The sequence below is a fragment of the Vombatus ursinus genome, unplaced genomic scaffold, assembly GCF_900497805.2.
Source record: "Vombatus ursinus unplaced genomic scaffold, bare-nosed wombat genome assembly UNPS02014770.1, whole genome shotgun sequence".
NCBI lineage: Eukaryota > Metazoa > Chordata > Mammalia > Diprotodontia > Vombatidae > Vombatus > Vombatus ursinus.
The window spans coordinates 353,848-613,403 of NW_020954548.1; the positions used below are offsets into that span (position 1 = coordinate 353,848).

The 259,556-nt window shown below is 38.1% G+C and overlaps 2 protein-coding genes across 4 annotated transcripts; both read right to left on the reverse strand.

Annotated features, from left to right (window-relative positions):
* Positions 1–23,189: 23,189 nt before the first annotated feature.
* On the reverse strand, positions 23,190–193,079 carry LOC114043788 (rab11 family-interacting protein 3-like). The gene is made up of 14 exons (XM_027863026.1): positions 191,964–193,079; positions 134,270–134,363; positions 113,074–113,162; positions 83,404–83,615; positions 75,295–75,468; positions 63,808–63,843; positions 58,342–58,435; positions 50,102–50,205; positions 40,259–40,399; positions 37,406–37,487; positions 30,748–30,885; positions 29,772–29,927; positions 29,237–29,377; positions 23,190–26,568 (listed from the first exon to the last, which is right to left on the reverse strand). The coding sequence occupies exons 1-14, from the start codon at positions 193,035–193,037 to the stop codon at positions 26,455–26,457; spliced, it is 2,649 nt and encodes an 882-aa protein (XP_027718827.1). The 5' UTR covers positions 193,038–193,079; the 3' UTR covers positions 23,190–26,454.
* Positions 193,080–229,878: 36,799 nt separating this feature from the next.
* LOC114043759 (peroxisomal 2,4-dienoyl-CoA reductase-like) lies at positions 229,879–248,831 on the reverse strand. 3 transcript variants are annotated; one of them, XM_027862966.1, is made up of 10 exons: positions 248,758–248,831; positions 248,089–248,215; positions 246,102–246,170; positions 242,767–242,818; positions 241,557–241,692; positions 236,027–236,151; positions 235,846–235,939; positions 235,041–235,145; positions 233,841–234,052; positions 229,879–230,252 (listed from the first exon to the last, which is right to left on the reverse strand). In XM_027862966.1, the coding sequence occupies exons 2-9, from the start codon at positions 248,169–248,171 to the stop codon at positions 233,841–233,843; spliced, it is 876 nt and encodes a 291-aa protein (XP_027718767.1). In that variant the 5' UTR covers positions 248,172–248,215; positions 248,758–248,831; the 3' UTR covers positions 229,879–230,252. The 3 variants fall into 3 exon arrangements, with proteins under 3 accessions (XP_027718767.1, XP_027718768.1, XP_027718766.1); XM_027862967.1 differs by lacking the exon at positions 248,758–248,831 and adding an exon at positions 248,721–248,732; XM_027862965.1 differs by lacking the exon at positions 248,758–248,831 and having other exon boundaries at positions 248,089–248,698.
* Between the last annotated feature and the right edge of the window lie 10,725 nt (positions 248,832–259,556).

Genomic DNA, 259,556 nt, shown 5'->3' on the forward strand with positions numbered 1-259,556 from the left:
TAGGCCCTCTTCCCCCTTCTCCTTAGCCTCAAGGATTCCCCCGCCTCCTCAGTGCTCTCACATTCCCTTGCCGGTTTACTCCAGCCCCAGGGATACCCTGCCTCCTCAGAAACTCCTCCCAGCCCCTCCTCAGCCTCCCTATTTTGCCTCCTCACACCTCCACCCCTTCTCCGAATTCTTCATAGGATCAATTTTTCTCAGTGTTCGTCTTTTGACCTTACCCAATACATATCTGCTTCTTTGAAACCCCTCATCTCCTCAGGGTCATTTTGCTTTTTCATTCTGCCTCCCCAGACCTTCTGAAGACTACTCCCTCGTTCCGTCTCAAACCCTTCTCAATCCCCGTCTGCCTTCTGTCTCAGCATCTTCAGAAGGAACACCTTAAACTTCATCATACTTCAAACTCCCCCCAGTTCCCATTTGATTCAGAACCTCTCCTAACTTTCTCGTTCTGCCTCTTCAGTCACCTCTCATCCTCTTTTTTAAAAAAAGTTTTTATTACTAACTAGAAAACCATTGAAAAACAAGCATTTACTATACAAAGAAGGCCGGAAAGGGGGATTGTGTATGGAATTGTGGATAGATTACTCACATCTTGGTTTTTTCATGCATATTAAATTTAACATTGTAGTGCCAACATTCTTCTTCTCTGAGAGAGGGGTAACAGACTAGAACAGGAGTGGAGAACCTGTGGCCTTGAGGCCTTTAATAAAAGGGATTTGTTCTGTGAAGTTTGGATTCAAAGGGCTGTGCTTGAGGACCTAGAGGGCCACATGCAGCCTCAAGGCTGCAGATTCCTCACCTCTGGGCTAGAAATATATCTATCTGCCCTTCTAAATAGTGCTGGTCCAAAGTTAGGATTGATTCAGAACAAAAAAGCCACTTTTTCTCTTAAGGGAGAGGGTATACCTAGCTTTGTCCTCCAGCTTACTGCCTTACTACCTAATGTAGGTTACATAAAAGACCATCACAAATGGCAAATAGTGAATAAACCCATTTATCCAAGCTGAGAGCAGACAGAAATCAGAGAAGTTATGCAGGTTAGAATATACCAGAAAATACACAGAGTGAATAAGCTCTTCTGGTAGAAGAGTGAATAAGCTCTTCAGTTCGACAAAGAGAGAGAGATCCTGATCTCATCCAAAAGGAAATTCTCTGAAGTCTCTAGAGAAGCAAACTGAAATCAGAGACATATTGAGGGGCCGCTTCTCTTATGTGTTGGTTAAAAAAAAAAAAGTCTCTCCTTCCTGGAGTTGGTCCCAAAGAGATTCCAGGAAGGAGACTCCAGTATTATCCTCAGACTCAAAGTCATTACTATCCACAAGGTAGAAGTTCCTAGAGGGAAGGGATGGCTGTTCCCTCAGACTTGGAAACTGTCCCCTCCAGGACTACTCACCCACTTCCCATTCCTATTGGAGGACCGGGGATAACCCATTAGAAAAAAAGTATTTGTTAAGGTGGCATAGAACATTCCCTCAAAGGTATGAAATACATTCTCTCACAAATACACACTGGAAGTCCATGGGGAAAATAGGCTGAAACAATGACAGGGACGCATGTGTGTAGTAACATTTGTGACCAAAGAGTAAACTCACAACCCTTGGTTACTAGGAGTCCTTTCTCGATTCCATAACCAACACTGTTTTCTGGTAAAAGGAGTTATGTTATTTAAAGCTTGCTCTGTCCCTTGAGTGGCTATCTTGCTGTATACACTTGGCTGGAGCTCTTTCACCATTAGACTGGTCCATTGCTTAAGTGGCCCGCTGCTTAATCAAACCATTGTCGAAGTTTCTTCTGCTATTTAAAGTCCCCAGAGGTATGGTTAGCTTATTCAGTTAGCCACTCACGATTTTTTTAACCCAATTAAAGAGGAGTTTGTATTGGAAAAAGGGATCACAAGATGCAAACAATCTTATTTACACATTTTAAAAAGGCAGGGATGTCTGCTGCCTTGATTGATTGAAGTGAGGTTGTAGAACTTCAGTGAAAGCTGGGTCAGTCGTTTCCTCTGGGCTCCCAGGGATCAGGGCCACCCAAGCTATTCTTTTCACAAGGGAGGAGGCAGCCCTGGCCTCCATTAGAGGACAATGAAATAGTAAACAGATACCTCAGTTTCCTCATCTGTAAAATGAGCTGGAGAAGAAAATGACAAAATCACTCCAGTATCTTTGACAAGAAAACCTCAAATGGGGTCATGAAGAATAGGACGCAGCTGAACAACAACAGCAACCCTAGGTCCAGAACCCAAGTCTTGACTCCTAGTCCAGATTTTCTTTCACTAAACCCCAAAACCTCAGACTAGAATCCTGGAATATTGCCCAAGTATAGAAAGGTTTGGGAGGGGAATTGAATTGGGAAGTCCTAGCAGCCTGAGGCCAAAGAGAAGAGTGAGTCCAAGTTACCTCTTTGTTTCTCTTCTGTTTTACCCCTCTGTTCCAATAATTCAATTAAACAGCCAGTCAATAATCGTTTGTTAAAGGCTTAGTACATGCTAGGCACTGTGCTAAAAATACTAGAGAATACTAAGATAGGCAGAAAGACAGTTCCTGCCCTTATGGGGGTCACCTTCTAATGGGGGAGACAAAATGCAGACAACTCTGTACATGCAAGATGTACACACACACACACACATACATACACAGTGTAAATGGGAGGTAATCTCATAATCTCAGAGGCACTGCCCTAGCAACCTCTTTAAAGAAACTGTTCCCAGTAGGATTTAAACTGAGCCAGGAAGGAAACCAGGGAAGCCCAGGAGGTAGATGTGAGGAGGGAGAGCATTCTAGGTATAAAGGACAGTCAGTGGAAAGGCAGAGACTCTTTTAAATGCTATTAAATAGTTATTTGAAGGTTTAAAGCTATTAAACATGCATTTAATAGGGGTCCACTACGTTCAATGATAAAAAGACAAAAAGGAAAAAAAAACCTCTCCCTGCCTTCAGGAAGCTTTCATTCCACTTGAGATACAACTTGTGAACAGAGAAGTCAATATAAGATAACTGGAGGAGGGAGAGAATGCTAACAACTAGAGGGATGAAGAAAGGTGTGCACTTGGAGGTGGCACATGAGCTGAACCTTGAAAGAAGCCAGGGATTCTTAGGGACAGAAGTGAGGAAGGACTGTTTTCCAGCTATGGGGGAACCTCCTGAGGTAGAATACTGAATCAGGGAACAGCCAGTGGGCAGGTTTGGCTGAGTCAGGATGTGAAAAGGGGACTGTCTAGAAAGATAGGGTAGAGTTAGACTGCTTGTGGCTGATTTATGTTGTTGACTTGACCCTATTCAAGAGTTTCAAGGCTGGAGAAACCATAACTCCTCATCCTGACCTTCCCTCCTCCCCCCCTTCCATACTCATATCCCTTCCTAATGCAGAGAAGCTGGTTAAACCAGACAAACCCTTCCTGAACTAGGAAGAAGCCTGGTAAGCTCACACAAAAATGACCTGTTGCTCATCTCTTACTCATAGGTTATTTCCAGGCATTCTCTCCATCTCAAATACCCTCCCTGGGCCAACACTCTCTGATCTTCCCCTATAAACCTACTCAAAACTCACCTCCTTTAAAAAGTCTTTCCTGAACTGGGGCTGTTTAGCTAATGGAAGAAAGACTATTAGAAAGACATGTTCTATTTGGCTCCAGAAAGCAGAATGAGGAGCTAGGAATTGAAGGGGAAAATGTAGGCTTGATTTAAAGAAAATCTTCAACCAGAATTATCCAGAAGTAGAATGTGCTGCCTCAGAAAGCAGTGAGTACATCCTCATAGGATGCCTTTGACCTCTGTTGGAGGATGGCTGACCATTCATCAGCCGAGATTCTTTATTTATGCACAGGTTGAACTAAATGGCTACCAATTTCCCTTCCCACTCTGAAATTCTGTAGTTTTGTAATTAACTTTTTAAAATCACTGTTCTTTTTTTTTTCTCCAAGAGGACCTTAATCCATCAATAAGAAAAGATACCTTCTTTGGACTGAAGATATCTCTCACATACAAATATTATTGTTTTTACAAACATGTATAAATGCTGTTATCAGGGGAAATACAAATTCAAAACATTACTGAAATCGAAGTAGGTTTTTGTCATTGTGGGGTTTTTTTCCCAATCGATTGCTGTGTATAAGGGCACAAAGGAAAAAAAATGACATTAAAAACCTGTCCTCTTATTCAGAAGCGTTGGGAATCACTTATAATGTACAGGCGCTTTGGACTTGATCAGGAGATTTCACTTCCAAACCTGATTTACGTTTGTGTTTAGGGAGGGAATTTTCTTATTTTTTTTTTCATGAGTATGCCCTGAATGTCCCTTCAGCCTAGGAGCACCAGGAGGGCGGGGGCCAAGTCTCCTATGTCATTTCTCCAGAGGTGGAGCTCTGTGGACAGTGGTTGTTGAATCTTCAAGGTGGAAAGTGGAAGGAAACTTAGCCTAACAGGAAGTCAGGGCTCTAAGCCTCATCTCTGTCTCTTCATTCGACTTTGGTCAAATTACTTGCTCTCTTTGGACTCAGTTTTCTTCTGTGTACAATAAAGAGAGTTGAACTGGATAATCTCTCACGTCCCTTCCAGCTCTGATATTCTGTGGTCTGTAATCTGTAGCTTGGAAAGGATCCTGTAATCATAAAAAGTTTGCAAACAGGAAAATAGAAGTGCAGGAAGTCCAGGGTCTGGGCAGTCACAGGAAGGAAGCCTGGCTCTCTCCTTCTTTCTCATCCATGTGGTTCTTAGGACCTATCTTCCCACCCCTCCTCCCAGGGGTAAGAGGAATAGATAGGGTGGAGGGGAGGAAGGAAGGACTGGGGGAGGCTGAAGGCAGGATGACTGAGGGAGAAATCCCAGGGGTCAGAAGCTAGTGGCTGGCACCCATTCCCCCACCTACATTCTGACACCTCCCCCCTCAACTCCCAACCTTCATGCAAAAATTGCACGTCCATTTTACTGCTCAGCCTGTCCTAAGATCCTGGAGCTAGCAACAGCATCAATAACAATTATTTCAGGCTTTAAGGTTTGCAAAGCACTTTACAAAGTTATCTCATTTGATCCTCACAGCAACCTCATGAGGTAGATGCTATTATTATCCTCATTTTTACAGATGAGGAAACCAAGGATGAGTGACTTGCCCAAGGTCACACAGCTAGTAAGTATCTAGGACAGGATTTGAACTCAGATCTTCCTGTCTCTTAATCTGACACTCTATTCAATGCACTGGAATGAAGCTCTTAGATTCTCCTCACAGTCCTTCCCAGTGTGGGTAATAGCAGAGGAGGAAAGGAGTCGTCTTAATACCAGAAAGTGGCTACATCAGGGCCTAGAGACTGAGGGAAAGATTGCTCTGGGACTGCGTCTCACTCTTTTCTCAGTGGTTATTTGGCACCACCTAGTGTCAAAATACGAACTTGTGAAGAATGGTGGTCCTTTTTCAGAATTCTAATTTTGGGGAAATCAGTGCCTTTGATACTGTCCTACCACTAAGCCAACTGGGAAAGTACCACAAAACTCATGCCCTCTAATTAGCATCTTTTAGTTGTAAGTTTTTGTTTTGTTTTGGCTAGGCAGTGGGGTTAAGTATCTTGCCCAGGGACACGCAGCTAGTGAGTGTTATGTGTCTGAGGTCGGATTTGAACTCAGGTTCTCCTGAGTGGTGCTCTATCAACTGTGCCACCTAGCTGCCCCAATCAACATCTTTTTTTTTAATTTTTTTTTTTTAAGGCAATTGGGATTAAGTGACTTGCCTAGGGTCACACAGCTAGTAAGTGACAAGTATTTGGTCTGAGGCCGGATTTGAACTCAGGTACTCCTGACTTCAGGGCCAGTGCTCTATCCACTGCGCCACCGAGATGCCCCCCAATCAACATCTTTTAAAAAGCAACTACTGGTCATAGAGCCCCGCAATCTCTGAAGAAGTGACATAGGAGACCTATCCCTATCCTCAGTGTCCCCAGACTGATGAGGGAGATGGGCATGTTCATGGGAGGAAAAATTAAGAAAATTTCCTCTCCAAACACAAATCGATTTTTAAAGATAAATTTGATTGAGTGAGGATCTCTAGTGGAGAAAGATCTTGGGGAGAGACTTCAGGACTGTGGTAGCAGAGACCATAGCAAATGACCTTGTGGGCAAAAAAACAAAGACGTCAGGTTTTAAGCTCCATAGATGGGGACCCAGGACACTTCAAATCCATTGGAAATATGTCATCTAATAGCTTCCTTTTTTTTTTTTTAAATTTTAGGTTTTTGTTTTTACTTGACCTGTACTTCCAAACGTGTCCTTTCCTCCTTGTTATCATCTTTTCCTTTATAAAAACTACAAAAAGTAAGTAAAATTGTTCAACAATCAAGTCTGACAGTATATGCAAAGTTCCGCAATCATAGTTCTCTACCTCTCAAAGAAGTTTTTTATCTCATCTCTAGGTTTAAGCCTGGTTATTATAATTATACAGATTCAGTTGGGGGTTTTGCTATTTTTTAATATATTTACATTGTTGCAGTCATTATATAGATTATTTTCCTAGTTCTAGTTACTTTATTCTGTATCAGTTCAAGTAAGTCTTCCCATGCTTATTTGAAGATTTCATATTCATTCTTTCTTTTTTTTTTCTTTTTTTTCATTATTTCTTATAGCACAATAATATTGTGTTACATTCATGTGCCACAATTTAGCTATTCCACAATCAATGGGCATCTATCTTGTTTCAAGATCTTTGCTACTATAGAAAGTGTTGCCATGGAACTTTTCTATCTTTGATCTCCTTGTTGCACATTCCTAGCAGTGGGATTGTGTGATCAAAGGACACAGACATTTTAGTTGCTTTTTTAAAAAGCATAATTCTAAATTGTTTTTACAGAATTTTTGAACCAATTCACAGCTCTTCAAACAGTGAATTAGTGTGCCTGTATTTCCATAGCACCCCTAACATCAATTATTTCCTTCTTTGCTCATATTTGCCAATTTTCTGGATGTAAGGTAATACCTCACCATTGTTTTGGTTTATATTTTTCTTGTTATTAGTTATTTGGCACAGTCTTTCAGACATACAGTAGTATCTGGGCAGTAGCAATTCCTCAATTACTTTGCCTATGGTACAGTTGTGGCCTTCCAGGCCTACCCAGAACCCCCATGCCAGAACTAGACCCCCAAGGTCCAGCTAGTTAACACCATACTCCTATTCCCAAAAATCTCAGCATTAGAAAGAGCTTTAGAGCACTGAAATAGGATTCAGAAAATCTTGGTTTGAATCCTGCTGGTGAATGGTTAGCCATGTAAGTCATTCTCTGAATTTTAATTTCCTTTTTCATACAAAGCTGGTACTATCATTGCCTACCTCATGGACTTGTTAGAAAAGCACTTTCTAAACCTTTAAAAAAAAAACTATAGGACTATAAATTGTCACTCTTATCGTTTGTAATCCATGCTTGGGCCAGTGTGCCCATCCTTGAGAAATGGTTAAGACAACCTCAACTCAAAGACCTCCAGAAATAGATAACTCACTACCTCCTGAGGTAGCTCATCCCACATTTGAATGACTCTAATTGTAAGGAAATTCTTTCTTAAAGTGAAACATAATGAAGTATAACATATGTATGGGGGTAGACCAACCTCACTTGTTGATGGCTTCTCAGTCTGCTACTTGACTCCTTAACATTTTCATCCTCATCATCCTGATTTCCAGGGCAATTCAGAGATATGTTTAGATATTTTCTCATTAATTATTAAAATTGCAACCTTGTTCTCATTTATCAGTGAGTTCAGAGCCCCTATCCAAATTTATTAGATGTTACTTAGTAAATTAGAGAAACCTCTTTTCTCTTAAGCAGTTGCTCATTTCTTTCTATATATCAAAACCTTTCATCCCCATAGATTAACAACATTAAAGTTATTTGCTATACAGTTTATTAACAATGCAATCAATCATAATACAATGGTAAAAATTATCAATGACAATATCTTGCTTGTGAGATAGTCAGTTATCTTTAACCATTACTCTACTTAGAGATGACTTTTTACTTCTGATCTTGACTTTCAAGTAGTTCAATAATTCTTAAATTATCTCTCCTTGATCTATTTTCCAAGTCAGTTGTTTTTCCTATGAGACAGTTCACATTTTCTTCTATTTGTTTTTCAATCTTTTGACTTTGTTTTATTGTTTCTTCATGTCTCATGGAGTCATTAGCTTCCACTTGACCAATTCTAATTTTTAAGGAGTTATTTATTTATTTAGTGAGGCTTTATACTTCTTTTATCATTTGACCAATTTAGATTTTTAAGGAGTTATTTTCTTCAATATTCCAGCCTCTTATTTGTCATTCAAAATGAAAAATGCTGTATGACTCAAACTGGATCTTTTTAATATGTGATTTGCTGGAAAGATTCTTTTTTTCACTGAAGCTCACATTTGACATTTCTAGGTGAGTTAAATTTTGTATCCTCTGACAGTATTTTGTGGATTTTATCAAACTGTACTTTGCTCTCTGTTTTTAAAGTGTTTTTCCCCCACTTAATAGTATTTTATTTTTTCCAATTATATGGAAAGATAGTTTTCAATAGTCTTTTTTATAAGATTTTGAATTCCATATCTTTCTCCCTCCCTCCTCTCTTTCCCCCTCTCCCCAAGATTTGCAAGCAGTCTGTTAAAGGTTATCATATTAAAGGTATATAAAGATACAATCATATTAAACATATTTCCTCATTAGTCATGTTGTGAATGAAGAATTAGAACAAAAGGGAAAAACCACAGGAAAGAAAAAAAAATGAAAATAGTATGCTTCAATTTGCATTCAGACTCCACAGTTCTTACTCTGAATGTGGATAGCGTTTTCCATCATGAGTCTTTTGGAATTTTCTTGGATCACTGTATTGCTAAGAAGAACACAGTCTATCATAGTTGATCGTTGTACAATGTTGCTATTACTCTGTACAGTGTTCTCCTGGTTCTTCTCACTTCACTCAGCATCAATTCATGTAAGTCTTTCTAGGTTTTTCTGAAATCCATTTTGCTCATCACAAAAAAAGATAGCTGAAAACTGCCTGTTCATCTCCTTTGACTATATCAATTGGGGAATGACTTGTTCTCTTATAAATTTGACTCAGTTCTCTATATGTTTTAGAAATGAAGCCTTTTTCAGGCTGTAAAAAAAAATTGTTTCCGAGTTTTCTGCTTCCCTTCTAATCTTGGTTGCATTGGCTTTGTTTGTGCAAAACCTCTTTAACTTAGTGTAATCAAAATTATCCATTTTGCATTTCTTAATGTTCTCTATCTCTTGTTTGGTCATAAATCCTTCCCTTCTCCATAGATCTGACAGGTAAATTATTCCTTGCTCTCCTAATTTGCTTATGACATCAACCTTTATGTCTAAATCATCTACCCATTTTGACCTTATCTTGGTATACAGTGTGAGATACTGGTCTATGCCTAGTTTCTGCTATCCAGTTTTCTGAGCAGGTTTTGTCAAATAGTGACAGAAGCTGGAGTTTTTGGGTTTATTAAACAGTAGACTACTATAGTCATTGACTACTGTGTCTTGTGTACCTAACCCATTCTACTGATCCACCTCTCTATTTCTTAGTACCAAATAGTTTTGATGATTGCCACTTTATAATATAGTTTTAGATCTGGTATGGCTAGGGTATCTACCTTTGCATTTATTTTTCATTAATTCCCTTGATATTCTTGAGCTTTTGTTCTTCCAGATGAATTGTATTATTTTTTCTAACTCTATAGAATAATTTTTTGGTAGTTTGATTGGTATGGCACTGAATAAGTAAATTAATTTAGATAGAATTGTTGTTTTTATTATATTAGCTTGGCCTACCCATGAGCAGGTGATATTTTTCCAATTGTTTAGATATGTGAAATGTGTTTTGTAATTGTATTCATATAGTTCTTAGGTTTGGCTTGGCAGATAGACTTCCAAATATTTTGTGTTGTCTACAGTTATTTTAAATGGAATTTCTCCTTCTATCTCTTGCTGCTAGATTATGTTGGTAATATCTAGAAATATGGGTTTATTTTTTATCCTTTACATTTTGCTAAAGTTGCTAATTATTTCAGGTAGTTTTTCAGTTGATTCTCTAGGATTTTCTAAGTATACCATCATATCATCTGCAAAGAATGATGGTTTTGTTTCCTCATTGCCTATTTTAATTCCTTCAATTTCTTTTTCTTCTTTTGTTGCTAAAACTAACATTTTTCGTACAATATTAAATAATAATGGTGATAATGGACATCCTTGTTTCATCCCTGATCTTATTGGGAAAGATTCTAGCTTATCCCCATTACATATAATGTTCACTGATGGTTTTAGATAGGTACTGCTTATCGTTTTAAGGAAAACTCCATTTATTCCTATACTCTTTAGCGTTTTAAATAAGAATAGGTGCTGTATTTTGTCAAAGGCTTTTTCTCCATCTTTAGTTTTGTTACTGATATGGTCAATTATGCTGATAATTTTCCTAATATTGAATCAGTCCTGCATTCCTGGTATAAATCCCACCTGATCATAGTGTATTATCCTCATGACAAACTGTTATAATCTCTTTATTAATATTTTATTTAAAGTTTTTACATCAATATTCATTAGGGAAATTAGTTTATACTTTTCTTTCTCTGTTTTGGCTATTCCTGGTTTACGTATCAGCACCATATTTGTGTCATAAAAGGAATTTGGTAGGACTCCACCTATTTTTCCTAATAGCTTATATAATATTGGAATTAATTGTTCTCTAAATGTTTGGTAGAATTCACTTGTAAATCCATCTAGCCCCGGAGAGTTTTGCTTAGGGAGTTTCATTGATGGCTTGTTCAATTTCTTTTTCTAAAATGGGGCTATTTAAGTATTTTATTTCCTCTTCTGCTAATCTGGGCAACTTATATTTTTGTAAATATTCATCTATTTCACTTAAATTGTCAGGTTTATTGGCACACAGTTGGGCAAAATAACTCCTAATTATTGCTTTATTTTCCTCTTCATTGGTGGTGAATTCACCCTTTTCATTTTTGATACTGGTAATTTGGTTTTCTTTCTTTTTTTTTTTAATAAAATTAAGCAAAGATTTATCTATTTTGTTGATTTTTCCCATAAAACCAGAACAAATAGTTTTATTTATTAGTTCCGTAGTTTTCTTACTTTCAATTTTATTAATCTCTCCTTCCTTTGATTTTTGGAATTTCTAATTTGGTATGTAATTGGGGATTTTTAATTCATTCTTTTTATAGCTTTTTTAGTTGCATGCCCAATTCATTGATCTCCTTTCCCTATTTTATTCATGTAAGCATTTAGAGATATAAAATTTTCCCCAAGTACTGCTTTGTCTGTATCCCATAAATTTTGGTATGTTATCTCATTATTGTCATTCTCTTTGATGAAATTATTAATTGTTTCTATGATTTGTTGTTTGACCCATTCATTCTTTAGGATTAGATTATTTAATTTCCAATTAATTTTTAATCTATCTTTCCATGTCCCTTTATTGCATATAATTTTCATTGCATCATGATCTGAAAAGGATGCATTTAATATTTCTGCCTTTCTGCATTTTATTGTGAAGTTTTTATGCCCTGATAACATGGTCGATTTTTGTGTAGGTGCCATGTATCACTAAGAAAAAGTTATATTCCTTTTTATCCCCATTCAATTTTCTCCAGAGGTCTATCATACCTAGCTTTTCTAAAATTCTATTCACCTCCTTAACTTCTTTCTTGTTTATTTTGTGTATTTATCTAGTTCTGAGAGGAGAAGGTTGAGAGGATTTGGATGCTATACCATTTGGTACATATATTAGTATTGATATTCATTGTCTATAGTACTTTTTTTTTAGCAAGATGTAGTTTCCTTTCTTATCTCTTTTAATTAGATCTATTTTTGTTTTTGCTTTGTCTGAGATCAGGATTGCTTTTTTTTTTTACTTCAGCTGAAGCATAATATATTCTCTTCTGGTCTTTTACCTTTACTCCGTGTATGTCTCTCTGCTTTAAATGTGTTTCTTGTAAACAATTTATTATAGGATTCTGGTTTTTAATCCACTCTGTTATTTGCTTTCATTTTATGGGAGAGTTCATCCCATTCTCATTCACAGTTATGATTACTAACTGTGTATTTCTCTTCATCCTATTTCTCCCTCTGTTTATATTTTTCTCTCTCTTTTCACCCTGTTCCTCCTCACCAGTGTTTTGCTTCTGACCACCACCCCCTCAATCTGCTCTCCCTTCTATCAGCCCCCCTCTTTTTTTTCCCTTTACCCTCCTATCTCCCTGTAGAGTAAGACAAATTTCTATACCCAACTGAGTATGTGTGTTATACCCTCTTTGAGCCAAATCCAATGAGAGTAAGGTTCAAACAATGTTCACCCCTTCCCTTCTTTCCCTCTATGTAATAGGTCTTTTGTGTCTCTTCATGTGATGTAATTTACCCTCTTCTGCCTCCCCCTTTCCTCTTCTCCCAATACAATCCTTTTTTTCACCCCTTAATTGTTTTTATATTATCACATCTAAGTCAACTTATATCCACACCCTCTGTCTATGTATACCCCTTCTAACTGCCCTAATAGAGATACAGTTCTCAAGAGTTACAAGTATCATCTTCCCATGTAGGCATGTAAACAGTTTAACTTTATTGAATAACATGGTGGGTTTTTTTTTCTTTCCTGTTTACCTTTTTATCCTTGTCAAGTCTTGAATTTGAAGATCAAATTTTCTGCTCAGCTCTGGTCTTTTCATCAGGAAATTTTGAAAGTCCCCTATTTCACTGAATGTCTGTCTCTTCCTATGAAAGATTATGCTCAATTTTGCTGGGTAGTTGATTCTTGGTTGTAGTCTAAGCTCCTTTGCCTTCCAGAATATCATATTCCAAGTTCTCTGATCCTTTAATGTAGAAACTGCTAAGTTCTGTGTAATCCTGACTGTGGCTTCTTTATATTTGAATTGTTTCTTTCTGGCTGCTTGCTGTATTTTCTCCTTGACCTGATAATTCTGGAATTTGGCTATAATATTCCTTGGAGTTTTCATTCGGGAATCTCTTTTAGGAGGTGATAAGTGGATTCTTTCAATTACTATTTTGCCTTCTGATTCTAGGATATCAGGGCAGTTTTCCTTGATAATTTCTTAAAAGATGATGTCCAGGCTCTTCATGGCTTTCAGTTAGCTTTTGTAATTCCTTTTCCATTTGACCAATTCTACTTTTTAAGGAATTTTTTTTTCCATTTAGCCAATTCTATTTTTCTTTTTATGTGTGTGTGTGTGTGTGTATGTGTGTGTGTGTATATATATCTATATATCTATATATATATATATAGATAGATATATATATGAGGCAATTGGGGTTAAGTGACTTGCCCAGTCACACAGCTAGTGAGTGTTACGTGTCTGAGGTCGGATTTGAACTAAGGTCCTCCTGACTCCTGGTCCGGTGCTCTATCCACTGCACCATCTAGCTGCCCCCCCAATTCTATTTTTCAAGGAGTTGTTTTCTTCAATCAATTTTTGTCCTTCTTTCTCCAAACTGTTAACTCTCTTTTGTATAACTGTCATTTCTTTTCCCAATTTTTTTCTGCCTCTCTTATTTGATTTTTAAAATCCTTTTTGAGTTTTTCCAAGAAACCCTTTTGGGCTTGAGACCAATTCATATTCCCATTTGAGGTTTCACATATAGGGCATTTTTGACATTGTTGTCCTCTTCTGAGTTTGTCACCTCTTCACTGTCACCATAGTAGCTTTCTATGGTCAGGGTTCTTTTCTGTTTTTTACTCATTTTTTAGCCTATTTCATTACTTTTAAAGTTGAGCTCTGCTCCTGGGCCACTGTCCCAAGCTTCTTGTGCTGGGGGCCAGGGGCCTGTTCTCTGGCTTTCTGCACCAGGGCTTTGGGTGCTGGTGGCTTGCCCATTGTGTTGGGGTGGCCTGGCCTAGTCACACTTGTTGTACTGGGATTTCCCAGGCTAGCAGTTCACCTTCTGTGCTGGGGCTGGAGGCCTCACAGCTGGCTTCCTGTGTCACTGGCCTGCTGAGCCAGGACTGAGGGGCCTCAGTTGTTGATCTGTGCTGTGGCTAAGAGCCTCCCTCTCACTTGCCTAAACATTGTCTGCACTGGGCTGTGCTCCTCTTCTACTCAAGTGAGTCAGACCTTTCCTGAAGTCTTTCTACATTATCTTAAGCTGGGAAGTTGTTTCACTCCATCTTTTCATAGGTTCTGTTGCTCCAGAATCCATTTAGAGGCTTGATTTAAAGCTGTTTCCAAGGGAAACTAAGGAGAGCTCAGGCAGCATCCTGGCTTTTCTTTGCCATCTTGGCTCCACCCTGTTTTTAAAGTTTTTGAGAAATTTTATTGCTTGATATTTTGAAATATGGTATTCAAATTATTTGTTTCTTCAGTTTTTTATAGGACAGGAATAATTCCCAGTTGTCTCATAAACCCTTTCTTCTAGCTCCATTACCTTAATTTTTTTTCTCCTTTGATACAGAGCTATGATGTATTGGGCTCTCAGTGTAGACTCTCTCCACTCATGTAGACTGGCAACTTACTGGTAACTGATAGTGTTAGCACATTGTCTGGGATACTGAGAGGTTAAGTGACTTGCCCATGGTTACAAAGTTAGTACATATCAGAGGGGACTTGAATCCATGCCTTCCTGACTGTATAGCTGGCTTTCTAATCACCACGCCATGCTACCTCTCACCTTAATTTGTAGATAATCTTCTGGTGGTTTGATTTTTAAAATTTCTTCTTCATGTCTGCATTTTTGTCTTCCACTAGGTCATTCTTTTCCTCAGAGAATATACCATTAAAATATTCCACTTACTGTTCTAAGCTATCAAGTTTTATGCACTCCCCCCTTTTTTTTAGTTCTTTCACTGACTTTATAACTTTTTATTCAAGCCAGATCTTTCTTCATTTCTTTTATTGAGCTTCTTAACTGCCCTACAGGTTCTTATGACAGATCTATATTTTTGCTTTGGAATGTCTTATTGTTGTGTTTGTGTGTGTGTGTGTGTGTGTGTGTGTGTGTGTGTGTGTGTCCTTCTGAAGATTTCTCACTTTCTCTTACTTTCCTTCCCTACCCCATATTTATTCACCATGTGGGGACAAATACTAGAATTTCCATGTACAAAGAACAAAAAAGAGGATTGTATATGAAACCATGAATCTCTATTACATTCAGTTTACTTTTTTTTAGGTGAATAATAGATCCAACATTCATTTTGAAACTGTCTTGCTCATTTGTAACTACAGCTGAACTTTTTTCTGTTCTCTTCTGTGCATTTTTAAATGCACAAAAGCATTTAAAATGCTTCAGTGACTACATTTTCTTTCCCTTTTTTTTTGACATCACTATCACTTGTCCCCTTCTGTCTGCCAAATCATTCCCCCTTAAAAAACAAACAAACAACCCCTCTCCCTTGTAACAAGTAAGCATAGTCAAGCAAAACAAATCCACACATTGTTCCTGTTTGACAATGTTCGTCTCATCTCTCATGCAAAGTGCATCACAATTCTGTCAGGTGAAGAGAATCACAGTGGTCTGTGATTCTGGAGTCTTTCACTATTGTTTTTCTTTACAGTGTTGTAGTCATCGTACAAATGATCATTTTGCTTCTGCTCACTTCACTTTGTATCAGTTCCTCTAAGGATTCCCACTTATCTCTGAATTCACCCCTTTACCAATGCTTATGAAATGAAATTTCATTATATTCATATACTATAGTTCATTCAGCCATTTACCAATTGAGGGGCACCCCCTTAGTTCTTTGTTATAATTTTTAAAAAAACCGTTATGTCTTTTTGTACATTGGGATCGTTTTCCTTTTTCTTTGATCACTTTGGACATATGTGCCTAGTAGTTGTTTCACTGGGTCAAAGGGTATGTATGCACAGGTTAGTGCCTTTTGGTCCTTTATTCCAAAGTGCTTCGCAGAATGTTTGGACCAATTTGTAGCTTCACCAAAAGTGCATTAGTATGATTGCCTCTTGAAGCTCCTCTAAGAATTGTCATTTTCCTTTTTCCTTTATCATCATCTTTGCCGATCTAATGGGTGTGAGGTGGAACCTCAGAATTGTTTTAATTTATATTTCTTAGGGGAGGAGGGGAAGCTGGAGGCAAATGATAGTGATAAAAAATAAGGAAGAACTGAAACATTTAAAAACATACAGAAAAGAACTTAGAGGATGATGAACAAGGGCGGCTTCGATTTTATGTATTTTTTTTTCCTTTTTAGGCAATTGGGGTTAAGTGACTTGCCCAGGGTGACACAGCTGTAAGTGTCAAGTGTTTGGTCTGAGGCTGGATTCCAACTCAGGTCCTCTTGACCTCAGAGCCAGTGCTTTATCCACTGCGCCACCTAGCTGCCCCTGAGGACAGCTTTGAAACTAACACTGAATCTACTACTTTTTTTTTTAAAGTGAGCTGTGCATAATAGAAATTTGGAGTTATACACATAATCCTTTTTTTTGTTTGTTTTTGTTATTGCCTATGGAAATATTCATATTACTTAGTGCTTGCAAAGTTCAGAATGGCAAAAAATTATTTTAAAATAGAATAAGAATCCATTCTAGACAAAACAATTTGCATTTCTTGTTATTAGTGATTTTAAGCATTTTTATATAGCTGTTGATAGCTTAAATTTCTTCCCTTGAGAAGGTGATTCATGCCCTTTGGTCATTTATATATTGGAGAATGACTCTTGTTTATATATATTTTTTATTAGTTCCATGTATATACATACATATTATGAGAGACACTAATTATAAAGATTTTTTTCCTGCCTGTTACCCTTCTCATTTTAACTGCATTGATTTTTATACAGAAGCTTTTTAATTTTAAGTAGTCAAGATTGCTCATTTTATTTCCTGCAAACCTATCTGCTGTTTAGTCAAGAACTCTCCCTCTATTGTGAAAAATACCTCTTTCCCTGCTCCTCTAATTTGTTTATGTTGATTATGATGTGACCTTTTATATCTAGGTCATGTATCAATCTGGTGCTTATTTTGCTATATAGTATGAAGTGTTGGTCTAAATCTAATTTCTGCTAGACTCCTTTCTAGTTTTCCCAGGAGTTTTTGTTATTTAGATTTTACTCTACTAGTTGGAATTTGGAGTTTACTGAACTATGCTACCAAACTATGTTAATGTAACACCCCGTTAAAACAATTAGCTCATTTAAGCCTACAGTCAAAATTATAATCTGTAATGTCCATGTGGTTCCCTCTTCTTTGGCTTTAGGGAATTTTAGATGAAAAGTTATGAATTTAATCAAAATCACTATGAATCCTTGGTTAGGAAAATTCCTAACATTTAGGGAAAGGTTGGGCTTTCTGCCTAACTTTACATTTATATCTCTCTCTAGTCAACCTCTTACTTCTTTGTTCTGGGGGTAAAATTTGGGGGGTTTGCTGGAATTGATTGGGTAACAAAAAGCCAGATTATATTATAATGTCTGTGCACAAAAAGACACTGGGAAGGGAATTTGAGGGGGAAAGAACAAACCTCTTTTGGAACTTTCTTCAGGTTTGGTCTTCTCCGAGATACCTGTAGAGTCAAACCCTCCTCAATGTCTCTCTTCTCTTCCATATCTTAGTCTTATCTTTCCTCCTCAGGGATGTGTTAGAGCACCACAGCTGGTTCAATTATTTGAACAAATATAGTTTTTTAGTTTGATAACTTATAGATGACTCCTGCAAAAATTCCTCCCTTTTTTCCTTTTCTTCCTTCCTTCCTTCTTTATCTGCTAATTCATGCTAACAGCAGATCCCACTGGGAGAATCCTAGGATTTTTAAAGGGGGCACATGGGAGCAGGTTTAGATGTTTCTAATAGCTGCCTTTGGTGGCATGGAGGTGGGGTGGAATCCCCTCTACCTCTATTAAATCTTGGCTAATAATTCAAGTTAAGGTATCATTTTTTCACCTACATGCAAGATAAGATTACTCCAATATCAAAATGTCTGCTTTGTCTGTAAGGTAATAGGCTCACAGAACACAAAATGTCAGAAATGGAAGGGCCTTTAGAAATCATAGAAAATGAAAGAGGTACCACAAAATTGGAGGACAAATGTTTTTACTTGTAAAAAAAAAGGAAGAGAACAGTCTTCAAACTATATTTCAGTGAGCTTGGTTTCAGTCCTAGAAAATTTCTTGAAATTATCATTAAAGAGATGGTTGGAGAATAACTAGAAAGTTATGATTATAAACAGCTAGCATGATTTCAAGAACAAGTCATGGGAAACTAACATCATTTCTTTTTTTGACAGGATTACTAAACATGTAGAGAAGAAGTCTATGAATATAGTTTGCCTATATTTTAGCAAAGCTTGTGATAAAGTACCTCATACTATTCTTCTGGAAATTGAGAGTTGTGCTTACATGATAACACATCAGATGGATTTAGAACTTGTGGGTGGCCGCAGTTCCGTATTCTGAAGCTACACTGCCCTAACCTCTCTGGTGACCTACAATTTTACATCTCCAATTGCCTTTCAGATATCTCAAACTTGATATCAAATGGAAGGCATCTTAATGTCAGTGTGTCCAAAACAGAACTGATCACCTTTCTCCCTCAACCCCTCCCCCACTTCCTAATTTCCCTGCTCCTGTTAAGAGCACTAGCTTTGCCTCCTCACTCTCTCAGCCTCCATATCTAATATGTTGTCAAGCCCTGTCAAGGTATTGATTTCAGTTTTGTTAATATCTCTTGAATACATCCCCTTTTTTCTTCTGACACTGCCAACACCCTGGTGTAGTCTTCATCACATCACACCCGGACTATTGCATTAGCCTGCTAGTGGCTTTCTCTGTCTCAAGTCTGCTCATTCCCATCCTTCCTCCCTTCAGCCACCAAAGTGATTTTCCTGACCATGTCATTCCCCTACTTAAAACAAAACAAAATAAAACCAAAAAACTCCAGTAGCTCCCTGTAGTCTCCAGGATCAAGTACAAAATCCTCTGGCTTTCAAAGCCCTTCATAATCTAGTCTCCTCCTACCTTTTCAATCTTCAATTCTTCAAACCAGTGGCACAGGCCTCCTTGTTGTTCCACAAATAAGACAGTCCATCTCTCAGCTTCATGGATTTTCACTGATTGGCTCCCATGCCTGGAAAGCTCTTCATACTCATCTTTGCCTACTAGCTTCCCTGGCTTCAAGTCCCAACTAAAATCTCATCTTCTATAATAAGCTTTCCCCAAGCCATCTTAATTCTAGTGCCTTCCCTCTCAATCATTCCCCACTTATCCTGTATATAGTTTGTTTGTATATATTTGTTTGCTTGTTTTCTCCATTAAATTGTAAGCTTCTTGAGGGTAGGGACTGTCTTTTGCTTTTTTTTTTTTTGCATCCCTAGCACTCAGTACTGTGTCTGGCACATAGTAGGTACTTAATGTTTATTGACTAACAATATCAACATGGCTGAAGGTCTCCAGTAGAGTATCCTGGCCCTGTGCTGTTTAACATTTTTATCAGTGTATTAGATAAAGGTATAATAGTTCTTTAAGTTTGTAAATGACCCAAAGTTGGGAGGGACGGTTAACACCTTTGAAGAAAGTCAGGATCAGGAAGGATGACAAATAGACCAATTGGGCTGAATCCAATAAGATGAAATCCAATGGGATAAATGTAGTCTTGCCCTTGGGTACAAAACTATCAACTCTAAAAATATAAAATGGGACAGGCATGGATAGATAGCAGTTCTGAAAAGGATCTGGGGGTTTTAGTGGCCAGCAAGCTCAATGAGTAAGCACTGAAATGGAGCGGCCAAAACAAACCAAAAAAACAGCTAATATAATTCCACTGTATTTTAGTCTATCAGACCTCATCTGTATTAGTTTGTCAGTTCTGGGCATCACAGTTTAAGGACATTGATAAACTGAAGTGTTCGGAGAAGGGCAAACAGGATGGTGAAGGGCCCCAAGTTCATGACATATTACTATCAGTTGAAGGAGTGGTTATGTTTAACTGGGAGAAAAGAAGACTCAGGGGGATGTGATAGCTGTCTACAAATACTTGAGGGGCTGTTACGAAGCAATCATTCTTTAACAACATGCCTCTCAGAGGCCCACCAACTGAAGGATTCTGCAGCTGAAGGAATAAAGCCATACTATGAGGGACAGGAGATATGGCACTTCCCAGGTCGCCATTATATTACTGACTGTTGTTCTGAAATCAATGAGGCAGATCTGAAGTGAATGGAGAATATTTGTTCAGTCTGGGGCAGGGGTGGGGAACCTGTGGCCTTTATTTGTTCTGTGAAATTTGGATTCAGTCAAAGGGCTGCACTTGAAGACCTAGAGGCCCACATGTGGCCTTGAGGCCACTGGGGGTGTGGGGGGGAGGAGGGGGGTATCTTTATCTTCTGGGAAAGGCTGTCCTGACACAACAGCTGTGTGACCCTGGGCACATCATTCCACCTCCCAGCCTCAGTTTCCTTTCTCAAGTGTAAAACAGGGATCATAAGAGTACCTCCCTCCCAGGACTGCTGTGAGAATTAAATGAGATGATATAGGTAAAGTCCTTTGCAAACCTCAAAATACTATATGTGTTAGCTACTTGAATGTTTTGTATGTTTCCCAAGTTTGTTCATGCAGGCCTAAGTCCTTATGTGTTTCAGTGGTAGTTGAAATAAAAGCTATCCCAAACTTGATACCCCTATTTGTACATTAAGCACTTTTGGAGGAGGGGATTTTGTTACTTAGTTGGAGAGACCTAGACACGAACCACACCTAAGCTTTATTTAGGAGATTTCTCTGAGATTTTGCTTCAAGGGTCCACGTGACCCTAAGTCTCTTAGGAGGCCCCTGGGCTTAAAGTCATGCTTCACTGTGGGTGGAGGTGACCCAAGGGTCTTCAAGGCCATGCCAGTAGAGTACCAGCCTTGGCAGGTCTTATGTAACTGGAAACACTTCTGGTATGGATAGTGTTCTTGCAAGAAAGAAAGGTATTGTCTTCCAGTACTGTTACAAACAGAAATATCTGTCAAGGGCACTAAGGGAGGGGTGGTGAAGATGAGGAAAGAAATAATTGGCCCAGATGAGGAGTTCTTAACCTTTTTGTGTGCTGGACCCCTTTGGCAGTCTGGTGAAGCCTATGGACCTTTTCTCTGAATATGTTTTAAAATGGTTTTTCTCTAATTCACTTTAGACTGATTCAAGATGTAATCTGAACATTGCTTTTCTCAAGAAGTTATGCATTTTAGTTGATGTGCTAAAAGCAATCAAAACATTAAGTGTAGAACCAAAACATGTTTTCAAAATTAAAATACTTGTGACCATAAAAAATGTGTCACATGGATTTGTGATCCAGTTACCCTTTATTGAAATTGGTTTCAGTGAGAGCCCCAGTTGCATTAGATTTAACAAACATCATACCTGTGGCTTCAACATAAAAATCACCATATTGGGTCTGACATGTTCCATCCAGATCAACTGTCTCATATAGGGACTTAAAAACTTTTTTCCCTACTCATAGTTTATTCTACATCACTTTGGTTATTTTTTTTTTAAATATTTACATTTGTATTTTTAATAAGGAATATTCCATGGAATACCACAATTTATCCAGTCATTTTCCAGTGGTTGGATATATATAGTTTGTTTATAGTTTCTCATTATTAAAAGTAAAGCAACTATGATTAAAAATAAATAAAAATAAAATGCATTAAAGTACATTGGACTACAAAGGAAGCCAATTGTATTGAAAAAGTTATCAAAATATTGTTGCTTAGTTGTTTCAGTCAGATCTGACTCTTTGTGACTCCATTGGGGTTTTCTTGGCAAAGATACTAGAGTTGGTTTGCCATTTCCTTCTCCAGCTCATTTTACAGATGAGGAACTGAGGCAAACAGGGTGAAGTGACTTTCCCAGGGTCACACAGCCAATAGGTGTCTGAGGCTGAATTTGAACTCAAAAAGATGTGTCTTCTTGATTCCAAGCCCAGGGCTTTATCCACTGCATCACTTAGCTGGCCTATCAAAATATAGATTTTTTTTTCAAAATGTTCACAGACTTCAAGTTAAGAACCCCTGGCCTAGAGAAAACTTTGTCAGACATAATCATGTCAATTTAAGGAAGTCAGGCAGGTGTGAAGCTCTCTATATACTCAGCCCCTTACAAAGGTCCCAAAGAGTTATGTTGCAGCAGGCACTGCTGCCTTTCCATTGCAGTGGAGTGTTGATTGAGGCAAATGAAACAAAATGAAACAATATTCAATGACTTGAAGTCCTCAATAGAAAAATTAAGACCTTGGCTTTGAAAGGATCTGCCCTGTTCACTCACCATTCTGACTCCACACCCAGTGCTTTTTCTAATACCTGTACTCTGATCCCATTTTTCACTATTTTGTTTGATCAGCTGGACTGTCACACATCACATCATGCCACCACATGCCATCGTGTCACATGCAGTTTCATGTCACCATGCCAGCTACATGTTGATACATAACAATGCTGTTACGTCATGCCTCAAATGGTACATGTTGCATGACATCATTGCATGTAAAATATATACAAATCTTCAACAACATATCTGTGATAAAATATTTGAAAGTATAAAAGCGACAGTGTAGGTCTCAAACACATGGACATTTTGACCTCAGTTGTTCATTCAACTAATAACTATATCTGGTGTTTTACAGTACAATGCTTCAGAGTTGGAAAAATGCTTTTCATTTAGTCTCATTTACTATTATTGTTATTAATAATAACTGTCATTATATAGTATATATAAGCATATAAGATTCATAAAGAGCTTATGTAATCCCATTTGATCACATAACCCTTGTGAACATGTAGTCCAACTTCTAATTTTCCAGAGAAGCAAACTGAGGCCCAGAGAGGTTAAGTAAGTTGCCCAAGGTCACACAGATGCTAAGTGACAGAACAGATCAGTACCCACCCTTGGTGTGACTCCTGAATTTCTCTTTTGGAGATAATGAGGGTAAGGTGTTTTGTATCTATGGAGAACTCTGCTAACACTAGTTGTTACTCTCTGGAGAAGCGTGGGGATAAGGAGTCAGAAGGGCTGAGTTCACCTCCTGGGTCTATCATTGACTTGCCAGTCACTTCATCTCCTGGATTATCAGTTTCCTTATCTGGGGCAGGACTACTAATGTCATTATCATCTTTGGAATGCCAACAGATTTTGGGAGAACAACTAGGCTGGACCCCAGCCACACTATAAACACGCACAGTCACCCACTTTCCTCCAAAGAAAAAGAGAAGGGCCCAGTCATTGACGGTAACAGCTTTTAATCAGACAGGAATCGGTGCATCATTGAAGACCACATTGGCTGCCTTTTCTTCGGCATTCCTTTCACATACCAGGGGCTCAGGAACTTCATCTGGAAGTCATTTTCCTTGGGGGAGGGGGTTTAAAGCATGGTCAGTGGTCAAGTCAGTGCTTTGTTTTTTTGTTTGCATGTTGGTTTTTGTTTTGTCTTTAAACTTTTCCCGGCGAGTCATATTTACATTTACAGTACCTCTTAGTGATCAACAGAAAACAAAAAGGCTGTCACCAGGGATACATTACCCCAAGTGGAGAAAGGCTGAGCTTCAATATTTATATATTTATACATATATATATATATTTAATATGTATACACAGATACAGTTTTCTCTCTTGAAAGTATTAAAAAATTGATCAACCTTCAGTCTATAAAAAATACCTACTCTACAAGATAGAAAAATCTCTCCTCCAGTATATACTGATTTACACCCAAAGCTTTTCCAAAAATGTACGAGGCAACATCTTGAATCTTGATGGGAAAGGAAGGGGTGTGCACACATACCCATACTCACAGGAGGGGGAAATACTGATTGGGAACAGGACAAGTTTGTGAAAGGGAAGAAGGGAAGGCCTCATGGCTCAGTGCTCAGATTCAGAAGGATTAGGTATAATCGGTCTCCCCTGTGGAGCTTAGGGAACACACCTTGCGGAGTCTCCAGGGGGACATGCCAAAGCAGCAAGTGATTTGGTGGCAAATTCATGAAAAGTCTCAAGGAATCTGGAAGCACAACCCAACTCAGGCCAGTGGCAGGGGTAAGGACTGGGGAGGGGGTGGTGAGAGGCAGGGAAAGAATGGACAGGAAAGAGGGAAATGGAAGAGACCCAGTAAAGGAAGAATTCAGGGAAGGGGGAATTTTTTAAGAAGTACATTTCACAAATATTCAGGGATGACATTTTTCCATTCAACCTTTGCCTTTGGGATGCCACTGTCAACTACTCCCAGTCACCCATCACTTTCTAAGGCAGGGATTTGATCGACTCTGGTCTCCCCCTTCTCTTGCCAAAGACACACCGTGGTTAAGGAACAAGCTATTCTTAAGAAACAAGAACAAAAACCAACAACATGGTGGATGGGTGGGAAGGAAACCCAGTTCAGAGAGCTGATCTTCCTGTTTTATGGCACCTTAAAGTATGTAACATGAAGCCCAGAAAAGTCCACACTTCTCCTGTGGTGCAGATGTAGAAAACTCCCGTGTTCACACTGAAAAATTACTATGTAAATCAGACATGGGTGTGCTCCCCAAAGCAGCAGTGGCTGTGGTTATTCTACAAGCAGCAGGATAACACACACTAGTCATTGCCTCTTCAAGGCATTTGTCAATGCTGTCCTAAGCCTTGCTGGGAGGCTGAAGTCTTATCATTTGACTGTCTAGAGACTCAACAGTCTAAAGAAGATCCTAAAAGCCAGCCAGTTTTGCCTAGGAGGGAATCTCAGATGGCCCTCTCCAAGCCTTTTTGTATTTAAAAAACAACTGTGTCATGATTAATGTTAAAGTGTCCAATGTTGGGGTGGGGGGGATCTAGTCTCCTAAATATCTGAAGTTAATTTCCAATGAACTATCTTCCCACCACCATCAATCCACTGGAATGCTGGATAAGGCTGAATCCCTAATGGTACTATTGTCCGGGGGATATCAAGATACTTATAGTACACCAGTAGAATGGAGGTACTCTCTCCCATTTTGAAGAAAAAGAACTAAATATAAAACCAAAAGCCTATTCTCTCAACTGATTTTGAGAGGAATATAACCTTCATATCATAGAAATAGTGAAGGTGAGCTGGAGAAGGGTTATTCTGTATAGTTTCAAAATATCACTAACAGAGCCTGCCCCAAAAGGATTATTGCAATAAGCCACACCTGCCCCCAAGAAGATCTCAGCCACCAGGGCCTGAAAGGATTGCTGACTAAGTGCCAATAATCCTTGAATCCTGAACATAATCCTGAAGGTCCTCATGATAATGTTTCTTTGTCTACACTGCAGCAAGGGACAGGGTGAGGCAGAACCTTGGTTAAGGTGCAGTGTGCCCAATTTTTGTTGTGAGATGCATGCCTGAGCAATTCTAAGGCCATACGGGCAAGGGGAAATATGGGAAATGAATTGGGGAGGGGGAATCTGCTACCAATCTGGTTCCAACAGCCGTAAACTAAGCCTAGCTCCTCTCAATCCCCTCAAGAGAAACAGCAGGCCATTTACAAGAGCTCATAACCACGTTTCTACTTTAACCCACTGTTTTATCTGGTCTCTTCCAATACCCTCTAGTCATCTGTAATTACGTCTCATCCATCTCCTTCATGGCTACAATTGTTTCAAAGCAGGGAAAAAGGAGCCGGGCACACCGCTGCCAACACACTTTTACATCTGGTGTGAAATAAAATCAACTTGACCTCAAATAGGAACTTCCTGGATCACATGTGTCACCGATGGGTTCAAAAAGAAGGCAGAATACACAGCGCATGCCTGAAGAGGAAGTCTAACAGCTTCCTTTCCCTTTTACACTGCTAAAAATCAGCCAGTCACTTTCCAGGAATGTTCTTTGAAGTGTGGAGTCAGAAGCCAAGCAAGGCTTAAGGGAGGAACCTAACTGCACAAGCACCTCAGAAGCACTGAGTCAAAACACAATTCACCTGCAGCCCTGCCTGCACATCACCTGTGAGGAAGACTGGGCCCAAAAGAGCAGGATAGAAGCGCGAGCATTTCAGAATTCAAGTGGGCTTTGAGGGATTCGTAGTGGACTGGTTCGCTGGAGTCAGAAGGAATCTCTCTAACTAGTCTATCTAATATGGCAAGATGCTTGGAGAACCTTTCTCTCTCAAGAGAGAAAGGAATCTGCCAGAATAAAGGTGGAGAATCAAATCACACTCCTGGAATCATTGCCTGTTTCTCTAACCTCGTACTCAGATGGTGCCACTGGCAAGGAGGCAGTGTTCTTCCTCCTTCCCATCTCTCCATCTTACCCCTGCTTTCTGTGCTGCTCGACTACATTCCCTTCCACCCTGCTGAGTCAAGCAAGGGTGATATCCCAAACCAAAGCTGTATCTGCTTTTCTCTCAATTGCTCTGGGCTGGTTCAGGCAATGGGATGTGATCCTCCTTGCCCCTTGATGGAGATGAGACCTTAGTGGTCTAGAGAGCTTAGCAGGGCCTCCTGAAGCTCAGAGCAGCAAGGTCACACCAGGTCACCAGGATTGGAGGGGCAGCATTTCATTCCTTTACTTCACTTCTAAGATGGAGGGGTTGGTTTCCATGATCGCCACAATGATTCTATCAATATAGTCCTGGAGACGGAAGTTGATCTCTTCCTGTTTTTGAATTGCCTCCATCAGCTGTAGGGAAAATGAAGAAGCAAGTTATTATGAGCCTGGGTTTTTCATTCTGGGAGATCAGGCTGTGACCCACAGTGGGTTATGGAGGATTTCAGAGAGGTTACTGAGGATGAGGGCTACGGAGGTCCAGATAATTATCTGGTGGAAGCTGGAACAGCAAATGGCACACCAGGCAACTAGTCTCAGCCTGTCTTCATTTCCTCTTAGGCCTTCTTGTCTCTGCCCACAAAGGCCTCCAAGACTATATAGCCTATGAAGACAATGGGAGCTGTGAAATGCCCCAAAGTTGTCTGACAACTCTAATTATAACAGTTGATATATGTATAGCACTTCAAGCTTTACAAAACATTTTACATTTGTTAACATAGGTGATTCTCAGAATAACTCTGTGAGGAAGCTACTATAAGCATTATTATCCCCATTTTTTTAACTAGGCCCATAATTTAATTGGTAGAGAGAATATCCAGTGAAGAACACAAGTTGGCAACTTCTCATCTTGACCCTGAGAGATTCAGTGACTCACCTAGGGTCACACAGTCAGTAGGGGGTCAGAGGCAGGATTTGAACCCAGGTCTTCCTGACTCAAGTCTAGTCTTCTCTCCACTAAGCCACATTGCTTCTCCTGATTTTACAGATGAGGAAACCAAAGTTGGGAAAGGCATAAAGTGCCTGTGGTCACCCAACTAGTAAGTGTCAAAGGCAGGATTCTTAGCAAAGTCTCTATGGGTTCCAAGTCCACTTCTCTTCCCACTACACTTCTCTGCCTCTGCGAGATAGCTGAGCTTTGGGGAGGAATTTTAGGGAGAGTGGTGAAGGGTACTGGGGAGAAAGAGATGTTTTACTGGATTTAAAAATGTTTAAGAACCCTTCACATAGGTCATTCTAAGTTATCACCAAAGCATTTCATTATCTTTCTTTCTTTCTCTAGTACATACACACATTCAAGAAGGGTGTTCATAGTCAATCGAGATGATGATAAATTTATTTGATTTTAAGACACCGTCTCATCACTCAAACTGTGTGAAAATCTGCAAGTGGTAATGATGCAGAAGTCTTTGGAATTCTCATTCATGTTGATATCCCTGAGAAGTTTGCAGAAATACAGTTTGGAAGTTGGCTTGCAGGAAAGGTCAAAAGTGGCCAAATATCACCCTCTTCCACTCTAACAGTTTCTTTTATACTCCCTTTTGCTCTTCTCCAACTGTTACACTATTAACAATGTTGGAAATCAGTCAAAAATGTAGGAAACTATAAAATCAAAAGACTGAAATTGGTGACCTCTAGTCTCCCATCTCCAACTGTCATTAGACACTTTGAATTGGATGTCCCATAGACACCTTAAATTCAACATGTCCAAAACTGAACTTATTATCTTCCCCCCCAAGTGTTCACCTCTTCTTAACCTCCCTATTGCTGTCGAGGGTACCACCGACCTCTCAAAACTAGCTGTTAACCTCTTCTCCTCACTCTCTCTTACCCCCAGTCTGTATCCAATCTGTTGCCAAGGCCTGATGATTTTACCTCCATAACATCTCTGACATGTGATTCCTTCTCTTCTTTGACACTGTCACCATCCTGGTGCAGGCCCTCATCACCTCATGCCTGGACTATACTGGTTATTTCCCTGCCACAATTCTCTCCTCCATTCCAGGCCATCTTCTACTCAGTGGTCAAACTGATCTCCCTAAAGTTCAGGTCTGACCATGTCCATCCACTGTCCTCTACTCAATAAACTTCAGTCACACCCTGTCTCCTCCAGGATCAAACATGAAATCCTCTCTCTGGTGTCCAAAGGTGTTCATAATTTGCCCCTCCTCTACTTTTCCAGTTTTCATACAACTTACACGTGTGCCTCCCCCCCGCACTGTAATCTATAATCTGGTGACACTGGTCTTCTTGCTGTTTCCCAAACTAGACATTCAGTCTTCCAATTCCAGGGCCTGGCTATCCCTCATTCCTGGAAAGCTCTCCCTCCTCATGTTGAACTCTTGGCTTCCTTCAAGTCTTTCAAATTCTAGTTAAAATTCCATCTTCTACAGGAGAACTTTCCCAGTACCCCAAATGCCGTTGATTATCTCCAATTTATCCTGTATCTATTTTGTCTGTACATAGTTGTTTGCATGTTCTCTCCTCCATTAGACTGTGAGCTCCTTGGGGGCGGGGGTTGTCTGTTACCTTTGTTTGTATTCCCAGCACTGAGCAATGCTTGGTGCATAGTAGGTGCTTAATAAATGGTTACTGACTGGTGATTTTCATGCAACTCTAGCAGTTCCCATGTAAATGAAAGGCCAAGACAAAACTGCATCTAAAATCATAATCACAAATTAAGCGGGACAGAAACACACACTAAACTGAAGAGCAAGATTACAAACATCATCATCTAAGCTCCAACATGTCAGTTTTGATGGGAATGAACATAGGTAACGTGACTTAGGAGAAGAAGCAGTGGGATGAGATTTACGAGGCTTGAGTTTTAGTTTCCTCCCAAGCATTTATTGGCACTGAAACCTTGGGCAAGTCACTTAACCTCTTTGAGGAGCAGTTTCCTCATCGGTAAAAGTGGACTAGATGATGCTCAGTGTCATTCCGTTCACAGCATGACTTGATGGGCAGATAAATGGCTTAGGGGCTGGACTTCCAAAAATATATTTACACACTGATTCACTACCTCATCACGTGAAACAGAGCTGATCTCAGCTGCCAGGGACTCGGAGAAAGAGGCAGAGAAGAGGTTCTTTGCGCCTTGGATGCTGAGGTTTATAATCTGCCCATTTAACTCATCATTCTGCTCCTTTAGATTTCGATTATCCTGGTTACAAGAAAAACATTAAATCATCAATGTTGATCCTGTTTGAGGTACTGAGTCAATCCTGAAAGCATGTTTAACTCTACATCCTAGAGAGAAAGAAGTTGTGGGAAGTTAATCACTGATAGAACAGAGCTAATACAAATGTTATTCTTTTGGTGACCAATTTCCCTGGATACAGGTCAGATATTGTCTAGGGGGAAGAAACCAGTGCTGACAGAGAGAGAGAGAGAGAGACAGAGAGAGAGAGAGAGAGAGCGAGCCCATCCTGGAATCTGGGGCTGAGACCACTAGCAGGGAAGGACAAATGAAGACAGCCATTTCTACATAAGCTTTTAGTGGGGATTCCCTCTTGCCTTTGGTGACAAAGTTCTGCTTGCCCTGCCTGCTCCAATACCTGCTTCAGCCTTCGGATTTCTTGCTCCAGCTCAGTCTCTCGTGTCCTGCTGTTGTACTCCTGGAGCCCCGTACTGCTGCTCCGTCCTCGTCTTTGCTCAGCTTCAAGCTTAAACAGCTGTAAGTGCTCCAACTGTTTCCTGAGGTCTTCAATCAGCTGTAAGGCAACCAAAAAGATGAATGTTTCATGGAAGACAGGACTCCAAAGGCCCATGGAGGCTTTACAGAGTGAATTCAAATAAACCTTAACTGGATTTATCTCTACTCATACTTTGCTTTGGATGCTGAATTTCCAGGGGTGAAAGATAAGTGTTCCCCACTTCCACTCCAACATAGACTTCAGCCAGAAAGCATACTAAAAGTGAGATGTAGGAAATACTGGCTAAAATTAATTACCTTTTGCATTGAACCACAACATCACAAACTTGAATTAGCTTTGATACCCCTAACATTGGTTGATAATTTAAGAAGATACACAGATAATATTGCCTTCCAGGTCCTAGAATCTCACAAGAATCCAATGCAGATGCCTGTTCTCTGATTTCTTTTAGGCACATACTACTACTACTACTGGTCATGGCTAACTTCAGATTTGTACATGTTGATTTTTTCCTAAGTTCATGTCTGGCATTGAAGGGGAAAGATAAGAGCTTGTTTTCAAACCATAGGTAGCTGTTGCTAGGGTACTGGTATTGATGGGGTTCTGACAAAGGTCTGAAGGAGGCCAGGCCTGATGGGTAAAGAACAGGAAAAACGGGTGGCAATGATGCAGGAATAGAAAACAATCACTAGTTTGGAACTATATGGATCGATTAAATATCAGTGCCAACACTGTTCCTGCCTCAGTGGGAATACTTTCTATTACAGATAACAGTCATTGTTCAATACTTTACCGATAAATCTGGGGTATAATATTTGCTGTTTGCTGGATTCCATGGAAGCAACATTCACATATGACTATTCTATAACATTCTCACCTCCTGTGTTGACTCCTTGTCTTTCTGAAACTGATGCCTTTCATGACTCAGTTTGTCTCCCATTTTCCTTTTGTTTTCCTGCTCTTCATTGAGTTGAATGGTTAGGTCTTCTATCTCATCCAGCAATTTCTCCTTTTCCTGAAAAACAAAGAAAAAGCAAAATCCCACCCCACCCCCATATACTACATTAAAACTGAATCATGACAAAGATACACTCATCTCACCAAATATGATCCTATTCATTCAGCCTGGTAGGTCTTATTTTATATCAAATTAGAATTTCTTCATCTTCCACATTTACTGGAGGCAATTTCTTGATTAAATTACGCTAATCGCTTATAATTAGGAGTCACCTTTGACTTTTCCCTTTCCTTCATCCTTTATATCTAGTCAGTAGCAGTCCAATCCAATAATCCAAGTCCAGATGATTCCACCTTCACAATATCTTTTATATCTAACTTTTCCTCTCAACTTCTACTGCAATGACCCTACTATTCAGGCTCTCATTGCTTTTCACCTAGATTATCGTAATAGCCTCTCAGCTAATCTAATGCTTCCTTAAAACCATCCTTTTCAGAACTTCAAACACAATTTTCCTAGTATACTTCTCTAATCATGTCACTCCTGCTTAAAAATCTTCAGTGGCTCCCTATGACCTACTGAAAAAGCATAAATAGATGATACTGGTTTTCAAGGCTCTGTCCAATCTGGTTCTACTCTACCTTTTCAGTTCCATCTCATATAGCCCCCCTTCATGTACTCTATACTCTAGCTAATCTGGACTGTTTTTAGTCCCCTACTCTTATCTTTCTCTCTCTCTCCTACCTTCAAGCCTTTGCTACTGCTTTCTATCAGGCTTAAAATGGCTCCCCCTAGCCCCACCACCCCTTTTCCCATATCGCTTGTCTGCTGAAGCCTTTCCTCCTTCAAGGCCTAACTCAAGTATCATTTGCTTCAGAAAGCTTCCCCGAATATCTTTCTCCTTGCCCTTTGCTCTCTCCTGATGAAAGAGCTTTCTCTTTCCTCAAATTTTTCATAGCACCTTGCTTGGACTTCTATCTTGCAATGATCTCACTCTCCTTCATATCATAGACGTTTGTGTACTTGTCCTTCCTTTTTATTAGAATGTAAGTTCCCCCCCCCAAAAAAAAGAATTTAAGTTCCGTATCTATCTTTTTATCTTTAGCATCTAGAACAAAAGGCTCAAAAACAAAAAAGGTTCTCAGGGTTAGATGCAGAGTTGGATGCAGTGTTAGAAGCGGCCTTTCTTAACACCTGACCCAAGCCCCTCACTTTATAGATGAGGAACTGGAGGATTTAGATTGCTTGAAGAACAGGCGAGAACGAAGGCCACTCTAGTTTGATCTCTTGGATCCTTAAGATTCTAGATCTCTGAAGACTGTCAGTGTTAAGGCAGATTTTAAGGTTGCAGTCAGGATCACATGAAGGAAGAGAAGCAGGGAAGGAGAGAAATGAACTATTTGGAACAACTTGAATTTTTAAAAGGTCATTGTGAATGTTAAAATGATTCTATTATGCTTTTTGCTATTTTTGTCCTTTAAAAGTTCAAGGAGCATAAGATATTAGATCTGGGGTTGAAGTTTATTTTTGTATTGAGAAAGAGCCCTTCCCCATCTCCTTGAAGGCAGCAATCATTTTACATCACTTTGATCTTCTGAAATTCACCCTGAAAATGAAAGTCGGGGATCAAGCAAGACCAAGGTATCTTTCCAAGTGTCAGATCCTTCATATTTCAAGGCAACATTAATAATACACAATCATTTACTTTCCCACGAGCTGGGATGGGCTACACTGAGACAGCAAGAACACAAATTGGTGAGACCTTTGGTCTGAGTTAAGGAGGCACCTATAGGTTTCCAACAGTGAAGATTCTGTTTAGTGAAGCTCCCTGGCCTCTATCAGGATCAATCCTATGTCCACTGCCTCATCTACTCCATGCTTAAACTAACTGAGTGATTTGGTCTGGGTAACATAACTACTAGTGGAACCTTTTAATGGGAATCCATTGTTTAGTACCTCCATGCTTGTACAGACCTAATCGCCATCACTGCTTCTACCCCAAAGACTGTGCCCTTTGGTTATAACACAGGTGAGAGGGAAGGCATATTCTGACATCTTCTCAAAATCGTATGTGTAAACAAAGAGTGTATTCTAGGGGCTTAAAATACTTGCTTCCAAGTGAGTTTACCCAAAGTAGTCCTCTTACCTACAACTGTAACAAAGTCAACCACATACTGTCCATACTTGCATCCTTTGTTCCTTTGTCTTTTTGCTATTCATGCCTTTCCAAACTCTAACACCAGATTACCACCGCCTTTTCTGCTCTTACTCACTTAAAGAAGTTATATGACTAAGGGCAGCTAGGTGGTGCAGTGGATAGTGCACCAGCCCTGGAGTCAGAAAACCTGAGTTCAGTTTTGGCCTCAGACACTTGACACTTAACTAGCTTGTGACCATGGGCAAGTCACTTTATTGCCTCACCAAAAAGCAAAATTAAAAAATAAAAAGTTACATGACTGCTGATTTGAGTCCACTATAAATGTATGTTATCCAACCTCATTTGGGCCCTCAGGGCTACAAGGAAATTCTTATACTCTTCCCTAATAAACTTTCTAGTGCTCTCCCCATAGCTTTTGCTTTAAACCTTCCCCCTCCCTCCCAGAAGAGGATCTTATCTCATACTTTACTGAGAAAAGAGGCCATTCATGGTGACCTCCCTCTTCTCAATCCCACATCTCAAAACCCCTTGACATCTTTCTACATTCTCTCTCCCTTTGCTCCAAGTGTTAGAAGTGGCCTTTCCCTTTTCCCCTTACCAAAGCCCCTTTCTCCACTCATGTCCTTAATCCCCACCTGCCCTCCCATCTGGTCCTGAAGTTTGCCCGTAAAATTATCCCATCTAATATTCAATATCTCCTTATTCACTAGATCCTTCCCTGTAGCCTGTAAATATGCTCACATCTGTCCTAGCCTTAAAAAAAACCTTCACTTGACCCTACTATTTGCTTTAGTTATTCTCCTATAATTTTCCTCTATTTCTCAGCCAAACTCCTAGGAAAAAAGTCAGTTGCACATGTTTCCTCCATTTTCTCTCCTTTCATTAAATTATTTTTAATTACATTTTATTTTCTTCAATTAACAAACATTTATTTTCTCTCCCTCCCATACCTCTCTTGCTACCCTTACGCACACCTTGAAAAAGAAGAGAAAACACAACTCGTAGCAAACATACATAGTCAAGTAAAACAAATTCCCATATTGGCAATGTCCAAAAAACATGCCTCTCATTCTGGATGTTTAGTCCATTACCTCTTAGCCAGGAGGTGGGTAGCATTCTTTACCATCACTTCTTTGGAACCATGATTGATCATTTCATTGATCAGAGCTCTTAAGCCTTTCAAAGTTGCTTGTTTTTTACAGTGTGGTTGTTATGGTATAAATTCTTCTCCTGGTTTTGCTCAACTTTATTCTGCATCATTTCATACAAGTCTCCAAGGTTTGTCCAAAACCATCCCCTTCATCATTTCTTAGAGCAGGGCTTCTTAAACTTTTTCCATTCATATTTTGGCAGTGTTTGTTGATATTGTGTGGCCTGAGGGCATGTGCAGTGCAAAGTGCCCATGCTTTCTGGTCAGAATCAAGGCTGCAGTGAAGTTGCATGACACAATATGGGCAAGCACTGCCTGAAACACCTCAGATTTATTACATTTGATTTTTAATTAATTTTTGGTTGTTGTGCGTTCAGAAACCTTTTACTGTTGCCACATAGGGTCTCGACTCACAGTTTAAAAAGTGCTGTCTTAGAGCACAATAGAATTCCATAACCTTCATATATCATAATTTATTCAGCCATTCTCCAAATGATGGATACCCTCTTAGATTCCAGTTTTTTGCCAACACAAAAAAGAGCTGCTACAAATATTTTATACATTTGAGTTACTTTCCTCTTTCTTTGATCTCTTTGGGGTATGGATATAATAGTGGCATTACTGAGTCAAAGGGTATGCACAATTTAGTAAGTTTTGGGGGATAGTTTCAAATTACTGTCCAGAATGGCTCTACCAGTTCAAGCTCCACCAATAGGACATTAATGTGCTTTTTTTCCCACAGACCCTCGAGGCAGCATTTGTCATTTGCCTTTTCTGTTAGGTTTGCCAAAGGGTGAGATGGAACCTCAGAGTTTCTTTAATGTATATTTCTTTATTTTTTAGTGATTTGGAATACTTTGTTCATATTGCTATAAATAGATTTGTTCCCTTACAAACTGCCTATGACAATTATCAATTGTGAAATGGCTCTTATTCTTACAAATTTCAATCAGTTCCTTTATATCTTAGAAATGAGATCTTTATCAGAGAAACTTGTTGCAAAATTAACTGTTTCCCTACTACTCTAAACCACATTGGCTTTGTTTGTGCAGTAACTTTACTTCTTAACTCCTTATAATCTGGCTTTCTCAGTTCTCATCCTCTTTGACTTCTCTTGAAACTTTTGACAGTGATGACTATCCTTTTCCCTGGATAGTATTTCTTCAACCTAGGTTCTTATGCCACTAATCTCTTGCCTCTTCTCCAACCTGTCTGACCACGCCTGTTATTTACACCTCATGATTCTCTGTTGGATCATCATACATGTCCTACCCCTCCCTCCATCTTTGTCCTGAGTCATCTCTCTACACTCCATCAGTTCCCATGAACTCAACTACTCTTATGAGCTCCAGGTGCCACATTACCAACTGACTATGTGACATTTCAAATCGGATGTTTTGTAGGCATTTCAAACTCAAAATGTTTAAAGCAGAAATCATCTTTCCTTCCAGTCCTCTCTTCTTCCTCCCTTTTCTGCTGAGGATATTACTAGTCACCCAGGTTCACAACCTTGGTCATACTTTGTTCTTCTCTCTCCTTTGTTCCCCATTTTCAATCAGTTGCCAAGTTTTGTTGATTCTCCTCCCACTTCTTTTGCTTCCCTCCCCTGATATCTATTCCAATAGACACCATCATAGTCCAGACCCTCATCACTTCTTACTTCTCAATTCCTCTGAATTGGCTTCCTTGATTTGAGTCTCTCCGTCTTCAATTCATTCTCCACACAGCAGCCAAATTGAAATTCCTAAAATACATGTCACTTCCTTGCTCCCAAAATCCCAGAGTCTGAGTCGTAATCCCAGAGCCTACCTTGTACGGATGACTGTGTAGCACTCTCCCTTCACCCACTCCACGTTCTAGCCTGTACATGATATTCAATCTCCTATCTCCACGCCTTTTTTTTTTTCCATCACTTGTGTTTATTTAGTCTATTTCAGAGAATCAGTTCTCTAGATGCTCTGTTTGGTGGTTAAGTAACAATAATAATAATTTGTTAATAATCATATTAGATAGCAGGTCTATAGAGCTCTCAGGCTTGCAAACTGTTTTGTGGGTTATCTCCTCCCATTAGGATGTTAAGTCCCTTGAGGGCAGGAGCCATCTTCCTTTCGTATTTCCAGCATTTAGCATGGTGCTGGATAACCAAGCAGCGTTAAGTGCCTACTATGTACCAAGCCCTGTGATCGGCACTGAGGATACAAATACAATGCGTTGAAATCATCCCTACATCCCTTTGAGTTTACATTGGAATGAGGGAGAAGCTTGTACATATATACGTGGGGACAAAATAAATGTTGTTTTGTTGTTGTTTAGTCATTTTTCAGTTGTGTTCAACTCCTTTCTAGCAAAGATACTGGGGTGGGTTGCCATTTCCTTCTCCAGCCCACTTTACAGATGAGGAAACTGAGGCAAACAGGGTGAACTGACCTACCCAGGGTCACACAGCCAGCAAGTGCCTGAGGCCAGATCTGAACTCAGGAAGAGGAGTCTTCCTGACTTCAGGACCAGTGCTTGGAATGCTAGGGTGCACTATGGTGCCCCCAGCTGCCCTACAGAATAAATAAATAGAAGGAAATAGATACAAGGAATTATAAAGTAGGTAAATGCCAGTCAATTTCTGAGGAAGGATGCTAGGAGGTGGGGTGGAGGGAGTCAGAACAGGTTCACGTATAAGATGGTGCTTGAATTTCATCTGAAATCTCCATGCCTTTTCACAGGCTACATCCCACATCTGAAAAGAACTTCCTCCTTATCTCTGGTTCTTAGAACCCTGAAATCCCTTCAAGATTCAGCTCAATTGTCAACACTCATGCAAACTTTATCTTGATCCCTCCAGTTGCTAGCATCCTCCCCTCTCCCAAAATTACTTTGTTTTGGTCGTTGTGCGTTCAGATCTACTTATAAACCATTTGGGGAAGTGGAGGGTTTATAGTTCTAGAAACTGGAATGAGAAGGGACCTTAGAGATTTTCTATTTTCCATTTTCTGTTTGTGATTTGTCTACATGCTATTTCTCTCAATAGAACATACACTTCCCGAGGACAGGGACTATTTCATTTTGTTTTTGTATCCTTCAGGGCTATCACAGTGCCTGGCACTTGGTCTGATGTTTGATAAATGCTTATTGAATGAATGAATGAGGCTAAATCATTTCTGTATCAGATGAATCTGAAGCACCACTTTCAAGCTACCTTCCTTGGGCAAGGGAAGAGTTTGTTCCCGGGCCTAAAACATACATAAATGGGGAAGACCATGCTGAATATCCCTCACCTCTTCTAGTCTCTCAATATTGGCCTTCAAACATGGGGTGCAGGATCTCAGCTCACTGTTTTCATCATCCAGCTGCTGTAATCTGTTAGAAAATAGCACAGGCTTAGAATTTCATCATTTGCTTACCAAAAGACAGAAGTTTATGACAAAAGTCCCAGACAACATAGCTTTTTCAGAGATGTGAATTTTTGTTAGTCTTGTACATGAGATACTCTAGAATCCAGAAATTCTCATCCTCCCCCCAAAATTACAGCCACTATTGATTACTGCAGGCCAACTAAATTATTGCAGATTTTTTTTAATGTAGGAAAAGAAGTTAAGACAAAACTTTTTGTTAAGAACTTTTGAGTTCTTAGAAAGTTCTTATAAAATGGTTCACTTAACTGAACTTTTTTTAACCCTGAATAACACAACTTTAATTAGCACCTTAACAAGAACCCCCTCCCCCCTACCCCATTAGAGTCTTGCCCAGGTTTCAGCAAGTAGTCAACACTTTTCTCCTGTGGTAAAAGCCTAACCTTTTCTTGCTTCTCTTCTCCCGGGAATTCTGGGACAATTCTAGAATGACAAAGACCAAAAAGCTAGAGAGCTACTTCATGGGCAGGAGATTCAATCACTATTACTCAGGAGGGGCTCAGATGCCCCTCTGTGTCTGTTCCAGGCCTCGGGGGCTTCAGTCTGTATAGGCTGCTCTACCATAGCTCGGTCCTGTGAACTCTGTCTAACTCTAGAAAGAATCCAGGTAAACCCGCCTAAGGAAAAGGCTCCCCCTCCTCCGAGGTGAACTAGGAATACTGATCAAGGTGATCTCTAAAGTCCCTTCTCATTCCAGTTTCTAAAACTATAAACCCTCCACTTCCCCAAATGGTTTATGCCTGATAAGTGGCTTTTGAGTCTAACCATGGCATAAGGCTATGTGGACCACTACATGTTGTTTGTCCCTTCATAAACTCTAATGTTAAAATAAATATTTTCCCCTCTGCTTTTTTACCATAGGTTTACAAAACAAGCTACAGTCTGGAAGACGAAATTCTTGGCAATTTACAAGTGAGAGGTGAGAAGGGTACTACTGACTCCATGCTGACCTCAACATTTTCATATAGGGCTGTAACTGAATTGAGATCTTTACTGAAAGCAGTTGAGGGATGAATTTACAGGCTATCACTCAAGTCATTATCTCGAGAAGTTCCCATCTGGATCTAGAAGTTCTCCTTTGAGATTCAGAATGGCCTTCTGCTACCCCCTTCTCCTTCCTCACTGTCTCCCCCCATCCTCCACCCTTCAGCCCAACTCACAAAAATAGGAAAGCAAGGTTTTAGGTTCCCAATAGTGTAAAAAGACTATTCCCCCTGCCAGGTTTTTTTTCTTTCTTTCTTTTCTTTTTTTATGTGAAATCTGCTTCATGGCGATTTGAATTGATTAGTAGGGCAGTGCCCAATAAAATGTCTTTTTATGACTCTGTACTTGCAGTACAGGAAACACATTAAGACAACATAGATGGAATTAGTTACACAAAGGATAACTGCAATTCACAGGGGTCAAAATACATAAAGAGTTCAAATCAGAAAGAATAAAAAGGTTGAGGGAAAGCAAAAAATAAGCACCAAGAGGTACATAAACACTGTTTAAGAGTCTTTTGCTGAACCCTCAGTGGTAAACTTTCCAATATACCTATCCTGACAGGGATGCTCTTTTTCCTAATGATGACAGATCACTGACTTGTACTAGCCTCCAAACAGAATCATTTAAACAAAGTTATGGATCCATTTTGTTTTGACACAACAGACATTTCCAACAAGCAGCCAGACAATCCCTTCCCCTACAGAGTACATTCCCTGACAACAGTTTCACAAACGGACTAAAAGTACAACTTTCGTTGATAGCACATGCCGCTTTTCATTTTTGTAGTTTACTGATTGATTATAGAAAGGAGGATGCATGCTTTAACTTTGAGAGTATGGTATAAACATTTTAAATTGGATAGTTTTGACTACAGACAGAAGGTATTTCCTCACCCAAATTCCTTTGTTTTTACTTTGATATCTCTAAAGGCAAGGTTTGGAAAATACGCACATCAATGCAGTGTATATATGGAATAGCAAAATTCGTTAAAGCTTGGAACCTGCCTTCAATAACTCAGATTATAGCATGTTCTCTCTCATGTAATCACATTCAGTTGGAAAGCATCAAAAAGTAAATGCTGTTTAGCACTTCCAGAGGAAATGCATGTTTGTAGCTTTGTATTTGCATAGTCCCAGAAAGAAATCTGTTCCTTGTTTTTATTCTTAATTGTATTTCTTATAAGAAACACTACATCTCAGGGTAGACTAGCACAGTAGCCTGGGAAACTTGACTTAAGAGCTCAATACCAGAGATAAAAGGCCAAAGGTTGAATACACTGCTTTCTTGATAAACCCAGACTCACACAAGATCTTTAAGCACAAATCATCACTGTCCTTTAGTGAAGCAGTCTTAAATATTGCTATCTCCCTTCCCCCATTTTACAATGATTCTCAGTCATAACCCTCATTTAGCAATCCCATTTCTATAAAGGTGATGCAAATGGCCTGTGGTTATTCCAATTTACAGCAAGAAAGAAATTACTAGATTTGTGAAAAAAAAATATCCATAAAGATGGGAAAAGTAACCAGGAAAGCAAATTTTAGGTTCCTACTCTTTTATTTAAATAAAATTAAAAGATTTCAGTGCACAGTACCAGTGAAATGGTTAGACTGAAAGGTACATAGCACACTTCAAAGTAATTCATACACTGAACTAAGATCTTCTATTATACAGATCTGATTCATGTTACATTTCTCATTATTAATACTCTTTATTTTTATCATGCCATACCTGGCTTGGAGATTCTCAATCTCAATGCTTTTTTCTCTCTCCATCTTGCACAGGAGTTCCTTCTGCTTTCTGATTTCTTCAAGGATCATCTCATCAGCTCTCAATTCCTGCTCCTTTAACTGCTCCTCAAGGGCATTGGCTCTTTAGAGATAGAGAGGAGAGGAGATCAACATTTCTCAAAAATCTCATTTTAGTTCAGCTTGCTTCTACAGGGCCTGTTTCCTTCTCTCTCCCAGGAACTCAGAAGAAAATATTAACATTGTCAAAGAGAAACCATTATAATTCAAAACAGCTTGCTGCAAAGGTCATTCAAGATAGATAAAAGCAGTACATAACTTCCTATGGATCTGATGGGCTTCCAAGGCTTTTAGATCTGAACCAAAGCTTAAGCTGTACCTAATCAAACTAGAAGCTAGGTTTTCAGCTGCTTCAGTTCAAAATCAAAATGAGGCTGGTACAAAAAACAAGAGTCCAGGCCTATGATTTGGAAAATATGACAAAAACTCAATGACTCCATACTTTCAAAGCAGAACTCATTATCTTTTCCCTCAAACCCACTCTTCTTGCTAACTTTCCAGCTTCTGATAAGTGTATTTATCACCAGCCTTCTAGTCACTCACGCTCTTTGAAAACAAACAAGCAAAATACAAAATCCTTCTTCTGTGATTTTATTTTGATTTTAAAAAGCAATTGTGCCATGATAAATCTTATGCCTAGAGATATTTAAAAAAAAAAACACCTTTGACTGAAAAACACAATTTTGTAAACAACTATTTACGAAGCAGGAAGAGAGCCCTCCGAATACCAAAGGTCATTAGATTTCAGGCACCGAGGTTCACAACCTACCTCAGAAATATCTGTGATTCTTCTCTCTCCATGACCTCCAGTTAGTTGCCAAGTCTTACAAATTCTCATCCTTCCCATATTCTCCACTCACACCAGAAACACCCTAGATCAGACCATCACCATCTCTTGCTCGGAGTATTATAAAAAGCTTCTAAGTGACATCCTGTTGACTTCAGTCTCTTCCTTCTCCCAAGCCTTCCCTCACAGAGCTGCCAACCTGATATCACTCAAGCACCACTCTGACCATGCTACCTCCTCAAAGAGCTCCAGTGGCTCTCGCCTGCTTCTAGCATGTAAAAAACAACCCCCCACCCCAAACTCTTACGCCTGGTATTTAAAGCCCTTTATCATGTGGTTCTCGCCTTCCTGCTTAGGTTACTGCACGACTCCATCCCTTGATGCATTGAACATTATTGCCAAGTTGTTCTTCTTGCTCTCCCTCCCCTCCAGTACTAGAGCTCCTGCCTCTGTGGTTTGAATGGACTGCCCCTCATCCTTTCAATTTACTCCCCTCTCCCTTGTGCCTCTTTGAATTCCAGTCTTCTTCAAAGCTCTGCTCAGGTGCCAACTCCCATGAGGCCTTTCTCGATTGTTAGTTGTTACACCCTATTCTTTCATAAATACTTTCCATTTACAAACATGTGCATATATTGTTGCCCCCAGTAGAAGATAAACTCCTTGAGGGTAAGAGCTGTTTTGGTTTTGTGTTTATTATCTCCTGTGTCCAGTACAGTACATGACATAGAATAGCTGCTAAAAGAGATGCTTCACTGCTTGACAGGAGCTCCTCTAGCTAGAAATTCAAAGTTGTTCATTATCCTTTTTTTTTTTTTTGGTGATGCAATTGGGGTTAAGTGACTTGCCCAGCGTCACACAGCTATTAAGTATCAAGTGTCTGAAGCCGCATTTGAACTCAGGTCCTCTTGACTCCAGGGCCAGTGCTGTATCCACTGCACCACCCAGCTGCCTCTGTTCATTATCTTAATAGGTTGAAACACGCAACCAGGTTCTGACAAGCTGTTAACAATCCTTGAGACTCATAACCCTAGATCCTCTCAAGTTTGAGTTAATTTTTCTCTATGGAATGGAAATAAAACAAGCACCTTCCAGTGTAGTAAGGGGTAGGTGAGTCAGGAGACCCTAGCCAACTATGTTCCCTGGTCCCACTCTCACCCCCCCAATCCATTAGAATGAAGTTAGGAGATGCAAGAACTATCGCCCTTTAGACTCCGACTGGCTCATCTGCACATGAAAAGGCTGACAAAGACTAAGGACCTGTCAGACTCCTTAAGAGGAAGTGGACTGAATTATAGAATCAGTTTAAAAAAAAAAGAGTCAGCTTTGGAGGAAGAACCAAGCTCTTGAGGAAGGTTCTTGACTCTTTGCCTTCACTTTTTCCCTCGTGTCCTTTAAAGCATTTGGTAAGCTATGAGGGGATTTCTTCTTCCTTTCTCCTCTACTGGCAAGAGCATTTTGCATCAGAAGCATATTGCCATAGAAAATACTTCTGCACTCAGCCTGAAAGAGTCCAGCTTCAGAGTCAAGTTACAGAGTGAAGTAGAAGCCAGCACATGGAGGTAGGATTCTGCCTGGAAGACAAAAGGCCTTGAGGCCAAGCCTCCAACCAGTCCTGAGGTGTGCACCAGAGGTGGTGGGAGGTGACTACACTCAAGCACTGAAGCAACACCCCTGGAGCAGCCTCTGCAGGGGCCCAAGGGGCAGGTTCTAACAGAGGCTGCAAATGGGGAGGGTTGGAGGACATTAGAGGTAGCTCCAGAGGTGTGATGCCATACCCACATGGGTTCTTCTGTTCCAGAAGATCCATGTGTATGAGTACCTGTCCCTTGTGAACTCTGCGTGTCCGCTCTCCACTGACCCCAGGCCTGAGGCTGATGGGGAGTAGATCACTACTCTCCTTATTCTTCCTTTTCAGGAAATGCCTTTGCTTAACTATCACAATGGTGTGGGTTTTCCTGAGCCATAGTCTGTAATGTGCATCCAGAGGGCTGGATCCTGGAGTGGTTTTCTCCACTGAGGGATATAACTGTGCGCGTGAGTTGGAGGGGAGAGGTAGGCCAGAGGGGTGAAAAATAAAAAAAATATTTCTCTATCTTGAAATAGTACATTCATATGTAAACAATAGTATGAAGCATTCCAATTCTCCAATGACTGAAGAACAAGTTGGCCTGTTCAGAAATCAGAAACTAAGAAAAAAAAATTGTGGGGGGGCAGCTAGGTGGCGCAGTGGATAGAGCTCCGGCCTTGGAGTCAGGAGAACCTGACTTCAAATCCGGCCTCAGACACTTGACACTTACTAGCTGTGTGACCCTGAGCAAGTCACTTAACCCTGACTGCCAAAGCAAAAAAACAAGCAATGCCCCCCCCAAAAAATAAAAAAATAATTGTGGGAAGTTAAGTATCTCTATAGGAAAGAGATATAAGCTGATTCCATGATAACCCTTGCAAAGAAATATGAAGTCATCCTAAACCCTCATTTGTTAGGGAAGCTACTGAGTTTGAACGGGAGAGTCCTCCTGCTCATAATCACTACATGGCATACTCTCTGGGGAGAAAATAAAGGAAATGGGTTTTTTGCTTTTTTGGGAGACTTCCCAAGGCATTCAATACATTGCACTGCTCTACCCAGGAAGCACTTCAAAACTATAGGCAGACTGATAGTAATCCATTTCTAAAGTTCTGGTTAAAAGCACTTAAAATGCTAACGAATGAGTAAATCTGGTTTGTTCCATAGTCATGGTCTCGAAAAGCTGTGTGTACATCAATTTTGTTGCAAATCAGTAAAAAAAGCACTTATTAATGCTTTACTATGTGCCAGGCACTGTACTAAGTAAGCACTGAAGACATAAATGAAATAAATAGGTACATACAAGACATACAAAGCGTAAGCAGAAGGTAGCCTCAGGGAGAAAGGCATGAGTACCTGGAGGGAATGGGCAATAAGGGATTTCAGAATATGGGATTTGACATGAGTTTTGCCAAAAACCTGGGAAACTAAGAGCTGTGTTGAGGAAGGAGAGCATTCCAGGAATGGAGGGTGGGGGGGGGGGGGAGGGAGGAAAGCCAGGGCAGAGATGTGGAGTTGGAAGATGCCACGTTGTGTGTGAAGAATAGTAAGTGGGCCAGGGCAGCTGTGTCATAGAGTATGTGGAAGGAAGTAAAGTATAAAATTTGAAAGGTAGGAAGAAACCAGGTTATAAAGTTTTAAATCCCAAACAAAGTATATTTGATCCTGGAGATTATAGGTAGTCACTCGAATTTATTTTGTGTGTGTGTGTGTGTGTGTGTGTGTGTGTGTGTGTGTGTGTGAGAGAGAGAGAGAGAGAGAGAGAAAGTGTGTGTGTGTGTGTGTGAGAGAGAGAGACAGAGAGAGAGAGAGAGAGAGAGTGAGAGAGACAGAGAGACAGAGAAACAGAGAGAGAGAAAGGTGACAGTCAAACTTATGCTTTAGGAAAATGATGGGCACGATTAGAGGAAGGATTAGACTGTGGAGAAGTTGAATCGGTGGCTATTACAATAGTCCAGAGGAGAGCTCATGAGGCCTTGAATCAGGCCTGTGGCTACATAAATAAAGAGAAGGTGATGCATACAAGAGACATCATTAAGGTAGAAATAACAGGGTTTGGCAATTGATTAGATGTAAGGTGAATGAGAGTGAGGAGTTAGGGAAGAAACCCAGATTGTGAGCTTGGGAGAATGGAAATGCCATCTCCAGTTACAGAGAAGTGGGGAAGAAGGGAAAAATAATTCTGTTTTAGACATGTTAAATTTGAAATACCTAGGAAATATCCAATTGGCAAAACTATCGCTCAGGACACAGGTATATCTATCTATATCTATCTATATCTATATCTATATATATCTATAGATAGATAGATAGATGGATAGATAGATATAGATATAGATAGATAGATAGATAGATAGATAGATAGATAGATTGGCTAGGGCCAGATATATAGAGATAATAACTGTGCCTATCAGAACTGATGAAATCACTTAATGAAATAATACAGAAGGAAAAGAGAAAAGTGAAAAGGATTCAGGACAGAGCCTTGGGGGACACATATCACTGGATGTGATATGGATGAAGAATCAACAAAGGAAAGGAGTGATCAGAGGAGTGGTCAGACAGGAGAACTAAAAGAGAGCAATATCATGAAAATCTAGAGAGAACAGAGGATTCAGGAGAAGAAGATGATTAACAGGGTCAAATGCTACAGAGAATTCAAGAAGGATAAGGAATGAGAAAATGCGAATAGATTTGGCAATTACATCATTGGCAGCTTTGGAGAGGGCAGTTCCAGGTGAATGCTGAGACTGGAGGCCAGATTGCAAAGAGTTTAGCAGTGAGAGGAGAGGAAGTGGAAGCCCCTTGTAGAGATGGCTCTCTTAGGAAGTTTGGCTAAGGGATGAGAGATACAGGACAACAACTAGCAAGGACTGTAGAATCAGGGGAGGGTTTGGTAAGGATTGTGGACACATGGATGTGTTTGTAGGCAGAAGGGAAAGTGCCAATAGAGAATGAAGAGAAAGAATGTGGATGACAGTGGGGGCAATCTGATGGACAAGATGGGTACCTCTGCTGAAGAAGGCTGGGGGAGAGGGGTAGAAAGTGGAGAGGGTTTTGTCTCAAATAGACAGGTGCTAGAGAAAGCACTGGATGGTAGCATCTTATCTTGATATGGGAAAGGTCAGAGTTCTAGGTTTGCCACTTACTATTCATGTGAGAAATTTGAGACAGGGAGCAGCTTTGTGCAGGTACGATCTTTGTGCCTCTACCACAGAGAAGTGGAAGAGTAGGGGTAGAGGGCAAAGGATTTTCTCTCCTCTCCCAAACCCATATCAGCCATAGAATCTTGCAGCTGAACTACTTGTCTAGTAAGAGATGCTATGACCAGTGGAGAGTATAGAGAAACAGAAACCTACACTCTCTAGGGAGAGAGAAACAAAGAGGCAGCACTCAAGGCAAGAAGTGTAACCTTTGGCAGCAGAGAAAAGAGCCAATTATGCTTTGATGGAAGAATTAACCCAGGGAGTTGAGAGTTAAACTGCAGAAAGAAGTAGGCCCAGGGAACTCAGATGAGTGACCTATCCAATAAAGACAGAGCTCTAAGAGGAGGAAGAGGACACCACAAGAAAAGAAAGGACATTGGGGTCCCAGGTGTGGGATACCTTGGTTACACATGTCTCCTATATGTGTACCTCACTACTACTGTACTCCTAGATTTGTTCCCACTCTTTCACTTAAACTGTGTGTATTTGTTAAATAGTGCACCTCAGGTTTGTGGAGGACAATGTTTTGTAGCTAATAGTCTTACTATGCCATTTTAGTATCAAATGGTACCGCTTTGAGCTAATTGTGTTTACTGGCTATTAAAGAGAAAGCTCATTAGTGGGGACTAATGAGCTATAATTTTGGGAGTGTAGACCACCAGGCTACCCCTAGAACCTGAGGTAGCAGTTCTCCCTCCTAGGAACCCAAATTGTGAGCATGAGTTGGGGAGGGAGGCTCTAGAGGAGGTCCCCTCTACATAAATATAAAGGTAAAGAAAGATTTTTATACATCAGGGTTGCTTAAGACAGAACCCATCTAACATATGGACTCATATATTAAAGCAATAAAGAAAGTAAACAAGTCTTTTGACTCATATAGACCATTACAACTTACCCTAAAATCTGACCTACCTTAATAATGGTGTCTCCACTATTCTCCTTATATAGCTCTCCAATCTGTCAATGATACTAACCATTTCTACTACTTGAAGTTTTTCTTGACATATTCAAAGTTTTATTTTTCTGAATTTTATTCAATGATTCCATGCTATAATTTTTCATATGAAATTAATACTTTTTCCTCATTAAGAATGGCAATTTCTAAGTAGTAATAAGGTCATAAATTCAAACCATTCATGCCAGGACTCTATACAGGAATTCTGTATTGATGGGGTGCCAGAAATAGTTATGGGGTACATTAATGGGTAAGAAAATACATCTTCCAGTTGGGGCTATCATCAGCTACAGTTTAAAGTGTTGTTAAGAGCTAGTCTCACGCCTGGACTGCTGTCATGAGCTATCTGATCTCCCCAGTTTCCAATTTCTCCTCAGACCAAGATATTGGCAAGATATTTTCTCTAAGACATTGCCTTCATAATATCACTCCAATGTCTCTCTACTGCTTAAGACATGGAGTCTAATCTCCAAAAGTCTCATGATGGAAAATGCTATCCACATCCAGAGAAAGAATTACAGAGTTGCAGATCAAAACATACTATTTGCTCTTTTTTTTCCTTCTGTTTTATTTTGATTCCTCTTTTTTGTGGTCCCTCCTATTGGTTCTACTTCTTTACAACATGACTAATGTGAAAATATGTTTAATAGGAATGTATATGTAGAGCTTACATAGGATTGCATGCTGTCTTGGGGAGGGGGAAGGGGAGAAAATTTAAAACTCAAAAGCCTATGGAAGCAATTGTTGAAAACTAAAATAAATTAATAATAATAAAAAAAGACATGGAGTCTAAATTCTTTAGCCTGGTGTTTGAGGTCCTCTACAATGTAGCCTTGGCTTTATCACCTTTTACTTTCTCACATGAATCTTCAGCCTGGCAAATCTACTCTACTTGCTGTCGCTTATGCAAACTTTATACTTCACATAATCAAAGACATGGAGATGGATGGACCCACCAAGAATATCTTCCCCAAGGGGAAGCTAGGTGGCACAGTGGATAGAGTACCGGCCCTGAAGTCAGGAGGACCTGAGTTCAAATCCAGCCTCAGACACTTGACACGTACTAGCTGTGTGACCGTAGGCAAGTCACTTAACCCCAATTGCCTTAAAAAAAAAAAAAGAATATCTTCCCCAGAATCTCTGCCTATTGAAATCCTAGCCATTCCTTAAGGCTCCAGAGAAGCCAATCAAATGGTAAGCATTTTAGGAGTGTTTATTATGTGCCAGTCATTGTGTTAGGTGTTGGGGATACAGAGACAAAAAGTAAGAGAACTCCTGCCCTCAAGGAGTTTCTATGAAACTTTTCAGGATGACCCCACCCAGAAATGATTGCCTGTCTTATATTTATACTATGCTCACAGTATTTTCTGTCTGTACCATTCATACAAAACTCCCCATGTACTGCCCCCTATTATACATACTTGTATACACTATACTTCTCACTTACACTAGATCTAGGCTTCATCTCTTTGTTACAGGGTTATGGGACCTGAACCCCTAAAGGAAAAAGACCAGGTCTTTGAAAGCAACCTAGCTCCTAAATTTTTCCACACACAACCTAGTCCCTGGCATTTTACCTGAGGCATCCAGTCTATCCCAGTCCACCTAGATACTCAATAATCCTTTTAACTGCCCTTTCACTGTGGCTCTCCAACCACTTAACTCCTTTCATTGTTTGCACCTGGCCCACCCCGGCTATCTGTCTCTCCTTAATCTCATCCAGATCTTCTCCCAGTCTTTTCTTATATGTAAGTACCAATCTTACCCCCATTAAATTGCACAGATTCTAAGAATCTTGCCAGCTTCTATTGGTGACACAACACTGCAGATTTACTAGGAATCTTGCCAGCCTAACTGGTGTTATAATAAAACCTCACTACTCTGACTGAAAGAAGGCTTGAGTGGTCAAATTCTTTAGAGGCAGAACCCCTTCACATTTGCATTTTGGGGTTCCCAGCACCCCAAACTGCAACATTTGGACCTTAGTTCCTTCATCTGGAAAATGAAGAGACTGAACAAGATAATCGCAATAGCTCTATACTATTTGCTGAAAGTTGCAGACCTAGATAGCTCAAAAGATATTGACTGATCAAGCTTATTCCATCTTCTCATAATCTATAGCCCTTTGGGGGGGCTTTTCTCCTATACTGTTTTCCAGTTTTCCCAGAAGTTGTTGTTAAATAGTGAGTTCTTATCCCAGAAGCTGGAGTCTTTGAGTTTATCAAACAGTAGATTACTATAGTCATTGACTACTGTGTCTTGTGTACCTAACCTATTCCACAGATCCACCACTCTATTTCTCAGCCAGTACCAAGTAGTTTTGATGATTGCTGCTATACAATATAATTTAAGGTCTGGTATAGCTAGGCCACCTTCCCTTGCATTTCTTTCCTTAATTCCCTTGACATTCTAGACCTTTTGTTCTTCCAGATGAATTTTGTTATTATTTTTTCTAGCTATATAAAATAAATTTTTTGGCAGTTTGATTGGTATGGCATTGAATAAGTAAATTAATTTAGGCAGAATTGTCATTTTTATTATTTTAGCTCAGCCTACCCATGAGCAACTGGTATTTTTCCAATTATTTACCTCTGATTTTATTTGTGGGAAAAATGTTTTGCAATTGTGTTCGTACAGTTCCTGGGTTTGTCTTGGCAGGAAGACTCCCAAATATTTTATAATGTCTATGGTAACTTTAAATGAAATTTCTCTATTTCTTGCTATTGGGTTTTGTTGGTAATATAGAAATGCCGATGGTTTGTGTGGATTTATTTTACATCCTGCAACTTTGCTAAAGTTGCTTATTATTCCCAGTAGTTTTTCACTTGATTCTCTAGGATTCTCTATATATACCATCATATCATCTGCAAAGAGTGATAACTTTGTTTCTTCTTTGCCTATTCTAATTCCTTCAGTTTCTTTTTCACCTCTTATTGCTAAAGCTAACATTTCAAGTACAATATTGAATAACAGTGGTGATAATGGACATGCTTGTTTCACTTTGAGGAGGCTTTTCTCAATTCACAAGACTTTCTTATATTAAAATGCTCCATAAAGAATGAAGCAACCCTAGAAAGAGTTCTTCGTATCTCTCAAAGTCTGCGCTTAGACATGAAGGGAGTGTAAAAATGGGGTCTTTCCCAGGTTGGTGCCAGGACTAGCCTGGACATTTTTATAATTGCACAGTGAAATCTGCCTTCTTACTGCTACCAATTCTATAGCTCCCTTCCATAAAGTCAAAGCAGGCTCACCTGTGCACTAACTGCAGATTTTCTTGTTTTAACCGGCTGTGTTGTTCTCCGTTCGCTGCTGTGTCCTTCTCTAATTCCGTCACTCTCTTCTCCAAGAAGATGACCTTTGCAATAAGAGGCACAGGACTGATGTGAGGCGAAAAGTAAAACCGAGCCTATTCACAACACAGCTTTTTAGAAAAACAGAGTACAAAGTACCCACCTCCACAGTCCATTTGAGTAAAACTGAAGTATCCAATCCCTTTGCCATCAATGCAAGTTCCCACAACAATAACTCTTTTCAGTATCTGACACAACTTGATCTATCAGCTATGCTCTATGATTTTTCTTGTTGTATAACAGAATTTTTGAATTCCACGTATAATTGATATCATACTGCTTGCCTTTTTAATGGGTGGGGGAGGGGCTGGAGAGAGGGACAGAATATGGAATTCAAAATTTAAAAAAATGAATGTGAAAAATAAATACAATTTTAACAAAAGAATTTCCAAGTTCTTTCTCCTCCATTCTGTGTTTTAAAATTTTAGCAATGCCTTTTACTTTTCCCACCACAGTCACTTCCCAATATATATACATCCTTTCACTCCCATTTATAAAAGAAATGAGTTAAACAGCAAGGATCAAAATGACACCTGACAGCACGCCTAACATTCTGCTCTTGTGGGCCTCTTGCTGTCCAGTAAGGGGGAAGCATGTTGGCTCTGGGATTCTATTTTCCAGGACCAAGCCCAGCCATTGCAATTAATTTGAGTTAGATTGCCCACAAGTGTTGCTCTTATTGGTGTTACTGTAATCACTGTGTACAATGTCTTGATTCTGCTACTTCACTTGGTATTAGTTCATATAAGTCTTCCTGTGTTTCTCTGAATTTCTCAAACTTACCACTTTTTATAGTACAACAGCATTCTATTCCATGCAGATGCAATAATTTGTTCAGCCATTTCTAAACAATGGGCACCCAGTTTATTTCCAGTTTTTTGCTACAGATGAAAAGTCCTTCTACAGATATTCTGCCATATGTAGGTTCTGTCTCCTAGTTTCTTGTTTTTTTTTTTGTCTTTTTTAGGCAATTGGGGTCAAGTGTAAGTGTCAAGTGTTTGGTCTGAGGCCAATTTGAACTCAGGTCCTCCTGAATCCAGGGCCGGTGCTCTATCCACTGCATCACCTAGCTGCCCCTGTCTTCTATTTTCTTGAGGGATATGCCCAGTAGTGGGATCATTGGTTCAAAGGGTATAAAAAAGTCTAGCTACTTTTTTTTTGCAAAATTCAAAATTGTTTTCCAGAATGGTTGGACCATGTCACAGTTCTATTAATAGTATACTAGTGTGCCTATTTTCTCATAGCCATTAGATTTTACTATTTTTGACTTTTGTCAACTTTTCAAATTTAATGAGTATGAAATATAATTTCAGAGTTGATTTAAATTGCATTTCTGACAGAGGGTTAAGTTCCTAACCAATCAATAAATAGAGTTAATTATAAATGATAAAATGGATAATCTTGATTAAATGAAATTGAAAAGCTTTTGCACAAATAAAATTAATGCTAAGAAGGGGAGTGGTTGCCTATGAAATAAAAATCTCCATATCAAATGATAAGGGTTTTTTATCTAATACATATAGACAAATAAAAAGAAATATATATATATATACATACATATATATATATATAAAATCAAAAACTATTCCCCAATAGTTAAATGATCAAATGAAATTTTTAAAAAGTTCTCAAAAGAATTGTAAATTAACAGCCATATGAATGAATGAATGTTACAAATCACTAGTAAGAAAAGAAATGCAAATCAAAACAACCCTGAGGCTTCATCTCACACCCAGCAAACTGACAAAATGAATAAATGAAGGGAACAGTCGGTGTCAGAGTGGTTATGGAAAGACAGACACACTAATACATTGCTGGTGGGGGTGTGAATTGGTACAATCATTTTGGAAAGCAATTTGGAATTGTGCAAAGATAATGACTAAAATGTTCATATATTTTGACCCAGAAATTTCAGTGCTAGGCACATACCCAAGTAGGTGATTAACAAAAATAAAGGCTCCATATATATCAAAATATTTATAGCAGCACTTTTTGTATAGCAAAGAACTGGATAACAGAAGCCTATTAACTGGGGAATGGCTAAACAAATTGTGTGACGTGAATGTAATGGAATATTACTGTGCTATAAGAATTGACAGAAAGTGATGAATACAGAGAAGCTTAGAAATAGCTATATGAACTGATGCAAAGTGAAGGACAGCAGGGAAAACAATACACAATTTCTACAATAATGTAAATGGAAAGAACAACTATAAAAGAATCAAAGCTGAATCTGTGAAAATTATAATGAGGAAGTTTAGTCCTTAAAAACAGATATGAGAAGATAATTCTATCTACTTCTTTGCAAAGGTGGGATTTAGGGGTTAGATGGGAGTGTGGAACACTATATACAATGTCAGACTTTTCAATGTGGTTATTGGTTTTGCTGATTTCTTTTCTCTTCCTTTACTTAAAAAACTTTTTCTTATAAGGGATGGCTCTCTGAAAGGGGATTTAGGAGAGGGGAAGGAATTGAAGGGAGTAATTTAGGTAATATAAAAACAAAATATATCAATAGATATATATTTTTTAAAAGTTGACGGGGCCTTAACTACTATATCAAAAAATACTATGATGTAAAAACAAAAAAAATGTATTTCTCTTATTAGTAATTTAAAACAGTTTTCCATATGTTGAGAGCTTGGATTTCTTTTGAAAAATCATCAGTTCCTATCCTTTCACCATTTATCTGGAAGGATGGATGATTCTTGCTCTATATTTGCATCAACTCCATTTTTTTTTCAGAGTGTATGCACTATGCTAATCATTTGTGCTAGCTTCACATTTTAATTCAAGAGCTCTGTTAAATACCCAAATTCTGTGGTAATGCATATTATATATTGTATACTTGCAGCATGAGCTTCAGTTAGTGATTTGTTGGTAAGAGTTTAACAACTGGCTCTCCTGGGGAAAAATGTGTTTATGATACAATTTTAAGTTTAATCTACATTATTATTTTCTCCATCACCTTCTTAGATCTAGACAATCAACAGAACAAGAATTCAATCCCTAATTTGTAATATTTACTGGTTTCCAAAGTGGAAATATTCACACTAAAAATTTAATGATCAGTTGAAGAGCTGGCATAAGCTGGGTGCAGCTCACCCTTGGCTTTATTAAATAAGCAGCATGGTATTGGTGAAAATGCCCTGACTTGGACTCAGAAGACCTGGGTTCCAGTCTGAGCTCTACCCTTTAATAACCATATGACCAAAGGCAAACCACTGCACTCCTCTGAACTTCCTCAAGTTACCTCATTTATAAAATGGCACTCTTCCACTATTTACTTCACAGGGTTATTATAAAAAAAGTGCTTTACAAATAAGTGCTACATAAACATGAAATGTTATTACTATTATTATTATAACTATATGATCATTCCTAGATTTTCCATGGCTATCTTTTTGTATTAAAAAGCTTTAAAATGCTAATTTCATAAGAATTAATGTGTTTCATCTATAAATTAATATTTTTTGACATGCACTGGCATATGAAAACAGATTGTCATGGTGAAGCAGAAAGAGCACTGGACCTGGGCAGCCAGGTAATTATGTTGTGACCATGGGCAAGTCTCCTAATTTCAGTTTCTTCATCTGTAAAATGGTATAATATTTTTTCTTTACTATTTCAGTGTTGCTATGAAAAAAATATCTTTTTTTTTTAGAATTTTAAGCTTTCCTATGTAAAGAAAGCACTCTGTCAACCTTACAGTATTATATATATATGTGTGTATATATATATATGAGTTATTATTCCTAAATTTCTTAGTCTAAGAAAAAGAGAATGAAATAGGTTATTTCAAGCTATTAGAGAAGGACAGAACCATTCCATTCCAATTCTCTGACTTTATGGATGAGAAAACTGAGTTTCAAAGGGGACCAGGTGCCATGTCCAACATCATACAGATAAATAATTGGAGAGCTGGGGCTAGACTCATTTCCTACTTCCAATCCACTATTTTCTTTACAAAAAATTTTAATCTTATTCTTATTGATAACTTATGTTTTTATATCACATTCATTTACAAATATAACCTCCTGTTCTTTACACAATAAGCTATGTTTTCTAACAAAAACTACGAGGGGGGGAGAGGAAGAGAGAGGGAGAGAGAGGGAAAGAAAGGAAGAGAGAGGGAGAGAGGAAAGGAGAGAGAGAGAAAGAGAGAGGGAGAGAGAAGCTGTTTAGCAAAACTCAGCAACAAACAGACCGTGGCTAACAGCATATGCTCTATTCCATGTCCACAGTCTCACATCTCAGCAATGAAGTAAAGGGAGTGAATTTTGTCTCTCAGGTCAAGTTTGGTCATCATAATTACATAGTACTCAGTTTCCTGTTTTTGTAGCTTCTTTTTCTATTTACATTGTTGTCAATGTGCATTTTTTTCCTGGTTTAGCTTAACTCCATTAATTCATCTAAGCTTTCTTGTGCTTCTCTGACCTCCTCCTCCACCTTTTCCTCCTCCAGCTTCTTCATATTTGTTTCTTTTGCATTACATGAATGTATCCCAATTGGTTCAGCTACTCCTTTGTGTAACTGATAAGCATCATTTTGTTTCCAATTCTTCTCTACCACAAAAAGGGCTGTTATAAATATTAACTTCTCTTAGGCTCAGTTTCTTAATCTGTAAAATGGAGGTAACAGTAACTACCTCAAAGGGTGGTTGCAAGGATAAAATGAGAAAGTGCTTTGCAAATTTCAAAGTACTATATTAATTTTAACTATTATTATTTTTACTATTACTATTATGATGATTATTGTATACAAGACTTTTCTGTCTTTGATCTCCTGGTTCTACCAGAAGGATCTCTGGATCAAAGGATATGGACATATTTAGTCATTTTTTTTTAGCATAATTCCACATTTCTTTACAGAATGGTTGGATCAATTTACAACCCTACTAGGCCCAATTCACAACTCTGCCACAAGGTATCAGTGGTACTAGTGTAATATCAGCGTATTACAACAGTGTATCTTCTCACAACCCCACCAACAATAATCATTTCCATCTTTTGTCATCTTTGCCATATTGAAGGGAGTGAAATGAAACATCAGAATTATTTTGATTTGCACTTCTCTCATTTTTCCAGCGAGACCTGTATGACAAAATTTTGCTTTATTTTAGGTCCATTTATACCAACCTTATGTAATACAGTCAGTCTATAAAAGGGTTATCACTTCAGCTGATAAATAATAAATTACTAGCAGGAAAATCTGTACTTTGTATCTAGAAAAGGATTCATACAATGTTTCTTTCCTCCTCTATTTTAATTCCTACTTCGGAGAATCTAGCATTGAAAGGGGCTTTAGGAGGTGGTTGGTACATTGAGCAGCATGCTAGAAAATATTTAACAAGAGGCTCTCCAAAAGAAGGAAAAGACCATATGACACAGTTTTAAGTTTAACAATCAAGCTCTGATGTGTAATTTAACAACCAACTCTTCCAAGCCAGTTCAAGCTGGGTCCAGCACCCCCCAGGGGCCAACCCTTACCTGAATCAGAATCCTTTCAACAACACATCTAGCTAATCAAAAGTAACCTATGACTGCCCAGGGCAGCCCATTCTACCTCTGAATAGTTCTGTTAGATTTTTCTTTTTTCATATGAACTACTTTTAAGCCACAGTTTCCCCATCTGAACTTGTACAGCTGAAGCTTCAATCCAAGTGAAGGACTTTACCTTTCTCTTGAGTAGGAATTGTTTCATTCATTGTATTTTTATCTAGCAGAGTGCCTGGATATAGTAGGTAATTAATAAATGCTCGTTGATGGATTGATTGGTTAGCCCTACTAAATTCCATTTTGTTAGTTTTGATTTACTATTCCAAGATGACAAAATATTTTTGAATACCAAGTCTGTTACATAATATATCAGCTATATTCTTAATCCTATCTGTCAAGGTTTCAGATGGTTGAAATGTCATCTATAAATCTGATAAGCTGATTCTCTCTTCCTTTTAAAATGTTAAACAGAACAAGGCTAAGGAAAGAGATCTGCTTCAGTCCTCTTATCCTTCAGAAACAAATATATTCCTCTCCTACACAATGGTTACAATTTCCCTTATACTGCACTACTGAAAAATGAGACAATTATTAGAAATGGGCAGAGCAATGATGAAAAGGAGCTTCATTAGCCATTATAAGTTATTTGATTTTTAAAAAACGTCGTATAAATGGGAATAGAAAAAAATCCACTTAAATTAAGGTTTGAGAAGTACATAAAATGTAAGAATAATATTATCATTTTATCTAAGCTTAATTTTTAAAATGTAACACGCAAAATCAGAACTATATAGTGATACTTTGTAGTGCTTAAAAAAGGTACTAAACTACATTTTAAAAAATAACTACCTTTAAAGACAGCATTGTATTGTAGGAGACAGCAATGTGGTGGTATAAAGGACACTGAACAGGGAGTGAGGAGCCCTGGTTTTAACACTGGCTCTGCTGGTTAACTAGTTATACAATCTTGAGCAAGTCACTTCATGACTTTGAATTTCACTTTATGAAGAAACGAAAGGCCTAGAATAGATGAGAGGTGTCCAACTCAAATAGTAACAATCTCTATAGCCCAAGTGTGACATGTGCGGTCTAGGTGAACTTTGGAATACTTTCCAGCTCTAAGAAAGCTAGTGTTCTTTCCACCGTATCACATTTCCTTTTAATAGCTATGATCAGCTATACTTAAAAATGGACATTTTGAGGGGAGGCATAGGTAGTTTTGGAGAAGGGGACACTAGTGGAAGGCACATGAGTGAAGCAAAGGAGTGGCAAGTTCTAAGCAATCAGAAAATAGCTAGAAGGTACTGGGTTCCTGGGAGATGGTGGGGAGTGAGTGTGTGTGTATGTGTATGTGCGTGGGCACGCACGTGTGCCCGAGTGCAAGCATGTGTGGATGTTTAGTGATACCAAAGAAAAACTACCTACTTCAAGCTTTAGTTTGCTTACAGCTCCAAACTAAACAGTGAACATAATAAAAATAGCTCACATTTATATATAGTAATTTAGGGCTGGCAAAGTACATTACATATACTATCTCAATGGATCCTCACAACAATCCTGTGAAATAGATGCTATTATTCTTCCCATTTTACAGATAAAGAGAGGCTCAGAGATGCTAAGTGACTTGCCCAGCTAGTAAGCTGGTTGGACTTGGATCATCTGGAAAAGTTCTCATCCTGTCCCTCCTTTTCTCTCTCAGAGACTATGAGAACTCCAGGGTGGGGAGAAGTTCTCTTAGCCTGAAGTCTCCTGATAAAGAGTCAGTCTGCTTATAGTATCAGACATTTAGAGCTAGAAAAGATCTCATACCATCTAGTCCAGCCTAAAGAAGTTCAATGACTTGTCCACAGTCACACAGACAATGAATGACATTGTAACTCAGCCCCACTTTGTGGAGTCAAGCCCTCTCCAGGCTCTACCTCTCCATATATGCCTCCCCTTCGGCCTGACCCAATCCGCTCCCTGCTCCTGCTGAGCTCCCCCTTGCCTCTACTCCCCTTTCCGACCAGAGACAAGCTGGGTGCTTGATGAAAAAGGCAAGAACTCAGCGAGACTTTGAAGGAATACATCCAAGTTAAATTATGCACAGCAAGTACACAGACAGCATGCCTAAAGATAATCTGGGTTATGAGTGCACATCTTAAACATCATCCCGTATTTGTTTAGTCCATGGGGTTTTCTTGGCAAAGATACTGGAGCAGTTTGTCATTTCCTTCTCCGGTGTGTTCCCATTTTATAGATGAGGAATTGAAGCAAATAGAGATTGAGTGACTGTCCCACAGTCACACAGCTAGTAAGTGTCTGAGGTCAGATATGAACTCAGGTCTTCCTGACTTCAGGCTGGGTGCTGTATCCGCTATGCCACCTAGCTGCCCCTATCATTTCCTATACCTTCTTATACTTTCTTGATATTTAATAAATACCTATCTGTAAGGGCTAAATGGACAAAAGTAGACAGATAAACTGAAAATAAAGTCACAGTACTTCACCACAATTAGGTATTTAAGCTTTAAATTATGAGATAGTAGAACATGCTTGTTACAAATGTTAATTTACACGAACATAAACATTTCAAGTTTTACTCCAGGTTTCTCTCAGGTACTGGCCTTCTGATGAAAACAAAGGTCCAGGTGGAGTAATTACCTTGTCAGCAATGTCCTCATCGGTATAGTCCATAGGATTCTGAGAAGTTTCCTCCATAGCCTCTACAGTCAGGTTTCCAGTCTGATGGAGATGTCTATAATAAGAAAATAACAAACCAAACCAAAGAAAATACTTGTTCATTAGAAAGATGGAAAATATAGGTCCTAGCTTAATAAGTAGCTTCTTAAGCATTAGTATTTCCTAATAATTACGAGGAAATGGAGAAGAAGCCAGGTAGGGGTTAATTTCCAAAATTTATCCAGTTTATCCAGAGATGAAACATTCCTTAGGGCTAAACCCTTTTTGTATGAAAGAGAAAATGAACTTTTACCCTAACACATCATTCTCTACAACCTTTCCAGCAACCTTTGGAATATCAAGTTCTTATTCTTCCAACTTGTTCTATCAGGTTGGTGGGATAAAAGAACTTTGTGCTCAGGTGTAATAAAAAATAATATGTATTTTATGTTATGAAATACTTTCCTCTTACTTCTCAGACTAGTAAAATATTAATTTAAGCTAATGGCACTTTGTACACAATCTTATCATTTAAATTTATCCTTAACATATTTTTCAAGTTGCCTATTTGAAAAGTGATATTTATACCTCAGTAGGGATGCCAATTCTAAAAACAGTTCTACTCACACAAAGCTATGACAATGTAATGTAAGATACGGTGTCATACATGGGGAAAGCACTGGAATCATAACTGACTGGCTGGAATCCCAGCTGTTACTACTCACTCTATGTAACTTCCTGCAGATCATTTCTTCAGGGGCCACAGTTAAGTCATATATCACACATCCTTAGGGGTTTGGGGAGTGAGTGACTACTCTATCTTAGAATATGTTATAAAGAAGAAGAAGAAAGCTGGGCATTATTTGACATACATCCTAGATTTGGGGAAAGCAGATTTCAAAAGGTCCCAGAGTCTGTAGAGGAAGTCAGCAAGAATGAAATTTATGAAGACATAAAGAGAAACAATTCTGATGAGTTTAATTTGGAGTTCAGCAAGTTGTTTCTTTCCTGCCACAGAGGAATTTGTACTCTATCATAACAGGAAGGTTTCACTGTTTTTCACTGTCTTAGAAGAGGGATTTGGGAAGGAGCTTTGTGATGGTAGTTTTTTAACACTGTCATGATGGGAAATAAGTTTGGCTGTGTGATTTTTAATTTTGAGGAGATAAACCAAATAAGTAGATGCTTTAATATATAAGGCAAAGTTAACTCAGTTTTAGTGTGATGTCGTAAGAAATTCTGAGTAAGAAGTAATGCAATAAAAAAGAACACTTAGATTCAGAGAAGCTAGATTCAAATCCTATCTCTGATATCACTCTCTGGGTGACCTTGCTGTTCCTCACACATAACTTTCCATCTCACTTGCCATCTCCATGTTTTATCCTCCACTGGACAGCAAAGTTCTTGGACTGCACAGATTGTGTCTTACATTTCTATTTTAATTTATTGATGCTTTTTTGGGACACAGACACTTGTTAACACTGTCCCCCCCCCCCCAAGTCTACTTAAAGTATATTCCCCTAACACAGTTAAGGAAAATATTAATGGAAAGGAAAGATTTGTGCCTATAACTTTGATAATATAGTACCCCCACTGTCTGTTAATATTTGACTGAAGCTTTAGGACTTCTCAGAGATATCTGTTTTCTTTGTTGTAGTAATCTATATTCTTTTGTCTCTTCTTTTTTCACTCTGCATCACTCCATTCAAGACTTGAATGAATGTTACACATACATCACTTCTTAAATTGCTACAGTATTCTACTGCATTCATATGTTCAGCCAGTTCTCAATCATTGCACAAAGATTCTGTTATTAACAACAAGAAATGTATAAAAGTGTTCATAGCAGGATTTGTGAATAGAAGAATCTACAAAATCATGCCCAACCCTAGAAGATGGCTGAACAAACTTACATTTCTTTTCAATGACACTTAACTTAAGCATGATGGTGGATGAGCAGAATGGATTCTCAGTGAAGACTTGCAAAAGTAACGAATGCCCCACTTTCTTGGGTTGTTTTGAGGGACTCTAATTTGCCTGAAATATGTCAAGTATCTAAAAGTGTTATTGTATTTCTTAAATAGGATATAGTACGACTTCTTAAAAAGAACTGTAAATATTACTTGCTTTGGTAATTGGCATAGTTCGCTGATTTTCTAAATCTGATTTCTTCATAAACATTCCAAATAAGACAGCCAGAAAAAATTTTTTATAGGCACCTAGCTAGAAAGGAAGATTAACTTGATTTTGCCATTTTTTCTTAAAAGCCACATCATTAATCTGATCCTTAAAAATTAGCTTTAAGTTATTATTTTCATGTATACTCTAAGCTGCTTTAAAAAAAAGGAATAATAATCATCCCAATCAACAAATACTATGATGAATGATCATATAAACATGTCACAGAGTCTCCAGCCTCAAAAGAAAAGGAGGTACACAGAGAGCCAATGGTTTAAGACCATGAGATATTATAGAACGTTTCCGATGGCAGGCACACTTATCTTTCTAAAGATATTTATGTTAGAGTAACAATTCAGCCTGTAGGCTGAGAGTTAAATGCTTGCTGAATTGATCTGGGTTAAAGGACCAGGGTTTGCATTTTAGTTCCAATGCTTACTAGCTTGTTAGCTTGGACAAGTCACTTCCCCAGAGTAAATCTCATTTTCTTATTCAAAAAACAAAGTTGTTGATGTCTAAGATTCCTTCCAATTTTAAACCTTATAATTATCATAAGCCATGTTACAACAGTGTAAATTTTTGAGAAGTTTCCTTGTGAAAGCGAAAGAGTAGACCTCAACAATTTCCTCATCCAATTTAAAGTAACCAACACTACTGCCTGATTGAATCAATCACAGGCATTACACTAAGTGCAAAAAAGTCCTTGATCAATTTAGATATCCTTAAAAGTCATTGGATGAACTGGAGTGATGTTGCACAGAGGTATATTTGGATTTGTTGAGCACTCTCTTGGAAGTTTAGAACCTAAGGGATTCAAGTGTCTAGTAGCTTAGTGGCAGAAACCTCTAACCAAGCACAAGAAGGAATCTGTTAGCAAGATGGAGGAAGAAACATCTTGTCCTCTTCTCCTCCTCCTCCCTTGACTAGAGGAGTAGCTTCTGAACTTTGGAGGGTCAGGGGACTTGGGACTTTTTCACTGGCATCCTAGCAATATCCCTGGGACAGCAGCAGCTGAACTCAGTAAAGAAAAGCAGATTTAAGGCTCTTTAAGGACCCCAAGTAGAAATGTTACTCTACACCTAAGGGGAACATTGTGAAGATGCCAGCAAGGGAACTTCTAGGATCTGAGTTCCCCCTTTGTCTTTTGCCACATGTGCTCTCCAGTTTAAACTTACTTTTTCCTGGACCCTATATATACTAATGAGAGAATGTGTCACGGACTGGGGTGGGGTGGGGAAGAATATTTTGTACTAAGAGTTCATACTATAACACCTTGACAAAACATCCTTTCCTAAAAACTAATTAATTATGCTTGACTGATATTAAGTAATAATGGAAAGCACACTGTTTGGAGTTTATATGTTACAGCATTAGAAAAATAATCCCCCCAACTCCATAGGGCTACCTCTAGACTCTGAGGGGACAGATATCAGGTGAGCAATGATCCCTGACCTACCAGTATGAGTAGAGATTAGGAAAGTATGTCCAGAGCTACTCTTGAATTGAATTTTTTTCTTTAGGATTTACTTAGATAAAGGTGTTTATCAAGTTTACAAAAACTTAGTGTGTGTGTTTTTTTTTTAAATCCAGTTTGTGTTTTGGTCCCTAGGGACCAGAGAAACAAAGGAAAAAGAACCTTAACTTTATAGTTGCTATACTGAAAACTACATCAAACAATTTTCCTTTTGAAAAAGTTAATATTCCTGAAAATAAAAATATACCTCTGATCTTTGATATATGAAATGAGTACTTTTGGTCTTCTACACTGAAGGACTATTTATTTATTCTTCATCTACAACTGGGAGGCAGTGTGGTACAGTGGAAAGAGTGCTGAAATTGGAATCAAAGCTTGAATTCCAGCTCCATCATATACTATAATTAGTTTCCCCACAGATTAATCAATCTATGAGTCATCTGGGCCCTGGTTACTTCTCCTTCCTGCTAACCATACTTTTATTTGTTCACTAACATTTTTCCCACAGGGTGGGTAGAGGAAGAAACTTAAATGACTATCACCTCTTTTCAATTTTACTATCTGTGAACAGTTCAGGTAAAAAGGAATGACGGGTAGAGAGTAAGAGGGAAAGAAAAGAGATCGAAGATATGGCCAAAATAAGGTTTTCAGATGGTCTTCAAATATCAATTCTTTCTACTATTCTTGTCTCTTATGCCCACAGATAACTAAGAGTTTCCTATTCACTTCAAAAATCCTTCTTAAAAATTAGAATTTAATTCTTTAGTGTCATTCCATTAACTGATTCAAATAAAACAAATGGTTTGATATCTCATGAATAATCCATTCTAAACCAACTATCTGTCTTAGGGAATGCTGACATCCAAATGGAATTACTCTCAACATGAAAATCTACTGATTATTTGCCTCTATGTTAGTTATGACTAAGCTTAACTCCAGGGTATCTCCAGTTATTAGAGAGGTGTGGCCTAATTTTAAAAAATCTTAATGATATTATTTTAAAATTAAAATATGATATATAGCCCCAATCAAACAATGATAAAGTACTATAATCTTAAAAAATCCGTTGTCCCTGCTGTACAGTTATGGTAAGGAGAAATCAATGTAAATCTTTTTGCTCATTACGAAGTAAAACTAAATCAAACATGATAGATCATGGCAGATGTTCAAAGTAAAAAGAAACACCACAAAACCACATTCTAAACTGGATAAGTCTTTTTACTGAGGCATTCTAGAGGATCCAAGAAGCAAACTTGGGGTAAGACAGAGACAGCCCTTGTGGCATTGAAGAAAGCAGTCCCAGAGGGACAGATGATCCTGAGATTAATATGAACTAAGAATGGAATGACATGTTATTCTATTATGAAGATTTCAATTCTATTTTCTATAGTTCTTAGTATACAGGTAGAAAACCTACAGTTTCAATTCTTTAGACTGTTGTGTTAAATTCTAAGGAAATTGGGAGTAAATGTTTTTGCTACCATTTTACTCAATAAAGCGTTTTGCACGTAAGTTTTCCAATGCAACCAAATCCTATAACACAAATGGGTATGCACATATAACTAAACATGAATTCAAGTCTAACCTGGCAGTATTTAGAAATATCTTTTACAAGTTTTCCCAAATTAAACTAAAAATAAAAAAAAAACCTAAAAAATTTTAAGTCCTCTTCAGTTTTCTGGTGGTCGGGGTGAGGAATGAAAATATTTCTTTAAAAGGAAAAAGCATGCACTTTAAAGAAAAATGAGTTTTATCACAGCATTTCTTTTAAAATGGATAATAAAGTATTTGCTTACCTTGCTACCTTCTTACTGGAGAGTCGTTTATTTGGACTGTGCAATGAACAAAAACAACAGGAAAACAGAGTCAGGAAAACTGACAGAGAAAAGCAAAAGGAAACAGGAAATTCAGACTAGAGAGATACAGGGATGGGGGCACATCCTTACCAAATGGTGTAAACACAAGCATGCATTACTCAGCTTTTCAATGACAGTATCCATGCAAAGTCCTATGTTAGGCCCTTTCTTACAGACAAACATAAAAAAGACTTTAATAAATCCCCTCAGATTTCTGCAGTTATCACAAGCATTAATGGCTGGCTTATTTTAGTTCTGAAATGGATCTTTACATAAAATAGCAATAACAAGACCAAATTAGGACAATTCAGTCTCCTGGCTGTACTAATTCACCTGACAGAATATTCAAAAAGTACTTAGCTTAAAGGAAAGTCTTCCAAATATTCTGGCTGAGACAAACCAGGTAATCAGAATGGATAACAACACATAGCCGTAAAAACAAAAAAAAGTGAATCATGACTGGAGTGTTATGCTTCAAATAATTTACCAATTCAGAAGAATTTTATTTCAGTCTAACAACCACTGGTTTTTCACAATCACTTGGGATAACTCTATGGTGGTTTTCTAATTGCTATTCATTTTTGCTACTTGGAATACAGGAAACATAGCAACATAATTTTACAGTTAGAACAGTTAATCATCTACTAAAGACCATTATCCATCTACTTAAACCAAATGATTTTGAGTCAGTTAGACAGGGTGTTCTTTCTCTCTTTACAAAGAAACAAACCACCAACATTTTATAACTTACCTTTCCCACTGGCTGGTACTTCTTCCCTTCTAAACTCATCTTCTGTCATTTAACTACTAATATTCTACTGAATGCTTTAACAATGAACAATATTTACTCTAAGTCTAGTAATTTATTGATAGTTCCTTATTCTGCTTCGTGTGAAAAGTCTGTTATCTCTAACAACTAGAAAGATGAAAATCATGATTACCAATATATTGAGAAGTCAGCTCTCCTGAAATTCATTTACATGAACAAAAAGCCCCAAACACAATCCTGCATCATTCTTTGGTTTAATTATTTAAGACATAACTGATCTGTGTCATTTATAAAGATCAAGTAGCAAATTAATTTAGGGAATTTACTTACATGCCATTTTTTTTTTACTTTATATGACAACTTTTCTACCAGTCTGCCTTTCCACCTTTCTTCTGATCATCAGCTAGACTCCCTAAATATAACATCATCAAAAATTACAGTGTAATTTACTAACTATTACACTTTGGTAAATTGGTTGCCATCCCATTAAAAGTTTTTATTATCTGAGGCTGCAATCTTAAGTATATCACTTTTAAAATTTTGGCGAAATAAAGTATTTCTGTAAAATGCCAATAAGATGAGTGGGCTTTATAATTTTTTTTTGAGTTTACAATAAATGTTAGAACAGATCTTGAATATTTTACAACAGAGTTAGATGAAATCAGACTTTTTCTTCTTCACAAAACTCATTGAGATGGAATTCCAGACTAGGACAATCATTTGTTTCATTCAAACTTTTATTAAGCATCTATTCTATACACAATGTGCTATATTAGGTACTAAGGAAGCAGAGGGGTTTTTTTTAAGAGTCTCTTCCTTCTAGGAAATTATAATCTAATTATTAACAATGTCTTTAATTTGGCTATGTATACACTGGTAAAATGTATTATTTTCTAAGATTTTATTACGAATAGATCATTAACTGATTCCCATGAATTAAAACACTGCTTTGCCTAGGGGAAGATGTGGTTGAAAAGAGTTCTAATGCAAGCTAAGTAAGATTAATTTGTAAGCCAAATTATATTAAATTAACCCAATTTACTTCTTATAAAGCTAATTCTTGTTCTATTTCTATTTACCTCAGAGTTTAGCAAAGCATTGTGTAAATAACTGAGTACTACATTTTGTAAACAAATGTTATAATGGTGATTATAATTCTCTTGAGAGATAAGGCTCTAATTCAATTTTCTTTCAAATGTGGTGAGAAAAATTTTAATTTTTTTAGTTATGCATAGTATAGCATGGATTTCAACTTCAAACTCTAAGAATGCTATGTATAAAACTGCTTTCATATTCACTTTCAAAGGCAGCCAACATACCTAGATTAGAAATTACTAAATAGCATTTGCATAGTGGTCTGCATGAAGTAGGAACTTACCACACGGTTGATGATAAAACAAATGGTTAATTTTATCCTCAAACCATCTGTTCCAACTTCTATTTTCTTGATTTTCTGGGTAAACTTTCTTCTTTTTGCTAAGTCAATTCATTACAGTCATGGCATGACTAATTAGGCCATGTTACTGGGGCACAGTGGACTTTAAGTTTGGAAGAACTGATTTCTAATCCTGTCTCTGATACTTACTAGCTATACAACTCTAACTAAATCAATTAGCCTCCTCTATAAAATGGGAATAATAGAAACATTTAATAACAACATAGGGTTGTTGTAAGAGTCAAATGAGATAAAGTACATAAAGCATTCTGCAAACCTCAAAGTGTTATATAAATGTAATATTATTTTATCAACAACACTGGAGTAAGGGTCATGTTCTCTTCTGTCTTCTATTTCTTTAATAGGTGCCTGTGTCCAATGGATCAGATTCCTATTCTTCATGACTCAGGTTTCCATAAATTTCAAGTCCTGTTGTCCACACAAAACACTCACCCATCTACTACTCCTGTGGCCTATATGAGCCAGTAGAATCACCAAGGGTTTCTATGTTAAAATGCTAAACTCACAGAATTGTTGGAACTGAAAGAAATCATCTGATCTAACCTTCTCATTTTACAGGCACATCCCAAATAATGTTACATCAATAATGCTATTAGAATGATATAGAAAACTTCCACTACAACCTTCCTAATCCTGATGCTGCACTTTTGGGACAACAGTCTAAACTTGGCAACACAAGATAACAGATTTGGAGCTTGGAAGGGAACTCAGAAGTCATCTACAGCTCATGTAGAAATTAGAAAATTTAGGCCAAGACTGATTAAGTGACTTGCCCAGATTCCCACAAGTGAACAATCGGCAAAGCCAAAATTCTAACCCGGATCCTCCAAATCTGCCATTCTTTATGCTGTACTCAGTTAGGATGTCAGTTCTCACCTTGAGCTCCCCTCCTTGGGCCTGCCAAACTGTTCTCCTAACTAGGCCTAACTCCAATTTTCCCTGCCTACCCTTTGGTATAATGGTTTCCAAAAGGGGAGAGTGTTACCTGCCATGGTCCTTGAACATGCTCATCAAAATCTCAGTTTTATCCACTTAGGTCAGCTATGGGATTAACTATTGTCTGTAATGCTATATTACCTAGTATCATTTTTTTTTCTGATCTATGCAGTGAATGACATTAGATAGGGTATATAAAGAGAAATGTAGCAAGCAAATCCGAAGGTGGAAAAGCATCTTGCCTGAGGCTACACAGCAAGTGCCTGCCAGAGGTGGGCCTAGAACCCAGGTCTCCTGATTCCTCATCCAGTGCTCATCTCATTACGTAACCCATTACTTCAGTCCTCCCTTGGCCTGGTCTGTTTCTCTCCCTGCAACAGATTTACTATTTCTACAAATGACTAGTAAAAATATCCATGTGAACTTCAATATCCATACTATTACCACCCCTATTATCCTGCTATAGTTTTTTCAACCCATTTTTAAAATGTCTTCATGCCTTCCTGTATAAATCATAGTATCAGAATTAAGACTTTAAGTGGAAAACAAAAATCCTTACACACTATAGGTAAAGGCCAAGGGCTATAAATAATTAGGAGAAATTTACAGGTAGGCTATAATTAGAACTCGGACAAAGTGCTAGTGTGTGATGTGGTCTAAATTTAATTACATCAGTTTACTTGCAACTGAAGATCAACAAATGATTCCACCTTTATCTAACAAAGAACAACAAAAAAAAGTATATAAGATAGAAATGGGGAGTGATTTCCAAGAAAGCAAAAAAGGAAAAAAATATATATATATACATATGGAAGCATTTTGAATGACTTCTAACATTTTTGCAGTCAGCAAGAATTTACCTTTATTTCAGGCCCAGTTGTACATGGGTTGACTATGCCTGAAGAATATTCAGCATCATTAGCAGAAATGTTCTTGCATACAAAAATCTAAATCTAAAATATTAACTACAAACAAGTTTTCTGAAGTTGTGAAGTGCCTGTAAAAGGAAAAGGTTTAAAGAAATCTAACTTGGAGATGTTAATAACAGGGAGGTTTTGATTTGAACTAGAGTCAGGGATCAGAAATGAAAGAAGAAAACAGATAATTCATAAATGAAAGGGAAAAGAGTTGAATCTGGTACCACTGATTTGCTGCTGAAACCCAAACTTTTTCTTTTAAACACAGAGGTTAAAAAACAAAGCTGAATTTTTATGGTAACTGACTAAAGCCAAAGGCAGTCTTAGTAGAATCTATTCAAAACAAGATCTAATTTTGAGTATGGACATATCTTATTTTATATGAGTACATTCCCTAGAATTCCATGTAAACCAAATTTTTGCTAATAGTAATAATAGCCAGCATTTATATAGTGCTTTAAGGTTTGCAAGCAATTAAATGAATTAGGTTTATAACTATGTTGTATGTTAACTAGCTAGCTATTTAAATGAATCATACATGGAAAATAAGTCCTTTTGCAATGTGAAGAATGAAACAGTTCAAATAAATGAAATAACTCCCTAATTTATCTGCTTGGCAAGTCCAGATTTGCCAGTATTGGATTTATGTCAGTAGGACAGTCCAATAACAACTGTTAGCCCCAGTAACTGGGGAAAAAATAACCCTTAGATTGCATCATGCAAAGCATAATGAAGAAGTGATGAATTCACTAAACACAGAACGAACAACATGCAAAGGGAAGATTCCCATTATCAGTTATACTCTTCTCTTTAATTGGAGGCTTAGGAATTTAGGTGTTCATGAACAAAGAGTCACAGGGTGCACCCTAAGTTACAGTGAGGCCACCCTGGCTGACATTTTGATTAAACAGACTAAGATGAGAAAATGCCAAGCCAAGTAACTAAATAGCAGACAATGAGCATAACCCTTCATCCTTAGAAACAAAATACCATGCCACTCACTGAACCAATTACCTATTCATTTCAAGATCATTCAGGCGAGCAGAAAGATCCTCAAGGCGGTTGATTTGTTTGTGGCACTGGCTACAGTAAAATTCAAATGCCTCATCAGTGAGAATGCTGTGCAGTTTCGCAGCAAGTGGGTTGGTACTAGAGAAATCAGAAGTGTCAGTTTAGGAGAAGAGTTTAGATCAGTATAGTTGGATAGCTGTGGCTTTCATGAGTTTGTGTCTGAAGACTAATAATGGAGCAAGTACACAAAAGCATTGATGTGTCATAAAAACCATGGCAAATGTTCATTTTTCCCAGTTGAAATTACATTTAGCCTATGTTTTCTTAAGCAACTACTTTTTTGCGGGGAGGGGACAACATTATTATAGGAATATGATATGTAACTTGGTTTAATAAGCAACAAAGGAATTTATCAAAAGTATCTATCCAATTTTCATAAGTTATTTAAAATAAAACACTCTGCAGTTCTCCAACTTTATTTTAAAAAGATATAAAAAGAAATAAAAAGGTAGACACTACAACCCACTTTAGTTCTACAGTCTAATGTCTTTAATAGACCTAGTTATTCCTCATAGTATATACTGGATAAAAAAAAAAGGCATGCCAAGCTGTGTAGCTTCAGGATCAGGAAATCACCCTGGAGAATGATACATCAATAAACATTCATTAAGCATCTACTATGTATCAGGCACTGTGCTAAGTGCTGGGGATATAAAAAGAGGCAAAATATAGTCCTTGCCCTCAAGGAGCTTATAATTCAATGGGGGAATAAGTGTATGTGTATATGTTTGTGTGTATTCACACACATATGTGCTATATATGTATACACATATATGTGTGTGTATGTATACAAATATGTTCATGTATATATCCATACATATGTACACATATATATCTATAGTTCAAAAAATCCATCATTTCACCAATGTCAGTATTCCCTCCACTGATGCCAACACGACCCTCAATGGCTTTAGTAGACTTAGCAGACTACATAAATTGCTGTGGTCAAAGCTTCTGGAAAGACTCTAAACTTACTTGCCTAGACCATGGGTAAGAGGCATACATAGGGTTTTAGCTAGCCAGCTTGGTAATGCCTGCTAGAGCTTGTACTCTGCTGGTATAGACTGAGAACCCAGAGTTACCTCCATGCCATGATGAGTCATCAGTGTAGGACTTTGGTTAAAGATTATATATAACATATAGGGGTACACACATAAAAGGGCAGCTGACATTTATAAAGGACTTTACAATATATAAAAGCACTTTAGAGACATTATTTCATTTGCTCCTCAAAAGAATTCTGTAAAGTACTAAGAATAGAGCATAAGATCATACATATAGAGCCGATGGAGACTTAGAGGCCACCAAGTTTGACCCCACCCTTCAATTAACAGATGAGGAAACCGAGACCCAGGGGTGTTAAGTGACTGGGCTAAGGTCATAAAGGTAATGTCAAGGGTGGTACTTGAACTGAGGTCCTCAGACTCTAGAGTATCATTCCCATTTAATGAATGAGAAAACTGAGGGAGGGAACTTACATGACTTAGGCAAGTTTTCATAGTTATTAAGTGGCTGGGCCAGGATTCAAACCCAAGTCTTCCAATTCCCAATCCATCATATCCATTACATCACAACTGCCATATAAAGACACACACATGCACATAAGCAGGGATGGATGTGTGTATGTATGGGGTAGGGGGAGGTAGCTGTAGTGCTACAGTGTATAAAGATGGCCTTGAAGCCACTAAGACCTAAGTTCCAGTCCCACCTGTGACACACAATGTGGGGTGATGATGGGTAAGTCCCTTATCTGCCCAGTGACCCAAGCCCCTCTCTAAGATTCTAAGCTGAACAGTTAGTTGTAGATCAGCTTTGGTAGAAGGAATTTTTTTTTTTTACTGGAAGTTCCCTACACCAATAAAATCACAGGTCTAGATTTTTTAAAAAGAGATAAATGTAAAGTCTTACACTTATATATACTTCACATTCACAAGATGGGTGAGGTGTAGCTGGTCTGAAAAGGATCAGGATTTAGTGGACTTCAAACTCTATGTAATAACTATACAAGCCAGCAGCTTGAAACGGCAGCTAAAGAGGCCAGTGTCATCTTACGAGAAGGGCAATTATAAGGATAAAGGAACTGATTATCCCACTGTACTGTGCACCCAAGTACTGGGTCTATACTGTCATGCTCTTAATTAGGAAATGGTAGGAAAAACTTGCCCAGGGACAGTTCCAGCTTTATCTCTGCATCTCCAGTATCTAGCCCAATGCCTGGTGCATCATAAGCATTTAGCAAACACTTGTTGAATGCTTAAAGAAACTGAGGATCTTGAGTCTCTAGCAGGGAAGGCATGGGGGTCATGACCATTGTCTTCATGTGTGTGAAGGACTGTCACATGAAGAGAAGATGAACTTCTGCTGGGCCACAGAGGGCAGAATGAGGGACAATGAGTGGAAGTTTCAAGGGGGCAGAGTTAGGATCAACATCAAGAACAACTTCCAGATAGTTCAAATGGTTAGAGTTGGACAAAAGTGGAAGGGGCTAAGTTCCCCTTCATGGGAACTCACAAAGCAGGAACTGGATGATCACCTTTTTGGTATGTTGTAGAGGAAATGGTATAGTTCAGGTACAGGTTAGATTGGATGACTTTGAAGTCCCCTTCAATGCTAAGATTCTGTGAGCTTGGCTCCAGTCGCACATGCCTGTGGGTCTGCTCTACAACAATCAGCCTAGTTAAGAAGAAGGAGGCTGGTCACTACATGACTGGCCACAGCAATTATGAAAACTGTTTGCTAAAACACTGAAGGTTTTCATTCAGCATCAAGGGAAGGAATACACACACCAAGAAAATGGATCTTCTGAAGAAGTCAAGTAATACTTTACGACTAATTTTTAACTTTTTTCTAATCAATGAAATTCTGCTTTCTCCCCTCCCCCACCCCTCACTGAGAAAGAAAGAAAAATAAAACATTTGCCACAAATATGTACAGTCAAACAAAACAAATTCCTGATATTGGCCACGTCCAAAAAAAGTCTTAATTTGTACTTTGAGTTCCATTACTTCTCTGTTAGGAGGAGAATTTAATCATAGAGGTGGTCTGTTTAATCATGAATCCTCTGGAATTGACTTTGCAACTATTTCAATAGTTACAGCATAAATCAATATTAGAGTCTAAAAGGGATCATTTTGCTAATTCAATTACATTAGATGAAAAAATCAGAGTGTTTTATTTCTATGAATCACATGCTAATTGCCCATGGTTGAATTTTAATTGAATTTTCAATTTTATAGAGGATGCTCATAACCATTTGTTAATGGGCAATGAGGACTATAATGGAATATATCTAGGCTATCTTCAAACACAATACCTTTTGGAAGCCACAAGCTTAATATAAATGATAGATAATATTGAAATATAGTTTCACATAGAAATTATACCTAAACAGAAAAAAAAGGAAACATCACACAAGAGGATAGGAAATAGAGTGAACAAATAGAGGCAGGCTATCAAAATAGTAGCATATTTTACAGGATATACTTGATCTTCTTAATCATATAAGCTAAACGAAATTCTGTAAGTTGTTTTATACTCTCATAAAATATACAGTAGAAGAAAATAATGTTTAAAACACACATGCATTAAACAGGTAAGACATAAAATCTGGACCATACTGCATTGGGTTGTTTTCTCTTAAGTGTGACAGAAAAGAATAATTTCTGGTGTTCTCTAAAAGGAAATGTATTGCAGCAACACTATGATAACAGGAATATTATTTCAGCGGTAAAAAGTAAAAATATTATTTCAAGAAAGATCTCTAACCACTACAAATAACACAACACAGGAAAAAACAAGATAAAACTTATCTATTTCAGATATTCCTGACTAGAATTTACATTTTTAGTTGATACTTCAAAAAAACCCAAACTAATTAGAACTGCCACAATAAAAGCAATTTTTTTATCTGTACTAATTTTACTATCCAAATTCTTAACTTGGTTTCATTGTAAAATAATTGTACTTAGAATTTAGGTGAGTGATGAAAATACTCATATTGATGAGGGGGGAGGGGTTGTCACAAGTCCCCATTATATCACAAATTCCTTCCTGAAAAACGGTAGGCATTTCATATCATAAGAGGACAGAAAGTAGGCTCTCAAGTTCTTATGCACCTCTGGTAACTTGAAAAACAAAAGCCTATGTATGTATTAGAGCTAATTTTTCTTTCCTTGTCTCAGGGTACTGACATCCCTTCTGTTTCCAAATATTACCTTAAAATTTCTCTTCCTGGCACTTATAAGCTGACAAAACCAAGTGAGAAAAGCTTCATTTTTCTTACAAATAACATTTTAAAAGCAAATAATTAACATTTCTTGTTTGCCCAAATAGGACAAAAATTGCATAAAAATATGAAAAGTAACCAGAGAAAAACCTAAGAGATTTATACATGAATTCTTCAGGTTATGTCTCTGATCATTCTAAGACTCAAAGGTTTTGTACTGGACTCTATAGAAAACACTCTGCAGCCAATAACAGAGAAACAAAACCTATAACATCTATCCTACTTACGGCCTGAAGTAATAATCTATCCCATTACATTTGCAACTATTTCAATAGTTATTGCATAAATCAATATTAGAGTCTAAAAGGGATCATTTTGCTAATTCAATTACATTAGATGAAAAAATCAGAGTGTTTTATTTCTATGAATCACATGCTAATTGCCCATGGTTGTGTCCTATATTTATTTTTGTTTCTATATTTATTTTTGTTTAACATGATCATGACTTGACATATCCAATTTAAAATACTTAAAGGTTTTCTCTTTAAAACACTAAATCTTGTTCTTAATTCAAAATATCTAAACACTGGGGGGAAATGGTGCAGTAGCTGCTATGTGGCTTTTAGGTTAAAATTCCTTAATTAAGCCTGGTACTCTACTACTGCTCAGTTTCTCTTCTCAGGTCATAAAACCTAGAAAAAAGCTTTCATACTGAGAAAAGGAGAAAGGCAATAAAGCAACTTTCAAGCTCCTGCCACTGCTAACAAGTAGAAGGAGGGGCTTCCTGACTTCTCACAATCCCAAGTCCTCCCAGCTCTGGCACTGACTGTACTTTGTGCAAGTCATTTAACCTTTGGTGATGAAATCAGCAGAGCAACGTGTGAGATATACGGGCTGAACTTAAAAGCCTATACAAAGTGCTTTTTAAAGGGTAAGGCAACTGTCTACATGCTAAGGAGAGTTTCACGAGATTAGTACCAAGTTTGTGAAGAGTGAACTGCTGGTTCTTTTAGCACATTTTTTCCTAGTCCTACAAATTTTTGATAGAGACACAGTTTTCTAACAGACCCTACTCTTCTAGAATCCATTTCAAGACAGCATAAATATTTCTATGGAAATGGATTACTGGATAGTGGCATATTCCCCAAAGGTGAGGAAAACAACAAAAAGCTATCAATACAAATTGAAAAAAATTTAAATACTAAGGAAGTTTCATGAAAAGTAAATAGAAAATGATATAAAGTACTGAATTTCTTTCAGGTTTTAGACCTGGTTCATTTTGGGACCAGGGAATAATATTTGCCCTGCCAAACAGCATTGGAGAAAAATCTTAGACATTCATGGGTCAAAATCCTACCTTAAAATTTTTATTTCGTTTAAGGCATAAAGTGCTACTGTTACCAAAAACACAGAAGGAACAGGGAATTCTGAAGGGATCACTGATTTTTATGGACATGCTACTTCTTATGACCATACCAATTAAGTCAGAAATAATTTAATTGCATTTTCTTCAACTGGAAAAGTTACAGGGTTTACTATAAAAAGTAATAAGAGCTGAGTACATATGATAATAACTTTAAACATGAAATGACAGAACTTCTTAACTGGCAAAAAAAGGTGATTTTTATTGACATATATAAAAATCTTCAAAGACAGTTGTGTCCATATTTTAAAACACATATGCATATATATGACATACATATATTATCTAAGGACTACTAATCATAAACTTTTGAAGGGTCATTCCTGGAATATTAAAAGTATCAGAAATGAGGTTCATGGTCAGAAACAATAATAGAAAATGGGAATGGAAGAGCCCATACAATGCTACTAAACCCAAAGAATCTTATGAAACTAAAAGTGTAGATATGAGTGACCCTTCTATCAATTTTTACTCAGTTAAGTAACAATGCTTCAAAAGATTGGTGAAATTATTCTACATTTAAGTCTTCTTCCCCCTTACAAACCAAAAAGGCAAAGGCAACCCTGGTGATTAAAGACAACAAAGTCAAGGAAATAAAAAACCACAACACCACTACTGGCGTGTTTTTACCTGGGAGAAAGAAAAGAGTTGCTAAAGCTGGCTTCTCCATTACACAAATTATCAGAAAACAATTCTGCCTCATTCCCTTCTCCATAGTCTTCAAAATGCTCCTCCCCACTGATCACGGTAACGATGGAGTGGTTGTTCAGGTCTGAGCTCAAGGACAGGTCACGTGGGAGGGATCTAAAAGAGCAAAGAGTAAAAAGGCAAGGAAGCATTATCATTCTGTCAAGGAGCCCTACTGAAACAAGTGCTAGAAGAACCTGGGCTTCTTAAGACTGAATTTAAGAGACAAGAGAAGATGGTCACTGGTAAGGTCAAGAAACAGACATGGACACAGAAAACTCACTTAGGACAAAGGCTTTTAGACGAGCTGGGTTTTCAACTGCCCACTCAGTATGCTTTTCATTTATTGCATAACGTTGCTTAATATAATTACCCTTTTAATACCTCTACCATGTAAAGGTAAGCTTTGAAATCTTTGAGGCCCTATAAATCCACAATATCGGGGCAGCTAGGTGGCACAGTGGATAGAGCACCAGCCTTGAAGTCAGGAAGACCTGAGTTCAAATTCGGCCTCAGACCAAACACTTGTCACTTACTAGCAGTGTGACCCTGGGCAAGTCACTTAACCCCAATTGCCTGGAAAAAAAAAAGAAAAAAAAGAAAAAAAAAGAATCCACAGTATCATCATAAAGGTCATTCTAATTGAAACAATTTTTAAAAGATCTGACAGAACCACAGTGGGTTCAATGCTTGTTCAAGGCTACCGGTGGAATAGAGAGAAGGTTACAAATTATGCAGTTGTGTATCCACAGTCACTGAACATGACTTAAAATGTCTTGCCTTTAAAAAATGTACTATTATTAACAAATGAAAAGGTTATGTTCCATTAACTCCTAGTAGTTTGGAGCCTCTGCTTGAATAAAGAAATAATGGATCAGAATCGATCACATTTAAAATGTTATGAACAATACTATTAAAATTCAGTTTTCACCTGACTCCAAACTCCAAATCTGTAGTCCAAGATCCTTATCTAATAATGTGCTGTCCTCAGCGTTAACAAAAGAACAAAGTGCTTCTTTCTAACAGCAAAGGTCAGAGAAAAACACTCTACTTAAAAGTGTCATTTCCTTTTGTTAAGATTAAGCTTTTATTTTAGAAACATGATAGTTCTTGGAAAGAATTTTCAAAGTATGCCAATATACATGAGTAGTAAGACAGTGTTTCCCAACCTTTTCAAGTATGGGACTCCTTTATAAAATGTTCAATTTTAAACAGTAACTACCAAGAGAAATAATGAAATAACCATGTAAAATAAGGAATACTTACATAAAATTCTTAGTATTCAACAGCAAAAATTTAAATGAATTAACAAAAGACAAAAGCAAAAAACAAAACAAAACAAAACACTTGTTTGGGGCTTCCTTTCCAAGTCAATAAAGTTTGTCTGCTTTTGAATTTTTATTTCTTTCTTTTATATAATTATAGCCAAAGAATCACAAATTTAGAGCTGGAAGGGATCTTGGACATTATAGGCTAGGAACTGGTATCCCATTTACTGGATGAGGAAGTGGATGTAAAGAGATGTTAAGTAATTTGCCTCAAATCAGGTGGCTGGTCTGTGGCACAGCCCAAGCTGGACCCTAGGTCTAGTGCTCTTTATTAATACAGGTATTTATGAGTCATTTCTTTTCATTGAAGTTATTAATTAATCAAGTTATTAAATGCCTACTATATGCTAGGCATAATGCTAGGCACTAGAGATACAAAGACAAAAATGAATAGTCCCTGACCTTAAGAGCTCACATTCTACCAGAGAGATAGTTGCATATAATTTACGTACATTTATGGACATTAATAAGTATTTGTAAAAATATAGACAAAATGAATACAAGGTTCGGGGGGGGGGGGGAGTGGACACTAGGAGCTAGGAGGATCAGGAAAGGTTGCTTTGTGGAGAAGGTGGCACTTGAGTAGTTTTGAAGGAAACAAGAATTCTTGTCTTTGGTTGAGGAGGTAGATGTGAAAGGGGAGTTTATTCCAGACAGAACAAAGAAGAACAAAGCCAGGAGATAAGAGCCTCATGAAGGAACAGGAAGAAGGTGGCTTCAGCTTAATCCTAGAGATGGACTGGAAAACTCTCCAACAGTAACAACAACTCAGTTCAAGTATTCATAAAGTTCCTACTCTTTGCTCAACACTATGCCAAGTATTAGGGATACAAAGAAAAAAATGGAAACAAGTCCTGTCTTTAAGGGGCTTATGTTTTACTGGGGTAAAATAACATGTACACAGAAAAATAAAAAGAAACTATATATTTTTTTTTTGGTCTAGATTTTTGGGTTCATTAGCATAGCAAACTCCTGATGAGGAAACACCCTTTACCAACACTGATCTGTAGCTGTTCTGTAATTTCTCTTTTTAGAGACTTGCCTGATGGCACCAACAAGTTGCCCAGGGTTACACAGCCACTATAGGTTTGACAGGACTTGAATCCAATTTTTCCTAGCTCTAAGGATGGCTTTCCTTACTGCCTTGAAAGCAAAATACATACCAAATAAATACAAATTTTATATAGATAGATAGATCACTGATCTAGTTAGAGGTTAATGTAGCCTGTGTTGTAAGGTATAGACCCAAACCTTTTTTTTTTCCTGGCCATACACATAGCAATGCAGTTTTCCCAATCATTTTTTATTGAATAATGATTCTCTTCCTTAGTGCTTTTTAAATAAAATACTAATCTTTTATTTTCAAAACTTAAAAAACTGGAACAAAAGGGAAGTAAAGTATTTGTCTCAGAGGAATTAAGAGGAATGATATTTTTACTTATGAAAAAAATTTTGGAGAAAAAGTTGATGGATTTGATGATACAAAAATAAAGATTTTACACAACAAAAAGCAATTAAAATAGGAAAAATAAACACTACATGATCATATAATTAAATGGAAAGAGACTGATAAAATTGACTGATAAGAAACTGACAAGCAAAAAAGAATTCACTTATGTGAATAGATAATTTTAAAATATAAACATAGAAGGGACTTTCTATAATATGGCATGTATATACTTGAATCCATGAACTATTATTATATACAAGAAACACTAGAAGCTTTCCCATTAAAAATAGCTATATAACAGGCACGTCTACTTTAGCACCCTCAATTTTTGGCAATAATAAACTACTTTAATAAAGTACAAGGATATAAAATAAACCTACAAATTCATCCACATTCCTATAAAACACCAGTAAGAATCAATAAAAATTGAGAGATGCACTTTGTGGTAATTACAAAATATATCAAGTATTTGGACATTAACTTATCAGGAGGTATAAGAAATCTACACTAAGAAAATTTTAAAATGATTTTTGACAGAAATCAAGGAAGAGCTGAACAAATGAAGGACTAATTTCCTGTTCATGGTTAGATTAGGAGGCAACTAAATGGGGCAGTAGATAGAGTGCTGGACTTGGAGACAGGAAGGCCTCAGTTCGAATCTTGGACCAGATATTAATTACGTGATTCTGGGCAAGTCACTTAATCTCTCTGCCTCAGTCTTGGTTTCCTCATATATAAAATGGGGATAACAGTAGTAAATTAAGGTTGTGAGGATCAAATGATATATGTAAAACACAAGCCTTAAAGTATTATATAAATGCTAGCTCAACTACTAATAAAAATGTCAATACCTCAAAAATTAACGTATATATTTAATGCAATACTTGGTTAACTCATAGAATTAGACAGACATAATAAAATTTATATGAAAAAATAGATGAGCAAAGTATCAAGAAGAATTATGAAAAAGAAAACTTGTAAAGAGAGACTAGTATTATCGTACTGTAAAGCAGTGCTTATCAGAATCGTCTGGTATTGAAAAAAAGAAGGAAATAGATAGTGGAAAAGAACAGAAAACTGTGAAATAACTGTTGTTGTTTGGTCATTTCAGTCATGCCCAATGACTCTTTGTGACCCCATGGTAGAGAGGAGGGGTGTTTCTTGGCAAAGATACTACAGTGGTTTGCCATTTCCTTCTCCAGCTCATTTTTTACAGATGAGGAACTGAGGCAAACAGGTGACTTTCCCAGGGTCATATAGTTAGTAAGTGTCTGAGGCTGGATTTGAACTCATGAAGATGAGGCTTCCTGATTCCAAGCCCAGTGCACTATCTACTATGACACCTAGTTAGCAAGAATATGAGTAAATGTATATAAAAGGTTAGTATTCGATTTTTAAAATGCTGAGGAATAAAATCATTATTCAACATAACTCCTAGGAATAGCAAGGTGATGGTCTCACTGTACTCTGACTTGGTCAGACCTTATCTAGAGTGTTGTGTTTAGCTTGAGGCACTATGGTTTAAGAAGAACACTGGGCGGCTGCAAAGTGTCCAGAAGAGAGAAATCAGCATGATGAAGGGTCTTGGATCCATCTCCTGTGAGGATCAGCAGAAAGAATTAGGCATATTTAGTCTGCAGAATACTCAGGGGGGAGAGAATACCCATGTTCAAGAATCTGACGGGCTATCATGTGGAGGGGGGATTAGACATGCTCTCTTTGTCCTCAGAGGGCAGATGTTTCAAAGAGGTCAACTTAGGCCTGATGTTAGGATAGACTTCCTGACAACTAGAGCTGTGTAAAAGTGGGATGACTGCCTCAAGAGGTCGTAGACATTCAAATGTCTAAGTAGAGGCCGTACAACCACTTGCCAAAGAAATGACAGTAGAGATTCCTTTTGTGCAGAGATTGGACTACTTGGCCACCGAGTACTCTTCCAATTCTCAAATACTATAATTCTGCAAAAGACGTTGGGTGGAAATTTCACAGGGCCAAATTCAATGAAAACTTGACTGGTTGTGACTTCAAAGTTGCTATAAAGAAAACCAAATTTCTTGAGAGGGACTAGTTTTTGTTCTAACACTTTCCCCAGAAGTTACTGGAAAATCACATAATGTTGGCTTGCAATGTAATGATCTTACTAAGATGGCAAAAGTTCCAAAACATTGTCATGAAAATTTTCTTTAAAAAGATATTCACAAAATCTTTATGAAACAAATGAGAATCTAAAAGTAATTTTTAAAATTCTGGTTTCATTTGAATTGAACAATCTTTACAACACATGCTACTGGCTATTTTAAGTAAGTTTCAAAATTCAAAAATGTCTCAAGATAAATTCAAATTTTAAATCACTTATTTAGAGCTGGAAGGGACCTTGGAGATCATCTAATCCAATACCCTCATTTTATAGATGAGGAAATCAAGACTTAACAAGGTTAAGTGACCCTGACCAAGAATACAAGGGTAGTAAGGGATTTGAACTCAGATCCTCACACCAAACCCAGCCCTCTTTTTACTATACCACACAGTGATCAGACTCAGGGAGGTATAAATTTCAGGCTCTGGTAGACTACACCTATACAGAGCACCATATTTTTGGAAGAACATTGAGAAGTTGAGGCATGTCCAATGGAGGGCAACCACAATCATGAAGGAACTAGAAGTTGTACCATATGATAATTGTAAGGAAGTGGAGATGTTTAGCCTGGTATAGAGAAGACTCAGGGAGAATATGACAGCTATGTTCAAGTATCTGAAAGACTGCCACACAGAAGAGCAGTTGAATTTGTTTTGCTTGGCCCCAGAAGGTAGAACCAGTAGCAGTGGGTAGAAATTACAGAAAAGTAGATTTTTGAACGACATAAGGAAAAACTTCCTAACAATTTCAGTGACCCAAAATTCAATGGGCTGCTTCTGACTGCCGTGGGTTTCCCTTTACTAGAGTTTCTTAAGAGAAGAAAGACTGATACCCACTTTTCAGGAATAAAAGGGATTCCCCAGGAATGGATTGGACTAACTGGCCTTTTAAAATCTCTTCTAGGGGTAGCTAGGTGGCGCAGTGGATAGAGCACCGGCCCTGGATTCAGGAGAACATGAGTTCAAATCTGACCTCACACACTTGACACTCACTAGCTGTGTGACACTGGGCAAGTCGCTTAACCCTAAATGTCTCAACAAAAAGTAAAAACAAAACAAACAAATAAAAAAAGAAATGGCACACAGTTTTTCCTCTGTACAGTTAAAATTGACTGATTCATTGGCAAGCTTATGGTCTTTGGCCAGGTGAAGGAAGGTAAGAATATCAAGGAAGCCATGGATCACTTCAGATCCTGGGACGGCAAGACCAGCCAAAAGATCACTATTGCTGACTGTGGACAACTCTCCTGAATTTTTTTTTTGTTTGTTTGTTTTGTTGTTTGTCTTAATTGCCAAACAGTCCTCTGGAGCTAGGGAGAGCACCCCTAAACCCTGTCTGTTCTCATACTCTACAATCCTTATGCTCCCATTTGTTGCAATTCCTTTTGGATTACATTTCCCTTTTCCTTCCACAAGTCTGGCTAGACTTCGAAGTTAAGTTTATGATTAAGAAATAAAAAACTAATGGGGTAGCTAGGTGGTGCAGTGGATAGAGTAGCGGCCCTGGAGAAAAGAGGACCTGAGTTCAAATCCAGCCTCAGAAACATAACACTTACTCGCTGTGTGACCCTGGGAAAGTCACTTAACCCCGTTGCCTAGCAAAAAGAAAAAAAAAGAAAAGAAATAAAAACTAACCTACAAAATAAGATCTATGATTTGCTCCTTCCACTGATTCAGATCACAACCCCCCCACACCTCAGTAGATTATCTCATGAAATGCTGTGTCTAAAAAAAAATCATCTCATGGCCAAAAGTCAGTAAGGTTCACTAAATGACAGTACATAAACAGCCCATTGCTAGTTTCCTATTGAAGTCTTTCCAACTTTACAGGACCTGACAAGAGTTTACAAATTCCTGGTATAGCCATCAGGAACTCTGAGTCCCCTACATATTACAATGAGGCATGAAGTAAGACTTTAGTAGAAGGTTTAAGACCATAGTATTCTATTAACCTAATAGTCCCTCCAAGTCTTCCAATGTGTTAAATAAACATCAAATTGTTCATATATGGTTGGATTCTTGGTAACAAGTGCTAACAGGAAAGCTAGATAACTTATACTTCAGGTTTTTCATCCACTGATCAACAAATAAGTATTTATTAAGTAGCAAATATATGCCAGACACTAATTAGACATAAGTTACCAGGAAGGTTAATATTTGCACTAGATTGAATGACAAAATCTTAATACAGGAAGAAAACATTTTAGCAGGTCAAAATAGTAAACCCTCAGCCGCTAGAGGGTACTATACTGACCCACAGTGTTTCCTTGTACTAACTGCAGCCAACAAATATAACAAGTTATCTTTTATGCTCTATAGTCTGCAAATTTCCTTTTCCCCATCTCCAAATATAAGCTCTTGGAGTTCATGACTACGTCAGAGATGACATACGAAGTTGGCTACTGACATAGAGTTGGGGAAGGGTTCCCTATTTGAGGCCTCCAAGCAGATTCTGAGTGATTCTAAGATGCTCCTAGAAAATATTACTAGATTGTAAGCCCTTTCAGGGCAGAGGAAGTGTCTTATCGCATTTTTGTTTCTTATTACCTGGCACTGTGCATTGTCCACAGAATGCACTTGATAAACATTTGCTGAACTGAAATCTCTCCCTTTCATCAAAAGTGGGAACAAAGCCAAAAGGTATGTTTCTCCTTTTGCCTACATTTCTTCCTCTCCTCTCAGCAACAAAATTCATACATAAAAATATCAATTTATTTGGAATCACCAGAGCAAAAAATAGTTCAAGCTTGGCACAGAACGGGTGCTTAATGAATGGTTGTTTGAACCATTATATAGAGAAATTAATATTGAAAGAGATCATGGGAGTTGGGACATAAGGAAAAGTATTGCCATTTGTCTTAGATAAATCAATATTGGTAAAAATGACTAAACCACAAGCTAAATTTTTGTATGGACCCATTATTTGTATATGAGGTCTGTAAGATGTTATGTTACTTAGTCAGACCCTTTACATTAAGCAGTGAATTTACTCTGACAACTTCCTTGACAAGTAAATTTAACTGATGAGTCTACTATTCATTAAATAAGATTTTACTACTAATATCAAATACTCGATGTACCTGTTTTAGTATTTAAAGAAAGTATTTTTTCAAATTCATATAAATTTTGTATACATACTTGTCAGGTGTGAGGAGCAATGGCCCATTCTCTGGTTCTTCCATGCCATCTGGGCACTCTGAGTGACCAGCAGAATCAATAGCGCTGTCTGTTTCCACTTCGTTGTGCATTTCATGCTGTACTAATGTGCTGGTATCCTCATCTGTGAAAGTTTCACATTCACTGTAAGTACTCTCTGAACCCATGTAAGCACTGTCCGTCACCTCATTTGCCTATTAAAGAATAAAAACAAAAATTAAATAAATCACACAATTTAATTCCATACATTTAATTCAAGGGAATAATCTTCCAATATAAAGGACTTCAATTTTCAAATTCTTTGTTCCAGCATTTGAAAACCACATTTTTATATATTAGAAAACATGGTTTTATTCTGCTATAATTGTATTTCAAAATAAACTGTCATAAATATTTTCTCTGTACTCATAAGGGACACAGCATTATCAAGTATCCAATGAAGACTATTAAATCCACAGTTTTGTAATTTAAACAGCTGGGTTAATTGACTTTCAGGCTACTATGACTTAAATTGATTTTCAGGTTACTGTCTAACTTCTCCCACACACTCAATCATTTTCCAACTTGTATTATGTTTCTATGTACATCTCACTACTCCTACTAGATTGTAAGCTCTTTGAGGTCAAGGACTATGTTGCTTTTTATCTTTATATCCTCAATATAATGAATATGTTTTTGAATTGAAATCAGTAAACTGTTTAGGGGCAATGTACTTTGTAGGGAAAATTATTTCAGTGTTGGAAAGTATCTGTTATGTCGAAACAAAATGCATCAATACTTTTAAAAAACGTTCTGAATTGTGGTAAATTGTTTAATGTGACCAATAAAAAAAAACAGTTGCTTTTAAATTGTATAGACACAAATTAGGTGTACAAACATATTCCCCAGTCAACCTCTTTTTTTGCTTACAACACTTATTTGAATTTTCTTTTTTCATCATTTGTAACATTCAGCATGAAGAAAACATGCATTCTATTTGCTCCCTACTTTATCTTGATTCTTATCATTTCAGAATCACATTACCTCTTTTTAGGGGCTCAAAGTTTATAAACCAAAATGTATTATAAAAAAAACTTTTAAAATTAATGTTCAATAACTTGGAAATGAGTATTTTTCTTTCCTAGAAGAAAAATGTTAAAGGAAGTTCCCATTAATAGGCTAACCTTGCCTCAACATCCCTCTAGTGATACTGCCCTCATTCTTGTTTGTTCTCTCTTCTCCTTCTCTCTTGTGATTTCATCAGCATAGAGAACTTAACAATGTAGAAACTGGACAAAGCTGGAGAAAATCATGAAGCCATGCTGACTGGATTCATTACAAATGAATGCAGCATTTTCTCAACTGTGTCCTCATTGCAGCATTAGGCAATTCTTTTACACCTCCCTAATTGATTCCCTATTCCACTCACCACAACATCTTTTCCAAACATTATCCCTTCTCAAACCTCCCATAGCTTTCGCCTCCTGACTCTTACCAGCTGAGAGCTTTGCCTCATATTTCACTAAAAAAAAACAAGTCATTCACCAGGAGCTCCCTCTTCTTCCTTCTATCGCACATCACTCATATGTCTCCCTTTACTATCTTCTCCTTCACCCATTTTATATGAAGAAGCAGCCCTTGTGCTTGCCAAGGCAAACCTCTCTATTAGGTACAAGTGACCCCATCCTGTTTCATCTTCTCCAAGAAAGCTATAATTTCTACTCTCACTAATCTTGAATCTCTTCCCATCTATTGGCTCCTTCTCTGCAACCTATAAACATGACTGTGTCTCTCCTATCCTCAAAAAAATCCTCACTTGATCTGTCCTCCCCACAGCAATTGTCCCATATTTCTTTCTCTCTTTTGTGACTACTCTTGGAAAAGCCATCTATAATAGGTGCCTCCACTACTTTCCTCTCACTCTCTTCTTGATTTTTGCAGTCTGACTTTTGACCTCATCATTCAACTGAAATACCTCTCTCTAAAGTTACCAATAATCTCTTAATTGTTAAATCTAATGGTCTTTTCTCAGTCCTCTTTCTTCTTGCTCTCTGTAGCTTTTTGACATTGTCAATCACCCTCTTCTCGTTGATACTCTCTTCTCTCCAGGTTTTTATGACACTGTTTCTCTCCTGATTCTCCTCCTATCTGCCTGACTGTTCTTTCTTATCCCCTTTGCTGATCTTCATCTAAGTCACTCACCTAACAGCAGGCATCTCCCAAAGCTCTGACCTCTGACCTGATGCTTCTCTCAATTATTGGTCTCTATGCAGATGATTTTCAGATCTATTTGTCCAACCCTAATCTCTCTCCTCACCTTCAGTCTCAGAATGAACATCCCATAAACACCTCAAACTCAATATGTCCAAATTTATTATCTTTTTCCCAAAATACTCCCCTCTTCTTAACTTCCCTATTACTGTAAAGGGCACAACCATGTTCTCAGTCCCCAAGGCTCAAAATCTAGGCTTCATTCCCAACTTCTCACTCTCTCCACTTACATCCAATCTGTTGCCAGGCCTATCAATTTTTTACCTCCATAACATCTCTAGTACATACTCCCTCCTCTCCTCTGACACCATCACTACCCTAATGCAGGCCCTCATCACTTCACTCCTGGACTACTGCTACAGTCTGCGAGTTGGTGCCCCAAAAGTCTCTTCCCACTCCAACCCATTCTCCATTTACCTGTTGAACTGATCTTCCTTACCTGAAAGTATGACCACATCATCCCACCCCATTTAATAAACTCCAGTAATTCCCTATTACTTCCATAATCAAATATAAAATCCTCTGTTTGGCTTTTAAAGCCCTTCAAAATCTGACCCTTTCCTACTTTTCCAGTCTTCTGACACATTACTTGCCACCATATACTCTACATTCCAGAGGCCCTGGCGTTCTTTGCTGTTTCTTGAACATGATACCCCATTTCCAGACTGAGCATTTTCACTGGCTGTCCCCCATTCCTGGAATTCTTTTTCTTCACCTCTACCTCTTGTTAGCTTTCTTCAGTTCTCAGGCTAAATTCCTACCTTCTGCAAGCTTTCCCAGTACCCCTTAATCTTCCCTCTGAAACAATCCCCAATTTGCCACGCATTTATTTTGTGTATCCATTGCCTATCATCTCCCCCAATTAGACTGTGAGGTCCTTGAGCAGGGCCAGTTTTTTTTGCCATTCTTGTTCGTTGTATCTCTAGCATTTAGTACAGGGCCTGGCACGTAGCAGGCACTTAACAAATACTTGCTGACTGACTGTAACTTACAGTCTTGAGGAGTTGCCTGAGGGCACTGAGAAGTTAAGCAATTCGCCCAAGGTCTAGCTAGTATGTATTAAAGGTAGGAGTTGAACCAAGCAAAGTCTTCTTGATTTTAAGGCAAGCCCTATACCATGCTCATACTTCTCATATAAATGTTCAAGTAAAGCATGCTCAGATATACTTCATTAATGACTTAAATAATTTCTAAGGTTCTCCATCCAGGCTGGCCAGGTAGCAGGAAGACCCACCACTGCTAGGATGCCCTCCATCGTTCCCTTTGCTTTGCCCTCTTAGAACACTAGTCTTGCTTCTAGCTCAGCCCTCATTGCCATCATCTAGGGAAGTAATTCCTGCAGAGAAGGGGTCAGCCATCCCCATCATCTGCCAACCAACTAACCCATACAAGGCAGGCAAATGAGTCTGGCAGAAGTAGCAGGGGACTATAAGAGAGAGACAGAAGATAGAGCAAGCCAGACAGGTCACATTACTATCATCACTACCACCACCGATGAGGATGGGATCTGGATCCCCCCCCCAAAAAAAACCCTGGACTTTCCCACATGGCCAAATCTCTGGATTTCACTTGAGGCCATAATCCCATCAACTGGTCTTTCATTGTGGCTATGCCCAATCTCCCAATTCTCTGTTACCCTTAACCTAGCCTAACCCTCCATTATCTTACCTCCCTATGGTCCCCGGACACTTCCCACCCTTAATCCTAGCTAGGCTCCATTTTCCCTTGGCCATGTCCCTGGCATTCTATTACCTCACAGTCCCTGCAGACTACTTGGCCAGTCCTGGATCTCTCCCACAGTCTTTCTGTATATAAGGTCCATCTTGTCTCCAGATTCTTACAATCTAGCAAATAGTTCACAGATGCTCAGATTCCTTAAGAGTCTGGCTAATACGGCAGATCTTTAATAAACCTTGTCTCTGTCTGAAAGAAGGCTTGGGTCGAATTCATTCGGGTAGGACCTGTGTGTCGTGATTTTGGGGGTCCAGCACCCCTAAACCTCTACACTTCATCACCACCACTACCACCACCACCATCACTTCTCCTCAGACCCTGAACCCAAGGGCCTGTGGAATAGCAATGTTTCCAATACAGTGCCCATAATCATCTTTCTGGAAAGTCACCCCTGTGGAAATGCAGCATGGCACCTACTCCTAAAGACCTGGAAAGTCATTGCCACCAAAGTCCCTGAAATTGTCAAATGGCTGAAATAAGATTTTGTCAGGCACAATCTGTTTTGCCACTGTGCCCTAAGGACCGTGGGGCTTTTCCATCTGACTTAAGGCTGAAACTTTCCCTAGGTATGACCTCCTCCATTAGAATGGGAGCTCCCTGAGAGCAGAAATTCTCTTTTCTGTTTGTTTCCCAAGCACTCAGCATACACAAAGCATTTACACAAAGAAAGCACTTAATAAATGCTTTATTCATTCATTCATTTATAACCTTGCTGAAAATTTCCAGAGTAAATTAAAAACTTATTCAAGTACCATGTCTTATATTTGTTTTTATACCCTATTTAGCATCTTGAGGAAGACCTTGCAACATGTAGACATTTAAGTATTTGCTGAATGAAGGAGTTCATTAAAAATTACCCTGTACCTAGCATTGTGCTGGATATCCTGAAGGAAGCAGAAGACAATTGGCCTCTGTCCTAAAGCTAATTACGAAGTAGCTGGGGAGACAGGTAACATACACATAAGTACACCATGCAAAAGAAATAAAATAGTTTGCTTAAACTTACCTTTTAAAAAGTATTATCTTTAAAAATATTACAGCTGTCCTCTCCAATATTTGTAGTACTAAAAGCTAGTTCATGAATTATAAATTATAAATTATAAATTCCCTAAGATCTGGATTGTGTTTTATCTATCTATTTATCTCTAGTAGCTAAAACAGTGCCTTAGAGAGCTTAATCAATATTACTTATTGAACAGCTTTGAATGAACTGAATGAGGAAATAAGAATAGTTCTTATTTTTCATATTTACAGAATTATTTGGTAACAACCCTGTGAGGTAGTCCAAGAATTACTAATCCTGTTTTCTAGATGAAGAAATTCCATTTCAGAGGTGTAAGATGATATAGGGTCATATAGCTGTTACAGGAAAGAAACGATTATATTTCCATATAAGGAAATTGAGAAAAAAGGGAGCTCTAGGTCAGAGGTTCTAGAACCTGCTAAAAGTGGACGAAATTGGTTGTTTGGTTAAAGAGTCTGGAAGTAGGGCAAAGGTTAAGTTTTACTTAGAGCACGCATGTGTAATGGACTCATTAATACTAACTTCTTCCCCCCCCCCCCCCCCCCAGAGAGGGGCAATAGCACAAAACTAGGTACTTTTCATATGTTAATGGCAGGAGGGACGTGTTAAGGAGTAACATTAAAAGAGTATCAGGAAGATTGTAACCCTGAAGAGCAGGGACCAATCCCAGCTTTGAAGGTAGGGACAAGAAGGAACTAACTGCATAAAAGGCTTGTCCTTTTAGGGTACCATACACACCCACTTCTTGCAAGAACTGTAAATAAATGTCTCCATCACTCACTTCAGTTTAAGTTTTGTTTCTTAAGGAGGGACGGAACTCCACATGGTATGTTTCTAGGGGAGCAGTGAGTTGTGGCTGCACGCTTGGGCGAAACCCCTAACCCTACAAGGAGTAACTGAACCCCATTTCTCACACAGCTTAAAGGCCTCAGAGTCTGGGCTTGTCCAAGACAGTGTTATTTATTCTATGCTCTGCTACTGGTCAACTGTGCAAGTATTATGATCACCTGCAAACTCTTTAAAAAAAAAAAAGACCATATAAAAGTCAATCAGCATATAAATGATCTGGGGTATGTATGAATAAGAAACAACATGCAGTACCACAGAAAACATAATTGCCTAGGAGTGAGATCTACTGCTAACAAGCAGGATGATCTTAGCCAAGTCTACTCTCCTCTCTGAACTCAGATTTCTTATTTATAATACAGCGGGTTATATGATCACTAAGGTCCCTTCCAGCTCCAATATTCTATGATTAAAAGCAAAATCCATAAAAAGGACTTTTAAAAGTTAAATATGGTGAGAACATCAAAGCAACAGTTTATAGTATGGAGCGTAGATCCTAGTGTTAAAATTCTTTTATAGAGAATCTGTATCAATGGAGATAAAGCATACCTGACGGTGAGGGGGAATGAGTGGTTGTACTTGTTTTTCTTTTTTTTTTAACTTTTTGCACTCCTTTTCAAATATTTCTTCAAAGTTCTGTAGTGGGAAAACTTGATGACCAAGTAGCTTCTTGTATCACTGTCTGGCTATTCTTAACCAGAATTGTCCTGTTCCTGTCTAAAAGTACAATTAGTACTTGGCCTTTACCACCCACCCACAAAACTGAAAACTAAAAAATAACCATTAAACAGGGCATGCTCTGCTTGCAATCTAAATTTTAGTTTAATGAAGATACTAATGTATCTTCTACTTCTACTAATGTAGGTTAGAAAAAGTAATCAACATTTTATGGCTTGGAGGTCTGTTGGAGTTAACAAATGTATAAGTATATAGAATGTGAAAAAATTCAGTTTGCTAAAAATAGTTGTTGCAGCATAATATATATGTGTGCATGTATATGTATAAATTTATACACATACACACCCATTTATTTTGGGTCCTATGAAATGAAAATGAATAACATTTTAAAGCTAGAAGGGACCTCAAAGGTCATCAAATTCAATCTACATCTGAAGCATAAATTCTCACTACAACCTTCTCATTATGTCCAACAAATGATTACTCAGTCTCAGCTTAAACACCTTTAGTGCCAGCAAACTAGTTATCTTTTCCATATTGCTGGTGTTAGGGACACAGAGCCCCCATGATCTGGAAAATTCAGGTCAAATTTTTTGGCTCTCCCTTTGCACCGAAGAAGTCTGATTTTTTTCTCCTTTTCTTTTATGGGGTGTTTACAGTACCTCATTGTAAAATCTGGGTTAAGTATTTGGTCACAGGCTATATTACATAAAAATATACACATATTTTACGCACTTCTGAGTTCCTAAGCTTTTTCTGTGTCATCTGTGGTTTCCGCAAAACTCCTCCAAAATTCCCATCTAATTTCATATGCTTAGCCATGATATATCAGAACCACAATGGGGAAAGTCATGATGTGGAAGTGATAACTATAACTACTTTATGACTATACCAATTCCATTGGTGGATAATTCTGATTATTAGGAAGTTTTGCTTACATTGAGCTAAAATTTGCTTCCCTCCAACTTCCTCTAGTTTCTGCCTCCTGGATGGACCAAACATAAAGAATCTAATTCCTCTTCCACAGGACAACCTTTCAAATACTTGAATTTAGAAATAGCTCCCCAAAGTTTTACCTCTTCAAACTAAACATTCCTAGCTTGGTTTTGGTTTTTTCAACTGATCTTCATATGACATTGTTTCATATGTCTTTAACATCTTGGTCACTTTCCTCTATACACATTTTGACTTGCCAGTGTTTTCTCTAATATGTGTATTTAGAACTGACCCTGATATTCCAGGTGACCTAACTCCAACTAGAGAAGAGTACTGAAAGCTATTACTTTCCTCATTCTGAATACTGTACTTCTGTTAATGCAACCCAGGAAAATGAATGAATGAAAAGGACCTTAACCTTTTTTTGTTCTTTTTTGTGCCAGGAGCCCCGTGAATATCTGGTAAAGCCTATGGACCTCTTCTCAGAAAAAAGTATTTTTAAATTATTGAAGGAAATGCAAAATTTCAATTGGAGGTTAGCAAAAATAAAAACAGAAGTGGACCACAGATTTAAAACTACCTTAAAGCTAGTGCCATTTCTCCCATTTCTCCTGTATGTGTGTGTGTATGTATATATACATATATATATACATATACACACACACACATATATACACATATATACACACACACACATATATACATATATATATATACATATATATGTATATATATCTTGTTTGGACTTAGTTGTTCATATGTTTTCTCCCTAAGAAGACTGTGAGCTCTTTGAAAGCAGGGGCTGTCTTTTGTCTTTATTTGTATCCTTAACATTTACTGCAGTGCCTAGTAAGCAGGAACTTAACAAATATTTATTGATTGACTGATACAGCCTAAGAGCACATCAGCCCTTTTTGCCCACCTCATCATACTCTTGGACTGATGATGTGAGCAGCTTTCTGATAATACTTCCCCTTAATCTGTACTTATCAAGTTGATTTTTTTAAGCCAATTATAGAACTTTATATTTTATCCTCAATAATTTTCACTTTAGTAGATATGGTTCTAGCCTATCTAGATTTTTTATCCCAATTCTGTCATTCAATGAAATTACCTATACCTCTTAGCTTCATGTCATTCATATTTGATGAGCAAAAAGTATATGACCTCATCCCAAATCCCTGATTCAAAAAAACAAAACAAAACATGGCCAAGGACAGAACCACACCACAACAAACCTCCCTTCCAAAGATGACATTGTTTCATTAATGAACACTCTCAGTCAGTCATCGAGTTCTAATCCCACCTAATTATTATCAAGGTCACATCTATCTTGCCTACAAAGATGTCATGAGAAATTCTGTCAAATGTCTTGCTAAAATCGTGGCCCTGAAGAAGATATTTAAAAATGCAACTCATTTCCTTCTTTGTAGAGGTGGGGGGGTGGAGATTAAGGGCCTATATAGAAACACTGCATAAACCACAAGATTCAATCTGTGAGCTGGTTTTGTTGAACTGCTTTTCTGCCCTCTTTCTTCCTTTGTAATTTTTTTTTTTACAAGAGTTGGTTTTCTAATATGGAAAAAGGGAAGGATATATTTGGAAATGAAGGTGATTTTAAAAAAGAAGCTAATACAAATTTTAAAATAAAGTCTAGGTATACAATGGTAATTTCATTTCCACGATTAACTTGTCTAGTAGGCCATGGCTCCCCATTTTTTTTTAAAAAGGAGTAAATACAGAATTAATTTAAAAACCAAAAACATAGGAATTACCTACATATATTTGAAAGAGGTAAACTGATATAATGGAAACTACACTAACTGTTGGGAAATTTTATGTTCTGGACCTAGTTCTAGCTGCATGGACTTGGGTAAATCTGTCTCTCCTGTTCCTATTTTCCTCATCTGTAAAATGATAGGGTGGCCCAAATGATCCTTAAGATTCCTTTTAGCTCTATTGTTCTGTGATTTTTAAAATCTATTTTGGGACAGAGAACTACTTAGCTCTGAAAAAGCCCATCTGGGACAATGTCTTCTTATGTTCAGAGGAAACAAGGAAGCAGGCACCTGTACTTTTTTTGGGGGGGAGGAGGGGAATTTTCACTGTAAAAAATTATTAAGAGAGCAATTAAACTGTAAAATTTAAACTTATTCCAGTTATGTTGCTATTGCCCTCCTCTATGTTTCCAAGTAAATGTTTACTCTTTCTGATGAACAAAGGCAACCAAGCAATTACCATATTTATGATTTAACTTTTGGAATCTGTCAGCTACCACTCTAATACTCAAGTTTTAAAGGTAAATGTTTGGGCTTTTAAAGCTTTTTTTAATGGACTTTTTGATAATTATTTATTTTTAATGGAAATATGGAAAATACATAAGACTAACATATCACACTTTCCATGCAAATAGACCTTGCCCTGAATCACTCCCTACTTCCTATGCCTAAACTCCTCAAGGAAATGAAAACAATACAATCAACTTAGAAATGCATGGGGGGGGCGGGAGATAAACTATAATAGCCAGGCAACTAAGTAAATTCAGAAACAGTTCTATGCCAACAGCCAGAGCAAGATACTAAAAACCTGGAGCCAATATGGTGGAGTAAAAGCAGGGACTCGTCTGAGCTCTCCCCCAAACCCCTCTAAATACCTGTAAAAATGACTCTAAACAAATTCTAGAGCAGCAGAACCCACAAAATGGCAGAGTGAAGCAAATTTACAGACCAAGACAACCTGGAAGGTCAACAGGAAAGGTCTGAGAGAGGAGCTCAGCCCAGCGCAACTTGTGCCAGCACAGACCAGGTCCCAGCAAACGAGGAACAAGCCTCAAGGGACTGAATCATAGGCAGCTGTGGTGGTTTCCAGACTTCTCAACCCACAAACACCAAAGACAACTAAAAAGGTCAGTAGGAAAGGTCTGTGACCACGGTGAGAGAGTAGCAAAGTCCAGCTCTAGCCCCAGCACAGCCCTGGGCGGCAGCCATGGCTGTTTACGGAGCTCTCAGCCACAGAAGGTAAAGGGATCAAACAACTGATTAGAAGGAGATTACAGGGGTCTCTTTGCTGGTACTGAGGCAGGATTCTGTTGCTTTGCCCATACTTGGATCTGAGTGGCAGTTCTGGGGTGAGGAGGAGCACTGGCATAGCAGAGCTCATGGAAGCAATAGAGAGGGAACTGTCCTCACAGTTTCAGGGCAGAAAAGAGTGCTTGTGATCACTCACAGACCACAGCACAGGCCAGGAGAAGAGTAAACACCTCTCCTTAGATCATACCACCTTGGAAGAACTGAAAACTTTACAGCACCCTAGAAGTATCTCTGAAAACAGCTGCACAAAACTCTTGAAGCTTGGGACAGTACACCCACCACACTGGAAGCTGAGACCTGCCTTAACCAAGAGTTAAAATGTCAAGTAATAGTCTGGGAAAATGAGCAAAGAGCAGAAAAAAACCCAGACTATTGAACCTTGCTTTGGTAACAAGGAAGATCAAAACACAGAACCAGAAGAAGACAACAAAGTCAAAGTTCCTACATCCAAAGCCTCCAAGAAAAATATGAATTGGTCACAGGCCATGGAAGAGCTCAAAAAGGATTTTGAAAATCAAGTAAGAGAAGTAGAGAAAAATTTGAGAAGAGAAATGAGAATGATGCAAGAAAATTATGAAAAATGAGTCAATAGCTTGCTAAAGGAGACCCAAAAAATACTGAAGAAAGTAACACCTTAAAAAATAGACTAGACCAAATGCAAAATAGGTCCAAAAAGCCAATGAGGAGAAGAATGCCTTAAAAAGCAGAAATGGCCAAATGGAAAAAGAAGTCCAAAAGCTCACTGAAGAAAATAATTCCTTAAAATCAGAATGGAGCAAATGGAAGGTAATGATTCTATGAGAAATCAAGAAATCATGAAAGAAAATCAAAAGAATGAAAAAATAGAAGACAACGTGAAATATCTCACTGGAAAAACAACTGACCTGGAAAACAGATTGAGGAGAGATAATTTTAAAATTTCTAGACTACCCAAAAGTCATGATCAAAAAAAGCCTACACATCATCTTTCAAGAAATTATCAAGGAAAACTGCCCTGATATGCTAGAACCAGAGGGTAAAATAGAAATGTAAAGAATCCATCGATCACCTCCTGAAAGAGATCCCAAAAGGAAAACTCCCAGGAATATTATAGCCAAATTCCAGAGTTCCCAGGTCAAGGAGAAAATATTGCAAGTAGCCAGAAAGAAACAATTCAAGTATTGTGGAAACACCATCATGATAACATGAGATTTAGCAGCTTCTACATTAAGGGATTGGAGGGTTTGGAATATGATATTCCAGAGGTCAAAGAAGCTTGGATTAAAACCAAGAATCACCTACCCAGTAAAACTGAGTGTAATCAATGAGGGGAGAAAATTGACGTTCAATGATATAGAGGAATTTAATGTATTTTTGAGAAAACACCAGAGCTCATAGAAAAACTAACTTTTAAATCCAAGACTCAAGAGGAGCATGAAAAGGTAAACAGGAAAGAGAAATCATAAGGGACTTACTAAAGGTAAACTGTTTTACATTCCTGCATGGAAAGATGATATTTGTAACTCATGAGACCTTTCTCATTATTAGGGTAGTTGGAGGAAATACATGTAGACAGAGGGCACAGGGTGAGTTGAATACGAAGGGATGATGTCTAAAAAATAAAATTAAGAGGTGACAGAGAAATGTACTGGGAGAAGGAGAAAGGGAAAGGTAGAATGGGGTAAATTATCTTACATAAAAGAGATAAGAAAAAGCTTTTATGTCGGAGGGGAAGAAGGGGGAGGTGAGAGGGAATAAGTGAACCTTACTCTCACTGGATTTGGCTTAAGGAGAGAATAACATACATACTCAATTGGATATGGAAATCTATCTTACCCTACAGGAAAGTAGAGGGAAAAGGGATAAGAAAAGGGGTTGGGTGGTGATAGAAGGAAGGGCAGATTGGGGAAAGGGGTAATCAGAATGCAGACTCTCTTGGAGTGGGGGGGAGGAGAGCGATGGGGAGAAAATTTGGAACTCAAAATCTTGTGGAAGCAAAAGTTGAAAACTAAAAATAAATTAATTAACTTTTTAAAAAAGACACGAAAATGGAAGCCATAGAGTAGAAGACAACAGCAGGAAGAAAGAAGGCCAAACACAGAATCTTCAGTAGTGCTCCTATTTAAGGGAAGGAGATGATAACAAGCTAGCTTAAGAAATAATAGCAATGGTGAAAGAGGCAGGGGGAGGACCAGGAAAATACAATGTCATAGAAGCCAGTAGACAGAGAAGGTGAGGAAAAGTAGAATGTGAGTTTCCTTGAGGGCTGGGATTGTTTCTTTCTTTTCTTTGTATTACCAATACCCAGCACAATGTTTAGCACTGTTTTTGTTGTTAAATCATTTTTCAGTTGTGTTTGACTCTTCCTGACCCTATTTGGGGTTTTCTTGGCAAAAATACTGGAGTGGTTTGCCATTCCTTCTCCAGCTTATTTTACAGCTGAGGAAACTGAGGCAAACAGCGTTAAGTGACTTGCCCAGGGTCACACAGCAAGTAAGTGTCTGAGGCCAGATTTAAATTCAGGTCTTCCTGACTCTAGCCCCAGCACTCTGTCCACTGCACCACTTAACTGTCAAATGTAGCCAAAAATCATACAAACTAAAAAATGTGTATGTTCAAAGAGGGAAGAGATAAAAGTGTCAGATGCTGTAGAGAAATAAAGAACAATGAGAACATGAGAGAAGTCATTAGATTTAGTAGTGAGGAGGTCATTAGGGATGAGACTGCAAGAAATATTAGGACAAAATCAAAAGATCAAAAAAAAAAATAAGAAGAAAATGTCAAGATAGCTGATACCAAAAACAAATGACTTGGAAAATAAGTAAAAGAGAAATAATTTGAGACTCATTATGCTTCCTGAAAATAATATTTTCTTTTAAAAAAAAAGACTGAACACTATTTTTCAATAAATTATAAATTAAAACTGCCTAGCTCTATTAGAACTAAAGAGTTATGTAAAGATAGAAAAGAATCTACTGATCACCTTCTGAAAGCCACTCCAAGAAGAAAAGGCCCGGAAATATCATAGCCAAAATGCAAAACTTCCACATCATAGAAAAATTACTGCAAATATCCAGAAAGAAGCAGTTCAAGTACCAAGTATCTACAGTCAGGATCATAAGACCTGGCAGCTTCTACTATAGTAGAGAGATTTTGGAATACAATATTTCAAAAGGCAAAAGAGATAGGCTTCCAACCAAGATTAATTTATGGTGCATAGCTGAGAATAATCTAGGGGTGAGGATGGGGGTAGGGAAAAATTACTCATCTGCAACAAAATTATTGCAGCTCTTTTTCTGGTGGCAAAAAATGGAAACTGAGGGGATGCCAATAAATTGGGCAATGGCTAAACAAGTTATGGTACATAATTGTGATGGAATACTACTACGTCCTAAGAAATGATGAAGAGGATGGTTTTAGAAAAACCTGGAAAAGATTTATATGAACTGATGCAAAGTGAAGTGAGTAGATTTAGGAGAACATTGTACATGGTTAACAGCAATATTAGTAACACTAATTAACCATGAATAACTAAATTACTCTGATCAATACAATGTTCTATAACAATTTCAAAGGACTCAAGATGAAAAATGCTATCCATCTCCAGGGAGAGAACTGATGAACTTTGAGTGCAAATTGCAGTATACTTTTTTTACTTTCTTTTTTTGCAACATGGCTAACACAGAAATATATTTTGTATGACTTCATATGTAGAATGGGTATCATTTCTTGCCTTCTCAATGGGCAGAGGAGGGGGTTGAGGCAGGGAGAGAATTTGGAACTGAAAATTTAAATAAAAAAAACAAGAAAAAGGAGGAATATACTAGTAGAGAAAAGAAGAAGGGAAGAAACTTGCCATTTCTCATAACTGGGTACATGAGAAAAAGAATATACAAACATGAAGTAAAGAGATGGGAAAATGGGCATCAGATGAACTTATACTTATTTGAAACGGACAAAGGAAGGTTTAACTCACAAATACATTCATAAAGTTTGATATGGAAATAAGTTAATCTCAACAGGGAGCTAAGCAGGGATGGAGGGGATAGGGATGTTTTAAGAGGGAGGATAATACCGAGTAGGGAATAGTGATAAGCAAAGCCAACTTCCTGATGGAGAAGGGGAAAGGAAGAATGGGGAAAGGGGGAAAGAACATGAGAAATTCCAAGAGAGTGCCTTAGTTTACCTATTAGACAAGTGGGGAATAGCTGAACAAATTATGGTATATGACTATAATGGAATATTACAGTATATTAGAAAATGAGAGACGTAACATTTTTTTAAATGCACAAAAGAGAATAGATGGAAATTCATAAGGAAGCATAGACAATTGAGACAGTTTTGAAAGTAACATGTATGCTTTTTTTTAAGCAAGTGGTGTGAATTGGAGATTAAGCTTCCTATAGAATTCTTTTTTAAAATTTATTTTTCCCCAATTACTATGTAAAAACAATTTTTAACATTCATTTTTTAAAACTTTGAGTTCCAAATTCTCTCTCTCCCTCCCTCCCCTCCCCTCTCCTTGAGATTGTAAGCAATTTGACATAGGTTATACATGTATAACCATATAAAACATATTCCCATATTAGTCATGTTATGAAAGAAAATACAGTCCAAAATGCAACACACACACACACACACACAAAGAAAGTGAAAAATAGTATGCTTCAATTTGTATTCAGATTCCATCAGTTCTTTCTCTGGAGGTGAATAGCATTTTTTTTCCCCCAAAAACAAGGTTTATCAGAATACCAGTTGGGGTGAATGAGATTCCTAGTGAGTCTGCGCTATTGGCCAGATTTTAAGAATCTGAGCACCTAAGGGCTTCCAACATGGATTTTACATACAGAAAGACTGTGAGAGGGATCTAGGAGCGGCCAAGTTGTCTGAAGTGACTGTTAGGAGGGGTCTAGGGAGGATCTGGATGGGAGTGGCCAGTAAGCTGGGGTGACTGTGAGGTAACCATGCCAGGGACCTGGACCACATGGCCAAGGGAGACTGGAGTCTGGACAGGATCAAGAAGTAGAGGTTTAGGTGCAGACAATAACGAATGGCATTTTTCATCATGAGTCCTTCAGAATTGTCTTGGATCACTGTATTGCTGAGAATACCTAAGTCATTCACAGAAGAGCATCATATAATATTGCTGTTACTGTGTACAATGTTCTCCTGGTTCTGCTCACATCAGTTTGTGCAACCCTTTCCAGGTTTTTCTGAAATCATCCTGCTTGTCATTTCTTATAGTATTTCATTAAAATCATATACCACAACTTGTTCAACTCTTCCTCAATTGTTGGATATGCCCTCAATTTCCAATTCTTGCCACTGCAAAAAAACCTGCTATAAATATTTTTGTACAAAAAGGTCCTTTTCCTTTTTTTAATTTCTTTAGGATACAGAACTAGTAATGGCATTGCTGGATCAAAGAGTATGTACAGTTTTATAGCCCTTTGGGCATAATTCTAAATTACACTCCGGAGTGGTTGGATCAGTTCACAACTCTACCAACAGTACATTAGCATCCCAATTTTCCCACATCCCATCCAACATTTATTATTTTCTTTTTCTGTCATATTAGCCAATCTAATAGTGTGAGGTGGTACTTCAGAATTATTTTCATCTGCATTTCTCTAACCAATAATGATTTAGAGCATTTTTCATATGATTATAAATAGCTTTGATTTCTTCATCTAAAAGCTGCCTGTTCACATCCTTTGGCCATTTACCAATTGGGGAATGACTTGTATTCTTATTAATCTGACCCAGTTCTCTATATATTTGAGAAATGAGGCTTTTATCAGAGACACTTGGCTACAAAAAAAATTTTCCCCACTTTCTTCTTTCCTAATCTTGGTTGCATTGGTTTTGTTTGTGCAAAAACTTAGAATTTTCTTTTGTGTTCCATTTTATGGAATGTTCTTTTTTGGTACTTAAGTTCAAAATAAATTTTTTTTAAAGAAACAAAAATTTAGAATCATAGGAGCAAGAGACAAGAACTATAATAAGAAATTCAATGAAAACGGAATTTTAAAAGTTGTTTTGAGAAATCATAATTATACTCTTCAAAAATTCCCCCCTCCACATAGTAGATGACACATGACACATTTTCCTGGGAATACTGCTTTTTAAAGCATAGTTTTATAAGTACATATGATAAAGTGTCAACATAATTCACTAATGAGTCTTTTAAGAACTGCAGTCACAGAATTCTGAGCTAGAAGAGAGTTTTAACAAACCTTTAGAGTTCACAAAATATCTAACTGTAAAATACCACTTGAAATAAATGCTAGCTACCCCATAACTTGACCCTTCTTAACAAACTGTGTGTGTGTGTGTGTGTGTGTGTGTGTGTGTTTTCCCCCCTAGTGTTTGGCAAGCACAAGAATCCCTAGAACAGGCCTGTTTTCCCTTTCAAACATTAACTAATAAACCCTTAGACAAGCTACAGGAATTTTGTCTGAGACATTAAACACTATTCTTACTTGACCAAGAAAAGGATAAAATAGTCAATAAAATATGTCTTGATGATTTCTCTCCAAATACCATAACCAAAGGATATTTTTATGATTCTCTTTAAAGAGTTGTTGTTGTTGTTTTTTATTAAAAGCATCTAAGTTTATTTTTATAGATTCAAGTACCAACAAAACTGATGATGACATTTTCTTCTCTCACTGATCTCTGATCCCAAGATAGCAACCTAAGTTTATGCTTGGCTCAATAACATATAAACTCGAAGAGTATGTTAGAAAAAGGTCATCTTTTATTACTGAAATTGAGTATTTTTTTTCCTCCACAAGGAGATCTGACAAAGAGTCACAAAGATTAAATCTATTTATTCAAATTGCAAGGACATCATGTTTAACTATTCAATTGGTAACTAGTATTAACCTTGAGTTGAAGCTCCTCTAGAAAGTAACAGTTTAACCTACCCTATATCTTAAAAGAAAATAGCTAATTGCAGAAATAGTTTCAACATAGGAATTTTTTAAAAAGTCAATCTTGATTTATTCTATACAAAATCTGAAGCCAAAATCTTGGAATCCTTGTTCTCTTGTATCCTACCTGTGTGACTTTGCGCAAGACACTGTATCTCTCTGAGTTTCTGTTTCCTCATCTATAAGATGAGGGAGTCAGGCTAGATGAGGGCAAAGGTTCCGTCCAGCTCTAACACAATATGATTCCATGATTTAAAGCATTACGAACGAGAATCTAATCTTTTGCATTTGAATATCGATGAATGTAGATTCTTAAGGAAAAAAAGTATATCACCAACTTCTGTCCATTCTTCCCTACCCATTCAAAAAAGTTAAATTAGATACAAAACTATATTTTTTATATAATGCTTTTCTTTTAATTTACAAGGTACTTTACTTTCACATTTATCAATTTTTTCAATACTCATTGTCATACATGAATATCACAGGGATCTAATCTATCCAGCATTATTATAAATATTTATTAAACATCCACATTAGATGCTTTCTAATATTATAGTAAGGTACTTCCAGTTAGAATATATAAAGCTAAGACACAAGGATCTAGTGTGGAGAAACAAAAATTAAAACATGAACAATAGGTCTAGGAAATTTAGTCAGATAACCAAAGTAGTCCATAGTCCCCCTGAAAAGTTGAAGAAACACCACACTAAATGGAAAGCATAAAAGGATTAAGAGGTGCAAGGTCTAAAAGGAGTTGTGCTGGAAAAGGAGGAGAGTTTATTTGTGGGCATCAAAATTAATAATTGGCCTAATGAATGCCCTTGAGTTTCAAACCAATTAACATTAGAGAAATATTTTTGTCCCACTTTTCTGGTAAGATTATTTTTGTTACTTCCTTACAGTCTTTCAAACCTCTATCTTTTCTGAATTAATTTTAGTCCTCTGTTAATAAATGGTGCCCTCTATACATGTTTACCTGGAAAACTGACTCATAAACTAATTAGATAAATGTCTGTCATTTAGAAAAAAATTATTTAAAATATATTGTGGATTTAAATGGTCTACTAAATTTACATGTATTCTGAATTCTAAAGTAAGTCAGAATTAATTGAGTTTTGAATGCCTAAGTAAGATTTAGTAATGTCTAAAAGCCTATGAATCTAACAAGACATAGAGTGCTAACTAAACAAGTTACTACCTTTTAAAATGAGTTTTGCGATGTACAAAGGCTTTAAGATTTTGCTTTATATGGCTCAATTCTATCTTGACTTTGAACAAATTTACTCTGCCATGTGACAAAATGTAATTAACTAGTTAGCATTAGTTCATTCTTCAAAGGACCACAATGTTAGAGTTAAAGGCTTCATATTACGAACTTAAGGATAAGTGAACATTTTTTGGTCCTGGTTCTGTATATTTTACGTATACAGAGACAGTGTACATTCCTTCCCCTCTTCCAAAGTAAAGAGGAATGCTAATTAGCTCTAAACACCTATAATTTGGCAGCTATTGATTTTTTAAAAATTTGCTACACATTTCAAATAGTTGAAATGGCTATGCAAAGCATTTATTTCAAATAAATTATCTTCTATTAAAAACAGACTCAACTTCTTACCTGCAACATTAGGAGGTTTCCAACTGCATTTAAGTTCTGGTTTCTTTGAGCTAACGTGAATTTAGCCTTCCTTTTGGGCAATGTTGTTGGAGTCTCTTCCACATGAAATGTATGTGTTCACCTGAAGGTGCATTACCACCTCAGAAATGTTTAATCTGCTTCCAGCTATGCTCTATTAAACATCCAACTATTTCTGACCAACGGAGGAGGGAACCAAAGTTCAGGAAGTACTCCATGTTGAGTTTTGTTTTAACAAACTAGCCTCAGCACTCAAAACAGAAAAGCTTTTTTTTTCTTGACCTACTAACCTTCAAGCTTACAATATGTGTGCAAAGAGACAGTTCCCTATCATTTTTATTAACATTCTTCTTCCCCCCCCACCCTAATCCTCCAGTAACCAAGAAAGCAGCAATGAGAGAGCCAGAAAGGAAGAAAGCATATTAGAAACAATTTTTGTATGCTATCTATTCTATCAATTTTGCTTTGGCCTAGATCTCTTTGTGCCTTGCCAATTACTCCCTTTAGGAACTCCTTCAGATAGTTCCTTCTTTCTCCCACACTCTGAATGGCCCTCATCACTCCATCCTTGAACACTCTGCTGACATGCTTGGAAAACCTGAACATTTTTTTCTAACTACCACAGATATGAAAGTGAGGTGCCAATAAGAATTAAACATCATCTATTTCTTCTCCAAATTCTGTCCAATCTCACTTCAGTAAGTATCTATGAGATTTCTTATATGAAGCGTGAAGAACTGTATTTTAGGGATAAGGAAATCTGTAATTTAGGAAATATCTAAAAGGCTCTTTTTGTGGAGAACATCTGGGAACCAGTGTACTAGATTATAATCATATTATAGTATCCAGTATACTAAAAAATGTCTACGTCAAGATTAACTCCAACAAATTCCGTAGAGATAAATAACCAAAATCAAGCATCTTTCATTTAAAATGCTCCTGATTATTATTGACCAAGTGAAACCAAAAACCAGCAGCTTGTTAAATGCCAAAATAGTTCTATAAAAATAATTTTTAAACCTCTTTTGTTGTCATCTTTAAGAAGCGGAAGGGTAGACATCATCTTTCAAGAAATTATCACGGAAAACTGCCCTGATATTTTAGAACCAGAGGGCAAAATAGAAATGGAAAGAATATACCAATCACCTCCTGAAAGAGATCCCCAAAGGAAAACTCCTAGGAATATTGTAGCCAAATTCCAGAGTCCCCAGGTCAGGGAGAAAATATTGCCAAAGAAACAATTCAAGTATTGTGGAAACACAATCAGGATAACACAAGATTTAGCAGCTCCTACATTAAAGGACCAGTGGGCATGGAATATAATATTTCAGAGGGCAAAGTAGATAGGATTACAACCAAGAATCACCTACCCAGCAAAACTGAGTATAATCCTTCAGGGGAAAAAATGGTCATTCAGTGAAATAGAGAACTTTCAAGCATTCTTGATGAAAAGACCAGAGCTGAATAGAAAATTTGACTTTCATATATAAGACTCAAGTGAAACATGAAGAGGTAAACAGGAAAGAGAAATCATAAGAGATATATTAAGGTTGGTTAAACTGTTTACATTCCTGCATGGAAAGATGATATTTGTAACTCATGAGACCTTTGTCAGTATTAGGGTAGTTGGAGGGAAAAAGTATGTAGGTAGATAGATAGACAGACAGACAGACAGACAGACAGACAGATAGATAGATAGATAGATAGATGGCTGGCACAGGGTGAGTTGAAGATGAAGGGGTGATATCTGGAGAATAAAATTAAGGGGTGAGAGAAGATTATACTGGAAGGAGAAAGGGAGAGGTAGGATGGAATAAATTATCTCACATAAAACAGACAAGAAAAGACTTTTCCAGTGGAGGGGAAATGGGGGAAAGTGAGAGAGAATGAGGGAATCTTATTCTCATGGGATTTGGCTTAAGGAGGGAATACCCACACTCAATTGGGTATGGAAATCTATCATACCCTACAGGAAAATGGCGGGGGGGGGGAGGAGACAAGAGAGCAGGGAGATGATAGAGGGAAAGGCAGATTGGGGGAGGGGGTAATCAGAAGCAAACACTTCTGAGGAGGGAAAGGGTCAAAAGAGAGAATAGAATAAATGGAGGGCGGGATAGGATAAAGGGAAATATACTTAGTTTTTCACAACATGACTATTATTGAAGTGTTTTGCATGACTACACATACATAACCTGTATGGAGTTGCTTGCCTTTTCAATGAGGGTGGGTGGGGAGGGAGGAAGGGAGGGAGGGAGAAAATTTGTAACCCAAAGTTTTAAAAATATATGTTAAGGGGGCAGCTAGGTGGCGCAGTGGATAGAGCACTGGCCCTGGATTCAGGAGGACCTGAGTTCAAATCTGGCCTCAGACACATAACGCTAGCTGTGTCACCCTGGGCAAGTCACTTAACCCCATTGCCTAACCAAAAAAAAAAAAAAAAGAAAAAAAGAACAATTAAAAAAAAAACGTGTTAAAAAAAATTGTTTCCACATGCAACTGGGAAATAAGAAACACAGGAAATGAGGTATAGAAATCTATCCTGCCCTACAGGAAAATAGAAGGGCAAGGGAATAAGAGAAGGGGGGGAGAGATAGAATGGAGGGAAGATTAGGGGAAGGAGTATTCAGAATGCATGCCATCTTGAGGTGGGGAGAGGGATGAGATGGGGAGAAAATTTGGAACTCAAAATCTTGTGGAAGTGAATGTTTAAAACTAAAAATAAATAAATTTTTTAAAAAAAGAAGTGGAAAGGTACCTAATTAAAGGTACCCAATTTGGCTTTAATAAATTACAAATTGTCTTGATATAATATAGGCTCTTTCCATCTAAATATCTGTTATTTAATTTAAAACACAAAAAGATATTAACTAAACTTGTATTTTAAAGCTTATATTTAAGCTTTCAAAGAGGAATTTCTCTATTTCTCAATAAATTGCTGTATAGTTTTCCCCTTAATTCTACTCCTCTGAAGATAGTTATAACTTTATAAAGACATTTCCCTAATTCTAATAAAATTTATTTTTAAATTTTTCACAGAACACAATTTATTTCCAAAAGTTTGAGAAAATCTTTTATGCATTCTTAAAACTTAGTCTTCATGAGCCCTTGCATAAAAATAAGCATTTTAGACCTATGTATAACCAGCAGAGGGAAGTGTTGCATTACAGTGTCTAACAGACTTACTACTACACTATTTATATAGTACACTATATATATATATATATATATACACATTTGTATAGTACACTATTACTTACTATTTAAAGAGTCTATATTGCCTAAGACAGCAAATTAGTTATAGACCAGAAGCCCAAAGAAAGCTCAAAAAAAACCTGGGGAAAGCTTAAAGGAAATCAGCAAAAATTTAAATAAATTAATAATATGAACTACAATGCTGGTATCACACTCTTCCAAAGCAATAAGGTTCCCTACAATCAGCCATACCATTACTTTGACATAGATAAGTAAAGGAAGAAAGTGGGCTTGTATTTTGAAAGTGCCTGTATTTTGTTAAGGCAATTTATAATTTATTCTAGAGAGAATGGATATTTTTGCTGTTCTTAAAAATGACCAACAAAGAAGGTTTAAATTATTTTTTAGAGAACTATTCTAAAGTTTAACAAACTATGGGGCTTTTGGTTTGACTTGGATCATAATATTCAGGAATGAATGAAAGGAATTAAATAGAAGATGGTTGATTTTGGTGATTGACTTCTGAGGAATTTTGCAGATGAATTACGAACAAACACATAACATAAAAAATATATTAAGAAGATACAAGCAAAGACTAGCAACCTAAGGAGGAAAAGGTTACTACTGATTTGATGAACTGAGACATAAAAAAAATCAAGGAAAACTTCTTTGTGAGAGTAGCATTTTAAGTGAGTTTTAAAGGATGAATAGAAATTACTTGCTGTCTGAGATACCATACTTTCCTGGTTCTCATCTCTCTCATCCCCTCATCCCTCTCTAACTGCTCTTCTCCTTCACTGACTCCTTATCCTCTTCTTAAAGCCTTAAGGGGAATATTACCAAATTTTCCTTCTTCAACTTCTCTCTCTCCATCTTGTCCCTTGGCAAGCTTATTCACTTAACATCTCTACACCAGGGATTATTATTATATATTATATGTATATATAATATATTAGCATAATAAATCTGAATCTCCATCTTTAAGCTCTAGGCTCACATTTTCAACTGCCTTTAGGATATGCCTCAGTGACAACTCAAATTCAGAAATACCTTTCCTCCAAAACCTGCCCCTGACTTCACTATTTCTGTAAGTAATGCCACTATTTATTTACCCAATTTCCCAGGCTCACAGCTCTAGTGTTACCATAATTTTTTCTTCTATCATCTCATATGCAGTAAGTTATCAGATTTTATTGATCCTACTATAAAACATCTATTCCATATATCTATTTCCACTGCTACCATCCTAGTAAGAGGCCCTCAGTACTATCCATCTGGATTATGCATATATATCTATATAGATATATATGTAAAGAGAGAGAGAGAGAGAGAGAAAGAGAGAGTCTTCCAACATACCTTCCCATCTCCCTTTTCTTTCCTTCAAGCCATTTTTTTTATATCAACTAGTAGACATCTTAGGTATAAATCTGGGTAATCACATTAACTTCTTGGTTCCCTCTATTGGTAATGATCATATACTACCCTGAATTTCATCTAGCGCTTCTTTCATTGATTTATACTTTATTTTATGCTATGTTTATTAAAATGCATGCCATATATTCCCACTATGTCATATTTTTAATGAGGACAGGTACTTTCTCTAAATAATACATCTCACTCATTACAGAACAGTGCTTTGTACACAGCAGTCATTTAGTAAATGTTTGTCAAACTGAAAAACAGACAGATTCTTTAGGACCTGCTAGTTATTATTTGTGTGACCTTAGGCAAACATAAACCCCCTAAACCTCATTTTGCTCCTCTAAGAAACATGACAGAACAGAAAGAATGCTGGTTGTGGAGTCAGGGGATCTGATTAAATCCTGACTCTGCTATTTTGTACCAGTATTACCTTGAGCAAGTCATTTAATCTCTTTGGACCTCAATTTCCTTATCTGTAAAAGTAAAGGGTTGAATTCAATAATCTTTAAGGTTCATTTCTAGCCTTAATTTCTTTACTCTTATATGTCCTAAATCTTTACTTCTATAACTAGTGACAGAACCACCACAATTATTATTTCTCCTAGCATCCAACACAATAAGTGAAATTAATTTTTTTAGTCCTATAAGTCAAATTAAATATAGTTACTCTTTCATCTATAATATCCAATGAAAAAGACACTACAACACAGGTTTTAAATATGAATGATCAAAAGGACGGTGAGAATGAGAACCTTTTTCATTTCTGTTGCCATCTATTTTAGAAATATATTTTGGCCTATTTTGACTGTAGCCTGAACATAAAAATTAATTTTTTCAAAGCAGCACAGATGCTGTATTGTTTTCAAGAGATTTGTTTTCTAAAAATCTTAATTTGTAAGGTTGTTAGGTTTTTGTGACAACAAAATCCACACAGAAACAGATATAAGGAAGAAATAATAAAATATCATAATTCCAACTCTCAAAATTAGGAGATCACCACTGTAGCTGTGTGCATTTTAGGCATCATTTAAGAAACATCTCAAAAGTCTAAATTAAATTTTTTAACAAAAAAAGTTAGCTACAATAGAGTTCTGAATGTTTACCCAGGTTCAAAATGAAGATGATTAGCTCCATTGAGAGAAAATTCTTTCTGCTATGTCTGGGGGGAATGGAATTACTTTAAATTGTTTTAAGTCTCTAAAATTTTATTTCAACTTCTTAAAAAAAAATAGAGAGGCAGATTTGGTGTGAGGAAAACATGAGATCAAGTTTTGCTGCTGATATATAATAATAGCTATATGACTATAGGAAAATCACTTAAGATTTTAAGTAGCAGGCAAGTTGTCAATCTCCATCAGTGGATAAGAGTTTTCACACAAGGAAGTCCTCACACTGATAAAACCAGAGGCCTACCTCCCCACCCCCCAAAAGAAAACTCATTCTCTCTTTTTTGTTTTAAGAACAGGACCTATCATATACGTAACTATTATATATGTGTATATATGTACATAAATAATTGATTGTATATACAATTTAGTTTTATATATACATAATTTTATTGATGAGATTTATAATACGCTCACTTGCCATTTCCTCACAATACATGACATACCATCTGCTGTGTCCATGTGCCACTGGGTCCCTTCTGTGAAACCCCAGCACCTTTCACCGCTGAGGTATCACCCCCTGCAAGAATCTCTTCCTGATTCCCCTAGGTTTTAGTACCCTGCCCTCCCAAATCACTTTGTATTGATTTTATATTGGTCATGTCTTTTCATGTGAACATGTTATATCCACTAAGTAGAATGTAAGTTGCTGAAGGGCAAAGACTGTTTCACTTTTCTATTTTATGCCCAGCATGTAGCACAGTGCCTATATGCTATAGGGATTTAATCAGTGCTTTCTGATCGCATGGCTATTGTAGGGTCCTTAAATATCCTCCCTTCTTCGGTGACAAAAGTCTATGCTTATTCTATGGAACCAGGAAAGTGTTCAACAAAAGAAGTATCTCCTGGGTCACTGCCCAGGTGTAGCAGTGTAGGAATTCTCTCTAAAGAAAGGGATTAGGGCAAGAAATTCAATTCACTATAACCTAGGGATGGCATGGGACTGATGAATCTAAATGCCGAGGATCATCATGAGCCTTTCCTGACTCTCTTTTCTTTCTAGTTTCCTTATGATAATTAGGATAAGAAAAACTGGTTTTTAAAAGCCCTTTCTCTGACTCCAGTAAGACCCCTTAGTAACTAACTGTATGTCCAAGTGATGTCACTTTCATTAGGGACAGGAAAACAGAGATATCTGAAATGTAACAGTAACATACATGAGGATGCTTCTCTATGTATTGAAGATATTGAGCAAATGACAGCAACAACAAGTAAAACATAATCAGGGAGCTGGAAGGGTCCTTGTGAGAGGCACTGTAGTGTGGCTGAAATAGTATTAGACTTGGAATTAGGAGAATCCCGCATTCAAATCTCACCAGTATACTAGCTGTGCCTAGCAGTGCCTAGCAAAGAGTAAGCACCTAATAAATACTTGATTGATTGGCCATGAACAAGTCACTTTATCTTTCCAAGCCCCAGTTTCCCTAGTCATAAACAGGAATAATCATTAATGAGATATAACCTCTATGAAGACTTCTCAGGGTGGTGATGAAAAGACTGTCTCAAAACTAGAGATAGGCTCAGAGAGAACCAACAGGCCATAAGTTTAAATTACCTAAACCTATAGGAATTCAGCCCTAAATCCCCTCCTGATTGCCACTGCCACATCAGCATTAGGTATACTAAATAAGGACATGTATGTTTGGATTGGCTATACCCTGTTTCCTTTTTCTTTGTCTTTGGGAATGGGAAAGATTTTCGCACCTAGAATGTAAGCTCGCCTCCCAGGAAATGGGAAGAAGGGACAGTGGTGGGTGGGAGTTTGTTTGCCTTAGGGTATATAACCTTGCTTTGTCCTCTGTGCCTCACCTCTCTCCTGCTGGTAGTGTACTTGCTGGTAGTGTACTGGAGGAGCAGATGCCCCTTCTCACAAGATTGTAACAATTGTAATAAAAAAGTAGCTTTTGCTTCCACCTTGAGAAGTCTCTGAATTTAATTGTGTTAGAGTCGCGGTACCACACAATCATACTTGTAGTAACTACTTTACAAAGATGATTACAGGATCAAATGAGATGATTTATGTAAAGCACTTTGTACATTAAGAGCAGTATTGGAATAGAGAGGTCTGCTCTGGTGATTTCAAACTCCCTCTATCAATTTCAGCCAGCCCCTTCACAGCAACTTTTGGTCTTGGCTCAGTGGTGTTGTTGAGGTTTAGGGATTTAGGGGTACTGGGACCCCAAAATCATAACACATAGGTCCTGCCTGAAAGAATTTGATCCAAGCCTTCTTTCAGCCAAAGACAAGGTTTATTAGAATATCTGTCATATTGGGCAGACTCTTAAGGAATCTGAGCAGTGGCTAGATTATAAAAATCAGAGCTTAATAGAGATAAGATGGACCTTATATACAGAAAGACTGTGGGAGTGACCTAGGAGTGGCCAAGTAGTTTGGGGTGACTGGAGGAGGAGTCTAAGGAGGATCTGGATGGCAGTGGCCAGTAAACTGGAGTGAACAGAACTCCTGGGACCTATACCACATGGCCAAGTGGGAATGGAGCCTAGCTAACATGAAGGGTAGGAAATGGCCGGGAGTAGGGAGGTAAGACAATGGAGGGCTAGGCTAGGTTAAGGCTAACAGAGAATTGGGAGATTGTGTGTAGTCACAATGAAAGGCCAATTGATGGGATTATTGCCTCAAGTGAACAAAGATTTGGCCACATGAGAAAGTCCAGGGTTTTTCCTTTCTGGGGTCCAGATCCCAACCCCATCAGTGAGAGGGTGAGTGACTTGGCCCAGGACCACACAGCTAGTGTGGGTCGGAGGTGGGACATGAACTAGGGTTTTCCTAACTCAAAGGCCAGCTCTCTTACACACACACACACACACACACACACACACACACACACCTGATCATAAAATCTTACATAAATTGTTATTGTGATGATGATGATGATGATGAAGATGATCTATCCTCTCATTTTACAAGAAGAAGAAATGGAAGCCCAATTAAGGTTAAGTAATTTACCCAGGTCACAAAGCCAGCAAATGGCAAACTCTGAACTAGGACTCAAGGCCAGACTCCAAATCCAATGCTTTTTCCACGTTAGAAGTTAACCTTTAAGATTTAAAGGATCTCCAAAATTCCTGAAGTACATTTTAAAACCTTTCTTAAAAACATTTAAAGACAGCCAGATAATAATTCTCCTTGTGTCTATTCTAATTCTATGGAACCAGGAAAGAGTTTGGTAAAAGGATAATTCTAACAACTTATCCCCAGTAACTGTGCCTTCAGGCTATAAAATTCAACACTAGTGGAAAACAAAAGGCCTACAATTACGGGTGACAAACAAGTCACTATAGCAATAGCACTGGTTACATTTGGAAGGAGGAAGAGAAGGCAAAGTTAAAAAGCATAGACTAGCCAGTCTTCCTAACATGGTTGAAATTTTTGTTTTAAAGGAAATTTTGATAAAATGAAAACTCACAGTCCTCTGAGCCACCCTTTTCTGGTAACCTAATAGAAAGGGGATTCTGCCATCACTGAATATCTGTAACACTGTGCTCTGTCCCTCTGTTTGACAACAGACTGCGAGAGATTAGTTTACACAGGGCACCTCAGTAACATCTCAGAGCATGGGTTTAGAAAAGCTAGCTCTTAGAGGTCCATCTTCAGCAATTCTGAACATTAAGCAGTTATAGGAGACCTTATCACATCTATTTTCAGAAGCGTCAGGTTTCAGTTAGACCTACAACCACAAAGTCAATCTGCTCTCATTTGATTATACAGCACTTTGTATTCCTCCTATGCAGTCAATTATAACCCTTTTTAATGATTACTGTGTCTAGTACTAACATCATCTCCCAATACCAATCTGTAATAAATGACTTTTATATAGTGCTTTACAATTTGTTATATATAAAGTATTTCATTTAACCCTCACCACAGCCTTTTCAGATATTATTATCCCCATTTTACAAATGGGGAAACTGAGGGTTAGTGAATGAAGTTAAATGGCTTGGTTGTTAAGTTATCAATGATTGCCAAATCTAATGGTCTTTTTCTCAGTCCTCATCTTACCTGATCTTTCTGCTACAATTTGACACTGTTGACTACCATGTCCTACTGGACACTTTCTCTTCTTTGACATTTATGACAGTATTCTGTCCTGGTTCTCCTCCTTCCTGTCTGACCACTCCTCAGCATCCTTTGCTGGCTCATTCTCCTTATATCACCACCTAAATGTGGGAGTTCCCAAAGTTCTATCTTGGGGTTGGTTAATCTACTCGTCTGGCTCTACGATTAATTGCCCATGTCCCCATACCTCCTGTCAAAAAGTAGAATTTGAATCTGAACTTCCTGATTCTAAGTCCAGCAATTCAGATACTAGACTACATTCCCTCCTTGTAAGATGAGATCTTTATGCCTCTCCAAGGACCTGCATAGGACCTTCCACATGGTAGGTACTTAATCAGTGTCTGATAAAACACAAAGAGTCACTTCTGGTGAACAGTCAAAAAACATTATGGCAACTTCAAAACATGTAACTATCACCCCAGTGATACAAAGTTTCCCTATACTGTGTACCAAAACAATTCACATTCAAATTCAAAATCAAACTCTTTTGTTAAGCCAAATTTAAAACAAACAAATAAGTTAAAATACTCTTCTTAGTCTGGTCTGTTTCATTCAAGGAATCATGGAATCCTTACTAAACACTGAACTAAATTCAACAACCACTTTTAAGTGCTTATTATGTGCCAGATACCAGACTGTATTAAATACGTCTCCCATAACAGGCCCCTGATTTTTTTATGATACTTGCCTCATAAGTAACAAAGTCATCAAACTCATCAGGACAGGCAGGGGAATCTTCTTGGACATATCCAATATCATACAGCTGGCTCTCAGGATCTATAGGAAAAAGAATATAGCTTTTAGTAGTTACAGTTAAGCATATGTCTTTTTGGTGTGACACTTGTATTTCCTACTCAAATATCTCATCAAAGCACAAAGATGATACCTGGGTGATTGAAGGCTTTATTAATAGAGCACAAACTTTGATATCAATTCAACAAATATGTATTAAGCACCTGCTATGTACAAGCCACTGTGATAAAAAATGAAGATACAAAGACAAGATCTAGCAAATTCCAATAAAATGGAAAGGCCTTGACTACATTATCAATAAAAACTGTTGTCTGGGGGACAGTCTCCCAGAGAGAGGCACATTACCAACATGTTGGCCACTAAGTTAGGAATTCTTTGGGCATGGCAACCATGAAATTGATAAAAATACAAAACAGCCTGGGGGCTTATATGGTCATCTTTTGCTTACACAGCAATCATTTGAAGTGTTAAGAAAAGAGGGAAGGGGCAGCTAGGTGGCGCAGTGGATAGAGCACCGGCCCTGAAGTCAGGAGGACCTGAATTCAAATTCGGTCTCAGACCAAACACTTGACACTTACTAGCTGTGTGACCCTGGGCAAGTCACTTAACCCCAATTGCCTAAAAAAAAAAGAATAAAAAAAAAAGAGGAAAGCACTAAAAAATAATAGTTTTTAGACTACCTATGAACATTTTACTGTTGGTGTTCTAAATGTGAAATCTTTGTCCAACAACTAACAAGTTGATATTTTACACGAAGAATTAAATCATAATTACATGGGCACTTTCACTATAAATGAAACCAGAAAAGCAGTTGTAGCTAAATGGAAGAATGACTCATAAGTGCTCCTTGGAAAGCAGAAAAATGGAATAGGCAGAATTGCTTCAGTATGGCCCTGAAGTTTGAGAAAAGAGGAACTTTTAACCAAGATGGATGCCTAACCAGGAGGCAGGCTGTGCAGCTCCCACATACTTACTCAAGAAAAAACTATGAAGTTCACAACAAAATCAAGTAATGGCCAATAAATCCAATGAGAAATAACAGTAAGTGAAGTCTTCTACCACAGAACTGCATAAAAAGTCACAAAGATGCCTTTAGACATCTTCAATAGGAAGGAGGGTTCCTCAAGCAACAGAAGACCCAATGAGGCCAGAAAAGGACATGGGTAGCAGGACAAGAGGGACCCCCTGAGAAAGCCCCAGGGTAGGGACCCTGAAAGCCCCAGAAAGCAATCAGCCCAGTATAGACTAATACTCAGACCCAGACAACCCAGCCCCAGGAGCTCAGAAATCCCTAACATTCTTTCATGAGACCCCTGAGAGGGCTCTAAAGATCCAGCAATCAGAAACTTAATGATCCAAGAGGGCCAAATTCCATGAGGTAGTGGTCAGTTCTGTTCTGAATGTGTGATGAGGGGAAAGAGAAGGGAGGATAAAAGGGAGAATACAGTAGTACAAAAAAGAGAAAGGGAGGGAAATTGCAATTCCTCATAAGTGAGTACATGAGAAGAATATATAAACATGAAGGAAAGAGATAGAGTGGATATTACATGAACTTAACTCTTACCTGAAATGGACAAAAGAGGGTTGAACCCACAAATCCATACACAAACATTCTGATGTAGAAATATGTCAATCTCAAAAGCGAACCAAGCTAGGAGGAAGGGTTTGAGGTAGTTAAAGAGGGAGTATATCACTGGGAAGGGCATGGGAGCAAGCAAAACAAACTGTCTGACCCTGAAAGGAGAATTAGGATGGCAGTTGAGACAGAAGAAAAGAAGTTAGAAAAAGCTAAGACAAGAACTAGAATCTATGTCAGTGCCTTGTATTGCTTCTTAGACAACTGCGGAATGACTATAATGAAATACTATTATATCTTAAGAAATGGTAAAAAGATAATTTCAGAGAATCTTGAGTAGTATGAACTGATGCACAGTGAAGTGAGCAGAACCAGAAGAACAATCTATACAAGCACAATAATACTGTAAAGAAAAACAACTTTAAACAACTGTATGTCAGCCCTTAGTATAGTGCCTAGCACATAGTAGGTATTTAATACATTATTATTGTCTGAACAACTAATTGAAAAAGACTTTAGAATTCTGAGTTAAGCAATAACCAAACCATATCTCCAGAGGACACATGATGAAGGATATTAGCTACCTCCTGACAGAGGTGATGGACACAAGGTGTTGAGACATACATTTTTATAATGGTCACTATGTGAATTCATTTTTCTTGACCATGATTATTTGTTTCGAGGGATTTTTTCTTTCTTTAGGTTAAGGGGTGGGAGAAAGATGGGATTAACAATAGTAATGTCTCACCCCCAAAAAGAGAGCAATTGTAACATTGTTAAGTGTATAGGACAGAGGGAAGTATAAATAAACAAGACAGTTTTGAAAATAAAATTGTGTGTGTGTGTGTGTGTATAAAACAAGCATATCAACTCTTTTCTATTCCTTTGTGTATGTGAAAATATTCCTTTTCTGGTATTTAAGTTCAGAATTTACAAAATAAATTTGAAAAAATAGTGGCAAGAAACATCATTTCATGGATACTTGGTAATCTCCTCTTACAGTGGTCATGGTAAGCATGGACAAGGGGACCATTAATGGAAAAAATGGTGCAGCTTATCAAACACCAAACATCTACTGCAGATATATAAGTAAAGAAATTGTATGAAAAGAATCCTGTAAAACAAGTTAGAATATACATTGATATTTGAGGACTTCAATGCAAAGATGGTCAGAGAGGAGGATGCAACTAAAAAGTTATAAAATATGGTTCAAGGGGGCAGCTAGGTGGTGCAGTGGATAGAGCTCTGGCCTTAGAGTCAGGAGTACCTGAGTTCAAATCCAGGCTCAGACACAAAACACTCACTAGCTGTGTGACCCTGGGCAAGTCACTTAACCCCACTGTCTCATTACAAAAGAAAAAGAAAATTAAATTAAAATTAAAAAAAAAAAAGAAAATATGGTTCAATATGCCCAAAGGGCTATACAATTGTGCATATCCTTTGACCAAGTAATACCACTACCAGGTCTGTATCCCAAAGAGATTTTTAAAAGGTTGGGGGGGGGGGGAAGAACCTATTTGTACAAAAATATTTATATCAGCTTTTTTTTTTTTGGTAGCAAAGAAATGGAAATTAAGGGGATATCTGTCAACTGAGGAATGGCTGAACAAGTTGTGTTATATTATTGTAATGGAATACTATTGTCCTATAAGAAATGACAAGCAGAGGAGGCGGAGCCAAGATAGTGGAATAAAAACAGGGACTCCCTTGAGCTCTCCCCCAAATCCCTCTAAATACCTGTAAAAATGACTCTAAACAAATTCTAGAGCAGCAGAACCCACAAAAAGATAGAGAGAAATGAATTTCCAGCCCAAGACAACCTGGAAGGTCAACAGGAAAGGTCTGTTACACCAGGCTGACAGAGGAGCTCAGCCCAGCACAAACTGCGCCAGCACAGACCAGGCCCCTGCAAAGGAGGAGCAGACCTCAAGGGAATGAATCGAAGCCGTGGTGATTTCCAGACTTCTCAACCCACAAATGCCAAAGACAACGTAAAAGGTCAGTAGAAAAGGTCTATTGGACCTGGGTGAAAGTGGAGCACAGTCCAGCTCTGGCCCCAGCACAGCCCTGGGGCGGCGGCCATGGCTGCTTACAGAGCTCTCAGCCACAGAAGGTAAAGGGATCAAACAACTGATTAGAAGGAGATTACAGGGGTCTCTTTGCTGGCACCGAGGCAGGATTCTGTAACTTTGCCCATACTTGGATCTGGGTGGCAGTTCTGGGGTAAGGAGGAGCACTAGCATAGCAAAGTTTGTGGCAACAATGGACAGGGAACTCTCCTCACAGTTTCAGGGCAGAAAAGAGTACTTGTGATCACTCACAGACCAGAGCACAGGTGAGCAGAGGAGTAAATACCTCTCCTTAGATCATACCATCTTGGAAGAACTGAAAACTTACAGCACCCTAGAGGTATCTCTGAAAACAGCTGCACAAAATCCCTGAAGTTTGGGACAGTACGCCCTCCACAGCAGAAGCAGAGACCTACCTTAACAAAGACCTACCTTAACAAAAAATGTCAAGTAATAGGCTGGGAAAATGAGCAAAGAGCAGAAAAAAACTTAGACTACAGTTTTGGTGACAAGAAAGATCAAAACATAGAACCAGAAGAAGACAACAAAGTCAAAGTTCCTACATCCAAAGCCTCCAAGAAAAACATGAATTGGTCTCAGGCCATGGAAGAGCTCAAAAAGGATTTTGAAAATCAAGTTAGAAAAGTAGAGGAAAAATTGGGAAGAGAAATGAGAGTGATGCCAGAAAATTATGAAAAATGAGTCAACAGCTTGCTAAAAGAGACCCAAATACCTTAAATAATAAATACCCAAATACCTTAAATAATACCTTAAAAAATAGACTAGACCAAATGACAAAAGAGGTCCAAAAAGCCAATTAGGAGAAGAATGCCTTAAAAAGCAGAATTGGCCAAATGGAAAAAGAAGTCCAAAAGCTCGCTGAAGAAAATAATTCCTTAAAATCAGAATGGAGCAAATGGAGGCTAATGATTCTATGAGAAATCAAGAAATCATGAAAGAAGACCAAAAGAATGAAAAAATAGAAGACAATGTGAAATATCTCATTGGAAAAACAACTGACCTGGAAAATAGATTCAGGAGAGATTGTTTAAAAATCATTGGACTACCTGAAAACCATGATCAAAAAAAGAGCCTAGACATCATCTTTCAAAAAATTACCAAGGAAAACTGCCCTGATATGCTAGAAGCAGAGGTAAAATAGAAATAGAAAGAATCCACCGATCACCTCCTGAAAGAGATCCCAGAAGGAAAACTCCCAGGAATATTATAGCCAAATTCCAGAGTTCCCAGGTCAAGGAGAAGATATTCCAAGTAGCCAGAAAGAAACAATTCAAGTATTGTGGAAACACAATCATGATAACATGAGATTTAGCAGCTTTTACATTAATGGACTGGAGGGCTTTGAATATGATATTCCAGAGGTCAAAGAAGCTTGGATCAAAACCAAGAATCACCTATCCAGCAAAACTGAGTGTAATCAATGAGGGGAGAAAATTGACATTCAATGATATAGAGAAATTTAATGCATTCTTGAGAAAAAACCAGAGTTAAATAGAAAAATTGACTTTTAAATACAAGACTCAAGGGAAGCATGAAAAGGTAAACAGGAAAGAGAAATCATAAGGGACTTATTGAAGTTGAACTGTTTACATTCCTACATGGAAAGATGATATCTGTAACTCATGAGACCTTTCTCATTATTAGGGTAGTTGGAGGGAATATATATAGACAGAGGGCACAGGGTGAGTTGAATACAAAGGGATGATGTCTAAAATATAAAATTAAGGAGTGAAAGAGAAACTGGAAGGAGAAAGGGAAAGACAGAATGGGGTAAATTATCTCACATAAAAGAGGCAAGAAAAAGCTTTGATGGTGGAGGGGAAGAGGGGGGAGGTGAAAGGGAATGAGTGAGCCTTACTCTCATTGGATTTGGCTTAAGAAGAGAATAACATACACACTCAATTGGGTATGGAAATCTATCTTACCTTATAGGAAAGTAGGGGGTAAGGGAATAAGAGAGGGGGAGAGGTGATAGAAGGAAGGGCAGATTGGGGGAGGGGTCAATCAGCAAGCACTTTTGAGGAGGGACAGGGTCAAAAGAGAGAACAGAATAAACGGGGGGCGGGATAGGATGAAAAGAAATGAAAGGAAAAGTCTTTCACAACATGACTATTACGGTAGTGTTTTGCACGACTACACATGTATAACCTATATTGAATTGCTTGCCTTCTCAATGAGTGGAGTAAGGAGGGAGGAAAGGAGAGAATTTATAACTCAAAGTTTCAAAAACAAATGTTAAAAATGGTTTTTACATGTAACTGGGGGGGAGCAGCTAAGTGGCGCAGTGGATAGAACACCAGCCCTGAAGTCATGAGGACCTGAGTTCAAATACAGCCGCAGACCAAACACTTGATACTAACTAGCTGTGTGACTCTGGGCAAGTCACTTAACCCCAATTGCCTAAAAAACAAAGCAAAACAAAACATGTAACTGGGAAATAAGATACACAGGCAATGGGGTATAGAAATCTATCTTACCCTACAGGAAAATAGAAGGGGATAAGAGTAGGGGGGGGGTGATAGAAGGGAGGGCAGATTGGGGGAAGGGGTAATCAGAATGCAGGACATCTTGGAGTGGGGAGAGAGGAGAGAAGGGGAGAAAATTTGGAACTCAAAATCTTGTGGAAGTGAATGTTGAAAACTAAAAATAAATAAATAAATTTTTTGAAATTAAAAAAAAAAAAAGAAATGACAAGCAGGATGGTTTCAAAAGCCTGGAAGGATTTATACAAACTGATGCAAAGTTAAGTGAGCAGAATCAGGTGAATACTGTACACAATAACAGCAATATTGTATGATGAGTAATTGTGAATGACTTACATATTCCTAGCAATACAATGATCCAAGACAATCCAAAAGGATTCATGATGAAAAATGCTATCCGCCTCCAGAGAAAGAACTGATGGAGTCTGAATGCAGACCAAAGCATGCATGCATACTTGCTTGCCTCCTGCCTTTATGTTTTCTTCCACAAAATGACTAATATGGAATTGTTTTACATGATTGCACATATATAACTTATATCAAATTGTTTACCATCTCAGGGAGAGGGGAAGGGAGAGAGGGAGAGAATTTGAAACTCAAAAATTTTTTTAAAAATTTTTAAACACATGTTAAAAATTGTTTTTATATGTAATTAGTGAAAAAACAAAATACTATTTTAAAAAAATGATTCAAGATTAAGAAATCAAAGAGCCAGAGGCTAGTAAATTATTCAGAAGCCTCATATCTACATGTTATGAATATTTTCTTCAAGAAGTAAGTTAATAAATATCAGTCATAGCAAATATTAAATAAAGTCATAAATATGAGAGTGATTTTCTTTAAAAGAAAATGCTTAATTGATGCTTTTGGTTTTCATATTATTGTTACTTCCTAATAATCAACTTTCCATTGAAATCTCGTAAGAAAAACAGCTACATGAAACAAAACATCACAGCAAATGCCTCTGACATCCATAATTCACCAACTTTTTGCTGAGAGGAGAGAAGCGTATTTCATTATTAGTCCTTCGGAACCAATATTTAATCTGAATTCTGACATCTTGTAGCACTGTTTTTATCTACCTTATGTATCTTATTATGTAAAGTGTTCTCTTAGTTTTACTATCTCCATTCTGCATAGGTTCATACAAATCTCATATTTCTCTGAATTCATCAGTAATTTATATGTTACAATAATATTCTACTTCATTCATATGCCACAGTTCATTTAGCCATTCACCAATCAATAGAAACACACTTTTATCCATTTTTTATTGTTGCCACAAACTGCTATTATGAATATTTTCATATATATTGACCTTTTTTTGTCTCTGACCTCCTTAGGGTACATATCAAGTAGTGGGATCACCAGGTCAAAGGGTATAAACAGTTTAGTAACTTTTCTCAAATAATACTAATTTTTCCCCCAAAATAGTTAGACCAACTAATTCATAGCTCTACAATGCCCAACTTTCCACAACTCTACCAACAGATTATTTCCTTCTTTCAATATTAAATGTGAATGAGGTAAAACCTAAAGTTGTTTTAATTTGCATTTCTCTTAGTCTTTGTTATTTGGAAATTTGTTTCATAAGTTTGTTGACAGTTTGTATTTTTCTTTTAAAAACTGCTTGTTCATAAAAATTGATTATATCTTAGCCAAAAGAAAATGCCTGTTTTTTTGACATGAGAATAGTTTCTGAAATAGTCATCTTTGTGCAATCAGATCATTAATTTGTTAAGCAAGAATAAAAATTAACATCAATTTAGAAGAAATGCAGATAAAAAAACCCTGTGTGCTTCTTTTTCAGATCAATCACAAATATTTATTAAATGCTTACTATGTACATAGAAACGGAGTGGAAAGCTCACTGACTTTTTTTTTTAGATTTCTAATATAAATTTTTAAGTTCCAAATTCTTGTGTGCTTTAGCTGAAATTTTATTTATTTAAAATAAACTAGTAATCCTGAAAAATGGGAAATGGATAATTCAATTCAATAAACATATATTAAGTGCCTACTATGTGCCAGGCACTGTACTAAGCACTAAGGATACAAAAAAAGGCAAAAGACAGTTCCTACCTTCAAGGAGTTTAAAATTTAATGAGGGAGACAATATGCAAATATAAACAAAGCAAGCTATATACAGGATAAACAGGAAATAATTAACAGAGAGAAAGCACTGGAATTAGAGGGGTTGGTCAAGGCTTCCTGTAGGAGGTAGAATTTTAGTTGGGACCTGAATAAAGTCAATGAGGTCAGGAGTTGGGGTGGAGAAGGGAGAGCATTCCAGGCATGGGGAATAGCCAGAGAATGCCTGCAGCTGAGAGATAAAGTGTCTTGGTCCAGGAACAGCAAGGAGGCCAGTATCTCTGGATCAAAGACTACATGTTGCATTGTAAGATGTAAGAAGACTGGAAAGTAAGAGAGGACCAGATTATGAAGGGCTTTGAATGTCATACACAGCATTTTGTATTTGCTCCTGGAGGCAACAGGAATCTACTGGAGTTTACTGAGGAGGGGGGAGGGGGTGACATGATCAAACTTGCATTTTAGGAAAATCACTTTAGTTGCTGAATGAAGAATGGATTATAATGGGGAGGAACTTGAGGCAGGCAGACCCACCAGCAGGCTACTGAAATAGTATAGGCATGAGATGATGAGGGCCTGCACCAGAGTGGTGATAGTGTCAGAGAGAAGAGGCCTCATTTGAGAGTTGTTACAAAAATGAAATCGACAGGCCTTGGCAAATGCTTGGATGTGGAGGGGGTGAGAGATGGTGAGCAATCTAAGGTGACTCCTAAGTTGCAAACCTGAGGGAAAGGGAGGAGGCTGTTGTCCTTTGTAGTAATAGGGAAGGTCGGAGCGGGCAGAGACAGCTAGGTGGCATAGACAGAATGCTAAAGGACAGCTAGGTGGTGCAGGAGATAGATCACTGGCCTTGAAGGCGGTTCAAATCTGGCCTCAGACACCTGATACTTACTAGCTATGTGACCCCAGCTGGGCAATGTCATTTAACCCTGTTTGCCTCAGTTACTCATCTATAAAATGAGCTGGAGAAGGAAATGCCTAACAACTCTAGTATCTTTGCCAAGAAAATCACAAATAGGATCACAAATAGTTGGACACGACCGACAACAACAAGAGGGAGTGAGGATTTAGAAGGAAAGATAGTGAGTTGTGTTTTGGGCATAAAGAGTTTAAGATGTCTACAAGACAACCACTTCAAGATGTCTGAAAGGCAGTTGGAAATGCAAGATTGGAGGTCAGCGGAGACACTGGGGTAGGAAAGGTAGATTTCAGAGTCCTTAACATAAAGATGGTAATTAAATTCATGGGCGCTGCTGAGATCACTAATTGTAGTAGTATAGAGGGAGAAAAGAAGACGATCCAGAACAGAATCTTAAGGGACCCCTATGGTTAGAGAATGTTATTTGGAAGAAGATCTAGCAAAGGAAAGGAGTGGTCATATAGGCAGCAAGAAAATCAGGAGAGAATTGTGTCCCAAAAACCTAGAGAAAAGAGAATATCAAGGAGGAAAGAGAGATCAACAGTGTCAAAGGCTGCAGAGAAATCAAGAAGACTGAGGATTTCCTTCAGAAATTTAATTTATCTTAAATAACCACCGAAGTAAGAGGCCAAAAGAACTTAAAAACCATATCAGCAAAAAACAAACAAACAAACAAAAAACAATTTGTTATCCTTGCCAAGCAGTGGAACAGAGCAACGGAAAGCTAGCTGCCCTACCTTACCCATTTAGAGTATAATCTTGTCTGCAAAACATTATGAAGGTGGATGAATGAATGAAAAAGCATTTATGAAGTATATACTATGTGCCAGGCACTGTGCTAAGTATTAGGGATACTAATACAAGTAAACAAAGTCCCTGCCCTCAAGGAGTTTACAAGGGGGAAGGCCTAACCTCCACAGAGTAGCCCAGGAAGGAAGGAAGGAATGTTTTGGTAATTTTGATTTCATTATTGTTTTTAAGGCTCAAATTGGAAACTGGGTATGGGAAGTCAGGAAAAGTAGACAAGATAAGATTATGCACAGGAGCAGCATCCCATGAAAATGGCTGGGGAGTAGTGTGGTAGGTATGAATCCATGCTAGATGTGATGAAAGCCTGTGGTCCTAGGGCAGGAAAGAACCGGGAGTGCCAGGCTGGAGGTACAAGCTGGAGTACAGGCACCTGATAGGTCTGAATCTGGGCTAAATCTATCGTAGACCAGAAATTTTAAGTAATACCATCTCATAAAACAGTGAAAACAAGTAGAAGGGAAAATAAGCCTGGAGAAAGCTTATCCTAAGAGCCAAATACATCATATAATCCCAAGATCATTTATACACAAAGCTATCAATCAAACAAGAAGTAGGGTGGTTGTAGCAGAAAGAGGATTGACTCTGGAGTTAGAGAACCTGGTGCTTGAGTGACCTTGGGCAAGTCACTTGGCTTTGTCTGGCTTCTTTGTTTCCTCACCTGTAAAGTGAAGGAATTAGGCTAAGTGGATTCTGAGGTCTCATGCACCTCTAAATCTATGATCCTGGACAAAGGTCAGCAAGTGTTTCTGCAAGTGATCTAATCTCATCATCTATAAGCAGAACCATGTCTTTCCCACATCAACTACAGAGATTTTTACTTCTCTTCTTTATCTAAACTCTCTCTTATGACCTTATCAGCTCCAATGGGTTTAATGATCATGTATATGCAAATGACTCAGAGATGTATATATTAAGTCCTAGTCTCTCCAGAACTCCAGTTAGACTGGAGATACCTCAAATTCCAAGTGTCAAAAGTAGAACTGATCTTTCCTTCCAAACCCTGTCCCCACTTAAACTTTCCTATTTCTGTCAAGTGTATTAACATTCTTTCAGTCTCCTAGATTCACAGCCTTGGCATTATGCTTAACTCCTTCCTCTCCCTCTTTCCACACATCCAATCCTCGGACAAATATTGCCATTTCTACCTCCACACTTCTCACTGTCCAGAAACTTCTCTCAATTCACACAGCCACTGTCTGAAGTTCAGGCCCTCCTCACCTCTCACCTGGAATATTGTAATGGCCACCTAAGAAGTCTCTCTCTTTCATGGCTCTCCCCACTCCAATCCGTCCTTTTACGCAGTTACGGTCAGATCTGACAATAATCCTTCTTATTCAGTCAACTGCGATGCTTCCCCTATTTCCTCTAGGATAAAATATCAATTTCTCTGTTTTGTTTTTAAAGCCCTGCACAGTTTAGACCCAATGATCCATCCAGCCTTATTATATGCTACTCCCCTTTTCAAAATTCACATGGCTCTCCATCTCCTGTCTCTGTGACTTTGTATGACTCCTGTCTCTCCTTCAAATCTACCTCCTTTTCACCTCTGCCTCAGAATTCCTCACCTCCTTCAATATGTGCCTTAAGTACCAGCATATACACGAAGCCCTTCCTGATCTACTCATCTGCTGGTGGCCTCCCTCCCTAATTATCCCAAATTTATTTCATATTTATTCTGTGTATACTTATCTATGTACGTATTATCTCTCCCCAATAGAACATAAGCTCTTTGGAAGCAGACATTGTTTCACTTTTTGTCTTTGTATCCCCAAGGTCTATCTAATACAGCTCTCAAAACACAGTAGTTCCTTAATAAATGCTTGTTGATTGATTAAAAAGGAAATGACACTAAAGAAAATAAAGGAAAATTTCCTGAACCCAATCAAATACAAAGGAAATCCATTATAGAAGAAACAAAATTTTAAAAGCATGCAAGCATTTCATTTTCAATTTAATTTGAAATGGGAAAATACTAAAAGAATAGGGGGAATCATGGTTAATTAACCTGTATTTTTTAACAGTGACAGAAAAGACACCAATAACTACAGTGATTACTGACCTACATGCCTACTTCCTAATTCCTATAAAATCTTTATAAGAATGAGTTATGTACCTATTAAAGTATCCTTGATGAAAATATGAGAAAAGAGGAAGCAGACTTTCACAGGGGATTACTTCTCCACAGCAGCTTACATATTCACAGTCAAAAACAATGCACATAGATTATAAAAACTCGCTGCTTATTATTTACTACAAAAAACTTATTTGGTTCTGTAAAACAAAATGAAGGTTCTCTCCTACCAAAGTTTGCCCTTGCATGTTAAGATCACACAAGGTTCATTAATAGGTGAAACACAGAGATAACTTTGTTTTACAATTCTCAGTGAACACTGAGGCATAAAATAGGGAAACATGCATCACCAAAGGTGTTTACTATTGTCATGGAATATGCCTTGTACAAAGTACGATTGCAAAAAGGATTCCCTATAGATATTATGATTCTCCAGATGTTTGTGTTAGTTCATGATGTGCTGATTTCCCTTTCCCTTCATCTCTGCCCCCATTCTTGAATGTTCCCATATATGTAATCTTCTATGCCTAGAACTTCCAGATCATAAACCTCCAGCTTCCCAGATGAGTGAGCGCCTCCTGTCTATAAGGCCAGAAACAGGGAAGCCACTCAGACCCTCCTGAGCCCTCCTTCTCCAGAGTCCCTGTGTTGCCTTGATCTCAGAGCTGCCCTGGTACACAGAGTGATGGAAATATCCTATTCATCACACTGAGGAGAGCTCGGTGTCCAGTAAAGATGTGCAAAGTCCTAGAAGAAGCCTCTCCCAGAACCACTCTGGACTCCCTCCTTCTCCCATGAGCTGTAGAACATCACACCCAAGGCTTTCCAGTGACAGCTGCAGTTGTATCCCTTCTCTCCCACGCCATATTTTAGAGGTACTGGTCCTAGCCTCAGTGCAGCATTAGCATGCTATTTCCCTTTGGGAGGGGTCAGTCTTGACCCCCGTGTGTATGTGTCTCATTTGTGTGTGGGGTGCTGGGGTGCTGGCCAGCTACTGTTCTTCCGTAGGAGATAATTATACAGTCTTAGTGCCCTTTCTCTGTTTATTTTCCCCTTCCCCTGCATGTTCCCTTGGGTGACTTCAGTTAAGTCATGTAGCTTAAAAGTGCCAAATAAAAGGTCTTACTACCTTCACCATTGACTGGCTCATCTGGTTCTTTTGTGAAACCCATCTAAGTCTCAGCAGTGGATTCCAATCTATGAGTCATGAGAACCTGTCAAACGTCCTGCTGAAATTTCCTATGTCTATGGAATTTCCTTGTTCTATCTATCCAGTAACCCTGGCAAGAAAAAAGGAAATGAGGTTAGTCTGGCAAGACTTGTTCTTAATAAACTTGTCCAAGGTCACAGTGCTCAATATAACTACTCAGAAGCCAGCCCTTTAATAATTTGTTCTAGCAAATGGAATGAGTTCACTGGCCTAAATTCTGAAGGCTCAACCTTCTTTCCTTTTCCGAAAATCAGAATGTTTACTCATTTCATCTTATAACATCACTTATTCTCCATGATTTTTCAAAAATCACTGATAATAGCTCAGTAATCATGTCCATAAGTTCTTTCAGAATTCTGGTTCTGTTACTATCTGTATGACCTTGGGGAAAATAGTATCTCCCTGGTTCTTGGATTATTCATCTGATAAGAGGGAGGATGGAAGAATGAACTAAATTACCTTAAAGGTCTCTTCTAACTCTAAAGTCTATGCTCAGTGGAAAGAAGACTGGATTTGGAGCTAAAGGATCTGGGTTCAAATTCTGAACCTGTTATTTCTTACTTGTTTGACCTTGGAGAAGTTAAACCTCTCTTGGGTTTCACTTTTTTCATGTATAAAATGAAATGATTAAATCGCATGACCTCTAAGGTCCCTTCTAGCTCTAAATTTATGAGACCTTTTGAGCTTTAGTTAGTTCACTTTCAGTTTTTGTATATGTCCTTTTAAAGACTAAGCTCAATGAGTTCCTCTGGTAATCATGGTTATCTCTTTAGATGTCACTTGCCCCCTTTTTCCCATCCCTCAATGGAATCATCTCAAAATGCATCATTAGAATTTCATTCAAACAATGTATAGTGTCTCCTTCCTTATAAATTACAAAATCTAAGATGGCATGGGTACTTCATTCCAAGTTTCCTTAATCAACTGGTTTTTCTTTATTAGTTCTCTACCTTTTGAAAGATGAAATTATCAGCAGAGTATGTCAAAAACTTACCAGATGCTCAGCTAACAGCTGAGAGATCTCTAGCACATATCAAGGTGGCCAAAGTTCTTGACCATAACTGCTTCTATGCTAACTTTGTGATTTATAACAGGAATTAATTATCCATTTCTCCCTTCTAGTCTAGAGCCTATAATGTAGATTCTACATTATATTCCCCACCATGACATTTCTTTTTTTCTCCCTTCTTTCATCAACAACCATATACTTTCCACTACACTTCCTTCCTATAGCTAAGAAATTTCAGTGTGATAGTAAATATCTATGTCAAACATAATACTACTCTTCTACTCTTTCTGATCTTTTGATTTTTAAATCCAATGTTTTATTATAGCACCCTGCTTCTCATGTAGAATAAATGGAATATCACAGAACTGTAGGACAGTCCAAAATACCTCTCATTTGGTAAGCCTAGCCTCTTTTGCAGTCAGCTGATTTTAGAATCCTGAGACATATCTTTTTCTCTTGCTTGGCACTCTCGGGCCTTGCCCTTTTCTAGAAACCTTCATGTGAAAGCCTTAGTACCCCCAGCTATATATTCTTTGTTATCTCACTGAAACAGAAACTGTCACCTCCCTCTAAAGCCAGGGCCCTTACCTACAACATCAGGTGCACAGGTAGTCTTGCGGCCATGGTATTGGAGTAGCAGTATTAGGATCAGCAAGCATGCCGACAGCCTACACCAGAAGTCTGTGTGGTCTCGAGATAGCCATTTAATCTCTCTGGGCCCTTGTTGCTTAGTCTATAGAATGAGGAAGTTGGATTGATGCCCTTCTAACTCCAAATATATGTTCCATAGTATTCATGTGAAAGTAGAAGGAGAAAGCTTTACTTCAAAGCAAAGGCATAGTTACTTTCCTCCTTTTTTTGCAGAGGTGGGAGGTGGAACAGTACACATACTGCCAGACTTCATTAATATTTTAGTTTTGCTATACTGTTTTTTTCTCTTTCTTTTTTTATTCTTTGTTATAAAGGCTGGTTTTCTGGGTGGGGGAAAAGAGATGGACCCATTAAGAAATGAAGTGACATAAAACAAAAAAATAAATAAAATTGGTTTAAAAAAATACCATCAAGAAACAGGGAAAATTATGGGAGTTTGTTTTTTTTTTTTTTAAACAACCCATTGAGTTCCTTTTAAACATTTCTACATATTCTTACTCGGCAAGTATTTTGAGTGCCTACTTATATTCCCAATGGTCAGTAAACAAGCATTTATTAAGCACTTAATATGTACCAGGTATCGTGCTAAAGAGTGCAAAGAAAGACAAAACACATATAGTCCCTGCCTTCAAGGGGTTCACATTCTAAGAGGGGAGACAACATGCAAAAAACTTCACATTTAAAATACACACAATGTGAATGAAAGGTAATTTCAAATGGAAGGCAGTTAAGAGTGGAGTAGATCATGCAGAATACTGAAGGAAATGACCAGGTTTCTGCATCATTATTCAGAAGACAAGACTTACATACAAGATAAGTATCAAAATGTCTGTAATAGGCTGGAAGTGCTATAGAAATTTTTAAAAAGCTTATGAATGGTGATTGCTGGAAGAATAAAGAAGACATCATGGAAGGTGTGGAATTTGAGCTAGGCACAGAGAGCAGAGGGAGAAAAGAGAGTAGAAACCATGAACTAGATGTTAATTCAATCATCAATAAACACAATCCAAGACATCAAGTTTGAAATTTGAGCTACTGAATTTGACACCAGAAGGCTGGAAATTAGGGAGTAAAAGAACATAAAATATTAAATAACAATAACTTAAGCAATAAATAATGCAGAGAACAATAAATAATGAAAAGGTATCTTCCCCATCCTCCAAAAGACACTATTATCTCTTCATATAGGTAAGATATCTTTCACCATAAGGTTCCCCAACCAAATTTTGTGTACCAATGACATCAACTCTACGTGTACATTCTGGTTTGGTTTTTTTTTTCTAATTTTGTTCATATAATTCTGATTTATTTTTACCTTATAGCTTTGAAGGGAAAAAGGTACAACATTGAATTTGTAACAAAATTAAAGAGGCAAAACAAAAATCTTACAGGAAAAGCAAAAGGGAAAAAAAAGTGGTTTATTTTTACTTGGCTTTGTTTTTAAATATTTGTATCAAATTAAATGAAATACAGGCATACTCTATATAATTCTGCTCTAATCAACATTAAGAAACATAACCATCCCTCTAAAGCTATTGGGCTTTCACTCAGGCCGTTCTGATACCCAGGGTCACAAAGCTAGTAAGCGTCTAAGGCCACATTTGAATTCAGGTCCTCCCGACTCAGGGCCAATACTCTACCCACCACGCCTCCTAGCCCCTACTTTTCATCAAAGTTAGCTCTAGAGTTCCTCCAATCATCTCTGTTCCTATGGAACTATCTGGCTCATGAGCATCATTTCTCCTAAAGTCATTTTTTTATGGATCCACTTAACAGCTTTAGGCAGGTTGTGCCCATAGCAAAAAAAACCTCAATCAACAATTTTCAGCTTTCAAATCTCTGTGCATATCACATCATACAGAACTGCAAGACACAAATAGGAAGGATAGATAGGACAACAGAAAAATTATTCAGGAGGAAATGCACAATTCATTTTCATTTTCCCCCTTATGTTGACTGCCCTTTTGTCACTAATTATTTAATAGATGAAATTAAAAGACAACAAGTAGTATGGCAACTGCTTTCTACTTTTCTATAAATCATGTCAGAACATTGTTGGAAATAGGCACGTACAAGACAGGAATTCTCTGCTTCATCTCCTCTCTAGTTACAGCATTCTCCCACTACCATTCCATTCACCTACACTATGCTCACTGGCACTATATTAACTGCCTACACTCATTGGCATCAGAGTAAATCTACTCCACAACACAGAAGGTATCATCATGAGTCAATAACCTTATGCCACTGGTTTGATGAAGATAATTTAGGATTGGGCTCTGTCCTGAGATTTAAAGTCTTCTTTCAAGTCTTCATTCCTTCCACTATACCACCCTCCTCTCATGTAATTTCACTGGCAAAATGTTCATAAACATTCTCGATGGGTTGCAAATATGGCTTTATATTTGATATTCAATCAGAAGAGCCTGAGTTCAATTAGACCACATCTGATAAGAATAAATTTGAATAATACTATCAGAATTCAATAGATTTTAAAGTCATCCTCAAAACTCCTCTAAAAAATAAACAGAGTAGGGACTGGGATAGGCAAGGTAGGCAGCCACCTGGGACACTTCAGGAAGCACAGGTCTATGTTACTCTCTCCTATTCAAAAAGTTCCAGTGGTTCTGTTATCGTCTCCAGGATAAAATACAGGCCTCTATGTTTGACATTCAAAGCCCTTCATAATTTGAATGCAGCCTACCTTTCCAAGGCAGCCATCACTGAAGCACCTCTCCTTCTCTTTTTAATAACCTGTTCAAGCTCCTATGGCTAATAAGAAATAGAGTATGGACACTATGTTCCATACCCTTTTTATTAAAAACACACCAAATTATTACTTTAACTTAATAGTTACTACATAGATTAAGTTTGTTCAATAGTTTTGATTCTTTCAAGCTACCCTGGGTCTTTCTTGTCTTCATTCAATCTCTGTACTACTTTTGCTTCAAAAAAGAAAGAAAGAAACAAAAGGAAAAAAGGACTATTATAAGAAAGGTCCTCTACATTTATAGCTTTTGCTATTTCCTTTTTAATTTACCTCCCAATTATCTCCTTAGTAACATGATTCTTATTAACATAAGTTAAAATACTAGGAGCCAGACTCAGGATCACATGACTCTGGATGAAATAACAGACGCAATTGCTACTGACCTCTCATGCCAGAACATTCTGATTCAACATAAAACTAGTACTTACTTAAGTACTCACTCTCCTTTAAAATAATTTGTAACATTTTACCTCCCCTCAAATCTATATTGTAATCTGCCAGTCTATAATTTCCTTCTCTGAGAACCTTGAAAATATGACTATTTTTCAATGACACTGATTTAATGGTTGGCAACCTGCACTGATTACATTTTTAACTCAATTCTCTTTAAACATCTGTTTTCTGGACATAATCTCTTATGTTAAGTATATCTAACCTTCCTATAACCACTCTGCTAGAAGTAAAGTAGTTAGCTCCTACCCTACAAAAAACAGAAAAAGTCTATATGTAACACATTTTTGTGGTATAATCAATCTGATTGCTTAGGTCATATACAAGGTTATATACATTAGAAACTAATAAACTAATAAAGACTGTTAAAATGACTGGATTAGCCCTGTCAGGGCCAAGTTTAGTGGTAACATATTCAGAGTCATTTTGTTTCCTAGCACTATTAGTATCAAAAAAAAACACAAAAAACCCTACGAGTTTCAAGGTTTATTTTTGTTTTTCTATAAGTTGCTATAGTAATCCAAGATTTTTTAAAAAATCTTTTGCCTTTTATTCATGAAATTGATTTAAAGTTCAATGTAAAATGAATCATTTTTGTTTGTTGCAATAACATATTGTAAACACCATCTGTCCCCTGTATGCTAAAAACGCTAGTTTTCGAAGTACTTTATTGTCCTCAGATGAAAGGAACTCTATCAATGACCTCCCTATTTAGTGGCATTAATTTTCCCCTCCTTTCCCTACCCTACAGTCAATTTTATTAAGACTAAGTAGTTTTTCATTTTTTCCATAAAGATCATAGGTATTTTTTTTAAATCAGTCCATTCCAGCTGAAAAACATTTTGAGGGCTAGGAATTACATTATACTTCAATATTTTCATGATTAGTCTTCCTCTAAAAATAATGTACAACCTTTACATGTAATTGGAAAACATAAAATACTAGTAAATGGGAAAAAATTAAAATCATGTACAATTCTGAGTTCGTATTGGCATTTTTAGAATTGGGATGCTCCTGTATATGAGATTTTCTGGGGTTCATTAATATCTGACTTTTTTCCAAGTTTTTCCAAGTTTTCCAATCCAAACCCTCACCCAAAGGCTCATTCAATTCTTCTAACTTGATAGCTAAGGGTTTGCCATCAAAATCACTAAGATTATTTTATCTAAAGAACACCTTTATTAAGAAGAGACTTTATGGTTCCTCTTCTACTCCTGAGGATCATAACACAAATTCTGAAAATACTTTTTTTTTGTTTTAATTTTTAGGCAATTGGGGTTAAGTGACTTGCCCAGGGTCACACAGCTAGTAAGTGTCAAGCGTTTGGTCTGAGGCCAGATTTGAACTCAGGTCCTCCTGACTTCAGGGCCGGTGCTCTATCCGCCGAGCCACCTAGCTGCCCCTTGAAAATACTTTTATAACCTATTGCAAAACATTTTCTCTCTAGTTAAGTAAAACATCATTGAGAAATGAAGTCTTCTAAACCAGATCTTTTATTAGTTTACTCTATAAAAATAAATAAATCATGCTTCAGTCTTCATAAGGCTGACCTGGCGTTAAGGAGACAGCAATCACCTTTCCACAGAGAAAAATAACCTGCCAATCTAAAATTAGATTTGTTTTTCCTCTTCAAGGGACCTGGGGCCCCCTCATTTCTGCACCCTCTTCAATCTTGGGATCCCAGTTCTAGACCTGAAGGGAGTTTTGAGGCTACCTAGCCCAACCACCTCATTTACAGATAAAGAACCTGAGGACCAAACAGGGCAAGTGGGATGCCCAAAGTCACACGGCAATAAACAGGGCTGAGCCTCTAACGTGAATCCTCTGACTCCAAATCCAGCACCCCTTCCATTATAGCAAGCTTACCGAGGCTGACCAAAAACGGAGGTGAAGTTTTCAAAAGCATACTGCTCCCAGCAGGAAGCTGTTTGGAGCCCCCTCCTACCACTAGGATTTTCCAAAAAAAGGACAAATTTCTTAAATACTCTGATCACTATGAGCCACTATAGATACGTTCCTGAATGGGGTCTATTTTTATCAACTAGGATGCTGCCCTCAATGCTTGCAGGGTACAGGAAGCACTCTTACAATCAGAACCAATTCAAATTTCTATAATGCTTTAAGGTTCACAAATTACTTTCAACATAGTCATTCTATGAATTAGGCAGTGAGTATTATTATTATTCCCACTTTAAAGACAAGGAAGTTAAATCCTGACTTTTTTTTCAAGTTGGTCTAGATCTAGACTCTAACCCGAAGGCATGCCATCCCTCTGACTTTGCTGCTATTTGTTTAATCATTTGGTTGGAGTAAATTGATTTGTGTATGCTCATATAGCTAGTAACGAAGAATTCAAACTCACATCTTCCAGGCCCAAGTCCAATTCTTGAACTTATCAGCTAAGCTGATTGTAAATATCAACATAAACTATTAAAATTAAGCAAAGTGATACAAGTGTACACGAAAGAGGAAAATCTATCTCGTTCAATGTTTTTATACTTTAACAATTCCCTGCCTTATCAGGTTAATAGGTACAAGAAAATAATTAACAGGTTGACTCAAATCTTCAGAACATGACCATCAAGCATAATGGTGGCTTTCCGAATAAATGAAAGATTACAAAATCGGAGGGAGAAAATTGGCGAGTGGATGCCCACACCAGAAAGCAGGCCCAGAGTAGAAGACTAGGAGCAAAGGAATAAGGGATGAAACCAAAGGTAACTAGAGGTCTGGGGTATTTCAGAGGCTTCAGAGAGATGGAAAGGTGACAAAGTATTGCAAAAAGGGTATGGATGAATTGGCAGTGGCTACAGTATTAAAAGTGGTTAAGAAGGGTACTGAGGCTAGTGTGAAAGGAAGGCTTAGAAAGACTGGAGGGATGCAGGTGAGATTTAGCCACAGAAGAGACTTTAGACATGGTTCCTCAAAGATGGAGGAATGTGATAGAAGCAGAAGATGTTACAGGAGATAAGATAATTAGAAATATAGTTTTAAAACTAACCTCCATTGCTGATAGCTGTAATCCCTCGATAAAAATCTTCAAAACTGATGATACCAAGTCCACTGGGATCCAGATATTTAGTCAAATCCTTCACCTGTAATTACAAAAATGAAAACTATAACATAACCAAAATACTTTCATTTAAAAAGCTATGCATGACATAAATAGAAAAGATACAAAAAAGGAAATATAAACTGTCCCTAACCACAAGAAAAGATTTCAAATGCTCTAAGTCTAATTATTTAAAAAGTGTAAGTCAAGAAACATTATACTACCTTACAACTATTACACCAAAAATATAAAAAAATGGTCAAGTCCAATGTTGGCAGGGCTGTGGGAAAACAGGAATACATCATTGATAGGACTTCAGATTAGTGCAAATATTTAGAAGAGTAACATGCTTACACATATAAGTCATAAAACTGATGACAGATGACAGGATCATAGATGTAGAGTGTGAAGAGACTTCAGAGGTCAACTAATTTAACCTCTTCAACTTAAAGATAAAGAAACTGAGGCCCACAGAGATTAAAATGATTGGTCCAAAGCCACACAGGTAGGAAGATTTAGAGATAGGATTCAAACCTAGGTCTTCTGGCTCCAGAGCCTGTACTCTTTCCACTGTAGGAAGCTCACTACTAGGACTCTTTACCAGAAACACCATATGGAAGAAAAAAGGATCTATATATGCAGAAATGTTAGTAACTGCTTTGTGTTAATACAAAATTAGAGGTAATCTAAAACCCAAAAGTTGGAGAATGACTAAATATATCATACCATATTATTATAATGGAGTATTATGATACTTGAATGATAAACATAAAATAAACAAGTAAACATTGGAAAACCCACATGAGGTGATATAAAATGAAATCAGTAATACATGATAAAAATTGAGAACTTTTTTGTAAAGGAAAGAAGAAATAAAAAGAAAGGAAAAATAAGGAAAGAAGTAATAGAACAAAGAAAGAAAGAGCAGGGTCAAATGCGGCAGAACAAAAATATCTGCTTACTTGCTGTCTGTTTATTATTTTTGTTTTGCCCTATTAAAAGTTAAGGAGCTTAGGAAAGATTTTACTGAAAGATTTTTTACTAAAATTTTTTTTTACGTTGGCTTTTGTTGACAAGTTTATAATGAAAAATCCCTTTAAGCAGATATGTATTATATATCTGAACATTTTATACAAAAATAATAAACTGACCTCTAAAATGTATGGTTTTACTCTGAACGAAAAGATAATAAACTCCTCTTTTGAACAGAGAAGCAAAGCTAGAAGGAAGAGGCCAGGAGTGTTATAATATAGAATCTGGAAAAAATTAATTCTATGAAGGTAGGAACTGTGGCTTACTTATTCTTCTTTGTATTCCACAGTATCTAACATTGTATCTTAGATGTAACAGACACTCATATAGTTGCTGAAATACACTGAATTCCTAGGACTTGGGGGGAAAAAATGGCTAAAGATTCTTAAATAAATGATAAAACACATTTCTAGAGGGGGAAAATAAAACTTTTGAAGTTTTACAAGTTACAGCAACTCTGTTATTCAGAGATCATGAGTGGTATAAACTCATTATATAACAGGTTTAAACATTATGCCTATGATGTGGCTCTCATTACAACTAACAAGAAAATGTATCTTCAGAGCAGCTAGGTGGCGCAGTGGATAGAGCTCCAGTCTTGGAGTCAGGAGGACCTGAGATCAAATTTGGCCTCAGACACGTGACACGTACTAGCTGTGTGACCCTGGGCAAGTCACTTACCCCACTGCATGGCAAAAAGGAGAAAAAAAAAAAAGGTATCTTGATCCTAGATAAACTCACATTTTCTGAAAATCTTGTTCCACAATATGTCTCAAAAGTCTATATTCATTTTTTATTTTGACAATCATAGACAATCTTTATATATGAAGCAAGTAAATAGTCTTAAGAATCTTTTGAGGGGGGCGAAGCCAAGATGGCAGAGGGAAAGCAGTGACTTGCTAGAGCTCTCCCCCAAACCCCTCCAAATACCTACAAAAAATGGCTCTAAACAAATTCTAAAGCAGCAGAACCCACAAAAAAAACCAGAGTAAAACAAATTTCCAGCCCAAGATAACCTGGATGGCTGATCGGAAAGGTATATCATGCCAGGCTGGGGGAGGAGCGCAGTTTGGCGTGGGCACAGCAACCCTGGAGCAGACCTCAGAGAACTAAATTGCGGGCAGCTGTGGCGGTTTCCAGACTTCTCAACCCACGAACACCAAAGACAACTTACAAGATCAGTGGGAAAAGTCTGTTACTGCATTGAGAAAAGAAGCTAGATCTCAGCTGCCCCAAGGGCAGCAGCTGGCTTCTGAGCTTCCCGCCCACAGACTGAGGGGGAATCAAGTGGCTGATCAGAGGGGGACTGCAAGGATCTCTTTGCCAGTGCTGAGGCAGGAATCTCTTGCTTTGCCTGTGCTTGGATCTGGTTCACAGTTCTGAGGGGCAGTCCTGGGGCCTGGCGTGGTGGAGCTTGTTGTGGTGATGGAGAAGAAACACCTCGCCCCTTATCATAGCACCTTGGAATAACTGACACTTTTCAGGTCCCTAGCAGTATCTCTGAAAACAGCTGTAAAAACCCCCAAAGCTTGGGACAGTACATTCTCCACATTGGAAACAGACTCTTACCTTAACAAAGAGTTTAAAATTCAAGTAATTGGTTGGGATCATGAGCAAGCAGCGCAAAGAGTCAGGCTATATTATCTTACTTTGGTGACAAAGAAGATCAAAACATACAACCAGAAGAAGAAAACAAAGTCAAAGCTCCTACATCCAAAACTTCCAAGAAAAATATGAATCAGTCGCAAGCCTTGGAAGAGCTCAAAAGGGATTTTGAGAAGCAAGTAAGAGAAGTAGAGGAAAAACTGGGATGAGAAATGAGAGTGATGCAAGAAAATCATGAAAAGCAAGTTAACAGCTTGCTAAAGGAGACCCAAAAAAATACTGAAGAAAATAACACCTTAAAAAATAGCCTAACCCAAATGGCAAAAGAGGTCCAAAAAGCCAATGAAGAAAAGAATGCCCTAAAGAGCAAAATTGGACAAATTACTGAAGAAAATACTTCCTTAAAAATTAGAATAGAGCAATTGGAAGTTAGTGACTTTATGAGAAATCAAGACACTGTAAAACAAATCGAAAAGAATGAAAAATTAGAAAACAATGTGAAATATCTCACTGGAAAAACAACTGACCTGGAAAATAGATCCAGGAGAGAGAATTTAAAAATTATTGGACTACCCGAAAGCCATGATCAAAAAAAAAAAGCCTTGACATCATCTTTCAAAAAAAAAAAAGAAAAAAGAAAAAGAATCTTTTGAAAATGGAGAATTAATAAAATGGAAAAGTCAAAAAGGTTTTTAAAAATCATCTAATACTAATATATAGTGAAGTGAACAGAACCAGGAGAACAATCTACAAAGAAATAGGAATATTATAAAGATAATCAATTAACGACCCCATCACAATTCCAAAAGACTCATGATGAAACATGCTATCCACGTCCAGATAGGGAACTGATGAATTCAGAGTGCAGATTGAAGAATATTTTTTCTTTCTTTCTTTTTAAAAAAAATGGCTAATGCAAAAATTTGCTTTTTATGACTATACATATTTGTAATGGGTTTTATTTTTCTTGCCTTCATAATGGGTGAGACATAGGGTAGAGAGAGAAAGAGAATTTGGAACTAAAAAAAAAATCTGTGTTTTAAAAAAAAATTTTAAAATAAAAAAGGAGGTATGTGTGAAATCATCTAATCCAATTCTCTCATTTTACAGATGTGGAAATTGATCTAAAGTGAGAAAGTAACTTCGCCAATGCAACACAGTCATCTCCAGAAATTAGATCAAAACCTGGGTTTCCTGATTTGTGATCCAGTTCCTTATATTGTGTAGTTTAGATTAAGATAAAGATTTTCTTCTTCAGAACAATGATAGATTTGTATTTTTAAAAGTACTTTTCCACCTCATGTAGTTTAGAAACATTATTCATTTCAACACCAATAGGTTCTAGGAACATAAAACTAGTTAGGATCTCAGTTTTACATTCTGGTCACAAGTTATTTACAAAGTTACAGAATTGTACACAAATGTATGTCTTGTATTAACTCAGAGACTACAGATGTATTTGGTCTTATCAGGCTATTCAGTGATTATAGTAAATATTGAGCTGAAATAAAAGAAAAAAAACTTTATAAGGCTTCCTTTTATTTACACACACACCTTATATATATAATATAAAAAGTGTAATAATTACTGACTACCTAAGTTTAGCACTCTCTCAAACTGCAAGAAAGTGGGCTGAGTTATGAGGATGGGGGAAAGGATGAATAAAAAGGATATGCCAAGCATGAAAACATCCTAGAAGTAACTCCCTTCAGTCTTTTTACTATAGCCTATCAGCCTATAAACCCCCACTCCATTCTGATCTGATGTCCTTTCAAAGTATTATACATTCCTATGGTGCAGCTATAGGAGCAAAAGAAACTTTGAGATGACAAATAATCAGGAAACAATGGTGTCACCATGAACAAGTTACTTTCTCTCTCTAGTTCAGTTTCCCCATCTGTAAAATGAGAGGATGAATTAAATGATTTTTTTGTTTTCTTTGTGTTTTTTTAATTTTTAAATCTATTTTTCAAAGTACAGAGTTTTTTTTTCTTCATTTCTGAATTCTCTCTATTCCTCAACTCTTCTCTCATTGAGAAGGTAAGAAAAAAAAATTGGGGTTCTTAAAAAAATTTATTTAAATTTATTTAAACAAAAGAGGGAGTGACCACAGAGGAAAGACACAAAAATCTCTTTAAATTCAGAGTTGGTTTTTTTTTCTATGCATCTATTGCACATTAAGTGGCAGATTGTTAGCTCACAATTAAATTGTAGGGCTGTACAGTAATTTATGTGTATTTGTAACCCAGATATTAGAGATCACCTAATCCAACCTCCTCGTTTTATAGATGAGGAAACTAAGGGTCAGATAAGTGAAGTGATTTGCCCAAGATCCAAAGATTATATGGGGTTATAGATTTTAAAAGATTTTAAAAGCACTTGGGGCAGGTAGGTGGCGCAGTGGATAGAGCACCAGCCCCGGAGCCATAAGGACTTGAGTTCAAATGTGACCTCAGACACTTGACACTTACAAGCTATGTGACCCTGGGTGAGTGACTTAATCCCAACTGCCTTGTGCAAAAAAGAAAGAAAGAAAGAGAGAGAAAGAGAGAGAGAGATGGTGAAATCAGGAAGCAATTTCTTCTATACCCAAAGACCTACTACTTCATTTTATTCGACTTCTTTTACAATCTTCTTTAGCTAATTGTTAGGAATTCTATTTCTTAAAAAGTTTTTAAACAAAACAATAAAGCAAAATACAAGGGTAGACGATCATGTGCAGCTCCCTTTTGTGAGATATTCGAGATTGCAGGGCTCTGTTTTAAGTAATGAGTTTCTAAAACAGCAAAGCAGTCTAGCAACTGGCATGAAGATGAATATTGGGAGGTTAAGTCTATAAATGCATAAATACAAGAATTTTAGCAAGACTAGTACTTTTTATAGAAAATGAATCACAAAAAAAAAGAAAAAAAAAGAAAAAATTTTTAAAAATTAAAAAAAAAAGAAAATGAATCACAGCAAGAAAAAAAATCAAGGATACCAAAGCATCTATCACATAAATGCTTTTTCTACAAATGAGTTGACAAGAGTTTTGACAGTCAATAAGCATTTATTAAGTGCCTACTATGTTCCAAGCACTGTGCTAAGCACTAGGGATCAATGTCAAACAAACAAACAAAAAAAGCATTCCTGTGATCGAGGAGATCACTGTCTAAAGGGGGTAATAACATATAAACAACTACGTACAAATAAAGATACATATATAGGATAAACTGGGGAACAGTCTCAGAGGGCAGGCACTAAAATTAAGAAAGAACCTTGTCATTTCACACTTTAAACAAGACTGTAATAATATTTTTGATTACCGATGCAATAGACAAAGAATGAGACTGCATATTTAACATCCCTTTAAAAACAGGTCCTTCCTATCACATAAGGAATTTAAAGTACATGCAAAACCACTTTCAGTGATGTGGTAAAATACAATAGAGTTCTATGCCTACAAGAATTCAAAGTCATAGAATTCCTTTCAACTAACCTTTTCAGGTCATTATGCTTCTGGATAAAGTCAGACAATAGAAGATGAATCTCCTATTATTCAATAATAAAATAACATAATCACAAATTGTGCTTAATTGCATTATGACAATCTTCCTATTGAACATTTTTTTGTAAAAAGACTTCAAACAATAAACAGTATATTGTCAATAATTATAGAAAGCATTATGGATCAAGTTCATTTGGTAAAAACAAAAGCTTTTCACTAAAAAAAATCTTGGGGTAAGTTGCCAAAGTAATGGTTCTGAATATCAATGGGAAACAAAACACAATATAGCTATGTGGTGTGGTGGATGAAATGTCAAACTTAAAATCAGGAACTTGAATCTGAAATCCAAACAGACACTTAGCTGTGTGAGCCTGAGCAAGTCAACAAACCTCTCAAGGCCTATTTCCCCATTTGTAAAATGAGGATGATACTTCATAATGTTGTAAGGATCAAATGAAATTAGACAGATATATATATATAGATAGATAGATAGATAGATACGTACATATAAATAAATATACACAATACATGGTACTTTGCAGACATTAAAGCATTACATAATACAACTATTAATGCTTTTCCTCCTTTTTCTTTTTACTAACAAATTAAGGGGGAAGAATATAGCCATTAAATGTCTTACATTAAGATTCATAAAAGGTTCATAAAGCATTCAATTCTTTACCACTTACATTTTGTAAAACCTGCATTTCTACTGAAATATTATACAAAAACAGAAATTTACTCTACTTTGTCTATGAAGTAGTTTTCTCACAATGACTAAAATAGGAACCATTCACTATTAAAGAAAAAAGCTAGGTCTTAAAGAATTTTGTTAACTCTTTAAAATAACCCTAATTACTAATTCCTGTCTCTGAAGATCTTCAGATTTAATTGCTAAATAGAATATATAACAGATGGATAAAACCAATAGAACTACAGGGCAATTTACCTCTAGTTGCTGAATTTAATCTATATAACATCCTACCGTATACGATTTTACAACTTTAACCACCACTCATTATTTACCCCCAAATAACTGAACTGCTTTTGGCACTAAAACTCACAATTTAGAGAACCAGTCAGCCTTAAACCAATTACAATGGAGGACACAACAACTGAAACCTCTAATCACTTTCATCTTCTTCAACGAAATATTCTTTTATTGAATGCAAAAACCCTTTTGACATAGCTGGATTGGTAGGAAATTGTTAAGTGTCATTTTTAAGCTATTTTAAAAATTTGGTCTGTATATTTAGTGGTCAAAAGCCAGATATTTAAAGAAATAAGTTTTTATTGATCTTTTTTACACATCACCATAATTCTCTATTATCCTTCCTCTTCCAGAAAGCCACTCCATATGATATTTTTTAAAACAGCATAACTAATCAATACACCAAAAAAGTCTGAAATATGTGCAATGTGCAACACTTAGAGACCTCTCAATTCCACAAAGGGTGGGGTGGGAGTGTCTTATCTCTTCTTTCAAGCCATATTTGCTTCTTTGTGTGTGTGTGTGGGTGGGTGTGGGTGTGGCAATTGGGGTTGATTTGCCCAGAGTCACAAAGCTAGTAAGTATTACGTGTCCAAGGCAGAATTTGAACTCGGGTCCTCCTGACTCCAGGTTCGGTGCTCTATCCACTACACCTAGCTGTACCCATACTTGCTTCTTATAATTCTGCAATGTTAACTTCTGATTTTTTTATGGCTATTCTTTTTTCATACATTATATTGTTATAGTCATTATGCATATTTGATTTCTTAGCTTTGCTCATTTTACTGTATCAATTCATGTAAGTCTTTCCCAACTTTCTGTATTCATGATTTCTTACAGAAGAGTAATTACATTCATGTACCACAATTTGTTTAGTCATTCCCCAACTGATGGGCATTTTATTCAATTATTTTATACCATAAAAAGTTCTACTATAAACATTTTGGTGTATATAGGAATTTTCTTGTTATCACTTGGAAAATAAGCCTAGTAAGAGAATCAGAGTACGAGTGGGGTCAAAGAGCATGAATGTTTTAATTACCTTATTTATATAATTCCAATTCAAGTAAACCATCAGCAAATAGGGACAGTTTATCTCCTCTGTACCTATTTTTGTGCCTTTAATTTATTTCTCTGTATCACTGCTATTGCCAGCATTTCCAGAACTCTACCAAATAATAGTGGGGAGAATGAGCAACCCTACTTTCCTCTGATATTTACTGGGAAAAGTTCTTGTAAAAAAAATTCACCCCATTACATATGGTCCCCTCTTTTGTGCTTATTTTTGGTTTGTTGGCTTTCTAATTTTTAAATGCAAATTCAGGTCATTAATCTTCTCTTTTTTCTATATTAAAAAGCTGAATCCCAGAAATTTTGATGTGTTGTTTTATCATCATTTTCTTTTATATAATTAGTTACTATGATTTGTTCTTTGATCCACTCATTACTTAGGATTTCATTTCATTTGAGTCTCTGTCTTTTGTTTATGTTCCCTGAACTGATTACTGTTTTTATTGTATCACAGTCTGTAAAGAATCTATTTACTATTTCTGCCTTCTAATATCTGTTTACTACATCTCTATACCCTAACTCACAGTCAATTTTTATAAAAGTTCTATGGAGTGCTGAGAAATACATCTGTTCTTTAGTAAACCCATGCTAGGAGAAACTATAAATCTTTTACCTCTAGTTTCTCCAGCAATTTGTTTAGTTCATATTTTCCCTTTTATTTAGCTGTTAGATTTATCCAAAACTAAGAGGACACTGAAATCCCCGCCACTATTTAATTACTATCCATGTCCTCTCGTAGTTTAATTTTCCTTTATGAATTAAGGTGCCAAGGCATTTGGAGCACATAAGTTTAAAATTAATATTGTTTTGTCTTCATTTGTTCAGCATAATGCAGTTTCTTTGTTTATAACTTTTTGTGCTCTGAATGTTTTTGCTTTGTCTGATTGCATGATTACATCGCTTGCACTTTTGGACTGACATGATGTATAATAGTTTTTTTCTTCAGCCCTTCATTTTTATTCTGTGTAAATCTGTTTATTAAATGTGTTTCTTGTAAGCTTTGGAGGGTTTTGTTTTTTTATCCAATCTGTCATTCTTTTTCATTTTGTTGGATTGTCTAATCCATTCAAATTTAAAGTTATGAGTTAAGTTCCTCTTTTCCTTCATTTGTCTATAAAATTGTTTTTTCCTCAAAATTAGGATTTTTTTTTCTATGTAAATGCAGTACTATATATCCTCAATTATTTTAGCTTAATCTACTTTAAGGCAACTCCATTCCCATTGGCTCTCTTCCTTTCACCTTACCCCTTTCCCTAGGCTTTGGAGTGTTGCAGAACTTATTCCTTTTTCTTTCTTCCTTTTTCTAGTTATTTAATTCTTCCTCTCATCATCTTTCCTTTGTCAGCCAAGTAAAAATCCCCTTCTCCTCCATTTCAATTTGTTTTGCTTATTAGTTTTAAATTTTTCATTTTCTGCACCTTTTTTCTAAAAAGTATTCCTTTTTCCTCATTCTTGTCATTATTTATCTTTACTTTCTTTCTACTCTAGACTTTTATTCTTTGATTCAAGGCCCTCATATGTATTTAGCCCTTCTTTAGTCTCTATATTCTTTATGAAGTTAAAATTTCTAACATAGCTATTTTGAGTTCCCTCTTTGAAACAATTTCTGTTGTGGATCATTTTAAAGAAAAAAAATTGTCCTACAGTAGTATTTTTTTAATGTCCTTGATTATTCAGTTCATTATTATCCTTTGCCCTCCCAAGGATTATTTTTCCCCATTTGTTTTCTCTCTTGGTTCATGCCATTTACTCTTTTAAGTGTCAGTTGCCACCATAAGTTCTGATTTCCCATCTTCTGAAGCAGAATGAATAGTTTCTTTAATCACCAAAACTCTTCATATTATATGCACTGAAAGGTCTCCATCACCCTTTATAAATTCTCTCTCATCACATGGGAATATTTATCAGTAGTATCCCCTCCCACTAATGAAATGAGATTTCTTCCTTTCTCCTTGCTTTAATCTCCTCCCTTTGCCTTTGTAAATAATTTGACCTAGTTTAATTTGTTTAACTTGTAGGAATGCTTCAAATATCTCTTCTTTATTGAATGTCCATTTTTTTCATTAATGATTATGTCTAAGTTTGTAAGGTATATCACTTTGGCTTGCATCTCGAGATCCTTTACTTTTTGGAACACATTCTATTCCTTCCTGTAATTTCTGGTGGATGCACCACCTTAGAGTTATTTGAATTTCTTTTCCTTATATTTGAAGGTCTTTCTTCTGTTGTTTGCAGAATTTATCATTTGTCAATGCAACTGTTAAATTTATCCACTACATAATGTCTTAGAATTTATAGCACAGGATTTTTTTTTAGAAGGCAATCAACAAATTATTTCTATTGGGACTTTGTTTTCTATGTTTGGAATTTCTGGGCAGTTTTCTTGTATTATTTCTTGCATTATGATGCTCAGGGTTTTTTAACTTGTAGTGTTCTTCTGGGAGATCTGTAACACATCCTATCTTCAAGATCAGTATGTTTTGCCTGTATGGAGATGTTTTCTTTTAATGCCGTTGCTTTTTGCTTCTCTTCTTCCTTGTACTTGCATTCCCCAAAATTATTCTCTCTTTTGTTTCTTTGGTCAAACTTGCCACCATAAAGTCAAGTTTATTTGTTTGTTTCTACTCTGCCAATTATTTCTGCTTGTAAGCCATAAATTTTTCTTTCACAATGTTTTTTCTCTTTTAAACCATTCAGGAACATTGTCTCTTGGGAATCCATAGGGTCCTCTGCCTCACCAGGTGATGATTCATTTTCCTCTGTCTTGCTTTATTTATTCATAGATATATGGACTCTTTTAGCTAATCTGGAGGCCATATTCCCTTCTGTTATTAATATCTTGCCTTCTTATGTTCCAGGTCTTTAATTTAATTGTCTTCCTCCAGAGATCTTTGGTGACGTCATACTTTTTTTTTTTTTTGAAGTTCCCTGTAATCAAAAGGGGATTACGGACTGCACAGTACTTTTACTGTAGGTTTGGATCTTAAGATATAAGGACAGCTTGATGCTAATTTCACAAGTAATTGAGTTTATTTGATAATGCTTAAGGTCATAGAGAAGTAGGAATTAAAATAGTGTACATATGCATACAATCTAGTGAATCAACATAGAACAAAGAAAGGATAAAAATAGACAAAGAAAGAAGATAGTCACCAAATCAAGTGTCACCAAATCAGGCGAGCTCCATCCCTGACTTAAGGAATCTGGGAGACTCAGAAACAGTCCTCAGGGCCCTGATTGGGAAAACCAACAGAGGTGGGCGTCCCCATCTCTGAAACAAAGACCTCCAAAGGTCCCTTTCCCAAGTGGCCCTTTTTATATCTATGTAAACTGTGGGAAAACAACCTTAGAACAAAGAGGGAGCTTGGCCAGAGCTCCAGATTATTTTATTTATGTGTCTAAGGATAGGCCAGATCCTTGGACACACACATATTTCTTGAGATAAGAGTTGTTCTGCCCAAGTAACATAGTTTGTTTATTCTTTGATGTTCCATTCCCTTGGTGCTCCCAGTCACACATAATAACTTTAAATTATATCCCTTATGTCAGGTCATGAGGTGGTCATGTGAGGCACTGGGGGGGATCTCCTCAGTTTCCCTTACATTCCCCTATTGTTCACTTTCTGACTCCTTCCCCCTTGATGGCAGTTTCTCTGGGGATTGGATCTCAAAGCCATCTTGACCTCTTCCCACACTGGGCAAGTCATATTTCACAGTCTCTGTCCAAAGTGACTTTTGGGGGGGACAGAACTGACCTCAGCTGGACAGCTCTTTCCCTCAAGCTTAACATTGTGTCACACAGTGCCCCCACATATATCTCTGTCCCAGTTTACTCTGTTCCTCAGTTCTCTGGCTGAACTCTGTAGTAACTATCTTAGTCTAAGCAATATTCTGCCTTCTGATTTTCTGCCACTGAGTGAAGGAAGGAGGATAGAGTTCAATTCTGTTATAAGCCTGTGAGTCAGTTTGTATAACCCTGGATGAAAGAGCATAGTAAGCGGTGGTTAGGCAATGCTGAGTGAGCATTTTAGGGCTTAAGAATTTACCTTCTCTGATATTAGAACACTGATTTGTTACCTTGTTAGGGTTTTTTCTTGGTGTCCTACACCCATAGAGAGAGTTGAAAAGGCTGTATCTCTTACACAAAATTCCTACTCTAGAGAGGCTTTAAAGGTTGTGAGGTTCAAAGAAAATATCTAGTCCTCCATCTTGTTGGGAATAAAGTAATAGATAGGCTTTTAAAATTCCATTTAAAAACTGGGTTGATGTTTCAACATCAAAAAATTAAATGCCAAATTATATGCAGGCTATCTGACAAGGTTTCAATCAAGAGCTGCAATAGAACTCCCCCCCCCCCCAAAAGTACTATGGTCATAAACTGGTGAAACTATACTCTCTCAATGTTCATTGAAGAGGACCACAAAACCAATATAGGTAAAGGGTTTGCTGGTGATCTTTGAGATATAACTATATCTTAATGAAAATAAAACAGATATTTTTCTCTGAATGTGTGTCAAACCATCTTAAGTGTAAAAAATGTACTTTTGGCCAAATACCATAAAAAATAATTGGCCACAACTAGTATCATAGATCTAGACTGGAAGAGATCTTAGAGATCATTTAGTCTAGGGCTTCTTAACCTTTTTTGTGTCCTGTACTTCTCTGGAAGTCTGGTGATATCTATGATTCCTCAGAATAATGTTTTTAAATATATGAAATAAAATATATAGAATTACATATATATAATATATAGAATTACAAAAAAAATTATATTGAAATACAGTCTCCAAACAGGAAGACTATAGTTACATATTATCTAACAGTAAAGTTAATAATTATAGTAATTTCTAAGTAGTGATGAGTATAAATAAGATTCCATACTACACTGTGATATGAAAATATTTGATTTCTACGGGACTGTTAGACTTTTATAGGTAAGGAGGTAGATAAGGAAAAATTTATATAAAACATTGTAATACAGATTAGTTGTATTTTACAACCAATTATAGGAGAATAGACTCTACTGTAGTCTTATTTCTAATGCCTCATTGCAGTATGGAGGTGATCCGTGTTCGTGAAGGCTATGCCAAGAGTACAAGCTCTCACAATTTTTACCAAATTGGAAAGTCTTTGTTTTGAGCACAGTGGTGAACCTTTTGTCCGCAACAAATCTGGAAGACAATCTTCTAAGTTAAAGAGAAGCTATGATCTAGGTCAGTGATGGGATTACCTATACCAGTAAGATCATGGATCCTTTAAAAACTGAACCTTAAAATAGAACTACTCTCTTTAATTTTCACTTGAAATGAGATAGAGAATTCAATCTCCTCTCCAAACTTACACTTCTTACATTCTAACACAGGAAAGGGTCCAAAGTCCATTTGTCAGTTGATTTCTTAGAAACTAAGAGGGTTTCTTCTGAAAGAAGCATTCTCTTATCTATATCAAGTCATCATTCTTAAAATCATGTGATACACAGATAGACTATCATCAGAATTCAAGAGTACACTTAAAGTACTATCTAAAACTTAAATCATACTACCTAACCTGTGTACAGTAAATATTCTGCCTCTGAACCCTAAGAAATTTCAATATTTAGAGTGAATTATTCTTTGAAGATTCATAATTTCATCGGTTATAGGTATTAACTCCACTGACACATCATAATCTTTCTATTACCTTAGCAGAAAGTATTCATGAATTGCTACGGCAAAAAAAATTGTTACCAGACATCCAAGATGTTAGAATGAGCCTCTTCCAAGTTAGCTAAGCCAGTCATCAGACAATAGACAAGCAGTTGGTTCATCCTTAGGCGTATATCAAAGCCTTTTCAGCTCAGTAAGATCTACTAGAGTTTAAATTCCATTGGCATTGCCTTTTAACACTCAAGGTAACTCCTATAGTAGAAGTTCAATACTAAGAATTGTCAATACTGATATAATTATACATTTAGTAAAAACACAAATACTGATACTTATCAATTATTGGCCTGAAGCAAATGCTTTTTTTTAAAAAAAGATAATAACTGGGAATCACAGATTAAAATATAGTTAACATTACTATGAAAATCTTAGCTTATACACAAAAATCAGAAGATCCAAAATAGTGCTGTTGATGTACAAAGAGTAAAACAGTAACTTAGTAGCATCTTAAGTGCATTTAGAGTCAAAGAATTTCAGAGTTGGAAGTAAATTTCTAAATGATCTTGCCCAAAGCCAAAAAAAAGTGTTCATGTAGCCAATTCATTTAGAATTAGTCCTGCGATTTTATGTGCAGAATGTTTTCTTCTGAATACGAGCTACAAAAGGGTCAAGCGTTTGTTTTTTTTTTTTCATGGAGGCAAGGGAGGGAGGCATTAGAATTAGGTGTGACCTGCAAAGTTAAATCTGTACCTTAACTAAGTTATTCATTCATTTCTCTGTTTCAGGTCATAGGCCCTCTCCTAAAGAAATAATTTCCTGATCCTCTTAGTTGTTAGTACTTTCTCCCTTGCACCTCAAATTGTCATGAATATACTCACCTGTTTATATGCTGTACTATACTTAATCCATTATTTAATTATATTACTTAACTTACACTTAATGGTATTCTGTCCTGAAGATTCATTTGGAGAAGAAACTGTTGAAAGCATGAAAAATGAGGCTGCACATTTTTTTCTGAAGTCTACACTCTTACCAGTAAAGATAAGAACTAAAGCCAAAATATATACATATACATCATGAGCTAGCCAACATCCTTTCCAACTAAGACAGTAAATTGACAAGATTTACTAGTGAAAAACTCACATTTTGAAACTGACCTTATACCACTAATGATTTTACTGCTAAATAGGCTACTCTAAATTTGTCAAATTATGTCATAGGAATTACATCTCTCAACTAGTGCTCTAAAGCATATTAAAAAAGCTTTCAACTCTTTGGTAGTCATGATGACAGCAGATCAAAGCCAGTTCAGCTTGTAGTTAATTACTTCAAATAAGAAAAGAAACCAGAGCAGTTTCTGCAGCTTATTTTTTACTATCACATTTCACTGTAAAATTTAAACTGCTAACAATCAAAAGGGTTACAGTGGGCTTGCTTTAGCTACTATCAAATATCATACTTAGTTTCTGGCCAGGGAAAAAGGTCAAAACAACTGTCCAAGGACTAAATATAGCAAACTTCTAAAAATTACACTGAAAACCTGTTACAAGCAATCTATTTAGAGAAAACATGCTTAACTCTTTGATAATGAGTCTCATAATGAAATAATGAAAAAGAGTTTTCCTTGGTACCTAATATGTTTAATCTTGGATATACTGAACTCTTTTTTTTTTAAAATTAACACTTTTTTCTAACCTTTTTTATGATAGACTTGATAACACGTCAAAAATATGAAATACTCAGAAGTTCTTTATTTGACTTCCTTTTATGCCCAACATTTGTGTAACAATCAAAATGAAAAAACAAGAGGGACCTTTGCTTCAATATTTTGTCTTACTTTTAAGTCAGCAAAGTCATATAGAGTTTTGTTTGCTGAATGAATGAAAAAAAGCATTTATTAATCGTGAATAAGAAAAAGCATTTACTAAACATTTAGCACTACATGCCAAGCACTGTGCTAACTGCTAGGAATACCAAAAAAAAAAAAAAAAAAAAAAAAAAGGAAAAAAAGATCCCTACCTGCAAGAAGCTAACTCTGAAATTGGAGGAAATAACAATGAGGAAAGAAAGGCCCAGAAGTCCTTAGGGTGCAGGGGAATGGAGGATGGAAAGACCCAGATATCTTTAGGGTACACCAGCAGGTCAGATTACAGTACTCAAGGGTCTAGAGGGCATAACAGCTGTGCAGACTGTAAGACCCAGGGGACTTTAGGATAGAGTGACACAGAATATAGGACCTTGGTCCTCCATCTCATTAGAAAGTTTGTAGTTGGTAACTCCCAGTTTATCCAAGTAATATGAATAGCCATGTAGCTCTGCTCCATAATTCATGAAGTATGAGAGCTCAGATGGGGGAAGGATAAAGGGCCATGGGGCTATATGCTGAGGTTGAGGGAGTGGCAAAGTAAAGACGAGGGTGGGGAGAAGGCATATAGTGCACTGCTTCTCACCTGCCTGGATGGAGTCTGGACTGCCTAGGAGTGGGAGAATAAGGGGGTGTCAAAGGGAAGGCAAGGGGGAAGGGTGCCCCAGCTAGGGTTTATTATTCATAAGATTTGTCTTATTTTATAAAACTTTTGTAGGCTCTAAGGGAATTGTCAAATTACCTAAGAAATGTTTTCCAACGACTTGAAAACCACTTCGAACTACCAGTGACTTTGGACAAGTCTTTCCCTCTTTAAGCTATAGCAGAGGTGACTTTAATCAAAAGGAGGGGGAAAAAAAGGAACTTCCTAAAAAGACTAACTGTAGATGTATTGGAAATTCAAAAGATAAACTCAGATTTTTCAAAAATATGTTTAGGAGATGGTGGGAGATAAAGGATATCAACTAGACTAGTGATTTCACTGGCATATGGAACTCTCAAATGAAGAACTCCTCTAACCAATGCAAGCCAGCATCTTCTCTGCAACTTAATGTCTTTGATGGTCACCTAGAGAATGACAAGATGAAGTGACCTGCCCCAAGTTACACAGCCCATGTGTGCCTGAGGCAGGACATAAACCAGGAAGTTTGGATTCCCAATTCAACTCTCCACAGTCATGCTGCCTCTCAGGAGATGGAAGCAAGGACAAGTAACAGTGGATGAATACAAAAGTTTAGCAGTAGCCATGTAAAAATTCTATCAGTGGCAATAAATACTGATATGAATTGAGGTTTGACATAAATAGTAAAGACAACAGAAAGATTTGTCAGCTTGTTTAAATTATAATGGTGGTGAGAGGAGGTGGGAAAGAGCTGCTGGAGGTGAACAGGTATGATAACTTATGAAAATGAGATGGCTGAACCACTCAACATTTTTTCCCCCCTTGGCTATTTCTCTTCTAAAGAGAATGATCTCTGGATAGTTATCAGGGAATGGAAAAACAATATAAGGGAGTCAGGGAGTATTGCGCTGCTCTCAATTACTTTAAATCACCAGGCCCAGATGAACATCCTAAATAGAGTACTGAAGAAACATGTAAGTGATGAACTATTGTCAGTGTTTTTTGAAAGATCTTAGGGAATGAGAGAGATGATTAGGATTAGAGAAGGGCAAATGCTGTCCTAATTCTGTTTGTTTGTTTTTTGATTAATTAATTTATTTTCAGTTTTCAATATTCACTTCCATAAGCTTTTGAGTTTTAAATTTTCTCTCCCTCCCTCCCCAAGACAGCGTGCAATCCGATATAGGCTCTACATATAAATTCCTATTAAACGTATTTTCACATTAGTCATGTTGTAAAGAAGAATTAGAACCAATAGGAGGAATCACAAGAAAGAAGAAACAAAACAAAACAGAAGAAAAAAAAAGCAAATAGTATGCTTCAATCTCCATTCAGATTTCATAATTCTTTCTCTGGATGTGGATAGCATTTTCCATCATGAGATTTTTGGAGATGTCTTCGATTCTTGCATTGCTGAGAAGAGCTAAGTCTATCAAAGTCAGTCATTGAACAACGTGGCTGTTACTGTGTACAATGTTCTGGTTCTGCTCACTTCACTCGGCATCAATTAATGTAAGTCTTTATAGGTTGTTTTTTTTTTTTTTTTTTTTTTGAAATTCACCTGCTCATCATTTCTTACAGCACAATAGTATTCCATTACATTCATATACCACAACTTGTTCAGCCATTCCCCAATTGATGGGATCCCCTCCATTTCCAATTCTTTGCCACTACAAAAAGAGCTGCTATAAATATTCCTGTACATGTGGGTCCTTTTCCCATTTATTTGATCTCTTTGGGATACAGCCCTAGAAGAGCTATTGCTGGTTCAAACAGTATGCACATTTTTATAGCCCTTTGGGCATAGTTCCAAATTGCTCTCCAAAATGATTGGATCAGTTCACAACTCCACCAACAATGCATTAGTGTTCCAATTTTCCCACATCTTCTCCAACATTTATCATTTTCCTGTTTTGTCATGTTAGCCAATCTGATAGGTGTGATGTGGTACCTCAGAGTCATTGTGATTTGCATTTCTCTAATCAATAGTGATTTAGAGCATTTTTTCATACAACTATAGACAGCTTTAATTTCTTCATCTGAAAACTGCCTGTTCATATCCTTTGGCCATTTATCAACTGGGGAATAACTTATATTCTTATAAATTTGACTTAGTTCTCTATATATTTTAGAAATATAATTTATATAATTTAAATAATATAAGACACTGGTTGTAAAAATTCTTTCCCAGTTTTCTACTTCCCTCCTAATCTTGGTTGCATTGGCTTTTGTTTGTGTAAAAACTTTTCAATTTAATGTAATCAAAATAAATTCTTCCATTCTCCATAATTCTGACAGGTAAACTATTCCTTGCTCTCCCAGTTTGCTTATAGTATCAGCCTTTATATCTAAACTATATCTTTACTTTGACTTTATTTTGGTATATAATGTAAGATTTTGGTCTATACCTAGTTTCTGACATACTATCTTCCAGTTTTCCCAGTAGTTTTTGTCAGATAGTGAGTTCTTATCCCAGAAGCTGGGGTCTTTGGGTTTATCAAACAGCAGATTACTATAGTCATTGACTACTGTGTCTTGTATACCTCACCTATTCCACTGATCTACCACTCTATTTCTTATCCAGTACCAAGTAGTTTTGATGATTGCTGCTTTATAATACAATTTAAGATCTGATATGGCTAGGTCACCTTCCCTAGCATTTCTTTTCATTAGTTCTCTTGATATTCTGGAACTTTTGTTCTTCCAGATGAATCTTGCTATTATTTTTTCTAGCTCTATAAAATAATTTTTTGGTAGTTTGATTGGTATGGCACTGAATAAGTAAATTAATTTAGGTAAAATTGTCATTTTTATTACATTAGCTTGGCCTACCCACTAGCAACTGATGTTTTTCCAATTATTTAGATATGACTTTATTTGTGTGAAAAGTGTTTTGTAACCGCTGTCCTAAATTCTTGAAAATTAAAAAAAAAATAACGGTATCTTCAAACTAACTGTCCAATGTTAGCTACTTTTATTGCTAACTTCTATTGCTAATATGCTAGAACACATTATTCATAATTCCTTAGAAAATGAAGCAGTGCTCACCAAAAGTCATCAATGCACCATCAAGATTTAGTGATATCAGACTAGTTTCTTTTCCTTTTTGACAGGGTAACCAGACTGGTAGATCAGTGGCATTCTAGACACAGCATACTTAGATTTCAGAAAAGCATTTAACAAAGTTTCAAGTTCTATTTGTGGATAAAATGGGGAGACATTGGCTAGATGAGAGCAGTTAGGTAGATCTGGAACTCACTGAATGACTAAACCCAAAGAATGCTCACTAAGGAATGGGTCAATGTCACCTTGAAGGGAGGTCTCAAATAGAATGCCCTAGGGATCTGTTCTTGCCCCCCAGGGGCTGTTTAAGATTTTTATCAGTGGGGGCAGCTAGGTGGCACAGTGGATAGAGCACCAGCCCTGAAGTCAGGAGGACCTGAGTTCAAATCTGGCCTCAGACCAAACACTTGACACTTACTAGCTATGTGACCCTGGGCAAGTCACCTAACCCTAACTGCCCAAAAAAAAAAAAAAAAAAAAGATTTTTATCAATGATTCAGATAAAGGTATAGATGATATGTGTATGAAACTTGAAAAAGATACAAAACTGGGAAGGAGAGCTAACATGAAATATCTGACAAGCATTTATGAAGTACCTGCTATATACGGGACATCATGATAGGTGTTGAAGATATAGACAAAACAAAAACCAATCTCTCCCTTCAAGGAGTTTAAAGTCTTCTGAGGCAATACAACATATAAGCAAATAACTATATACACATTAATTTGAGTAGGGAGAGAACACTAAAAACTAAGGGGATAAGAAAGAATTCTCATAGGAGATGGTACATGATCTGAGTCACAAAAATGATTGAGCAAATGAGTGGAGCAATCTTGGTACAATCAAGTCAACAAGCATTTATGAAGCACCTACCATGTGCTGGGCACTATGCTAAGCTCTGATGATACAAAGAAAGGCAAGAAGACAGTCCTTGTTCTCAAGGAGTCTGATGGAGGAGCTCAGTCTCACAGATTCAAACCTGTAAACCATCATTGAATTCTCATTCTCCCGTCCTTCAACCCCATGAAAAAACATCTGACACTGCCACCTTCTACAGTTAGAAAAGTACTGTGTACTTTTGCTTTGTTCATTTGCAATGCTTACCCTAAACTATTCAAGATATATGAATGACTGGATGATTTTTAAATATTTCCAATAAAGGATATTTCACAACCTTCTTTGGAAACTCATTATAGTTTTTCATAACATAAAATAGTTCCCATATTCAAGTATAGATATCTGTTCCAATATAATTCAAAGAAAATCTTACAAAATAAGGAGCTGATAATAATTTGAGTAATACTGTGTTGTTCTCTGAAACAAAAGAAAAAAAAGAAGAGACCACTAAAAAGGGGGAGGTGGCTATCATAAAAGAAAAATACATTTTAAAACACATGCTTCTTATGCCTAAGGTCCTCTGAGAAATGTTTGAACTAAGAATACTGATTTTATAATTCAGAAGTATTATACTTAAAACTTACATAGCTTGAATACTAGCTATTCTATCACTAATGACTTTCTTCAGAATGGACCCAAGAGTCTTTAAACCTCTTTACTTTACTTACTTTTTGAAAGTATTGTACCCCCCAAAATTATATGCCAACCCTACAGCTACATACTGTTCATCACTTAAGTCAGGATCCAAATAGATCTTGACAGACTAGAACAATGGACTGAAAACAAAATAATTATATTTAACAAGGACAAATGTAAAATTCTATACATCAGTTACAAAAAATCAATTTCATAGATAACAATATAGGGAGATATGGCTAGATGATAGCTCCTGTGTAAAAGATCTCAGGGTTTGAGTGGAATGCAAGGTAATTATCAATCAAAGGTAGGATGGGGCAGTATAAGAAGCTACATTAGAAGTGCAATGTCTAAAATGAAGGAAGTAATCATTCTACTACATTCTGTCTGGGGCGGGAGGGAAGTGGGAAATACATCGAGAGAGAGAGAGAGAGAGAGAGGAAGAGAGACAGAGAAAGATAGACAGATAGGTAGACAGACACATACATCCATACATATCCCTATATTGTACCCAGGCCATTTCTGGAAAACTGCTCAGTTTCAGGAACCTCATTTTTTGGGGGGAAAAAATAAGCAAGCTAGAGAATGTCCAGAAGAGGGTGACCTGGATGCTGAGACAACTAGAGGACACTGTATACAAGAATTGGTTGAAGAAAAAAAAATTTTTTTTTTAAATTTTTAAAAAATTAAAAAAAAAATTAGTTGAAGGAAGTGATGATAGTTAGCCTAGAGAAAACTTAAGGTGCAATATGATATGATAGCTGTCTTTAAGTATTTATTTGAAAGGACAGAACTAGGAAGTGCAGACAGAAGTTACAGAAAAGCAGATATAGGCTTGAATTAAGGGAATTTTTCCTAACAGCACTATCCAAAAGTGGAATGGGTTAGATCTTGGGAGTAGATTCTCTCCTACTCGAGGTCTTCAACTTGTCAGAGATGTTATAGAAGAAAGGAATTCTTGGTCAGGTACGGCCTCTAAGGCCTCTTCCAACTCTTAGATTCTTACAGGTACCAAAAACATTTGGTAAGATAAAGACTCATGACTAGAATATGCTTCAAGAAAATTTTATCTTATTTAAAAAAAAAAAAACAGATTAGACAAAAGGAAGGACAGACCAGCATTCTGGGGTTTTTTTCCCAGCATTGTGTTTTAAGAAGATATAGTAACATATATGAGGAAATTCTAGAACCAAAGAAAGTATGCATGTTGGGGAACAGAAGATCCAAGAGGGCTTTAACAGAAGCAATGTTGTCACTCAAGTATGCTACAAATCACCTGGACAGAAAGAAGAAATAAATGAAAAGTTTTGGAAACAGATTTCAAGCTGACACAGAAGTGTGATATAGTAATTACAGATCTGGACATCTGCTAGAACTCTCTGTTCCTGATCAAAGCAGAGCAAAAAAAAAAAAAACAAAACTGTTTGTTGAATTTCATCCTTTAAAAAGTAGAGGAACCAGTAAGGGCAAATTCTGTTAGAGATCTGAGTCTCAAGCAGAGTGGGACAGTAGAAAAAATGTGGGATTGGAAATCAAATGACCTGAATTCAAAGCCTAGATCTGCCACCTGATCTGTTTTGCTAAACTGCACTTATTTATTACATAGAAGGTTGGAGTAAGGTGGAGAAGGAAGTCAGTGGTACAAGACAGCGATACTTTAAAAAAAAAAAAAGGAAGAGATAATTAATCTTGGTGGGGGTTTTTTAAATGAAAGAAAAAATATGAATACTATACCTTAGCAAAGTCTTCTAAAAATAGTATGAGTACTTAGCTGCCAAGAATAACTTCAAATCACCTGGTTTAGGTGAACTACATCCTCAATACTAAAAGAACTGGCAGATGTGACTATTTAAACATTGTCAGCGACCTCTGAAGGATCAAGAATGGGAGAAGCACCATAGGATTGAAAAAAGGGTAAATAGCTATGATTTGACATAAAAAAAAAAGAGTAATGGAGTGTGCAAACCACAAGGCTGGTGAGGTTGCCTTTTTATTCCTAATAAAATTCTATAACATATTTTTTTTAAAATGGCTAATGAGCATCTAGAAGAGGAAGTGGTAAACACAAAGGGTCAGCAGGGCTTCATCTAGAACAGGCTTTTCCAGACTATATGTCCTTTTTGGCACATAAACTATAATTCTTAAAAGGCAACAAAACAGAATATGAGGTATACTGAACAATTATGAAACTATAGTATGAAACAAAATTAAAGGAATGAAAAAAAATCTAGCTTTATTCTATCCTGGTCAGACTATGAGAATACTGTGTTCAGTTTTTCAGGCTACATTCTAAGAAGAGCATTGATAAATTAGACAATATTCAAAGGAAAGCAATCCGGATAGTGAAAGAACTAGAGATCATGTCATGTGAATACCAACTGAATGAACCGGGGATGTTTAGCCTAGAGAAGGGAAAACTTAGTTGGAGACATAATAGTGAAGGGCTATTGTCATTGGGTAGAGGGGTAAGACACATATGAGTACAATATGGGTAACAAGGAGAGGAATTTACAATGAGGGTTGATGAAAGGAAATGCATCCTAACACAACTATCCAAAAGTAGCGTGGGCTTTGAGATATAATGGATTCCTCTTCATTAAAAGTCTTTGAAAAAAAATCCATTAATCAGCAAGTATTGGTGAAGCCCACTCTGCAGCAGGAACTGTGCCAAGTACTGGGGACGGACATGGACACCCACACGCATACCAGATTCCTTCTTTTTTTTTTTTTTTTTTGTAAGGCAATTGGGGGTTAAGTGACTTGCCCAGGGTCACACAGCTAGTAAGTGTCAAGTGTTTGGTCTGAGGCCAGATTTCAGCTCAGGTCCTCCTGACTTCGGGGCCGGTGCTCTATCCACTGTGCCACCTAGCTGCCCCCCAGATTCCTTCTTAGGAGGTCTCTTTTCAGATGATGATGGAACGAGATGGCTGACACTGTGGGCCCTTCCAACTCAGAAACTCTTTGATCTGAACAATGAAGAGGTTGAACTAGATGATCTCTATAGTCCTTTCCAGCTCTTAAATTCTAATTCTTACATTATGTCAAATTCACCTCAAATATCTCACTAAGACTACCGTGAAATATTCATCAACAAATTTGTTTTTTTTTTTTTAGTAAAAGACATGATCACCATGAGGAAAGCTAAACCTAAAAGGGCAGAAAAATATTCCCGGGGAAGCTAGGTGGTGCAGTGGATAGAGCACCAGCCCTGAAGTCAGGAGGACCGGAGTTCAAATCCGGCCCCAGACCAAACACTTGACACTTACTAGCTGTGTGACCCTGGGCAAGTCACTTAACCCCAATTGCCTAAACAAAACAAAAACAAAAAAAAACAAAAAAATATTCCCAAGCAAATCACAGAATCATAGTACCTCAGAATCAATCATGAAACAGGAAAGGAGCATCTCAGTTTTCACATTTTCTAGGAATTTCACCAATTTTAAAAGTGGTTACAGCAGAAGACTCAAGTCAAGATTTTGCTGTGTTCTCCCCAGCTTTGTCCCGGGATTCCCTATGTTAACCTGAACAAACTGCCTAGTTCTCTTTTCCTCTATCTATATTTCCACATAATAAATATCTCTTCAATGAGGTATGGAGAGTATTTACTTAGGGGAACCTGAATGAAATATACAATCCAAATTAGGGTAAAGATGAAGGGGTAGTAGAGAAAGTAAAAGAAGTACTTTAAAAATATAAAATGCATCTTCATGTAATTTTAAACCCACTATGGAAAATTGAGAAAATAATTGTTCATATAAAATTTGTATATCAGACAACAAATTATTTTAAGATAGAGATGAATAACATATGGTTATATAATCATGGTAAAAGAATAAACTATAATTCTTAAAAGGCAACAAAATAGAATATGAGGTATACTGAACAATTATGAAACTATAGCATGAAACAAAATTAAAGGAATGAAAAACCAGCCCCAAACTAGACAAATGTATAGCACCAAAAAAGCCTACAAAATAAAGGCCAGTTTGATACATAAAGTACTAACACTACATAAGAAGTTATTAAATTTCCTTATGCAAATTTAAGAAAATAGGTTAGCTGGTACAAGTCTGTAACTGGCCTTAAGTGAAAAAATTTAAAGAAAGTAGTGTTGTTGAGAAAAACCTACTCATCAAAAATCTGTTTTAGAATCTCTAAGAGGCAAAAGACTTCAAGGGAATGAAAAGATATCTAACAATCAAATGAAAGGTATATAAAGTTACAGACTTTTTTCCCGTAGTTTTTCAGCCTTCTAACCACGGAAATTATTTTCAAAGACTTGCCTACGCAACCTTTTTTTAAATGTGGTTTTACTTTTTAATGAGAAATCAGCATTTCATCATAAAGATGAAAGTATCCTTGAATTTATTACTCAAACAAAGCAAAGGCTTTGTTTCAGTTTAATTTCACATATGGCTAAAACACAAATTCGTTTCAGGCACGAGAAACTGGAGGTAAACATTTGTAGAGCTCAATCGAGAATCAGGATGCCAGCTGCTTGTCTGGCGTGACCAGGACCCATCCCAGCAATCCTCACCAGAGATATTACTAAACTCCTGTCTCATAACTACAGCTAAAAACAGTTATTTTCCTTTATTAAAAGGAAGAAGGGAGAAAAAAAAGATTTTTTGAAGTGAGTAATATATCATTAAAGCTATTCAGAAAGGCTCCAATAGATCAATGAAGTTGTTTAAAAGTGCACAGAAGAGAACAGGAGGAAGTTTAGAGGGAAAGTGGGGCAATTTTTGAAGTCAACATGCTAAATTTAGTATATGCTTAAAAAAAAAAGCTGTACATTATAAGAATTCCATGGTCTCATATACAGCACTGTTCTTTATATTTGGAAATGTTCACATTTGTTGGTTTGTCAAATTAGGAGCAAAAAAAAAAATTAAGGACTCTATTATAAAAAAGGGAAAATGAGTCAGCAAGCAAGCTTCTACATCCATTTATACATTCATTCCTTCTCCCTTCCTCACTCCCAAGTGAAACCCCATCTCTCTTTTAAAATTAAAGCCTTACTCAAATACTACCTCTGATCTGAAAAGTCTCCCTGGATTTTCCTCCCAAGTTTCCTCTACCAAAGAACTTTTCCCTCTAGGCCTAACAGAGTTTGCTTCACACTTCTCATGCCTTATAGACTCCAAGTACCAAAACTTGCCTTAACTAAACTTTTCATCTCCCCTAAGACTTAGCACTGCTCAGCAGGCAGTAGGCACTTAATGTTTACTAAATTTTATTTAAAAAAAAAATATTGTTAATCATAGAATCCCAAAGTTAGAACGAACCTCAAAGATCACCTAGTCCAATCAACACCTGAAACTGCATTAAGTACCTATTAAGTATTAAGACGATATTTATTCAATAGACATTTATTAAGCACCTTCTATGTACCAGGCTTTGTGCTAGGCTCTGGGAATAAAATGGCAAAAACAAAAGTCCTTCATCTCAAGGAGCTTACAATCCAATAAGGGGAGATAAAATGTGCTGAAGAATAAAATTAAAATTAGACCACAAATTAAAATTAGCAAAAGATGGATTATTGAGCACCTAAGTGGCACAGTGGATAGAGCACCGGCCCTGAAGTCAGGACGACCCGAGTTCAAGTCCGTCCTCAGACCAAACACTTGACACTTACTAGCTGTGTGACCCTGGGCAAGTCACTTAACCCCTATTGCCTTAAAAAAAAAAAGAAAGAAAAAGATGGATTATTACATCAACTGAGGAAAAATCACTTCCCAGCTAGGAAGAAGGGTACTTAGGAAAGGCTTCAGAGGTCCAATCCATATCTTACCAGGAATGAATCTGCTCTGCAACTTAACTGAAAAGCTGCCTATAGTAACACGACCAATGTGTGTGTCTATATATATATATTTTTTTTCTTTAACCACATTAAGGGGTTACAAAGAAAGTTTTTTTTGGGGGGGAAGGGGATAATTAAAGGCAAAGAGGTAATAATAGATATTTTTAAAGGAATAATAAGGACATTAATGAAGCATTTTTAAAAATGCACAGAAGAGAATGAGTTCAGAGGGTAACAGACAAGTGAGATAGCTTTGGAACTAATGTTCCAAATGTATTATACACTTAGAAAAAAAAGCTGACTGTCATAGTTATTTATGGTTTCATTACTATGCTCTTTTTATTTTCTTCTTTGTAGATACAAATTTTCATATTTATTGGTATTTGTCAGATTCAGAAGAGCTAAAAATAAAAGGCAAGGCAACAAGCATTTATTAAATGCTTAGTATATGCCAAGCACTGTGCAAAGCATTGGGTTACAAACACAAGCAAAAAGACAGTCCCTGCCTTCAAGGAGCTTCCATTCTAATGGGGGAAGATCATACAAAACAAAAATGAAAATCAGGGAGAAGGAGGAGGAGAAGGTGAAAAGCACAGGCTCAGGAGAGGAATGAGGCCTAGCCAGTGAGAACCCATCCCAAAAATGAAGACCTGGAGAGGGACTCACCAATGGGACAGGAGGCCAGGAAGGTAGAAGGATGTTCCAGGATAAGAAAGTCACATAAAACAATGAATGTTTCAGGGTGAGGAGGCCTAAGCACTAAAGGAAATTCCAGGTTAAGATTGCATCTAGGGTGCATAGTCCACAAAGTCAAAAGCTTGAGCCAGAAAAGCTTTTCTAAAAGTGGACCTCTACCTTCATCTTGAAAGCTTTAAGTGTTAAGAAATCAACTACCTTCTCTGGCAGGTCACTCTATTTTGGACAATTCTAATTGTTAGGAAGTTTTTTCTTATATTTTGGCCAGTCACTTAGGTAGATTAGTGGAAAGAATGCTGGACTTGGAGTCAGGAAGACCTGAGTTTGAGTCCTGCTTCTCATACTAGTTGGTATGACCCTAGATAAGTCACTTAACCTCTGTGTGCCTTAATTTCTTCATCTGTAAAATGGGCATAAGAATTCTACTGACCTCACAGGGTTGTTGCTAGGATCTAATGAGATAACATATGCAAAGAGCTTTGCAAACCTTAAAGCAGCATAGAGTTGCAAACTATTATTATTATTAAAATCCAAATAGTCTCTTCAATATTTACTAACTAAAAAAATCTAATAAGAATATACATCTCAATTGAACATTCCATTAGTTCTTTCTGTATCTGAACTAAGTGAAATTTCCCAAACTGGGTCAAGTTATCCCCTATGTGCCACTCTAGGGGAGTACCCTTCCATCAATTTAAGTTTCAACTTTGTAACTCTATTCTTATCAGGCTAATAAAATGGTGCATTTCCTGCCAAGATGGTTACCTAAATGGGAGGTAGGTCACCCAGCTCCCACATACCTACTCGAGCAAAACCCTGAAATTTTCACAGCCTAAATAATAATCAAGAAATTCAATAAGAAATTACAGCAAGTGACTTCTATCCCTTCACAAAAAGTCTCGCAGGCACCATACCAACAAAGCCAGTACCAGAAAAGAACACCTCCCAGAATGCACTGAGAGTTTAAGTGACTTGCCTAGAGTCATTCAATCATTATATTTCAGAAACTGGACTTCACAAGAACTGAAAAAAAAAGTTGCATAGTTTTAAAATGTAGCAACCTTGATCAACTAAAACAGGTTGTATTTTTATCAGGTGACATTCAGATTTTCATTTGTGGCTATTACCCTTCTTGACTCAAATACCCTTTTGTTTTCTCTATTTGTTTGGTTTCCATTTGTCCTATTTCTAAGTAAAATCTTTTGACTTATCAGAAATACTTAATTTACACTTTGGTTCCCACACCTTGTTTGTTAAGTCATGAAATCCTACTCTTCCTTCCTAAAAGCTAAATTGAGAACGTGAGTTGATGGTATTAATGTCTTGGTAATCATCCACAGTAAAAATGTGTAGACAAGAGCCATCTCGACATAGAAGAAAGATCGTCAGCCTTGGCGTCAGAATGACCTGAGTTCAAGTCCTACTGCTGACATATTCTGGCTCTGACCAAAGGCAAGTAATTTAACCGTTCAGCACCACAGGCAATTTGCTAAGACCATAAATTGCAGAAATATTTGCCTGTCTGTCTTTTTCTGGAGAGCCTTGGTAGGTGTTCCCTCTACCAATGAAATCATAGGTTTGGATTTTGTAAAAAGTATAATTTAAATCTTCCAAACTGTCCATCACTCTAAGTTGCAGAGAATGTAACCTTTATTGGCAGAGGAAGTTTCCTTAATTTGGGAGTGCCCTATATCAATGAAATCACCAGTCCGGTCCCTTTTCCCTAAGCCTATGACACTATTTACCTATATAACAAATTCTGTCATTGTCCTGTTGCATGTGAAAATATTTTCCCCCTTAGGGAATATCATCACCAAAAAAAAAAAAATTTCTAAAGCAGGTCACTGGACTAGGAGTCAGAAGAATGGGTTCAAGTCCTAACTCCATCATAAGTTAGCCTTGTGACCTTGAAAAGTCATTTCCTTTGTATGGAACTCAGTTTTCCATCAGTAAAATGGGTGTAGGGGAGATTAAGTGAATAATTTCTAAGGTCTTTTACAATTCAAAAGTCAATGAGAACATTCATATGCCAAACAACATCTTAGGTTGTTTTGCAGACCTTATTTCTACTCCTCTGAAAGTTTCAAAGTCCAAGGCAGCACAGTAATATAGTTATAAAAAGGCCCACCCCCATTCTGAACCCTCCACTTTTCTCTTTTCCTTTTGTCTAAACAGAAAAACTTTCTACATAACAAATGAATAATTATACTAGACATTTGGACAGCTAACATCTGTAAATGCCAGTACAAGACACTGGGATAAATTTGTGGGTAACATTAAGCTGGGAGGGATAACTAATAATACACTGAATGACTGAGCCAGAATCTGAAAAAGATATCAAATGACAACAGTGAGTCAAACTTATTAAGATGAAACTTAACAAGGATAAATTTTAAGTCAAAATGTCAACTGTACAAGTACGGGAATGGAGAAGAACTGGCTAGACAAGTCGCATGAAAAAGACCACAGAAATTTAGAAAACTAAGCTCAATGAGTCAACAAAATGATGTGGCTGTCAAAAAAAAAAACAACAAAAAAAACTAACGTGATACTAGGCTGCATTTACAGAAGTACAATGTCCAGAATGATTGAGACAATGATTATATAATTCTGACCTGGTAAGACTACAAGTTGGATACAGCATTCAGTTACGTCCTCCCCATATTTTGGAGAGGACATTAACAATCTTGTCCAAGCAGAATGGTGAGGGGGCTTGCAATAACATTATATGAGGCTCAGTTGAAAGAACTAGGAATTTTTAGCCTTGAGAAAAGAAAATTTAAAGGGACACGATTAAGGTCTTCAAATAGTTGAAAATCTGTAGGGTAAATAAACATTATACTTATTCTGCTTGATCCTAAAAGGCAAATCAGGACCAATAAGTAGAAGCTATAAGGAAGCAGATGTTGGCACAATCATATTATGCCAAAATAAAGGCACTTACTAACAATTAAAACTGCACAAAAACATGGAGTGATCCTTTACTAAGTAGTGAATTTCCCACTACTAGAGATCTTCAAGTAAGGGAAAAGCAACCATTTATTGGCGACGCAATAGAGGGGAACATGCCTCAATCAGGGGTTAAATTAGATGATCTCTAGTGTCCCTTCTGACCCTAAGAGTTAATGATTCTAGGCTAAGCATGCTAATCAAGATCTCTGTTATTTCAGTAAATAAAAATTTTGAAATCATTGAATAAAAAAGGTAGTATATAAATAAGTTATTACAAGTAAAGTACCATAAAATTGAATACTATTACAAAGAATTCTATATAATAAAACTATGTCCATGTCTTGGCAAATGACCTATAATAATAGTGTTTTGCCAATTTGGTTACAACAAATTCTCTATAGCAAATAAAACTATACCTAAAAAAAATCTCTTTAGGGGCAGCTAGGTGGCGCAGTAGATAGAGCTCCAGCTTTGGAGTCAGGAGAACCTGAGTTCAAATCCAGCCTCAGACACTTGAAACTTACTAGCTGTGTGACCCTGGGCAAGTCACATAACCCTGATTGCCTCACCAAAAACCAAAAAACAAAAAACAAACAAACAAACCTCTCTAGTCTCTCTTCCTTATCACCTTCTAGAAAAGAAGCTCCAGAGAGCACACTGGCTATACCCCAAAGGAGGGAACCAAGGGCTAGCCTACAGCAAAGCTCTCCAAAGCTCTGCTCTTGCCCTTTAACCTTCTTTCAATAGGAAACATCCCCCACCAAGAAAAAGAAAGACTGAGAGCTTTTAGCTGACTACAGGGTCAAAGAATCAAGAATAAGGCATGACCAGAAAAAAAAAAAGCTGATACAACCTTACACTACTAAGAAACAAAATGTCTAGAACTAGAAAAGTAACATGCAAAATAATCATTAGTCAGAGTACATTGGGAGTACTGTTATTCATTTCTGCACACCAAATTTTAAGACAGACAGGGACAAACTGAGGCATGACTAGGATGGTGAGAAATGACAAAATCATGTTAGATAAGGAATGGTTGACAGATGCTTAGCTTAGATGGTTAGAAAGATGATAGCTTTTTTAAAAGAATAGTTTCAGAAAAATTAGTCATGTGGAAGAGGGATTTAACTTGTTCTAAATGCTTCCAGAAGGTAAAGTTAGGTATGACAAATGGGGAGAAGTTGTAGGGAGGCTGATTTCAGTTTGATACAAACAATAATGAACAATAGCATCTGTCCAACAATAGATGGGATTATCTTATGAGTTAATGAATTCTCTTTCATTGGAGATGTTGAAGAAAAAGACAGATGACTAGCTCTCAGGGAATACAGGATGGTAACACAGAAAGAAGGCTGGACTTGAGAGCCAGGAAAGTTCCACTTCCTCGTTTATATAATAAATATACCACTTACCTTACTTTCAGAGTTGTTGTAAAGAAAGTGCTTCTCAAACCCATATGTAAATATAAGTTGTTATTAGTAAAAAGGAAATATTGCATGAGATGGGTTAGGCTAATAACCTCTGAGGTTTCTCTGAACTCAGATTTTATGCTATTAAGGAAAACTACTTTTCAAACAGAGAAATACGACTTCACTACAAAACTGAATACAAGACGTAGCATAAAAAATATCATCCAGGAAATATATGATTAGAAAAGGAGATGGGCTGATCACGTACTGATAGCAAGAGCTGCACTAGTACACACAGAATATTAAAAGACCCAAAGGAAGGCACCCAATATATTGGATACATCCTCTAAAGAAGATCTATGGGAAGAAAAAGACAAGAACTGAACAGAATAAAAAGGAATGGATAAAAGTGAGTATCATCCCATGGATGAGGTCATAGACCCACTGAAATTATATGACTACATATTATTTAAAATCTCTTCCTAGACTAATTTTGACTATGGCATATCATGAAGATGTAAGAATGCTTAAATGCAAAACTTTAAGCTGTCAAAGACCATAATCAATCATTCAGTGCCTACTATGTGCCAGGCACTGGACTAAACTCTGGAGACACAAAAGGTGAAGGACAGTTCCTGTCCTTGATAAGTTCACAATCTTAACGAGGAAGACAACATGCAAATAATTGTGTAAAAGCAAATTATTATATAGAGGATAAATAGGGGGAAAAAGGAATAGATGCAAGGCACTAGAATTAAGAGGGAATGGGAAAGGCTTCCTGTACAGAGTGGGATTGTAGCCGGGACGTGAAGGAAGCCAGAGAAACCAGGAGATAGAGATGAGGAGGGAAAGCATTTGAGGCATGGGGGACAGTCAGTGAAAATACCGAGAGTTGAGAGATGAAGTGTCTCGTTCAGGGAATGAGGCAAGGAGGCCAATGTCACTGGATTGAAGAGAAGGTGGTGGGGTGTAAAGAAAACTGGAAAAGAAGAGCAGGTTATGAAGGGCTTTGAACCCCATAGGACTTTTTAAAATTTCATCCTGACAGTAACAGGGAGCCACTGGAATTCATTGATTGAGTATGAGGGAGGGAAGGCTGACATGGTCAGACCCATGCTTTAGGAAAATTACTTTGGTGGCTAAATGGAGGATGGAGTAGAATTTGGAAAGAGCTGCAGGCCACCTTACCAGTAGGCTATTGCAGTAGTGTAGGCAGGAGGTGGCAGTAGTATCAGATGACAGAAAAGAACATATTGGAGACATGTTGCAAAGGTAAAATTGACAAGCCTTCGCAACAGACTGGACATAGGAGGTAAGAGATAGTAAGTAATCAAAGATGACACCTAGGTTGTGAGCCTAGAGGACTGGGAGGATGATAGTGCTCTCAATAATAATCAGGAAGTTTGGAAGGTGGAAGAAATAATGAGTTCAGTTTTGGACATGTTAATGAACATCCAGTTTGAGATGTCTGATAGGCAATTGGAGACCCAAGACTTGAGGTCAGCAGAGAGGATAGGGTAGGGATAAATGACCTATTTATCTATAATTTGACTAACTCAAAATTCAGACAGTTAGGTCAGGTAAGCATATTCTTCATTCTAGTGTTTTATTTGTCCTTCAATCAGAATTTTCTAGACAGGCCCAGGAGCCCTGGGAGTAGCAGCACCTTCCCACATCACCAATCCTGCTTTTAGCCCAGCTCTCAACTATCATCCACAGAGAAGGGGCCAGTCATCTCCACACCAGCCAGCCTAGCTGATGCAGCAAAGTACCCTGTAGGAGAGATGGTGGCAGCATGTGCCAAACTAGCCAGACCACCATCTTCCTGCAAACCCTGAAGAAAATGGCTCAGGACCCAGAACATAAGAACTATTGTAGTAACAATCCTTCCAGCCCCATGCCCTCAGCCATCATTCTAGGGGCAGCTCCCTTGGAGATTCAGCCTGGAAGCTGCTTCTGCAAGGGCTGCAGCCACAGCTACTAACAATCCAGAAAAGAAATCTTGTCAATAGAATCCTTCGATCTATTGAATGGTTCAACATCACAAACTGATAGGATTTTATCAGTGGAAATAACATTAAAGAAAATTAAAATTAAAATTAAAGCATTACCATCTATCTTCTTTGCTGCCACACTAAAAGGACCAGGAGACCTTCCCATCTGATTGCAGCTAAAACCTTCCATGTGTGTTATCTTCCCCACAGACTGTGAGCTTTTTGAGACCATGGAATATCTTACTTTTCTATTTGTCTCCAAGGTTTGGCCCAGTGCTTTGCATGTAGTAAAAGCTTAATTAAACTAGATTAATTCTTAATGTAAAGGAAGAAATTACTAGCAATACAGTAGAAAGAATATTGGTCTGGATGAAAAAGTACTTCTTTCTGTGCCTCAGTTTTCTCAACTGTAAAACAAGGGTATTAGACAAGATTATCTCTACAATTCCTTTCTTCTCATTTTAATGTGATGATTCTATGAACAACTGATACCAAATTATATTGTTATAGTACTTTTCCATTATAAAGTATATCACATACATTATTTTAATAGCAAGAACAATAAATGCTATATCAAGTTACAAAACAAAGATTTCTTAGAAATGATTATGTAAATTTTCCTAATAAGCAAATGAATAGGATTAATTTCACCACAGGACAGAACCACCAAGGGAGCAATAAAAAGAAAACCAAATATCTAGAAAAATGTCTAGCTATCTCCTCTTTGCTGTCATCACCACTACAGAGAAATTGGCATTCACAGAATTGACTTTCCCAGTAAGCCTTTCATTGACAATGCCATTAAATGCAAGACTTTTTTTTTTTGGTTAAACTTTATTCTGATAAATCAACCCACCCAATGATGAAATGACTTTAAACCTCATAAACAGCAAGGGGAAAAAATAGAGGTGGGGAGAGCAGGTAAAAGAGAGAAGTGGGAAAAAGGCATTCCAGAGGTAACTACTTTAGTCAGGAGACTGACCCAGTCTCCTTTTGATCCTCAAGAGAATTCTTACACAGAATAAAGAATAACAGTACAACTCCCTTTTTCATTCAAAGGAGCTCTCCGACCAGGCAGCCAAGTGATACTAGCATGAGGTTGATTTCAACAGCTAGCCCTGGACAATGATATCATACTTTAAGCCAAAAAAGCATACACCAAACACCTTTTTGTTATAACATTTCTACAATTTTGGATGGCACGGGGGGGGGGGGGGCAGAGAAATTGGCTATTAGAACAGATAGAACATACCAAAGCAGAACAGAGGGAAAAATGATTTACTGCATTTTTATTTGATTGCCTTATGCTCCAGGTGCAGAACTAGAAAAGCAAAAATTGCTGAAACATTCAAAACACATTAGGAATTGGAATATACACAGAGATGCCAAGATATTAGATAATCAGCTCCTGACTAATCTAGGGTAGACTCTTTTGCCTATTCCTACACAATATCTTTCAGTTCACTTTTCAGTATTGGCATCTTTCATAGGACTATTTAAAAGGTGTGACTTATGAAATCCAGATTAACAGGTAGAGATAATTAAACTCAATGTACATAGACACACATCAGTTATCTCTCCCAACTTCTCTTTTATTTATGCTTAAACCTTAATTAGAATAACTATTAAAATAGAAAGACTACTAACAAAGGGATAGGATTCAAAACCAATAGTAAGAGGGAATCATGCCTGCCTTGCCTGGCCTGGATATAGGAATACAACTTTTAAAAACATTTATAAATATGTTTGTTGGGGCAGCTAGGTGGCACAGTGGACAGAGCACTGGCCCTGAAGTCAGGAGGACCTGAGTTCAAATCCGGCCCCAGACCAAACACTTGACACTTACTAGCTGTGTGACCCTGGGCAAGTCACTTAACCCTAATTGCTTAAAAAAAAATTTTAGGAATAAATAAATAAATAAATATGTTTGTTGAATGTTGAACTGACACAACAAAGGATATTAGTTTTCTGGGGCACAAGGCCAATCTTAAAGAGTTTACATTAAAAAGAAGCACTCATTCAGCAAGTATTTAAAGTAACTTAGATTCTAAGAAAAACATTCATCTCCAATATCACCAGCACGGTTCAGCCCCTTGCCACCTCACATGTAATATAGGCTGCTGAAATTCAATTCAATTCAAAAAGTATTTAAGCACCTATGTAGGTAAGGAACAAAAGGCATATTGGATTTGGCAAGACATTACCAGATTTAACATGCTGGCTCTGGTATTTGTTACCTCTGTGACTTTGGGCAAATTACTGAATCTCTCTGGACCTTCCTTTCCTCATCTATAAAATGGGGGTGTTTGCCTGAAATGACCTCTGACATCTCTTCTAGCTCTAAATCTATGGCCCTAGGGGTTCGGGGACAAAAACAAAAACATGAGAGTTCTTGCCAACAAGGAACTTACATTTACCAGAGGTGCACAGACAAGTAAATGCAAGATAATCTGAGGAAGGAGAATACACCACCAACTGGGAACATCAAAGAAGGGAGCTTTAGGGAGGCTTTAGGGAGAAGATACTAGATGAGCTGAGACTCAGAGAAAAGGATTCTAAGAAAAAGAGGTGAGAAAAGAGTTGTATTCCTAGGCTTGGAGACAAACTGTGCATATGCTGAAAGCCTGAGATACAAAGTCCAGTTTGAGAACCAGCTAATGGTCAGTTTAGCAATGACCTCCCAACTGGTCTTCTTGCCTCAAGAATCTCTCTTTTAATTCACCCAGAATAAACTGCTACTTTAAAGTTTTACTTAGAATAAGGGGTGGGGAACCTTTGGCCTCCAGGCCACATATGGCCCTCTAGGTCCTCAAGTACAGCCCTTTGACCAAATCCAAACTCACAGAACAAACCTTTATGACCTGTGGCCTCGAGGCTGCAGGTTCCCCACCACTGAATTTTTAGATTCTTTCATTACCAAATTCAAAATCTTTCCATGGCTCCCTATTACCTGAACTTTGTCTTTTCCCCACAATGCAATGCATTGTGTGTGTGTGTGTGTGTGTGTTATTTAATAAAGGCTGTATTATTAACCAAGTCCAAACTCTACCAACCCACCTGAAACTCCCTCACCTTTCAAACTTTATCTCCAAATACTTCCCTACAAAATTCTAGTTTCAGACAAATTTGAACTATTCACCATTTGCCCAAAATGTCTTTGTGCATGCTGTTCCCTCTGCCTGAAATGACCTCCCACATGCTATACCATTTGCCCCTTTAGGCACAGCTCAAATGCCACTTCCTAGAAGATGCTTTTCTTTATTCTTCCCTACCTCTCCTTTTCAGCTGGAAGGAACCTCTCACTTTTCTGAATTCTGTAAACATTTCACTTGTGACACTCAAAGAATTCTATGGCACCTACTAAAAAAAGTGGACTTGGCATCTGAATGGCAGTGTTGGAGTCAGTATGGCACTCTTTCTTACCAGCTACGTGAATAGGGAAATTCCTTGATCTCTTTGAGCCTCAGTTTCCTCAACAGTAAAATGAGGATAATACTTCTATTTCCTGCCTTAAAAGGCTGTTGGGAGAAAAATACCTTGTGAATCTTCAAGTGACTTTAGAAGTGTGACTGTTCTTGAAGTTACTTGCAATCTCCCCTCCAACTACTATAAGTTTCAGGTTCAGAGCCCATTTCTCATACATCTATCTTTAAATGCAGTACAGTGTTTTGCATATAGCAAGCACTCAATCTACTATATGAACAAAATACTTTTAAAAAATGGCCCAAGTAGAAGAAAATTGCTCAGGTTCAAGTAATGGATCTGGTTTCACTTGAAAATACACACTCTGCCCTTGACTCTTAAAACAGTGTGCTGTACTACACAAAATACATCAGTAAGACTTATTCTAAGATTATAATAACATGGATTAACATATATTAAACAGAAATGTGCTGTAGGAAAATCTGAAAGAAAGTGGAACAAGAAGAGAAAGTTAATGTTTACCAAGAACAAGGAAAGAAACACCAAAAAATGCTTGAAAACAATTTTTTAAAATATGTTTTATGATTCCTTATGGAGTAATGGTAAATTGAACACACTATCTAATCAGTAAGAACAAGATTCTTTCTCTGTAATAACTATATGGCATAACATTTACAGATGTCCAGGGCAGCTTGATTTTATGGAAAGGGTACTGCAGTCAGGAGACTAGAGTCATCTGCTAGCCCTGCTGATAGATCCTATGACCTAGGACAAGTCACTTAATCTGTTTTTGCACCTGTACAATAAAGGGAACATGCCTCTATAACTGTTACACTAGTGATTTTTTAAATTTTTGCAGGTTAGAATCCAAGGACGCTCTCATAACAGCCCAAATTCCATGCCACCCTTCCCCACCAAAGCAAACAACTAAAAACCAAGCAGGTACCCACTGATTGGATAATGGCTAAATGAAATGTGGTCCATGAATGTGAAGGAATATTTTTGGGCCATTAGAAACAATAAATAATAAGAATGCAAAGAAGCTTGGGAAGGTTTGTAAAAACTAACACCAGAGTAAAATAAGCAAAACCAGGAAAATAACATATACAGTAGTTTCATAATGTAAATGGAAAGAACAATAATGTTAAATCGAATTCTGTGAATTTTTAAAGATCAAGCTTGTCCTTGAAAAATAGATGAGAAAATGTTCTTTCTCCTTACTCCCTCCATGCAAGGAATGGGGAACCAATAGGTACAGAATGTTGCTTATGCTGTGAGATACCGCTAATGGCTTGCTTGGTTTTGCTGAACTATTTTTTTCCTTTTAAATTCTTAAAAAGTAAGTTGGCTAGGTAGAAGAGGGAGAGAGGGTTGTATTAAGAAATGAATTTTTTTGAAAAATCAGTAACAAGGAACATCAATACTTTAACAAAAAACATTACATATCAGACATACTAATCTTGGAGGTACCACCACTACTAAACACCTGTTTAAAGTTCTATAACTCTAGCCACTTCCCTTTTAGTATTTAGTATTCTTGAGATCAGTGCACTCCATCTCTAGAGCCACCATCACCAATTTGATTTAATAAACCTTTATTAAGCACCTACTTGGTGCATCATAGATACAAAGGTAAAAACAAAAAAGGTCCTACCATAGAGAAGTTTACATTCTATATTAAATCATAACATATTTTCCATTAACAATTACAAGCTCAAACAGCCATCACCAAATACTTATTTAGAGTTCTATACTTCTGGTTTTAATTGCGTATCTTCTCCTGACTCTCTCCATGGCACATGGGAGGTGGGGGTAGAGAATGAATGCCCACTCTCATTTTTTGAAAAACACTACCTTTTACATATTTGATAAGAATTAGGTAAGGGTTGGGGGGAGCATAGAAAAAGAATTAATAAATACTCAAAAATACAAATAACAGCCAAAGGTTAATTATTCACCAGTTGTTGAAAAACAGATACCTAATCTACTGTTTTGGCTATTTTATTACTTGTCTGCTCTTTGCCTTTGTCAGAGGGTAGATGAAGATATGAGGTAAATTCCTATCTATCAATTTTGAAACTTCCTAGGCATTCTAGTAAAAAGAGTAATTAAAGAGTTGAAATAAATTCATATTAAATGCATTGTATTCATGAATTGTGATGACATTATATATGTTATCACTGTCCTACTACCCCTAACAAGAAATGGCTGTGTTCATTTTTTTAAAATCAGCTCTTGAATGCTTTTTTTCCCTAAAGTCTATTGTTTATGTTACTTGTGATTATTTTAGCCAAACACTAGAACAGGAATTAAAAATGGCAGCTTCTGGGGCAGGTAGGTGGCATAGTAGATAAAGCACCAGCCCTGAAGTCAGTAGGACCTGAGTTCAAATCCCACCATAAACCAAACATTTGACACTTACTAGCTGCATGACCCTGGGCAAGTCACTTAACATCAATTGCCTAAAAAAGAAAAAGGCAGCTTCTCTGCAATTTCTAGTCTCAGAGAGTTGCCTTGAGCATTAAGAGATTAAGTGATTTGCCCAGGGGCATGAAGCCTGTGTCTGTCAGAGGCGGAACTTGAACCCAGGTCCCTCCAGATTTTCTGGCCACTGCCATTGTTGCCTCTCATAGCCAAACTCTGGTATATTCACAAACTCCTTTGAAAAAATTTCCAAGGGTAAATAATTCTTTCCATGTAACATAAAAAGAACCATATACTAGCTTCCAATATAAAAAAAGAATTAATACATCTGCTCAAAAATAGCAAGGTGAGGTGCAGCTAGGTGGCTCAGTGGATAGAGCACTGGCCCTGAAGTCAGGAGTACCTGAGTTCAAATCCAGCCTCAGACCAAACACATGACACTAGCTGTGTGACCCTGGGCAAATCACTTAACCCCAATTGCCAAAAAAACAAGAAAATAGCAAGGTGAAGTGCTCTAAGCACCTTAAATTGGTTAACTTTAAAGAAAAGGTAATGTCTTTTAGGAAGTGAAACAAAACAAAGGTATTGTGATTTCAGGACTATTTACACAAAAGTTAGGGCATCACTGCTATTATAACACTGAAAGAAATTATTAATAATTGCTAGCACTTATATAGGACTTTATATGTTATTTTGTTTGAACCTCCTAACAACCCAGTGAGACAGGTGCTATTACTCCCCTTTTACAAAAAAGGAAAACTTGGGGCTGAGAGAGGTTAAACAAAAGGGGCAAGGTCACACAACTAGGAAGAGTCTGAGGCACAATTTGGACTAGTGGCATCCTGACTCCAGGGTCAATACGATCCATTGGACTACCTCGCTATCATAATCATAAAACAAAATCTTCTGTTTCTTAGAATCCAGAAATAACTTGTTTAATTTTCTCTAAAGAATACAATGCCATACACAAATTAATTTTTTACTTCTTTTTTTAGTTGTTGAAAGACAAGTCTCTAAAAAAGAAAGCAGCACAGATGAATTTGCCAGAATTTTTCAGAATGGGTTTTTTAATGTCTGTCAATATTTAATAATGACCATAAATTCAATATATCACATTCAAGCAAGAGGCTAATATATTCACAGCACAGAATAGTGCTAGAAAATTCAGATCATAGTGACCATTAGAACTTTAGAAGACCTAGTGAAACTTATTAGAGACAACGAACAAAGTCTTTTAACCTTGCTGAGCCTCAGTTTCCTAATCTGTAAAATGAAGAAAATAATACTTGCAATACCTACTTCACAGGCTCTTTGTGAGAAAAATATGTTTAGTAAACTGTAAGTCACCATATAAGTGTAAAATATTATCATTATGTACTTATAAGACTACTACTGTCTAAATTCAGAATATAGCTATCTGTCTATATTACTGGCACCAAACCAACAAGTTATTCTTCTAGAAAGATCCAGACAATATTCAGATAATATTCACTTCAAATGTAGTTACTGATAGAAAGGTCAATCTAACTTGCTGAATATTGGCCTAATGTGAAAGATGACAAATATTTCAAAGTACCCCCAAAAAAGAGTGCAGTGTGCCCTTTCAAAATTAAAAAATTATTCTTTTTTCCTTCCCCTATTTCACAAACATTTTTAAACCATAAAGTCTTTAAGGCCAAAAGCTAGTTCAAATTTTTTCTTTTTGCATTCCCCTGGCACAACTGGTATCCTTCTGAACACACACTAACTGCTCAATAAACCCTACTGATTAATATAATTTCGTAGTAAAAATAGCTTTTCTAGTCTCCAAATTCTCTCTTCAATGTTCTATGAAACATGACCCTAATCTAGATAGCTGTCTTTATGCAAAGAAACACAGTTGTGTTTTTTAAGGCACTACCACAGAAGTGTTTTATGGAAAATTGAAACCTACTGGCTTTTCTATTTGAAATAATTATGCTCTGAATTTGAAATGTCATTCTTCCAAAGATGTCCAGGCATTTTCATTAATTTATCCTCAAAGTATCTTAGTAAATATAAAACAGGTAGGAATTAGCTACATTTTACACACATTTAAAAAAAAAGTCTCAACAAAATAGCGTTCATAACCCATTACCCTTGGAGACATTCAACCAGAATGTCATCAAGTGCAGTATATTTTCCCTTCACATGTTCTTCTAAATATACATTAGAGTCATCCAGAATAAGCCGAGTCTCACATAATTTCTCCAACTGTATAACTGTTACATGATGGAATTATCATTCACCCTGCCAAATAGGAAGCCAAAAAAACTGGGAACGTAAAAGAAAGGAAGCAGTTTGGGATTAGAGACTTCGGTATTGTGTTTTGGAACAAGTTAATGAGGAGTTTTTCCTGAAGCAGATGATGTATTTCCAAGTACTTTCTGTCTCTTCCCTTCACTGCCTATTTTGGATAACAGAAAAGATGTGAACTATTAAGGAAGCCTGACTAAACTATCTCCAGATAAATACAATCCCAAACCTTAAAACAATAAACCCAATTCTTCTAATGTTTAAAATTATTCCTTGCTAAAATGAAGACAGTAAAAATTCAAGACACTGCCAAACCATTATGCTACAATTCATTCAATATAATGGGTCAAAACGCAACAAAAATTCAATTCAACCAGTATCTACTGAGTACCTAGTACCTACTACAGGCAAGGTGACATAGTTGCTCAATAAGTCATGGTCCCTACTCTTAAAGAGCTTATAAGAAGACATGTACACAAATAACTATAATCCAAATGATAACGTGGTGATGTAGGAAGTACAAAAGAAGAGTATAAAAATGCTACATAAACTAGAGGGAGGGCGGGGAAAGGCAGAGGAGGGAAGGAGGAAAGAGGTGAACTCCACTGATCCTTGAAGGTTAGGTAAGATTTAACAGGCAGAAACTGGGCATGTGGGAAGAAGAGATTAAAGGCACAGGGGATAGAGCAAGAAAAGGCAGAGACAGGAAAGGGCCAGGTCAGTTCAGGGAACAGCAAGCAGTCAAATCTGGCTACAACACAAAGTACAAAGTTGGCTCAGAAAGTCAGACTGGAGTTTAGATAGTAAAAGGTCCTGAACGCCCAGCAAAGGAATCTGTGCTTTCCTGTTGGCATTGGGAAGTTACCGAAGGTTTCTAAACATTCACATGACCAGCGCTGAGCATTAAGCACTCTGACAATGGTACAAAGAATGAACTGGAGAAATGAGAGACCAGTTTGGAGACTATTATCACAGTCCAGTTTAGAGGTAATGAGAGCCTGAACTAGGGTTGCTACAGCAGTGGAAGGGAGTTAAGTACTCATGGAGCGCTTACTTATGTGTCAAGCTCTGTGCTAAGCACTTTACAAATATCTCATTTGATCTTCACAACAACCCTGAAAGGTAGATGCTGTTCTTGTCTCCATCTTACAGTTGACAAAGCCAAGGGAAACATAAGGGATCTGCCCAGAGTCACACAGCTAGTGTCTGAGGCTGAATTTGAGTTCAGGTCATTCTGACTCCAGATCCAGCACTCTATCCATTGCACCACTTAGCTGCCTGGAAAGAAGGCTATTTTTTACAGGTGAAACCAACAAGACTCAGCAACCACATGGATATTGGGGCAACAAAGAAGAATGTCAGAAATCCTAGGGTCACAAACTTAGAAGTAGAAAGGTTACCTGGTTCATTTCCCATATTTTACAGATGAGAAGTTAAGGGACTTGCCCACAATCACACAACTGGTAAGTGACGATATCTAGGATTCAAAGCCAGCTAGTTTCCCACTATTGAACTGAAGAGGTTTTTGGGCCTGAGTGACTGATGTCAATGAAGAGAAACAACAAAGTTAAGTGGGAAAGCTTTTTAATCAGAAAAGGTTTTCTGGGGGGAATGCATGAATTCTATTTTGGACATGTTGAATTTAGAGTCCAAAGTGGAAAACAAGATGAAAAATCAATGTCAATTACTAATCATTAAGCATTTACCACATGCCAGCACTGTACTAGGAGTAAGGATACAAAGACAAAAATGAGGCTCTTCCCTTGAGAGTCCTAACTCTATAGGGTGAGGAAGCACATGGAAATGTGAGTCTGGTGCTCAGGGGAGAGGGTGATGCTCAAAAATTTTAATGTGGCTTCCAAAATGCCTTATTTTCCAGTTAGCTATTCCTTAAAAGATATTATACCTAGACTTTTCAGACGTTCACTAAGTAATTATTTCAACAGCACTATTTATAAAGTCACTCCTAATCATCAACAATCTCTATTCAAGATTTGTAACAAAATATCCAAAACTACACAATTATAAGCTGCTTACTAGAAGTTAAGGTGATTATTATTTTCAAGGAATTTTCCTGCACCTGTGATTCCACTGCTTTGGAAACTCCCAGGTGAAGAAACTTCCTCAGCACTGGTTGGCACCTTTTCTGCAACAGCCAGTCTTAGAGAGGTGCCTGATGGTTAACAGCAAAAGGTTAATCAAACTATTCAGTATGTAGTCAGTGTGTGTTTGATACGGTACTACATGTCTTCCTGGTTTTGAGGTTGGCTCTCTACCCACTACAACTTGCTGCTTCTCACCCCAAATCTATTCATATTTGTTTGTAAATTAGATACTTGTGCATGGGTCTAAGGTGATTTTATTTTGATTAATTTCATGGTTGTCATTCGTGAAAAAAGTGCTCCACAAAGTTATGTAGCTCCAAATGAAAGTAGGGCAGCTTTTCTCATTTGGAAAGTGGCTACCACCAATCATGCAAAAGTTTGTGTTGAAATTCAGCTCATAAATTTCTGTCTCCTCTGATGTCAGTTATTCTTGCAAACTAATTTAAAAGTGTTACATTTTTACATTTTTAACAAATAGGCACAAAATCCACTGAAACTCTTCATTTGAAAAATTTTTAAACATGTTAGAAAACTCTGTTTCTAAGTGTTTTAAGTATACAGATGTGAGAGTTCATATAGGTGACACATATATCATTTTTAGTAATAAAATCACATAACAATGGAAACATTTCCAAAAATCCATTTTTAAAATGTCCATAGCACAAATTTCTTCTAAAAAGTAGTTACTTTCTCACTCAGTGTTAAAACATCACCTTTGTCTGATATCCAAGATATACAGGGAAATAACACAAATATATAATACCAAAAGCATTCTCCCTATGAATAAGGGATCAAAAGATATGCACAAACTGTTCAAAAGAAGAACTACAAACTATTACCAAGCATATGAAGGGTTGTTCCAAATCACTAGCAATAAAATATAAATCAAACAATTCTGAGGTTTCAACTCACATCCACAAAATTGGTGATGATGTCAAAAGATGGAAATGTGATTATAAACGATGGAAGGGTTGTGTAGAGATAGGCACAGAAGAAGATAGGTAGAACAGTGAACAGCAATTTGGAATTATGGTGACAGTTAACTAAAATGTCGTAGCTTTCGACCCAAAGACCCCAGTGGTAGATGTATACCCCCAGGGAGGTCAAAGATACAAAGAAAGGTCCAATATATACCAAAATAGTTATAGCAGTACTTTTTGTAGTAACAACAAATTAGAAATAAAGTAGATGCCCATCAATTGGGGAATGACTAAACAAGTTGTGGTACATAAATGTAACATATTACTGTGCCATAAGAGACAAATGAAAAATACAAAGAGATAGGGAAAGACTCTTATGAACTGATATAAAGTAAAATAAGCAGAATCAAGAAAAAATATACACATGGTTCCAAAAATTTAAGTGGAAAGAAGAAAACTGAAAGAATGATGCATAATTATAATGACCAAGCTTCACCCCAGAAAACAGATACGACAATGTATCTCCCTACTTTCTATGGAGACAGGTGACTATTATTATGGATTTATACAAATACTATTGGACCAGTATTAGTCCAATACTAGTATTAGTATTAGTTTTATTCAACTTTTTTTCCCCTTTCTTCTTACCTTTTGCTATAAAGAATGACTCTATGGATTCAAGAAAAGGAAAGGACATATTGGGGGAAAGGGTAATATAAAAAACAAAAGATAGAAAAAAAAAGAAAAGAAAAGAAATTTAAGTCACTTTACCTTGAAAGGCAAGTTACTGGGTTTATTTGAAAATATCAGTAACATACTATTTACAGACACTGGTCATCAAGCTTGGGACATTTATCTTTTTGTAAAACAAAGATGTATAACCTCTTTACGTTTGACAGTTTCTTTACATATTTTGCCAGGGGATAACTAGAGAAATTCTGTATAGAGAAAATGCTTGCATATATAATCTTTGGGGGATAAAGGCTTATAGGCTTTTTGTTTGTTACTGCAGCCCAATGGGTCATCCCATGGCTTCCTGGAAGTACACATCAAAGCCTCTGATTTGGAGGCCACTGACTAAGAAAACCATGGATAGAAAAAAGGGAATGTGTATATGGGAGAGGAGGTAGCATTAGTCAAATGAATATTTCATGGTGAAATATTTGCATTTTTTCCAATACTTGAGTCTAGAATTCTGCAAACGTTCTCATAACATATTGCATACCTCTTTTCATATCTTTTTCCAGATACTTGTCTTATTTTTCCTGTGGTTTATTTCATGAATTTGAAGATTCGGACAAATTTGTAGATGTTAAAACCACACAAGTGAATCTCTCAAATACTCAACTGCATCTGTGATCTTATCAATACTGAAGTTTCCTCCAATAACCAATCAGCTAGCACTGATGAAGTACCTATCATGTATCAGGCACTATACTAGATGCCAGCAATACAAAGACAAAAATCAAACATTTCCTGCCCTCAAAGGGCATACATTTTGTTAAGGGAAACAATATGTACATAAATATGTAACAGAGAACACACATACACATATGTGAAAAGTAATTTGGGGGCAGAGGACGATAAGAGCTGGGGAGATCTGGAAAGGCTTCATATTGGATCAAAGGATCAAAATATCCTGTAGAAGTCAATATCTGAGCTCAGTATTTAAAGAAATAAAGAATTTTAAGCAAGAGGCAGAGAAGAGGGAGTACATTAAAGGCATGGGACAACCAGTGTAAAGGAATGTAGATGGAAGATAGAACTTCATGTATGAGGAACAGAAAGAAGTCTAATCTATCTAAACCATAGAGTGAAGAAAGAGAAGTAATCTATATGATGCTAAAAAGGTAGATCAGCCATAACTGTGAAAGGTTTTAAATGCCAAATAGAAGAATTTATATTTGATTCTAGAGCCAATTAGGAGTCACTAGAGTTTATTGTGAAGGGGAGTAGGGTCAGGCCTGGCTTTAGGAAAAGCATTTTGGCAGCTGTGCTAAGAACAGATTGGAGAGGAAAGAAATCTGAGACTATTCTAACAACCTAGTTGAGAGATGAAGAGGACCTAAAAAAGGGTGATGACTAGGATGTTAGTAAAAAGAAAGAGATATGCAGGTATCAATAAGATTTAGCTACTGATTGATTATATGGGCTTAAGTAACCCTGAGGAAGTAAGGTTGCAAACATGAATGCCTAGATGAATAGCAGTGTCCTTTATAGAAATATGGAAGTTCATCAGAGGATTGACTTTTGGAGAAAGATAATGATAACAGCAATGTAAATTCCAATCCATGTATGCTATTCATCATGTGTGTCTCACTCTGTCCCATCAAAAATATAAATGGGAGGGAAGGGCTCTTGTTCACTAGCCACTGCACTAGAGTTGAGTACCTCTTGCATGTACAAAGTGATGTGGGGGCAGAATTTCCCCAACAGTACCTATAAGCTGTATATAGCTATATATGCTGTAGGTGCCTGTGTCATTTTTAGGGGCTTATAAGTGAATACTTGGAGGATCTATAATTTTGGTAGCATGAGAACTCCTTTCACTGCTATAGATTACAACATGTTAATCACTCAACTAAGTTTCACACTCATAATCTCTGAGTTGGAAGGGACTTTTCCATTGCAATGATCATTTCCAATGATCTACCTCAGAGGCTAACATTTAGCCTAACTTGAAGAATTTCCTCTACAACATCCCTGACATCCAGTTATAAAGGTCTCTGAAGACCTCCAGTGGAGAGGAACCAGCATTGAGACCCTATGTAAACCAGTAAATATAGAGGAGAAAATTCCAAACACTAAAAAGAAAAAAATGAGGAAGAAGGAGGTAGCCCATTTAACAAAAAAGCATTTCAACAAGATCTTTTATCCTTTTCCCTTCCAAAAGAAAAAGGTTAGAAAAAGCAAAGGTGTTATCTGGGTTTCAAGTCATGGAAAGCTGTGAGTAGAAAGAATAAAAATTAACACACTGTGGCAATACTGAGTCTACAATGAATAATCCATCACCTTTGTTTTTATTATTTAAAAATTCTTCAAGTTATCACTGCCTTAAAACTTAAAATCATCAATATTATAAAATCTCACAGAAGATCTTACAGCTATTAAATGTCCACCACTACACAACATGCCCGGCTCACTCTATAGACCTTCTTTGGCAGCTTTCAGTACAAAACAGTTAACTGGAATATATGTCCCAGTAACCCAACCACTAAACCAAGACAGGACAGCTAGGCTCAATTTTTGTTTTGATTCTAAAAATTATGAAAAACAGAAGCACCCCACCAAAAATGTGACCAAAGCAATGCCAACTCAAGAAAGAATCAACTCTCCTTCCTAAGTTGCTACAAGTTCACCAGAAATACTACATAAAACTTAACATCAAGCATTTTGACTCAAACTGACACACCGGTATTTATTCAAATAATTTCTTTCCACTAAAGACAATCTTCTTTAGAGTATCCTGAACTCCTGCCCTCAGACACTTGACACCAACTAGCTGTGTGACCCTGGGCAAGTCACTTAGCCCCAATTACCTCACCAAAAAGCAACAAATAAATAAATAAATAAATGAATGAATGAATGAATGAATGAATGAATGAATAAATAAACTGTAAGGATCCCTAGGGGTTGCATATTGGTTGGGGCAGCTAGGTGGCGCAGTGAATAGTGCACCAGCCCTGGAGTCAGAAGGACTTGAGTTCAAATCTAGCCTCAGACACTTGACACTTACTAGCTGTGTGACTCTGAAGTCACTTAACCCTACTGCACAGCCCAAAAAAAAAAAAAAAAAGTATACTGAACTCTTCTTTACCATCCTTTATCTTCCATAAGCTCTCTTAAAATATCTAACCTTTCTTTCTCTTATTTATAGTATCATACTTTTCCCTGGGAAATTAATTACAAACACAGTAGCTTAGATAATGGGGAAGGTTACTGTCATTAGTAGCAAAGTTTTTAGAAAACCACAAGCACTTGCTAATGAAAATTCATGCAATTAACAAGAATAACCAATCTAATAACAGCAGGCAACTGAACACATTAATTCAACCTTCTATAAGGTTCAACAAATTTAACAACAGAAAAAAACCTAGAGTTTCTCCATAATTATTTTAGGTATTAGTTAGCTATTGACTCAATTGCTATTAACTATGGTCAATAGTTAGCTATTGACTCTAAATGTATCAATGTTTGGATTGCTCTTAGAATCTAAAGAAAAGAATTGGCTGTGGTACCACTTGAGTTTAATACTGCTACTTACTTAAGTGTGGTCTCCCTCAAAAAAAAAATCTTTATTGAGTTTTTAGCATTGAATAGCATTCTTTATTGCCACTATACTACATTCCCTGCTTAGACCAAAACAGTGTTTATCTACCATTTGCCAAGGCTTATGACTATAGCAAGGAGCAATACCCAACATTCATAAAAGCTGAAAGAGAATAGTTACACCAGTCAAAAGAGCTATCTATAATCCTAGCACAAAGAAGGGTCCCAACTTCTATCAAAAGAATCATGGAAGGGGGCAGAGCCAAGATGATGCAGTAAAGGTAGGGGTTCACTTGTGCTCTCCCAAATTCCCTTTCAAACAACTTTAAAATAACACCTCAAAACAAATTCTGAAGCAGCAGGATCAATAAAAAGACAGGGTGAAACAATTTTCCAGCCCAAGACAACCTAGAAGGTCAGAAAGAAAAGGTGAGGGTAAAGCACAGTGTAAGCCCAGGCTGTCAGCCAATAGCAGGCCTTGTGGGCATGTACATCAGCTGGCAGCAGTTTCTGGAGGGCTCAGATTGTAAGGAGGTCGGACAATTGGTCAGAAGGTTTGTTGGCACTGGGTGCTGGACTCTGTCACGTTGCCCATATTGGGTTCTGGGTCTTAGTACCAGGGTGAGGAAGAGCAAGACCGCACAAGAGTGTACAGTGGCGGGGAGCCATGATCCTGGTGCAGCTCTGCAGCAGAAAACAGTGCTTGTGGTTGCTCACACACCAGAGCACAGATCAGGAGTACAGTAACCACACTTCTCCTTAGATCACACCACCTTTGAAGGACTGAAAACTTATAGACCTTCCCCAGAAGTAGCTCTGAAAACAGAAACATGAAAAACCTGAAACTTGGGACAGGGGCCCTTCTCCCCTAGGAGTAGAGCAGGCTTTTAACATGAAGTCAAAAGTCGAGAAATAGGATGAAAAAAATGAGCAAACAACAGAAAAATAATCTGCTGACCACAGAAAGTTACTATGGTGACAAGGAAGGTCAAAACACAAAGTCAGAAGAAGACAACAGAGTCAAAACAGCTACAAGCAAAGCCTCAAAGAAAACATGAATTGGTCTCAGTCCCCCAAAAAAGAATTCCTGGAAGAATTCAAAAAGGATTTTAAAAATCAAATAAAAGAAGTAGAGGAAAAATTGAGAAAAGAATTGAGAATGATGCAAGAAAATCATGAAAAAGAGTCACCAGCTTGATAAAGGAGGTACAAAAAAATACTAAAGAAAATAACAACTTAAGAAACAGAATAGGCCAAATGGTAAAAGAGGCACAAAATCCACTAAGCAGAATAACTCCCTAAAAAGCAGAATTAGCCAAATGGAAAAACATATACAAAAATTCCCTGAAGAGAACAACTTTTTAAAAAGTAGAATTGGTCAAATGGAAATGGAAGTACAAAAGCTCACTGAAGAAAACAATTCCTTAAAAATTAAAATTGGGCAACTGAAAACTGTGATTCCAAGAGACATCAATAAACAATATAACAAAATCAAAAGAATGGAAAACATAGAAGAAAATGTGAAATATCTCACTGGAAAAAAACAACTGACCCAGAAAACAGATCCAGGAAAGATAATTTAAGAGTTATTAGACTACCTGAAAGCTAAGATCAAAAAAGAGCCTTGATATATTTCAAGAAATTCTCAAGGAAACTGCCCTGATATCCTAGAATCAGAAGGTAAAACAGAAATTGAAAGGATTCACCAATCACCTACTGAAAGAGATCCCAAAATGAAAACTCTCAGGAATTTTACAGCCAAATTCCACAGCTCCCAGGTCAAGGAAAAAATATTACAAGCAGCCAAAAAGAAACAATTCAAATATCATGGAACCACAGTCAGAATAACACAAGATTTAGCAGCTTCTACATAAAAGGATTAGAGAGCCCGGGATATCATATTCTGGAGGGCAAAGGAGTTTGGATTACAACAAGTATTACCTAACCCAGCAAAAATGAATATATTCCTTCAGGGAGAAAAAATAGATATTTAATGCAATAGAGAATTTTCAAGCATTCCCAATGAAAAGACTAGAGCTAAAGAGAAAATTTGACTTTCAAATATGACTCAAGAGAAGAATAAAAAGATAAACAGGAAACAGGATTCAATAAGGTTACTGCTTACATTCCTACATGGGATGATGATATTAAGAACTCCTAAGAACTATATCATTATTAGGGCAGTTAGAAGTTAGACAGAGGGCATGGATGTGAATTGACTATGATGGGATGATGTTTAAAAAATGTTTAAAAAAACTAAAATTAAGGGGTGAGAAAGAGGGATACAGGGAGAAGGGGGAAGGGAGAGCTAGAATGGGGTAAATTATCTCACATAAAAGAGGCATCAAAGAGCTTATACAGCAGAGGGGAAGATGAAAGGGGAATTGCGGATAACGCTGGCACCTAAATCTCATCGGAATTGGCTCAAAAAGGGAACAACATATCCACTCAATTGGATATATAAATTTATGTCACCCTACAGGGAATTAAGACAGGAAGGCAATAAGGAGGAGTGGGGAGAGGAAAGAGGCGTGCTGAGAGAAGGGAACATGGACTGGAGGAAACAGTGGTCAGAAGCAAAACACTTGAGGACAGGGTGAAAGGAGAGAAAAAGAGAAGGATAAATGGGAAAAATAGGATGGAGAGAAATATGCAGTAATCATAACTGTAAATAAATTTTTACAGTAAGTTTCTCTGATAAAGATCTTATTTCTCAACTCTATAGAGAACTGACTCAAGTTCATAAGAATACAAGTAGTTCTTCAACTGATAAAAGGCCAAAGGATATGAACAGGTAGTTTTCAGACAAAAAAAGTGCTCTGAATCACTACTGATTAGAGAATGCAAATGAAAACAACTCTGAGGTATCACCTCACACCTATCACATTGGTTAATATGACAGAAAATACTTTCTCCAACAATGAATAAATGTAATATTTACTAGAACTGGGTATACACTGTCAGATGCTACATCAATTGGTCTTACTTAGATATTTTTATTTGTTACAAGGAAGGGTTCAGTTGGTGAGGGGTGAGAGGGGTAAGGGGAAATGACTGGCAATAAAAACAAAATGGTAACAAAACTTGTAAAAAATACACTTGCTAGAATTTATAAATTAAAAGTTATCAAATGAAAATTTTTTAACTATTAAATAATGCAGTAGTCATTTGACCAGTAGTCAATAAACCTATGCTGTCATTTGACAAGACTTTATAAATTAATCATCCATATATGCTTCATGTTTTTGAAATCCCACTAGAAAGGCTTGGTTTTTAAAAATCAAGACTTTTTAATATTTGTTTTTCCTTTAACTTAATTAGATGGACCAGGTAAGCTCTAAAGGCCCTTCTCACTCTAAAGTTCTGTCAAGGTATTATTCTGCCTACTGACTTGCTTGTAGAACTGTAGTGTTGATTAAAATATATGCCAAGTAAAGAGTAGCTCCAAGATTCAAACCTCAAATAAATGTTTTGTAAAGGGAAGCATGCTGCAATGGAAATGACAATGACCTTGGAATCAAGAGCCCTTTACTAGCCATGTGACCATGACCAAGTCACTTTAATCTTACTGTTTCTTAATCTATCAAATGAGTATGATAACCCTTGTATTAGTTACCTCACCAAGTTGTAAGGATTGACATTTTTAAAACATTGCTACGTAAATGTCTGCTATCCTTCACTTTGTGATTAAAAGACTAAATGACAGTTATTTCATTCATCCAACTCAAAGATCATTCTTCCTTGCATTTTAGCTTTAATGGATTCTTGGTAAATGAATGAATTATAGGAAGGGAAGGGCAAAGACGAGTCACTTAAAAAAAAACTGTGAAGTTTTGCTTATGCCTTCCCATTAAAAAAAAAAAAAGTCAACTTTGGTGAGCTAAACTTGTAAATAAATTTCTAAAACAGCAACCTGGCCAGGATATACCTGTATGGTCAACCAAAATCAAAGTTTGATTATGAATGTCATAAAGGGCTTCATGGTTTCACAGAATTTCCATTAACCTTCAACCTTTGATGAAATCTGAATTAATGAAAGATAGCTTCTGAGGAAGCAGCCACTGCTGCAATCTCCCAACAAATTAAGAGTCACTAGCAGCTTTCAAGTTTTGAATTCTACCAGAAGGTAAAAGACATGTGTCAGAAGGAAGGGAACGAAAAATGTACTGGCTGTCATATTTCATATTCTCCTCATATTTTATATCTCTCCATTTTCAAGTCTCATAGTGCTATGTTTGGACAACTTCTTTTCCCTTCTTTGTACAATTTGTATAATAGTTATTTGTATACATGTCTGATCTCTTTTATTAGATTTAAACTCCTTGAGAGTAGGAACTATATTTTTTTTAATCTTCGTATTCCCAGTGTTTAGCAACAGTTCAGTAATCCATTACTGTAATTTCATCAGATTAACTTCACCAACAGAAATTACAATCTAACCTCTTAAGATGTGATTTTTAAGGGATACAATGGCTGAAAAGTTCATCATCATATGGTTCAACCTGGTGATGAACCTCTCTGAACTTTGGATGGTCTTTGGACAACAGAAACACTGTCAAATAATGTGCCTATAATTGAAGTCTTCCAGCTTGGTAAAATTTGACTCACAGGCACAACTTTTGACACAACTTTTAAGAACCCAAAGTCACCTTTATGTTATGAAGAAGGTAAGACTTCAGTCTTACCTTATAAGCACACAGTAGGTGCTTATAAGACATTCACTGAATTGATTCATTGTTTTACCAATCCCCTCAATAGCGATTAAAACTTTTTCTCACTGTGACCAATAAGGGTAGACAAGGAGACCTTCAAATGGATAAAATTTTAAGGACCTCGAAGTCAGTAAGATAAAACTTTGCTCTAGGTATTTTCTAGCTATTAAATGAGTACATGTGATACACAGAAATCAAATAAAGGAAATAAGGAAGTTCTAAAACCAGAAAAAGAATCTAAGATATAGGAAAATTTTATTGAAGTATTTGATAATAAAAATAACTGATGTTTATATTTTGTTGTAAGGCTTGCAAACCAGATTATACACATTAACTCATTTGAGCCTCATGACAGCCCTGTAAGGTAATATTATAGATATTATTATCCTCATTTTACAGATGAGAAAACTGAGAGGTTAAATGACTTGCCCTTGGTCACACAGCTACTAAGTGTTGGAGGCAGGATTTGAACTCAGGATTTCCTGACTCAGCATTCTACCTTATGTTGGCTCCCATATATATACCCAGATTTCCCACAATACTGCAACTTAATGATCTACATAAGAAGTATTTCCAGAAGTACAAACTGAAACCCATCCACATTCTTAAGTTATATGGCACAGTCAATGGTTAAAGAAAAATATCACCCAATTATATAGAAACCAAAGACAAAGGTATTGTCAAGTCCACATGGCAAAGAGAAATGGCTTCAAAATAGGAACACTATCAGCACCACAGCAGAGATGACCAATAAGTTAAATGTGGAATTGGCATGTGTCACTTCTCAGCTATACCTTCATTCCAAATAGAGATACAAACACACAGGTGATCTTCAAATGTAGATATATAAGTCATTTAATAACACTGAAATTAATAGATTCTTTCAAGATGTAAATAGGCACCAGAAGACAAAATAGTAAATGTAAGAGGGGCTTTGGGGAAATAGGCACATCTCAGTGCACTATTGTTGGAATTATGAATTAATCTGACCATTCTGGAACACAATCTATAACTATCCTAGAAAGGGCACTAAACCTTATGTATCATCAGAAACCCAGGAAATCACTATTGGGCATGTAACACAAGGAGATCCAAGACAAAAAGATCTTACGTGCACAAAAATGTATTTTCTACAGTAACAAGAAAAAAATTGAAACAAAGAGGGTGCCTATCCATTAAGCAACAGCTAAACGAACTGTGGTGTGTAAATGTAACGTTATTTGCCCCATAAGAAATCACAGCTATGAAGACTACAGAGGAACAAGACGACTTGCATAAACTGAGGCAGAGCAAGGTAAGCAGAAGAAAGAGAACAATCTCTAGGCAACTATCACAACAGTACAAAGAAAAGCCTGAAAGGCATTAGAAATCCCTGATTAGTGGGAGATTCTCATAGGTCACAGAACTAGAGCTGGAAAGAACCACAGAAGTCACATAGTCCATTTTACAGACGAGGAAAATGAGGCCCCAGGAGAGTATGACTTACCCAAGGTCACTCAGGTAGTATACATAAGAGGTAGGTTCTCTGATCACTTTCCACCATACTAAGTACGAAATGAGGCACATGGCCAAGGTGTTGGTTTGTTATGCCTAAATATACTTTTTTGTTACAAGGAGGGTTTTGAGGTGGGGGTGTACACAGAGGGAGGGGAAGCTTGAGGTCATTTAGAAGTGAGAACAACATAAAGATTTTTTTTAAGGAGCCTCCATACCTCCCTAGGGTATACTCAAGGAACCACGATATAGCTATGTTGCCATGTATATACAGTATGCTTTCGACAACAGATATCATAAATATTGTGTTTTTCTAGGTAAGGCTGACTTACAAAGATTATTACAGTAAGTAAATAATGTTCTGAATAGTTGATATTATATTTTTATCTTTAAAAGGATTTCTACTTAAATTGTGAATATGCCTTAATGCCCAATTTAATGCTGACATATGTACAAGAGGTCAGCAAAGTATAAAATTCTATCAGAACCACATATAGTAACTTGTCATTGCCCTGTAATTTACAAAAGAATGGGTATAGATAGCCTTCTAATAAAACATATTACTATTAGCAAGATCACATAAGGACCATGATCTTGTACTATATACATAAATGCAAATATGTGCCTGAAAATGATGAGCCTTAAGCTGTGAAAAGGATGGTAACTTAAGGACCACTTAAGATAAGAACTTGTAACAATGTTTAAAATTTTCAACAAATGTAATCAGCAGACAATGAGAGGTTTTTGGAAAAACTGTTGGAACTCTTAAGGTAACCTAAAAACTTAATTATGTCTACCACTAACAAAATCTCGTAATAAAACTTGTAAGAAAATTCCTATGTATAGTTAGAGGCATGTACAAAAAGTATGCATGTGAAAACATTAGGAGATTGTTGTGAAAGAATACTAGATTTGGAATCATTCAAGTCCCACATTTGACGCTTACTAGCCGTGGGATCGTGGTCAGATCACTTTGCCGCTCAGTGCCTCAGTTTCCTCATCTATATATTGAAGGTAATAGCACTTGTACAACCTACCTCACAGGTCTGCTGTGAGCTAAGTACTTTGCAAACCTTAAGAGCCTACATAAATGTTATTATTGGTGACCAGTTTAGTCATGGGGAAAAAGAATTATTTTGTCTCAGTTTCCCTAGTTGTAAAATAAGGGGTTAGACTAGATGAGCTTGGTTGGGCAAGTAATTTAAACTCTCTAGGCCTCAGTTCCCTCATCTATAAAATAAGTGAGTCACTCTAGATGGTCTCTGAGGTTCCTTTCAGCTCTGAATCTACAATAGACCATGTTATCTCTTGTTAGAGAGAAGCCCTGAGAGGAGGCCCTGAGTTGAAGAGAAGAGGGAAGAACTGACAGGCAGGAGGAGGAATCCCACCCAGCAGCAGCATCACTGCAGGCTGTGGCTGCCAAGCCAAAAGGCTGCTTGCTGACTGTACAGAGCCCTTGAGCTTCCTGCCTGGTAGCTCAGGCAGAGGGAGTTTGCCTGAGGTTCCAGAGGTAGCTGGTTCAAACTCAACCTTCCCTTCCAATACTAATCATCTGCTAATTTGTACATTTAGTAATTAAATAATTCAAAGGAGCATAGGCAGAAAAGAGGTACAGAAAAATTATTCTATTTTTCTTGGTTCAAAATAAATAAAAACCCCCATTATTTAGAAAAATCCTTAAACATACATTTTAAAATAATTGTTCAAAACTAGAAGCTACTGACAGGTCCTTAAGTGCTCCAACAGAATTGGGACTACAAAAGGACCTATAAAAATAGGTCCTTAACTTTAAACTAATCAGGGATTTCTCAAACCCCCGCCCCCCAAAAAAACCCCAGCTACTTAAGTTGAGGTTTTTTGTTAAGGTTGGTCCCTCTAACTTTATATCCAAGATTGTTCTATGCTAAAGTTGATTAAAATATTCTCACTAGATCTAGAAGATCTGTATTTATGGGAGAGTGACACAAAACCAAAATTTTAAGGGGGGGAGGAAAAGGGGAAAAGGATTCAATGAAATATGATCAGAGATAAAGGATACTCCAGTTTGGGGGGCAAAAACCTCCCAAAACTATCATCTTTGTACATACATTTCAAGATTGCCCAATATTTAGTGTAAACAGATATACTAGTAACATTATTTGTTCACGATGGAAGAAGCTCTTTTAGAGATAAATTTTCAGATGAAATAAAAACATATGGGAGACACATATTCAAGGACATACAGATACCCAAATCACAGAAATTTTAGATTGTATTACCTGTTCTGCACCATAAACTGTAGCAAATTGCACAAACTCTTCTATACGGACAAAACCATCCCCATCTCTGTCTAGGGCATCAAATACAGCTCTGAGGCGAGGGCCATCTTCCTGACACCCTGAAGGCTCATTTGGAATTGGTTCAGTCTGGTTGAAATCAGAGGATTGGCCCAGGTTATTCTGAACTATATCTAACTTCAGATCACACAAAGTGGAAGTAGTGAAAGAGGGAAAGAAGTTTATTTCATTACTAATTTGGTAACTATGATTTAAATCCTCCGCACTTAATGAAACACTTTTCTGGCATCTTCCGGGCACATAATCCTCTGGCTCTTTAGTCCAGGAAAAAACTGGATCAAGTCCTGAGAGCTGGGTTTTGGTGTCCGGGCAAGCAGCCTGGTCCATGCCTAAGTAAAAATCTCTTTGATCCTGAAGAATGTCATCACCTTTTTGAAGGCAGTTTTCTGTACATGATTCCTGCTCCCTAAGTTCTATGCTCAATTGTAAATCCTGTGGAGGTGACCGAGGTGGGCCCAAATCAAGAGCATAAAGGTCCTCCTGCTCCTGCTCTTCAGAACCTGTTAACCGGTCTGAGACTACCGGATCCTGCACCAAGGTAATAGCTGTATTAAAATCTTCTTCAGAAGAATCATTAACCACACCTAGCAAAGACATCGCCTTGTCACTAACAGATAAATCCTGATCGATGTCAGCGACAGAAGTGTTGGTCTCTTGGTCCAAAAGACAGAGGTCCTGATTTTCTAACCGATACAAATATTTGATGGGTCCTTTAGAAAATAAGTCCTCCCCCAAAACTTGCTGGAAAGCCACAGACCCCGTTTCCTGCAGTACAGGCCCTAAAAGCACCGAGGGCTGCGGAGGGGTCTCTGGAGGAAGCAGCACCAGATCGGGACCAGGCACCTGCCCCCTGGATTCCTCTGACACTTTCTCCAGGTCCATGAGGAAGTATTTCCCCTTCTGCTCCGGGAACAGGTCCCCAAACGTCAGCAGGGAGTCCGACGTGGTCCCGGCTGATGCGGACAGAGTCACGAATAAATCCGGCTCCATTTTCATGGGAAGGAATTGGCCAGGGCGGCCAACGACGGAGAACCAGCCCCCACCCTGCCCCCACCCCTTCACAGCCGAGGAGAGGCTGCGGCCCGCGACGGCGGGTCTGCACGGCGGGCGATTCCCTGCGGCTCGGGACGCAGACAAAAGACCTCCTCAGACACAGCAGGAGGAGCAGGAGGAGGAAGAGGAGGAGGAGGACGGGCGGCTGCGGCCGTGGCTGCCGAGAGCATCACTGCATCCGTGCGGGCGCCGCTGCCCTGCGGGGACCACCAGACCTTCCAGCGCCGGGAGGAGGCGACGCCGCTGCTGGGGCCGTCGGGCCCCCGCATCCATCTTGACCACCGACGCCCCTCATCTCTCCACACACGCCGGGAGCGGCGGGGGGGGCCCCATGGCGGCTGGGAAGAGGCCCACGACGAGGGAGGGAGGGAGGAAAGGGGCTGGGATAGGGTCGGGCTGGAGAGCGCTGGCGGGAGGGCAAGCCTAAGGGAAGAACCCTCCGCCCTGACCGCTCTGTTCTTGGGCTCGATCCCGAAGCTGAGGGGGCGGAGGGTAGCCCGAGAGTCGGGAGGCAGCTGAGCTCGAGCCCTTAGCCCCGCCCCTTCTCCCGGCCGCGTGGCGTCAATACGTTCATGGGCGTCGGGATTGGCCTCGCCCCCTCCCGGGATGACTATAAAAGAGCGGCGCGGCGGCTCCACTAGGCCCTGCTGCGGCGGGCGCCGGGATGGCTGGTGTGCTATGTGGGTATGTGGGAGTTTTGAATTGGCTCCTTTCTCACGCCCCAGAGTCTTTGTGTCCGCCTCCTTGGAAAAGGAGGTTGGAGTGTGGGAATGGGGCTGCTCCGAGTGCTGAGCCGCGGGGACGTACTGGTCCGCCCTAGGGTTCTCCTCCCTGTGGGGGAGGGCGAAGGTGAAGTGAGAACTGCGGGGCCGCCGCCGCTGCCTGGGCGGTGACGTCACCTTATTGCCTTGTGCTGGGGTGCGCGGAGGTGGTGCTGAAGGATGGGGAGATCTGGGACCGCGCCGGCTCCCAGCCTCCTCCCCCACAGCCCGCAGGAGGATTGGTGCAGTCCTGGTCCTCAAGGAGAGGCAGCCTTCCCCATAAAGTGACTGAGGGTGTGCGGCACAGCGTGGCCTCAGTGCCCGGGACCGCCCCGACCTGACGGAGCGTCTGCCGTCCACTTGCTTCTCCTAGTAGCTATCCCTCCGGGATTCTCGCCTAAAATGAGGGGCGTCCTCCCGACTGGGAGGTTCTCTGAAGTCCTGGCGGGGCCCAGCCCTTCCGCGTCCGCTTGGAGGGGAGGGGGGCTGGGTCTGCGGTTCTCCTCTCGGCGGCCCCACCACAGACACACCCCATTCTGCCCTTGTCTCGGGGGAGCCGCCCCGCATTCCTCTCTCTCCATCCCTCCCTCTCCCCTCCGCCCAGGACCGGGCTGGGGAACAGAAGCTTTTTGGCTCGAACTCCCAGGAGCAGGTCATGGCCAAGGTCTTGCTACCGGGAATCTGGACTGGGCCGGGAGAAGACAGCCCTGCCGTGATTGATCTGACTACTGGCAGCGAGATAGCAAAGCATCTTTGTCCCAGAGCTAACTCGCCCTTGACAAGTTTATAAAGTGCTTCCACACGGAACAGGGCAACCGAAGGGATTAGAAACTGTCTCAAAAACGAAGAACTGGGGATGTGCCTTGCACATAGTAGGTGCTTTATTCAATGTCTATTAAATGAAGACCTGGCAGTAGAGATATTTTGTTTTGGTTGTTTTGTTTTTCCGGAAGAAGGGATAGAATTTGTTAACTTAGGTTTGTTTAAAAATGGTTTTTCCCACAATTACCTTGTAATAAGGTGGGTAGTACGAGGATTCTCCCCATTGTACAGATGAGGAAAAAGGCTGAGAGAGAGGCAAAGTTATTTGTCTATGGTCAAAGAACCAGTAAATGGAGCTGCTTGCCAGACTCCAACCCCACCTCAACGTTCTTTCCACTACGCAATTGTCTTCTAACAGAACAGAGAACACTGTATTTTGCCTCTTTTTATAACCCCAGCGCTTAGCACAGAGCCAGGAAAATAATAGGCATTTAATAAATGATTACTGAATTAAATTGAAGGATTCGACTTATGCTTAGTCCCAAAAGTCAGAACTAGGAATAAGTCTAAGTCCTATGGAGGTCAATTTTGACGCAAAATAAGGAAAACCTTCCTAATGGAACTGGTTTTTTTTTTTTTTTAATGGAATGGGCTGCCTCATCGGGTAGTGGGCTCCTCTTTTCCAGAGCTCTTCAAGCCAAGCTTACATAAAGATGTTGAAGAAATGATTTGTTCATCCACTGGAGATAACCTGGGAGGGTCCTTTCCAGCTCTGAGATTCTGTGATTCTTTTGTGATTTTATTTGATCGTCACCACAACCTTGTGGGGGAGACTGGATAGAGCTCATTATCCCCATTTTACAGTTGAAACTAAAGCACTGAGGTTAAATGACTTGCCCCAAGGTCACAGAGCTAGGAAACAACAGAGCTCATAATTAAATCTAGGTCTTCTGACACCAATTCCAAAGCCTTTTCACTACAACAATGAGAGAGTGTAGTTGGATAACCACAGTGTATTGTACTAGCACTGGATGAACATGAAGAATGACAAAATCCCTAACCAGCAGAATTTCAATCCCTGTTAACCTGGGGAAACATGTAAGATAGTGCTTGGGTTGTATGGCAATTTACATAGTCTCACATTTTAGAGGGAAACAGGTAGGTGCATAGAGAAAAGGGGTTGTGACAGCCTCAGGCAGGGTGAGAAATCAACATATGGCATAATTTATGATGAATATAATTACTGTTATCTTAACCACTCTTCATCCTATCTCTGTGTGTAGCCCTGATAATTAACTGACTCATCTCCCGTCCTTGAATCACAGGAAGACTACCCAAATAGTGTGTGTGTGTGTTTATGTGTGTATGCACACACATAAGTTTAGGAGGTAAAAGAATAAGAAACCTCAAAACTATTTTGTAAGTCCGTAAGAGCCAAGTATTGAAACAAGTGAATTATTGTGTTCAAGGGAGATAAAGACCTGCTACTTATTTCAGCAGGAATTTGAAAATAGGCTCCTGACTTTGGCCAGATAAGCTTTTCACATGAGTTTTACTGGTGTGTCAACCTTATTCAACAAAAGGGCAGTGTTAGCCACAATTCCTCCTGCTCCATAAAGAAAGGTTTCATGTCTAAGAGCTCTGTAGAAGGTGGGAAAGCTAGTTTGGCATGTAAACGTTCCCCTATGGTATATTGTTTCAGAATCTGAGGACTGAAAGAGACATCAGAGGGCATCTAGTCCAACCTGAACCTGAACAAGAATAGTTCTCTGGTTGCTAAAACTACTTTGTTGACTGACCCAAGTGCTGAAGTATAAAATGACAACAGTAAAAACAAGTATTTTCTTGCTTAGTTAAAAAAAAACCCAACTCTACCTCAAACAGAAAACTAAAACAACAGTTCATTCCAAATGAATCATTTTAGTAGAATGTTGTAATCAAGTTTTCAATTTATTGCATTCTAAACTAAATTAAATTAACAAGGTCTTGCCAACAACCAGTAGCAGAGAATCCTTTACTACCCTTTTGGCAAGAATCATTCTCTCTTTTAGCTGTAGAATAACTGAGACATGTGGGAGAAGGTAGCCAGGAAGTCTTAATCATGCACCACCTACTTTTGGAAGCTTTTTCAGATTCCTCTTCCCCTCCTTCCCACACACTTACCCCAGTAAATGGGATTGGGGAGAGTGGTGAAGTCTAATGGGTTTTCCCTCCTTGAATGAATTACTTTGTGTTTACTTATATACAGACAGGTTTATCTCCCCTCCCAATAGAACCTAAGCTCCTAAAGACAGATGATTTCATTTCTGTGTTAGCATCTCAGTGCCTAGTACAGTGTCTTGGACAATAATGACATTTAGAAAGTATTTGAGTTGGAGTTCATAACCTGACAGGGTTTTTTGGCCTGTGTATGTGGCTGTTTGTTTTTTAAATCTACCTGTGAATTTCTACTTTTAAAAGAGTGTGGAGAAGCTCTCTCTCCTTTTGTGTTTATTGAGCAGACTAAACTAAAATGTCGTCTTTTACTGAAAGCCTTTTCCAACCCCTCTTAATTTTACCAGATGAAAAAGAGTATATCTCCCCCTCCTCCCTCACACACACATTTTGCTGTAGCCTGTCTTCTCAGTGTCCTTGAACATGCATATCCCTACTCACTGCCTTTGCTCACATCATTTCCTTTGACTGAAATGCCTGCCTTCTACTCAGCCCTGACCCATTCTTTCAGGCCCTGACCATCCCAAAAGTTCAGAATGATCTTATCTTCCTCTGAACTCCTAATTCCCTTGTATATAACCCTCATTTGGCATGTGCCATATACTCACAGCATATATGTTCATGTGTGAGTTTTGTCTCCTCTAATCTGTGAGCTTCCCAAAGTCGGGGGCTTAGGTCTCCAGAATATGAGCTCCCCAAGGGGAGAGCCTATGTCTGTTCCTTGTTTGTCCCTGTAACAGTGTACAGCACAGAACTGGGCACACAGGAGCCGATGGGCTCCCCATTTCCCATTAAGTATGGGAAACCACACAAATAATGTTTTATGCAAGAAACTCAGGACTCAGGGCAGCTATGTGGTGCAGTGGATAAAGCTCAGTCCTTTGAGTCAGGAGGACTTGAGTTCAAATGTGGCCTCAGACACTTGGCGCATACTAACTGTGTGACCCTGGGCAAGTACTTAACCCCAATTGCCTTAAAAAAAAAAAAAGAAAAGAAACTCAGGACTCGAGTAGCCTTATTACCCACCTTCTTCACCCTCTTCCCACCAGATTCATAAGGAACTCATCTACCTCTGAATCAAGACCAATCACTTAAGGGAGCAATAGAAGACCAAAAGCTTTGAGCTGAAGTGTGAAGTGGCTTATACTTAACACACATATTTATGGGTATCGTGTCTTCGTGATACCTTCTTCCCCATCCTTCTCTTGGACTAGAAACAAGGACCTGACACAGAGTCCCTAGTTGGTAAAATGGCAAGCAGGGGAAAGCCCAATTAGCACTATCCTAATCCTCATCCCCACTGAGATAACCTTTTGCAATTAATGTTGTCCCCATTTTACAGATGAGAAAATGAATATGAGTTTGCCTAACATGTCCAAGATTGCATAGAATAAGAAGTAAAACCCAGCTCTCCTCACTCCCATCCTAGAGCTTCTTCCATGAAACTGCTACCAGTCCCAGAACCTACCAGTCGCCCTCCTGGGTGACCTTGGGACCTTGGATGGGGAGAAGGATAGGATGGGGTTGTAAATAAAGAGAGGGGAAGAACAGGGCCATTCTGCCCTTTCACAGTGGTCCTGCTCCTCCACAGATTCTAACACTGGAGAGCAGAGTCCTAGAGCTGGAACTGACTGGGGAGAAAGCTGGTCATGAGCAGGCAGGACTGGCAGAGCAGCTGAAGATACTGGAAGGCAAATGTCAGGAGCTGTCCAATACCTACAGCTACCTCTGTTAATTTACTATTTATCTTGTATATAGCTTGCTATATATGTTGTCTCCTTCATTAAATTTTAAGCTCATTGAGGGCAGGGATGGTCTTTTGACTCTTTTTGTATGCTGAGCACTTAGTGTAGTGTAGTGGCACATCATAGAAACTTAATAAATGTTTATTGATTGACTGACTGATTGAAAGCTGCTTTCTTTACCTCCTTTTCTTGGGGATGATAATATGACCTACAAAAGGAAATATAAGAAGAGAGGGCTATTCAGGAAGGATAGGCGCAATGAATCAGCAGATTTACTACAGAACATCATTTGACTTTCTCCTGCCAGGATAGGCATATGTAGGTCAGGAAAACCTCATGGGTAGAAAGTGAAAGAGTCATCATGGCAATCAGACTAGCAGAGCAGTGCAATCTCCCCAAAGGTAAGTATTCTTTAACACCAACATTGTCATCATCATTGTTATTGTTAGCTGTAGCTGGTTGAAATTTAATGCATGATTAAGAAAAGAAACATGAGAGGCAGTTCAAAATGGAGTGCTGAAGAGCAGAGTGATGTTGGGGAGCCCAAAACAAAAATTCCAGGAAGTGTAATGGATTGGGAGAATAGAAAAATAGAGATGTGTATCCCAGTGGGGAATCTGTTCTAGGAGAAATGAGTCACAGGTTTGGAGTGTGTGACTGCTAACAAGTTCTGGGAATAAGGGCCCTACAATCTGCCATTGTTCCTTACCTCCCTCCTTTCCTATGCACCAATAAAACCTCCACCCCAGCCAGATAATTCACATACATCCCCACCTGCATATATTCAATCAAATTCTTCTCTGCAATGCCCTATCCACTAAATTTAACTTATCCAACTCCTTACCTTCCTTAGAAATTTACTTTTAGTCCCATAAAGCCTTTCGCCTTTCAGCCTTAACCGTCAACACCTATTGTACTTATGGTCCATCACTCACTTGTCCCCCGTTTGTGGGATGGGGTTGGGAGGAAGCTAAGGGTTCTCCCTCCTTGAATTACTTTGTGTTTACTTACGTAAACATTTAAGTTTATCTCCCATCCCACTAGAACCTAAGCTCCTTGAGACAGGAATGATTTCATTTCTGTGCTTGTATCTCCACACCTAGTATGGTGTCTTGGATGTTAATGGCACATAGGAAGTATTTGAGTTGGAGTTCATCACCTGACTGGTTTTATGGCCTGACTGAATATAGGGTTGGTTGGTCTGTTTCTCTTGCCTTATTTTGTTAATTACCTTTTTTATGTCTATTCCCTTATACCTTTTTGAGTCTCCAGTGCCCTGTACACAGAAGGTATTACGTAAATATTTGTGGAGACAGTGTCCTGATGTGACACATTCCTCCATTCTTGAAACTCTCTTCTCTTTCCCATATACTTTGAGTAGTTTTAAGAATTATACTTTCCTGCCAAGTATCATCTTGACTCTTTTCAACCTTGAAAGACATTTTATCTTAAAAATATCTTAATTTTTAAGTATTTTATCTTTAAAAATAACAAATATCAAAAAAGAAAAGTCAGTTTAGTTCTAAGTCACACCATCTTCCCAATCTACTATCACTTTGGAAAGTGTGGTTATCTACTTGTGTTTACTGACATTTTCTTCAGTGAGGGAATTTTTTTTCTCAGTTTTAGATTTGATAATTAAAATACATTTCTCAAGTAAAAAATAGAACTTGAGTTTATAGGGAACAATATAATTCCTCCTGACTCAGGTTTGATGATTTTCCCATTTTAACACATCACTTTGAAAGTGTGAAAATCCTGTTTTATATCTCCTTGTTCTCTGATAAAGACATCTTTGCAGACTAGTAGCTCCTAATCATCCCTGAAGCCACATGATTTTTGTTCACTGCTGCCCCAATGTTAGTGAAAGGGAAAATCAGGACAAGTCTCTTGCTATTCACATATATAAAACCAGAGACACAGAACACTATCACATATGGATTATATTAGAGTGATACAAGACTATGTGGGAGACGGTTTCCACATCAATCCAAGCCTTCCATCTGTAACAGGCTGAATTTTTTAGGAGGGTAAAGATGCTATGCACAATATTCTTCTTAGTCTCCATGTAAACAACTGACACAAGTACATGATTTTTTTTTTTAATTAAAGAGAAGGAACTACCCTCTATAACTATGAATAGTGGGAGAATTCTTAACTAAACAAATGATAGAGGTGATCACAGAAGATAAAATAGACAATTTTAGTTATGTAAAATGGAAAAGATTCTGCATAAGCATAGTCAATTCAGTGAGAATTAGAAGGGAATGAGTTAACTTGGGGGAAAAAAATCTTTGTAGGAAATTTCTCTGGTAAAAGTCTGATGTCCAAGATATACAGGGAATGGATACAAATATGTTAGAACAATATATTCTCCAATGGATAAGTGGTCAAAAAATATGAACAGACATTTCTCAAATGAAGAAAAGTAAGCTATGAATAATCATGTGCTAATATCCAAATCACTAATAATAAGAGAACTAAGTATTAAAACAAGTCAGAAGTGGCACCTTGCACCTTTAGGTTGGCAAAGACGACAAAAGATGAAAAGAAAGCATTGCACTATTGGTAGAGGTGTGAATTGGTCCAGCTATTCTGAAGAACAATTTAGCACATATCTTTTAACCTAGCAGTACTGCCAGTAGGCAGATATACACACACATACACACACACACACACACACACACAAGTGGTCAGAGAGGTCGGGGAAAAGCCCTCAAAGGTACAAAAATATTTATAGTGGCATTTTTTGTTGTAAAAAATAACTGCAAACAAAATGGGTGACTACTAATTGGGATCCATCTCAAGAAAACTGTAGCATAGGAATGCAATAGAATATTATTGTGCCATAAGAAAAATAAGAAGAATTCAGAGAAACTTGGGAAATATGAATGAACTAATGCTGAACAAAATGAGCAGAACCAGAGAACAATTTACACAATGACCTCAACAATATAAAGAAAACAGCTCTGAAAGGCTTCTTGAGAATGAATCTCATGACTTCAGAACATTGTACACAGTAAAAACAACATTGTATGATGACCCACTTTGATAGACTTAGCTCTTCTCAGCAATGCAAGGATCTAAGACAATTCCAAAAGACTCATGATCGAAAATGCTAACCACATCCAGAGAAAAAACTATGGAGTCTGAATGCAGATCAAAGCATACTATTTTCTCTCTTTTTTTTTATTTGTTTTTTCTTTCTTGTGGTTTTTCCCTTTGGTTCTGATTCTTCTTTACAACATAACTAATATGAAAATATGTTTAATATGATTGTACATGTATAGCCTATAACAGATTACATGCCATCTTGGGGAGGGGGGAGGGGAAGAAGGGAGAAATTTAGAACTCAAAATCTTGTAAAAGTAAATATTGAAAACTAAAAATAAATAAAGAAATTTAAAGGAAAAAAAGAAAGATTTCAAAACTCTGATGAAAGCAGTGACCAGTCATAACCTTGGAAGACTGATGATGTTGAAAGATGCTTCCTACCTCTTGGAAGAGAGGTCATAGATTAGAAGTGCAGAACAAGACATATGTTTTCCGACATGGTCGTTGTGCTGATTTGTGTAAGAAGCCTTTGCCCATTCCTCCTTAATCTTGGGGTCTTTCCTTTGAGACTACCCACAATTTATCCTGTATATTTCTTGTTTGTACATAGTTGTTTGCATGTTGTCTCCCCACATTAGACTGTGACTCCTTCAGAGCAGGGACTATTTTTTACCTTTCTTTGTGTCTGTAGCACTTACTATGGTGCCTGGCACATAGCAGGCTCTTAATAAGTGCTATTTGACTAAAATATACTAAATTGTTACAAGGGAGGACTTGTATTGAGGAAGGGAGGTAAGTTTGTTCAGTCAGTCAATAAGCATTTTTTAAGCACCTACTATGTACAAGGCCCTGGACTAAACCTTGGGGATACAAAGAAAAGCAAGACAGTCCTTACCCTCAAGGAGCTCATAATCTAATGAAGGAGACAGCAAGCAAACAAATATGTACAAACAAGCTATATACAGGATAAATAGTAAATAATTAACAGAGGGAAGATGCTAGAATTAAGAAGGATTAGTAAGGGCTTCTTGGAGAAGGTAGGATTTTAGCTGAGACTTAAAAAAACCAGAAAATAGATTTTAAAAAAAAGGAGCATTCTAGGAATTGGGGACAGCCAGGGAAAATGCCTGGAGCCAAGAGATATAGTGTCTTGTTTTCGGAAGAGCAAAGAGGCCAGCGTCACTGGATCAAAGAGTATGTAGAGGGGTTTAAGGCAGAAGAACACTGGAAGAAGGAAAGGGGTAGGTTATAAAGGATTTTAAATGTCAAACAGAGGGTTTTGTATTTGATCTTGGAAGTAATAGGGAGCCATTGGAGTTTATTGAGTATGGAAGGGATATGTGTCAGACCTATTTTATCACTTTGGCAGCTAAATAGACTAGAGAAGGGAGAGACTTGTGGTAGGCTGGCCAACTGAAAGGATGGTGGCAGTAGTTGAGGAGAGAAGAGGGTATATTTGAGAGATGTTGCAAAGTTGACATCAATCGGCCTTAGCATTGGATATGGGGAATAAAAAATAGTGAGGAGTCATGGATGACTCCTAGGTTACAAGCCTAGAGGACTAGGACGATGGTTGTGCCCTCAACAGTAACAGGGAAGTTTGGGAGGGGGGAGGGTTGAATGAAAAAGATGGGTTCAATTTTTGGACATGTGATAGAGATGCCAAAAAAAAAAAAAGCATCAAAAAGTAAGAAAAATACATAGAAGAAAACAAAAGAAGTTCAGAAGAGGACAGAAACAAGGCAATTTTGTTTTTACCATGTTAAATTTAATATGCACTTTGAAAAAACAAACTTAGAAGTTCCCAGCTTAAACATACAATTCTCTTTTTTTTGTTCTTTGTATTGTCAGTCAGTAAACAAGCATTTATTGAGTCCTAACTATGTACCAGGCACTTTACTAAGTGCTCAGGAAACAAAGAAAGACAAAAACAGTCCCTGCCTTCCAGAAGCTTACACTGGAGGAGGAGGGAAAATATAAAGATACAGGTACATATAAGATACATATAGAGTAGATGGAAGGTAATCTTAGAGAGGACCTGCACATTAGGAAAATCATTGTGGTAGATGAAAGAAGGATGCTTTCATTTCATCTCTTTAGCCCCAGAGCTTTGCCTATCATATAAATTTTGTAAATGCCTTTCTGATTGTATTGCATTAACTGCCATTCCCATTTCTATAAAGTGAGAGAGCCTGACCAGACCAGATGTTCCTTTCTAACATCTCTTGCAAATAGGCCTTCTCTCCTCTGCCGCTGCCACACCCAGGAGCAGGCCCTCTTTAACTCAAGCCTGGACAATTGCAATACACACACACACACACACACACACACACACACACACACACCCACCAATGGCTCTCTCTTTACCTCCAAGGTCAAACATAAAATCCCCTGTTTGGCTTTTAAAGCCCTCCACAAGTGGCCCCTTCCTGCCTTTCCTCACCTTGATGTATTTTACAATCCAGTAACAAAAGCCTTCTTGCTGTTCCTCACACAGGACACTCTTATCTCTAGTTTCTCGTGCCTTTTTTCAATGCCTGGAATGCTCTCCCTCCCTACTTTTGCCTTCTGGTTTATTTGGCTTCCTTTCAGACTCAACTCAGATCCCACCTCCTGCAAGAGGCCTTTCCCAACCCCTCCCACTGCTAGAGCCTTCCCCCTCCAAGATAACCTCCTATTTACACTGTATATATCTTGTATATAAATAAATGTTGGCATATTATCTCTCCCTTTAGAATGTGAGCTCCTTGAGGGCAGGGACAGTATTTTCAAAAATCTCTCTATATATCCAACTCAGTAAAGTGTCTGATGCATAGTAAGTACTTAATAATGTTTATTGACTAACTGATTGGCTGACTGGTGAGGAGGGAGAATATTCCAAGCATGAGGAATAGCCAGAGCAAGAGCATGGAAATGGGAGATATGAAACAGCAAATAGACCAGTGTGTTGTTGAATTGTATGGCAAGTATGAGAGGCATAAGAAGATTGGAAAGGAGGGGACAAGAAAAGATGGTAGAATACAAGGGAATAGTGCAGCCAACTTCTTCCCTACAACTACTCCACAAAGAACTAGGAAGAAAAAAAAACCACCAAACCGTATGCTGATTGAGAAATCCAAGAAAAAAAAAATCATAGTGAGTCATTTTTGTAGACCAGGTCAGTGTAAGGAGACACATGGAGAGGTAGGAGGACACTGAGCACAAGGTCTAGCCAAGAAGGTCTCTGTGAAGTCTTTCAGCACAGGGACTGAACAAGGGCCAACCTAAGGCTGTATACCAAAAAAAAAAAAAAAAAGCTAAAATTTATATAGCACTTACTAAGTACCAAACATTGTGCTAAAGACATTTACTACCTCATTTGACTCACGATAACCCTTTGAAGTAGGTGCTATTATTATGCCCATTTAATAGATGAAAAAACTGAGGCAAGCAGAGATGAAGTGACTTGCTACAGGTAGTTAGGGTGACACAGCTAGGAAGCGTCTGAAGCTGAATTTGAACACAGGTCTTTCTGGCTTTCGCCCTGGCAGTCTATCCACCTGCGCCAGGGCAAGAAAAAGTCCCAGATATGGCACAGAAGAGTTGACCTTGTATAAGAAGCAAGAACAGTTGCTAAATGGAAGCTCAGTTGTACACTACTGAGTGCTGGGTCACAGACCTAGGACAGATGGAACAGGAGACCTGTGACTAGAGGTTGTGGTCCAGGACAAAGACATTTTTCAGGCACTAGATTGAATATTGAGTAGGAGTAAGATCAAAAGCAAGGACTTTGTCCTTGTGACTCTGAACCCAGGAGTGGAACAGGATCAGCCCCTAAACCAGTTTAAAATCTGTGGCAGAATGACCATGACAAGAAGCCTGAGCTAAAGGGAAGCATGCAACTCTATCACTTTGAACCAGTGGTTAGCACAATGCCTGGCGCATAGTAGGTGCTTAATAAATTTTTATTGAATGATTGATTGATGGAACCGGCAGAGCTTTCCAGATGGCTGATAGTAGCTGAGTTTAATAGCAGTCTACTGGAATTCCAATCAAAGGCAAGCCTACAGTTGTGTTGCTCAAAGGCTCTGATGAACATAACGACCACCCTCAGTTCTAGAGGACTCATGATGAAGTATGCTACCCACCTACTGACAAAAGGATGATGATGGACTCAGGATATGGATTGAAGCATATGTGTATACAGGTATATATGTACACATATACATATATATAGATATAGATATACACGTGTGTATTTGGACGTGGCCAGTTTTGGAATTTGCTTTGTTTGACTATGCATAGTTGTTGCAAGGGTTTTGTTTTTTTCTTTTTTCAGTTGGGTGTGGGGGAGATGAGAGGAAGAGAAGGTGCATTTTCATCAATTAAAAAATTAAATTAAATTTAAGAAAAAAAGAAGTTATAGGTTGAATGCAGCTAAGCTTAGAAGGGAAACTATTACCTGGTTGGGGAAAGGGGGTGGAGCAGAACCTTTGCAACAAGTTTCTATGAATTGATGCAAAGTAAAGTGAGCTGAACCAGAAAAACACTTTATACAATAACAACACTCTAAAAACTTTTAAAGACTTAAGAATTCTGATCAATGAAATGACCAACTACACTTTCAAACAAAAATGACAAAGTATAACAACCATCTCCTGACAGAGTCAATGCACTAGTGATGCAAAATAACATGTCCAATGTGGGAATTTATTTTGACTATGAATATTTTTTCTTTTTTTTTTCTTTTTTGTGCCCAGGGTCACACAGCTAGTAAGTGTCAAGTGTTTGATCTGAGGCTGGATTTGAACTCAGGTCCTCCTGACTTCTGGGCCAGTGCTCTATCTACTGCGCCACGTAGCTGCCCCACTATATTTTTTACAAGCAGTTTGCTTTTCTTTTTCTTTTTCTTTTTTTAATTTAGGAGGGAGAGAGGTGGGTAGAGAAGATAAATTATTGTTAATTGAAAAAGAATAAAAATAATTTTAAAAGACTAGAAAGATAGAAAGAAGTCAGTTTATGAAGAGCTTTAAATGCCAAAGGAATGCTTGCATTTTTAAAATGATTGTTAAGTTCATAATAAAAAAAGGAAATTTAAAAAGGAAAAACAGAGAAAACCCCAAAAGTTAGGTCTCAGTCTATACTTGAAGACTCCCTTTTACAGGCAAGCACAAAAGGTGGCTTCTCCCACAACAATGCATCCTACAGGTGTCCGAGTCAACCAATACATCTAAAACCCCTGAAGAGACATCATTCAGGGAGCACCATATTTCCATTCTCTCCCACAATGAAAAGTCCCAAACAAAGGCAGTCTGTAAGCTCAAGTCAACCAAGAGATTCTCTTGATCAACCATAGGATGTGACACTCTCCTCAGTGGTTTGTAGGGCCAGTGGGCACGTGTACACCTTCTAAAGGGAGTTGCTCTCAAAGTCTCAAACAAAGGCTCACCATGGTTGATCAAGGTTCAAGTTCACCAGAGTTGGTTAGGTGAACCTTCCCCTCACATACACATCAGTCCTCTCTATCTCCTTTTCCAGATGAAAAACTGAGGCCCAGAAAAAGGAAAGTGAATGACCAAAGGTCATAAAGCTAGAATGCAACGGGTAAAACGAACTTTAGAAACAGTATATGGCTTGGTTGTACTTGTGTGTATGTGTTTGCTTGTCTCCCCCATTGGATTGTGAGTTCCTTGAGGGCAGAGACTGCCTTTAGTCTCTCTTCGTACCCCCAGTGCCTGGGTGCATAGTAGGTGCTTGTAAATGCTTATTGACTATTATGGACTGGGATGGAATAAAAAAAAAAACAAAGCCTAGTCGTTTTTTCATCCTTTTCACCCCATTCCAAAGGTTTTCTTAGCTCTGACTTCACTTTCTCTTCCTAGTTGGTTCATTCTTTTGAGAAACTAAGGCTGATGACAAGGAACACTTTTAAGGGAAGGAATCTAAATAGACAAGATTATAAATGAAGAGCTGGGAGAGACTTTACAGACCATCTAGTTAAAGACCATTTTACAGATGAGGAAACTGAGGCCTGGAATGGTTAATTGATTTGCTCACATTAAAGAGTATAGTAAGTAGCACAGCTAGGATTTGATCTCAAGCATTTAAGTCTAGTGCTTTTTGTACTTCATCAATACTGCCTGAGAAGGGGGAATAAACATTTGTATGATGTCTACTACATGCCAAGCACACACTAAGCATTTTTATTTTAGAAATATTTTATCACTTGAAACTCACAACAACCCTGTGAAGTAGGTGTTATTATTATCCCCATTTTACAGCTGAGGAAACAAGAAAATAGAGGTTAACTGATTTGCCCGGGTCACAATCTAGTCACTGCATGAGGTCAAATTTGAACTTAGGTCTTCCTGACTCTAGACCCAGTACTCCAGCTGCCTACTTTTTCTCAGTAGAGAAAAAAAATGAGGGGCTAGAGCCACAATAGAGTATATTCTGTCATACTTTGCCTTTCCTACCACTTTCTAATTTCAACTAACAAATAGAAAGAAAAAAAAAGGATAAAAACAGAGGCTTGGGACCAATAGGTTTAATAGGTTGTGCTGGGATTAAGGAAGATACTCATTCTTCTTGTACGAATATGAGGCTACTTCATTTAAAGAGATTACATAATCCACTATAAATGACCTGGCTGCCTTCCTGCTCTTAGAGAAAAAAAATTACTCCTCTGAAGAGCTATTTTGTGAATAATGTATAAGGCAATATATGTCTATCCCATGTTCCCTTTGGAAATTATATTTCCCAGAATCATATGCAGAACTCAACAGTTTTCATCAAAACCAGTTTGAAAGAGGGATGGAAGTCTCCCAAAGTCTGGTTTGAAAATCTGGGTAACAGAAACTAAGAGAAAGAGAAAGACTATTTCCCTTCAGCAGTATCTAGCCCATGCTGAAGTTAGCACTCTGAAGTAAAATAGGTAGTAGAAAAGGGGGCTCGAGGTGGGGAGGGCACTGCTGAAGAAGAGGAGAAGGAAAAACATACACAGAGAAGAGAGAGATGGAGAGAAAGAATGAGAGAGGAAGAGAGGGGGAGAGAAAGGAGAGAAAGTGTGTGTATAGGGAGAAAGGAAAAGAGAGGGAGGCAGACAGAAAGTCACTTCAGGACCCCAATTTTTTTTTTGGTGAGGCAATCCAGGTTAAGTGACTTGCCCACGGTCACACAGCTAGTGAGTGTTATGTTATCTGAGGCCGGATGTGAACTCAGGTCCTCATGATTCCAAGGCCAGAGCTCTATCCACTGTGCCGCCTAGCTGCCCCTTGGACCCTAATCTTTTTCACAGACCAGGCTGTGAGTGAAACTGTCAATATCCCTTTATCTTGTGTTGAAAATACAGGCTAGGAAGTGAACTCATAGCCTTCATTCCCTGGAAGCCTGGAAGAAGGCAACATTAGGAAATGAGTGGTGAGAGATCTTGCTGTTTGATTTAATTTCTTATTATTTACCTTGCACTCTGTCTTAAGTAAAGATGTCCTTTATTATAATGCCATGTCATTTATTCTGGCTTAATCAGGACAGATTCCATGGGAATAGAGGTTTGTGAGCTGATTGAGATAGACGATTACCACCCCGGATACCTCAAGGAGTCAAAATATTCTCTCCAAAGCACAATTTCAGAATAAGGGTCCCCAAACTTTTATCTTTTATTCCTTAACTAACCTCTAGTCCATATTCCTTATTCTAAGGAAGCACTCTAGATCTGCACGTTGCAATTTCCAGTTGCAATAAACTAACTACCCTGTCTTTTGGCTTGGCCAACTAGACTATCACTGACTGCCAAGCTTGAGTCACAAGCTAATCATTGCAGTACATGCAAGGATCACAAATCACAGAACTCTCAGCTATCAGCTGTAGGACTGACCAGGCTAGATACTGACAATCTCTTTAGTCCTGATGGAGCTAAGCAATACCTCTGGGTGTCTTTGGTAGATCAAAGGCATAGGTAGGAGGGGAAAAAAATATGAGTAGGATAAGAGAAAAGGAGGCGTGAGAAGGTGGGAGGAGGGAACAGTGAGAAAAGAGGTGCATGTAATAGAACACCATGAGAGAGTACCATTTACGGTTGCCTCAGGTGATCGTTACTCATTCCACAAACATCTTATTGAATGCCTATCATCTGTAATACAGTGCTAGATGTAGGGGAGATACCAAGATAAATAAGTCAGTCAATTAGGAACTTACAATCTAAGCCGTGGGAGATAAGACAAATAAGACAGGTTCAGACAGATATAATGCAAAAACACTTACTAGCTGTGTGACCCTGGGCAAGTCACTTAACCCTTTTTGCCTCAGTTTCCTCATCTGTAAAATGAGCTGGAGAAGGAAATGCAAACCACTCCAGTATCTTTGCCAAAAAAAAACCAAAAAAAACCCAAACCCATATAGAGTCAGACTCAACTGAAAAGGACTAAATGTAAGACAAAATTCTGTGAAAGGAAATGAGGGTTAACAAAACAGTTGAAACTGGATGCTATGAAATTCTAATGGCCAAGTTTAGCCTTGAAGAGGAGACTAAAAAATGCGTTACCTTCAATGCATTACCTTCTTTTCTTTGCAAATGTAAGGAGATATGGGTGTGGAACCCTGAAAATAATGTTAGACTCCGTTGGTGTGTTGTTTAATTTTGCTGAGTTGTTTTTTCCTCCTATTTTTTTATTTTTCATTTTAAAGGCTTGCTCTCTGGAAAATGGAAAAAGAGAAGGTTATACAAGGAAATGTAGGTGATGCCAAAACAAAAAATATCAACAAAATAAGACTGAAAATAACAATAACAACAAAGGCAGATAAGGGAGAAATCAATTCTTTCTGAAGAAATCCAGGAGGCTCAGGGAAGAGGTGGTATTTAAGCATTAAGTGCTGCAGGCTTCTGACTTCTGCACTAAACACATTTCTCAGTCTAACCCTACCTTCCCTTCTAGGTTTGACCATCAGTCTTTAAAGGAAAGAGAGATATGTCATTTGCTAGTCCCTGGGACTATCTTTGATGGAGGCAGCTCTCAAACCACAGGTATTCCACATAAATAATTACCCTCATTTTTGGGGGAAGAGCAAAGGTACAAAAGAACAGCCAGATGGCCTCTGTAGTATTTCTAATGTTCTTGTTACTGTCTCTGCTTTCCCCCTCAGCAACCCTCACTACCTAAAGTGATGATTTTCTCAAATCAGTTTTCTCAGCAGCCCTGTCACAAGAGCATGCTGGAAAGTCTCTGATGCAACTAATGTGCTGGTTCCCATGACAACAAGAAGCACTTTTAAATAGCAGGTTTATGTTTCAGGGCTGGGGTGAGAGCTCCCACTCAGTGAGTACTACGTGGATGGCTGATGTAGTCCAGACCTTGACTTTCTCTGGCAGTAACAATCACTTTATCGTTGCTACCTGCTTGAATGAACCTGATTTTAAATTAAAACACAGGAAAAGACCAGATTAAACTACAGTAAATTTTTTTCCTTTATCATTCTAGATTCAAATGAATTCTACATTGTTGCTGAGTCATTTTCAGTGATGTCTGACTGTTCATGACCCCATATGCAGTTTTCTTGGCAGAGATACTGGAGTGGTTTGCCATTCCCTTCTCCAGTTCATTTCACTGATGAGGAAACTGAAGCAAACAGGGTTAAGTGATTTGCCCAGGATCACACAGCTAGTGAGTGTCTGAGGCCAGATTTGAACTCAATGAAGATGAGTCTTCCTGACTTCAGGCTCTATCCTCTTTGTCACCTAGCTGACCCTATTAAGGATCCAAAGGGAAAAAAAAAAAGAAATAATGGCTTCCCTCAAGGAGTTTATATTTTGCTGGAATTCATGCAGGAGGCTTACAATCATTCTTCCTATAGCTGATAAGCTGGGGAATCTCTCACTATAATGCCCAGGCATAAAGGAAGCTGCTTATGTGCTTTTGTTCAAGTGGTCTTCCAAGTCTGGAATAAGTTCCCTCCTCACCTTGACCTCAGAGAATCTCCTTTCCTTCAAAACAAAGCTCAATCGGCTGTCTCCTACTGTTAACACTTTTCCGTGATCCCCCATTTATTAACACCTCTTCTTCTGAAATGACATTGTATTCCTTTGTGTACACTATCCCCACTATCCAGAAGAATGTAAATTCTTGAGGGTAAAGACTTTTTTTCTTTTTCTCTTCGTACCTTGAGTGCATAACAAAGTCTCTTACATATAGTTGGTATTTAATAAATGTTTATTGAATTGAATAACTGAATATGGGCTCCTTCAATATGCTTACAAATATGCTCAAATCTCTCCCATTCTTAAAAAAAAAAAAAGGAAAAAGAAAAGAAACTTTCCTTGATCCTTCTACCCATTCCACCTATCATCCCGTTTTTCCTTTCCTTCAGTAGCAAACTTTTTTTTTTTTTGGCAAGACAATGGGGTTAAGTGACTTGTCCAGGGTCGTACAGCTAGAGTCAAGTGTCTGAGGCTGGATTTGAACTCAGGTCTTCCTGACTCCAGGGCTGGTGCTCTATTCATCTAGCTGCCCCGCCATAGCAGACTTCTTGAAAATATCATACAAACTCAATACCTCTACTTCCTTACTGTCTACTCTATCCTCAACCCTTTGCTGTCAAATTTCTGTCCCCACCATTCTGCTGAAACTGCTCTTTCATAAATCACGATATCCTCTTAATGGTCAAGTCCAGTGACGCTTTTGTCCTTGTCTTACTTGACTTCTCTGCACACTTTGGATATGTGCCTGGAGAGTCTCTTCTTTCACCTCCTAAAAACCATCTTTTTCTGGTTCTCCTAGTTTTCTGAGAGTTCCTTCTTTTTTTTAGTTCTCTTTCTGATCCCTTAAGGGGATGAGGAGGACATTTCCCAAGGTTCAGTCTTTAGCCCTCTTCTCTTCCCTCTCTACACTCTTTTGGAATCCATAGCTTTAACCTTTACAAATGATTCACAAGTCTCCAAGTCCCTTTTTCCTGACCTGTCTTCCAAACTCCAGGTTTGCACTTCCAAATGCTTCTAGAACATCTACCTAGGTATCTTTTTTTTGATGAGGCAATTGGGGTTAAGTGACTTGCCCAGGGTCACACAGCTAGTAAGTGTCATGTATCTGAGACCGGATTTGAACTCAGGTCCTCCTGACTCCAAGGTCGGAGTTCTATCTACTGCACCACCTGGCTGCCCCTCTACCTAGGTATCTTGGTCAGCACTTTGAACCCAACATTTGCGAAATTGATTTTTTTTTTTTGCCCAGACTTGTGATTTTTTAAAAATTAATTTATTTTGAATTATCAACAATCACTGCCATAAGCTTTTGAGTTTTAAATTTTTCTCCCCTTCCCTCCCCACCTCCCTCCCCAAGACATCGAGCAATCTGACATAGGCTATACATATACATTCCTATTAAACATATTTTCACATTAATGATGTTGTAAGTAAGAATTAGAACCAAATAGGAGGAACCACCAGAAAGAGGAAACAAAACACAACAGAAGAAAAAAAAATAGCAAATAGTATGTTTTGATCTGCATTCAAACTCCATAGTTCTTTCTTCTTTGTGGATAGCATTTTCCATCATGAGGCCTTTGGAGATGTCTTAGATCCTTGTATTGCTGAGAAGGGTTAAGTTTATTAATATTACAGACTTGTGATTTTATACCCGTATAAAGAGCTTCCTGGTGAGGAACCTCCTTTTTCCAATGCAAATCAACTTCAACTCTACAACTTAATTTTAGAGTTACCTAGGGCATTCAAAGGTTAAAGTGATTTGTCCAGTGATTTGCCAGTATGCATCACAGGTGGGATTTAAACCTAGATCTTCCTTACTTCAAGGCTGCCCCAAACAATGAGAAATATCCAGGCAATTACCAAGTCCAGAGAATTGTTTCCCAAAATATCTCCATTATCTATTGCTTCCTCTTAGTTCTCACTTCTACCACTCTAGTACAAGTCTTCATTGACACCCTTTTAGATTACTGAAAAAATCCAAGATCTTCCTACCTCTACACTTTCCCACTCTCATTCTTCATATCCACCTCTAGACCAATTTTTCCTTCAGTATAGACCTGGTTATGTTAACTCTTTTGCTCAAAACCAGGCAAATGGCTCCTGTAAAGTTCAAACTCGGCCTAATACTCAAGTACTTTTGTGGTCTGTTGCCACCTTTCCATATACTCTAAGTCCTAGTCAAATTGGACTATTTGCTATTCCCTGTACATACCCTATACTTGCTCTCCTCTATAGCTTGGCTCATGCCATTTCCCTAGAATCTTTACTTGCCCACTCCAATTCCATTTGTTGAATTCCTATCCAGCCTTTATAGCCCAAGATGGAAAAAGCACAGAATTTAGAATGAAAAGATGGGTTCAAATCCTGGCTCTGCTACTTATCATCTGAATAACCCTAGGTATGTTATTTCCCCTCCCTTAACCTATTTCCCTATCAGTAAAAAGAGGTTGAGGAATTAAACCTCTAAGGTCCCTCCTAGCTCTAAATCTCAAGATCCTATGAAATACCCCCTCCTTCACAAAGCTTTTCCTGATCCCCATGGTTAATTATGCTGTTTCTCTTCACAAAGTACTTGTCTCATATCTGTCTTATGCACTTATCATGCATTATTTTTCATTATGGTTGCCTGTGTATTTAAAGTCCTCCTAATAAACTGTAAGATCCATGAGGGCAAAAATTATCTTAACCTAACCTTGTATTCTCCCCCAGTATCCAACTCAGTGCCCTGAACAAAAAAGGTGCTTTAAAATATTCGTTGGATTGAATTGAATATATGTTCTAAGCACAAACTGGAATTTTCCACCTACTGGATTTAGCACAGAAGTTGGAATGTGTTTGAAATTTAACTTAAGTCATTTCTAGGGATAACATCTGATACACATTTACTAATGGTAAGAGGTAAAGCAATAGAGATGTATTACTTAGAAATATAGGACAACAGTCACTTTGCCAAAAAGTGAGCATTTTTTTTTCAACTGAACAAGCTCATGATAGCTTTGTCAGGATCATACCTAAAAGGAAAATGAGGGAGTCACAATAAATGAGCAAAAGCATTATGCCAAGTTGCCTGGAGCTACCAGGCAGCTCTTATTAAGCCAGGCTATGCCTCTTCTGGTCAACTCTGCCCAGAGGCAGAGTTGCTCAGAATTTCTCCTTCCCTAGCCAGAGAACCATGCCCAGATCTAGCAAAGAAGGCCTCATTCTTGAAGAGGGTGTGGAGGCAACATGCCTTGCATAGGAACAAGGTGTGTGCAGTGGGTTTATTTTTGGCCTGGTCAAAGCTGCTACTTCATAATTCCCTTTGATAATTTTTCAATTCAACAAGGATTTAATAGATCACCTACTGTGCACCATTTAGGTGCTGTGTGGGTTGCAAAGGAAGCCTCAGGCATGTTCTCACTCTTGAAAAGATTAAAATCTCAATGGGGACACAGAGTATACACATGTGAAAGTTAAAGAAGGGAAATATTTTAGAATGAAAATGAGCTGTGAAGACTAAACGTTTAGAAAAATGTGGAATGAACATGGGGTTCTGGGGTCCAGGAAGGTTTTTATTAAGGAGATGGTTCTTAAGCTGGGGCCTTAAATATGGGGAAGATTTGGATCAGTGGATGAGAAGAAAATACATTCCAGGCAGAGGGAGTAGTGTGAGCTCAGCCAACAGGATCTGGTCTATATTTGCCGTTTCTCTGTTTGGTTTAAAAAAGAAAAAGGAAAAAAGCCCTTCTTGGTTAGCACTTTCCCCAGATTGGGGAGTTGAAGGAATGCTGGGCCTTCTTGTGAAGTCTGCACTGGGTTCAGATGAATCATGGGTCACTGGCTTTTATGGACAGAGTGCCTCACTCACGTACAAGGCATTCTTCCTCCACAGACGCTCTGGAATCTTGCCTAAAATCCAGGGCTAACTTACGTATTGGAGTTTTTGATCACCCCACACCACCTTCTGTGTGGTTGCTGGCAACTGTCCCCAACTGCAGGGCCCCTCTAAATGGGCCTTATCTGATTACCAGAAATTAGATATAAGAAACCTGGAGCTTCCTTTTAAACGAGAGATGTTTTAATAAGCAATCACTATCTTCCTGAAAAAAGAGGTCAAAGCTAACACTTGCAAGGTAGAACACTTGAAAATAATGATAATAGCTCCAGGAGCCAAGATGGTGGAGTATCAACCTCTGAAAACCCAGAAAATACCACCCCAGAAAAAACCCTGGAACAGCTGAACCAGAAGACAGAGTGCAGCAGTGCAGTAGCCCAGGTAGCTAGAGGGATTAACGGGAAAGGCCCCTCTTACCCTGGGGGAAGGGGAGCAGTACGAAACAGGAGTCGCCCAGCCAGCTAGTGGAAAGACCCACTTTGGCACACCAGGAGGAGATTCTGGTGCCTCGGCATTCTACAGCAAATGGGTCTCCCAGTGCCTCAGCAAAAATAAGGGAAGCAGCACTACAAAGGGTCCCAGGTGGATAAACACCTGGCAGCATTGTCTGACAGGAGCTGAAGAAAGCAACCTAGAGGTGCCAAAAAGTTCCAGCCTTGTTGATTCCAGCCCAACACCAGGTAAGCTGTCAGAACCCTACAACCTCCAACGGCCAACCAGGAGGAGATCCCGAAGCCCAGGTGGTCGAGCAGGCAAACGCCAACAGCTGTACCTCTGAGGGCCTCAGTGAGGGTGGGGTAACTGGTGGAAACCAGCTCAGAAAACCACCAGGTGCCTCGGCATTCTACAGCAAAGAAGTCTCCCAGTAGCTCAACAGAAATAAGGGAAGCAGCACTGCAAGAGGCCCCAGGCAGATAAACACCTGGCAGCACTTATCTAAAAGGAGCTAAACAAAGCAAAAGGAAAGGAAAAGCAGGCAACCTAGATTTACCTGAAAGTCCCAGCCTTGCTGATTCCAGTCCAACACCAGATAAGCTGCTGGAAACCTACAGCCTCCAGTTGCCAACATAAGAGGCCCCAGCACACAAAGCCAGTGACCAAGACCTAAGCTCCCAACACAAGAAGCTTGGGTTGGTGCCCTCTGCTCCCCAGCAGGAGAGCTTAATCTCTTTAAAGGCCAGGGAATAAAGAAACACCGTGAGTAAAAAGAAACATACTATAGATTCCTATTATGAGAAGAGTGAAGATCAAGACAGAAATTCTGAAGAGGACAACACTGTCATCAAACCCACATCTGCAACATCAAAAGGGAATATGAACTGGTCGGAAGCCCAAGAAGCCTTCTAAGAAGAACTCAAGAAGGATTTTAAAAGTCAAATGAGAGTTAGAGGAGTCCTTTAAAAGTACAACTGGCCAATTGGAAAAAAAAGTACACTGAAGAAAACAAGTCCCTAAAACACACAATTGGCCAATTGGAAAAAAACATACACTGAAGAAAATAAATCCCTTAAAAATACAATTGACCAATTGGAGAAGAAAGTACAAAATCTAACAGAAAAAATATGTTACAAATTAGAATTGAACAAATGGAAACTAGTGACTCTATGAGAGAGCAAGAATCAGTCAAACAGAAACAAAAAAATGAAAAAATAAATGAAAACGTAAAATACCTCATGGGTAAAACAGCTGACCTGGAAAATCGATCCAGGAGACACAATTTAAAAATTATAGGCCTACCTGAAAGTCATGATGAAAAAAAGAGCCTGGACAATATCCTTCAAGAAATCATAAAGGAAAACTGCCCTGAAGTCCTAGAACTTGAAAGTATAACTATAGAAAGACTCCATCGCTCCCCCCCGAAAGAGATTCCAAATTGAAAACACCAAGGAATATAAGAGCTAAATTCCAAAATTACCAGATAAAAGAGAAATTACTGCAAGCAGCCAGAAAGAAAAAATTTAAATATCATGGAACCACAGTCAGGATTACACAGGACCTTGCAGCCTCTACATTAAAAGACCATAGGGCATGGAACATGATATTCCGTAAGGCAAAGGAGCTTGGAATGCAGCCAAGGATTAACTACCCAGTGAAAATCAGTGTGATTTTTCAGGGAAGGAGATGGATATTCAACGAAATAGGGGACTTTTAAATGTTCCTGATAAAAAGACCAGAGCTCAACAAAAAATTTGATCTTCAAGTACAAGATTCAAGAGACACATATAAAGGTAAATGGGACAGAAAGATACAATATGTTGTTAATAAGGGTAAAATGTTTACATCCCTACAAGGGAAGATGACACTTGCAACTCTTGAGAACTGATTTGTTATTATACCATGTTAAAGGAGTATACATAAAGGGGGTGGATATAAGTTGACTTTGATAAAAAAAAATTTAATCAAGTGGGTTAAATGGATCCAAGTAAGTGGATTAGTCTGAGCTAAGAAAATGTACTGAGAAAGGAGGAGGCAGACAAGGGTAAATTACATTACAGGAAAAGACAAAAACCTATTAGAGCAGAGGTAAAGAAGGGAGGGGGATGAGCATTGTTTGAACCTTACTCTCATCAGATTTGGATCAAGAAGGGAATAACATAATCAGTTACGTATAGAAATCTAACTTGTACTATAGGTAGTAGGAGGGGAAAGGGGAAAGAAAAGGGAGGGGGGAAAGAAAAGGGAGGGGGGATAGAAGGGAGGGAAGAAGCAATAAGGGTAAAGGGGAAGAAAAGGGAAAGGGATAATAGAAGGGAGGTGGGAACAAGGAGGCGCTGGTCAAAAGCAAATCACTAGTGAGGGGGGGAAAGGAGAAAGGAGAAAGAAAAGCATAAACGGGGGGAAAAAAGATGGAGAGAAAGACACAGATAGTAATCATAACTGTAAATGTAAATGGGATGAACTCTCCCATAAAATGGAAGCAAATAGCAGATTAGATTAAAAACCATAATCCTACAATATGTTGTTTACAGGAAACACATTTGAAAAAGAGTGACACATACAGGGTAAAGGTAAAAGGCTGGAGCAAAATATATTATGCTTCAGCTGAAGTAAAAAAAGCAGGGGTAGCAATCCTGATCTCAGACAAAGCAAAAGCAAAAATAGATCTTATCAAAAGAGATAAGGAAGGAAACTACATCCTGCTGAAAGGCACCATAGACAATGAAGTAATATCATTACTAAACATACATGCACCAAATGGTATAGCATCCAGATTCTTAGAGGAGAAGTTCAGGGAGTTACAGGAAGAAATAGACAGTAAAACTATACTAATGGGGGACCTCAACCTCCTCCTCTCTGAACTAGATAAATCTAACCACAAAATAAACAAGAAAGAAGTTAAGGAGGTGAATTGAACATTAGAAAAGCTAGGTATGATAGACCTCTGGAGAAAACTGAATGGGGATAGAAAGAAATATACTTTTTTGTTGGTGGTACATGGCACATACACAAAAATTGACCATGTACTAGGGCATAAAAACCTCACAATCCAGTGCAGAAAGGCAGAAATATTAAATGCATCCTTTTCAGATCATGATACAATAAAAATTATATGTAACAAAGGGCCATGGAAAGATAGACTAAAAAATAATTGGAAACTAAATAATCTAATCCTAAAAAATGATTGGGTCAAAGAACAAATCATAGAAACAATCAATAATTTCATTCAAGAGAATGACAATAATGAGACAACATACCAAAACTTATGGGATGCAGCAAAAGCAGTTCTTAGGGGAAGTTTTATATCTCTAAATGCTTACATAAATAAAATAGAAAAAGAGGAGATCAATGAATTGGGCATACAACTAAAAAAACTAGAAAAAGAACAAATTAAAAAATCCTCAATTAAACACCAAATTAGAAATATTGAAAGCCAAAGGAAAAATTTAAAAAATTGAAATTAAGAAAACTTTTGAACTAATAAATAAAACTAAGAGCTGGTTTTATGAAAAAACCAATAGATAAACCTTTGGTAGTATCAAGAATGAAAATGGTGAAACTATCACCAAGGAAGAGGAAATTAAAACAACAATTAGGAATTATTTTGTCCAATTATATGCCAACAAATTTGACAATCTTAGTGAAATGGATATATGTTTACAAAAATATAAATTGCCCAGATTAACAGAAGAGGAAGTAAAATACTTAAATAACCCCATCTCAGAAAAAGAAATTGAACAAGTCATTGATGAACTTCCTAGGAAAAAATCTCCAGGGCCAGATGGATTTACATGCGAATTCTATCAAACATTTAAAGAACAATTAATTCCAATACTATATAAACTATTTGGTAAAATAGGTAAAGAAGGAATCTTACCAAATTCTTTTTATGATACAAATATGGTGCTGATACCTAAACCAGGAAGAGTCAAAACAAAGAAAATCATAGACCAATTTCTCTAATGAATATAGATGCAAAAATTTTAAACAAAATATTAGCAAATAGATTACAGCAACTTATCACATGAATAATACACTATGATCAGGTAGGATTTATACCAGGAATGCAGGGCTGGTTCAATATAAGGAAAACTATCAGCATAATCCATCATATCAACACGAAAACTAACAGAAACCACGTGATCATCTCAATAGATGCAGAAAAAGCTTTTGACAAAATACAACACCCATTCCTATTAAAAACACTAGAGAGCATAGGTATAAATGGAGTCTTCCTTAAAATAATAAATAGCATCTATCTAAAACCTTCAGCAAGCATAATATGTAATGGGGACAAGCTAGAAGCATTTCCAATAAGATCGGGGGTGAAACAAGGATGTCCATTATCACCACTGTTATTCAACATCTTACTGGAAACGTTAGCTTTAGCAATAAGAGAAGAAAAAGACATTGAAGGCATTAGAATAGGCAAAGAAGAAACAAAGCTATCACTCTTTGCAGATGACATGATGTTATACTTAGAGAATCCCAGAGAATCAAATAAAAAACTACTTGAAATAATAAACAACTTTAGCAAAGTTGCAGACTATAAAATAAACCCACATTAATCATCGGCATTTCTATATATTACCAACAAAGCCCAACAGCAAGAGATAGAAAGAGAAATTCCATTTAAACTCACTGTAGACATTATAAAATACTTAGGAGACTACCTCCCAAAACAAACCCAGGAACTGTATGAACACAATTACAAAACTTTTCACGCAAATAAAATCAGATCTAAATAATTGGAAAAACATCAGTTGCTCATGGGTAGGCTGAGCTAATATAATAAAAATGACAATTTTACCTAAGCTAATTTACTTATTCAGTGCCATACCAATCAAACTACCAAAAATTATTTTATAGAGTTAGAAAAAATAATAACAAGATTCATTTGGAAGAACACAAGGTCCAGAATATCAAGAGAACTAATGAAAAGAAATTCAGGGGGAGGTGGCCTAGCCATTCCAGATTTTAAATTGTATTATAAAGCAGCAATCATCAAAACTACTTGGTACTGGCTAAGAAATAGAGTGGTGGATCAGTGGAATAGGTTAAGTATGCAAGACACAGTAGTCAATGACTATAGTAATCTATTATTTGATAATCCCAAAGACCCTAGCTTCTGGGATAAGAACCCACTCTTTGAAAAAAACTGCTGGGAAAACTGGAAAAGAGTATGGCAGAAACTAGGCATAGACCAAAATCTCACACCATATACCAAAATAAAATCAAAATGGGTACATGATTTAGATATAAAGGCTGATACTATAAGCAAACTGAGAGAGCAAGAAATAGTTTACCTGTCAGATCTATGGAGAACAGAAGAATTCATGACCAAACAGGAGATAGAGAACATTATGAAAAGCAAAATAGATAATTTTGATTACATTAAATTGAAAAGTTTTTGCACAAACAAAGCCAATGCAACTAAGATTAGAAGGAAAGTAGAAAATCGGGAAAGAATTTTTACAACCAGTCTCTCTGATAAGGGCCTCATTTCTGAAATATATAGAGAATTAAGTCAAATTTATAAGAATACAAGCCATTCCCCAATTGATAAGTGGTCAAAGGATATGAACAGACAGTTCTCAGATGAAGAAATTAAAACCATTTATAGTCATATGAAAATATGCTCTAAATCACTATTGATTAGAGAAATGCAAATCAAAACAACTCTGAGGTACCACATCACACCTATCAGAATGGCCAACATGACAAAACAGGAAAATGATAAATGTTGGAGAGAATGTGGTAAAATTGGAACACTAATGCATTGTTGGTGGAGTTGTGAAATGATCCAACCATTTTGGAGAGCAGCTTGGAACTATGCCCAAAGGGCTATAAAAATGTGCATACCCTTTGACCCAGCAATAGCACTTCTAGGGCTATATCCCAAAGAGATCACTCAAATGGGAAAAGGACCTACATGTACAAAAATATTCACAGCAGCTCTTTTTGTAGTGGTAAAGAATTGGAAATTGAGAGGATGCCCATCAACTGGGGAATGGCTGAGCAAGTTGTGGTATATGAATGTGATGGAATACTATTGTGCTATAAGAAATGATGAACAGGCTGACTTCAGAAAAACCTGGAAACACTTGTATGGTCTGATGCTGAGTGAAGTGAGCAGAACCAAGAAAACGTCAGACACAATAACAACCACGTTGTGTGATGACTAATATTGATAAACTTAACCCTTCCTGGCAATACAAGGATCTAAGACATCTCCAGAGGCCTTCTGATGGAAAATGCTATCCACACCCAAAGAAAGAACTATGGAAGCTAAATTGTTATTTTTTTCTCTTCTGTTGAGTTTTGTTTTCTCTTTCTGATGGTTCCTCCTATTGGTTTTAATTTCTACTTACAACATCACTAATGTGAAAATATGTTTCATATGAATGTAAATGTATAGCCTATATCAGATTGTCCGCTGTCTTGGGGAGGGTTGTGGGGAGGAAGGGGGAGAAAAATTTTAAACTCAAAAGCATATGGAAGTGATTATTGATAAATCAAGATAAATTAATAAAAAAATTTTTTAAATGATAATAATAACAATAGCATCTATATAGCACTCTAGGGTTTGTAAATATTTAAGGTTTACAAATATCTCACTTGATATTCACAATAATCGTGGGAGGTAGGTCCTATCATTATCCCCATTTTATAGATGGGGAAACTGAGGCAGATAGAAGTTAAGTGACTTGCCCAGGGTGACACAGCTAGGGCCTGAGAGATCACATTTGAGGTCATCTTCCTGACTCTAGGGTCAGGGCATTCTCCAGGGTGCCATATAGCCAATCAAAGAGCCTCAGAGGCCCCTCAAAATGGAGCTACAGTTTAAGTTGTACTGAGATCCAGGACTAAGAATGCTGGATTTTCTCTTTTTCCTTATTCTTAAAGCATCAGCAGCTTCCACCAAGCCACCACTTTTAAAGCCTATTGGGAGTGACAGAAACATAAGACAGTATGTGTGATGGGAGGATGGAGAGCTAAGTCACAAGTACAACAAATTCAAAAATAAAATCCCTTAGCACAGTCCCACCTGGATGTGGTCCTGTTCCCAAAATAGTACTTAGAAAGCTGCAGTAACAAAACCCTAGCAGTGACTGCCAGCCTGATTGAAGACTACCAAAAGGGGCAGCTACATGGCACAGTGAATAGAAAACCAGTCCTGAAGTCAGGAGGATCTGAGTTCAAATCGGGCCTCAGACACTTGCCACTTGCTAGCGGTGTGACCCTGGGCAAGTCACTTAACCCCTATAGCCTTACAAAAACAAACAAACAAACAAAAACTACCAATAGCTGTTTGGCTTTGATGTTTATCAAGGCACCTCCTTGAAACAAGGCCTCTCTCCCTGGAATACATCTCTGTTCTAATCAGGGAAAATCCACTTAACAATTAGGACTGGATCTAACAGCATAGGCAGTATCTCAAATATTTCTTACTGATAATTACATAGCACCTATGTTATCAAAAGCATCCTAGTGAATGATTTGGGTTAGTTACTGCCATAAGCAGTACTGTCGCTACAGAGATTTTAATGGACTTGGAATTTCATTGGCTTAGGGAACTCCCGATGAGCAAAGTTCCTCTCCTAATACAGCCCAGTCACTTGTTTTGCAGCTTAGAGCTTTAAGAGACTTGCCTCGGGCACTAAGGAATTATGTGACCTGCCCAGTCACACAACCTGTATGTACAGGAGGCAGAATTTGAAGGCAGGTCTTCTTGACTCTAATGCCACCTAATATTACTATTATTATACGTTAGACTACAAAGGTTCTGTGATCTTGTCAGCATTAAGCATTGCCTCCTTAATGTAACCCATCCAGGCCTTACCTGTATGACTCATTTGTGTCTCACCATAAATTTGTCACAGCGGGGTCCACTCACTATACTTCGGGCCTTTCTGGAGTTCTTCCAGTTACATGGATACCTGTGGAGCATATGGGCTATCCACTGGTTATCTCTTGCTCATACTCTATGATTATCACATATGATAGTTCCATTAGTATTAGCTATACCAGGTTTCCCACCGCTGAGCTACACCCACACATTGGCAGCATCGAATGATGGAAAGAACACTGGATTTGTACATGGGACAAGCTCCAGTTCTCCCACTTACTAGCTTTGTGACCTTGGGCAAGTGTCCTGCAAGTTGAGGGTGAACTAGATGATCTGCACCGCAGTCATATTCTATGATTCTCAATTCACATTTATACAGTGTTGGTGGTTGTTTCCTTCATTCTCAAAGAGGACCAAAATGACAGTACTATGCTAGAGTCAAGTTACAGCGTGTCCAACTGTGGCTGATCAGACCAACAGCAGCTTGGAATGTTCTACCACGGGTCGGGCACAAATAGTCCACGTGAACATTTGGGGTGGATTCTCTAAATTTGTGCATCTTGCATTTCTTTTGAGCTGTTTCAATTCTGCTTTGCTCATGGACCACAGCACCTTCTCTGACGTGGGCACACCATGCTGAGCAGTCCTGTGCCAGTGTCTCCCATGTCACACAATCAATTCCAAAGTTCTTGAGACCTTGAGAGTGTCCTAGTATCTCTTCTTTTGACCACCATGTGAACACTTGCCCTGTGTGAGCTCTCCATAAAATAGTCTTTTTTGGCAAGCATACATTTTGCATTTGAACGTGGCCAGCCCATTGGAGTTGGGCTCTCTGAAGCAGAGTTTGAATGCTCGGCAGTTTAGTTTGAGAAAGGACCTCAGTGTCTGCTATGTGATCTTCAGAATCTTCCTAAGACAATTCAAATGGAAGTGATTCAATTTCCTGGCATGGTGCTGGTATACTGTCCAGGTTTCACAGGCATACAACAATGATGTCAGCACAACAGCTCTGTAGACCTTCAGTTTAGTGGTCAGTCTAATACCTCTTCTTTCTACACCTCTTCTTGGAGCCTCTCAAACACTGAACTAGTTCTGGCAATGCATGCGTCAACCTCATTATCAGTGTGTACATCCCTGGAAAGTGAACTTATCCACACCATTCAAAACTTCTCCATTTGCTGTAACCGATAGTTCCACGAATGGATGGTATGGCGGTGGCTGATGGAGCATCTGTGTTTTCTTTGTGCCAATTATTAGGCCAAAATTAGCACAAGCAGCAAAGAATCAATCCATACTTTGTTGCATCTCAGCTTCAGAGACCACCTTGACTAAACAATCATCTGCAAACAGAAAATCATGCACCAACACTCCCTCCACTTTGGTCTTGGCTTGTAGCCTTTTCAAGTTGAAGAATTTACACATTTGGTAGATCTGACCAAGGCCGTTGATACAGTCAGCCATGAGGGCTTATGGAAAATTATGTCAAAATTTAGTTGCCCGGAAAAGTTCATCAGGGGGCAGCTAGGTGGCGCAGTGGGGAGAGCACCAGTCCTGGTGTCAGGAGGATCTGAGTTCAAATCCAGCCTCAGACACATAACACTCATTAGCTGTGTGATTCTGGGCAAGTCACTTAACCCCAATTGCCTCATAAAAACAAACAAACAAAAAGTTCATCAGCATTGTGCATCAATTTCATGAAGGCATGCTTGCCTTCTTTCTGGATAATGGGCAATGCTCTTGTGCTTTCCCAGTTACCAATGGAGTGAAACAAGGCTGTAAGCAAGCATGATCTTTTCAGTCATGTTGTCAAATGCCTTCAATGAGGATGATCACAGCATCAAGGTCAGCTACCACACTGATGATTCTCAATTCCCATTTATATAGTATATCACATTTACAAAGGCTCTTATGGAGAAAGCTGGCCTCAGAGCCAGGAAGGCCTGAGTTTATGATTTTAAGTCCCACGTATCTTGACTGTGTGACCCTAGGTAAGTCACCTAAATCTCTGTGGGCTCTGGGTAGCTTTCTATGTTGCAGAGAAGGTGCAAACCTGCATTGATAGAAGCAGTTTCTTCATCCAAGAGTTCCCTATACCAATGAAATACCAGTTCTAGTCCCTATTCCGATCCTGTTTCATGTGACCACTACAATGCGCAGTACAGGGTAAGGATTATTAGTCTCATTCTACAGATGGGGAAACTGGCTCAGAAACTTGATCCAATCACATCTAAGCGGAAGATCCAGGACTGAAACCCAGATTTTCTGTCTAGTGCTTTTTCTATGCCCTACTGTTTGAATTTCTATTCTGGTATGCAGAACTACTGAGGAAAGATTAATTGGGTGGCAGACTATCAATGACAGTAACTCCCTACAAAATGTGACTATTCAAAGGGAATAAAAACTTCCATAAGCAAAAATAGCCCCAAATGACTGGAAACCAAGGAGTTTCTTGGGCTCTTTAGGTCCAATGCTGCCACCTGGGGCCAGTATTTAAACATGCAAGTAGAAATACAAATTAAGGAGAATTTCTAATCAAAATAGCTAACTACTTCCCTCAACCTAGAAAACATCTTTCAATTTCCTTCTTTTGTTTACATTCAACAAGTCTTTATTGCGGCCTATTATGTACAAAGCCCATTGCCAAGTAATAAAAGCCAAAGAGAGAAGGTACTGCATTCTGATTCTCATGGGGCATAAATTAGGACTAAAACATCTGGAAGTTCTAGACAAGAGGTGTTAGACCAGAGGTGTCAAACCCACAGCCTGCTACACTCCTGAGTGCTGCTAGAACCTGATTAAAATATAATTTGGAAATATTTAACAAAATAAATTTTTAAAATACATGTAACATATTTTAAAACTAAGTCAAGATGAGGCCTTCAGAGAGCCTTATTTAATGGCTTAGTGGCCCCTATGTCTACTTGAGTTTGACAACACTGGTCTAGCCAAAGCACCTAAATTGCCAAAAAGGCCAAATAATGACTGAATAATCTAGCTTTTCTTTCCACACATCTCCAGCCACAAGATAAAGATTCCTCTCTCTTCAGCTAGAGGTCCAGACTTTAGAGATTCATTTAAGTTTGTGGGTTGTATTGTTATTTACTCATTCTTTATTCTATAGCAAGTCATAGAATCATTGATGCACAGCAGGAAGAGACCGTAGATATCATCTATCCAACTATCCCATTTTATAGATGGGGAAGTTGAGGCCTGCACTTGCCCAATGTCATAAAGGCAGTGAGATAGCCAGAATTTGAACCCAATCCTCTTCATTTCAAATCTAGCATCATTTCCATTATGCCACACAATCAAATCAGCCCCACTTCAGGTTATCAAGTCAAATACAAAGTTACACTAATAAAGGCTTTAGTAATCCTTTTTTTTTTCCTTTGGCAAGGTTTAAAAAAACAATATCACAAATAAAATATCGTAAAAATTACATACAAAAAAAAAGACTTACAGCCTCTATTGATAAACTTTTGTTTACTCAGTTGGACCCTGATTATAATTGTCAAAATCTCTTTTCTTCTCAATAAGTGAATACTTATACTTGGGGGGGGGGTGCGGGGTTGGTCAGGTGGCTATAATTTACGGGGAGAGGGGTGCTGAAAATGCAGGGGAAGATATCAGGAAAGTCCAGAACAAGAGGGCATAATAATAAGAGCCTTTATAGCAATGATCAATTGCCTTCAAGTCCTGCAGGAACCCAACATGACTACAAAGGCACTTTGTTGCTGGTAATAGAAATGCAGTGTGAACATTAGATAAGGGAGGTAGAGGTCACCAGTAGGAATCTTTAGTGTAGGGAACAGATAGGAATAGCTGACAAAGATGCCAAGAAAGCACCAAGAGAGCCCAGTACCGTTGGGTGCTGTAGTTCAACACAAACATGGAAAAAGTAGAGATAAGGTTTGGTAGTTGGACCACTTGCAACTCACCCTTGGATCTGAGTCATTCTGCTGGATTTCCATTTTTGTCCTCTGCATTATTGCTTTGATTTCCACTAATTTCATTAGTGGTTATAGACTGACCACCCATTCTGGATGTTATGAGAAAGAAATGTAAGCAGAGGTTAAAACAGGTGAAAGCCAGAGTGCGGAGGGGAGAGAGAAGAGACAGGGAGAAAGAGTGAGAGTGAGAATGAGAAAGGGAGAGAGAGAGAGAGAGACAGAGAGAAATGAGAGAAAGAGAGAGAAATGAGAGAAAGAGAGAGAGAGAAGGATGAACACAGAGGATAAGTCTTCATTCAATGACATACTTTAAGTAATTTCAAGAACAAAATTTTATTCTTTGCCAGGGACAATTAAACAAATAAAAGATTAAGTCTCAAGTTTCTTTGTAAACTTCTCCCTTTATCTACAACCAGGATACAAAAAGAAAAACAGCATATTCAATCATTTATATGTGTTCTTTATCCAACATTTTGAATCCTTCCTAAACAAAACATCAGACCCCAGGAAATTCATAATTTCATAATTCAGCCTTGCAGCATAGGGAAGAAAGGAAGATGTACTTTACACTAATAGAATGTCTTACACTTGAAAGTTGTGGTGTAAGGCACCAAGGAAAAAAATATTTGAAAAACAAATTTCTAGGTAAAATGCAGGATTTATGTAGCAAAGATCAATGATACACGGTGGATGAAACCCCTTACCTGCCTGCTGCTACCAGCACTGGCTGTCCCCAGTGGACCTGGGGATAGTGAGTACTAGAGGATAGGAACCAGGAAGGAAAAAAAAAAGGATTTGAGAATAGGATGGTAGAACAGTCTTAGGCTGCCATCCAAAGGGTAAAAGAGACCAGTAACTCTCCCCACCCCCCCTTTATGAGTAGCCTCATTTAAACAAATAGTATAAATTCAGTTCCCCCTTGGGGAGGTCTTCACATAGGATTGCATTGATAAAAAACTTCCAAAGTTGTTGCAAAATACCATTGTAGTCAACAGGTTCAATATTAAACTTTCCAAGTAATTGAATCAAGGGGCTATTTCCCTAGTTCTTGCCCAGACAATGGTAGAGGTGTTAATATGCAGGAACATGGCAAGCAGTGGGAAGCTGGAGGAATAAGAAAGCACAGGTCTAGGTAACTGTCCCCAGAATAATCAAAACCTCACTGCATTTGAAGAGGTTGCTCCTATTATGTTTGAAGCAGTCAGCATCACAGGGAATTAATGCAATCACTCAGTCTTCCAGCTAACCCTACCCCATCCCCACACCTGGCCCTAATGAGCTTTGAGTCAGAGCAACCTATCTGCTGCTGGCATCTCCCAGTTCCCAAGAGCATGTCAATAACCCCTTGCAAAATTTATATGCAACCTAAATATGCTATTAGAATGCCCAAGGAAGAGTTGGATTCTGCCCAACAAGAGATGCCACTTCCTTCAGGCCCTTATAAAACACCTGTGTATTATTAAGTCTCACTTTGCCATAAGCAATTCTCAGCTGACAGTGTTTGAATGGTGGGAAAAGGCTCCACGTGAGTCTGGGAGATCAGAGTAGATCCAGTCACACTTCATTCCTTCCTATTGTACTCTCCCCTTCCAAAGAAAAAGTTCAAGACTACACTAAGCAAAGGGAACAGCTGAAACAATACTCCAGAGTTTGGACAGCAGAGGGATTTGGATCTGGACTATTAACAGCACCAATTTTCTTCTTCCTTCTGTCCATGATAAAGTCTAGTCAAATGCCCCTTCCATCCCCTCTTCTCCCCAAAGGTAGAGAACATCACCTCATCAGGGGGCAGAGAAAAACCTGAAGACCCACTGTTTGGATTAGGAAGCAAATTCAAGAGCTGACCCTAGGTCTTTGGAATGGGGGAGTCCAAGAACCTGAAGTTCTGGTCATTTTGGCCTGGCAGCCATTTCATCACAGTCATTGTATTTATCCTTAGAGGGACAGCAACAATGACCCAGGTTAAAATGAGGCTCTTATCACTATGAAAGTTTTGAACAATGTTCCCAGCAGGGTTAGTCAGCACTAAAGGTTGGAAAAGGAGGCTGACATCTTTCTAATAAGAGTCCTTTGTTCTAAGGGCATACAAAAATACAGATTTAATGTATTTCCTCTCTGAGTGTCTGTTTATGGAAAAGATAAGCTAGTGAAAGACGTGCTTAGAAAGGTCAAAATCTTGTGGTCGCTTACAAAAGTTTTATTAGTTTGTTTGAACCCAATCCAGTCCTACCCTCTAATAAAAGATTATCTTATCAGCAGTTCATCAAATTGGCCCCCATAACCTGCCTGGTAGCATCTGCCATGGGGCCACTAGAAAGGAGTGGATGTTTGTAGATTCACCAGGTTTTTTTGCCAGAAAACCCTGAGTGGAAAGACTGAGAAATGGGCTTGCTAGATTCAGCACCCTACAGCTTTGCCTTGAAATAGCTTGGCATGCCAGAGGGAATCAAGGGGAGAAGAGGGCAGGAAAGACTTCTGGGAGAAAGCTGTAGCACTGGATCAAAAAGTAGGTCTGAGTTAAGAATCCTCTTCCATTTATCTCAGCAGGGCAGCTACCTGTAAGAAATATTAACAGATGTCAGCATTACATTGTGCAACTAGGACCTAAATGAGAAGGAAATAAAATGTTAACTGGGATTGGGAAGCATTAAAAGAAAATGCCCACCAACATTTTATATACTTTACTGGACTGGGGTTCCAGAGTGACTAAGTTCAGCCAGGCAGAGCTGGCAGAGGAGGCAGAAGTGGCTAGCATGAAGGTGAGAGAAGCAGGGACCCTCAGCATTGACAGCTAGGGAATATGAAAAGCTGAAGCAAAATATTCCTTCCTCAATCCAGAAAAAACCTGGGACCTGGTGACTGGCACAAAGTCCTCATGGTGGGGACTCAGGGGTTTATGGGTGATGGGGCCCTTCTGTTCATCCTGAGGGCTACAGAGAAAGAAGTTAAGAGCTACCAGCTCAGCGTTTTCCGAGAATAACCATACAATTATTCTCAAGACAAACAATAGCTCCATCTATCTTAGGGAGTAAACTCAAGTGTCTAGGAAAAGGTACTACAAGTTCTGCTTGAAGTGCTCCCTACTGGGTAGCACAAGGGCCATGGACGCCTTCAGCGTTGAGACTAAGTTACCTTGAGAACCAAACTTTTAAAAAGTTTTATCCTTCCTCTGGGCCACAGCACCCATTCACCTATCAAGGGAAGTAATGTAGTGGACATCTTATCCCTGGAAAGGTCCTCAGCCACGGTACTATGATAAATCACATATGAATAAGGCAAAGGAATTCGCACCATCTCCCTCTGCAATACACACAGATGCACATTCAATTCCTTCAGTGATGATTTTAAAAATACTTCTAGGAGAAAGAGGGGAAAATTGTTCTCAAAGCCTACTGTTTGTCCTTGACATTAAAGTGAGTCATAAGGTAAGAACTACAACTGAAGGCTTAGGGGTACTCCTTTAAGAGCCCACCTAGACTGATGACTCGGGGACCAGCTGAGCAGAGCTCTTAGGTCCAAGAACAAGTCCCTGGGTGAGCAGTTCAAAGGACTTTTTGTGCAGAGAGCTCAGTAGCCCCTTTCATACCCTTGATCTAATCCCAAAGAGGTGAAAGAAGTAGAGCACAAAGAGGGGCAGTATTTAAGCAAGTGTCATATAGCAAATCAATGACAGAGAGGAATCGAATTTCCCAGTTCTCACTTCAACTAGGATTCTCTTTTTTTTTTTTTTTCTGGCTAGTCAATGGGGTTAAGTGACTTGCCCAGGGTCACACAGCTAGTAAGTGTCAAGTGTCTGAGGCTGGATTTGAACTCAGGTCCTCCTGACTCCAAGACTGGAGCTTTATCCACTGCACCACCTAGCTGCCCCCTAGGGCTCTCTTTTTAAAGTAGGGAAACTGGTGTCCCTATAAACTGGGACTGACTGAGGTAATATGCAACTTGATTGTAGAGGCAGCACTGCACAGTGGATAGTGTTGGACTTGGTGTTAGGAAGAACTAGGCTCAAATCCGGTTTCTAGTGAAGGACTGAAGGTGCCAAAAGAGATATAAATTTTTGGTATGGCAAATAAGCAGATTTGTTTTACTCGACTAAACTTGCTTGTTTCAAGGACTGCGTTTTTATTTTTCATTTGGAGGGATAAGTTCAAGGGGAAAGCTAGTAATAAGGCTGTCCAAAAAAAAAGAAAGAAAGAAAAGGAAAAGGGTCATTGAAGGATGTTTTAAAATACACAGAAGAGAAATGATGAAGTGGAAAGAGACAAGCAGGACATATTTGGAAGTAACATGTTGAAGGTATTATAAACTTTTTTTAAAAAGCAAGTTGTACTTAATAACCATGCATGTTTTTGCAGATAATCTATTTCTGCTCTACTGTGAATTATGCAACTGTTCTTTTTGGGTATATTTATTAATTTAAGAATTTAAAAAAAAAAACCCTGCCCCTGACCAGGAGGCATTTGCTAGCCAGGTGACCACAAACGAGGCCCTTCATCTCTCCAGTTCTCAATTTCCTCATCTGTGAAAAGGTGTTAATAAATAATACCTGTACAAAATGGCATCAAACTCAAAAGAAAAATGGATCCTGATCCCTGCTGCTGTATACTTAGAAAACCACAACTTAACATTATCTATGTTGTATTATACGTTTATTGGTTTTGCTAAACATTTCTAATTACATTGTAATCTGGTTCTGGCTGAATTGGGGAGTTCTGCGTCCCAACAAGTCTGACACCTCTGCGTAGAATGTGTCTTCTCAGGGTTATCAGGAGACTTAAGTGAGAGAAGAGGCAGAACGCTCTTTGCAAACTTTAAAGCCCTATGTAAATGTCAGTGGTTACTATAATAATCCTCTATTTTTGTGAACTGACATACCTTGAGATAGCTGAGTATATGAAGAACTATATTAGTACTATAACTAACATTAAATTAAAATATTCTATTGATACAATGTTGATATAAGTTTGATAATAACTATAACTTGCAATGATATTAAATATATACAGACTTATATTGCTAACATTATATTAATTCTTAATGTTAATTTGTGGTGAGTGCAATGACCCTTCTGAGAAACCAAGAGGACAAATTTGAGGAAGGAAAAAAAGGACTCTAGATATTTAAGCTACAATGACTAATGAGCAGCCATGAAAGTGACTAAAGAAAAGGGCCATTCTTTATGAAACTCAATTGAAGCAGCCACTCACTCTTCCTAAGTACCCATCAGCTTGAATCCAAGGTTGAACAGAGAAATCAGTGGTTCCTAGCCAACAGGTGTTACAAAAAAGAGTCTGCAGGCTAAGAAATGTTTCCCCTTTTTCTGGCCACAACACATAAGTAAACTTGCCAATTCAAACAGGAAGGAAACTAGGTGTGCTACAGTAGAAAACAGGTTGTACTTGAGGGAAGGAGACCTGGGTTTAAGTCCTGGGCTTCAAACACTAGTCAAATGACTTTGGGCAAAACCATCTCCTCTCTGGGCCTCAGCTTCCTCATCTGTAAAGAGGAGATACTGATAATACTTCCTTTACCTAACCTACCTCACTTAAAGCACCTTGTAAACTAGAAGCTGCACAATTGTATGCTGCTATTACTATTGTTACTATTATCACTATGGCTCTTCCCCTGCTAGTACTCTACCAGTTCAACAAACTAGCTGACCATACTTTCTACCCCAAACACATTTTATAAACACACACACACACACACACACACACATTGTGACTCATGAAGATCTTATGAGCACCCTTAAGTGAACTTGGTGGCTTAAAAGACACAGAGAATTAGGGATAGAAGGCACTTTAGAAATAGAACCAGAGAATGTCAGCATTGGAAGGGACCTTTAGACATAGTCTAATCTGAAGTTCTCATCTTAGAGAGGAGGCAAATGAGAAGGGAAGTGACTTGCCCAAGGTCACATAGCTCATCTTTACCAGAACTGAGACTAGAAGCCAGGACTCTTGACACTCCCTCAGGGCTCTTTTCACTACTGTCCTATTGCCTCTTCTGTCAGGCCAACCAAACTCCCCCTTATCAACTCCCAACAACAAACTGCTAGAAACCAGTGTCACTCTCTCCTACCAATGAGATGGGCAGTCTGCTAAAAGTAGGCCCTGGGTGGGGTGAGAGAGCAGAGGTGTACCTCACCTAGAGTTTGGAAGTTTCAGTCCCCAACGACATCATGTATTCGTTGGCAGAAGTCAGCCAGCTCCCACCATCCACCACCAGGACTGTGCCTGTCACATAGGATGCTAACGGACTGGCCAAGTACAGTGCACTGTGGGCAATCTCAGTCTTGTTCCCCAATCTCTGGAGAGGGCTTCCCAAAATAATTCTCTCCCAGTTGGATCGACGGCCACCTGAAAAGAAAAACAGGAGAAAGAATTAGCTGAAGAATATGTGTAGGAAGGGGAAAAGGGAAAGAATAAAGGCACAATTCTCCACTCTGTCAATAATTCTATATCGAATCATGTCTAGGACAGGTACTAAATATTAAGGACTGAAAAATAATAATGTGATGGAATCAAAACAGGGTTATAACCCTTAGAAAAGTCAGACATCTGTCAGGAATTCTCTAGAAGCTAGTCTAGGACTATTTCATTGACTTCCAAAGAGTGACTTCCATGGAAGAGGTGTCACAAAAAAAAAAAAATACCATCAAGAACACTTATGACTAGAAAAGGAGGTAGGTAAGTCATGAAGCAAGAATAAGGGATAAGAGCCATGTGCTGCCCTCATATTCATGAAATATCAAAAGAATCAGAGAAAGGCCTCCAGCATGTTTGGTAGAGTGTATGTAGAGGACATGAGGAAAGACATAGCCAAAATCAAATATCACACAGAATGAGGTACAGAAAGGTGGTGACCTTCACCATCAGAGTTAGCATTCACATCAACAAGATTGGGTATTGAAGTACACTCAAAGGCTAGAGGGTAAAGAAAATACTCACCCGTATAGGGCCTGCAAACATTAAAGGGCTGTGGGCAACAGTAATTTTCCAGCTGAAAATCTCCAAAAAAATGGAAGAGCATATCACTAAGATCAGGGGTTCTTAAGCTTTTTTTATGTCATGGTCTCCTTAGCAGTTTGGTGAAGCCTCTGGGACCTCTTTTCACAATAATATTTTTAAAAATTCACAATTAGAGCCAACGCTAAATTTTATTTAGAGGCTATTGAAAAAAAGGTCTCAAGTTGAGGAAGTGGCAAAGTCAGTACTTGAACCCAGATCTCTGATTTTCCAGGGTTTTTAACTACACCATACTGCCTCTCAACAAGTGTGTGAAATCACAGGTAGGTAGGAGGAGTTTCAATAAAACTGGAGACGCTGTCCCATGGCCTTGCCTTACCAAGTCGACGCACTCCTTCAGTGCCACTGATGGGGCCCGGAGCCAGGCTATTAACTCGGATGTTGTGGTGACCCCACTCCACAGCCAAGTGCCTTGTCATTGCATCTGCAAAGGGATAAAAATATAGAGATGAAAAAAGTTTCAAGAACACCTCAACAGGTTCAAGGAATGGTCAAGGAAGGGGAAAGAGGGCTATATGTATCACAGCAAAAGGGAACTCAAGACAAAAGTCAGGGTGGGAAGCAAAGGCCTGTGTAGCTCTCACCCAGGGTAAAAGGAAGAATAGTATAAAGAAGAAAAAGAATAAGACTTGGTCGAAGGGGGTCAGGCCTGCCAAGTTCTTCAGGTTGCTGCATGATAAAGCAACCTTTTCTTTTAGAGGAAATCTTACAGAGTAGATAGAATTCTGGGACTGAAGTCAGGAAAATATGGGTTCAAATCCCACCTCTGACACTTATTAGCTGTGGAATTATAGGAAAGTCACTTAACCTCCCTGATCCTCAGTTTCTTCATTTGTAAAATGGGGATGATAATAGTTGCAGTTTCTACCTCAGACCACTGCTATAATGATCAAAGGAGATCACAGGAGATCATGTATTATACACACTCTGAAAATTTTAAAGCACTATAGGGGGTGTCCCAAAAGTTTTAACTTGAGGGTATTTAGCTTAAAACTGCAAATACACTTGTAGGACACCCTGCGTGAATTGTGATGATTGTTGGTATTGCTGTGGCTGTCAGAAATGAAGGAGCCAGGGAACACGGGACAAGAGGGAGGAAAAGCCTCATAAGGAGCGGGCCATACCCACGGCTGCCTTGGCAGTGCCTGCATGCACCTGGAGCGCCTGCCCTCGGTAGTCCAGGGTAGCAGTGATGTTAATGATTACCCCACCGTGGTCCTAAAACAGATAGGGGAAAGAAAGTGAGAAAAAAAGCCAGAAAAACCCCCAGGGACTCTAATGTGTCAAAGGTTGGCAAAAACCTACCTGGAAGTACTTCTCAAACATGACTTTGGAGACATTGAAGGTGCCAATTGTATCAATATCGATTACAGTTTTGTATGCATTGAAGGAAATGCTGCTGGCTGCACACAAAAAATTACCTGCCGCACCTAAAGGAGAAAAGTGGGGAAAGGGAGAGAGCAAATGCAAACAACCTCCTAAGCAGCCACTCTGGGAGAGCAAATATCCAGAACTCCATACTTTTCAGGTCCCTCTATGTTGTTTGGTGAGGCATCTTAAACACATGTCCAAAACAATTCATTCCCTTTCCCCCAAACGTCTCTTCTCGACTTCTTTGTTACTGTAGAAGGCCCTACATCTTCCCTATCTTCCCAGTACCCAGGTTCATAACCCAGGGGTCTTCCTCAACTCCTCACTCTCTCACCTCCCCGTATCCAATCAGTTACCAAGTCCCGTTATTTCTATCTTGGTAATAGCTCCTGAGCATGCACCTCACCTCTGCAGTACAGTAATACAGGCCCCCATCGCCTGGCACCTAGACTACTGCAACTGCCCAGTGGGGGGCACCACAAGTCTCTTCCTACTCCAGTCAATCCTTCACTTGGCTGTCAAAATGATCTTTCTTAACCTCAAATCTGACAATGTCACCTCCCCATTCAATGGATTCCAGTGGCTCCCTATTACCTCTAGGAATAATTATAAAATCCTTTGTTTGAGGGGGTAGCTAGGTGGCGCAGTGGACAGAGCACCGGCCCTGAAGTCAGGAGGACCTGAGTTCAAATCCGGCCTCAGACCAAACACTTGACACTAGCTGTGTGACCCTGGGTGAGTCACTTAACCCCAATTGCCTAAAAAAATTTTAATTTAAAAAAAATCCTTTGTTTGGCTTTTAATGTCCTTCACAACCTGTCTCCTCCCCCCCCCCCCCCCCAGTCTTCTTACAACTTAGTCCCCTCTGCAATCTAGTAACACTGATCTCCTGGTTCTTCCTTGAACAAGACACTCAACTCCCAACCCAGAATGTTTTTATTATCTGTCCCTCCTCATCTCTTCCTCAAATCTCAGTTAAAGTCTCACCTTATGGAAGAAGTCTTTCCTGGTCCCCTTTAATCTTAGTGCCTTCCCTCTGAGATTATCTCCAATCTATCCTGTATATATATATACCATATCCTGTATATATACTATACAGAGTGTCTTAAAAGTCTCAGTGCAGTTTTAAACTGCTAAAGCTTAACACTACACTCAGACTTTCGAGACACTCTGGATAGAGAGATTTAGCCAGCTAGAGAGAGAAGGAGATAAACTGATAATCTTATTTGTACATTTTTTTTTGCGTGTGTGTATTGTCTCCCCCATTAAACTGTGACCTCCTTGAGGGCAGGGATTGTTTTTTGCCTTTCTTTATATCCCCAGAGACTAGCTCAGTACCTGACATGCAGAAGACACTTAATAAACGCTTATTGACTTGACTTCACTTAGTCCCTACATCTCAAGAAAGCTAAAATGGAACTGGAGAAAATTCAAAGATGGACAAATGAAACCTCCATATGACCACAAACTAAAATGATTAGGGATTTTCACTCTGCAAAGACAAAGGCTAGGAGAAGTCTACAAAATAAAGAGACTAGGGTGAAGGAGTCTTGTAAAGTGGAAAGAATATTGGACTTAGAATCAGAAGGCCTAGGTTCAATTCTGCTTTAACCAACCTTGGGCAAGTCACTTAACCACTCTGGGGCTCAACATTTTCAGCTATAAAACGGGAGAATGGTATTTACGCTACCTACCTCACAAAGTTGTTTTGAGGAAAGTGCTTTGTAAATCTTAACTTGATAAAGCAATGTGAGCTAATATTAACAACAGTAAAAATAAACCTCAAAGAATTATATAAATAGGTCATTATTATCATTACAAGCACTCACTGACAGGGTAGCATAGCTTTTCTCCCACATGAGGGAGCATGGCATAGCATAGGGAGTAGGGGGTAGACCAGAGAGCTGAGAAAACAGTCTGTGCTCCCTACCCAGACCCATGAAGAGAATGCAAGCAGCCTGCCCAATGCCTTATCTACTCAACCCTGTCTCAGGAGATAATCAGATTCCAGAGAAAATCTGGGGGTTGTACAAGGCAGGTCTGGGGCTCTGGTTACATCGACAAGCCATTTGTTCACTAGACAAACATATTTAATGAATATTAAATTCTTACTCAGTGAGCTCCAGTGGCTCTCACTGCTTCTAAGATAAAATAGGAGCCTTCTATATTTGGTTTTTAAAGCCCTTCGCAACCTGACCCCAAGCTTTCTGTCCAGTCTCATTATATATTCTTCCCCTTCCTGTACACAATTCAGCTCAAGTGGCCTTTTCTCTGTTCCTCACACAGGACACTCTATCTACCAGCTCCAGGCCTTCACACTAACCATACCTCATGCCTGGAACACATTCCCTCTATCCCTTCTGGACGGAAGTCTTCTAGACTTTCAAAGCCCAACTTAGGCATGACCTCTCAATGAACACGTCCCTAAACCTGACAGCTTCAAGTGATCAATCTTCCCCCTTCCCTGGTCTTATACTTACCACAGTCTAATTTTTATTGCAATTCTTTGTGAACATCTTATTGAAAGCCCTTTAAGGAAAGAAGGCAGGAATAAAAACTGACTCCCCAACCTACCAGAGCAGTATGAATGCCAGTCTACGTGTGAGGAGTAAAGAGCCAATTTCCCCAGAAAGTCTACAGTGCCCCATGAAGACAGCCAGAGAAATGCTCTCACTTTCCTTGTCACCCATCACAGTCATTCAGGTACCATCTGGTCCAACTGCCTGGCTCTTTAGGCCCATTCCAGATTAATGGGATTCAATGGAAAGAACACTCATTTAGAGTCAGAAGCTGTGGGCTCTAATGTGCAGTTACCTGGGTGACTTGGAAAATTCACTTAATCTATCTGAGAATCAGTTTTCTTATCTGCAAAATCTATAAAATTACAGGATTAGATTACTTCTAAGGTCTCACTCTAAATCCTATCACTTTATGACTCTTTTTCCTTTGAATAAAGATATACTGAACCCAGTATATTTCATTCATTCAATAAAGCATTTTTGCTATATGCATAGTTTTGTGCAAGGTGCTGGGGATACAAAGACAAAATGAAAAACAGTCCCTCCCCTCAAAGAGCTCAGATTCTACTGGGAAAGCACGACATTTACACAGATAAGTACCAAATAAATTGATAAGGCATCATATAACAATTTGGATTAATATAATTTGAATTATTGCTGTTACTTCTACTAATGGTAATTATAATAACCATCAAATCTCTTCCTTCAAGGAGATAAAATCATGTTTTAAGGTATATATGTATACACACATATACACACACTCCCAACAGGGCAATTATCAATACTGGCATCTGTGTATCCTATTTGTACTGGGTACAATCCTGCAAATGTTTACACTCCCATAGAAAATGGACCTATAGATTCAGGTCCAGGGACCAGGAAGAATTCTCATCTCTGGGTGAAGCCAATACAAAATAAAAAGAAACCAAAATAGGAAAAGTTGCTGTTAAGATGATGCCTATTATTAGATTAATAAATCACTTCCTAGAGAATAAAGTTGCTTGTAACATCTTTCTTGCATCCTTGAACAAAGTAAGAAAATGTGGGTCTTCTTTCTGGGTGACCTTAAGCAATCAGTTCAGTAAGCACATATTAAGAATGAAAATCAAGTACTTAAAAATACTGAGAGGCAGCATGGTTCTGTGGATGGAAGAATGGCCTCAGAGTCCCAGCTGAGCTCAAGTCCTAACCTAACACACACTGGCTATTTGACACTGAACAAATAACTTAATCTCTTAGTGCCTAGAGGTAACTTTCCAAGAGAGAGATTTTTTTTTCTTTTTTTTGGGCTAGGCAATGGGGTTAAGTGACTTGCCCAGGGTCACACAGCTAGTAACTGTTACGTGTCTGAGGCTGGATTTGAACTCAGGTCCTTCTGAATCCAGGGCCAGTGATCTATCCACTGCACCACCTAGCTGCCCCAAAGAGAAGGATTCTTAACCTGGGATCTACAGACACCCAAAGGATCTGTATTTTGATTTTAGGGGGTTTATGCAATAGAATGGGGAAAAATTACATCTTCATTTTACTAACTTTTGTTTACCTTTGTAATCCTACGCATTTTATGCATTTAAAAACAATATTCTGAGAAGTCCAAAGGTTTCAACTGTTAAAAGGATCCATCACACACAAAAAAGTTAAAAACCTCTGCTCTAAGATAATAAGTTACAGAATTGCTACTGATAGCCCCAAGCAGAAAGAGTTTCCTACACCAATGAAATCACAGGTCCAATAAAAACAAAATGCTTCCTGGCCAAGGGTCAATCCCCTATGATAGTTTCCCTGCCCCCAAAAGTAGAACACAAATGGTCTTTGGAGAGCAAGGGCAGGATGTTGGGCCAGAAGCCTTTTGCCCAAGTAAAACTCTACATGAGGTTAAAATAAAACCTTGATAAGAGAACTTGCCAAGTTTTTCCCTTCACTGACAGCTGTGGACTCTTTAGGCATCCCAACAGGACTTCTCTCTCCTAAATATTTTCAAGTTCTTAGGATCCTTCCCATGGGCCCTTATCCTGCCTTATTTGGGAGCAGCCTCGTCTTGGCCTCAGCCTTCCATGCTGCAGACTAGCCCAGGTGAGCAGTTTGGCATACCCATATCAGACACACCCTCCCTTGATTTAGAACCAATCTTGTCCAGGTGGCTTTTCTGCTGGGCCACAGATGCTATGCAAAGTTCAGGAGATAACTAAGGAGAAGGAATAAAAGGCCTAGGCCTTCCCCTCTTAAGACTGCCTTGTATCCACTTTGTACACCTGTGTGCACTCATTTGTTCACATGTTGTCTCCCCCGCTAGACTGTGAGCTCCTTGAGGGCAGGGCCTGAATCCAAGTTTTACAAAACATATCCTTTTATTAAGGGGATTTGTTCTGTGAAGTTTGGATTCAGTCAAAGGGCAGCACTTTAGGACCTAGAGGGCTACATGTGGCCTTAAGGGCAAAGGTTCCCCACCCCTGAGTCCCAGAAGGCTCACATAGAAACAAACTTCTTTAACAATTACAAGTATGAAAGGAAAGGACTGCCTCAGGAGGTTATGGGTTTCTTATCACTGAAAGTTTTCAAATAGAGACTGAATAACCATGTGCAGGGAGTTGGGGTGGGAGATCTTAAAAGGGATTCTTATATAGGTATAATTTGGACTAGCTACCCTGTAAGGAAGAGTGGTACAGTGGAAAGATTGTTAGCTTCGAAGTCAAAAGACCTAAAGTTCAAATCTTGACTTTGCTATTTGATACCTGTGTGACTTTGGACCTCAGTTTCCCTACTCTGTAAAATGAAAGATCTGGACTAGATAATCTCTTAGATCTCGTCTTGGTTCTAAATGCAATAATCCTTACATTTCATATGCTGTTTCATCCCTTATGAAGCCATGTGCTAAAGAGGATGTGCTCCTTCAGTTCATTCCACTGAGGATTGAGGCCCTTTGTTCTCCCTCTGGGGGAACTCACCATTGATGAGAATGTCAATCTTGCCAAACATCTTCAGAGCCTTATCGACTGCGGCAGTAATGGTCTGAGGCTGCCGGACATCCAGAGACAGGGCAAGGCACTGCTGACCAGTAGCAGCAATCAGTTTCTTGGCTGCCTGCACCAGGAGACAACACAAGCTATCTGGGCACTGGCCTATCATTTCTACTTCCACTATAATGTACCAGCAGTGACACCCAGAAGAGGGAGCTTGGAAGAGCAAAAAGAACGAGCACCAAAAGACTTGCTTTCACGTCACGGCTCCGCCACTTACTAATAGTCCCTCACTATTCTAAACCTGTTTCGTCATCTGAAAAACAAGATAATAAAAATAGCCTAGCAATACCTGATTAACTCACAGGTTTTAGGCAATGTATGTAAAGCTCTACATAAACCAGAATCTCCATTCCATGAAGAAATTCATGGAAGAACAAGAGCGGGAGATTAGCAAAGAAAACCTTGAGTCTCCGCTGGCTCTGCTGGTAACCTAAAGGAGGTTACGCCAAGCTCCCTTTCGTTTTCCTTACAATAAAATAAGTTTGATAGCACCCAGGACATTGGCTCTATGGAAGAAGTTTTCCCTTTCCAGGTGCTATGGATAAGAAAAAAAATAACCCACCTCTATCGTCTTCCACCCACAGGACTTCAACACATACCCTACAACTATCACAAAAAGCATACCAGTAACTCAATAAAAAACCAAGGGAGGCAGCCAGGTGCATTGGTGAAAAAACACTGAATTTGGAATCCAAGAGACTGAGTTTTAATCCATTTTTAGACATTCAATAGTTATGTTGCTGGGCGTAAGTCACTTGACTTCTACAAGCCCCAATTTTCTCATCTGTAAAATGGCAGGAATGTTTATACTATCTACCTGACAGGGCTATAAAGATGAAAATGTTTTGTAAACTTTAGAATAAGTTAGTAACACTAAGGGGAACATCTGGAAAGGAAGAACCCAAGGATAAGCAGCAAGGTTTGAAATCACGTCTTGAAACTCCACAATAAAGAGGAAACAGCCAGGTGGTGCCACCGTCACACTCTCATCCCTGAACCTCTAGAGGTCACTTGCTAATCCACAGTCCAGGAACAGAGTGCTACTATATCTACAATGAGCCATGGAGAAATAGGTACTAATCAATAAGGAGAATGAAGAAAGAAAAGTCCCAATTGTCAGGGAGATCCCACTTACATCAGACACCCTTTGCTGGTTTCTGCTAGCAATGACCGTCTGGCAGCCGTGCCTGTAAAACACAAACAGTTTAAGTCAACAAACACCAGGTAAGGGGCAGAGTGGGGAGATACCAAAAGGATAAGATTAAAGAGTAAAGAGAAGGAAACAAAACATAATCAGGCATTCCTCCCTTCTTATTACTTATCTGAGAGGGCAGACTGGATAGTGTTCTTTCCTACAAAAGGACCTATTGAATTAAAAGCAAAGGGCAGGGTAAAAGCAAAAAAGCAAGGAGGGTAGGATGGGAAAGGGGCTGGGGCCTGCGTAAGGGTCAAGTGGGCTAACAGCCAAAGAGTAGTACTGGGTTAGGATTAGTTCCCTGCATCTGAAATCCTCAGTTAAATGTCCACCTTATGTGGGCTGTCCTGGTCAATACAAAGATCCATTCTCCCCAGAACACAATATTGAGCACTTTAGTGATACAGACCCCTCTCTGCTCCATCCTCCACAAGGACCACTAATTTAGAGCTGGAAGGCACCTTAGAAATTTGCATTACACCTTATTTAAACATTGTGCCCACAATGCCACCCCAATTCCTTGCCACATTGGGATGGTAATACAGGAGATCCTCATAGCATTCTCTTAGGTATTCAACATATCCTACTTATTTTATAATTATTTATATGTATTTTGTATCACCCTACAGACAGTAAACTCTTTGAGGAGAAGGACTATGACATTCATCTTTGGATACCCCAGCACCTAGAGTAATTATTTGCACATAATAGGTGCTTTACAAACACTTATGAAATCAAATTCAATTCCTCTGATCCACACATATGCCTACCAAAAACTCATTGTTCCTCATTGTTCTGAGCTCCACACCTCTGAGCACCATCTTCTTAACTATTAAATCTCTTGTTCTGTTGGCTTGACTCCCCTGTGAAAGCCACAGAATCCTAGAATTGAAAGGGAGTTGGTAGATTAGATGGTCTAATTCAATAAGTCAATCCTCTATACCAGAAGTTTCCAAACTTTCTCAGTGCCTTTATTGTCTCAGTAATATGCACTCATATTACTCATTTCAAACCATCCATACCAGGGCTGGGCAAGCCATGCCACAAGCACACTGAATTTGGGGGTACAGGGATCTCTTCTTTTATCTCCCTGCCTCCACATGGTCCAGCTTCTTCTCTGAATTCCTTGCTTTTTGCACCTAACAGTTACCTGCACCAAAGGTACTAAAAAAAGTTTGCTTAATCAAATTTTTTGTTTCTCTTTTCTTTGAAAGTACTTCTGTGTCTCTCTACTCATCTTAACATGATCTATTTTGCACCAGTTTTGAAGACAGGTGTCATATGCTCCTAGTAGGTTGCAAGTTACATGAGGCCAGGGACCAAGTCATATTAATCTCTATCTGTCCCCAGCCCCCATTCTTCTGCACTCAGTAGATATCTAAATATTTGTTCAATTTCTTATCCTTTTGCATGCCTCGGGCCTACCAAACACCAATACTAGGACAACTCCCAGGGCCTGTTAGAGGTAAACAAAATGTTGAGCCCTGGCCAGGCTTCACCAATACCACCACAGATTATTTACACCAAAGACTCAACACATATAGGTGGGTCCTCTTTGCCTTTGCAGAAACCATCCCCAAGGCCTGGAAACCACTCCTTCCTCACATCTGCCTCAGAATCCCAAGTTTCCTTCCAGGCTTCTCATGTTATACCTCCTCCAGGAAATCTTTCTTGATCCCCAAAGCTGATAGTTCTGTCTCCTTCCTCAAATGATCAGGCACATACTTATCTATTTATATGTGATATCCTCTCCAATAGAAGGTAAGCTTCTTTAGGGCAGGGGCTGCTTTTTATCATCTTTGTATTCCCAGCACTTTGTGTAATACCTTGTACATAGAAGGTGCTTAATAAATGTTTGCCGTATGTGAGATACAAAGCTGCATCCACACTGTGTATAATACAGTGGTAACATCTAGGGGACTTGGCAGGTCCAGAAGTTATAAATCTCTCTTCCCTCTTCACAAGTTCACTGAGATGTCCTTCCTGCCCCAAAGATACCATGTGGTCTTTAGCCTTGACAACCTGCAATCTTTGGCCAGTTGACTACCACTAGGCCATCAGCCATAGTCTTGACTCTTGTCCTGCCACTGGGCTTTGATGACTCTGGAGGAAAGAGTGAGGCTGATGACTTTGCACAGCTCTGCCTCACTTAAACCCAATTCACTCCCAAGTCAAGACATTGAAAACAAAGGATGAACAACAACACAACAATACCAGTTCAGAGAACATTTGCACATCAAACTTTTTTCATTCATTATTCCATTTAATCTCCTCAAGAAGCCTGTAAGGTAAGTAGGGCAGGGACCATTATACCTATCTTACACTCAGTTCAACTTAACAAACATTTATTAAGCACCCTTTATGTGCAGAGAACCATGCTACAAACTAGCAAATAGACAAAAATGACTAAGACACTTTGCGGTCATAGAGTTTACAATATAGTAAGGAGATATAACACACATAAAACACTAGAATATAATATAAACCACAATCAACACTTGAAAGAGGAAGTCCTATATGAGGCCTAAGAGAAGAAAGCTCATTTACCAACAATGTGACAGGGGGAATAAGAGCAGGCAAAGCTTCTTGGAGGAGCACTGGCATTTCAGCTGGCCTGGAAAGGACTGCTAGGGAATTCAACCTGCAAGGGGTCAGGAAGGGAATTCTAAGCCTAGGGAACAGCATGAGCAAAGGCACAGAGTCAGAAAGCACAAGGTGAATACAGGAGAGAAAGAGTCATCCAATTATAAAGGAAAAGTAAATGGCAGGAGGTAAAGCTGGAATGATAGGATGGTGACAGACTGAACAGAGCCTTAATGCCAGCAAAGGACTATGAATTTTTCCAGGGAAGCAATATGAAGTCACTGAAGAATTGGTAACAGAGTGGCATGATCAGCTAGATGCATGAAGATGATTACTCTGGCATGAAGGATGTCAAGAGGGAGAAAGAAAAGGGCATGAAGCCCTGTTAGGAGGCTATTATAGTAATGCCTTTTGGTAGGAATGAAGGCTTATCTTTGGATAATGGCAGTGGGAAGGGAGAATGGAGCAAATGTAGAGATTCTGCAGAACTAGAATTAAGGAGATCTGGTAACTGACATGATTTGAGAAGGGTAATGGCTGGGGAAGACCAGAGTTTGTAGGCATAGGTAAGCCTCTGCAGAGGGATGGACAATTTGGTGAAAGAGTAAAAAGCAGCCACCAAACCGTCCAGTCCTGGGTGAGCAAAGTCTGTCAAGATAGAGGAGGTGGGAAGCTAATGAACAGAGACATACCGCATGAAAATTTCTGCAATTCGGAACCCAATTCCTGAGCCTCCTCCAGTGATAAAGGCCACTTTGTCACTGTGGAGAAAAGAAAATCCCTTCAAAAAATGTTACAGAAAATTACATTTTGTAGTTGTTATATGCTTAAAAGAAAAGCAAGTGATTATGCAAATCTGTTAGAAGAGAGCTTTTAATTTTTTTCCAATGGGGATGGGAGGGGATGGAGAGGAGAGGAATAGCAATAGAGTAGAAAAGGAAGGAAGGAAGTTGGGAAGAAAATAAGGAAGGAAGAGAGGTTCACTGATTATCTTATTAAAAAATGCACAAAAGGCCAGAAAGAATCACAGACCAACAGAATAGCTTTGAAAGATACATGCTGAATTTATTATACATTTTAAAAGAACTGCAAGCTGCCCTTAATAGAGAACCATGGTGTCATGTACCACCTCCTTTTCCTTTTCTACTATGCGTAAGGAAATTTCCATTTTATTTAGTGTTAAGTTCTGAATAATTAAAAAGAAAAGATTTTAAAAAGAAGAAAAGCAAGATCTCCATAATGGAGATTTGTAGTTTCACGTACAATCTCCTACAATGTATACATATGGAAATGTGCATTTTGTGGGTGATTGTTAAATTCTGAATGAAAATAAAATGAAAATCTAAAAATAATAAAAATTTTAAATGTTCCTTAAGCCCTCTGAATAATAAAAATATTTCACAAGATCTATGATTTCATCAGAATATAGCCTCTCTCCACCAATACAGATTTCATCCCTGTCCTCTAGTCACCCACCTTAGTAGATGGGAACCAAAAAGAAACAAAGGTGGCCAACTTTCCGATGATGAGCCTTTCTGAACTTAGGCTGGTCTTTGGATGACAGAGATATAGCCCCTCACTTGTCCTATACTTGATGTGTCATGAAACAGCAGGAAAAAATAATGCCTCTAGACTTAAAGAAACTGGGTTCAAATTCCACCTCTTGACAATTACCATGCGACCTGGAGCAGGTCATTTCACTTCTCTGGAATTCAGTTTCCTGATCTGTAGAATGAAGACTTAGACCAGAAAGCTCTTCCAGCTCTAGTTCTATGATTCAATGATCCTTCTAAGCTTGGCAGGGCCTGCCAGTAAATGGCAAAGTAAAGATGTTTCCTGGCCCACCATAATCAGTTAGTACTTATATATCAGTTTAAGGTTTGCAAAGCACTTTACAAATACTATTTTCATCTGATCCTCACAGCAGCCCTGGGAGATGGATGCTATTATTAGAAACTGAGGCAGAGGTCAAGTGACTTGCCCAGGGTCACACAACTAGTAAGTGTCTGAGGCAGCATTCTATCCACTGTACCACCTTCTTTCACCCAAGGGTAAAATCCTTTACACTAAGGACATCTAATGAATCACTACCTTACAGTCCCTCATTGATTGATTTTCAGTAAAATAAAAAAATCAGTGTTTCTAGTTTCAATGGCTATAGGGATTCATTCTTTCTATATGCCTCCCTAGAGGCACAGTATAAGAGTCTCAATCTATAAGTATGAAGTTCTACCTCCAGACCTCAAGCCAGAAGCCCTTCTCATTTTTTGTCTGTAGTGATTTTATTTTTTAGTAGTTTAATTTTTTCCAGTTACATGTAAAGACAAATTTTAACATTCATTTCTTTTGAAATTTTGAGTTCCAAATTTTCTCCCTCCCTAAAACGGAAAGAAATTTGAGATAGATTATATATATGCAATCACGTAAAACATATTTCCATATTAGTCATGTTGTGAAAGAAACATACCAAAAGAAAAAAAAAACACGAAACAAATAAAGTGAAAATAGTATGCTTCTATCTGCATTTGGACTCTATCAGTTCTTTCTGCCAGAAGCCCTTCTACAACGGACCCCAGTAAGGGGGCAATCCTAAGAGGTCATTCATTCTTTCCCAGTCGTAGCCATTTCTCAACACCCCCAATTCTTGGGCTGGGGGTATGGATTGTCAGGAGGGCTCACCGAAGGATATCTGGGCTGAAGAGGTAGCTATAACTTCGGAGACAGTCATCAGTGGCAACGTCGGGGGGTGGACGATGAGACATGGCACCGTGCCGCTGGTCACTTAGAAGCTGGGACACTGCAACACCTGGTAACGGGAATAGGCTCAGTACCTCCCTGAGAGGGCAGCGTCTGCCCCAACCCTGCTGTTCCGTATTTCTTGCCAGATTCCAGAGATGGGAAGGTGTGGAATTAGAGGGGGTGGGAGGAAGGAGAAAGCCCAGGGGAGGGGCCAGTAGTTGGGCATCCCAGGGAAAAGCAGCACTGTCCACACCACACCCCTTCCAGAGAAGGGTTCCCAGATAGGGGAGAGGAGCTAGAGGGCACGAAGGTGTGTGTTGGGAGGGGTCTCTTCCCAGAAGTCCAGGGGCTTCTTGAGTCCCCTGGGGATTCCAGGGCGGAGCGGCCGGGGAGGGTGGGGCTATCTCAGGGCACATCAGGTGGATCTTGGTCGGGCATGGGGCAGGTGGAATGGCTCCTCTGCTCCCTGGGCTGGTAGGAGGGGCACTGTGGTGCAAAAAAAGGGAGACCCGAGCCGGGAAGCCTCCGCCACCGCCGAGAATGCCCTCTGGAAGACCGAGAGATCGGGGAACCTGGTAAAGAGCCTCGAGTCACACCGCACGCGCCCACCTTCTTTCCCTCTTCACAGAACGAGTCCAACGCAGCAGAACTGGGCGTGGCTACCGCTGACTCCTCCCCCTCCCCCTTCCTCTAAGTGTCGGGAAAGCCGAGTGAGGCTCTGGGAGTTGAAGTCTTCCAGGGCCGGAAGAGAAAAGGGCGCAGGCGCAGTGTGATGCCGGTGTGTCAGGAACCTTTGGAGTTCCTGGGACTGCGCACGTGCCGAACCAGCGCAACAAATCCCAGGTAGAGGCGAGTATGGTGGAGACTGTACCCTTCGTCTTGTGGTGGCTGGTAGCATCACCGTGGATTAATGCTCAGACAAGTTTACAAATTTACAGATTTACAAATCTGTAAAAAATGTAACAAAGTTTACACATTTACAGATGACCAGAAGCTGTAAGGAACAGCTGACGAACTGGACAACTGGCTCCCTGGGTGACCCTTGACCAGTCCCTTGCCCATTATGGGCCTTGGCTTCATAAGATCAGAGATCCTAAGCTGGAAGGGACCTCAGAGCCCAACCCTCTTATGTGATGGATGAGCAATCTGAGGCCTAGAGAGGGCAAAGAGGTCACAAAGAGTCCTAGAGATGGAGTTTGACCCTTGTGTAACCTTGTGAAAATTACTTAAACTCCCTGGACCTCAGTTTCCTCAACAGTAAAATGGGGAGGGAGGTGTATTAAATGGCCCCTAAGGACTCTTCCTGCCCTAAATCTATGACCTAGTAAACCTAAAACAGGATCTAAAAGTATTCCAATATGCTAGAGCAATGAGCTTGTGAACTGAATAATATTAACTTTTCATAGAAATTTGTCTTTCTTCAACAAATATTTGTCAAGTGCCTCCAGTGACATACAAAGCCCCCGGTCGGGGGGCATTCCTACGTTCCAGGATTTTGTATTGTACTGAAAAAGATCAAGAAAGTTTAGTGAAGGAGGTGGCACCTAATCTGAATCCTACAGAAGGTAAAGATTCTAAGAGTTTGAAATGAAGAAGTGTCCTCTAGGCATGGGAGAGGAGCGGGGGAAGGGAGGACAGTTTGCTAAAATGCTCAGAGGCAGAAAATAGAATCCCTAGTTGAGAAACCAGTTAGCTACTGGTCGGGTTTGGCAATAGCCTCCTAAGTGGTCTCCTTTCCTCGAGCCTCTCCTTCCAATTTTCCCTGCACACACTGTCACATATTCACCTAGTATTTCAGTCTCTTGTTCAAAATCCATCAATGGCTCCTTATTGTTTTGATTTTTAATTTCCCGCAATACTTAGCACAGTGCCTGCACATAGTATCACTAATTAAATGTTTGTTGTATTGCAAAGTCTAAACTCCATAACCACCTTATATTTTAAGACCCTCCACCATCTTAACCTTTCAGGACTCATCTCCCACACTAACCTTACACTTCAGACAATTTATACAACTTAGCATTCCTCAGAAATCCTCCACTCTTCCTGCTCCTGTCTGGGCCTTCCTTGATGCCGTTTCCCCTGCCTGGAATAACCCCTCCCACAATACAACACACACCACCCCATCAGCACTCATTTAGGCACAGCTCACTACCACTTCCTAGAAGATTTTTTTTTTCAATCCCTGCCCCATCCTTTCATCCCTAACTAGAAGTGATCTCTCCTTTTTCTGAACTTCTACAGCATTTTGTTTGTACCACTTAAGTCATATGGCATTTATCACACACTGCTGTGGTATAATGCAAAAAAAGTTAGACTTGGAGTCAGCAAACCAGGGTCTGATTTCTGGCTGTCCCACCTGACTTCTTTGAACATCATATTCCTCACCTGAGAAATGTAGATAGCATTGCCTACCTCCCATAGTTTTGAGATAAATATCTCCTAACCTAGGAAGATAAGGACCATATTTCATGTGTCTAAATACTCAGGGTAATGCTGGGTATGCATATTTCAAATACTCAACAAATACCTGCTGAATAAACAAGATTATAAAACAATGGCTGGAGCATAAAAGTATTTCACAGTCCAAATATGGTATCTGGTTTCTTTTAAAAATTCACAATAACAAAGCTAAAAACAAAATTCTTCTTGGCTTTTGAAACAGGATAGTCTACTATTAGATGAATTAGTAAACTTTATCCTTAGATTTTATTATTCATTATGTTAATGTGCATCAACAGGTTTATCTAGAAAGTGGAGTGAGGAAGGTCAATGTCGAACAAGAAGTTGGAAAGAAACATTAATTTTCATATTTTAAATAATAATAATAGCTAGCCTTTATGTAGTACTTTACAAAGCACTTTACAAACAACAAATCATTTTATCCTCAGTACCCTGGGAGGTAGGTGCTATTATTATCCCCATTTTACAGATGAGAAAATTGAGGCCAAGAGTGGTTAAGTGGTTAAGTTATCCCAGGGTCACACAGCTGGTAAATTTATGAGACTGGATTTGAATTCAGCTCTTCCTGATTCTTAGTCCAGGGCTCTTCATACTGTGCCATGAGCCTACTTAGTGTTTTTTAAATACTAAAAGCATCTTTTCTGTTCGACAGTTGCCTAGAAGTAAACATACTACCTAATCAGTAAAAACAACCGAAATAAATTTCCATTTATTTGCTATATAGTTTAATATTAACAGAAGTCCAAAGTAATATGATTTTATGGAAAGAGGACTATGGTCAGGAGAATGGGATCATCGGCCAGCTCTGTTGATGAATTTCGTAATTTCAGACATGTTACTCAACCTGTTTTTTCACCTGCACCAAAGGAGGTAAAATATCTCTTCACCTTTTACTAGTGGCCCTGTGGATTCTCATGATGTTCCAAACTCTACATCACATCACCACACTAACAAATACCCCTTCCACATCAGGAAGGATGTATTACCTTGAAAGCATTTATCACCTCCTCATCCACCACCACCACCACCACCACCACCACCACCACCACTACCACCACTACCACCACCACCACCATTCGCCTGTTCTATAACTTCAGCCTCCCTTTTGGTATCGTATTGGCTCTTAAAGACCTTCTAGGGAATTAATAGAGGGAAATGCTCTGAGAAGTAGAGGAGGTTGTTTGTTCCTAGAGCCACCATCCACAGTTCAATTCAACTAACATGTATGGAACACCTAAAAAAGTGCTGTTAGATTCTGGGGATACAAGGACAAAAATAAGATATTTCCTGACCTCAAAGTACTTACATTCTACATTGCTTTTATGTTTATTTTTTCCAATTAAAATTTTTGGTTTTATATTCCATTAACAATTATAAGCTAGACAGGCGGTTTTCAGAAAAACCTGGGAAGACTTATATGAATTGATGCAAGGTGAAATGCGCAGAACCAGGAGAATATTGTATAGAGTAACAGCAATAGTGTATGATGATCAACTATGAATGACATAGCTCTCCTCAGCAATACAATGATCCAAGACAATTACAAAAGACTCATGATGAAAAATGCTATCCACATCCAAAGAAAGAACTGATGGACTCTGAATGCAGATTGAAGCATATTATTTTTACTTTATTTTTTCATGTTTTTTTTCTTTTGTTTTGTTTCTTCTTTTACAACATAACTAATATGGAAATATGTTTTATATGATTGCACATCTATAACCTATATTAAATTGCATACTGTTTTAGGAAGAGGGGAGGGGAGGGGAGGGAGGAAGGGAGAAAAATTTGGAACTCAAAATTTTGTAAAAATGAATGTTTAAAATTGTCTTTACACATAATTGGAAAAAATTACATTAAATAATACAAAAAAGCTCAAACAACTATCATCAAACACCTAATTAAAGATCTATGGCTCCTGTTTTAATTACGTCCTTGGGAGTCTGCCTAGCCCTCATGACAGCATTAGGGATATCGACCATTACCTGGAAAAACATTACATTTTAGATATTTAATTAGAATTCAGTGAGGATGTGGGAGAGGAGTGAAGGAAGGAGAAAAAGAGTTAATAAATACTTAAAAGGAATAAGGAAATGCCAATTTTGCAAAACCCAAGGATATTGTTTGAAGAAATCAGATACTTGATCTCTCTCCTGCTGCTTCTATGACTTTGAGCGCTTTGTTACTTGTTAGTTCTAATGAAGAGTGGAGGAAAAGAAGAATTGAATTCATACCAATCAACAAAGAAGGATATATTGATTTTATTAACTGCTCTTTGAACGATTTTTTTCTGAACCCGATTGCCTGAAACAACCCCAAGTAAAAGCTAATAAACAAACATATAGTCACAAACTAGTTTAGTGGGATTTCCAGAAATAAATCATTCTTCCCATACAAGATCAAAAGAATCTAAGCTATCTTCCAATGCAAGACTACTGAACCTCTTCAAAAGAGAGACCAGTTATAAATCTGCTCAAAAATGAAAGACAGGTTGAAGTATTGTAAAGTAACCACTGCTGGCTTTCTTAAGAAAAAAGTTAATTTCTTTTAAAGAATTAATAAGCAGCTAGCCATACCTTATAGTTATCACTTGCCATTGCTATTAATAGCCAAAGGAGAGGAAAGAAATGAAGCCAGACAGAGCAAGCTAAAATGTTATGATTTTGAGACTCTTTATACAAAAGTTAAGACATAACTACTGTCAACCTCGTGAGTTTGTTCCAAGAAAAGGCAAACGAAACTAGGTTGTGTCCATGTTTTTAACTTCTCTCAAGCTGGTAACATGCATGCGTTGCATGGGAGTTGCAGTCCAGAACTGGATCCCCGCTAATGGGGCCAGTCCAGAAATGGCTCGATTTGGGGGCTGGAGTACATAGTTTATGTACCCTTCGAAGAATAAGTATTCCCAAGAGGTGCCAATCAGCTCCAATTGGTCAACACACTGGGAGGTGGGCTATATTAAAATGAGGGTCTTGGAGTACGTGACTCAGGTCACTCAATCTTGGTCAAAGAGACTTCAGTTTCCATATCACCTGTCATATCATGTCCCCATACCACCCAACATTTTCCCAGACCTATCTGGGCAACATAATGAGCACGAATAGACCCATTACATTAGATCTTAATGTCCTTTCTGAAGAAGAAACTGAACTTTGGGGAAACAAAAGGGGGGGGGGTGGAGGGAAGCTCTGAGTCTCCAAGATAATTACTAAGAAAAATCATTTTTCACAATACTATTAGAACAGTCCAGAACATAAAGTAAAATCTTCTGGCAAAGCATTAGCAGAGTAGGGAAGGATTTCCCAGACGGGGAACCATGTGGCTTCAGAGATGATAGCAGTCTGGGACAGTGGTAGAGTGGTGGGTGAAACTTTTATACCTTTAGGCGACCAGGAAGCAGCTTTGTTGCCTTTTAGGGAAAACTAATCCTTGTTTCAGAAAATGGGAGAACCCTAATCTCATCACAGGTTCCCTTAGTTTAGGAAAGGTGGTAGATTGGGGAGGGGGGAATAATTAATTATGTTTCAGGCATGTTAAGTTTGAGATATATTCATTTGTATATTACCAACCATTGACAATGTGGAACTGGAGCTCAGGAGAAGAATTAGGCTGAACTTAGAGATCTGGGAGTCACCTTCAAAGAGATGTTAATTGAACCCATAGGAATTCATAAGATCACTAAATGTAGGGAGAGAAGAAAACAGGCTTCCTGATAGAGTCTTGGGGAACATCTATATTAGGGGGTGAAGCATGGGTAATGATACACCAAAGAAAGAACCAAATGAGAGCAGCATTAAGAAAGCCAAGGGAGGAGAGAGTACCCAAGAGGAAGGGATGGTTAACTGTGTCCAGTGTTACAGTGAGGTCAGGAAGGATGATGATTGGGATAAGTTATTTTAGTTATTAAATGCAAGAGCCTAGATTGCCTTGAAGAGAGCAGTTTTATTTGAGTGATAGAGTCAAAAGCCAAATTACAAGGAGCTGATGAATGAATGAGAGAGGAAGTAGGTACAAGGGATATAGCTTCCTAAATGAAATAATTATTCTTGGTAACTAGGTAACTGTTGGTTAAATAAGTTTCTGTCCTCCACCACCATCATCTTTTTCTTTATTCAGGCTCAACGGGATATCCATCTCTCTATTCTAGTTCATGAATTGAATTGAATTGAGTGATGGAGATAGGTTGTGCTGTTTCCAAGGCAAGTCACTCCAACCTACCAACATCTCCTTCCTCCATTCCCAAAGAAGCAATTGGTGAAAAGGAAGGAAAAAGACCAAAGAGAAGTAGAGAGTAAAAATAAATGGCAATTTTCTCATTCCTTGTTTTATTTTTTGATATTAGGATTAATTTTATAATTAAAATTGTTATGTTTTAAATAGTAGTGAAAAAAATAGAAATAATCTATATAGACTGAACCGGTGTGGAAAGAACCACTAGACCTGGTTCAAATTCTAGATCTGCCTCTTATTTTCTGTGTGACTACAAACAGGTGAAAACTCCAATTCCTCATCTGTAAAATGGATAAAATAATACCATTAGAATCTAGCTCAAACTGTTGTTATAAGGAACAAATTCATATTAGATGTTTGTAAAGCACTTTGTACGACTTAAAGGACTATATAAAAGTGCTATTTAAATGCAACTCAAACAAACATGAATTAAGCACCTACTATGTGCTAGGTCTCGAAGCATCTATGTATCTATTTATGGAAACTCTGAAGTCTAGGGAGTCTTGGGAAGCAACTGTGAGTGCTATCTTCTTTTCTCTCTAGAGTGGAGAAGGTAGAGGGGGCACAAGGAAAGAACTAAACTAAAATTGGGAGGGAAGTTAGTTCCTTTACCCCAAAGTCCGAAGGGGCCACCTCAAGGCCAAAAAACAAGGACCTGGTTCCAGCTTTGTAAATGGCACACCTTAGGTGGACAGATCCCTTTACCTCTTATGGCTGAGTTCTTTAAAACCTAGAGGATAACACTGCCCCCGTGAGGAGATTTGAAGAAACTGGAAGGTGTTTGTGAAGGAAGCCACAAACTGGACTCTTAATTTAAAATAACTTGTGAGGGTATGAACAGCTTCTAAATCATGGTGACAGAGAATATCAGAGCTGACAGGGTCTTAGAACATAGAATAAGCAATCTGGAGGAGACCTGGAACATAGAATATAAGAGCTGGTTTGTTGTTTGTCATTTGCTCTTAAAGAGGACCAATGACGTCAGGAGAGTTATATCTCAACTTGCAAGTGAAGTGGGTTTAAGTGAGGCAGGGCTGGGCAATGCCATCAGCCTCACTCTTTCCTCCAGAGTCATCAGAGTCCAGTGGCAAGACGTAAGTCAAGAAGACTGGCAATGACCCCAAATACAAAAGCTAGAAGGGACTTAGAACACCAACCATAGAATGTCAGAGCTAGAAGGGGCTCTAGAACAGGCAATGTCAGAATAGGAAGGGATGAAAGAGGAGTGATGAAAAAAGGGATGAAAGAAGGGGAGCTCAGAATGCCAGAACTGGAGGGTACCTAAGATATCATCTAGGACTCAGCGCTGAAAGGGTCACGAGTGGAAAAAGTTTAAGAAGTTCTGATCTAGGTGAACCCCTCCCCCATCCCTGATTTTATATAATTGGGCAAGGGAGAGTTTTGTTGTACGTGGATGCATAGACATTTTAATGCTAAAATAAATATAAATGCTTGGTGAAACATATTTAACAACAATCTATAGATTTTAGAGAGCTGGAAAAGACCTTAGATGTCATCTACTGAAACTCCTTCACTCTGTAGATGAAGAAACTGAGGCCCAGAGATGTTCAGGAACTTATCCAAGGTTAGACAGTCAAGTAACAGAGCCAGCACTCAAACCTAGGTCTTCTGTTTCAAGTCCAGGGCTTTTTTTGAACTATACCATGTTACCTCTGAGCTCACAATGTAGGCTAGAGAAAAGTGCAAGGGACATATCAATGTGGCTGCACTTGCCATAGAAAGCTACCATTGCCTCTAGCATCTATATTTGACTGTATAGGTAAGTGTCTTCAGAGTCCAGATAAAAGAGTTAAATAGAGCCAAGGTAATATAAGTCCTTCAACACCCGGAAATTCACAGAAGACAGAAGTCCAAGAAAGGAGCTAGCAAGACAACCCTGCCTTTGACTCTTAGTAGTTTTAGGACCATAAGCACTTGACTTCTTTTGGCCTTAGTTCCCTCATCAGTGATGCTCAGTACGCAATTACAATTACACCAAGTGTGGGTAACAACCATGATAAATTAGAGATGCTAATTCCAAGAGGCAAATTTGATCTTGTAGATGTCATCGAAATTTATTGGAATGAGATACTCGACTGGACTATGGCTCCATAACGGTATATCAAAAGGAACACAACAGATGAGGTGGGGGGGCACAGGAGCAGCACCAGATATGAAGAAGGTGAGATAGTGACAAAATGAAAGAAGTAGAAGGAAAAAGCATGGAGGAGTGCCTTTGGGTAACATCTGTGGCAGAGAGAAGCAATACTGTCACTGAAATGTATTATAGATCACCTGTATGGAAAGAGGAAATAGATGGGGTTTCATGAAACAGATCATAAGTCTGGCATAAAGGCACATAGTAATGATGATAATAATAATGATAATAATAATAATAATAACAGACATTTACACAGCACGTTTAACTGTACAAACAACTTTACATACGTTATTTCATTTGGTCCTCCCAACAATGCTGTGAGAGTGGTACAATGACTATCATCCTCATTCTACAAGTAAGGAAACTGAGGCTTAGAAAGGTTAAATGACTCATCTGTGTTCCCACAGTTACAACAGTACCAGAGGAAGAATTTGAACATAAGTCTTTTTGAATCCAATTCCTCTTAATACTACAGCACTTTACCTCTCAGGAAGAAAAAAAAGGTCTCATTTGATCCTCACAAAAATCTTGTGTTATATTCATGATGATGGACTTCATTTTTTATTAATTTATTTTGATTTATCAACAATCACTTCCATAAGCTTTTGAGTTTTAAATTTTTCTCCTCCTCCCTCCCCACCTCCCTCCCCAAAATGGAGCACAATCTGATATAGGCTATACATATATATTCCTATTAAACATATTTTCACATTAGTGATGTTGTAAGGAAGAATTAGAACCAATAGGAGGAACCACCAGAAAGAGGAAACAAAACAAAACAAAAAAAAAATGGCAAATAGTATGCTTTGATCTGCATTCAAACTCCATAGTTCTTTCTTTGGATGTAGATAGCATTTTCCATCATGAGACTTTTGGAGATGTCTTAGATCCTTGCATTGCTGAGAAGAGCTAAATCTGTCAACATTAGTCATCACACAATATGGCTGTTACTGTATATGACATTCTCCTGGTTCTGCTCACTTCACTCAGCATCAGTCCATACAAGTCTTTCCAGGTTTTTCTGAAGTCAGCCTGTTCATCATTTCTTATATCACAATAGTATTCCATGACATTCATATACTACAACTTGTTCAGTCATTCCCCAATTGATGGAAATCCCCTCAATTTCCAATTCTTTGCCACCAGAAAAAGAGCTGCTATAAATATTTTTGTACATGTGGATCCTTTTCCCATTTGGATGATCTCTTTGGGATACAGCCCTAGAAGTGCTATTGCTGGGTCAAAGGGAATGTACATTTTTATGGCCCTTTGGGCATAGTTCCAAATTGCTCAGTGATGGACTTTGACTTCATTCATCCACACAACTGCTGGAGTGCTCTCTCTCTTTCTCTCTCTCTCTCTCTCTCTTTTTGTCTGTGTCTCTATGTCTCTGTGTCTGTCTGTCTGTCTGTCTGTCTGTCTCTTTCTCTGTTTCTATCTCTCTGTCTCTTTCTCTCTCTCTCTCTGGCAAATTTTTCAGCTTCCTTACAGAAAATTTCATACTTTAAAAAGCAGAAAAAGATATGACAGGTCCTGTCCTGCTATTCCAGAGCTGATTCACACTAAGAAGGACAAATAGGTAACTGCTATAGAACTTATGGGAACTTGGGAAGGAAATTCCATCTTGGTATTTGGTATTTGTGCTTCTTTTTTTTTTTAAGGCAATTAAAGTGACTTGCCCAGGGTCAAACAACTAGTAAGTGTCAAGTGTTTGGTCTGAGGCCGGATTTGAACTCAGGTCCTCCTGACTTTAGGGCCGGTTCTCTATCCACTGATCCAGCTGCTCCTGTGTTTGGTATTTGTGATAGAGGAGAGGAAAGCCAGGTACATTCTGATATCCTAAGTTTGGGGAAAGCAAATTTAAAGGGCCCACTGGAAATGGAGAGGTAGGGTCCTTTAGACCAAATTTTACAGAGAAATTTTCACCAGAAAGGATAGAAAGTTCTCAAGAATGAAATTATGAAAACAGAAACAATTCTGTTAACCAAGTTAGACTGCAAAAAGAAATGAAAAAAAAAATAGAAGTAAGGTAATGTAATGTAGAATGAAGACCAAAGGTATGGCATGGTCCTTTGGGATAGTATCAAAAGTGATTAGCTCAAAAGACCTAAAGAAAAAAAAAAGATTAAAAAAAAAGCTATATTGGTGGGAAAGCCCCATTCAGTGATTAAAATTAAAGTTAGGTTAAAAAAAAAGTGAGGCATAGAAAGACCTCTTTTACCTAGTCAATAACAAAATCAATCTGGGAAGTGAAGACCCTTAGGGTTTCTGCCCCAAACAGAAAAGATTGCTATTTCCACTCACTCTGAGCCATCAGAAGCCAAATAATTACCAAGTGTGGCTTGGGCTGGGACCTATTGTTGGCTAATAAACGAGAGCTAGAGTGATTTGGGTTTAAGGCATGGTCCACAAAAAAGAGCTCTAGCCCATAAACCACAAGATATCTTGCCAGGTTTTAGTGATCAGAATTTATATTCCTTTGGGCAGATTCTCTGTGTGAACAGAGGGAGGGAAAGGAGGGAGAAGAGGGAAGGAAGGAAGGAAGGAAGGAAGG

Coding starts and splice junctions, on each gene's coding strand:
- LOC114043788 (XM_027863026.1), bottom strand. CDS start 193,037: ATGAAAATGGAGCCGGATTTATTCGTGACTCTGTCCGCATCAGCCGGG. Junction 134,364..191,963: donor CAGTTTATGGTGCAGAACAG/GTAATACAATCT, acceptor TTGTAATTACAG/GTGAAGGATTTGACTAAATA. Junction 26,569..29,236: donor GCTCTGTTTCACGTGATGAG/GTAGTGAATCAG, acceptor TTTTCCCTACAG/CTGATGGAGGCAATTCAAAA.
- LOC114043759 (XM_027862965.1), bottom strand. CDS start 248,564: ATGTGCCCTGAGATAGCCCCACCCTCCCCGGCCGCTCCGCCCTGGAAT. Junction 242,819..246,101: donor ATTGCAGAAATTTTCATGCG/GTATGTCTCTGT, acceptor TGTGTTTTACAG/GCACGGCTGCCAGACGGTCA. Junction 235,146..235,845: donor CACTGCCAAGGCAGCCGTGG/GTATGGCCCGCT, acceptor ATCCCTTTGCAG/ATGCAATGACAAGGCACTTG.